The 288,358-nt window shown below is 47.1% G+C and overlaps 1 protein-coding gene across 2 annotated transcripts; it reads right to left on the bottom strand.

The window, feature by feature from the left end:
• Window positions 1–136,272: 136,272 nt before the first annotated feature.
• LOC142803526 (uncharacterized) lies at window positions 136,273–271,426 on the bottom strand. Of its 2 annotated transcripts, none has more exons than XM_075888654.1 (6): window positions 271,265–271,426; window positions 254,275–254,378; window positions 228,393–228,455; window positions 208,402–208,476; window positions 168,763–168,816; window positions 136,273–136,517 (listed from the first exon to the last, which is right to left on the bottom strand). In XM_075888654.1, exons 1-6 carry the CDS (start codon window positions 271,368–271,370, stop codon window positions 136,434–136,436), a joined length of 486 nt encoding a protein of 161 aa, XP_075744769.1. In that variant the 5' UTR covers window positions 271,371–271,426; the 3' UTR covers window positions 136,273–136,433. The 2 variants fall into 2 exon arrangements, with proteins under 2 accessions (XP_075744769.1, XP_075744770.1); XM_075888655.1 differs by lacking the exon at window positions 136,273–136,517 and adding an exon at window positions 165,779–166,304.
• Between the last annotated feature and the right edge of the window lie 16,932 nt (window positions 271,427–288,358).

Raw genomic sequence — 288,358 nt, 5'->3', positions numbered from 1 at the left:
AGTGTTGAATTTGGAAGAAACCAAGGTGCTCTGGACGTGAAAATTTTTCTCTAACTTGTTTGTTTGTGGGGCACAAGTTCACCCGTTTTAGCTAGTTTTATTAAAGTCTAGTTATCAACTGTGCGTGACAAATCTGGTGGAGGTGCTGGGTACAAAGCCAACCTCTTCTGAAATTGGAGAAGGCAATTCGAAGCAAAGAAAACTCGGACCCACCGAGCTGACCCCTGTTCACCAGCCCAGCAGCCGTCTCCTACGTGGTGAGAACCCTGAGTTTTCCCCTCTGCATTGCACAAGAACAATCGCAGTTCCCAGCGGAGACGTTACCAAGATGACTTCCCAGGCCGCGCCAACACGAATTGTAGCAGATCCTACGATGACGCTCGAACAATTTCACGGTGACACACGAAGACGCACAGGATTGGCTTGAGCTATTTGAGCGCGTCGCGTGGGTCAATGGCTAGAATGCTGCTCGGAAGCTACGACGTATCTATTTTTTGTTTGAGGATTCTGCCCGAACGTGGTTCGAAACCCACGAGGCTGCCGTCTCCACCTGAGATGACTTTCGACGGGAGCTAATTGCCAACAACCAGAGTACGGATCGCAAGGAAAGAGCCGAGACCACGCTCCAAGCTCGGAAGTAGCGGAACAATAAAAGCGTGGCCATGTATATTGACGACATGACCAGTCTCTTCCACCGAGCAGGCCCTAATATGAGCGAGGACAAAAGGCTTCTCCATCTAATGCGAGGCGTAATGAAAACAACGCTTCAGCAACGGGCGAGGATGTACAACCGGGATCTGGGTATCGCCTTCGTCGACGCAGCACCCACTGCCTTTGGAAATAGCATGAAAGTTTTACGTGTACTGGTGAAGTCTGTGGTGCGAAAGAGCTCCAAAGGCAGCAACTTGACCACAGGGCTTCAGCTGTGTCGTCACTGGCTGACATCGTGCGAGAAGAAGCTAGACTGGCGGTTCGGGACCCCCATTCTATTCAGGAACGTCAGAAGTATGCTCTGCCAGAAGGGTCGCCATAGTTATCGCAGAGAGTCTCATATGCCGATGCACTACTGCAGGGACCCCCCGTTCGTAGGGACGCTCCTGCCACCATATAGGAGACCAAGTAAGACCGGTTCAGGGCGCCTACCTGACAGGGTACCTCTCTGCTACCACTGTGGCAAGGCTGGCCACCTGTATCGAATGTGACAGTACCGCCAGGCGGGGCTTCGAGAATTCGCAGTGAATGCGCCTACGCCTCGGAATGGGGAGGGTCCTTTCGAGATCAAGCTGTGCCTGTTGTCTCGTCCGTACTGTCATGAACTTCAATCACATCAGCCTCATTCAACAGCACCGTTGAGATATCGGTCATTGAGTCCCCGTCGATCATCATCCTCTCCCACTGCAAGGCGTCGTTCACCAAGCCCGGGTCGGGAGAACTACTGCCAGGGACCTGTGGAGGTAAGGCCGCTGCAGATGTCGAAGCAGAACGTCAATCGCTGACTCCGCGTGATAACGACGAAGAAGCCGATAGCGAATGATTACGTCACTTCCAACTTGCGTGTATTTGTTGACATATTTGAAGTGAACGCACTAGTGAATACAGGTGCGGATTACTCAGTAATCAGTAGTGAGCTTGCCAAAACACTCTACAAGGTACTGAGTTCACGGGATAGACCTCAAGCTCACACCGCAGGGGGACACCTCATTGACCCGATTGGAACGTGTACGGCAAGGATGGGAATAAGGGGTTTCACATACGTCCTGAGTTTCATTGTGCTGCCAGAATGCTCTAGAGATGTAATTATGGGTATATTCTTCCTGAAGGCTAATAATGCTGTAATTACTTTCCCGGAATCATGCGTCTCATTTTCAACCAGGCACGCAATTGCAACGTTAGAAACAGAAAAAAAGTCTATGACATGTGTATTGCGGAAGACTAGGCGGTACCTCCAAGGTCCACCGTTGCTGTCCGGCTAAGGATCAATGCGTTTAGTGACCATAAAAAACTCGCTTACAGCAACACTTCACTCATACTCGAAAAGGGAATCTGCATGACAAGGGGCCTTGTGCACCATCGTGATGGATGTGCTGACGTCTTGCTGACAAACTTTGAGAATGAAGTACAGCACCTTGCGAAGGGAATTGTCATCGCAAGTATAGTATACACGACTTCGTCCAAGTTGCAAACCTGAGAACCTCTGAGACGTCACCACCTGGTTTTGAAGACGTGGATTTTCTACTGGAATGCATTGCCATAGAGCAACGACTGTTGCCAGGCAAGAAGAGACAGATATAAAATCTCGTAAAAGAATTCGACGCGTGCTTTTCAATGTCATTGATAGTCCGACGAACGCCCATTACGAAACATTGCTTATTTTTTGACGAATCAGTCAGACCCATCTGCCAGCACCCATACAGGGTGTCACTAAAGGAAAGTGAGGCGATCAGACATCGGGTCTAAGAAATGCTCAAAGACGATGTAATTCAGCCATCGGTGAGTCCATGAGCGTCCCCGGCGGTACTCGTAAATAAGAAAGACCAGTTTTTACGATTCCGTATAGAATACTGAAGGCTTAGCTCCATCACTAAGCGAGATGCTTATCCTCTTCTTATGATTGATGATACTCTCGATATACTACGAGATGTGAAGTTTTTTTTTCCTAGACCTTAAAAGTGGGTACTGGCAGAAAGAAGTGGATGAATGAGGTCGTGAGAAAACTGCATTTGTGACACAAGACGGGCTATTCGAATTTAAAGTACGTCTATTCGGCCTTTGTTCCGCTTGCGCGATATTTTAGCAGGTGATGGACAGTGTGCTATCCGGACTGAATTGGTAGTCTTGCCTCGTTTCTCTTCGCGATGTTGTGGTTTTTTCAGCTACCTCTGAGCAGAATGTCGAACCACTGCGATCTGTGCTTGAAGCTTTTAGTTTGGCAGACCTGACGATTAAGCCGCAGAAATGCCACTTCGGCTTCCAACAGCTCTTTTTACTTGGGCATGTTGTCAGTGCTGAAGGTATTCGCCCGGACCCTGAGAAGACCGCGGCAGTACAAAAATTTCCGAAACCAACGAACAAAAAGGCAGTTAGACGGTTTCTGGGAGATGGCGCTTATAAACGGCGCTATGTAAAAATTTTTCGAAGATCGCCGAACCTCTAACGCGACTGACAAGGGAAGATGCATCTTTCATTTGGCTGAAAGAACAGCAGGATGCCTTCAATGAGCTGCGACACCACCTTCAAAGCCATGCAGTCTTCACGCATTTTGACGAGGAAGCTGAGACGGATATTTATACTGACGCAAGCAACTTGGGTCTCGGGGCCATCTTCGTTCAGCGGCAGGACGGTGTAGAGCGGGTCATTGCGTATGCTAGTCGTACACTTTCGAAGGCTGAGGCCAATTACTCAACGACAACAAAATGTGTATTGCGGTCGTTTGGGCAATATGCAAGTTTAGGCCATATTTACACGGAAGACTTTTTCAAGCCATCAGCGATCACCATTCACTGTGCTGGCTAGCAGATCTCAAAGACCCATGAGGACGTCTTGCAAAATGGAGCCTGTGACTGCAGGAGTACGACATAACGGTCGCCTATAAGTCTGGTCGCAAGCACAGTGGTGCTGAATAATGGACACCTGCATCGGTTGATTCCACGGAAGCAACCTCTACGGAAAGCGAACAGGACGTTTCTTTTTCGGGAACTGTCACTGCAACATAGGTGGCACAAAAGCATAAATCTGATCCTGAGTTAGCGCTGCTGGTCGAGTACTTGCAGGAATAACCCGTCGACCTTCCTCGTGTATTTTTTCTGCAGACTGTCGTCGTTCATCCTCCAAAATGACGTCTTGTACAAAAAAAATTTGAGCCCGGTCCAGAGAAATTCCTCCTTGTTACTACAGCGCTACGACTCGAGATCTTGGAAGCATGCCACGATGACCCATCAGCAGGACATTTGGAAGCGAGCAGAACGCTGGCACGTATTCGCATGAAATAATACTGGCTAAAGTTGCTGAATTCTGTGCAGCACTATGTAAGAACCTACCAGCATCGCCTCAGGCACAAAACACCACCAGTTATACGAGCTGCTCTCCTCCAACCTATAGCACCCCAGATGCCCCTTTTGCACGAGTGGGAAGGGACTTGCTTGGCCCATTTCCCACGTTATTATCAGGGAAGCAATGAACCATTGTTGCAACGGACCATTTCACTAGGGATGGGGAGACAGCATCACTTGTGGAAGTAGCCGAATACTTCGTGACCAAAATGGTACTGTGGCATAGAGCTCGTACTGTGTTAATCACGAATCGGAGAATAGCGTTTACAGCTGACCTTACCAATTGCATCATGAGATTGACACACACTTGTCACAGGAAAAACCACGGCGTGTCATTCCCTAGCGAATGAATTGACAGAACGGCTCAACAAAACGTTAACTGACATGTTGTCGGTGTACGTTGACGTAGATCACCGAACTTGGTACAAAATACTACCATAAGCAACGTTCGCATACAATACCGCTGTGCAGGAGGCAACACGAATGACACCTTTTCAACTTCCTTTTAGCCGAAGAGTCGCGACGACCCTTGATGCAATGTTACCTGTCAATTATAACTCCGATCATGACCATAGTACCAGTGACTTCAAACAAACAGCTGAAGAAGCTAAGCAACTGACACTACATAACATTAGGCAGCCACAACAGCGATGCCGATAGGTATAATTTACGACGAAGAGACGTCAAGTCACTGACAAGCGTCCGGAAACACATGCTGCTTCTGTTGAGGATGACTGACGGGAAGAAGAATGTGATCTGAGCACTTTATGCTTGATCAATTTGAATGCAAGAAGTCTGGCTAACAAAATTGGAGACCTGGAATACATCCTGGCTAACTATGATACTCACGTCATCACAATTACCGAAACATGGCTGTGGCCCGAAATAAAAGACCAACAGCTTGTGCCACCAAGCTGTAAAATCATTCGTAAGGACCGCGATGTGCTTGGGGGCGGAGTTGCTGTAGTGATCAAGGCTGATATACACTGTTTACAAATAGCTGGTATTCGAACACACAAAATTGTTTGGTGGGAAATTACAGTGGGTAAGACAACCATATTCTTGGTGCAGTATATAGACCACCTAACTCCCCTACTTCGTATCGCGAAAATATGCAGCTTTACTTTGAAGGCCTAAAGATCCGCCACTCTTGAATCATTATTTCTGGCGATTTCAACTTGCCAGGTATCGACTGGTCTCAGGTTGGTATGGAGCCTCGCGAAAAAAACCAAGGTGAACTGCTCCTAGAGATCACATGCAGTCATGATTTACAACAGGTAGCTTAAGATTGCACGCGCGTAATTGGTAAATTGGGATCGATTTTGAATCTAGTGTGCCTAGATGGGCGTTTTGAAGAATATGAGATATTACTAGAGGATGGCATTTCAGATCATAAGTTAGTTTATTTGGAAATAAAGCATACCACCATGGGCTCTAGGACTGACAGCACAAATACGTGTGCCCCAATTTTTGTTAGAGCCGGCGACACAAGCATTATTGATCAAATTTCGCTATGTTTAGATTGCTTCAGTCAGACAAATGACGTCAATGTAATGTTGGTTGAATTTAAAAATATTGTATTTCGCTGCATTGGTAGGTTGGCACCAATGAAAAAGAAGAACAAAAGTAAACAGAATTCCTAAATAACTCGTGAAATCATGCATTTGAATGCATGCATTCATGCATGCGTGATGGAAAACCGTGTCACGTAGTCTGTAGCCACCACTACCTACTTATTCCCACTCAAAGACGTAGGATATGGTCCAATGATATCGAGGCCGACGTGGTAGAACGGGTCTGTTGGAATGCTGGTAGGCTGAAGTGGGCCAGGTGGTGCCAATGAAGGATGTTTGCGGCGCTGGCAGGACTCACAAGATGCATCGTATCGGTGCACAGAGCGGTAAAGGCCGGGCCAGAAGAATCGACGCCGTACACGATGATACGTGCGGGCTGCTCCGAGATGTCCAACAGTTGGGGGTACCATAAAGTTGTTCGAGCACAGTGGAACGGAGCATTGCCGGAACTACCAGAAGTTCTGGGCCTTCGGTGCTTGTGTTGCGCCGATAGCGAATTCCGTCATAAAGCGTGAAGAGGCGAAGGGAAGGATCCGAGGTGTCAGAAGCTACACGACGTATGATAGACCACAAGTTGGCATCACTGAGTTGTTCCCTACGTACGTCCGTGAAATCAGAAATAGTGAAGGCACAGGCATCAGAATCATGCGCTGACAGGTAGGGGGGATCGACGATGGCGAGATGGACAGTCGGCATCCTGGTGCATTCAGCCAGACCTGTAGGTCACGACAAAGCTATATTCCATTAGCTTTAAATCCCAACGACCCAGGCGTCCAGAAGGATCTTTGAGGGAGGGAATCCAGCACGGGGCGTGGTGGTCCGCGATGAGCGAAAAGTGGCGGCCAAACAAGTATGGTTGGAATTTTCTAACTTCCCATACAATAGCGAGGCACTCGCGCTCAGTGATGAAAAACTTGCACTCGAATGGGGAGAGGAAGCGACTTGCGTAAGTGATTACTCGGTTTTGGCCCTGTTGCCGCTGGGCGAGGACAGCGCCAATACCGTGTCCACTGGCGTCAGTGAGAATTTCATCTTTCGTGGAACGTGGTTTTGGGAAATCTTTGACCACGCGAATTTTTTCGGGATCGGGTTGCACGCCTTTAACACTGACAAGATGGCCTAGCACAGTGATTGTTTGGCGGCCCAAAACGGCATTTGGAGGAGTTGAGCTGTAGGCCTGCCTTTCTGAAAACTTCCAGAACAGCTCACAGACAGCTGAGGTTACTTTCTAATGGCGAAAATGCAATGACGTCATCGAGATAACAGAGAACGTTGACCATTTGTAACCCCGTAGCAGGCAGTACATCATTCTCTCAAAGGTAGCAGGAGCATTGCATAAGCCAAAGGGCATTACCTTAAACTGGAAAAGTTCATCCGGTGTAAGAATTCCAGCCTTTTCATGGTCTAATTCATCGACGGAAATCTGCCACTATCCTGAACGCAGGACGATAGAGGAGCAGTGGGCAGACCCGTGCAGGCAGTTGTTATTTGGAAATGAATATCGCGTCTATGTTGAATGTGCAACTTGTAAACACCAAGGCGAACGGCATGTTCATTGGACGATCATTAATTTTACTGGTACCTCTAGGTGCTTGTAAAATGTATGTATAGACACGATCTGGTATAGTAAATTATATCTATAGTAAAAGTATAGTGTAGTATATATCGATATAGTAAAATATATCGATAGACGCGATTTGCCATGGTGTAGTGGGTAGAGACTCGGTTTTTAGTAATCAAAAAATAACGAGTTAGAATCTTCCTGGTGGGTTTTTTAAGGGGTCAATGCGTTACACGTTACTTTTTGCTGATATATTTATTTTTGGCGAATACGCACTGCCATTCAACCCTGTAAAGCTGTTCTGCGCTGCATACCCAGTGCCTCCCAGTAACATGCCGCTCCATGCAGCATCCCAGTATTCAGCGCAATACTGGTCCCGTAACACAGCATGGCACTAGACGCTGGTGCCCAGTGGCGCTGGGTTTTGCAATAGAGTTACAAATACCGCCATCCAGCGAATATTCGTAGGACTAAACGAAAGGTGGCTACATACTGCCAATACAAATATCGAGGACGCACAATCCACGGCTTAAGGAACTTCGCCCTTAAAACGAAGCGCAGATGAATACATGCTCTACTTTCAGAAATAGATGTGATTTTATTCCCATTCCATTCCTTCAAGCGTTGTCGCGATTTCATTCTTATTGCAGTCCGAGGTCGTGAAATGTGGAATGATCCCGGAGTCCTTTCCATTCTGGAACAGGAACACCGCAACACTTGGGGGGGGGAGGGGAGGGTAGTGGCTGAAAACGGAATCCTTGTAGTATTACTGCCTTCTCGCAGTAAGTTAAAGCTTTGACAAAATTGCACCTATTCAGTGTGGAATGCGCTTATTAGGGCGAACGTGTATAGCAACTATAGCAACGACGCTTTGTAGAAGCTAATCTGATAGGTCATGGTCATAAAGCATTGTTTTCTCTCAGAGGCCGACACTAACCAGCCGACCAAGATGGCTGTGAGAAGAAAAAACTTACATAAGAGGCGTGTTTATAAAGCCTGTGAGGAGTGATAACCGTACTGCAGTAGACAGCATGCCAAATATCTGGAATCGTGGGCTAAGAGGTCATGGGTTAGGCTGCCGTTGATAGAAATGTTTTCTTTGCCATCTTAACGTGTGCATTTAACGTGTGCCATCTTAACGTGTGCATAACGTGTGCATGAAGGTGTGCATTTTCGACATCATTTTTGTGAAAAAATGCGCCACTGAAGTGTTTGTAGAATTTCGAGGCGACATTCAAACTCGGGTGCAATCGGTCCGAAGGTCAGCATTGTAACCACTCGGCTATCCAAGTGCAGTAGCAGAGCAAGCATAGGCTCCCCTTTAGGTTCCCCTAAAGGGAGGAGGTGGAGGAGGCAAAGGTTCTTCCGAGTACCCCCTCCCCCTATGCCAATGCATGAGGCCGAATTCACGCAACCTCTAAGCTAAGTATTGGGGAACCCGGTGCCCCCCCCTCCTGTTTTTCAATGTGCCCACGCACATGTGAAGATGCATTTATGGGAACGATATGATTGCTTTGCTATAGGTGAGAGAACAAAAAAAAGATATGAAAGAAACAATAATAGGAATACGCAGAAGCAGAAAAAACACAAATGCTTATTATTCGGAGAAAAGGAGGCAGAAGCAAGAGCTGACTGTGAGTGTGAGCTTGGTTTCAGTCGAAAGCAGGACAAAACACCATCCCACAAGCATGTGGGCGAGACAGCAGGACCCTCGCCATCTGCTCACTTTAGGCAGGTACCCTCACTTGTTTGAAACTATGGGTGAAAGCGTCGCTCACGATAACCTGCGGAAGGCAGTTTTATTCATTTCGTAGTTGCTCCCTTGTATAGTTCACAAAGAGTCTTCAGCTACTTGGAGAAGACCACCTAAAGGAAGATTTGTGCAGTACAGTCTGAGAAACATCTGTTTAATATGGCGTAGGTGTCTGCCAGGCCTTTAACGCACAAGGGACTTCAATAGTTCAAAAATTAACACATGTTACCTGGGCGTTGAATATATCGAAATGCTCGAAAAATGCTGCACGAGCTGCGATTCTCCGCATAGACAATTTTGTTACTCTGAATGAATAGTCAAGGCGGTCGCCAATTTTATGTGGTGTGCGATTAAAAAAAAGAAAGTTTCGTTCTCATTGCTGCTGGGAGGGGACCCTTCAAATCTCAGAGCTGAACGAGCAGCTCTAGGCTGTCGTCCGGCAGGTTTACGATACCGCCACCTGAAGCTAACAAGACCACACCACCTGCTTCATCTCTGAAATAAAAACTCATTTCTACAAGAAAAGTACAGAAAATCGCTGCTCCAATTTTCTAAGCGTGATCAAGAATCATCATCATCATCAGCGTGACTACTTCCACTGCAGGACGAAGTCCTTCCATGTTCTGCTAGTTAACCCGGTCCTGTGCTTGCTGCTGCCAATTTATACCCGCAAACTTCTTAATCTCATCTGCCCACCTAATTATCTGTCTCCCGCTAACTCACTTGCCTTCTCTGGGAATCCAGTTAGTTACCCTTAATGACCAGCGGTTGTCCTTTCTAAATTGAGGATGACGCAGAAAGCAATGTAAAGAAAAATTGTAGGTGTAACCTTACGAGACAAAAAGAGAGCAGAGTGGATTAGGGAACAAACGGGGGTTAAGGATATCATAGTAGAAATCAAGAAGAGAAAATGGACATGGACCGGGCATGTAGCGCGTATACAGGATAACCGCTGGTCATTAAGGGTAACTAACTGATCAAGAATATGTTGGCATAAACTACAAATAATTATTACGAGGAAATATGCTGAGAACGTAAGCAATGTTTACGGTGCATGGGCTTCCTCGGCTGCATTGACAGGCCGATACTATGAGGGTCAACCTTCTTGTATTGTCGCTCAAGGCAGAATGCATTCATCTCGCTCGAACTACTGAAGATGAAAAGCAGCTTTAAACAGTCCTCAGCCACGTCTTAATGACTAAAACTGATGTATATGAAAATAAACTTACATCTCCTGATTCGCGCGGTAACTGAATAATCGCAGTACCAGTTCCCGTTGGTATTCAATGTGAGAAACTCGAAAAATCTGCAACATATGCTATTCAAGTAACATGTTTATGTTCACTGTAGGGTGAATGCCTTCAGCAATAACATGTTCTCTACACTCTCATGTGTGAGCTCAGCACACCTTATGCATCGGAACTTCTTAAATGCATCGCGAAACCGAAACAAATATGTATTCCCCACAAATAATGGGAAATCATCGCAAAAGAACCGACTGCATTCTGGGTGCTTGGTATCAGAAGTTCAAAACTTTGAGACGCTTTTGAACGCACGGGCAGTGTGAATAACGTAAAGGATGAAAATAGGATAGAAACACTGAAATCATCACATGAAAATTTACCGAAAATAAAACTTTCGCCATCCACTCAGAATACAAGCATACCCTATTTTGTAAAGAAGCGATACTTACTCAGAGACGTAGCACAGAAGTCCGTTTCTTCAAACGCAAAAATTACTGTTGGGAACGCAACAATAACTGAAAGACTAAACTTAGCCTGCCTGTTGAATGAACGCATCTCTTTTAGTAGAGCGTAGGAGGGTACTTCGTCCAAAGAGGAGAGCTCTTCGCAACGTTACCAACACCAATGCGGAAATGGCAGCGAGAAGCCTCAACGAATAGTTCTTAAGAGTGCCTTATATTTTTTTTTTGTCGTGGAATGTTCTATGAATCCGACTTGAACGCTTGGGCACACAAAGGCTGTTGAAACAATGCCAGTTTCAAAATTTCTTCGTGATAGGTAACTTACACTAGTCTTGCTGTAGGTTCGTGGAACAATTAAGCAGAATATAGCGAAGCAAATAAGGTTTGAAGCAAGCTAAATTACCCCGCGCCTCACTGAAGGATTGCTCAACACTGTGGATGGCGCGAAAAATGAAGAGTGCGAACCAGGAAGTGGGGATCATTAATAGCAGTTGTAGTCTATGTAAACAGTCGCAATATTTGGCACATAAGGCAAAAGAAAAATCAGCGATTGTTACTACACGCCTCAGAGTATCCATGCGTATAAGAAATAGAGTAAGTGCAAAGCGTGCACCAGAGAAAAAAACATTGCCTTTATGCTGAAGGCTATTGGGCTTGTGTTAACTCCACTTCAAATTTCGAGGAGAGGTCTCTGGAAAGCATTTTTGTTCAGCCAGCACGAATCGTTGGCAGCTGGTGCGTGCAACGTCGTCGGCAAGATTATTAGTACGGCAAAGTTAACTGTCGTCTGAGTCAACCATCTGCAGCCGGCGGTCCACCGCCAGGAAGTGGGTGTGCTGATTTTATCTACTTTTATTGTTAGAATTAGTAGTGATAAGCGGTACATTTCGTGGCAAACTACTCGCGAAGAATTTTAAATCACGAGTCTATGAGGTTTTTGAGATATTATTTCTTCTTTCTTTATTTGTTTCTTTCTGTGCCAGTACAGAAAATGGAGTGAAGGCAAAAGGCTGAAAGCCTGACAAAGGGCCTTTGCTCCAATTGCAGTGAGGCAGACAGGCAGACATTAGAATTTTGCAGGATACAGAAAAAATACAAAAATATACAAAAATACATAAGGTACATGTGCAAAGGCTGTAACCCATACAACAGTAATAAAGTGTTATTTCTGGCAAACAAATATATACATAACCATCTTAATGTTCTAAATACCGATAGATATAAGTTGCGATTTCTCATCGCTATTGCAAGAGATATACAAAAATAACAATATACACAGGGAAGCATAGAAAAAGAACACACACATAAAAAGCATCAGATACTACTTAGACAAATAGGACACATAAAACGATAGTCAAGAAAATTCAATGTTGAATATTCGGCGACACCAATCGAAAAATGCGGATATCTGATTGTAAAAAACTGCCAATTTTATTGGGAATGTAGAATGAAACATTTTTGACAAATATATCGTAACATATAGCAGTACTGAGCTTTCGTACTTTTGAAGTAGATTTTCGAGAGAAACGAGAATTTTAAATTCAAATCTTTCTAGGCACAATAGAAGTGTTCTACAAAGATTTGAAATTTTCCATTCATTCAGCCCTTAGGAGTCCCCCCGAAAATATTATCCAGTCAGATACTCTCAGCCCACCATTACCATCTGCGTTTTAAAATCTATAAAATAACTCGATCACGAACATTATATCACAGGATCAATGGACTTCAGAGTAGTAAAGAGATTGACACAGATAACGTCTCTGGGGGCCGCCATTTTGAACCAAAGCGACATGGAATCGGAGTTCACTCATATTGAGGTTATTGTAACTCTAAAACAAATTGTTGAAAACAAAAGCAATATGTAGAGGGATGAGACATTGAGTATTCGCATTTGCGTCATTTCATGAACATTCAGACAGAAAGTGTATATTTCCTATATAAAAATATCGACTGCATGAAACTGTTGTATTATAAAAAACATACTGCACACAACTAGGATATAACCATTCTTTCAGTGCACAAAAACCCTTGAGAACAGTGATATCTCAGTTGACAGGTAAGATGCAGAGCTCAAAAGATGACCAGTGATAATGTATTTGATGCCCCGCCGCGGTGTTCTAGTGGCTAAGGTACTCGGCTGCTGACCCACAGGTCGCGGGTTCGAATCCCGGCTGCGGCGGCTGCATTTCCGATGGACGCGGAAATGTTGTAGGCCCGTGTGCTCAAATTTGTGTGCACGTTAAAGAACCCCAGGTGGTCGAAATTTCCGGAGCCTTCCACTACGGCGTCTCTCATAATCATATGGTGGTTTGGGACGTTAAACCCCACAAATCAATCAATAATGTATTTGAGAAAACGTAGAGAGACAGTGGAGGAAATATCTCAATTTCGCTAAGGACGGTCATTAGTAGGAGCTGAGAGGTACGGAGAAATGTGTGAGTAGCAAATAATGAGCATATGGACAAGTACAGTTCACACTTGGCAATAAAGCATCCTCATTTAACCAAGGGGCAGTTGCAAGAACACATTACGCGTTAAACTAAATAAGCAGGAGTGTTAAAATATGATTATTAGTACAGCGATGCAGTGAATCATTTTTCCTGCTGAAGATAATACTGACAAGACTTATTCCGAACATGTTATTGAAGTTAAACAACTCCTGGCCAAGCGACAGCAACTTGTTTTGTTCAGTTGTCCTCTTGGTATTTTTGGAGCTATCCAGAAGCTGGCGTAGAAGCCTGATGAGAAAGATGAAAAAAAAAAGATTCCTCCCAAATAAGAAGTCCCAGTACAGAAAATTATTCAATGGAAGGAGAAGGCAAGAAAAAAAAGGACAGTACCTCGCGGAAAAAACACAAGCAGGAAAAAGAAGTAAATAAACAAAGGACAAGGAAAATGACATCAACGTGGCATAGTGACCGACCCAATAGAAACAAAGAAAACTTCTACTTTCAAGCCGAAAATTTACGAAGGCACGGCTTTAGTTTCTGCGCTCAACCGGACTCGCTGATTGATTGATATGTGGGGTTTAACGTCCCAAAACCACCATATGATTATGAGAGATGCCGTAGTGAAGGGCTCCGGAAATTTCTACCAACTCGGGCTCTTCAAGGTGCACCCAAATCTGACGGGCCTACAACATTTCCGCCTCCATCGGAAATGCAGCCGCCGCAACCGAGATTCGATCCCGCAACGTGCGGGTCAGCAGCCGAGTACCTTAGCCATCAGACCACCGCGGCGGGGCAACCAGACTCGCTAAACGACTGTGACATTCCCGTGCTTGAGTGTGCACGCGTTTTCTATTTTCTTTTCATCAACCACCCCGTTCTCTCCTTTTCCTTTCCCACCCCTTTCATTTCTTTCCTTTTCATGCTCATTTCCCCTTCACCAGTGCCGGGTAGCAAAGCAGAAGTTTTACTCTGGTGTATCTCGCACCCTTTCATTCAACCTTATTCTCTATATATCTCTGTCTCTCTCTTTCTGCAGATAAAAAAGAGAACAGAGAACGTATATACCAGAAAGAGGAACTGAGCAGAGCATTGCGCGGGCCCCTTTTCTCGGCCCGGCCTGAAAATATACGTGCTTCGGCCGACCTTAGCCGGGCTGGGTGTTTTTAAATATGGCCTGTAATCGTTACGTGCCCGAAATGGTTGGGCGAAGCCAGGTGTGGCCCAGCTCGTTCCAGAAAAATACGCCTGGAGCACAAACGAAACATGGTCCCATCTTCGGTTATTGTGTAGGTACTTGCCGCACACAAGACATTCTGAAGAGTGTTTCGAAAATTCCTTTCAGTGTCATAACGTTCAACGGTTATATGTAGGTTTTTTGTTAATTAGGCTCGTAACACTTTTGTGAAATAATTCTTGAGCAATCTAAAATATTATTGGAGTCATAGCTCATTCTTTTATGTACCCAGATAACCTGCTTGTCATGAGGCTGTTTAACGAGCAAGCTCTCGTGAACGTTCGTGTAAAGGAAAAACCACTGATGACATAACCATCATGGGGAATTGATCTGACGAGACCATTTGCTTCCACCCGAATCCCAACACTCAATATATTTAGAAACCCCAAAAAGACAAGTAGCAGACAAAGAACACAAAATACATAACTAGAAAGAGGGTGGCAGGAAGAACGAACAGTGAAAAACGTGAACAGTGCATGGAAATAAATGTTCAGTGGAAAATAACCCTTCTCACAACCTAGCGGGACGCGGTGCTTGCAGCGGAGGCTCTGCAACCAAGTCATGAACGCACTCACGCTAATGGTGACAGTGGTGATGCGGGGCTTGCAACTGATGCGATGGAGTAACGGTGAAGACGCGCTCATGCAGCAGGGAAAGACTGGCAATTAGCTTGAGATGCTCACGTGGTTGACTGGCACGGAAGAAAGCGTCGGGCTGGTCGAAGTTAGTGACCTTTCGGCGTTCGGCAGCCGCGGCTCGCACACGAAGCCGGAGACGTTTCTTGGCCAACGGCAGAAGACCATAACCAGCCTGGCCCACTTCAGGTGACGAGAAGGAGCTCTTTGTCCAGGTTGGAGCCCGCTGGGACCTAGATGCAGGAGCTCTGCTGGCCGCCACTCCCGCGCCCTGGCCACCTGCTTCACTCGGTCCCGACTCGGCCACGTCAGCCTGGCCCCGCCGCGGTGGTCTAGTGGCTAAGGTACTCGGCTGCTGACCCGCAGGGCGCGGGTTCGAATCCCGGCTGCGGTGGCTGCATTTCCGATGGAGGCGGAAATGTTGTAGGCCCGCGTGCTCAGATTTTGGTGCACGTTAAAGAACCCCAGGTGGTCTAAATTTCCGGGGCCCTCCACTACGGCGTCTCTCATAATCATATAGTGGTTTTGGGACGTTGAACCCCACATATCAATCAATCAATCAAATCACGTCAGCCTGGTTTTAGGAGTGAGGAACCGTCGGTGACGAGAGAACGCAGGCTGGTGGCGACGCGTCAGGGAACCAGGGTCAACCTGGCCAAGCAGCTGGGCGCACAGCTCGGGCCCGTAGCCCGACGGCTGTTGCTCGTCTGTTGGAACCAAAGTCCGCAGGCCCTGGGTAGCAGTGCAGGACCGGATGGCCATGGTCCTCTCGAGCGGGAACACGATGGCAGGAGGCCCCGGCCGGTTGAAGTCCTGCAGGCTCAGGTCCGACGGCCGACGGCCCATCTTCAGCGCCCGGTCCGGTGACGACCTTCCGCTTGCCCTTCTTCGAACACTCCTTGATCTGCTCTGCTCTGGCTTCTGCTTCCGCTCTGGCCCACTTGTCTAGTCCCGATCGGAGATTCTGTACTTTCGTGGCACCCAGCCATTGTGCCTTGAAATCTCCGTGGTGGGACCTCATTTGACCAAAATGTCTACGCCCACACTTGCCGCAACCGAACGTTATCTTCGTCTTCATCTTCTTCTGGCTGATGGAGTGGCACACTTTTTAAACGCGCACAATCACATCAAACTGCTATCTTAGTTTTGTATTTCAAAGAACGACTGCAAATTATAATACCCTCATAAACTGGAAAAAATAGCAGACATACCTGGAGTCTATATAAAGTGCATATGAGCTGGGGCTGTTGAATAGAAGTAGCAAGTCTCCTGCGAAGTCAATTCGTTTCACAATGCCGTGACAAAAAAGCGGAGTAGCTGGTTCTGGCAGGAAAACACCAAGTTAGGTTGATGATTGATTGATTGACTGACTGATATGTGGGTTTTAACGTCCCAAAATCATCATATTGATCATGAGCATGGCGCAAGAATAATCAGGTTTTGACACTGAGCGTGCCTGAGCGGCAAGATAATGTTCAGTCTCACGGGCGCGCTGCGCTGCGAGCCGCCAGATGGCGCCATTGCCAACGTACCTATGGGTATACACGGTATGCAGTGCGTGTGGAGAGGAAGAGGAAACTGCCCAACACTTGATAATGTACTGTAAAGGGCTTCACGCTATAGTTCAGGATAGTGGCGCAGAGTTTTTCAAAGCACTGGGGTTTAGGGACAGGGAGGGCAAAATAGACTTTGAGCGGGTAGAATTAACTAGAAGGAGGTTATCTGATTGGTGGCTAAAGTCAAGGCACGAGTGAAAATCAAACCCTTCACTGCAAAGTACGAATCCTCAACCTCACTATTTAAAAAAAAACATGAGTCTAGATTTCGGTTCATTAAGTATGACGGCTTCGTGGCGCTCGCCACCGCCCGATCTAAAGGGACAGCCATATCCATCCATACCTCCCTCTACCCATCCATCCATCCATCCATCCATCCATCCATCCATCCATCCATCCATCCATCCATCCATCCATCCATCCATCCATCCATCCATCCATCCATCCATCCATCCATCCATCCATCCATCCATCCATCCGTCTGTCCATCCGTCCGTCCTTTCATTCGTCCATCCATCCATCCATCCATCCACCCATCCATCTATCGATCTATTCATCCATCCATCCAGCGAGTGGTGCTGGTGCATTGAAATTCGTTTGCCTCCCCAACGTTTTCGGTCCAATCGGTATGAGTAATACTTAAAAGCGCTATATAAATTTGTTATTTATTATTAAAAGACGGAACTTTACAAGGTTTTAGGATTCATTAACATGGAAATACCTCGTGCAGGGTGTGAACGTCGTAAACACGAATAGTTCCACTCACGCGCACTAGTGTTTTCGTCTGTTCACAGTTGTGCTCGTTGCAAAGAATTGATTGATTGATATGTTGGGTTTAACGTCCCAAAACCACTATATGATTATGAGAGATGCCGTAGTGGAGGGCTCCGGAAATTTAGACCACCTGGGGTTCTTTAACGTGTGCCCATATCTGAGCACACGGGCCTACAACATTTCCGCCTCCATCGGAAATGCAGCCGCCGCAGCCGGGATTTGAACCCGCGACCTTCGGGTCAGCAGCCGAGTACCTTAGCCACTAGACCACCGCGGCGGGGCCTCGTTGCAAAGAAAATTAATTTTAAAAACGTTAGGCAGTGTACTACTCCTCCATTAAAATGCTTCCCCGTGGGGAAGAAATGCAATGAAATTCCTCGTTCTTAGATGTAGGTGCATGTTAAACTGCCCCGGATGGTCAAAATCAGACAAGAGCCCTCCACTGTGACGGCCCTCGTAATGAAATCGTGGTTCTGACGCGTAAGCCGCCATACATATTTATTACTCCTATATTAAAACAGAATTGTAACTGCACCAGAAGCGTATTCCATGAGTATCACTGCTTTTATACATTCGTTTTGAAGACACTGAGAATAGATTGCATAACTCAGTCGAGACCTAAGCCGAAAAATCACCGAAAATTCGCCATGCCGCCATCCATAATTCAAGGTCACGCAAGGCCTTTCCAATTTGCCAATTCGGCGAAAAGTAGCCACCAGTGGCAACCCTGTGTTTAGCGTGTACGGCTGTGCCTTCGAATCGAAACGCCCTTCGCGCAAGTTTAATTACTCCCTTCAATACGGCAACTCTCTTTTCCTGCGTCTACCTTACAAAAGTGTTCAAGTGAGTACCCGAACAAAATTAGCGCATCAGGATCCTCTTCTGACTCTTTTTAGAGTGTATTTCTTTTGGTATACGTATATTATTACATATTACAAAGAAAACCATCACGTCTTATGTCGTCGCTTCCCATTATAAGATTGAAATTATATGGGTAGTTTGCACAATTCATTCCACAAGGATGTTGCTCAGTAGCTGTTATCGTTCTCCCGATTGTCATCAATCTTTCTTAGAAGAGTTGCGCAGCAGCATTAATTCTGCCATCGAAATCTGTGAGGCTCGCATTGTTTATTTATTCGGTGATTTCAATCTACCATTTATTGACTGGGAGCAGCTGTCATCTTCTTGTAAGTACTCAACTGACTTCATTAACTTAACTTTAGACTTTCATTTGGCTCAGGTTGTCACTCACTCAACTCGCGGTTCAAATACACTTGACCTCGTTCCTACAACTGCACCTGAAACTATAGCCCACATAAACTATTTGAATGGCTTTAGTGACCACAAACTGCTGCAAGTTGATCTTTCTACCTTGCCACCTTTTGCAGGAACCGAATCAAAGAAAATTAGAGATTATAATAAAGCCGATTACGATGCCATTAACAGGAAACTTGAGTCCTTCCTTGACAATGTGCTGCTGCCTTCCTTTTACAATCGCTCAGTTGAGGAAAACTGGGTTCTTTTCAAGAATGCGATTTCAGCCCTAATAGAAAAACACGTGCCGTTGATAACGATTACGAATGATAAAACTAATCCATGGTTCACCAAGTCTTTGCGCAGACTTAGAAACAAAAAGAAGCGGCTTTATCGGTATGCTAAAAATTCGTGTTCACACACGTCTTGGGATAGATACGAGGAATGCCTAAAGAAATATTGCCACGAAACTACAACTGCAAAAAATAAATACTATTCCCAGGATTTGCCTTCACTTCTAAAATCTAATCCGAAAAAATTCTGGAAAGTAATAAGTCCTGATCGGGACGATAACTTCATTTCATTACACGATGCATATAACACTTCTTTTGCCGACACTGATTGTCCTCATGTCTTTAATTCATTCTTTTCATCCGAGTTTACTAGCGAGCATGCTCATCTTCCAGAAATTGTTGAACACAATTACTCATTCATGTCACCTATAGATATCACAATTGAAGGCATAGTTAAAACTATTGAAAATCTGAAGATGTCATCATCTTCTGGTATTGACGATATAAATTCAAAAATATTAAAGAACACCGTTTATGTGTCTGGCAATATCCTGTTTCACATTTTTCGGCAGTCGCTCGCTACAGGAAAGTTGCCTTCTGACTGGAAGATAGCGAAGGTAGTGCCAGTTCATAAAAGTGGTAGTAAAAGTTCACCTGGAAATTATCGCCCAATTTCCTTGACGTGCATATGTTACAAGATGCTTGAGCATATCATAGCTTCTAACATTTATGCGCATCTAGAATCTAACCATTTCTTTTTCTCAAACCAGCACGGGTTCCGAAAGGGTCGTTCTTGCGAAACTCAACTCTTTGAGTTCACCACCGACCTACATTTTAACATGAACAGTAATCTACAGTCAGATTGTTTATTTCTTGATTTTGCAAAGGCATTTGATCGTGTTGCTCATTGTCGCTTGATATTAAAACTGTCATCACTAAAACTTGATTCACTCACGCTAACATGGCTCACAAACTTCCTAACTAACCGCCAACAATTCACTATCGCCAACAATCACTCTTCATCACTCTGTTACTTTTCCTCTGGTGTACCACAGGGCAGTGTTCTTGGTCCCTTACTTTTCCTCATTTACATTAACGACCTGCCTGACAACTTATCCTCATGTATGCGTATATTTGCTGATGACAGCATTATCTATCCTCCCATCCGAAACAATAGCGATCATCTAACTCTTCAAAAATACCTCAAGCATATAATTGAGTGGTGCAAAACATGGCAGATGACACCTAATGTTTCCAAATGCAAACTAATCACCTTTAGTCGCAAACGTGATAACTTTAATAGCCAATACAAAATTGATAATAGCATTGTAGAACGCGCTGATTATTACAAATACCTAGGCACAAACTTTACTTCTACACTTTCGTGGTCCACACATATCACTTCTACCTGTGCCAACACATCAAGATGATTAGGTTTTCTGTGCCGAAATCTATACAGTGCTCCCTCCGATGTGCGAAAACTGGCTTATCTTGCTCTAATCCGTCCCACTCTGGAGTTCGCATCCTCCATTTGGTCACCATATCAACAATACCTCATAGATAAGTTAGAATGTATACAGAACAGAGCTAGTCAATTCATAGCGCGTAATCACAGCTACCCGTCCAGCGTAACACAGATTAAACATAGCCTTGAACTCGAGCCACTGAAAATTCGCCGCGACATCTCACTTTTGTCACTATTTCACAAATTTATTCACACCAGCATGATGCCATCTGTTCACCTTAATCTAGCAATTCGAACTTCGAGCAGACTACATTACACCTTTAGCTTATCACGCATGTACGGCAATACTAACGCTTTCAACCAGACGGCTCTTCCACGAGCTATTTGTTTGTGGAATGCTTTGCCAGATGATCTTGCGTCAGAACAAGACCACACAAAGTTCTATCATACTCTTAAAAAATACTTATGCACAAAAACTGCTCTATCGCATCTTCGTAATGATCAGTGTTTATAGGACTGTTGCCGATTTTTTGCACTAATGCTAGGTTGTAGTTACTGTCATAATAGTTTTTTTGTATTTCACCTTCGCATACTGTAACTCGCCGTCTAGTTTGTATTTTGCTTACATGTTCATGAGTAGAACTGCATTTTCTATTATATTCATTATTTGCCTATGTGTGTGTAGATATTACGTATATGTATTTTTCTAACATATTATCTGTACCGCCCCCCTTACACAATGCCCCTCGAGGGCTCTGTAAGGTACTGAAAATAAATAAATAAATTTGTTATGTGAAGAAGAAGATGTGCCTGCAGCGAGCAGCATCGCCGACGCCTGGCTCTCTCGTCTCATGCTTCAGCTCGCTGCTGTGCCGGTCTCTGCTGGACGGTTTATCACGCTGTCTTGCCGTTGTCGTTAACTACTAATAAACCTCTTCACATTTGGTAGAGAGTGCTGTTTATCCCCGTCGCTACACCCTGGAGCTGCGGAGCCGCACGCTACAGCCCGTCATGACTGACAACGCCAATACATCGACGCCTTCGCCCCAGTTCAACTGCCCTGGCCATCCTAGGCTACGGAACCCGAAGGCCTTCAGCGGTGCGAATGGGACCGTCGTGGAAGACTCGCTCGACCACTACAAGCTGGTGAGCGCCAGTAACAAATGGGATGAAGCCGACAAGCTGGGCCACATCATATTTTATCTCACTGGCGTCGCAGAATTGTGGTTTAACAACCAAAAACACAACATTCCAACATGGAGCATCTTCAAGACGTCATGTGCCAAAGTGTTTCGTCGGCCCGCTGATCGCAAGCAGCGAGCAGAACAGCGCTTGCGCGTCCACTCTCAGCAGACTGGAGAAAATTTTACCAGCTATATTGAGGATGTCGTCGACCTTTGTCGACGCGCGAATGACACCATGCCCGAGTCTAGCAAGGTCAAACACATCCTGGAGGGCATCGACGATGGCGCTTTTCAAATGCTCTTGGCTAGGAAACCAAGCACAGTTTCTGAAGTCGTCAGCTTGTGTCAGAGCTACGACAAGTTGAAGAAGCAACGCACTCTGACTCGGCAGCCTCAGCCTAGTGGTGACTCACTGTCCAGTTTCGACTCCATGCCTGACAATTCACCATTGCTTCAGCAAGTCCGAGCCTTCGTCCGTGAGGAAGTCGCCCGCCAACTTTCCCTAGTGCCCTTTACTCACGAGACCACCACCCGTCTACCTGCCCCGCTTCGCACTGCTATATCGGAAGAGGTTGCACAAGCTGTTCCTCTTGCGCACTACGAGCCATCTCTATCTAGCCGTGGTCACTGCCCGGGTGTCGCAGAGCCAGTAGGCGCTCCTGTCGCCTATCCGCCAGCCGTTCAGTCTGTGGCCGCACACCTAACCTATGCAGCGCAGCCTGTGGCTCCTACTGTCGCCTTTTCGCAAGAGATGCAGCCCGTAGCCACGCCGCTCACATATGCAGACGCTGTACGTATGCTCCCGCAAACACCCTACACCACGCGCTCACAGCCTGCACACCCGGCAGCTTATACTGCACCTTGGGCGGCAGCACCAGTCGCCAATTCCTGGATGACGCCCGATAACCGCGCGATTTTCTACGCCTGATTCACCCCCGGACACGTTGCTCGCTACTGCTGCCATCGACCTCAGACGTTTGGCAACTATGCCCGGTGGTCGCATCCTGGAAGCCAACCCTTCGTCCAATACGGGCCGGTCTCGCCACCTCGCTATGCCCCTACCGACCACCTTGACTTCCAGCCGCAACGCGCGCCCTCTCCTCGTCGGCGATCACCCTCCCCCACGCGTCCCCGGCCCGGACCCTCTGACCAGGAAAACTAAGCACCGCAGTTGAACAGGCAAGAACTGTGCCGTTTTCGAACCGTCTAAGCCCTCGCTCCTCTCCCGCTAACATGGTCGCAGTAACTGTTGAAGGTTATTGTACTTTCACCCTTGTGGACACCGGCGCCGCTGTTTCTGTTATTGCCGCTAATCTCTGCCGTTTATAACGCAAAGTAACAACGCCGCTTTCGGGACTGTCGCTTCACACCGCAAGCGCACAGCAAGTAATGCCTCTCGCAGCCTGCACTGCAAGAGTCTCCATCGAAGGCATTCTTTACATCGTGGAGTTTATTGTTCTCCCTGTCTGTTCGCATGACGTCATCCTCGGGTGGAACTTCCCATCCCGCCATAATGCCGCCATAGACTGCGCACGCGCCGAAGTTGAGTTCTCACCCTTGTGTGATGCCCCATTACTGGACGCTCTTCATCAGCAGCTGAAGTTGCTCGTTCATGAAGATACCAATATTCCGTTTGGAAATTTCGCACTTGTTCTCGTTTCATGCAACGCCTACACTGACGCTAGTCCTTTTTATGCCTTCCGATATCTTCAAATGTCATCGAGCTTTGCCGCTACCCTACGCAACAATTGACCTTGCCGCTAGAAGAAGCAACATGTTCGTAAGCAATCCGCTTTCCACACCTGTCACTTTGCTTGCAGGGGAGTGTCTCGGCCGCGTGCAGGATCTCGACCCTTCGTTTTTGGTTGATGTCCCGCATGACTACTGCGACCACCCAAAAGCACTGTCGGCACTCGGGGAGTCGTCCAATGATACGTTTTTCAGCGCCATCGCCGACACTCTCACTCCCACCGAACATGCCCACCTGCTGGATCTTCTGCATGAGTTCAGGAGTTCTTTCGATGTGTCGCAACCTCAACTGGGCCGCACATCACAAGTCAAACATCTTGTTGACACCAGCCTACACCAGCCACTACGTCAAAGACAATACCGTGTCTCCGCTGAAGAGCGCCGCGTCATCAACGATCAAGTCGAAGATATGCTTAGTAGAGACGTCATTCGACCATCTCACAGTCCCTGGGTGTCTCCCGTGACGTGGCGCGTAAGAAAGACGGATCTATCCGATTTTGCATAAACTATCGTCGTTTGAATAAGATAACCCGCAAGGACGTCTATCGTTTGCCGCGCATTGATGATGCCATTGACACCCTTCACGGAGCGGAATTTTTCTCGGCGCTGGATTTGTGGTCGGGCTACTGGCAGGTCCCAATGGCTGAAGCCGATCGCCAAAAAACGGCATTTATTACACCAGACGGACTATACGAATTTAACGCCATGCCCTTTGGGCTTTGTAACGCGCCTGCCACGTTTGAAGGTCTTATGGATAATACGCTACGTGGCCTCAAATGGAATATATGCCTCTGTTACCTCGACGATGTCGTGGTTTTCTCCCATGACTTTCCTATGCACCTCCTTCGCCTCAGGCACGTTTTGACTTGTTTGACCAACGCTGGTCTGCAGCTTAACCTGATTAAATGCCGCTTCGCTGCACGTGAGCTCGTCAACCTAGGCCACATCGTGTCCAAGCATGGCGTATTACCTGACCCAGCAAAACTTCGAGCAGTCGCAGAATTTCCCAAGCCGACGACCATGAAAGAACTTCGCAGTTTTGTAGGCCTATGCTCCTATTTCCGGCGCTTTGTTCGCAATTTTGCATCTATCATGTCACCGTTAAGCCAGCTTCTTCGCGGTGACGTGAACCTCACCTCCTGGTCCCCTGCATGTGACGTTGCCTTCACCACTCTGCGCCGTCTGCTCATTTCCCCACCTATTCTTCGCCACTTCAATCCGACGGCTCCTACCGAAGTGCACACCGACGCCAGCGGCGTCGGGCTAGGCGTGGTCCTCGCTCAACGAAAGCCCGGCTATTCAGAATACGTTGTAGCCTACGCTAGCCACACTCTGACAAAAGCCGAAACTAATTACAGCATGACAGAAAAAGAGTGTTTGGCTCTGGTGTGGGCGCTTGGAAAGGTCTGGCCGTACTTATACGGCCGCCCATTCGATCTAGTAACTGATCACCACGCGCTTTGCTGCCTCTCCCCGTTGAAAGACCCTTCTGGCCGCCTTGCGCGATGGGCACTCCGCATCCAGGAGTACGACATTCGCGTCGTGTACTGCTGCGGACGCAAACACTCTGACGCTGATGCCCTGTCCCACTCACTTTTACCAACATATCAGACGTGCGGAAAGATTTGCCTCCATACCTTGTCATCGCTAAATCTCGACTCGATAGCCACCGAACAACGTCGTGACCCGTGGATCGCCTATCTTATCGAATATTTATCTGGCACGCCCAAACTTCCAGTATCACGATCACTCCGACGTCAAGCTTTCCATTTCGCCATCCGTGATCAACTTCTTCATCGACGCAACTACGCTTCCGATGGCCGCCGGTGGCTGCTGGTCATTCCACGCACTTTACGATCGCAAGTATGCGCCTCTCTTCACGACGATCCGCAATGCCGCCACGCCGGAGTGTTCAAAACATATGAACGCCTTCGCCATCGCTATTACTGGCGCGGCATGTACAATTTTGTACGCAAATTCGTGCAGTGCTGTCCTGACTGCCAACGACGCAAATCAACTCTGCCACGTGCGACTGGCGCATTGCAGCCACTTCCATGCCCTGTCAAGCCGATTGATTGCGTCGGTGTTGACCTCTACGGTCCCCTTTCATTGACACCAGATGGTAATCGGTGGATTATAGTGGCGGTTGACCACCTGACACGCTACGCCGAAGCAGCCACTTTGCCAAGCGCTACAGCTCAGGATGTCGCCTCTTTCATTTTACAACGCTTTATCCTTCGACATGGTGCACCTCGAGAGCTCCTTTGTGACAGAGGCCGCGCTTTCCTCTCCGAGGTCGTCGAAGCTCTGCTTTCGGAATGCCACGTCATTCATCGGAAAACAACAGCATACCACCCGCAGACTAATGGGCTAGCGGAACGGTTCAACCGCACGCTAGGTGGTATGCTCTCAATGTACGTGGCATCTGATCATAGCAACTGGGACCGTGTTCTGCCATACGTCACGTTCGCATATAACACCGCAATACAAACCACCACGAGATTCTCACCTTTCTTTCTTCTTTACGGACGTGAGCCTTCCCATACAATTGATACCCTACTTCCCTACCGTCCTGATGCTTCCGAGTGTCCACCTATCTCCGATGCTGCTCGACAAGCCGAAGAGTGCCGCCAGCTTGCCCGTGCGTTCACCTCGGAAGAGCAACAACGCCAAAAAGAAAACCGTAGAACCTCTCTTCCGGATCCCAGCTATTCCCCAGGGTCTCTTGTGTGGCTTGCCATCCCATACCAAGCTCCGGGACTCTCCTCGAAACTTTTCCCCCGGTACGAGAGGCCTTACACCGTTTTGGAGAAAACCTCTCCGGTTAATTACCTAATTGAGCCAGTTTCCCGATCGGACGACATGCGCCGGCGTGCACGTGACGTCGTCCATGTTTCCCGGCTGAAACCGTACCATGAGCTTCTGCCTGAAACTTCTTAAGCCGCCAGGATGGCTCTTTTTTCAGCGGGGGCGATTGTGAAGAAGAAGATGTGCCTGCAGCGAGCAGCATCGCCAACGCCCGGCTCTCTCGTCTCGTGCTTCGGCTCGCTGCTGTGCCGGTCTCTGCTGGACGGTTCATCACGCTGTCTTGCCGTTGTCGTTAACTACTAATAAACCTCTTCACAGTTACTACACTTTGTTCATATCGTTGCTTCACAAGCGTTTGGTGCATTCGCTGCCAAACTAAAGGAAGCTGCAGCTCAGTGAAGCTGCGCTAGAACTGAAAGTGTGGCTAGTTGGTGGTTCATACTTGTTATATAGAAACAGCACAAGTATACAGCCACAGACGGAAGAAGAGACGACACGGCGCTGACGACACGTCTTGTCGTCTCTCCCGTCTGTGTCTGTATATTTGAACTGTTTCTACTGTTTGTGGCCTTATAGTCACTTACTTCCCTGATAACCTCTAATAAATCAAGAAGTCACATTCTTTTACAGGAGATCAACCTCAACTCATTTTAAAAAATGTGCACACAATTCGGCATTGTCTAGAAATCTATGGACTGCCTCAAATTTTTGAAATTTTATGGAACATTAGACAACTTCTCACATGAAAAGCACACTACGCAATAAACATCACAAGTTACTGCAGTAGAGAAAGAGTTTATTTTAAGCGACTCATCGAGTGGCATACCAAGTTGCAAGAAGTGTTTCAGCAACTATGCCATCGTAGGCACTACAAGCATAACAAACCTCTGATAGGCTCCACCAATTATACAATTATTTGCTTATCAAAGTTATGTTTCTCATAAGTAAAGAGAGAAACTTGAAGACCGGGATATGTGCAATTTATTGTTTGCCAGTCACTAAACCCTTCGCATATGACGTTGCTCTCAGTAGATAACGGTCGTCTTTTGGAATGTGATGACGACAGCAGTTCTGCAACAACAGAAAGCAAAAAATGCAGTATTAGCACGTTATTGACCCTGAGATATGTAGCGTCAGGTGTGGAAACAAATAAGTTGGCTTGTTGAACTACAGCAATCAAGATCTGTTTATTGTAGGCTGTGAAATCGATGCTTGCAGAAAAAAGTTACAGCCAGCTTTTGTGAACCAAATTATTACGAGCGAAAGATACATTTGATACTGATTTTATTATTTAATGATCTAATTGCACACTGCAATCAGAGTTTGGTGATTTTCGCAGGGAGGTGTTGAAGGTAGTGCTGAACCATATGGCAATAGCTAGGGTATTCAAAGAGAATGAAACACAGTGCAATACAATGGCCCGTAAACAAAATGCCATACGATTGAACTTGTAGGTGTACCTTTTGGTTTCGGGGAAGAGAATGTAAGTGATGGTGCTGATATAATTCCACTAGTGAAGCTGATATAATTCCACTAGTGAAATCATTGAAGTGTACTATGGTGCGCAATAAGAATGAGTATTTAAAGCAGTTGTTGCACGGTGTCCCTATCATTGTTTTGGCTGCCAGATTGTGTCCGCCGATGACCTTCAGCTACAAGTAATTGCCGTGGCGTGAGAGAGAGAGAGATGCGATTCTTAAGTGAAAAGATGAAAGTGAGCCCCGTAACTGTCTGCATCATAGTGCGACAACTCAACAGTAGCTGACGAGGGATGGGGGTAAAGAGGGACTAAAAGGATAGGACTAAAATGTATATAGATAAAGAGATGAGGAAGGAGAGAGCGTGGAGCAGGGACAGCGACACCCAGAAGCAAGGAGAAGATAGGAAAGATGGACACGGTCTCAGGAGCCCGAGGACGGGGCACCCCTCAGGGAGAGCTCTTGTCATCGGCAGGAGATGGCGTAGGGCGAGCCAGTCAGCCAGAGCTGCGCTGTCGTCAGAGATCGCGGGGCACAACCGGTCGGCACGAAATCCTGAGGGCGTGTCCATCGTGGCCTGAGGTAACTCATAGATGATTTTGAAAGGGAAAAAATGAAGAAAAAAGGCGGAACCGCTACCGTTTTTCAATATGAAGGCCCCTCCAGGTTCTGCGCGGGAGACGAGGGAGGGGAGTGAAAGACAGAGGAGAAAAGAACGGGAGAGGATGAGCACATTCAACGCTGTCACGCGCGTGCGGGCGCATGCAGCCGCCGGGAAAGGAAAAACAGTCAGGCAAGCCGGCATGGGGCGGGGCAATGCCACCTAGACTACTGAAGGCCCCCGCCCTCCTCTGTGACGTCACCACACTCAGCCCGTACGCGGCTTCTTGACTGCAGTTGCTTTACCTATGAATGTAGTTTTTGCGTTAAATATGCGTTAAATGCTTTAAATAGGCCAATGCGATGATCAAGAGGCTAATATAAGGATGGGTCATATCTTCGGGCATTCCACCGTAGAGGTGCCTTTTGTCTCTACCGCATATGTTCATTCGCACATATAGCTGTAGTGCGTCCTCGTATTTTTCACTGCCTTTTTTTGTTATCTGTTTGCGGGACATAGCAGCTGGTGCTTGTCACCGATTGCTGCGCAAGACACGCTTTTATTCTAATTAAGAAACCTGAAAGCTTTTTTGTTGTTTTGTAGTTGGGTTTACAGGTTGGAATAGCTTATGAGTTGTAATATCTCGTCGCCTTGTTCATTGGAATTTATCAAACCTAATTCTTACAGCAAGGAGAGTTTTGTCATCGCTGTTCTTTATATCTGTGCACTATTCACATTTCCAAGCAGTTCGGAGAGTGATACCAAACGTACAATAGTTTCAGAACAAAAATAAATTTTATTTCGGAAGTGAATATACATGCACATACACACACAAACACATACACACAGAAATGCGAACACGTGATCATTTCAACGTAACTAACTTTCTTTTTGTTCCATTTGCTTTTTTTGCTCAGCGCTTCATTTCTCAGGCAAGTGTAGTTTTTGAACAGGATGTCCATGGCTGGCAGCAAAACATTTTCCATTACTAAATCTGGAGTGTGGCCAGCTGCACAAGCATCAAATTCTTCGTTGTCATTCAACAAATACATAAGAACACTAAGTAGAGTCAATCGATGATTACTTTAGGCATGAAACAGAAGCTCATGTTCTTTACTAGTGACACGGTCACAAACAACCTTCGCGCAGAGGACTGCATGAATTACAGCTGGCTGTGGGAACTTCAACTCACCTCGACTGATGCTGTCAATCAGCACATATTCCCTTTATTCTAGCTCTCGTTCTGTGACTATCAGTATGTCACGGCAGTCATCACATGGTTGTCATTGAAGAGCTGCGCGTGCACAGTAGCCGGCGATGTAGACCAATGCAGCCATGTTCTGTGGTGGCTTGTTTAATTCAGCATTGGTCAAGCGTATGCTGTAATTTCTGATTCTCTCCTCAGCATTAGGCTTATTTTAATTCTGACTGGGTGATTCAGGCATGTCTGCAAAATCAGTGTGTTTTGTAGGCGGATCTTAGCATCAGCCTCTAACACTTGTGTTATCGACACGTTATAGTGCGAACCACATAGTCGCCGGTACCTCCCAAACCGATACTCAAGCGAGTCAGTTTGGAATTTACCGAGGAGCATGTATCTAAAATTAAGTTCCTCCAAACAGTACCTCGACACCTCGATAAGGGCATACGTGGTTAGCCGTAAAGCTGTGTGGGTCTATTTTGTGAGAGCGCCGGTTTGCACGTTTCTGTCCTTCCAGAAATCAAGCCAGCCAACAAACTTGTCCAGATATTGCAGCTGCTCGCAGCTGATATTGCGCACTGGCTCCTGCAACACATCTTTTAGCCTGCAGGCTATATGAGAAGTCTTCACAATCACGATGTTCCACCACTTTACAATTAAACCAATAAAATTTGCTGTACCATAAGCAAGGACCAAATGCAAACTTTCATCTTGAATTCTCAAAGCCGACGACACGAAGGTGTTAAATATCTTGAGAGCGAGCCTGGAATCTTGTCGCTCTAGGCTACTTGGGTTCAGAGCCTTGTAAGTTAGCCCATAAACAATTTTCACAACACTATTTTCTTCAGCTTCATGCAGTTTTTTTAAAGTTGTGAACGATGCACCTTCCAGCCTTTTTGTTATTCTCATCTAACAATCAAAATGTGGATAATACAGGCACTTGTCAGAATTTCTCAGGTTAATCCAGGTATTTGGAATGCATTTTAGCAAATGCACTGTGTCAACAATGTGAAATAAATGTTTCTGAAGATCCGCTGGATGAGGATACACTATTTCTAAATGGTTGCTTTCTGCGAACAGTGACATTACTTTTCTGTTAGTTGAGTTATTGTCTGCTATTACTGCCACTACGTAAAGGCCACAATCTTCAAAAATGATTAATACTTCTCTTAGCACATTATGTAGTTCTTCAGCTGTAATTTTATACACTGGTAATATGTGTACTACATCTTTAAATGCTGACAGTAAACTCTGAACCATAAAAACGTGCGCTGTTTTCACTGGTTCAGTGCTGTTAACAGAAGCTCCTGTTAACCTGCCTGCCTTGTAGTCAAAGAATTGTTTCAAGTGTATTTCATCAAGCATTAACGCGACATGTCTTTCATGCAACTTCAGTTGGCTGGCCCTTCTTTTCATGTACCGTAAGAGCCCTTCTTAATTTTGTTCCTTCGAAGGACTCACATGATGGGCGGCACATACACGTCTAATTGTCGAAGGGAGAAGCAATATGATGTTACCACTGCTTTACAAAAAGTCGTAACCATTGGGAGAAATAGAGTAAAACAGAGTTGCAAGAACTAACAGTGCAGCTGAATACATTTTGCTTCGGCACATCAGGAGCTGGCACTGTTCCCTGAAAAACATTATTGCTTCTACCCTTTCATCCTCTAGAAGGTCTTCCTTAGAAATACCCTCGAGGAGGGAAACCTCGAGCTTTAACACTCCATTCATTTTTTCATCTTTTCCAAGTTCTCTTCTACGACAGTACTCTTGTACGCCGTCCAGAAGTTGCACCAGCACACGCATGTCGTGAACTGCTTCTGGAATGCCAAGCCGTTCGTCTGACGTAAGGCGAGAACCTCCCACAAAGACGTGCACAGACATATCCGATGATATGGCTATAGACGAAATAAGATTAGAAGCTTCTTCTATTGTTGCCTCGATGTGCGCAAAGATCACATGCTCGTCGGCGTTCACAACTGAACAATACTTTTTTTCTTGTAGCAGGTGCAGGCGAGAATTCATGTCATCTAGGATGTTAACTTGTTTTCTTCCAACTCCTTCATGTGCGCCAGCACGGAATACTCAATAGCTTTCTGAAGTTACTCATCTTCTTTTCGTTTTTTCTTCATTCCTGGTTCTTTTCTCGATTGATGAGTATCCGACAGGAAGTCAGGGCTGTCCGGAATATTTGTAGGTATAGCACCGTGCGTTAGTCGCGTTAATTTCATCTTGACTTCAATGGTGCGACCATCGCAATCTGTATATTTTGTCCTTTTGTGGAGATATTCCTCTTTGAAGTAACATTCGCATATCTGCACCAAAGACATAAATCAAAATCAGTTTGTTTCCACGTGAATTGTGCCTCTGTGCACATGTAACAAAACTAGGACAGTTCAGGCGTCGCTTTTAAAAATCGCGGCGTCCTATTCCACACCTGGAAGGGTGCAGCAACACAATCCGTTGTAATCAAAACTGCGCTGATGCATGCAACCAAACAAAATGATGCCACAACTCCGGTGTGATATAATCTTTCTCACGCTAACACTTGCAATTCTAGTGAGCGAAAAAACAACCCATGTTGCAGGTACTTAGCGCAGCTTTATATTCCCTCGAAGAACACGCATCCACTCAAAAAACGCCCCTCAAATTTGCGTAGATGTGTGTGTGATTGTGAGCGTGTTTTTCGAAGGAATACGAAGTTGCACGAAGTACCTACATGATGAGTTCCCAACTAGCTCAACAACGAGCTCTAAGAAAAACAACCACATGACAGCAAGTCGCGTGCATGTAAAATGCGTAAATACCCTCATAATTCGTAGATACCACGTGGAAAATATGCACACAGAAAGCTTCCTCTCTCCCATTTATAGGTGCTACTATCAGCCGCATTTTTGCAAAAAGTTACATTCCTAGTAATCTTCTGTGCCCAAATATTTTTGGGTGACATACGTAAAAACAAACACTTACCAGTGGATTCTTAAGCTTTGCAATATCTATGTCGTCGCGCCACACAGCTCGCTGCCATTGTGATCTCCGCTCATGCAGAATCGCGAGGGAACTCGAACAGTCGTACTTTGAGGCCAGTGTCGTAATTCTCTTTGCAATTCGGTACACAGCAGCGTCCCATTCTTCCGCATACTTGGCAGACAGGCACGAAAACGAAAATATTTTTACAGCGAAGAAAAATGGGACACGTGGCCAGCGAGGAGTTCTCTAGCAACACAGCACTGACAACACCGAGGCAGTAAAACGAGGAACGCTAGGGAAGTTGCAGCTAGCGCCACCTAACGCAGGTCGCCCGAACGTTGCCTGAGGAGCAGCGGCTCGCTTTCTCAGACAGAGTAGGATGACGTCACACGGCTGGAAAGGAGGAGTGCGGGGCCTTCAGTAGTCTAGGTGGCGTTGGGTGGGGACTGGGAGCACCACATGACGAGAGTCAGAGGGAGCGGCGGGGCCGCGGATGTTAACAATAACAGCACTCACATACACTTGGGTACGGGCCTCGTTAGAGGTGGGACTCGCTCGTTGGATTCCGTGCCGACCGGTTGTGCTCTCGCGATCTCCGACGTCAGCGTAGTTCTGGCCAACTCGGCTGGCCCTACGTCATCTCCTGACGCCGATCTCCGACGACAGCGCAGCTCTGACCTTCTGGACTTGTCCTACGCCATCTCCTGACACCGACAAGAGCTCTCGCAAGTGGTGCCTTATCATCGGACTCCTGTGACCATGTTTCCATCTTTCCTATCTCATATCCCCTCGATATGCCCTCGCTCGCTGTCCCAGTGCATCTCTCTTTATATATATATTTTTAATTCTATTCTTTTAATCCCTCCTCACCCCTATCCCTCGTGATCTTCTGTTAAGGTGTAGCACCCTGATGCAGACAGTTATAGGGTTCAATTGTCTCTTCTTTTCCTTCTCATAGCCACATCACATCTCGCTAGAGACGCGCAAAGAGATCGGCATCGTAGAAAAAGTCCAGCAGGGCCTCGCAGGCCCTAAGGAGCGTTGTACGATGCGCGCAGGGAAACCGTCGGTGGTCGAGACGCACGTGTGCAAGTCCCAATCGGCCGTGTGCATGGAAGAGCCACCGACGTTGGTCTGCGTAGCCAGGGCAAAGCAGCAGAATATACTTGATGGTCTTATCCACCCGGCATTTCGAACACGCGGGGATCCCGCTGTTGGTGCGGTGAAATTGCAGCTCAGCGGTGCGGCTCTCAGTACGCAGACAGAGAAGGAAGGCACGAGCACGCCTGCCGATGCCGGTCCTCAGCAGTGGTCGAGGGGGGTTTCCCGTGACCACACGTGAGCCGGGATGTTAAGGGTGCACATGCCTTTGTCAGATAGGAAGGAAACGCGGCGCCGAAGGCACTTTGTCTCAGAGTCACACATAACTCACCAACCCATCATCATCCATATGAATGTCCCGGCATGTCTGTCTTCCCCCCTCAGGGTCGTGTGAAGGGGAAGTTTTTGTTTCGGGCAGAGGGCCATACCCTGGCAAGGGGGCCGCCGCTCGGCGCCAAACAGACGCGACCTGCCTCCTAGCCTACAAGTTCGGGAGAACCAACATAGGGGCTACCCTTCGGTGCGGTAATTCAATCACGACACACAAAGCGGACGTACCCTGGCAAGGTAGGCTAACGCCGCGCGTGAGGTGCGCTGCAGTCACGGCCCATCTCCTGACCGCGAGGGCCCAGCGAGACACAATCTGTCCCTTTGGGACTACAGGACTGCTGCTTGGTACAGTAGCGGATGCTGCTGCACGCAAACTCGACGTACCTTCGTGAACCAGCACGGCTAAAAGCCGGCTTAACCCTTTACGAGGAAGGTAGCCACTCTCCGCCTCGACGAGTTGAGTCGCCGAGCCTGCAGAAGGGGCCAACATGGACCTCGTGGGTAAAGCCCGACAAGGCGACAAGATCACCATAGCGCATTCAAATACTAGGCGAACGACCGCACAAACTAAACTCTGGGGCGACCGGCGCACTACGCCGAATCGTTGAACTTTAAAGAACGCCACCATTAGAAATTGATGGTTATCTGCCCTGCTGACTCGGTGAAAATCACTGCCGAATGGTGCCACGTTTCATAAAATTTATTTGCACCTAGTCCCTGCCATTCTCGGTGGAGGACGAACCAGACCTCGTTCCGTACTTTTGCAAGTACTTCGTGAAATCCGGGTCGTCTCCCACTAAATACGCTACAGCACCATGCCACCCACACTTGGTAGGACCACTCGACAAGCAGAAGCACGTACTGCTTAACTGCTTGTCCCGACAGGGGTTGCAAAAACCTAACGGTGTCAGAAGGAACACCGGGGTGACCAAACAAGCTAGCTATCCTTCGATGAAGGGCGGTTGGTAATGCACACTGGGAGAAAATGTAGTGCCAAGTCCTCTCTACTGCCGCAAAAGAGGCACGTTCCTTCTGTAGATACATTCGTGAGGGGCCTAAACTTAATGGGCAGGCACCCTCTCGCCAGACGGTACATGAATGTAGCGCGCTTGGCATCCAGGAAACTGGCAGTAATGAACTACCAGTTAGGACTGTGTGTGGACAGGTCATGTTCTCTACAACGTTCAGGTAACTCCGGAGTGAGTCTATCGCCCCGCCGCGGTGGTCTAGTAGCTAAGGTACTCGGCTGCTGACCCGCAGGTCGCGGGTTCGAATCCCAGCAGCGGCAGCTGCATTTCCGATGGAGGCGGAAATGTTGTAGGCCCGTGTGCTCAGATTTGGGCGCACGGTAAAGAACCCCAGGTGGTCGAAATTTCCGGAGCCCTCTACTACGGCGTCTCTCATAATCATATGGTGGTTTTGGGATGTTAAACCCAACAAATCAATCAATCGGAGTGAGTCTATCGACTAGCTCGCGAAGTTTGATCGAAGCTAAGTCTATCTCTGGGTCAATCTCTTGGAGACAGGCCAAAGTAGAAGTGGCCCCTGCATAGAAGGCGCAAGGCGTTACCGCCGGAGGCACCGAACTTAGAAAATGCCTCAGGCGAGAACAGCCTCAGCCGTGTGCTTAGTAAATACGATGCAAAGCTTCGAGTTATGAGCCCATCCGAATCGAGAGCTACCCATGTCCATCTGACGTGTAGCGCCGTAGCCAATATGCAGAGGTCAGGAAAACCGAGTTTCATTCATCTCTGCGCAGCTTGAGCACGGGGCGCGGCAGCCACGCAGATGCGTGACTTCAACAAAAACCGGGAAGTTTGTTTTCCAGGAGAATCCCGCTGTATCACAAAACGAGCGCTCAAAAAGGGCGCGCCGCCAAATATTCGTGACGAAGCGCCAGAGTGACATCGCGAGGTCATCGATAAAAAAATGAAAACAAGCATTCAAAGCCCCCCCCCCCACGGGCACGCACGCCCCTCTCCCCTCGGAAGCGTGGTTTCACCGACGGGCCTCCTCGTGTCGGCGGCCGAACAAGCACTCGAAATTACTAGAAGGAAAGAAGCGTGGTGACGCCGGGTTGAGTCATCCGTCGCGGACGGCCCTCGCACCGTCTCTCACTTTCTTCAAGCCTTCGCTGCGCATCGCGCCGACGAAATGATGAGAACTTTCTGGAATTGCGCGCGGAAGGTATTTAACCGAGCAGTGGAGATGAGAGATCAGGAGAAGACGGAAGTTAGCGGCAGAGCGCGTAGGGATTCTGCCGTGTAGTCGCCGAACGTTTTGTCCGTAGAGACAAGGCAGGAGAAGAAGATGATTTCCACCTGAGGGGTGACGACTCGAGCTACAGGCAAGAGTGTGTGTTTACCGCTATCGAGCGAAAACGCGAGGCAACAGCTGCGTGTGTGAAGCCGACGTGTTTCCGGCGAAGGAGTTGAAGCTTGGAGAGTGGCCAATTGAAGACGCAAGGGGTCCTGGAAGAGAAACTTCGGGGGCAGCGGAACGACAACAACGCTGGACTTTGAGTGAGTGATTCTCGGAAGAGTGTCATCTAGACTTTTGTTCCAAGAACTTTGGACCGAACAGGTGTTCTATCTTTTTAGTCTTTGTCTTGGTTGTTCAATGCATGCGACTGCATTGTAGTGCGTATTGTTGTTTGTGTTCGTTGTTTCGAGTGTGGCTGATTGTACTGTGTAGTACGTTGTTTGGTGGGTGACCTATTGTATTCAACGATTGTGGAGTGTACATGCTTGTGTATTGTTTTGATCTGCCATTATTGAGAATATAATTCTGTTTTGTTTATCAACTCTCGGCTCTGACTTGTTCTTTGGGCCTCAGCCGGCGTCCGCTGGCGCGCCAAAAAGGACCACTTCTAAAGTGTCCACGCTTTCGTGGTGCGGTTTGGGGGGCCGATATTTCGGCCCTTGGAATTAGCCCAGCGATCGCCTCCCTAATTAACGGGACCCGTGACAATTATTCTGGCGTCCGCGACAGGACCTTTTGGTGCACAGTGTGTCCAAAGTAGTGAGAAAGAGCCTTGAGTTGTTGATAGCGCTTTCGGAACGATATGTGTTTGCTCGGTGTTCGCGTTAACGAGTGCAGGAGAGTGTTCCGATAGACTGATTAGGCCGATACTTTTTGCACGCAGCAAAGTTTTATTTGCGAGTTGCGAGACACAATGGATCTCGAAAAGTTAGTCACTCTTGGTGAGAAGATGGGTCTTTCTGGCGCCAAACTACGGAAGTGGGTCACCCAGAAGGAAAAAGAAAAAAAAGAGAGGGCCAAAGAAGAAAAGGCAGCTGAGCTGGAAAAAGAAAGGTTGGCGGTAGAAAGAGCCAAAGCGGAAAAAGAAGCTGAGTTGGAGAGAGAAAGGCTGGCCGCTAAAACGGCGAAAGAAGAAAGAGAGGCAAAGGAGCGACAGCTGAAAGAAGAAAGAGAGCAGCAATTGAAGTTGGAGCTGAAGAAAGAAAAGCTGGCCGCTGAGAGGGCGAGAGAAGAAAGAGAGGCAAAGGAGCGACAGCTGAGAGAAGAAAGAGAGCAGCAATTGAAGTTGGAGCTGGAGAGAGAAGGACTGGCAGCTGAGAGGGCGAAAGAAGAAAGAGAGGAAAGGGAACGGCAGCGACAGCACGAGATTGAACTCGAGCGGCTCCGTTTGCAACAGCGAAGTGAAACTCCCGTCCAAGCTAGAGTTGAAAGCAGCGAACGGGAAGATCATGGTTTCCGCTTGAACCCAAGCAAGCTGCTCGTCGCGTTTGATGAAAGGAAGGACGACCTTGACGCGTACCTTCACAAATTTGAGACGATTGCACGGAGCCAGAATTGGCCGGATCATCAATGGGCAACTGCTTTGAGTACTTGCTTGAGTGGTGAAGCACTCAGTGTGTACGGTAGGCTGACGCCGACCGATGCAGCCAACTATGCCAAGGTGAAAGCTGCTTTGCTGAAGCGATTTAGATTTAGTGTGGAAGGATTCCGGGACAGATTTCGGACAGGAAAGCCAGTTGATGGTGAGACGGCTACGCAGTATGCCGCCCGACTTTGCCACTATTTTGACAGATGGATTGAACTTTCAGGGACAGCGCAGGAGTACGACGAGCTTAGAGAGCTCCTAATTAGAGACCAATTTCTTACTAGTTGCCACCCAAGCCTATCGCTGTGCTTGAAAGAGAGGAGAGCTAAGTCACTTGAAGACATGCTTGAGTTAGCTGATCAATTCTTGGAAGCGCAAGGTGGCACTAATTTGGCCAAGGTCAAGGAGGAGTGTCCCGAAGATTCGAAGAAATCGGCTCCCGAAGAAAAGAAGCGTGCACCGGAGAGTGTTCCGCGATGTTTTCTGTGTAACCGAGTAGGTCATCGCGCGAACAACTGTCGTACTAACTTTACGAGCCCTACGGTAGTAAAATGTTTTAAGTGTGGTCAGACTGGGCACAAAGCAGACGCATGTCGAAACGGAGCGAGTCAAACTCACCAGGTATCCTGTGTGCTAGCGGCACCGAAATCCGGTAATAATGCCGTCACCGATGGATTCGTAGAGTTGAAAAATGGGTAGAAAATATCTATTTTGGGTGCTGTAATGTCAAAACAGTCAACCGGTGTTACGAAGGGAATGCCAACGCTGCCTGGAAAAGTTGCGGGCAAGAAGATTACGGTGTTAAGAGACACCGGTAGCTCCACGGTTATCGTGCGGAGAAATTTGGTACGGGAAAGTGAGTTGACAGGCAGAACTAAACTGGTTTGCCTAATTGACCGTACGGTTCGGATGTTTCCTGAAGCAGAGATTGAGGTTGAAACCCCTTACTTCAGCGGGAAGGTTACGGCTCTATGCATGACGACACCCCTGTACGACCTCGTCATCGGCAACATCGACGGGGCGCGAGTGCCGAATGATGCAGAATGTTTGGGGGAAGACCCAAAGATGGAGCCCCCACCGACACAGGGACCGCGAGATACAGCGGAGAACAATCCCGCGAAGGATTTCACTCGAGCCCAAGGTAAAGCCTGGGCGCAAGAGACAGTGAATGAGAACATCGTCGTATCGAATGAGTTCACGTGCTGGGCAGCTGGGTTTACTTCGGCTCGACCTCAACTGACCGACAATGTAAAGATGACGGAGTCGGCCAGCCAGGCCAAATGTCGGGACATGAACAAGCGGGTGAATAACCGGACAGGATCGGTTGAGCACCATGACCCGCTAGCAGTGTCGGAAGTGACAACGATGGCTGAGACGCCGCCTCAGATACCGTTGTTGGGAGGGGCTCACCGGAACAAAACGAGCAAAAACAATAAAAAGAGATCGAGAGAGCACCGCAAAAAAGGGCACAAGCGCCGCTCGAAATGCACCGGATAGGTGTCGAAGTGGATTTGGAATGTGTTCGACAGTGCTATATGTTAAGGTAATGTGATTGTTTTCCTGTGCCACAAGTGTATGTCGAGTGAGTCAAAATGTTTGTTATGGTGATGTGATGTGTAAAAATGATGTGAGTATAGTAATTGTTGTAATGAGAGAGCTTTGTACATTTGTATTGTCTGGAATATGTGATGGCGTGTTGTACTCATGCACCTGTGGTTATATTTCATGTGTTGTGAGATTGAATTGCAATGTACATTTGTATTGAGTGATCTACTGTGAATGTGACGTGCCATGAGCAACGGACTATGTTACAGTCTTTAAGTGTGTGGTGACTGTTCGCGCTCGTTTGTGTGGTTTTGAATATTATGAGATAATATTCTTAAAGTGGAGGGCAGTGTCACAAAACGAGCGCTCAAAAAGGGCGCGCCGCCAAATACTCGCGACGAAGCGCCAGAGTGACGCCGCGAGGTCAACGATAAAGAAAAGAAAACAAGCATTCAAAGCCTCCCCGGGCACGCACGCCCCTCTCCCCTGGGAAGCGTGGATTCACCGACGGGCCTCCTTGTGTCGGCGGCCGAGCAAGCACTCGAAATTTCTAGAAGTAAAGAGGCGTGGTGACGCCGGGTTGAGTCAACCGTCGCGGACGGCCCTCGCACCGTCTCTCACTTTCCCCCAGCCTTCGCTGCGCATCGCGCCGACGAAACGATGAGAACTTTCTGGAATCGCGCGCGGAAGGTATTTAACCGAGCAGCGGAGATGAGAGATCAGGAGAAGACGGAAGTTAGCGCCAGAGCGCGGAGGGATTCCGCCGTGTAGTCGGCGAAGGTTTTGTCCGTAGAGACAAGGAGGGAGAAGAAGATGATTTCCACCTGAGGGGTGACGACTCGAGCTACAGGCAAGAGTGTGTGCTTACCGCTATCGAGCGAAGACGCGTGGCAATAGCTGCGTGTGTGAAGCCGACGTGTTTCCGGCGAAGAAGCTGAAGCTTGGAGAGTGGCCAATTGAAGACGCGAGGTTTCCTGGAAGAGAAACTTTGGGGGCAGCGGAACGACAATAACGCTGGACTTTGAGTGAGTGATTCTCGGGAGAGTGTCATCTAGACTTTTGTTCCAAGAACTTTGGACTGAACAGGTTTTCTATCTGTTTAGTTGTTCAATGTATGCGACTGCATTGTAGTGCGTATTGTTGTCTGTGTCCGTTGTTTCGAGTGTGGCTGATTGTACTGTGTATTATGTTGTTTGGTGGGTGAACTATTGTATTCAACTATTGTGGAGTGTGCATACTTGTGTATTGTTTTGATCTGCCATTATTAAGAATATAATTCTGTTTTGTTTATCTACTCTCGGCTCTGACTTGTTCTTTGGGCCTCAGCCGGCGTCCGCTGGTGCGCCAAAAAGGACCACTTCTACATTGTCCACGCTTTCGTGGTGCGGTTTGGGGGGCCGATACTTCGGCCCTTGGAATTAGCCCGGCGATCGCCTCCCTAATTAACGAGACCCGTGACAGTCGGTCACCTTTTCCCTAGCTAATCACCAGTTTTCGGTAGTCAGGCCATCTGGTTCGAAATGGAATCCCAATATGCGTAGAAGCTTCTTTATTGAAAGGCCACGCTCAGGGCGTGGACTGGAGGGAGCGCAGTTCAAATACATGAATGCACTGTTCGACTTATTTATCCTGGTGCCGCTAGCCGAGCAGTACCCCTCCATAACATCCAAGACGGTGCAAACAATTGCCTCGTCCCGAACGACAATAGAGAGGTCATCTGCAGGGGCGAACATTGCCACCAGGGGGGGGGGACCAATCGGAGACATTGTTCAAACCAAGCTGAACCTGCCGCTCGCACATGGCTAGATAGCAAGATCTCAAGCCAATCTGGTGGACAACATTCACATATGTACAATAAAACATATGATGCAAGTCTTTAATACAATGCGCAAAGGTTTCCTGATACATTAACTGAGAGTTCTCTCATGAAGTTTTTCGTTCATTTTGCTGGGCAGCAAAACACGACAGTGATATCTACGCGCGTGCGCCAGCGCGCACGCACGCGCGCGCACACACACAGGCACACATGCACGCACATACACAAACTCTTATGTACAACGCTGTTTTAGGGGCGAAGCTCCTTAGGGCGTGGGCTGTGCGTCCCCTGTAGCCTGTATGTAGCCACCTCTAGTTTAGTTCTTGCAGTGTTCACTAGATGGCGGTACCGTCTCCTGTATGTAGCCACCTCTCGTTTAGTTCTCGTAGTGTTTACTAGATGGTGGTACTTGTAGCTGATGATGAAAAGATGCAAGATGTTATAAACTAGAAAGCGGTACTTGTAGTTGATGAAAGACGCGAGATCTTATAAAATAGGAATGATGTCACATATGGCGCGTGTCATTGGTCGAAGGCAATCGTTCGATTTAGTGCGGCGACGTACGCTAGGGGTGGCGTTGTAATAAAATCCGTTCGCTGTTGGCGCGCGCTCGGAGTCGCCGGATGGATAAGACATTAATTGGCTTATCCAACATATGGCTTCTAGATATGCACTCAGACGTATATCGTTTGACCATATGAAACCTACCACGATCCGAGGAACATGCATAGACCTAGTATTTGCAAATTGCCCACTGCAACCCATACAGGAACCGCTCTCCCTTCATTTCACAGACCATAAAGCCGTCATAATGAAGAGACATCGCAAGCCATCTATCGTCTAAGAACAAATAAAAGTTGATTTGTGTATATACACACACAGCGTTTCTCACGTCTTTACATGATGATCGACTCAGCGAATTGCACGGAAGATTCACAGTTTACCGATGAATCCCTCCGGAGCTTCGCCCATTCATCATCATTCACCCCGTGAATATGCCGTAATTTGTTTTTGTCCTGAACCAAATACGCCGGCGCCGAGACCAGAATTTCAGTGAAACAAGCTCTTCAGTGTTGTCGCGTCTAAATGCAACTGCTTTCCGCAGGCCAACGTTTGCTGCTGTCGGCGCACTTATATCAGAAAAGTACTGTTAGCTAATAAGCTGCAAATGAAATTAGGAAATCACTTTTGTCTCACCAGAGTAACAATGTAATAATTTATTTATCGATTGATTGATATGTGGGGTTTAACGTCCCAAAACCACCATATACTTAGGAGAGATGTCGTAGTAGAGGGCTCCGGAAATTTTGACCACCTGGGGTTCTTTAACGAGCACCCAAATCTGAGCACACGGGTCTACGACACTTTCGCCTCCATCGAAAATGCAGCCGCCGCAGCCGGGATTCAAACCCGCGACCTGCGGGTCAGCAGCCGAGTACCTTAGCCACTATACCACCGCGGCGGGGATGTAATAATTTATTGACATCCATGTAACATCTATATATCGAGCGTAATAAACCAGTGAGGCTTCGCTGCAAAAACCTTCTACACGCGAATCGAGTCGCTCACCAGTGAGCACCTTGGATGGATGGATGGATAGATGGATGGATGGATGTGGCTGTACCCTTTAGATCGGGTGGCGGCTAACGCCACCTAGCCGTAATACTTAGTGAACTAACCATTACATTTATCTTTTTTTTCCTTTAAATAATGAAGTTGAGGATTCGTACTTCGCAGTGAAGGGTTTAATTTTCACTCGTGCCTTGACTTTCGCCACCAATCAGATAACCTCCTTCTAGTTAAGTCTACCCGCTTAAAGTCTATTTCGCCCTCGCTGTCCCTAATTCCCAGTGCTTTGAAAAACTCTGCGCCATCATCCTGAACTATAGGGTGAAGCCCTTTACAGAACATTATCAAGTGTTCGGCAGTTTCTTCTTCCTCTCCACACGCACTGCATACTGTGTCGACCCCTTCGTATTTGGCTCGATATGTCTTGGTTCGCAGTACTCCCGTCCTGGCCTCAAACAGTAGAGAACTACCCCGAGTATTATCATAGATCCTTTCCTTGGCAATTTCCTGCTTAAAATTTCGATAGATCTCTAGTGCGGACTTCTTAATCATGCCCATTCTCCACATGTCAGTCTCCGTTTCCTTCACTTTTTTCTTAACCGATAGTTCCTTTTGGTTTGGCCACCTGCTGTTTTCTAAGTATTTACCAGTCAACTTCCTGGTTCGCTTCCTCCATTTTGTATCGACATTCTTCATGTACAAGTAGCTAAAAACCTTCCTAGCCCAACGCTCTTCCCCCATTTCTCTCAATCGCTTCTCAAATTTTATCTTGCTGTTAGCTTCCCTGCCCTCAAATGATGTCCATCCCATATCACCTTGTACTCCCTGATTTGGTGTATTCCCATGAGCTCCTAAAGCAAGCCTACCTATTCCACGTTGCTTAATTTCTAATCTTGCTTGAACTTCTGATCTCATGCACAAGACCGCATTGCTGAACGTCAGCCCAGGAACCATGACCCCTTCCATATTCCTCTCACAACATCATACCTATTGTAATTCCACAGTGCCCTATTTTTCATGACTGCTGCATTCCTGATACCTTTAGTCGTCACGTATATTTCGTGTTCCCTCAGATATTCGGTCCCATTGCTTATCCATACGCTCAGATATTTGTATTTATCTGTTATCTCTAGCGTGACCTCCTGTATTCTAAGCTTCGTTGTCATTGAAAATCATGACTGCTGATTTTTCCCTACTGAATTGGCCCACCCTGCGCGAGCGCCATCTGTCGCATCAATCAAAAACAGCCTTGGCGGCGAACACAATCTGGACGCGGCGCTAGGCGCACTGTCATTTGTGTATGTTTGTGATTGATTTGTGGGGTTTATTATCGTCCCAAAGCCACAATATGATTATTAGAGACGCCGTAGTTGAGGGCTCCGGAAATTTCGACCACCTGGGGTTCTTAACCGTGCCCCCAAATTTGAGCACACGGGCCTACAACAATTCCGCCCCCATCGAAAATGCAGCCGCCACGCACTGTCATCACCTAACTTATTCTTACACTGTGCTCTATACGGACATTTAATTTTTTGATACAAAAATTGAAGACTTCAGTTAGAGCATCCTAATAATGGGAGCGAAAATTGCACTCTGCTTGAGGAGTCCGTCGTCGGACAGTATAAAAAGTCTTTGTAAAAGGAAACGCACCGCTCTTTTTTGCTGTTTCTTTGTCATTTGGTAATGTTAGCCACCGTAAACAAAGAAACAAGTGTAAATTTAAGGGCTAGTTTCCTTTGTTAGCCATAACATCAATGAGAACTAGCATACCATAGAGTTGATGAAAGTATAGGACAAAGAACGGGATTGTTCGTAATCTTCTCTTTTGTACCGGCCCTTTCTGTGATATCGCTTTTTGCGCACCACCATGAGTTATAATTGAGACGTCCCCTGCTACGCCACCGATTACCAAGGAGAAGAAAAACCACTCAACCCCTTTGTCTATTTTGTTCCCTCCTAGCTATGTGTCTCAATCACTTCCCACATACAGGGATTCGTGCTGGGGCCGGGAAGTAAGAGACGCTACGGTCTGTTCCTGTTTACTGATGCATTTCATTTATTACCAATTGTAAATGACGTACGAACATGGAGCCACCTGGTCCTGGTGTTAGCGCGGGGAGCCCACGAGAACCATCGACATAATCCTTCCAGGAACTCGACTCCGGAATGTGCATTCGTCACCCCGAAAGTTTTCTTTTCCTTTTTTTCCCAATGCGTGGGTTTAAGAAATGAACGTAAACACCTTGAAAAGGCCGGGGTTCAGTTCGTGTTGGCGGGTACGTCACAATCCCTTCATCTTGCAGAAGAATTTTCCCGGCGGTGAAATTCAAACATGAGAAATGCGGGCGCATAGCGCCTTCGGGTTGCGCAGCGAAATTGAGACATTGCGGCAGTCATAGGAATAAGTCATGCTAACACAGCACACTTGTGATTCAGCCCTGGCGGCAGCACGTCGCTGAGAGGAACCAATCTGTGATTGTCGCTGAATCATCACCCACCACAAAGCAGTTTGATTCTGTGTTTCTACTGTGCACAACACACTTGAAACCTTCAGTATCACCGCAGAAACTCGTGGATGACGCGTGGACGAAACGCACACTGGTCACAGTTGCTCGTCGGATGGTTTGGCACGCAACGTTCAGTCATGTGTGCAGAAAGTTCACTACCATGCGAGCACATCACACACTTCGCCGGCAGTGCCCACTCTCGGCACAATCGAACAGAGGATACGCACATTTCAATACGCTTTCATTCCACACATGCACAAAAATTTAAGATCTTATCGAACATCTCAAAGCAAACGAAAAGCGGGATGGCGGGAGAACATAGGTCATACAGGCAGCAACACTGAATTACCCTCGCGTACCATCTCCTGCCCAGCCTCTGCTGCACCCGTCGGTGAGGGAAAGCGACCTTCAACGTGAATTGCGTTTTCGGATGGATATGCTGTCCTATGCAGCTGTGACATTGGGCATTGAACCTTAACACCGATCACGACGCTCCCTGCCTCCTAATGGGGTGCGACACTTTCGTGTGGGGAGATGCCGTGACCCCTTTTCAATTCAAACTTTCACCTCATCTCGTCAATACCGTGACTGCTTCATCACTTCCAACAAGCCGGCGCACCCCGCCTCCTATCGAGGCACGACACTATTGTGTACAGAAAACACCGTAGCTTGTCTGTTATCTTTACTTGTCTCAACTCATCACCTGTTGTGCAGCGTCAATTGAGGTATCTCGACCAACCACCTTGCATAATCTGCCTAGCTTGGGCCACAGATGCCAGTCACATATCTTGTCTATCTAAACCGCACCATTTCCCAGACCAGTCCCCCTCACACCCTCTCTCCAACAAGCGGCGAGATCTTGGTAACCCCCCATTCACTATGTTCTTCCCCCATCATTAGGTGTTAATAGATCCCAGGTGGTACCACTCACTCAGTGATCAACATCAGATACCGCAAGCAACACAAAACCACAATAACCGAGTGAACTACCTGCCTCATTTCAAAACACAATCAACATAATAAAACAAGTGTACAAGCCAAAGCAAAACAAAACAAAAGACTTAACCTTTGACACAAGGTCTTCACTGAAGGAACAAGCACAATGACCGAGCAGAAATCATAGAACATAAAATGTCATACAACAATGCGGACTTTTATGACCCTAGCCGATCCCCGAGCGCTCAGCGTCTACCCATATGCAGACCTCTTCACCGACTCCGAGTCCCAAACCCTCGTTAGATGGCCCGAGCTTTCACCTACTCAACTCCGTCGCGGTGTGGGGCATGTGCGAAGCTATTTGATAAGACCACTGCTGCGCATGCCCGGGTTTGGTGCGGTGTACATTGAGTGTGCTGCAGTTCCCATTTGGCCCGACAAAAACCAACCCATTGCGATCTAGGCATTCCTCAATCTCACTTACTCTCTCTAACGTTCGGTCTATCGCCGTGTCGTCCAAGACTCCAACAACTGCATCCTCAGAAAACCCATTCTCATCCAACTCCATATCTGCCACTTTTACTGGCAATGCCTCATCGTCTCGTGGGACCTTGGAGGTAGAAACCACAGCTAAACCATCTGTATCCGCTCTATCAACCCCGACATCGACAGCATTTGTTTTACCCATAGGCTCTGGCGTGCAAGCGTTCCCCCCAAACACACACTCGCTCAATGGCGGAACATCCCCTTCGATCACGGAAATTACATTAACCACATCCACACATGGTGAACCGGGACTCGTTTTTACGGAGCTTGTTTCTTCGCGAATATTTAGGACCGCGATTGACCTCTGCGCGTCAACGTCATGAGGAAGAGTTGCATCTAGGTTTCCAGATTAGAATTTTCCCACCATCTCCTTGTCTTTGTGAATGCGACTGCCGCCCGTCCAATTCCACTATCGTCGTCGCTACCGGTGGCATTTTCGCCAAATGTGACCAAACCTGCCACAGTTATAGCACCCGCCGAGATAAGGGAGCTGCTGTGGGAATTCCTGCCAATTCTGTTTCACTTTATTGCGTACTGCCAAGCTCTCCACAAATTTTTCGAGGCGGCCAAGGTGGCTATGCACCTTATGAATATCCGTATTTTCTTCTGCGTATCGAACGGGTAACGTATGGCTTCACGACACTTTCTCATTCTGTTCCTCCTTGACCGCTATGGCAATGGCCTCGTCAAACGTTTTCGGGTCCCGAGAGAGAAGAAATCTGCGGACCGGATCACTCAGGCCTAATAAAAATTTCGAGAGCAATTGTTCAGCTGGAATTTTGCGGCGCAGTGAAGCTTTCACCGGATCCTGACTATCGGAGCTCGCCAGAGTGGCGGTCCCGAGCATGCGCAAGCGACTCGCAAATGACCACACCTTCTCATCTGCCCTCTGCCTCGCTTTTAGAAACCGTTCCGTTTTAAAGATAAGTGGCTCCGTATCGAACGTCTTGAGGGCCAAATATTTGAACTCAGAAAAAGTTGCAGCCGCAGCGACGCCATCATCCCACCGCACAAAATCGTGCGGCACACCTACCGTCTTGCATCGTGCTATGCAAATCAGCTCACTATCCTGCCACCCACCCAAGTGACCAACCTGCTCCAAAATTTTCAAGAAGACCCCAACATTCGGACCCGTATCACCTCCCGTAAACGATGGAACCATGCCCGCTAACATTAACGCGCTCATTTCTAGTGGGTCGTCTCTGTCGATCATCTTGGTAGCCTGCTCGTTCATTTTGCCACCTCTCCTTCTCTAGTACAAGGGTGAAATTTCGCACCATTGCCCAGCAGTAATCCCACCGCTGCCACCACTTGAGACGTCCCCCGCTACGCCACCGATCACCAAACAGGGGGATGACCACTCAACCCCTTTGTCTATTTGATTCCCTCTTGGCTATGTGTCTCAATCCTTTCCCACATACAGGGATTCGTGCTGGGGTCCGGAAGTAAGAGACGCTACGATCTATTCCTGTTTACTGATGCATTTCATTTATTACCAATTGCGAACGGCGTATGAACATGCTGCCCGCTTACAACAACCGCTACACAAGATTATGACACATGGTTTAGACACTCGCGACGTGCGACGCAGGATACATAAGGGAAATAACTTTGGCAATACGATGGTGCGACGATACAAAGTAAACGCATGACGACACAAACACGATGAAGTTATCAGTTACCAAACCCACCATTTCTCAACACGCCAACTCCCTTCCCGCAAAGCTAATCTAAATAAGGTGCATAAAGTCCGTCTCACAAATGGTCCATGTTGTCGGGGGCCTTGGAGCTGGCTGTTCGAGTCGGCGCTCAGGGCTTCTTCCCGGGGTCACTGTCCAATTCGTCAGGGTCTTCATCGTCTTCGTCATCGTCGTCTTCGTCATGCCTCTCGGTGACTTCCATCTTAGCCCTCTTCCGTAACGTTCCATTCACTCGCCTCCTTGTCTCGTATCCCTAACTTTCATTCCTCATCGTAACCCCGCCGCCGTGGTCTAGTGGCTAAGGTACTCGGCTGCTGACCCGCAGGGCGCGGGTTCGTATCCCGGCTGCGTCCGCTGCATTTCCGATGGAGGCGGAGATGTTGTAGGCCCGTGTGCTCAGATTTGGGTGCACGTTAAAGAACCCCTGGTGGTCTAAATTTCCGGAGCGCTCCACTACGGCGTCTCTCATAATCATATAGTGGTTTTGGGACGTTAAACCCCACATATCAATCAATCATTCCTCATCGTACCGTCCCTGCCCCAGTCATCATCTCATCGACCCTCATCGCTATCTCTTCGCATCGTTATCTGCCTTTTCCATTCCGTCTCTCTACCATCTCGATCTCATCGCATCGTCTCTCTGATCACCATTCCGCAGTCCCTTTTTGTAAGACCCGACTCCGCCCCTCCGTGGCACCTAACCAATTGCCACAGTTGACATGGCACATTTTTCTGTCAGTTGGTTTGTGTCAGCCTTGACGACTGCCCCCGCAGCCCACGCCGGTAGAAACCCCTCTCTCAAGCAAAGTAAAGCAATAAATATGCATAAGCTCCAAGTTTAGAGAGGGAAACGGGTGTCCTGTTGGACGACACGTGAATTATGGGCGACAAGGAGTCCCAATGCTCCGACAAAGCGCGTTGTTTGTAATGGCCAAAGTCCGGAGTTTGCAGTGTTGTGCTGAAATGTTTTTGGCCGAACAAATTGCCCCGGTGTCTGGTACCCGATGACCCGATGTCCAGATCGAGTCTCAATGCCTCTATGCAACTCGGTGTCTCCCATGAAATTCTCCGCAGCCGCCGCTTCTTCATCCTTCAACGCCGCGGGTGGCGATCCGCGCAGAACGCAGTAATGAGCCTTGGAGCCACGGAGGCTGACGGAAAGTCAGGCCGGGACCGGCACAGGTGCTGCAGCAGCGTCGTGTTCACCGTCCCAACAAAAGTTGCTCAGCTGCTCCCCCATGCCACAATGATGATGATATATGGTGTTTTTTGGCGCAAGGGCCGTTTGATGGCCAAAGAGCGCCAGTTCATGCGACAAGGAATGTGGACAATGATTGTGATTAGCGGCTGTATAAGGGCCATAAAATTCCTCGCGGTAAGGCGGGTAAAACATACAAGTAATAAAATCATGACCATGCCGTGAAGGTGTGTGTGATGTGAATAGATAACAAAAGTTGGTGATAATAAAAAACGATGGTGTATTGTATGGCATTAGCACAAGTGCCTCACTGGTTCATACCCTTGCGTGCAAGGGCCGTGAGGCAAGTGCTTTCCTGTGTAGCCACCGCAGCAAAAACCTCCCTGGAGAGGTCGAGCTACGGGATGCCCGGGTATATGATATGAAAATTACGAATTTCTTTTAAAAACGCTAACAATGATTTATGACTAAAAAGCGGTTCCCTACCAACGAACCTTGCAGGATGTAAAGGTATATGTTGTCGGTAGGGTAATGGAAAATGCCGTTTTCTTATAGTTTCTAAGTGTTTACACTGGATTAACACGTGAAGGACGGTCAATGGTTCACCGCATCTGTCACACAAAGATGGGTCACCACCAGACAAAAGATATGTGTGTGTCGTGTATATGTGTCCTATCCTGAGTCTCGTTAGTATAACCTCTGTATGACGCGATTTTGATACTGGCAGCCAATGACCAAGGTGTGGCTTGATAACGTGTAGTTTGTTTTGTGTGTGTGTATCCCACTTGCTCTGCCAGTAGTCCCTGAGTTTTCGTTTGAGAGACGGCTTAAGATCAAGGGCCGGGATTGATGTGGGTGTAATGGCGGTGCTTTCGTGGGCGGATGCAGCAAGCTGATCCGCCATCACGTTGCCTTGAATCTCACGGTGCCCTGGCACCCAGCACACTACAACACGTTGGTTGAGTGTGTAGAGTGTGCATAAAATAGAGTAAAGTGAGACGAGGACAGGGTTTTTTTTTGTTTTTAAGACTGCGCAGAGCCGTTACAACACTGAGGGAGTCTGTATAAATTACTGCTTTTTGTATTTGTAATTGCTTGATGTGTTTAGCCGCCACAAGTATCGCGTAGGCTTCCGCTGTGAAGATACTTGTGCCTGGATGTAGAGGGCCAGCATCCGAAAAGGATGGGCCGACAGCAGCGTAGGACACAGAGGAGTTAGACTTAGAGGCATCTGTAAAAAACTCAGGACGTGTGTATTTGTGTTGAAGTTCCAGGAAGTATGTTCGGATATGGGCAATAGGCGCATGTTTTGCAACTTCTAGGAACGACACATCACAGTCTATAATCTGCCACTGCCACGGTGGCGGGTATGCTACAGGAGCCATTAAACTGTGTTCAAGTGACACTCCAGTTTCTTCAGCTAGACCCTTCAGGCGTACTGAGAAGGGCTGCCTCATTGAAGGCCTGTTTTGGAACAGAATGGAGCTCGACAGATCATTAATAGTAGAGTATGAGGGGTGCTTCTTGTCTGCTTTCACCTTCAGGAAGTATACAAAGGACATGTAAGTTCTCTGCAGATGAAGCGACCACTCATTTGACTCAACATAAAGGCTTTCTACGGGGCTGGTGCGAAAACCACCCGTAGAAAGGCGGATGCCCAAATGGTGCACGGGGTCCAGCATCTTCAAAGCACTTTGAGTCGCAGACTGATAAACAACGGCCCCATAATCTAAGCGGGTGCGAATGAGGCTTCTATACAGGTTGATGAGACATTGCCTGTCACTACCCCACGTAGTACGTGACAACACTTTTATAACATTCATGGCTTTTAAGCATTTTGTTTTTAGATACTTGATGTGCGGTACGAAGGTCAACTTGTTGTCCAAGATTAAGCCTAGGAATTTATGCTCCGCATTGACAGACAGACGTTGACCGTTCAGTTCAATGTCAGGTTCCGAATGCATGCCTCTCTTTCGAGAGAACAAGACACAGGTGCTTTTTTGTGGGTTAAGTCGAAATCCGTTTTCATCAGCCCATTTGGAGACCTTGTTCAAACCCAGCTGAACCTGCCGCTCACACATTGCCAAGTTGCATGACTTGAAACCAAGCTGAACGTCATCGACATATGTACAATAAAACATATTGCGGGGAATGGACAAGTGCAAGGAATTCATTTTGATAATAAAAAGTGTGCAACTAAGTACACCACCTTGTGGCACGCCTGTTTCCTGGACAAATGTTCGCGAGAGAACACTGCCCACACGGACACGGAATGTTCGGTTTGACAGGTAACTTTCAATTATGTGAAACATTCTTCCGCGCACACCAAGGTGGGACAGGTCTCTTAGAATTTCAAAACGCCATGTTGTATCATAAGCCTTTTTGATATCGAGGAACACAGAGAGAAAATATTGTTTATGGACGAAGGCGTCCCTGATCTGTGCCTCAATACGAACAAGGTGGTCTGTGGTGGATCTACTTTCTCGAAACCCGCAATGAAATGGGCCGAGCAAATTGTTTGTTTCTAAGTAGTGGAGTAAGCGGCAATTAATCATTTTTTTCAAATAGCTTACAGAGGCAGCTTGTTAACGGTATAGGTCTGTAACTTGATACAGTAGAGGAATCCTTTCCTTGCTTCAAAATTGGAATTATAACAGCCTCCTTCCAGGAGGAGGGGATCACACCTGAAAACCATATGCGATTATAAAGAGAGAGGAGGGTTTCTTCAGTTTCGGAGGGTAGTTCCTTTAGCATCGCGTACATTACATTGTCAGAACCTGGGGTAGATGTATTACAGCAGTTGAGTGCTGTTCGCAGTTCTGCTAAGCAGAATGGTGCATTATATGCCTCATTTCTTGGGGATTTTCTTTCTAACTTTTGTTTTTCTATTCGTGCCTTGTAATTCTGGAAGGATTCGGAGTAGTGTGAGGAGCTCGATATGTGTTCGAAATGTGTGCCAAGAAAGTTGGCTTGATCCTCCAAGCTTTCCCCGAGGCTATTTACTAGTGGAAGAGAATACGTTTGTTGGCCCTTAATTTTCTTTACCTTATTCCACACTTTTCCCTCATCTGTGTACGAGTTGATACTCGATATAAACTTTGTCCAGCTCTCTCGTCTAGCTTGTCGACGCGTTCTCCGTGCCTGCGATTTGACCCGCTTGAAATTTTCCAGGTTTTCTGCTGTAGGGGAATCGCGAAGCAACGCCCATGCTTTGTTCTGAGTGGTCCGTGCTTTCCTGCATACGTCGTTCCACCATGGGACTCGCCGTTTAGAAGACATGCCACTCGTTTTGGCAATACATTTAGATGCGGCATCAAGTATAAAAGCTGTAAAATACGTGACAGCGTCATCTATGGTCAGGGCAGACAGCTCAGTCCATGTCATGTGTGTAAGAGGTCTATACCCTTCCCAATCAGCTGACTCAATCTTCCATCGAGGAACCTGCGGGGGTAGTTGATCTTTGTTCGGCGCACTCAGGATGATTGGGAAGTGATCACTCCCATAAGGGTTTTTAAGAACGTTCCATTTAAAAACAAGTAAAAGGGACGGTGATGAAATGCTAAGATCTATGGAGGAGTATGTGTTGCTTGCAAGGCTAAAATACGTAGGCTCCTTCATATTTAAAAGACATAAACTAGAAGAAAAAAGGAGCTGCTCAATGAGACGTCCTCGCGCATCACAGTGAGCATCACCCCACAGGACATTGTATGCATTAAAATCACCTAGAACCAGAAATGGCTCTGGGAGTTCATCTATTAGTGATTCCAGATCACGTCTGTGTAGCTGTTGATGTGGTGGTATGTACACAGAACATATGGTAATAAGTTTGTTAAAAAGTACAGCTCGAATGGCCACTGCCTCCAGGGCCGTTTGGAGCTTCAAATGCTGGCATGCTATACTACGATCGACTATAGTGGCTACACCGCCAGATGGTACAACAGGATCCTCCCGGTCTTTTCGGAAAATAATATATTGTCGTAGGAAGTCCTTGTGCTTAGGAGTTAAGTGCGTTTCTTGCACACATAGCACTTTCGCGTTAAACTTACACAGAAGTTCTTGGACGTCATCTAAATTTCTAAGTATTCCCCTTACGTTCCACTGTATGATTTTGTCCATAGTGGAAAAAAAGGGGAAAAGTGCTGTGTGCAAAGAAGACGGGGATTAATTCATTTTACAGGGCCTTTGTCAGGCCCTGTAATTGGCGTTCTGTCCTTTTTGGGGCGGTCGAGCGAAGCTCGTCGCTCCTTCGGCGCTTCCTGCGCCGTTTGGCTTGAACTGGTGTCCATAGCCTCTTGCGAGGCACTGGACACCCGCTCTAAAGAGCGATCTGTGCGTCACTTAGACTTCGCCTCGATCGACGAAGTCTTTGTCCCCACCGAGCTGGGGGTTGATGGAGCCCCCTTGGCCTCGTGATTGCCCTGGCTGCTGCCAGAGCTTGTAGAGGTCACTGGTGTGGACAGGCTGAACGTGGGCAGGGCAGCGCTGGCTGCTCCCGCCGCAGGGGCGTGTGGCATTGGCCTCGGCACGCTAGGCGTGGTCCGGGCAACTCCCAAGGGCTTTTGTGGTGCCGCCCCTCGTTGCACCACTTCGGCAAAAGGTGTTTTTAGTGCTAATGATAACGAGACTCGTTGTCTTGCTTCCCTGAATGTGATATTTTCCTTAACTTTTATAGTTATTATTTCTTTTTCTCTTTTCCAGGCTGGGCACGCTCTGGAGTATGCGGGGTTGCTACCTTCGCAGTTTGCACAGAGGATCTCGTCATGACTACATTCATCAGCACTGTGGCCGGTTGTGCCACACTTAGCACACATCAGCTTTCCTCGGCAGCTCTGGGATGAATGACCAAATCGCTGGCATTTAAAACAACGCCTCGGGGTTGGAATGAAGGGTCGGACATGGAGTTTTACATAGCCAGTTTCGAGAGTCTCGGGTAAAGTGGTTGAGTTGAAGGTGAGTATCAAGTGCTTTGTTGCTATTTCATTGTTGTTACGTCTGATTTTGATGCGCTGGACTTGTATTACACATTGATCCTTCCATCCATCAAAGGGCTCTTCTTCACTCAGTGTCATCAAATCTTCGTCCGATACCACGCCCTTCACTGTATTCATGGTACGGTGTGCGCTCACAGAGACAGGGATGTTACCAAAGGCCACGAGGTGCGAGAGTTTATTGTACTGTTCCTTGTCTTTTAATTCGAGAAGCAGATCTCCACTTGCCATCTTCGTGGCCTTATAACCGGTTCCAATGGTCTCTCTCAAGCACTTGGCTACAAGGAAGGGCGAGATTGCTCTAGCTTTTGTAGATGATTGTTCGCAGTGGAGGACATGGTATTATGGAAAACTTTCTTTGTTTTTGGGCCAAAGTAGGAATGTTGCATCGGTGCGTACCCTTTTTGAAGCACGATCAGTTAAAGAGGGGGTCGGGGATCCCATGAGAAAATGTGTATTTTTCGGTAACGGCGCCTACCACCCACCACGGAGTCCAACGAGGGGACGTGGCAGAGCATGTGGGCATGTCTGCGCAACGCCAGCAGTACGCAGTTACTATAACCCAATATGTTTTACCCTAGTTTGGATAGCCACACAAGGTTAACCCTTGCCGCCAGGAAAAATTGGAAGTAAAATGAAGTGAGGAGAAGACAGGAAAGATGTAAAGTGAGAACAAAAGACGAAGATATGGGGAGAGAGAAATAGGAAAAGGCGACTGCCGATTTCCCCTGGGTGGGTCAGCCCAGAGGTGCCGTCTACGTGAAGCCGGGGCCAAAGGGGTGTGTTGCCTCTGCCGGGGAGCCTTAAAGGTCCAATCACCCAGCGTCGGCTCAACCCCCAGGATCCCCTTTTCCCCGGACACGGCAAAGCCACGCACGGCTGGCGTGGGAGGGAGTAGAACTCCCCCGTTAGCTCGGGTCCGTGGTGTCGCTACACACCAAACGCCTACTTGCGCAGGCGCCCCTGTGGGCTCCCCCATGCCACAAATCTGAAGGGTGCGCGCGGAGCATTGCCATCGTACACTGTCACACTGTCCGTAGACAACAAGGCGCCACCCAGTCCTGGTGTTTGCGCGGGGAGCCCGCGAGAACAATCGACAGAATCCTTCCAGGAACTCCACTCCGGAATGGGCATTCGTTACCCCAAAAGTTTTCTTTTCCTCTTCATTCCCAATGCGTGGGTTTAATAAATGAACGTGAACATCTTGAAAGGGCCGGGGTTCAGTCCGTGTTTGCGGGGACGTCACATAATGACGAGATGAGTTACCAACTCGCTCAGTGTTTTGTGATTCGAAATTATAGGGGATGTTCTTATACATTCTTTTAGCATCCCTATACTTTATCGGCTATTATCTGTTAGTTCTCATTATTGTTGTGTCCAACAAAAAAGACTTTCAAATTTGTACTTCCTTCTATCATTCATAGCAAGGGTCTCGCTCGCACATGCTTAATGTCTTCATCGGTTAGTGCGGGACAGGTTACTTACTGCTCAGCTGGCTGGTCATAGGAACAACACATGCTACATGATGTCAACAGGCTAAAAGTGCGTACACGTATTTGCGGGTTTCGCTCCAAATGTCGCCTTCTGCCGGCCAAGCGGTCATTAGCGTTTTATCTTGCCTTATACGATGTATCTATGTTCCTGAACTACAAATACCTGAACTACAAAGATAAAAACAACATTCTAAGGAACGCTTCTAAGCTTAAGAAGTTAAAAGAACCTCGCGTATGAATTGAGGAAGACTTCTCACGACAATTACAAGTTGTCAGAAAAAAACTGCGAGACTTCGCTCGGGAGAACCGCACCCAAGATCAGAAGTACAGGGTTGTCTTTGATAAACTGCTTCTCGGAAACAAGTGTTATTCATTTGGAGGCGGAAATGTTGTAGGCCCGTGTGCTGAGATTTGGGTGCACGTTAAAGAACCCCAGGTGGTAGAAATTTTCGGAGCCCTCCACTACGGCGTCTCTCATAATCGTATGGTGGTTTTGGAACGTTAAATCCCACAAATCAATCAAGTGTTATTCATTCGACTCAGCAAAAAATGAGATAGTCTGTCTTCCAAGGAACGAAGAATCTACGTCAAGCATGCCACCTTCACACAGAGTGGCTAATCCAGAAGGGGAAGATGATACTATTGGTGACTGACATGAAACCGTTAAGGCAGCAAAAAATTTATCAATTTTAGTGTGCAATTTTCGTAGTGTGCTCCCAAAGCAAGATCAGCTATGTGCATTTGTAGAATCATGTTCGGCAGACATTGTTCTGGGCACACAGACATGGCTGACTCCCGAGATTAACAATACCGAACTGTCACTCTCTAAAGCATTTACGATATTCAGGAGAGACCGAGTGGCCGCACGCGGTAGTGGAGTGATAGTGGCCGTAAAATATACGTTTCGTGCACGCGTTGTTCCGACGATTTCCGATATAGAAATTCTGTGGCTTCTGATTTAAATGTGCCCTTCTGTAACTTGTGCCGTCGGGGTTTGTTACCGCCCACCCGATTACCCTCAAGAATTCGTGGAAATTTTAAATGATTGTTTAAGCGCTATCCAGGACAAATACCCAGCATCACCAATTATTCTAGGTGGTGATTTTAATTACCCTGCGGTCGATTGGCAATCCTACACATCCCTTGGCGGTACAAGAAATAACGAATGCAAGGAATGTTTAGTTGTGCTTTCTTTATTTGATTTGCAACAAATAGTTTGTGAATGCACTCGTGGTAATGCCATTTTGGATCTGGTATTAACTACCGAGCCGGGAAAAATGACTCTCCGTGTTTTGACATCTATTATTGATTATAATGTTCTCCACTGTGAATATGCATTAAAAATAACAAACCTGGGCAACCAAAGAAAACTATCTACAGTTACGCACGCGCAAATGTTGATCTTATCCTCCAAGAGTTGTTATCTTTTTGCGTTGAATTTTTGTGCACAATGCGTAACCGCAATGTTAATGATAACTGGATCAGTGTCAAAAACAAAGTAGTTGAACTGAAGCATAAGCCCATCCCCAAGGTCGAAATCGTTTCATCAGGTCAAAGCGCATGGTTCACTTCACACGTAAAAAGAGCAATAAATAAGAAGAAACGCTCGTACTCAAAAGCCAAGTCCTCTAACTCGGATGGTGATTGGGAACGCAATCTCGAAGCATCAAAAAACTGCAAATCTTTAATTCAAGATTCCAAAGAAAAAGTCTATAATAATGATATTGTCAGCATGTTAAAAAATAATACAAAAAATTCGGGAATATAATCAATCCCAAACGGAACTCACAAGTGAGTATAGATATATTCAAAGAAGGCGAATTACTTTCACCATCCGAGGTTGCGACCGAACTTAACTCTTTTTTAGCTCTGTTTTTACCGATGAAAGCCAACTATTACTTGAACTTCAACCAGCTTCTATTTTGACTTTTATGAGTGGCATTACCATCACACCGGAAGGAATTGAATGTGCCATTGATCTACTTTTGAATAATGCCGCCCCAGGACCCGATGGCATTTGTCCAAAACTGCTCAAAATGACTAAACCAATTATAGCTTGTATCTTAGCCGCCATTTTTCAACAGTCACTCGACACCGGTATCATACCGGATGACTGGAAAATCGCACGCGTCGTTCCTGTATTCAAATCCGGCAACCGATCAGAACTTTCAAATTATAGACCGATCTTCTTAACAAGCATACCATGCGAAATTCTAGAACATATATCATCAGCCGTTATGACATATCTTACAAAGCAAAACTTTTTTTATATTCATCAGCATGGATTTCTTCGAGGGCGTTCGTGTGAAACCAAATTATTTGAGCTTGTAACCGACCTTCATCAGGCCGTTCATGACTCATCCCAAATTGATGCCATATTTATCGACTTTGCAAAAGCATTTGATAAAGTACCCCATAAACGCCTAATGATGAAACTTGCCCGGCTCAACATAAACAGCAGCGTACTCACTTGGATTGCAGCATTTTTAACCAAGCGCTATCAATACGTTTCCGTAAATGACCGCAATTCCCCCTTAGCCGAAGTCAAATTAGGAGTGCCTCAGGGCTCGGTACTGGGACCAATTTTATTCTTGGTTTAAATTAATGACGTAGGCAATAACTTAATTTCTAACGTTCGGTTTTTCACCGACGATTGCGTAATTTATAGAAAAATTAACAGCTCTGAAGATTCTATTACTTTACAGACCAACCTGGATAATATTGTTAACTGGTGCGAAGATTGGCAAATGCAAATAAATGCTTTCAAAACAAAAGCTCTGACATTTACTAGGTCTACTAACATGCACCTAAATTCGTATTCTATTAATAACACAGCTATCGAAAACGTTTCTACGCTAAAATATCTGGGTGTCTATTTGTCATCCAACCTTACGTGGAATGAACCCATTGATGCTATAATTTCCAAGGCAAGTAAAACACTCTGTTTCATCAGACGAAATTTGTATCTTTAGCTAGTCAGTCAACTAAACTTTTAGCTTATACTTCATTAGCTCGATCCAAACTCGAGTACGCGTCTATTATTTGGAACCCAAACCAGGCATACTTAACAAACAGACTGGAGGCCTTGCAAAATAAAGCAGCACGTCTTATTACTAAGAACTATTCCCGCACATCTAGCATAACTGCCATTGAAGAATCTGTACAGCTGCCCTCCCTGGAAAAACGAAGAATACTAGCATCACTATGTCACTTCCACCGGCTCTGTCATAGTGCGTCGTCATTTGCTGCATCGCATATCAAACCTGCCCATCGCATTTTTCCGCGTCTAGATCACCCTTTCAAAGTCCTCCCCTTGTTTGCCCGTCCTAATCTTCTTCGTCAATCCCCGTTGTTCTTGGCCATCTTTCATTGGAATTGATTACCAGAAGATATTGCCACAATTCATAATCACGATTTGTTTGTAAGCCACTTGAAGCGATTTTTATTATCAGAGCCATGAACCATTTACTATGTGCGCTTGCTTTGTATTTCTTTTTCATTTATTTTTGTTTGTTTGTTTGCTTTTCTACCGTTTTCTGTTACATGCCCGCTCTTGACTGTGTTTGCTCCTAAATTGAAATGTACTCAACACATTGTTCTCCCCCCCCCCCCCCCTATGTAATGCCCTTCGGGGCCTTTAGGGTATCTGAATAAAAAAAAAATCGGCGGCATTGCGCTGGCATTGATAAAATAAAGGACGTGGTTGTGAAATATGGAGGCCATCTGGCAGTGTCGTGGAAAACATGAGTTTGTGCAAAGGTCGGAGTCACTGCCAGGTGGCAGCCCCATATTGTCGTGAAAGCGCTTTTTTTTTGCATAGCTAGCATCTTCAGCGCAGCGTAAAAATGCCCACTGTTTTGCGCATAGTGTCGCGTTTTTAGTGCAGCGTAAGAAACACTACAGTCTCTAGAATTCTTTATCTTATTTCTAATGAAGGAACACACCAAACAATATTACATATACATGTTACCTTATTTGTTACCTCATGTAAGTATTGGCGGAAATGTTGTAGGCCCATGTGCTCAGATTTGGTTGCACGTTGAAGAACCCCAAGGGTCTAAATTTCCGGAGCCCTCCACTACGGCGTCTTTCATAATCATATGGTGGTTTTGGGGACGCTAAACCCCACATGTCAATTACCTTATGTATGATTTCAGAGTTGCTATTTTACTATTTGCTGTCATGGGCCCAGGCGTGTTCTTTTTGTATATTCGCTTTTCGCTGGCTGTAATATTTTGTAATTTCGTAACTTAATTCTTTTTTACTGGGTCAAAGGGCTGCTTAAGCTGTAACATGCAGCTTTTAAAATACGAAGCATTTCTTAGCGAACTTCGGCGCCTTGGAGCAAATATATCTAGCCACCTACGTTTGGGTGCTCTCGCGGTAACCCCTTTATATTGGCGTGAACCGAAATTAGCATGGCAGGGTAAGATGGTTCGACGAATATGACACACTAATTAAGACACGAATGATGTCATGATCACGTCGCATACGACGTCAAACACTTCCCGATAGACAGTTGCACATACCCACGAGCGGGTATGTGCGCTGGTATGTGGGTATGTGCCACAAGCGATTGACGCTTAGTATCTACCTTCGAACGACAACACACGTAGGAATTTCTACGCGGTAGCGTTAAGAGATATCCGGCATCGATTGCGTCTACCCGACGAATGTGAAGAATAAACGTCAGGGTTCCAGCTGAAATTGCACCTAAGCCTTCGGCGTGGTATTGAAGCATTTTATTACAGAGCTAATCCAGGTCTTTGATCTACTTTTTAATAGACACTAATCTTCTTCAAACGTCAATAGTGGTTGCTGTACTGAGTACTTAATTTTATAAACATTGCTTATTTTAGAAATATAAGTACTCCTTTATTATAGCCGCCACGTCGGGTTAACGTCGATTGTGGTTAGTTGGAATGCGCAGTTCATTTATGTAAGAGTGTTCAGGACCAGCATCCTGGCGAGCATCAGTGCTTCATATCAGCTTCTGGTTTTGCTAATACGCATGTTCCAGTTGGCATCGCTGCGCAAGTGCAAACAACTGGTTATATAAACATCGAAAACTCTTCAACATTAGCCTAGGCGTGTTATATTAGTACATATATTTAGCGTCATTTCATGACATGTTATTAAATTTAAAAATTTGAACACGGTCACCATTCCTGCACATGCTTTGCATAAAGTCGATGGTAGGTACGTGAGATATGCCGAACTTTTTGTTGCTTTGCACCTATTCACGTGCAAAATGTCCTTTGTCACGTGGTTAAATAAACTCGAACCCAGACCTCAGATATGCAAAATATTTGTTTTTTCCAGCAATATGCACAAGTACGAATGCAGCCACGCTGACAGGGCGTTCAGCAAGTGCCTAAGCTTTGGTGGGATGACTCAATCATATGATAGACAGACATACCTTATTGCTGCATTAAAGTATCTTAATAAAAACTACGATCTTTAAAAGACTGTCTCAGGCTCACCGGAATGGAAATAGGCCAGAATGGAAACACACACACACACACACACACACACACACACACACAACTTCGTCTTTAACTCTCACTGTTTTATATTTCCTGTGTACTTCTCCCTTCTGCTCACTTCCGATTCTTCCTGGCGGCAAAAGTAAACCTTGTGTATGTGCTCTGTCTTGGGCACTATATATTTTGTTATAGGCTGCGTACAGCTGACGTTGACATGCCTCGAATAATTTTAGGACCTGTCCCATCCGCGCGTTGGGCTCCATGGTGGACGGCTAGCATGGCTGCCGAAATTACACCTATTTTATGGCTTTTACTTCTCTCCCTTTACAGCAGGATCGTCCTCTCTCCAAGAGAGGGCGCACCGAAGATATTTGCAATTATTTCAGAACACTCAAAGAAACTTTTCCCCGCTACCATGTGATTCACTATGAAACTACTGAAACGACGCCAGAACAATCTCGCCCTTTGTTGTCTCCAAATGCCTCACCATTGCACTTGGCCCAGTTAACCAGACTACAGGAATGGCCAGTGGGAATCTCTTGTTTGAGGTAAAAATTCAGACCCAGTATGAAAACCTCTTGAAACTAGAATCGTTTGGAAACATTCCTATGCTGTGTTTGGAAGCATTTCCCTAGGCGCTCTGTTTAATGATGACAAGGCTTGGCCTGACTGAAGGTGAGCTCCTCGAGGGCTGGAAAGACCAGCAGGTGACGCAAGTACAAAGAATCAAAGTTAGGCGTGATAAGATGAAAGTCCCAACCAAACATATTATTGTGACATGTTGCACCATCACCCTGCCTGAACATCTCGAAATAGGATACTTGAAGTTAAATATGCGACCTTACATCCCAAACCTACGACTTTGCTTCAAGTGCCAGCGTTTTGGTCACGGCGCTGAGCGTTGCCACGGCCAACACACCTGTGCAAAGTGCGCCACCACAGGACACGCCATCGACGATTGCAAAGTAGAGGATGAGGACCACTGCAGGAACTGCGATGATGCCCACCCCGCATACTCCCGAACGTGTCCAACAGAGAAAAAGGAAAAAGAAATAGTTACACTCAAAGCCACACAAAACATAACTTTTCGAGAAGCTGGACAACAGGTATGTAGTCTTTTCACAAACCATCGTTCGCCGACGTAGTGCAACAGGCGACAGCACTACAACGGCCTGCGGCAGCTGCCCATGCCAGGCACAATGTGCCCAGGTGGTTGCCAATACCCCCCCCCCCCCATTGTGTGAACAGCCAAGGCGGCCCTGCCACTTGTTCCCACGGCCACACTAGTGGCCGCTGCAAGATCTTGCAGCAGCCAGGGTAACCCAGCAGCAAAGAAGGTCCCCTTGACCTCTGCCCCGATGGGATGAAAGGTTACGCTTCCCGAGGTGAAGGCGACCTCAGGGTCGGCAGATATAAAGGCCTCGGCTCACCAGGCAAGGCCCCAAGCTCGAAACACTAGCACGCAAATGCGGGCACGCGGTGCTTCTGAGGAAGCAATGGACACCACGGTACCACTGGTGCCAGAAAATAGGTGTAGCTCCATGGAGCGCGCCAAGAGAAATAAAAGCTGTAGAATAGATAGGGTGCAATTAGCAGTGCCTGCAAAAGACGAGGAAGAGGAGCGTGATTCGTGCTCGTGATAGCTCCAATTCGGATCGCTGAGCGCTTCACCTGTGTTCGTTTTTTTAATAAAAGCGTCGCGGACTCAACGCTCAACACGTACTACCAAGTGGTGGAGAGTGCTGGTTTTCTTTTTCACCCTGGAACTCCGCAGCTGGACTCTACCTCCGACTCCATCATGCCTGATGACGTTGCAGCACAGCCGAATGCTGCCACATCCCCCGCTCTCCGCTGCCCCGGTTTTCCGAGGGAGCACGACCCAGTTGTATTCAACGGCACTGTTGAACAGGACGTTGAGGACTGGCTCGCTTCGTTTGAAAAAGTAAGTTTCAACAACCGGTGGGACGATAGCGACAAACTCGGTCACGTCTACTTCTACCTGAGGGGTGTCGCGGAGGTTTGGTTGAACGACCATGAGGCTGAGATTACCATCTGCGGCTCTTTCAAAACAACCTTCGCAGACGTATTCGGCCAACCGGCAGTGCGCAAGGTCTACGCGGAGCAGCGTTTGCGTGATCGTGCCCAGTTGGCAGGGGAATATTTCACGTCTTACATTGAGGACGTCGTAAGCCTTTGCCGGTGCTTCAATCCGGCCATGTCCGAAGCCGACAAAGTCAAGCATATCATGAAGGGCATCCAGGACGATGCGTTCCACATGCTTGTGGCAAAAACTCCTCGAACCATCACAGACATCATTCAGAACTGCCAGAGCTACGACGAGTCCCGAAAGCAGCGCATTTCCACCCGACGTCACAGTTTCGACACGACCAGTACGTCAGTACTGACCGTTGGCGCGATCTCTCCAGATCCGGTAATATTGACGCACCAAATACAACAGTTCATCCGCGAGGAGGTTGCCCGCCAATTGTCTATTCCTCTCTTTCTCCCTAGTAATAGTCATGGACTCCCCTCGTCACTGTGCCAAACCATTGAGGAGCAAGTATCCGAAGCTCTTCCGCCTAAACACCAGCCACCGCCTGTATCAGCGCCGTTGACCTATGCCGACGTCGCAAGAAGGCCTTTACATGCAGTGTCATACAGCACAGGCCCTCCTCAACGCCCTCATGTCTTCTACGCACCACAGGCGCCGACAATCCCGCAAGTTCCGCTTTATCGACGTCCTGCCACCCTTCCCAATAATCCTTGGCGCACACTGCACAACCGACCAATATGCTATTACTGTGGTCTACCCGTGCATGTCGAGTGTTTCTGCCGCCGCCGCGTTCCTCGTCCAACTGCCGTTAAAGCTAATTAAAGCTACGACCATACAGAGCCGCAACAGCCAATGCCCTCCCACGCTCTTTCAAACACTTCATCGTCGAATCGCCGCACCTCCAACTCGTCTCGATCACCCTCCCCGCGCCGGCGCTCGCTATCGCCAATGCTTTGAGGCACCACGCCCACTCACACGGAAAACTGACCACCGCAGTTCCCGAGGCAAGAACTGCGCCACTGTCGAAATCTACAAGGCCTCGTTCCCAACCTGCAAACGAAATCCCAATCTTCATTGAAGGTGTTGCCGTGTCTGCCTTAGTCGATACTAGAGGTGCTGTGTCCGTGTTGAGCGAAGCAATATGCCGCAAGTTGATAAAGGTTACGACTCCACTTTCTGGTGTTTCTCTCCGTACGGCGACCGCACATCACATACAACCTTCCGTCACGTGCACAGCTCGTCTACTCATTCAGGACGTTTTATATGTGGTTGAATTCGTCGTCTTTCCGCACTGCTGACATGACGTTATATTGGGCTGGGACTTTCTTTCCATGCATCATGCCATTGTCGATTGTGCCCCTTCCGAGCTTGAAGTATCAGCAATCTCGGACACCGCTTCTGCCAAGTCAACTTTTTCTCATGTCGTCATCGCCGAGGACACGGAAATCCCACCTATGTTGTCTGCCATTGTGCCGATCTCCTGCGACTATGCTTGCTCTACCGCCTTGTTTACACCGTCAGCGAAATTCACTTCCCGTAAGCACTTTCTTCTCCCATTTTCTCTCATCAATCGAAAACTCCTCCGCAACCATTTATGTCACGAACCTGCTTTCGGTTCCAACCACTATGTTCCGCGAAGAATGTATAGCGCCATTTGATGGCATTGATTATGTCTGCCTAAACTCACTATCTGGTTGCACAGCAAGCCTCCATGTCGTTAGCGTTAACCTCGATACCACGGCCAACACATCTACCACAGATGCCTTCCTTCCATTCATTGCTTCGGACATTCCCAGCGTTCAGCGGACGCAACTCTTGAAGCTTTTTGACCACTTCCGGATGCCTTTCGGTTACAAGCAACCCAGTTTGGGCAGAACAACTTCGATCGCTCATCATACAGACACCAGCAGTCATGCACCCCTGCGCCATCGTCCATACCGCGTCTCTCAAGCGGAACGTCGGGTTATTGAAGACACGGTAACTGACATGCTTAGTCGGGGAGTCATAAAGCCGTCCCACAGTCCCTGGGCATCCCCGGTAGTGCTTGTGAAAAAGAAGAACGGTAGCATCTGCTTCTGTGTTGACTATAGGCGCCTTAACAAGATCACGCGCAAAGATGTCTATCCGCTCCCCAGAATTGATGACGCGCTCAACTGTTTGCAAGGAGCGGAGTTTTTCTCTTCGCTGGATCTCTGGTCGGGGGGCTGGATGAAGCCGACCGCCCCAAAACTGCGTTTGTAACTACTGACAGCTTGTACGAGTTCAACGTGATGCCGTTCAGCCTTTGCAAACCCTCGACCACATTCGAGCGTCTTATGGACAACATACTTCAAGGTCTCAAGTGGCATTCGTGCCTTTGCTATCTGGATGACGTCGTGGTTTTTTCAAAAGATTTCGATACCCATCTCCAGCGCCTCGCAAGTGTCCTGGAATGCCTCACACAGGCTAGGCTACAACTAAATTTGAAGAAATGTCACTTTGGTGCACGGAAGCTCGCAATCTTAGGGCACGTTGTCTGCAAGGACGGCATTCTACCAGACCCAGACAAGCTCCACGCTGTCACCAAGTTTCTTAAGTCGTCGACACTCAAAGAACTCCGGAGCTTTATAGGGCTTTGCTCGTATTTTCGACGATTTATTCGTGATTTCGCATCTATAATGATCCCTTTGGCACGTCTACTTGCTGACAGCCAAGGTATCTCGGCATGGTCGTCCACCTGTGACGACGCATTTGCGAAATTACGTCATCTTCTGACATCGCCGCCAATTCTCCGTCACTTTGACCCAGACGTCCCTACCGAAATCCACACAGACGCTAGTGGAGTCGGCCTGGGCGCCATCCTTGCGCAGCGAAAGTCTGGCTTCGATGAGTACGTCGTTTCTTACGCGAGTCGCGCTCTGACCAGAGCTGAAGAAAATTATTCGGTCACAGAGAAAAATGTCTAGTCATCATTTGGGCAATCGCTAAATTTAGACCATACATATATGGTCGGACATTTGATGTCGTGACTGACCATCATGCCCTCTGCTGGTTGTCATCTCTAAAAGACCCATCTGGTCGCCTAGCCCGTTGGGCATTACTACTCCAAGACTACGACATCCGCGTCGTCTACAGGTCAGGGTGCAGACATTCAGACGCCGACGCTCTCTCTAGATCTCCGCTTCCCATGACCGTGCAAAGGCGCCTGTTTCTACCTACAATTCTGCCTCCCTAAAACATGCTGACATGCCATCCGAGCAGTGTGAAGACCCTTGGATAGTGTCTTTAAAGGAGTTTCTATCGACGCCATCACCGAGTACCGCCAGTCGTTCGCTGCGGCGCACAGCTCGCCATTTCACCATGCGCGATGGGCTACTTTAACGCCGCAATTACTTCAGTGAAGGTCGCAAGTGGTTGGTGATTCCTCGCCATCTACGTGCTGATATTCGCGTCTCGTTCCATGCGGACTCCTGCGGCCACGCTGGTGCAATAAAGACGTATGCACGCCTATGGCTGCGGTACTACTGGCGTGGAATGTACCGATTTGTTCGCGAATACGTGCGTTCATGCTCAAAATGTCAACGCCGTAAAAGTTCACCACATGCCGTCACTAGACCACTCCAGCTGTTGCCCTGCCCATTCCGACCTTTCGATCGCATCAGAATTGACCTATACGGCTCACTTCCATACACACCTGACGGAAATGACTAGGTGGTTGTCGCTATTGATTATTTGACATGGTATACTGAGACTGCCGCGCTGCCAGAGGCTACATCACGTGAAGTCGGCTTATTCTTCACAAACTTGTTCTTCGCCACGGCACTCCTCGCGAGTTACTCAGCGACCGCGGACGCACGTTCCTCTCAGAAGCCGTACAAGACCTCCTGCGTGAATGCAATATTGTTCATCGAACGACCAGTGCTGGCTATCTACAAACCAATGGCATGACTGAACGCTTCAATTCCACATTAGGCGACATGCTGTCCATGTATGTATCTGCTGACCACACCAACTTGGACCGCATACTACCATTTGTCACCTATGCGTACAATAGCGCCACTCAGTCCACGACTGGATTTTTTTACTTCTTTCTTCTATATGGCCGTGAACCCTCCTCATTTATGGATGCCATTTTGTTGTATCACCCGGATACTTCAGAGTCTGCAACTCTCTCAGAAGTCGCCACCTATGCGGAAGAATGCAGGCAGCTAGCACGTTCGTTAACTACACAAGACCAAGCACACCAAAAGGACCGCCATGACGCCAACCTGCATCCCCAGTCATATTCGCCTGGAACATTGGTGTGGCTTCGCGTTGCCTCCTCAGCTCCAGGCCTTTCTTCAAAGCTACTGCCTAAGTATGAAGGGCCCTACCGCATCCTGCGTCAAGCATCCCCGTTAAACTATATTGTCGAGCCCGTACAGTCATCCACAGACCACCGCCGTCGTGGCCGTCAGACTGTTCACGTCCACCGACTGAAGCCCCACTATGACCCACCAGTCGTACCTGTGCCTTAGGTCACCAGGGTGGCTCCTTTTCCGCGGGGGAGTGATTTGTAGAATGGATAGGGTGCTATTAGCAGTGCCTGCAAAAGACGAGGAAGAGGACCGTGATTCGTGCTCGTGATAGCTCCGATTCGGATCGCTGAGTGCTTGACCTGTGTTCGTTTTTTCAATAAACGCGTCACGAACTTAACGCTCAACGCGTACTACCAAAGCTGATAACGAGGCCCGATGACGGCCCTGTTACCGGAGTCTTAACGTCTAGCTTAAAGAGCAGACACGCCCATTTTGTACACACAGCACTACATTACCCCTAGTAAGGCAATGAAAATAATACAATGGAACGTCAGAAGACGGCCTAGAAACCTCGACGGTGTCCAAGAGCTCTTATACAAACATTCACCAAAACTGCTGTGTGTACAGGAAACACACTTAGAATCCAAAAACAGCAAATTTTTGGGTCAGTATGTTCTATTGCAAAAGGACAGATGCTGCGGCGTGATCTGGCGGTGTAGCCATTATTGTTAATCAAAGAGTGGCATGCAGACATTTACCACTGCACGTAACCCTAGAAGCAGTGGCTGTTCGAGCAGTTCTTTTCAACAAACTCGTCACCATCTGCTCCCTGTGCATACCTCCACACCACCGTCTGGAAAAACGAGAATTCAATTCCTTAATAGATGAACTAACCAAACCCTATCTGGTCCTTGGGCACCTGAAGGGTCATAGTGGTCTGTCGGGTGATTCTCGCTGCGACGCACGAGGTCGTCTTATTGAGCGGTTTCTTTTTCTTCCGGTATCTGTCTGTTGAATTGGAAAGAGGACATATGTTAACCTTGCCAACAAAACCTAATCCTTTAGAGACCTCAGTATCGCATCTCCTACTTTTGTACCATTACTGCAATAGAAAGTTCTAAATAATTGCTACAGAAGTGACCATTTTCCTGTCGTTTTGAGTACACCAATAACAAAAGAATGTCCTTCACATGTTCCTAAATGACTGACATACAAACCCGACTGGGAACAGTTTCTTAAATATTCTCAATTAGGTAGGACTGACATGTGTGGGTTAAGCATAGATGAAGCTGTGCAGTTTTCCACAGCTTTCCTTATTGATGCAGCGGCTAAGTGCGTCCCGCAAACATATGGACTGCCCGGCAAGCGACACGTCCCATGGTGGAACACTGAGTGTCGTAATGTGCGAAAGGAGCTAAACAAGGCATGGAGGTTGCTTCGTAACTCATCGGCAGCCGAAAATCTTGACAGCTTTAAGAGAATAAAGTCTCAAGGCAGGCCAGAAGAGAAAGCTGGCACAAGTTTTTATCTGGGATCAATTCGTATACACAAGGAGATAAAGTCGGGAACATGGTTGGTAGGGTAGCAAATAGACAAGTACACTCACTCCCGCTCGTGAACACACAGGGTGACAGCCTGGAAGATCAGGCGAACTTCCTCGGTGCACACTACGAGCAAGTGTCTAGCTCGGCACACTATACTGAAGTTTTCCAAAGATATAAAGCAAGGATAGAAAAACAGAAACTAGAATATAAGTGCACAAAACACGAGGCATACAACCAACCTTTCAACTTAGCCGAGCTACAAACATCACTAAACTCTAGCAGTAATTCTGCACCAGGTTAAGACCGTGTCACGTATGAAATGTTGAAAAAGCTGCCGCCTAAAACGCGAAAAACTTTACTCTCTCTATACAATGCTATCTGGCTTTCTGGTACCACCCCTATTTCCTGGAAAGAGGCTATTGTTATCCCTATTTTTAATTAGGGTGAGAATCCTTCTCACTTTTGAGTTATAGGTCATTGCACTTACTAGCTGCCTTTGTAAACTTTTTGAAAAGATGATAAACCGCCAACTTTTACATTTTTTTCAAACGTAATCTGCTCGACCGATTCCACTGTGAGTTTTGAAAGGGTAGCTCCATCACCGACCATCTGGTGCGTATCGAGACAGAGATCCTAGACTCTTTCGTCGATAAACCATACTTCATCTCTGTGTTCCTCGATATCGAGAAGGCTTACGACACAACATGTCGTTTTGGTATATTAAGAGACTTGTCTCACCTGGGTTTGCGTGGCAGAATGCTTACCATAATCAAGAGTTACTTGTCAAATCGGACATTACGTGTTCGTGGGGGCAATGTTCTCTCCCAAATATTTCTTCAAGAAACAGAAGTAGGGCAAGATGGAGTACTTAGTTGTACACTTTTTATAATCAAAATGAATTTTCTGCCCCTGTCCATCCCCCGCAATATTTTCTATTGTACATTAGCCGTTGACGTCCAGCTTGGCTTTAAGTCATGCAACCTGGCAATGTGTGAGCGGTAGGTTCAGCTAAGTTTAAACACGGTCTCCAAATGGGCAGAAGTAAATGGATTCCGACTGAACCCACAAAAAAGCACATCTGTCTTTTCTCACGAAAAAGAGGCATGCACTCAGAACTTGACATTCAAGTGGATGGTCAAAGTCTGGCTGGTAATGCCGATCACAAATTCTTAGGCCTAATCTCGGACCACAAGCTAAACTTCATACCGCACATAGAGTATTTAAAAACAAAATGTGTGAAAGCCATGAATGTTTCAAAAGTGATGGCAAGTACTACGTGTGGTAGCGATAGGCAATGTCTCATGCATTTGTATAGAAGCCTCATTCGCACATGTTTAGATTATGGGGCCGTTATTTATCAGTCTGCGACTAAATGTGCTTTGAAAATGCTGCACCCTGTGCGCCACTTGGTGATCCGCCTTTCTACGGGTGCTTTTCGCACCAGCCCCATAGAAAGCCTTTACGTTGAGCCATATGAGTGGTCACTTCATCTGCAGAGAACTTACATATCCTTTGTACATTTCCTCAAGGTGAAAGGAGACAAGAAGCACCCCTCATGCTCCACTATTAATGATTTGTCAAGCTCAATTCTGTTTCAAAACAGGCCTTCGGTGAGGCAGCCCTACTGAGATCGCCTGAAAAACTGGTGTGTCACTTGAACACAGTTTAATGGCTGACAGACTATCAACTGCGATGTGTCATAATAGCGAAAGTTGGGCTAGTTGGTTGTTCATACCTCTTTAACGGCTGCTGGGGGGTTGCACCTGCCTGCTCATTGTAGGGAGCGTGGATGTCAAGCATTGGCAGATAAAGCCACTTGTTTGTTTCGACATTCGGACAAGTGCACTAGGGAAGTAATGGAGGCTTTTTTCATTGAAAAGGAGGAGGAAAGGTGTGTTTACTAACCGAAACTCTGATGGCATTTTCTCTGGCGTTATCAACAGTGACGTCAGTGATCACCTACCTACATTTTGCATGCTTAACCATAACAGTTTATTGGAACAAAGGGATTGGCCTCAGCTCGTATACAGGGATATATTGTCTCAAGCGCTAGAGGTGTTTCGGGATAAGGTTTTAAAACAAATTGGAGGAAAGTATTTCTTCTTGAATACAGCAATACTTTTTATGACTTATTTATAAAAATTTTCAAAAAACATTATTTAGAGTCGTTCCCATCACGGACATACGGTAAACAAAAAAGGGTGCGCAAACCGTGGATCACACATGAATACATCAAGCTTATTAAACATAAGAATAAACTTTTTGCCAACTTTCTTAAGCCTCATAAAACGGAAGAATTAAAAGAGTTTAAGAAATTTCGAAATAAGTTGAATAAAGACATTAAAAATCAAAAAACGAATATTATAAGCGTGTATTTGATAACGATTGCTTGCGTAGTGGTAACAAAGTGTGGAAAAAGTAAACGAGGTACTAAACCAGAATACCAAGGATTATACGATGGACAACCTCGTCATAAATGACAAAACGATTGGCGGGACCGAACTCGCCAACCTTTTCAACAATTTCTTTGTTTAAATTGGAAGTAGCACCTACTTTCACGAAGCTGCAAATCGTATCCCGAGACTATCCCGCACAATGTACTTGCAGCCAACTTCTGTCCCTGAAGTGACAATGCTGTACCAGAAGCTTAGGAACAGTCGTAGCCGCGATGTGGATGATTTAGAAATAAAACCAATCAAATACGTTATAGACCTAATTGCGCCACTGTTTACACACATATATAACATCGCTATCTCTACTGGGCTTTTTTCCAGACAGCATGCAGGTGGCTAGAGTTTCAGTGATTTACAAGAATGGAGACAAAAATAGCTTAAGCAACTATCGTCCTGTGTCAATAGTGCCTATCTTTTCAAAGGGACTTGAGAAAGTAATAAATTGTCGTATTGAGAAATTTATTACAAAAAACAACCTATTAACAGATCACCAATTTGGCTTCAGAAAGGGACGTTGCACTGAGACAGCACTTCTTGTTCAAAAAGAGGAAATATTACACAACTTTGAAAATAAGGTCATGACACTGGGTATATTCCTAGATTTTAGTAAAGCTCTCGATCGGGTAAACCACTCAATTTTATTTGAAAAGTTAGAACATTATGGGTTACGTGGAACAGTGTTACAACTTAATAAATCTTATTTGAAAACGTGCTACCAATACGTTGAACTAAATAAATGTAAATCACACCTCAGGCCTATTGAATATGGGGTTTCTCAGGGTAGCATACTAGGACCGATTCTCTTCCTTTTCTATATTAATGATACTGTAAGAATGTATGAGGATTGTAAATATATTATATATGCTGACGTTTGCTCGGTACTTCTTGAGGGAAGAGACTTCGAGACCATAACACGAAAGGGTGATACATACTGTCATAACTTACAGATCTGGTGCAAGTTCAATAGGCTTACTTTAAACGAATCGAAAACTAAATGTGTGTTGTTCCGTGCCCCGGGCATTTTAAGAAGCATCGACGATTATATAACTCTTGGGCCATTTCAAATCAAAATCGAGAAACATACTAAGATTCTTGGTGTAATTTTTTCAGAAGATATATTCTGGAATGAACATGTGAGAACCTTATTGCCAAACTTAAGCAGAGCAGCTAGTGTATTAAGCCGAAACCGTCACACTTTTCCTGTAAGCATTAAAAGAATGTTATATTTCACGCTCTTCAACTCTCACTTATATTATTGCAGGCTAATATGGGGAAGCACAACATTATCAAACTTACAGCAAATATTCTTGGTCCAGAAAAAAGCACTTCATTCAATAGAAAACGTCTCGTTTCTAGAACACACAGAACCTTTATTCGACAAACGTAAAATTATGAAGATTCACAACACATACAAGCATAAACTACTGAGAACATACAAAAATGCCACATTAGGAAGAACACAGCTATTCGAAGAAATTGCAAATCTTCGAGCAAATACAATTTTCTATCCTTTCAGGTATCACCCACCATACCACGTTCCTTTCTCGCGTACCCATTATGGGAAAGAAAAACTTGATTATGTACTCGCAACCGCACTAAATGAACTAGAACAAAGAAATTGGGACGTTTTTGACTTTACTAACAAAACCTTACTAGATCTGTTTATGTAAATGTATTAGAACTACTCATGTTTGTATATTTACAGTAGCTGGTTTTACTAAAATGATTGTAACTTAAAACATACATTGATGTTTTTTTTTCATTAGAACACCGTAGTCTGCATAACTACTTTTGGTAATCGCATTGTATATACTGTGGCTATATAGACTTGTTAGATGTTTTGCCCTGTCCCTACTGCTGTACGGGTAACCAGAGCTTAGTCAAGCTGTGCAAGCGCCGCGTTTTTCTTTGGTCCCCTATTTTCGCAGTGACAATGCGCTGTATTGTCTGAAGCAAAAATAAAGTTTGATTTGATTTATTTATTGATTCATTGATTGATTGATTGATTGATTAGGTAAGCCGTCTGTGGCCCTTGGTGAAAAAGAAGTTCGGTATCTGGGTTCAGCGCTGCCATGCTAATGTGAATATTAGTTTGTTATGGACTGTTGCGTATGTTTTTGGCAAATACGAAGGTGTTTTTTCTTCGTTCTTACACACGTGTTGATGTTCAGTATGATTAGGCTTCTTTCCTACGTTGTTTGCTTTGATGCGCAGACGTCTTTGTTTTTCAACGTGACCAGGTCCAATGCTTGATATATGGCGTGTATCTTCCAATAAAGTTTAGTTGCGTGTTCAGCGCGGCGTCGTCTCTCTCTCTTTCCTTGTGTATATTTTCGCGCTGTATTTACTTCCCAACTGCGATGTGTCTTTCCTAGAAGTTACAAAATACACACCGATCGCCCATAGCCGATCATACTTCCTGGAACTTCAACACAAATACGCATATCCTGAGTTCTTTAGAGATGCCTCTAAGTCTAATTCCTCTGTGTCCTACGCTGCTGTCGGCCCGTCCTTTTCAGATGATGGCCCACGAAAACAAGACCGCCTTTGGAATTTGCCACTTCACAACAACAACAACAGCGTTCTACCCCGCCGCGGTGGTCTAGTGGCGAAGGTACTCTGCTGCTGAAGCTCAGGTCGCGGGTTCGAAGCACGGCTACGACGGCTGCATTTCTGAGGGAGGCGGAAATGTAGTACGCCCATGTGATCAGATTCGAGTGCACGTTAAAGAACCCCAGGTGGTCGAAAACTCCGGAGCCCTTCACTACGGCGTCTCCCATATTCATTTGGTGGTTTTGGGATGTTAAACCCTACATATCAATCAATCAAATCAACAACAACAGCGTTCTGTACTGCATTGACCCAAAACTGAACGCGGAACTCTCCCATTCATTCCCTCGCCACCTTGAGACGTCATATCAACGTCTTTGACTGAACGTGGCATACACGAACAGTTACGTGAACAGGATAGGGCGTACCACAAGTACATGTTGCAATAACTGTGGTGGCGTAGAGACACTTCAGCACATAGTACTACAATGCCCGCGTACCGCAATGAGATGCAGCTGTTTGAACAAGAAATGGACATGATCTGCCATGAACGAATAACGTTTCGCAACATTTAGGCCCCGTGCGTGGACCTTCTAAACGTCGTCGGGTCATGCTGTCATTGATTCATTGCCTATCCGGTAAGGGCCTTCCCGGAAGGCTCTAATTATCCGTTTTCTTGCACAGAGAAGCCACGATTTACCTCATACCCTCATGTAAACAGTTTTATCAGGTTCACTACACCACGACCTTTTTTTTCATATAATTTTTCTCTCTCTGCTGAAATCTTTTTGTCCCCTTCCCCACCCCATACAGAGTAGCACGCCAGCAATATATAGACGCCAGCGAAAATCTATGTTTTCATGATCAAGAGTCGCTCTCTCTCAATGTGTAGTCGGAGCTGCTGGCAACAAAATTACTGTATTGAGGGACAATGTGGGTTCGCGGCTGAACAACAGGAAAGATGGGGAGTAACTAACTCTGTCATGGAGCGAAAAATGGTCTGCAAATGTCACGTATAGTACAGCGAGGTCTCAGTCAAAGTAGTCTGAGGAAACGTACTTTGAAAACATGCCATTTAGGATTCGGTTCAGACGCTCCGTGAGGCCATTTGTTTGCGGATGGTACGACGTAGTGACCTTGTGGCGCGTTTCACTTGAGCATAGATGTCCGCTATGACTCCCGATAGAAAGGTGCAGCCTCGATCCGCGAGAAGCTGGCGTCGAACACAATGTAGCGAGATCACGTAGCATAGAAGAAAATCGGCAACGTCTGTGGGGCAACTTTTTGGAAGAGCGCGTATAAGAGCGTAGCATGTGGCGTAGTCAGTGGCCAACGCTATCGGCCTGTTGCCAGCAGAAGACAAGGTAAAAGGGCCAAGTAAGTCCTAACTGACGCAAAAAAAGGGTTCAAAAGAAATGTCGAGTGGTTGACGACACCTAGCCGGAAGCGTGGACGGTGTTTTCCGGCGCTGACATTCCCCACACGCCCCAATGTATCTTATGAAGGAGCGTGCAAGACCTGGCCTATAGAAGCGACGGCGAATCCGGTTCTATGTGTAAGCACGCTGAAGGACCGGTAGTAAGAACGTCGTGAAGTTCGTGAAGTACAGCCAAATGGAGGTGTTTGGATATAGCAAGCCGCAGAGATGGGTTGTCTGGACGGATGTTATGCCGGTACAGTGTACCGTTCTGGAGTACTAACAAGCGATGGATTGATCCGAGGGAGAGGAGTCAAGGCGCTCGATGATAGCCTGTAAGGCTGCATAAAGGCGTTGCTCGTCGGCTATGTGAGTCAGTTGGGAAACGGAGCACGCGCAGGGCGTCGTTGTCAGGCACGGTGGCAGATTCGCCAACTGAATAGCCAGAAAGGCAATCTGCGTATTGATGTAGGCATCCACACTTGTATGTTTCAGCAAAGGTGTATTCTTGCCGTTGCAAAACCCAGCGACCAAGTCGACCTGTGGGATCTTTTAAGGATGAAAATCAGCAGAGCGCATGGTGGTCGGTGGTTACGTAAAAAATGAGTGCCATATAAATATAGACAGAACTTTGAGACCATCCAGACAAGAGCAAGACATTCTCGCTCTGTGATCAAATAGTTGTGTTCTGCAGGTGTAGGGAGGCAGCTAGCATAGGCAAAAGCGCGGTCGTGTCGCTGTTGGCATTGGGCGAGAACGGCTCCGATACCGAGACCACTGGCATCCATTCGGACCTCAATTTGGGTGCATGAGTCAAAGTGGGCCAGGATAGGGGGCGTCGTAAAAAGTGTGATGAGGTGAGAGAAGGCGGCTGCTTCAGAAGACCCCCACGAAAATAGGACGCCTTTCTTCAGAAAATCGGTGAGTGGTTGGACGATTGCCTCAAAGTCTACTACGAACCACCTGAAGTAGAAACATAGTCCCACAGTGTCGCGGTACAACGCGAATAAAACACAGATACACCTTGGGACGATGAAAGCAGCGTGTCCTCAACAGCTGAGCCACAAGATCGTCTTCTTCGGCCTCGAGAGAAGCTAGAGGCCCACTACCTCGTGCCCACTAAATTCCCCATCATCGTTATTGCCCACATGTACACACGCGTCATTTGCCTCTCTCTCAAAGAGCATCGCTCCGATGCGCCGTCTGTAATGCAGATTTTTTTTCTAAAGTAAAGCATCACGCAATCACTTGCTGACGTAAGTTTTCATGCGGACTACGTGAACGAGTTCAGGATGGTGCTGGCGACGCCTTGTACTATACGAACAGTCGGGAGCAACTTCGTAAGTGACATCGCTCAGTCGTCGCACAACTAGGTACGGTCCAAAGTATCTTCTTGAGAGTTTTTCGGAAAGTCCTCGTTTTCGTACGGGCGTCCAAACCCATACTTTGTCGCCAGTTTGGTAGATGACTGTTCTGCAGTGAGCATTGTAGCGGCCTGCATTGGGGTACTGCAACGATTGAGGTACTAAAAAACTCGTGAAGGTACGACTTTTTCAGGGTTCTGCCGCCCACCAAAGCAACGAAAAGGTGGCCCAACTCTGTAATTTGTCGGTGGCCGAAGTAACACTTCGAGGAGTTCAAATGGAGACCAGCACTGCAGAAGACGACGAGAATGGCTGACAGACGCTCAAGGTGGGAGTCAAATGTAAAGGAAAATACGGAGACGTCGCCTAGGTAACACATGCATGTTCACCATTTGAAGCTGTGTAGCAGAAAGTCTATTATACGTCCGAAACGTGGCTGGGGAGTTGCATAGACCGAAGGGCATTACGTCGAATTTGTACAGGCCATCGGAAGTGACGAAGGTGGTCTTTTTGGTATTTCTCGTCCACGGCAATCAGCCATTAACCAGAGTGAAAGTCAATGGATGAAAAGTAGCGTGAGCTATTGAAACAATCGAGAGTGTCACATATATGGGGCAAAAGATACACGTCCTTCTTCGTAGTTACTTTATATGTCAGTAATCGATGTAGAAACGCCATGCGCTCTATTTCTTTTCAACCACGACGACGGGTGACGCCCTTGGGCTTGATGAGGGTTCATCATTGCCTTTAGTTAACATCTTGTTCACTTCGGTTCGAATAATCTGGTGTTCCGTTGTGGACGCGCAAAAGGGTCGACAGCAAATGGGAGGATCATCACTTGTGTTCATGCGGTGCCGGACAAGAGAAGTTTGGCCGAGTGGTCGATCGTCAAGGTCGAATATGTCATGGGAGGAAGCTAAGAGACGGATGAGGGCAGCTAATTGCGCTGAGGTGGGAGGTCAGGAGCGATCATGGGACGTATTGACCAGCCGAGGCGTGTGGCATCGGGTGGGTGACAAAGAAGATTGGTGCATGTGTCAGCTGCGAAAGTGGTGACATGGTCATGGGCTAAGCACCGAAACGTGTCGATTAAGCTGCCTTCAGGGAGGACTTGCTTCTTGAAGCCGAAGTTCATGACGAGTAGAGGTATCCGGTTGGCGGCTAGAGTTATGACGCCGTTATGAATGGTGACACCACGTCCCAGTAGGACATCAATATCGACTTGAGGATGTAATTCTTGTCGAACACGGGTGAAGTCGTGGCGAATTTGGCGAGTGTGAGAGCTTCAGGTAGTAAGCGGAGAAAATCTGTGGCACAAAGGCCACATTGAAGTTCACGTTGAATATCCGGCTGAAAAGGAATGTCAAAGAAACCAGAGGAACAGTCTAACAGAGCAGAATGGGTTGACAGAAAATTTATCCCTATGGTGAGGTCTTGAGGACAGTTATGAAGCACCGTGAATAAGATAGAAACGTCGCGGTTGGCGATGCTCGTACGCGCCGCGTACACATTCTGATGACAGGAACAGTTCCGCCAACGGCGACACGTACAGCTTTTCTAGCAGGATGCGTGAGTACTTTTCTTAAGCGGGGTCAAAGATTAACACCCATTATGGACATGTGAGCGCCAGTATGGACTAGTGCCTTAAAAAATTACCGTCCATGGACACGTCCATAAGACTCTTGTTCATAGTAAGTGTGAATAAAGGGTTCGGTTCAGACGGAGAGGTTGCAGCCCTACCTCAAGGAGCTGCATGGTTTAGTTTTCCGTCGGGTACAATGGAAAGTTTGGTGGTGAGGGATGACGACGTGGCTGGGGCGACGGGGTATGGCGGCGTTCACGGGATGAGAATGAGCACGAAGGCGGCTTCTAGGTGTGCCAAAAGCAGAGTCCGTACGGCTTCGAAAACACCAGCGAAGATCTTCATATGGGAAAGAAGGTGCGAAAGACAGGTTCCTATGTGGCGGCATGCAGGAGGCACAGCAGTAGCGGAAGTCATGTCCAACGCGGTGGCACCGGAAGCAGATTGCTTTGTCGTCACGAGTTCCCCATTCCTTGGCGTTGCGATATTGTGGAGGAACGAATGAGTCACTTCGAGATATAGGCATTGGTCTGGAGGAGGAGAGGGAAACAAGGCAGGTGACACAAAACCCCAGGTTGGCAAATTCTTGTCGTATGACAACCTGAATAACAGAGACCGCAGGTGTTGTTGGTATCGTAGCATGTTCGAAAGGAGAGGGCTGAAGCGGCGCAAGACTTGCTGCTTCAAGTTCACATCGAATGATACGCGTGACACTCTGCTCAAAGGGCTATCTAGCGGCGAAGTCTGAGCAGCTGGGCGTAGCTACCGTGTTGGGTAAACGAGAAAAAAGAGGGCGCAATCAACGGCTTTTTGCTCTGTCGACATGGCGAAATTCTTGAATGACTATCGATAGTCGCGACGATAGTGTATACCAGCAAACTGAAAGCGTCGTCCGCGGTTCCTTTCAAAACGAGACCAACTTTGTAAACTTCATCTGTCACCTCGTCCACTTTTCAGCAACTTCTTGTGTGTAGGACACATACGATTCCTTTGGCGACTGGAGCCAGCTCTTGTGGTCCAGCTGCGTGGCGACTGGTCGGTCGGGTCCCCAAAAACATCACGTAGCTTCTACTTGCAGTCATCCCAGTTGGTGAGTTCGGACTTACTTGTTTTGTACCAGACACGCGGAGTTCCGTCGAAGTAGAACAGAAAATTAGCGAGCATCATGGTGGGGTCAGCGGTCAGTTTCACTTGTTCATACAGGTGATGCTAGTAGTTAACTTCGAGGCCAGGTTGCGCAGAGAATGTACCGGAATCACGGGGTGTGGGGACTGCGACAAAGGTTGTCTGAGAAGCCGCAGATGGAGAAGGGGCGGGTTGTTACTGGAAGCCATGGTAGGAAGTTTGAAGATGCGGCCACTGCGGAGCTGCGTGGTGAGGACGGGAGACGTTCTATCTCCACCAAATATGCCACTTCAATGAAGAATCAATATATTGCAAATACATTCAGAAAATATATTTACAAGGGCGGTTGCAGCGCTGGCCAGTCTCGCTCCGAGCTCCAGCAGCAAGCGACCTTCATCGTCTTCATCGGGTGCGCACGCGCGTTGATAATACGCAGTGCGGCAGTGTACATGTAGCCATATTGATCCTCTTGTAGCCCTCTTTGTTGGTTTAGGTTCCAAAGCACTCCGGACGTTTGTCAGCCACTTTATTACCTGCTATACCCACGTGTGATTGAATCAATTGAGAATTTCTGTTTAGACCAACGCCATACATGTCTTCAAGCATTTGCAGTGATCTTTGAGTATACTGATAGAAAACAAATCCACGCTTTAGCTGCTTCAGAGTGCGCCTACTGTCCGAAAGCAGCACGACTTGTTGCTCCCTACAAAAATTCAGTTTCTTTAGGGCTGCCCTAATCGCCATTCTTTCAGATGCTGTCAATAAAACAACGCACTCGAGTCATGCTGCCCAGCACACCTTCGCTAGAGTACCTGCCCCGCGTGCTATGTCCACTGAATCATCGCTGAAAACTCTCAAAGGTCGGTGTACTTTTCTTCAACGTATTCAATACCGAAGGACGTACATCTGCTGTGGGTGTGGAGCGCTTGCTTTGCATTCATGGAATTGTCACCTGACAGTGACGATTCCCATGTTAACAAGGTGAGTCTTGTCGCAGTCGTCTGGGTTTGGGGAATTCAAGGCCAAGATGGCGAAGGGGAACTAGGGCAAAGAAAACTCACGATTCCATACGTCGCCAAAAGCGATTGAATAATGCTCGTCCTGGGCTCGATTCGCTAAACCGGCAAAGTTGTGTCAGCAGTCTTTGAGGGGCAAAAAGAGGCAACGGCGGAAGACAAGCTTCATGAAGCACCTTTACGCTTCCTGCAAACTTCGGCATGAGAAAGCAACTCCTGTGGCTTTACGAGAAAGTGTTTCCAGCTGTTCGTTCGTATGAGACTCAACTGCGAAAATCAGAAGCAAATGGAAGAACACACAATTAAAAATTACTACTGAGTGTAACTTTACCACTGATGTTGGGTGGTTTGTTACAAATAAAAAAGAAAGAAGGGGTGGCAGGCACTAGCACGAGCCAGGAGCACTGGCTCGCTCAGTTGTTCCTTTCACCTTCGATGTAGCCAGACGATCGGGTCCGGGTCCCCTTCTTCGTTTCTCGCACATGCGCTCTGGTGCCGAAACCCACGCGGTCATCTTACCCTCGACTTTCGTCAACGGACCAACTCCGAGTACAGCGTGGCTTCTACCGCGCAGCGATCACCAAGGCAATATCGACTCTCGACTCCCTACTGGCAGACACGATGACCCCTGCTCACAGGCTCCTGGAGCTCATCGACATCATTGTGGCGAAACATGCCCGCTTCATCACCTTCGACAAGGAGATCCAAGCTGCGCTACACGGTGAGGACGTCGAGGCAGACTTGACCCCGCGAGCGAATCTGCGCTCAAGCTAGGGTTTGCCGCGAATCGGCGCCATGGCCGCGAACTCCACCCGCATCTGTCGCCGTCACAACCACTCCACGCAGTCACTCCTCACAACCACTTTGCATTCGCCCAGCCCTCCAATTCCAACGACGCCTTCTCACATTGCACTGCCCGAGCTGTACATCCCCAGTTTCTCCAGAGAACGACGCGACTAACAAGAATTTCGGTGCTAGTTCAAAACAAGCTTCGACACGTCCTCTTGAAGACGTTGCCTTCAGACGTCAGCATCCTCTATTGCCAATGGCATAAGGAAGCTATGCTAACTGACCGCACCACAACATTCCAGGAAGCCCGGTCGCAATTTAAAAACCCCTGAGCTTCATGAAAGTGCAAGTTGAAATACGGGAAGAAAGCGGTCTAGAGAAAAAGATATCTTCGACAGGCCGGAGGTCTCCGCAGCAAAGCTAGCGGACACCACAGTCGCCGTTGCCCTCCACTACACCTTTACCAGCAGAAGTTTGATCTCCCTACTCGCACCCCTGTGTCCTGTGCACCTCTCCCGAACACACTGTCCAGGACTGCTCCGAATGTCTACCGCAGGAAGATATGCGGAAGAGGCTTCACGCAGAGCAGCAATGCTTTCACTGCGCCAAAAGCAACAATTTCGCCACAGAATGTCGAACCACCAAAATCCTGCATTGAAGCCGATACATGGGAAGACATTTAACTTTGCTATGTGACGTCAACAACCTAACTGCTCAGGGGGATCAACGGGATGGCGAGATAGACAGTCGGCATCGTGGTGCATTTGGCCAGACCTGTAACTCACGTCAAAGCTATATTCCTGTAGCTTTAAAGCCCAACGACCCAGGCGTCCAGAAGGATCTTTGAAGGAGGACAACCAGCACAGGACGTGGTGATCCGTGATGACCAAAAAGTTGCGGCCAAACAAGTATGGTCGGAATTTTCCAACTGCCCATGCAAGGGCGAAGCACTCGCGCTCAGTGATGGAAAACTCTCACTCGGATGGGGAGAGGAGGCGACTTGCGTAGGTGAATACACGATTTCAACCTTGTTGCCGCTGGGCGAGAACAGCGCCAATACCGTGTCCGCTGGCGTCGATGCAAACTTCAGTGGGCGCTGAAGGATCGAAATCACCTAAGATGGGTGGATAAGTGAGCAACGCAATAAGTCGGCGAAACGAGTTGGCTTGCTGCGTACCCCAAAAAAACGGCGTGTCCTTCTTCAGTAGCTGTGTCAAAGGATGGGCAATGTCGGCGAAGTTGTGGACGAAACGCCGGAAATAGGAACAGAGGCCACCAAAGCTCTATACGTCTTTCGTGGAACGTGGTGTGGGGAAATCTTGGACGACGCGAATTTTGTCGGGATCGGGTCGCACGTCTTTAGCACTGACAAGATGGTCTATAACAGTGATTGTTTGGCTGCCGAAACGGCATTTGGAGGAGTTGAGCTGTACGCCTACCCTTCTGAAAACTTCCAGAACAGCTGACAAACGGCTAAGGTGACTTTCAAATTACGGCGAGAATACAATGATGTCATTGAGATAACAGAGGCACGTTGACCATTTGTAACCCCGTAGCAGGGAATCCATTATTCTCTAGAAGGTAGCGGGAGCATTGCATAAGCCAAAGGGCATTACCTTAAACTGGAAAAGTCCATCCAGTGTAACAAATTCAGTCTTTTTACGGTCTAATTCATCGACGGAAATCTGCCAGTATCCTCAACGCCGGTCGATAGAGTAGAAGTAGGCAGACTCGTGCAGGCAGTCGAGGGCATCGTCAATCCGTGGCAGTGGGTAGACGTCCTTGCGCGTGACCTTGTTTAACTGACAATCGTCGACGCAGAAGCGCCAGCTGCCGTCCATCTTTTTTACTAGAACGACCAGTGAGGCCCATTGACTGCAAGATGGTTAAATCACGTTTTTGTGAGCATTTTATCAACTTCACGTTGGATGACTTGTCGCTCTGCATGTGAGACGCGATACAGACATCTTCGTATTGGGCTGGCATCTCCAATGCTGATCCTGTGAGTAACAACTGACGTCTGACCTAAAGGGCTGTCGCCAAAGTCAAAGATGTCCCTGAAGGATGTCAAGATATGCCGGAGATTGGCTGCTTGTGCTGGAACGAGGTCTGGCGCGATCATCTTGTCAAAGTCGGCATCAGTGGACATCTGTGAAAAGGATGCAGTAGCGGGCAAAGGAGCGTCTCTAATGAATGCAGAAACAGAATGTTCACTGAGGGAAGAGACGTTGGCTAGAGTCTTGCCATCTGGAACAACTTGAGCACACCAGCTGAATTTCAGTATCGGTAGCGACACCACATTGTTCGTAATCGTCAACAGAGCATGAGGAAGGGCAATATTTCTGTATAATAACACGTCCAAAATCGGTGCCAGCACATATTCGCTGTCGGGTACCGGAGGAAAAGACCTCATGGTTACATAGGTAACAGCTTGGGGCGCTAGGCGAACGTATTCAATAGAAAACAAACCTGGTTGAGGTGTAGTTGGAGTCTCATAGCGATAAGGTAGGTCAAGCTGAAGTAAGCCTATTCCACAGTCAATTAAAGCAAAGTTCGCGGCAAGAAAGTCCATGCCCAGGATGAGTTCATGAGAGCCCTTCTCGAGCATGGCAAAAAGCACAGTAGAGGAGCGGTCAGCAACACTAACACGTGCAGAGCACATCCCAAGCACAGGAAAAGTTCCACCGTCGGCGACTTGGATGAGCGGCATTGTGGGCGATGTTAAAACCTTTTTAAGGCGGCGGCGACGCTCCAAGTTCATCACTGAAATGTGAGACTCTGTGTCTACAAGGGCAACAACAAGTGCATTGTCTACTTTAACGTCTATGAGGTTGCGTAGTGTCGGCATAGTCAGAGGATTTGGCTGGTGAATCGTCGATGCAGCAATATTATCAGAAAAGTCTCCATTTATGTTATTCTCAAGTATGCGAAGATGATAAACAGCGATCGAAATTTCACTTCTTAATGCACTCATTAGGAGAGCTAAGTACACAGGATTCATTGGGGTAACACTAGACAATCGATAGAATGAATTGGCTGTGTCACCCTGTATCGTGTGTGATAGCCGTGGCAAGTGCGTCAGCCCACCCGCGCGTGTGGAATGTTCTTGTCGTCGCGGCGGTGCATGCTCGCTGTGTGCATTCACATTTCCTGTGCACTCCGCCATTTCCCGATGTATGGCACAAAACTGTCAGCCGAACAAACGAAGGGGTTCTTCTCGTGAAGGCTTGGCTTCACTATTAGCGGCAGTCGCGCAAACACGAAACATGAAGTCAGAAGTGGGATAAGAAGCTACGTCGTGCTGAACAGCAGGAAGCAGTGACCAGCAGAATGGAATTTTTGAAGCCCCCTGAACCGACACGCTTCGACGGCGACATTAGTAAGCATTGGCAGCTATTTAAACAAAGTTTGAATTCTTCCTCACTACCTCAGAAACCGGCCCCGAGCACCGAGGAAGCGCAACGAAAACGGTCCTACTGCTTAGCCTGGCCGGTGACGACGCCTTGGAGGTTTTCAACAACTTCAGGTTCCTCGAAGGTGCTCGCAAAAAGGATTACGACATGTTGGTGAAGAAGTTTGATGAATACTGCGCAGCCCAGCAGAACGAAGTGCACGAGCGTTACCTGTTCCGACAACGAGTTCAAGCTGACGGTGAGCCTTCGGAACAGTTCATTCGGGACCTGAGGAAGCTGTCGCGGTCCTGTGACTTTGATGTAATGGTAGACTCAATGATTAGGGACCAAGTCGTTTATGGAACGAACAGCGAGAAAGTCCGGGAGAAACTGCTACGTGATAACGAATTAACGCTAGCCAAAGCCGAGCAAGTATGCAAGGTGGCAGAATTGTTGTTGGCGCAGCACGACGTGTGGCTACGGGAGCAACGACAGGTCGACCAGGTGAAGAAAACTGATGAGGAACAGCATACGACATTCCGGTGCCGTAGGTGTGGGCGGCAACATGGTCCACGAAACTGCCCGGCGTTCGGTCGCACTTGCCGAAGGTGTGGAGGAAAAAATCATTTTGCGGCAAGATGCAAGAACACAAAAGAAGTAGCAGAGGTTCAGAGCAGTGAGAAGGACTTCGAGATTCGAGATTTACAGCGTGATAAATCAGCGGGATTGGATCGTGCAAGCACAAGTGGCTAATGGTGACCTGAATTGTAAAATCGACACAGGTGCGCAAGCAAACCTTTTGCCATACAGCACGTGTCGCAAGCTCAGCCCGAAAACGCAGCTAGCACCGAGCAACGCGATGCTACGTTCTTACGGGGGAGCAGCCATAAACCACCTTGGGACTACGACGCTGAAGGTCAGCCTCGGCAGAAGGACTGTCAACGTCCCGTTTTTTGTTATGAAAAAAGGGCGGCAAGTGACTCTTGGCCTGCATGCGTGTGAACGTCTTGGACTATTCACAAGGTGCATCAGCGAAATTACGACAAACACCAGCTAACAGGTTGCGCAGGAATACCAAAATGTATTCATGGGTATTGGCTGCATTCAACGACGCTTTAAAATGGTACTGCAACCGAGCAGCGCTCCCACAGTGCAGGTCGCCAGACGAGTCCCCTTCGCTCTCCAGGGACCAGTGCGAGCTGAACTAGACCGGATGCAGAGGGCGGACATCATAACCAAGGTGGAAGAGCCAACAGACTGGGTAAGCCCTGTGATGATCACCGCAAACGAGGACGGTAAACTGCCCGTATGCTTGGATCCCAGAAAAATTAGCGAGTGTTTGAAGCGCAAGCATTACGAGATGCTGCGCCGCGAGGACATCGAGGCAGAGCTTGCAGGAGCAAAATGTTTCTCTCGCCTAGACGCCAGCTCTGGGTTCCATCAGATTCCACTTGACGAGGAAACATACAGAATATGCACGTTTGCCACCCCCACTTGGACGCTATAGATTCCTCAGGCTTCCTTTCAAAATAGCGTCCGCCTCGGAGGCGTTTCAGAAGTGCATGACTGAAATCTTTGATGCCATCCCGGGAACCCGAGTGTACCTTGATGATATCTTCGTATGGAGTAGCACAAGAAAAGAACACGACGACAGGCTACGGGCAGTCATGCAGTCCGCACGCACAGCAGGATTAACGTTCAACCCAGAAAAGTGCGCAGTAGGGGTAACGGAAATTTCTCTTTTGGGTGACGTAATATCGGCGCAAGGAATACGCCCGAGCCCTGCATCTCTTTCTTCTGTGCTACAAATACGGCCCCCAACCGATAAGCATGCCGTACTAAGAATGGTAGGAGTTGTTAAATACTTTGCGAAGTTTATACCAGCGTTGGCCGAAAAAAAACTTCTCCGGGAGGTAATAAAGGACACCGTCTTTGAGTGGACTGCCAAACACGCGAAAGAATAGGATCTCGTGTGTGGCGCGCTGAGTGAGCAGCCCGTTCTAGCTATCTTGGACCCCAATCGAGACACGAAGATAAGATCAGATGCGTCGCAAGACGACATCGGCTCGGCCATACCTCAACGGCACGGAGACGGGTGGAAACCGGTTGCTTATGCGTCACAGGTACTGACGAGTGTTCAGAAGCGCTATTCTCAGATTAAAAAGGAAGCCATGGCAGTGGTATACGAATGCGAGAAATTCCACCATTTTGCGTACGGCCGCAAAGTGTTGCTTGAAACTGACCACTGCAAACTGATAGGAATATATCAGAAAGCGATTGGGGACTTGCCGCCAAGGTTGAAACGTTTCTTTCTTCGTCTACTCACATTCAATTTCACCCGGCAGTTTGTGTCCTTGCTATTGGCTGATATTGTGTCACGAGCGCCCGTTGGCCAGCCACGAAAGGACGACGGTGGAGCAGGACGTCGAAGTTCATGCTCTAAGTAGCATTTCAGCACTTGTAAGCGAGGCAACAAGGGCAACCTGATACAACGAACAAGCGAGGACGGCTACTTGAAAAATGTCATCGAATGTCCTCAGACCAACAAACCCGTTACAGACCAGCTAAAACCGTTTGCAGCAGAGCTATCGAAAGTTAACGGCGTGCTTTTGAAGGGATGCAAGGTTGTTATCCCAGCCAGTATGCGCGTTGACATTTTGCGCTGAATTCACGATGGCCATTTGAGAATAAATAAATGCAAGGCACGGGCCCGCCGTTTAGGTTTTTGGCCAGGCCTTGCGACAAACATTGATAGCCTCGCCAGAAAATGCGTAGTGTGTCAGACGCATGTGTATAGACAACTAAGTGAGCCACTTTCGATTCGTGCCGTGCGTCAACATGCCTGGTACAGAGTAGAGGTGGATATCTTTAACTACGGTGGCAAAGCTTACCTATGCCCATATGACGTGTTTTTCTATTTCCCAGAGGTGGAATTGCTCCGTCACACATGCGCAGCAACAGTCATAAAGAAGCTCAGCGCTATGTTTGCCAGATACGGGATACCAGTGGAGCTATGCACTGACAACGGACCGCACTTCACCAGTCGGGAATTTACGCTCTTCTCAAAGAGATATGATTTCACACATACCACCTGTATCCCCCGGTTTCCTCGGTCCAATGCCCTTGCAGAAAATGGCATTCATGTAGTTAAGTGGATCCTAAAGAAAACTACTGAAGGCAGCGATGACTACTGGCTAGGATGGCTCAGTTACAGATCCAGTCATTTGAAAGATGGCGATTCGCCCGGTGAGCTACTCCAAGGCCGACGGCTCCGGACCCCTCTGCCCGACTTCAGTGAATAGCCTCGAATTACTGCCCCGCCGCGGTGGTCTAGTGGCTAAGGTACTCGACTGCTGACCCGCAGGTCGCGGGTTTGCATCCTGACTGTGGCGGCTGCATTTCAAATGAAGGCGGAAATGTTTTAGGCCCGTGTGCTCCGATTTCGGTGCACGTTAAAGAACCCCAGGTGGTCGACATTTCCGGAGCCCTCCACTACGGCCACCATAACCACCTTAATCATATGGTGGTTTTGGGACGTTAAACCCCACATATCAATTATCAGCCTAGCATTACTCTAAGAAAACATCAACAACAAGAACAGCCCAGACATTCCCTGGTGCCCTTAGGACAGGGAAAAGCAGTTAGAATTCGTGATGGCACGTGGGCAAGGAAAGCAAAAGTGATCCGTGCTGTGACGCCTCGGTATCGGGTGTGATAGCCAGGGCAAGCGCGTCAGCCCATCCGCGCGTGTGCAATGTTCTTGTCATCGCGGCAGCGCATGCTCGCTGTGTGCATTCACCTTTCCTGTGCACTCCGCCCTTTCCCAATGTATGGCATAAAACTGTCCGCCGAATGAACCGAGGGGCTCTTCTCGTCAAGGCTTGGCTTCACTATCAGCGGCGGTCGCGCAAACACGAAACACACCCTGTGCAAACATTCTTTGATCGATGGCAGGAACAAGCTGAATGAGTCGTGTGAGAAACTAAAGACACCCGGACCCGATCGTCTGGCTACATCGAAGGTCAATGGAACAACTGAGTGAGTCAGCGCCCCGGGCTCGTGCTCGTGCCCGCCACACTTTCTTTCTCCTTTTATTTGTACCACATTTCTGCGACCGTCGAACCCGTGGCCATGTTCGTGTGCACAGCGGCAGAACTTCAGGCGGACATTTGCGAAAAAGATGTGAATGAGTGAAGGGGGGAGTTGTTACACGGAGACGATAGAGAGCTTGCCGATGACGATGAAGCTTGGGTAGGCGGCAGCTTGTCTTACGGAGGAGGTCGTCCATGCTCGCTGTAGTATGCGGATGAATTCATAGTCACGTTGTTTGCCATCCTGGCTTGATTTCGTAGATTAGCGAGATTTCCCTATAATTTCTGTGGTCGCTAGGATGTGGTCATTCTATGTCATCATCCTAGCGGACTTCTTCCCCTCGACAACTTGGGGTGTCAGGTGGTCTTGAGTGTGTAATGTTCGAAAGTGCATCCCAGCTGGATGAAGGCTCCAGGATTCGCAGTAAATCTGCTTCATCGCTTGAAGATAATGACGATGATGTCGAAACATCCCGGTTCCGTCAGACAGTGAGCTCGCCAAGGACGTAAATCTTGACCGCGTTCGAAAGCAGTGGAACTTCGTCCACTTCCTAGGTGGCCGGTAGCGAAATGTCGGTGTCTGTCCCAGAATAGCGAACGATGGCACACATCTAACTCGCGTTTTCGGGTGTATCAGTTGAACTCGAACCGGCGTGTTTGGAGACCTCACTGTGGGAGTTTCCTGATGACTTGTTGAGTACTGTGTGTCCCGCTGCACGAGAGTTCTTGTTTGCGCCAAATCCCTGCATGATGCGCATGACGTAGTGCTGGAACTGTGTGGTGTGGCGATCGTAAACCCAGCGCAGGTCTCCCACGTCCAGCACAATCTTCTCGTGATGTTCCGTGGCGTCGTGGACAGTCATGGGATCCATGAACCTGATTGAGTGTGGCTCGTAGTAGCGCTGCTGCTGACCATACCAATCGTTGACTTGCTTGGGATTTCAGGAAGGTACGCTCGAGACCCTACCGCCAGGATTGAGCTTGAGACACATGTAGGGCGAGAAGTAGAGATTCGCGTGTTGTTCTCTAGGAGGCATGTCCTGGGGGTACATAGTACCGCACGATGAATAGTTCATGCGTTTGTTCTTTGGGTGTGGGAGGTAGGACTGCTTTCGCAAGATGTGGTTCAGACCGTGATTAACGGGATCCTTGTCGATATGCTTGGTGCGCCCACGGTTTTCCTATTCCATCGAGCTTTCCGCTGCAAACCTTGCTGATGAGTCATTCCACTGAAGCGCCATGGACCGTGTGAAAAACGACGGGCTTTTCAGCGTGTACTCAAAATTCGTTCGAGTTGTGGTTGGCGCGTAAGTCGGGAGACCAATGAAAAGTGAAGCCGTTGCTTGCTTCGACGTGAATGCAGGAAAAGTTCTGAGGCCGGTCGCAAGCGAAGTTGAAGCCTGCTGTGATGTCGTTACAAAAAGGGCCGAGAAGCTGCGCGAAAGCGAAGTTCCAGCCTGTTGTGATGTTGGTATGAGGTCAGTCGTGAGCATGGTCGAAATAGGAGTCACGTGCCTAGAAGGAATGGTGGTGGACCCATCTGCGTGATCTTGTCGTACCGAAGCGTTGTTGGTATGCTGTGAGCACTTAGGCTGTTGACGTTACACAGCAAAGTGAAATGTCGTCCCACGGATCGGCTTCAATGCAGAATTTTGGTGGGGCGGCATTCTGTAACGAAATTGTTGCTTTTGGCGCAGCGAAAGCATTGCTGCTCTGCGTGAAGCCTATTCCGCATATCTTCCTGCGGTAGACATTCGGAGCAATCCTGTACAGTGTGTTCGGGAGAGGTGCACAGGACGCAGGGGTGCAAGTAGGGAGATTGAACTCCTGCTGCTAAAAGCGTAGTGGAGGGCAAGGGCGGTTGTGGTGTCCGCTAGCCTTGCTGCGGAGACCTGCGGCCTGTTGAAGATACGTGTTTCTCTAGACCGCTTTTTTCCCGTATTTCAACTTGCACTTTCATGAAGCTCAGGGGGTTTTTAAATTGTGACCTGGCTTCCTGGGATGTTGTGGCGCTGTTAGTTAGCATGGCTTTCTTATGTCATTGGTCATAGAGAATGCCGACGTCTGAAGGTAACGTCTTCAAGAGGACGTGTCCCAGCTTGCTTAGAACTAGTCCCGAAATTCTGGCTAGTCACCTCATTCTCTGGAGAAACTAGGGATGTGCAGCTCGGGCAGTGCATTGTGAGAGGGCGTCGTTGGAATCGGAAGGCCGAGCGAATGCAAGGTCGTGGCCGGCTGCGACGTGCATGCGAAAGGGCCACTGCATGGAGTGGTTGTGAGGGCGACAGATGCGGGTGGAGTTCGCGGCCGCAGCGCGGTTTCGCGGCGAAACCTTGCTTGAGCGCAGATTCGCTCGCGGGGGTCAAGTCTGCCTCGACGTCCTCACCGTGTAGCGCAGCTTGGATCTCCTTGTCGAAGGTGATGAAGTGTGCATGTTTCGCCACAATGATGTCGATGAGCTCCAGGAGCCTGTGAGCAGGGGTCATCGAGTCTGCCAGTAGGGTGTCGAGAGTCGATATTGCCTTTGTGATCGCTGCGTGGTAGAAGCCACGCTGTACTCGGAGTTGGTCCATTGTCGAAAGTCGAGGGCCAGACGACCGGGTGAATTTCGGCACCAGAGTGAATGTGCGAGAAACGAAGGAGACCCGGACCCGATCGTCTGGCTACATCGAAGATCAAAGGAACTACTGAGCGAGACATCGCCCCTGGCTCGTGCTAGTGCTCGCCACCCCTTCTTTCTTTTTTATATGTAACAAGCCACCCAACATCAATGGTAAGATTACACTCAGCAGTAATTCTGAATCATGTGTTCTTCCAATTGCTTCTGAATTTCCCAATATAGTCTCATACGAACGAACGGCTGGAAACACTTTCTCGTAAAGCCCCAAGAGTTGCTTTCTCATGCCAAAGTTTGCAGGAAGCGTGAAGGTGCTTCATGAAGCTTGTCGTCCGCCGTTGCCTCTTTTCGCCCCACAAAGACTGCTGACAAAAGTTTGCCAGCTTAGCGAATCGAGCCTAGTACGTGCATTACTCAATCGCCTTTGGCGACGTACGGAATCGTGAGTTTTCTCGGCCCTAGTCCCCCTTCGCCATCTTGGCCTCGAATTCCCCAAACACAGACGACTACGAAGAGACTCACCTTGTTCACATGAGAATTTTTACTGTCATGTGACAATTCCATAAATGCACAGCAAGTACTCTACACCCACAGCAGAACTGCGTTCTTCGGTACTTTAACACGTTGAAGAAAAGTACGCCGACCTTTGAAAGTTTTGAGCGATGAATCAGTCAACATAGCACGCGGAGGAAGTACTGTCGCGTTTGTGATCCCGTCCCTGAAGGTGTGCTGGGCAGCACGACTCGAGTGCGTTGTTTTATTCACAGCATCTGAAAGAATGGCGATTCGGGCAGCCCTAAAGAAACTGAAGTTTTGTAGGGAGCAACAAGTCGTGCTGCTTTCGGAAATTAAGTCCACTCTGAAGCGGCTAAAGCATAGATTGGTTTTCCATCAGTATACTCAAAGATCACTGCAAATTCTTAAAGACCTGTATGGCGTTGGTCTAAATGAAAACTCTCAGTTGATTCAATCACACGTAGGTATAGTTCGTAATAAAGTGGCTGACAAACGTCCGGAGTGCTTTGGAACCTAAACCAACAGAGGGCTCCAAGAGAATCAATATGGCAACATGTACACTGCCGCAATGCATATTATTAATGCACTTGTGCACCCAACGAAGAGGATGAAGGTCGCTTGCTGCTGGAGCTCGGAGCCAGAATGGCGAGCGCTGCAACCACCCTTGCAAATATACTTTCTAAATATAGTCTTACAAGGAAACGTACATTTGCAGATATTTACGACGTTTACAAGCGACGACAATGCCTGGCACATGGGCTGGCTGAGACCAGTCTCCATCCACCTTGTAGTCTTTTCTTCCAGGCAGAGACCCTCTACTGCTTTATGCCCCAATCCCACTACTGCCTTGTGGCACTACCCCGCGGCGTTAAAAAGCGCCGACCCGGAGCTTGTCACGAAAGGTGAGTGTTGGGTGACACATAAGGCTTCAGTCTTACGACGTGCACAATACTAGCTGGTGGTGGCATTGAGTGCGCTTCATCGACGACTCGCTGTATCTCGTAGGTGAGGTTGGTGATCTTGCGTAGGACGTTTTATGGACCATCATAGCGAAATAAAAGCTTTTCTGAGAGGCCAATATGACGACATGGGGTCCACAAGAGTACTAGAGAACCTGGTGCATACGAAACTTCACGGTGGGGACGATCGTATTGATCTCTCTGAGAGGCTTGGGAAAGTATGCGTCGTTCTCGGGCAATCTTTCGTGCTGCGTCGGCTTGCTCTATGGCATCGCGGACGTATGTGTCAGGGGAGCTTGAACCAGCGGGAAGGAGTGTATCAAGAGGCAGAGAGGGTTCACGTCCAGAAAGAAGGTAAAACGGGGAATAGCCTGCGGTGTCATGTCTGGAGGAGTTGTAAGCGAAGGTGACGAAGGGTAACGTCGCGCCCAGTCATGGTGGTCTGGAAAAACATACAATGACAACAAGTCGGTGATTGTGCGATTCAGGTGCTCTGTAAGTCCATTAGTTTGTGAATGGTATGCCGTTGTGAACTTGAGTTTCGTGGAACAGGAACGTACAATATACTAGACGACACTAGATAAAAAGTATCGGCCTTGGTCGGTAACGAGCTGTCGAGGAGCGCCGTGATGCAAAATGATGCTATGCAGTAGAAAGTCGGCGACATCGGTAGCGCAGCTCGTTGGAAGAGCGCGGGTGATCGCGTAACGTGTCACGTAGTCGGTCTCCACGGCAACCCATTTGTTCCCGGAGGCAGAAGTGGGAAATGGCTGAGAAGGTCGAGCCCTACGTGGTAGACTCGTTCAGCAGGGATCTCAATAGGGTGAAGAAGTCCAGCTGGAAGCGATGTTGGTCGTTTTAGACGTTGACAAGGAGGAGGATACAACTTAATTAAAAGAGATTTCAATGGTTTCCAGATGGCTGCTTGTCTGCGGTGACCTGTTGGGCCCATGCGATGACGGCTTTCTGCAGTTTTTCGCTGGGGGACCGTATTAAGGTCTCCCATGTCGTTTCGGAGGGAACTGACAGAAGCTCTCTGAGTGGGGGAAGGCCCTGGCATTCCCAGAAGATGTGACTTTGGTTTGCTATGGCATTTTTATCGCAATTTTTGCATGTTGAGGCAACCTCTCTACCTGTGAATATCGCTAAGTGGTGAGGAGTGGATAGGCTGTTCGTTTGAAATCGGCGGAGGATAGTGGCCTGCGCTCTCGTGCGGTTGCTGTGTGGTATGGGATATAATATCCTGTCATCTTTATACGTATTTGTAAGTTCGGTATAGGAGGTCACTGCCTCTCCTATCGGGAAGCCCGGTTCCAATGAAAGCGCGACCCGGTTTGCTAACCCTCGGGCCACTTTATGCGCTTCCTCGTTACCGGGGTTTCCCGAGTGAGTGGGGCCCAGACCAGATTGATTTTGATTCTATCATTCTGAATAAAGTTTCTCAGGACCTTGGCTGTATTTAGTCCCACACTTCCTCTTACAAAGCAGAGAATAACGCTCTTAGAATCGCTAAGGACAGTGTGGGTGGTTGGATGCATAATGGCCAGCGCTATGGCCATTTCTTCAGCCTCTTTGATTGATGCGGCTCTAGTAGAAGCCACATGCACGACTTTAAGTTCTCCGTCCATGGCACCCAGCGTGTATGTGTTGTGTCCCTGGTGGGCAGCATCGACGAAGACCGCGGTTTGGTCTTGCTTGTGCTTTTCACTTAGCCTATCTGCTGTGGCTTTTCTCCTAGCGTCGTGTCTACCTGCCAGAGTGTTTTTGGGTATTGGTTTGATCTGTAGGTAATGTCTGATCGCGGGAGGTAGTGGTGCTCTGCCTTCCATGGTGTGTATGGGTTGAATTTTCAGTTTATGCAGGATATGTAGTCCCGTCACCGTGTCTGAAAGCCGTGTTATTTGTGCTGTTTTGTGTGCTTCGATCAGCTCCTCAAGGGTGTTATACATTCCAATTTGGAGGAGCTTCTCAGTGCTGGTATAAACAGGCAAACCTAGGGCCCTTTTATACGCCTGTCGAGTTATAGCTTCAATTTTATCTTTGTCTGATTTTCTTATATGATAATAGGGGAAAGAGTAGACTATGCGGCTGATTAGGAAGGCCTGAATGAGCTTACCCAAGTCTATCTCCGTCATGCCACTATGTCTGTTGGCCACTCTCCTGAGCAGTCCACCGATTTGTTTGACGGTGTTCTGCAATTTTGTGAGGGCCATGGTATTTTGCGTGTTATGTTGAATGAGCATACCCAGCACTCTAATGGTCAGAACCGGAAGAACCGGGCCGCTTTCTAACATAATTTTTATCGGTGCTTGTGGTTGGGCGTCCGTGCCTGGCGTCTTTTTGGCTTTACTTCTGATGATTAGGAGTTCGGATTTCGAGGGGAGCATGTTAACCCGTTGTGTCTAACTTACTCTTGCACAATGTTGGCTGCCTCCGGTAACGCGTCATTTATCGCACCGTCCGAGGCACTGTTCGTCTAGATCGTAACATCGTCCGCGTATATGGCATGTTTGATATGTGGTATCCTGTTTAGCTGTTGTGGTAAGTTCATCATGGTGATATTGAAGAGTAGGGGCGAGACGACGGCACCTTGCGAGATTCCTCTTGTGCCTAGCATAAACTTTTGACCGTGCACTTAACCCAGTTGGACGGTGGCCTTTCTTTCTTTCAGAAAGTCGGAAATGTAGGCAAAAGTTCTTTCGCCCACGTTCAACTGGAAAGAGCCATTCAGGATGGCCTTATGCGCGACGTTGTCAAAAGCTTTACTGACGTCCAGGCCCAGTATGGTCCGAGTGACTCGTACTGGGCCTGGGTCAAAAATGTCTTGTTGCTGTTGAAGCATATCTTGTGTTGATAGACACTCTCTGAAGCCGATTAGGGTGTCAGGTAGCAGATGCTCTTTTTCAATGTAATTGTTGCGTCGGAATAACGTGATATGCTCCATGACCTTGCCTAAGCAGGAGGTGAGAGAAATCGGTCGAAGGTTTCCCAGTTCCAACTTCTTGCCCGGTTTCCGAATAAAAATGACGGTAGCATGTTTCCGGCTAGGCGGAACTTTTTCATCAGCCCAGTAAGTGTTGAATAGTTTAGTGATCTGGCTGATTTATTTATTTATTTATTTATTTATTTATATTATTTATTTTTACATACTGCAACCCGTAAGGGCTATGGCAGGAGTGGGTAACAGGCCGGTACAAAACAAACATGGTGTAATACTTTGCGAAGGAAAGCAAAATACAAAGTGGCAATAGATGGCATCACATGGTGGCATAATGAAGACATGGTGGCAAGGAAGAGAACACAGTAAACAGAGTAAACAGTGAAAAGGAAAAAGACAAACTGTCAAAGGGTATTTATGGATAACAAGAATTCATTTAAGGGCAAAGAACGTATGTCACCAGATAAGTTATTTCAAATTTCAACAGTTCGTGGAAAGAAGCTAAATTTAAACGTGTTAGTACGGGCGTAGAATGGTGTCATATTCAAAGGATGGTATTGGCGTGTTGAAGAAGGTCTGGAACATGTTAAGTAGAGATCTTTTGAAAGTTTGCACGTCGAATAAATTATAGAATGTAATAACTTGAGAGACTCAATGTTCCTTCGCGATGAAAGTAGAGATAGGTTCAAAGATGGTAATGCTCGAATTGTTATCTAAATTTCGGAGCATTTTGCTTGTTATTCTGTCTTCCCCCGCTGCGGCAGTGGTTTTAATCTGGTTGAGGACTGCTCTAACTTCAGCTTCGTTTATATTGCTATCTAAAGCTGGATTGATTTCTCTTTCATATTTAGCCGGAGTGGGCATGTCCATGTTGGTGTCGAAGTATTTGCTTTGCAGTTTCCGTATTAGGTCATTTTCTCCCCAGGATAGGAATGGATTGCCCCGCCGCGGTGGTCTAGTGGCTAAATTACTCGGCTGCTGACCCGCATGTCGCGGGTTCAAATCCCGCCTGTGGCAGCTGCATTTCCGATGGAGGCGGAAATGTTGTAGGCCCGTGTACTCAGATTTGGGTGCACGTTAAAGAACCCCAGGTGGTAAAAATTTCCGGAGCCCTCCACTACGGCGTCTCTCATAATCATATGGTGGTTTTGGGATGTTAAAACCCACAAATCCTAATCCATCCAGGATAGGATCGGATTAGTTTCTGCAGGTTCTTACTAGCGTTAGATTTCGTTTGTTTAGGATTTATCAGATGCCTGAGTAGAAACCAGGAGTTTTTGTTAGCTAACTGGCCATTGAGCCAGTCACACATTTGGTGCCAGTGTTCTCGACTCAACGCTTGTGTATAATTGTGCACTTCTTTGTCGATTTGAGCTATCTTCTTTCGTAGGGTTCTGTTGTGTTTTTCTGACATCCATCTCTTCTGAATACTTTCTCTAGCCTCCCACAGGTGTATAAGCCGTGAACCAGGGGCCGGGTTATCCTCCTCGATCTCGGCTTCAGTGGTGGCCCTGTTCACGTCTTGGATTAGAGTGGATGTCCATTCTTCCAAGTTTGTGTGTTCTGTGGGTTCTCTCTCATTTCTAATATTTCTGAAAGTGTCCCAATTAGTATGTTTCACTCTGAATTTTCTTTGTTTATTTTACTCAGTGGTAATGGGGTGACTATGATGTAATGATCGCTGCCTGCATTAGTTTCCGTGTTTTCCTATTTGGCGAATTCTATGTTTTTGATGAATGTTAGATCAGGTGATGTGTTTCGACAGATGCTGTTACCTACTCGGGTGGGGCGCTCGGCGTCTGTGAGGAGGGTTAAGCCCAGCTCTAGTGAGGTTGTCCATAGGCTAGTCCCCTTCTTGTCACAATACTTATAGCCCCATGCCAGATGGTGAGAATTGAAGCCACCTATGATTAGTGGTGAGCTTCTGGCATGTTTCTATGCCTTTACAATAAGCTTAGAGGCGATGATGCCTCTGTTCTTTGGTGGATGATATGCGTTTAGGATGTACAGGGTGGGGTCAGCTTCCTTCTTGGGGAGGATTTTTACAAAGTTGTAGGCTATATTCTCAATTGCGAGATTTATCGCGTTAGCGGTGAGGTTTTTATGTATCATGAGTTCCGTGGAGGGATTAAAGCCTTCCACCACTGTCGTGTTGAAGGTTGTGTGGCCAACAAGCTTGGCGTTAACGCCAGTTTCCTGTAGCACAATAACGTCAGGTTTGAATGTAGAATGATGGATCTTATATTCAAGATCACGTCTTTTAGCTCGGAACCCTCTGCAGTTCCGTTGCCAGATCAAAATTTGGTCACTGGCCATCATGAATGCTTAGGGGTTTCTGCACGTGGTCCGTGTATTCTGATTGGGCCTCCCACTGGTGGTCGTTGATCTAAGCTAGTATTGTTGTTAGGTCCCTCGCCTCTAACTACGAGTGGTAATTGTGCAGCAGGTCTTTGGTGTTGTTGCTGCTGCTGTGTCAGTGCGCCTGTGTTGGCTACTTTGAGCTAATTAAGACCTGTCAGCATGTTTTCGATCGCAGCTTCGGTTCTGGTGAGGCGAGCCTCAGTAGATGCCTGAAACTCAGCCTGTTTGACTTCTAGCTCCTTGAAGCGCGCGTTTATTGCAGTTTCTAGCTTGGCTATTCTGAGTGTCGAGTTTTTTAGTTTTTCTCGTTTTTCTTCTGTGGTAATTTCTCGCACTGGGCTAGAAGCCCTGCGCTTTTCTCCTCAAATTCTGTCAGTTTCCATGTTAGTTACCTCATTATGAGCGCATGCCATTTGTTCCTCAGCCGCGGGTGGGGTAAATGTCGAATTGGAAATGTTTTTCAGTTGCCTGATCTGTTCGTTGGCTGAAGCCAACTGTTGCTGTAAAGATTTTACTAGCTCTGTCAGTTCCCTCATCTGATTGTCTTGAGGTCTGGCTGGTGGCTGCGTCCTTGATCTCGAACTGGATCTGGAATGGCCACCTCGAGTCCAGGATGTTGACTGGTTCCTGATCTTGCCCCATTGTTTGGTGTTGGATGCTGGCTGAGTAGTTGCCGCTTTGCTGGTTTGCCCTGGATCGTTGGTACTCCAACTTACGCTCTTTCGTGGGCCGTTGCTCCAGGCGTTCTTGTTGTTGTGTATTGCTGGCATAGAAGCGGATGTCTCCTGACTGGGACTACAACTCTTCTGCGCAGCGATGGAAGAATTTCTGTTCCTGCTCTTGCTTCTTTTTCGCGACCTCGATCTTGATCGACGGCCTGCTGATTTTGGTCTCCCCTCATTGGTGCTGGAGGAGATCGATGTGTTCTTGCTGTTATTAGGTTTGACCGGTGTGAAGCGTAGCTTGCAGCTCCTGCTGCCAGTGGGTTGTTCGCCGAGGCAGACTACACACTGTGGTGTACATGTTGACTGTTCTCCCAGTGGCGGTGGGGGATGTTCTCCACCGCATCTTCGGCATTTTAGTATTCCAGGTCCGGGCAGCGGGCACACATCTGTGTGGTGCCCAAGCTTCCTGCAGTTAAAGCAGGCCTCAGGTCTCTCCCTGAAGGGATGCACTTCTAAGGTGAAACACCTGAAGTGGATTGTGGCAGGAAGCTTGAGTCCGGCGAAGGTGATGACCAGGTGTTTTGATGAGCCCGGTCTCCTGGCAATTACTATAAGGGTGTCAGGATTTTTCTTCATGAGTTGTGCTTGAAGATCGTGGTCTGTTTCGTCCGTGTAGGCCTTGTAAACTACTCTACGGATGAAGTCGTCTAGCGCTGGTATGTAGGCGGTCACTGGCAAGTTCATATTGTACCTCTGACTTCTGAGCACTTCCAGTGAGCGGCAGGCTTCTGCCCTGATTCTGTCGGGTGTACTGACTGTAAAGGGTGTTTTTTATAGGGTGAAATCTTATTTAGTCTTCTTCTTCTGCTCGGGCCGGGTCGACTTTGGCAGTGTTTTGGATGGTTTCCATCAGCGTAGCGAGGACAATGTTCGACAGGTTGATTGGGTGTCTGGGTCGAATTACAATTTTGTAATGTTCGCTTGGAAGCCTCAGCATGGGCCTCCGGCATGGAAGCTGCGGCGGGCGCCCTGCTTGCACGACGAGTGCCGGGGTACTGGCGTGTTCAGGCATTGCCTTTAGGGGCTTGGCCGCAGCCGTTCTGTACTTGTCTAGGGGGTCTAAGCCACCCTGCGTCATTTTTGGTGTGACCCAAGTGCCGTCTTTGAGCTCTGCTGGATCTAGTTCTTCACCTTCTACAGCGTACTGCGTAATCTTACAAACGTGGCGTCTGCCACTTTGCGCTGCCTGACGGCTGGTCGCGGGCGAGCCTAAACTATTCAAAAAGGCTCACCACTGGCACCTGTGGTTTTCGAAGTCAGTTTTGGTCCATAATTCATCGTCACAGGGCTCAGGGCGTCCCTCAGCGTCGCTGCGAGCTACCGCTCATCCACCTCGTCACCGCAACGCCGCTGGCGTTGATGCTAGGGTAAGTGTCGTGCCAACTTGAAGCCGGTTCACTTTCGGTGAATTATCGGAAGTGGAGACGTCCACGCCCGAAATATTGATGTCGTCGAGTTCCTTCACCGCAGGAAGACGATAAGCACATTTCTGGTCATTTCACCCGAAGAATTCACACAAAGACACCTAAAACGCAGAAGCTCAATGTGAGCGCGTCCTCACTCGTGAGCGCCTCCCGAGCGTCTCTCGGCGTTGACAAAGGTCGCAGCTGGTGATATACTTTTGCACAGAGCGATATAGGCGTGGCCAGAAAAAACGGCGCCGGACGCGATCATAAGTGCGGGTGACTCCCAGGTGACCAGCGGCAGGTTCGTCGTGAAGCTGTTGGAGAGCATCTACACGCAAATGGGAAGGCACGACGAGAAGGCGGTCAGGACCATTAGGGCGCATGTTGTAGCGGCAGAGAACACCTTCATAAAGGAAATACAAGTTCAGAGAAGTGGGTGGTGTAGCGGAACTCGGGCATTCTATGATGGGAAGTAAATCCGGGTTGCGGCGTTGCTCAGAAGCGATATCAAGAATGCCTGATATTGATAAGACGCAAGCCTCAGTAGCTCTCTCTGTGGCGTCTGGTGGATCCACTGGATACCGTGACAGGCAGTCGTCGTCTTGATGGAAGTGACCAGATTTATACACGACCGAGAAGGTGTATTCTTGGAGGCGGAGATACCAACGACCGAGACGTCCCGTGGGATCCTTGAGCGAGGAAAGCCAGCAGAGTGCATGGTGGTCAGTTACAACAGTAAAACTGCGGCCGAACAGGTACGGGCAAAATTTAGTGACAGCCCAAACAAGAGCAAGACACACTCTTTTGGTGGTGGAATAGTTCTTCTCGGCAGGGGATGAGCGTAGGGGGGAGCTGGCGTAGGCGATGACGCAGTCACGTCCATGCTGACGCTGAGCTAAAACGGCACCAATTCCGTGGCCACTCGCGTCAGTCCGAACTTCTGTCGGGGCAGTCTGATCGAAGTGGGCTAATATTGGCGTAGTCGTGAGGGCTGCAATGAGCGTCGAAAACGCAGCACTTTGAGGCGAGTTCCAAGTAAATGGGAAGTCCTTTTCAAGAAGCACGGTGAGAGGCCGTGCAATATCGGTGAAATTCCGGATGAAGTGGCGGAAATATGAACACAAACCAAGGAAGCTCCGGACATTCTTCGCAGAAGAGGGTACGGGAAATTGAGTCGCTGCGCGAATTTCGTCCAGGTCGGGCTGTACCCCAGATGCGTTAACGAGGTGACCAAGGACAGTTATTTCACGCCGGCCGAAACGGCATTTGGAGGAGTTCAGCTGGAGACCAGCGTGGCGGAATACTTGGAGAATACTGGACAGTCACTAAAGATTGCTTGCGAACGTCGGTGAAAAAACAATTATATCATCTAAATAGCATAAGCAAGTGGACCATTTGAAGCCGCGCAGAAGGGAATCCATCATGTGCTCAATGGTTGATTGATAGATATGTGTAGTTTAACGTCCCAAAACCACTATATGATTATGAGAGACGCCGTAGTGGAGGGCTCCGGAAATTTAAACCACCTGGGGTTCTTTAACGTGCACCCAAATCTGAGCACACGGGCCTACAACATTTCCGCCTCCACCGGAAATGCAGCCGCCGCAGCCAGGATTCGAACCCGCACCCTGCGGGTCAGCAGCCGAGTACCTTAGCCACTAGATCACCGCGGAGGGGCTTGTGCTCAATGGTGGCCGGCGCAATACAAAGCCCAAATGGCATTACTTTAAATTGGTATAACCTATCGGGGGTTACAAATGCTGTTTTTTCTCGGTCCTGTGGGTCAACAGCCATCTGCCAATAACCAGATCGAAGGTCAATGGACGAGAAATTTACTCCATGAAGGCAGTCAAGGGCGTCATCTATTCTTGGTAAGGGGTAAACATCCTTCTTAGTGACCTTGTTGAGATGTCTACAGTCGGCACAAAACCGCCACGTGTTGTACTTCTTCATGACAAGCACGACCAGGGATGCCCACGGACTAGATGAGTATTTGACGACGCCTTTGGCGAGTGTTTTCTCGACCTCTTTTTTTTCTTTTTTTGGATGGCCCCGCCACGGTGGTCTAGTGGCTAAGGTACTCGGCTGCTGACCCGCAGGTCGCGGGTTCGATTCCCGGCTGCGGCGGCTGCATTTCCGATGGAGGAGGAAATTTTGTAGGCCCGTATGCTCAGACTTGGGCGCACGTTAAAGAACCCCAGGTGGTCAAAATTTCCGGAGCCCTCCACTACGGCGTCTCACATAATCATATGGTGGTTTTGGGACGTTAAACCCCACAAATCAATCAATCAATCATCTCTTTTTGGATGACAGAGCGTTCGGCAGCGGAGACATGGTAAGGGCGTCGGTGTATTGGGTTGGCATCGCCGGTGTTGATGTGATGGGTCACAACTGATGTCTGGCCTAAAGGGCGGTTGTCAAGATAGAATATGTCCGCATAGGATATCAACAGACGCTGGAGGTCTCGTGCTTCGGAGGGCGTAAGATCTGGCGCTATCATTTTGGCAATGTCAATGCTTGGAAGGTTGGGCGCAGTGAGCAAGTTGACGTGCGGAGTAGGTTGCTTAGCCGACAATTCAGAAATATCACATTCTTGCAACGACGACATGACGCCTAGTTTAATACCAGCAGGCAGCACGTGCGCGGAAAAACCAAAGTTAGAAAAAGACAAATAGGTCTAGTTGTGGCGTACTCTCACCACGGTGTGCGGGACAGCAATGGAATGCTTTAGCGCAACGTCGATAATAGGTGAAACGACATATTCACCATCGTGCACAGGCGGATCACACATGAGCTGCACGTAAGTCGCAGCTTGCGGCGGAAGAGGCAGGAACTCGGTGGCACAAAGGCGACTTTGAGCATCACAGGCAACAGCGGCGTCAAAAGGCAGCTCCAACTGAAGAAGACCCTTTGAGCAGTCGATAGAGACGGAGTGTGCAGAGAGAAAGTCGAGACCAAGAATCACATCATGTGGGCACTGCTCAAGCATGGTGAACAATACGACGGTCTGGCACTCAGCAATGCACACGCGAGAGGTGCACATGCCGAGAATGGTAGATGTGCTCCCATCGGCAAGCATTACCGCACACTTAAGAGGAGGCGCGATCACTTTTCGCAGTTTAATACAAAGAGCAGCGCTCTTGACTGAAATTTGCGCGCCAGTGTCTATGAGGGCTGTAACGGTTACTTCATCCACCACAAGGTTCAAAATATCGCGGCGTGTAGGAATCGTCAACAGAGCACTTGCAGAACGGGTCATTATTGCAGCGTCCCCTCCGGGAGCTGCATGGTCTAGTTTTCCGAGGTTGAGGGTCCAGGTCGCGCAGCGGGCTTAGATCGAGAAATCATCGGCGAGAGAGATTGGCGGCCTTGGGGTGATGGTGACCGGCAGTACCTTCGGCCCTGAACGTTAGTAGAAGCAGGCTGTGGATCGTACGGAGTAGAGAACCGGCGAGAATCGCCTTCAAATCAACGCCATGTCCCAGTGTTCCAAGATGAATTGAATGTCCAGCGATTGCGACAGTAGCGTGCAATGTGGCCGGCGCCAGAGCAGTGAAAGCAGATCGGTCTAACATCCGACGTTTTTCATTCAGCAGGGTTCCGGTAGCGGGAATGGTAGCGTGAAGGGTACACCGGAATCTGGTTAACAGAAGCCGAGCTCTCGGTAGTGTGAACAGCGCAAACAGGTGCGATGCCGAGATTTGCTATTTCTTGGCGAACGACGGCTTGGATGAGAAATACGGTGAATGCGTTGTCTTGAGGACCGTCGGAGGCGATGGCTGCAGGAGCCATTGCTTCGAGTTCGCGGCGAACAATTCGGGTGACATTTTCGGATGTAGTAGCTTGCGTGAACTTGGGGCTGTCTTCGCAGGTCAAAGTGCCTGCCGTATTATTAGGCAGACGCAAAAACTGGCGGATTATGCGACGGTTCTTGGCGTGCTCGAAGCGCTGACATTCTTTCACAACCGCGTCGACTGTGGCGCAATCTTTAACGATCAACAGATTGAAGGCGTCATCGGCAATTCCCTTTAGTATGTGAGCGATTTCGTCAGTTTCGCTCAAGTTCTCGTCCACCTTCCGATAGAGGCCCAATACGTCCTGTATGTAAAATACATACGATTCCGTCGATGTCTGCACGCGACATTCCAGGTCTTTCCTCGCGGCCTGCTGTCACCCAAATAGCCTGCTGAACAACTCGGCAAGCTTCAGTTTGCAAGCGTCCCAGCTGGTCAACTTCGACTCATGCGTCTTATACCAGGTGAGCGCCGTATCCCGCAAGTAAAATACAACGTCGGCCAGCATCAACGTAGTGTCCCACCTATAGTATTCGCTCACGTGCTCGTACATGCGACCCAATCTTCAACATTCACCTTGTCCTTGCCTGTGCCCGAGAAGGTTCCGGGGTCTCGTGGAGGCTGGAGAATCAGAGGAGGCAGCTGCTGCTGCTCTAGTGGGTGGGCCTGTTGAGCCATTGCAGGAAAATGAAGGTGGCGACCACTCCGAAGTTCCGTGTTGGTTTGCCGGGAAAGCCAGGTAGACGTACCCAGCACCTCCACCAATTTTCTTACGAGGAAACGTATATTTGCAGATATTTACGACGTTCACAAGCGACGACAATGCCTGGCACACTGGCTAGCTGAGACCAGTATCTATCCACCCCGTAGCCTTTTCATCCAGGCAGAGACCCTCAACCACTTTATGCCCCAATCCAATTACTGCCTTGTGGCAATATTGTAGGCATCTATTATGAGCTTCATCCTCATCCGAACAGCAGTCAGTCATCATCATCTGTTCTGGCTGACAATCGTCATCGTCTTTGAACGTGCGCTTCATTTTCGGGTCCGTTTCGCTTGTTCGTTCCCGATTTCACGGCGAATAAACATCGTTACAACCGAGTTGTCATACGTGGTGGAGGTGGATTGACGATCCCAGTACCTCTCCTCACAACGCCTACTCGCGGGAGCTCCGTTCAGGCCGCCGCTTGGACCCTCAGTCCACCAACATGTCTCAGCGTGAGTGGGCGGATGCCGTTTTTCTTCTCCCGTCTCTGCGCCGCAAGCCCCTCCTCTTTACATCGTAAAGAGGAGGTGCTTGCGGCAACCAGCGCGACCCTCTGATCTTCGCTAGTCTCCGCGGCGAAGATGTGGAGGACTGGCTCGATAACTACGAGCGAGTAAGCGCAACTAATCACTGAGACGACTCTAACAAGCTCCGTCGAGTATCACTTTATCTCACGGGCGTCGCCAAAACATGGTTTTTGAACCATGAGGTTGACCTCACCGACTGCCTGCCTTCAAGCAGCAGCTTCACCCAGTATTCGGCACACCTGCCGTTCGATCCACTCTAGCGAAGAGAACCCTATATACTCGCCAACAACATCCCGGCGAGTCACACACATCTTACATCGAGGATGTCCTTGCGCTTTGCCGGCGCGTCAATTCTTCGATGTCCGAGTCAGACAAACTGCGTCACATACTGAAGGGCATCGGAAGCATCGCCCACAATGCCCTTATTGCCCAGAATCCTTCTACTGTCACTGACGTCGTTTCTACGTGTCAACGTCTCGGCAATCTTGTTTCTGTTCGCCTTCTGTCGGGCAATAGTGAACACCGTCTAGCAGACCGGGACCTTCGTGACATAATACGGGAGATCATACGCGAAGAACTCCAATCAATGGACATCTCACCACCTTCTCCATCTGTCACACAGCCTTCAAGCATGGCCTTGCGTGACATCGTAAGGGAGGAACTAACATCTCTCACCGGTCCAGCCTACGTACAGCCACCTCCGTCCAGCCCTCCAACGTACGCGCAAGTTGCGGCCGTGCCTCCTCGCAACATAAACTCTACATTGCCGCTGCCATCGTTCACGTCGGTTGCTGCTGCACCACCGGTCCACTTCCGGCCAATCCCACCCGACCCACCATCTGTCCACTTGAGTGCGCTATCTCCCGGAGCGCCGAATGCCCTCTACTACCCCCCTTGGCGCCCGTCTCGCCCATCATGTTTTTAGTGTGGATATCATGGTCATATATCGCGCTTCTGCCGCAAGCGCCAGCAGGACGAGCGTCGCTGGTACGACATGCGTGAACGGGACATTTCCAGTGGAGATTACGCCCGGCGTTATTCATCTAGACAGCAGCGGTCTCCATCTCCGCCCGCGTCGACTGAGACGCGGAACACTTACCGTTCAAGCCGAAGCCGATCACCATCGCCCTTTCTTCGCTCCTCCTCCCCTCTTCAGCCAGCCTCGTTTACCACTGACAACCGGTTGGAAAACTAAGTGATGCAGTTTTCGGAAGAGAAACTGCATGTAACAGTAGGACTGATATTCCTCCGGCATGCCCGTTCAACATGGTTTCTGTTATAGTGGAAGGAGTGGCGCTTTGGTGGACACTGGTGCTACAGTTTCTGTAATTAGGTATGATTTGTGCGAATGCCTGAAAAAGTAATGACACCTTATAATGGACCCAATCTAGTCGAAGCCTAGGGGAACACTATCCGCCTTTTCGCTCTTTGTACTGCTCGTGTTTTTATCGACGACACCCTGCATTACATCCAGTTCACTGTGCTTACCCGGTGCTCTCACCAGCTAATTCTAGGCTGGGATTTCCTATCTTCTTCTTCAGCTGCTATATGTTGTAGTGAACGGATTCTGCACCTAACTAATACGGACTCCATGTTCGACGAAGGCGTCTACAAGCCACTACGCGTGTTCGCTCGCGAAGATCTGAAACTACCCCCACATCAAGATAAATTGTGACCCTGACCTCTAAGGACATCGACCACGGTGACGTCTTGGTGTCCCATTCATCGACTTGCGTCGCTAAAGGCGTAGCCCTTGCGTCAGGTGTCGTACGCTTCCACCATGGCTCCGCGCTCGTCATTGCTACGAATGTAACACCAGAGAGAGTTCTCCTGCCAGAGGGCACTGCAGTAGCCTGTGTTGTGGATTCTGGACCTGTCAGCGTCACGCCACTTAAACCTGCCTCTGCCAACGACCATTCTATGAGTAAGCTTGGATCCTCCTCTCCCTTAACAGCCCTTATCCGTCATGACTTAACAGCTGTGCAGGCGCAGCAGTTGCTTGCGTTATTAACGAAACACTCCGATTCTTTCGACACCTGCTCCTCGATGTTGGGCCGAACTACTACTGCAGTGCATCGTATTCAGACGGAGGGAACATCCATTGTGCATCGCCGCCCGTACCGCGTGTCTCTCGCTGAGCGAAAAATCATCAAGGAAAACGTCGCTGACATGCTCCAACGAGAAATAATTCGTCCATCAACTAGCCCTTGGTCATCCCCTGTTGTTTTGGTACGAAAAAAAGATGGCTCCGTGCGCTTTTGCGTCGATCACCGGGCACTTAACAGCACGACATGCAAGGACGTATACCGCATGCCACGCATTGACGACGCCCTTGATTCACTGCAAGGTGCCGAATACTTTTCAAGCCTTGATTTGCGTTCGGGATATTGGCGAATTCTCATGCACGAGGACGACAAAGAAAAAAACGGCATTTGCAACCCCCGATGGCCTATACGAATTTACCGTGATGCCTTTCGGGCTCTGCAATGCACCCGCGACGTTTGAACGCATGATCGACACTGTCCTGCGTGGTCTGAAATGGAAGACGTGTCTCTGCTACCTTTATGACATTATCATCTTTTCATCAACGTCTTCTCAGCACCTTAGGCGCTTGGATGACGTCATAGTATGCGTCGCCGACGCGGGTCTGCAGCTCAACACTAAGAAATGCCGTTTCGCCACCAAATCCATCAAGGTTCTCGGTCATGTCTTCAGCAAGAACGGTATTTGCCCTGACCCCGAAAAGCACGCTGCCGTCTTCGATTTCCACGCCCCACATGACTTAAGGATTTGCAAAGTTTTCTTAGCCTCGCATCCTATTTTCGTCGCTTCATACAAAAATTCGCTTCAATAACTGCGCCGCTTCACAAACTACTTGCTTCTAATGCACCCTTTGTGTGGTCCGAGGAATGTCAGTCGCCGTTAGACCTATCGAAGGAAGCTCTGACGCCACAGCCTGTACTCTGCCATTTTGATGACACCGAGCCGACACTCCTGCATACTGACGCCAGCGGTTGCGGTATAGGTGCTGTTCTCCTCCAACGCGATAACTCATGACGAGAAAGGGTCGTTGCATACGCTAGCCGAGCGCTTACTTCTACCGAAAAGAACTATACTATCAATGAGCAGGAGTGCCTTGCTGTGGTTTGGTCCATACAAAAGTTCCGTCCTTATCTGTACGGCCGTCAATTCGCCATTGTAACGGACCACCGCGCCTTGTGCTGGCTTTCTACAATGAAGAGCTTCTCCGGACACTTGGGTCGTTAGATTTTATGCTTACAGGAGTATCAGTTTGAGATTATTTATAAATCTGGCAAAAAACTTGAAGACGCCGACGCTCTTTCTCGTTGCCCACTACCTACAGCTTCGTTGGACACTCCAGCTGCCGTTTCCAACGACACCAGTGTGGACATGACTCCCAGTTCAGTTGCCTTGCTCGCCTCGCCGTACCAGCCGCCAATCGACGATGACCAACCCTTCAGTTCTCGCCAGCAGGCTGACCCGTATTGTCGCCGCAATATAGACCACCTCTCAGGAGCTACGCGTCCACCCAATGCACGGCTTTGTCGACAACTCGAGCACTTCAAGCTTCATGACAGTGTGCTGTATTGTCACATATATCATCCTGATGGTAAACGCTGGGTACCTGTTCTACCACGCTCTCTTCGACATCATTTACTTAACGCCTTTCATGACAATTTCACTGCTGGCCACCTCGACTTTCACAAAACCTATGACCGCATTCGAAGCTGCTTTTATTGGCCTGGCCTTTCTACCAGCGTAACAAAGTACGTGGGTTCCTGCTCTCCGTGCCAACTTCGCAAACTTCCGACATCTCCTCCTGCTGGTTAATTACAGCCAATGACGTGCCCTACAACTCCTTTCGAAGTCCTCGGTGTTAATCTTTATGGGCCCCTTCTTGTTACTGGCGCTGGAAATAGATGGATAGTCACCGCCGTAGACCACCTGACACGCTACGCCGAGACAACTTCAGTAGCTACTGGTTCAGCATCGGAAGTTGCTGACTTCGTTCGCCAGGCCATAATTCTACGTCACGGTGCTCCTCGTGTGTTTCTAAGTGACCGTAGAAAGGTGTTTTTATCACAACTTTTACGTGAACTTAACGTTTCTGGTACTACGCACAAGACGGCGTCTAGCTACCATCCTCAAACAAACGGTCTGACCGAGAGATTTCATCGAACCCTTGCCGACATGATCGCCGTATACATTCAGCCGGATCACAGAAACTGGGAGAAACTTCTACCGTTCCTCACTTTCGCCGACAACACCGCTGTTCAGCGCACAACCGGCTGCTCACCGTTTTATCTTGTTTACGGACGTTCACCTACTTTCTTTATCGATGTTTCCTTCTTCACCAGCAATGGCCTTTCATCACCATACTCTTGCGAAGAATATATTTCTCGCCTTGCCCAGTGTCGCCAGCGCGCTCGTATGACTACGGAAGCTACGCAACAAGCAAAGAAGGCCGTCTACAACACCTCTCAACGTGTGGTATCATTCCGACCGGGTGACGAGGTTCTGCTATTGACACCAATTCGCACACCTGGTCTGTGCAACAAGTTCCAGCTTTGATTCATCGGCTCATATGTAATTTTAGAGCAGACTTCACCTGTCAACTACCGTGTGACGCCTCTTGTCGTGCCAACTGACCACCGTTACCGCAGCACCTAAATTGTACACGTTTCCCGCATGAAGCTTTTTACACGACGTTCCTCGTCACCTTGACTACCCAACCGCAGTGGCCAGGCTGGCCACTTCCACGTGAGGGGAATTAGTGTAGGCATCTATTATGCGCTTCATCCCCATTCGAACAACGGTCAGTCATCATCACCGTTTCTGGCTGACAATCATCATCGTCTTTGAGCGTGAGCTGCATTTTCGGGTCTGTTGCGCTTGTTCGATCCCGTGTTCACGGCGAATAAACCTCGTTACAACCGAGTCGTCATAATATTTGCAACATAATGACTCTTCATTCACGTGGCATATTTGGTGGAGATAGAACGTCCCTCGTCCTCACCACGCAGCTCCGCAGTGGCCGCTTCTTCAAACTTTCCACCATGGCTTCCAGTGACAACCCTCCCCCTTCTCCATCTGCGGCTTCTCAGACAACCTTTGTCGCAGTCCCCACACCCCGTGATCCCGGTACACTCTCTGCGCAACCTGGCCTCGATGTTAACTACTAGCATCGCCTGTATGAACGAGTCAGTCAAACTCACCGCTGACCTCACCATGATGGTCGCTAATGTTCTCTTCTACTTCGACGGAACCCCGCGTGTCTGGTACGAAACGAATAAGTGCGAACTCACCAACTGGGACGCGTACAAGTAGAAGCTACGTGACATCTATGGGGACCCGACCGGTCACAACGTAGCTGCACTAGAAGAACTGGCTCCAGTCGCCAACTGAATCGTATGTGTCCTACATACAAGGAGTTCTCGCTCTTTGCTGGAAAGTGGACGAGGCGACAGATGAAGTTTACAAAGTTGGTCTCGTTTTGAAGGGAATCGTGGACGACGCTTTCAATTTGCTGGTCTACAATATCGTCTCGAATATCGACAGTCATTCAAGAATTTCGCCATTACCAAAGAGCAAAAAAGCCGTTGATTGCGCCCTCTTTTTTATCGTTTACCCAACACGGTGGCTACGCCCAGCTGCTCCGATTCCGCAGCTAGATTGCCCTTTGAGCAGAGTGTCACGCGCATCATTCGATGTGAACTTGACGCAGCAAATCTATCGCCGCTTCAGTCCCCTCCTTTCGAACATGCTACGATACCAACAACCCCTGCGGTCTCCGTTATTCAGGTTGTCGTACAACAAGAATTCGCCAACCTCGGATTCTGAGTCACCTGCCCCGTTTTGCTCTCCTCCTCCAGACCGATGCCTATATCTCGACGTGACCCATTGGTTCCTCCACAGTCTCGCAACGACAAGGAATGGGGAACTCGCGACGACAAACTAATCTGCTTCCGGTGCCACCGCGTTGGACATGACTTCCGCTACTGCTGTGCCTCCTGCACGCCGCCACATAGGAACCTGTCTTTCGCACCTTATTTCCCACATGAAGATCTTCGCTGGTATTTTCCCAGCCTTACGGACCCTGCTTTTGACACACCCAACAGCCGCCTTCCTGCTCATTCACCATCCCGTCAACGCCGCCCTACCCCGTCGCCCCAGCCACGCCAACATCCCTCACCGCCAAACTTTCCATTGTACTCGACGGAAAACTAGACCGTGCAGCTCCTTGAGGTAGGGCTGCAACCAAACCCTTTATTCACACTTACTACGAACAAGAATCTTATGGACGTGCACGTGGACGGTATTTCTTTAGAGGCACTAGTTCATACTGGCGCTCACACGTCCATAATGGGTGTTAAGCTTTGACCCGACTTAAAAAAAGTACTCACGCATCTTGCTAGAAAAGCTGTACGTGTCGCCGTTGGGGGAACTGTTCCTGTCATCAGAATGTGTACGGCGCGTACGAGCATCGCCAACCGCTGCGTTTCTATCCTATTCATGGTGCTTCATAACTGTCCTCATGACCTCACCTTAGTGATAAACTTCCTGTCAACCCATTCTCCTCTGTTAGACTGTTCCTCTGGTACTCTTTTCTTTGACCTTCCTTTTCAGCTGGATATTCAACCTGAACTTCAATGTGGCCTTTGTGCCCCAGATTTTCTGCGCTTACTACCTGAAGCTATCACACTCGCCGCATTCGCCACGACTTCACCCGTGTTCGATGAGAATTACATCCTCAATTCGATTCCTGATGTCGTACCGGGACGTGGCGTCACCATTCATAACGGCGTCATAACTTTAGCCGCCAACCGGATACCTCTACCCATCATAAACTTCGGCTTGAAGAAGCAAGTCCTCCCTGAAGGCAGCTTAATCGCCACGTTTCACCACGTCACCACTTTCGCAGCTGACGCATGGAAAATGTTTTTGTCACCCACCCGATGCCACACGCCTCGACATGTCAATACGTCCCATGATCGCTCCTGATCTCCCCCTCAGCGCAATCAGCTGCCCTCATCCGTCTCTTAGCTTCCTACCATTACATATTCGACCTTGACGATAGACCACTTGGCCAAAGTTCTCTTGTCCAGCACCGCATGAACACAGGTGATGCTCCTACCATTCCATGTCGACCGTATTCCTTGTCCATAACGGAGCACCAGATTATTCGAACCGAAGTGAACAGGGTGTTACCTAAAGGCATTGATGAGCCCTCATCAAGCCCAAGGGCATCACCCGTCGTCGTGGTTAAAAAGAAGTAGAACACATGGCGTTTCTACATTGATTACCCACATCTAAAGTAACTTACGGAAAGGGACGTGTATCCTTTGCCCCATATATAAGACACTCTCGATTGTTTCCAAGGTGCACGCTACTTTTAATCCGTCGACCTTCACTCTGGTTATTGACCGATAGCCGTGGACAAAAAAGACCAAGAAAAGACCGCCTTCGTCACTCCCGATGGCCTGCACAAATTCGAGGTAATGCCCTACGGTCTATTCAACGCCCCAGCCACGTTTCGGACATATAATACACTTTCTGCTACATAGGTTCATATGGTCAACATGTCTGTGTTACCTAGGCGACGCCTCCGTATGTTCTCCTACCTTTGAGACCTACCTTGAGCGTCTGTCAGCAATTCTCGTCGGCTTCCGCAGTCCTAGTCTCCACTTGAACTCCTCGAAGTGTCACTTCGGCCGCCGAAAAATTACAGTGTTGGGCCACCTTGTCGATGCTTTGGTGTGCGGCAAAATCCTGAGAAAATTTGTAGCTTCACGTGTTTTCCAGTACCCCAACCCACCAAAGATGTACGGAGCTTTATGAGACTCTGTTTCTACTTCAGGTGGTTCGTGGAAGACTTTGAGCCAATCGTCCAACCACTCGCCGATTTTCTGAAGAAAGGCGTCTCATTTTCGTGGAGGTCCACTCAAGCAGCCGCCTTCTCTCACCTCATCACACTTTTCACGACGCCCCCTATCCTGGCCCACTTGGACTCATGCACCCAAACTGAGGTCCGAATGGATGCCAGTGGTCTCGGTATCGGAGCCGTTCTCGCCCAATGCCAACAGCGACATGACCGCGCTTTTGCTTATGCTAGCTGCCTCCTTACACCTGCAGAACGCAACTATTTGATCACAGAGCGAGAATGTCATGCTCTTGTCTGGATGGTCTCAAAGTTTAGTCTATACTTATATGGCACTCATTTTTACGTCACCACCGACCACCATTCGTTCTGCTGACTTTCATCCTTAAAAGATACCACAGGTCGACTGGGTCGCTGGGCTTTGCAACGGCAAGAATACACCTTTGCTGAGACATACAGGTGTGGATGCCTACATGAGACGCCGATTACCTTTCTGGCTATTCAGTTGGCGAATCGGCCACTGTGCCTGACAACGACACCTGCGCGTGCTTCGTTTCCCAACTGACTCACATAGCTGACGAGCAACGCCGATATGAGCCTTACAGGCTATCATCGAGCGCCTCGACTCCTCTCCCTCGGATCAATTCATCGCTCGTTCGTACTCCAGAATCGTACACTATACCGGCATAACATCCGTCTAGACAACCCATCTCTGCTGCTTGCTATATCCAAACACCTCCATTTGGCTGTACTTCACGAACTTCACGACGTTCCTACTACCGGTCCCCTTGGCGTGCCCCACACATACGACCAGATTCGCCGTCGCTTCTATTCGCCAGGTCTCGCACGCTGCTTCACTAGACACGTTGGGGCGTGTGGGGAATATCAGCGCCGGAAAACACCGTCCACGCCTCCGGCTGGGTACCGTCAACCACTCGACATTTCTTTTGAACCCATTTTTTGCGTCGGTTAGGACTTACTCGGCCCTTTTACCTTGTCTTCTGCTGGCAACAGGTGGATAACTGTGGCCACTGACTACGCCACATGCTACGCTCTCACACGTGCGCTTTCAAAACGTTGCCTCACAGACGTCGCCGATTTTCTTCTATGCTACGTGATCTCGCTACATTGTGTTCCACGCCAGCTTCTCGCGGATCAAGGCTGCACATTTCTATCGAGAGTCATAGCGGACATCTACGCTCAAGTGAAACGCGCCACAAGGTCACTACGTCATACCATCCGCAAACAAATGGCCTCACGGAGCGTCTGAACCAAATCCTAAATGACATGTTTTCAAAGTTCGTTTCCTGAGACTACTCTGACTGAGACCTCACTCTACTATACGTGACATTTGCGTACCATTTTTCGTGCTATGACAAAGTTAGTTATTCCCCATCTTTCCTGTTGTTCAGCCGCGAAGCCACATTGTCCCTCAATACAGTCTTTCTGTTGCCAGCAGCTCTGACCACACATTGAGAAAGAGCGACTCTTGATCATGAAAACATTGTTTTTGCCGGCGTCTATATATTGCTTGCATGCTACTCTGTATGGGGTGGGGAAGGGGACAAAAAGATTTCAGCAGAGATAGAATAAAATATATGAAAAAACGTTGTGGTGTAGTGAACCTGATAAAACTGTTTACATTATGGTATCAGGTAAATCTAGACTTCTCTGTGTGAGACACCGGATAATAAGAGCCTTCTGGCAAGGCCCTTATCAGATAGGTAATGAATCAATGATAGCATGACGCAACGACGTTTAGAAGGTCCACGCACAGGGCCTAGTATGTTGCGAAACTTTATTCGTTCATGGCAGATCATGTCCATTTCTTGTTCAAACAGCTGCCTCTCATCATGCTACGCGGGGCATTGTAGTAGTATGTGCTGCACTGTCTCTACGCCGCCACAGTTATCGCAACATGGACTTGTGGTATGCCCTATCCTGCTCACGTAACTCTTCGTGTATGCTACGTTCAGTCGAAGACGTTGATATAATGTCTCTAGGTGGTGAGAGAATGGGTGGGAGAGTCCAGCGTTCAGTTTTGGGTCAATGCAGTAGAGAACGCTGTTTTTGATTTCATTGATTGATATCTGAAGTTTATCATCCCAAAACCAACATATGATTATGAGAGACGCCGTAGTGGAGGGCTCCGGAAATTTCGGCCACCTGGGGTTCTTTAATGTGCAACCAAATCTGAGCACACAGGCCTACTACTATTCCGCCTCCATCAAAAATGCAGCCGCCGTAGCCGGGCTTCGGACTCGCGACCTGCGATTCAGCATAAAAGTACCTTAGCCACTAGACCACCGTGGCGGGGCAGAACGCTGTTGTTGTTGTGGAGTGGCAAATTCCAAATTTGTTCTCTTTTTTCGTAGGCATATCTTTTCACGATGTTCCAAGCATCAGATTGTGAAAAATATTCTTTTGAAATTTTTTAATTGTAGTCCATTTCGGGTAGCTTCATCAGCTTTTTTCGTTTTTCAAAATACCAACATGCCCAGGTATTCATTGAAACGTTATGCGATGCCCAGCAGTCTTAGCCTTGGGATGGAGGTAGGCGATATCAGATGGTAGAGGTTGTGGATCCTCTCTCTTATGCCTGTTTCATATACTTTGAAGAACTGCTTTAACATCTTTAAATACAGCCCATCTTTTAGGCAGCTGGTTTTGTTGACCAACCAATAGAGCGTCCCTGATTTCCTACCACAGAATATCCAGTGTATGCGCCGCGCAGAGCAACAGAGGATACGAAAACCCCAATCAGCATCAATTGGCAGCCCTCCGAAACGCGTACCAGTCCCATATGTTCAGAAAATCAGTGAGGTGTTAGAACGGATCTTCGAGAAGGAAGGGCTTCGCATCGTGCACGTGCCTTCGCGTACGCTGGGCCGCCTTCTCCCCAGCCCGAAAGACTGGCCAACAAAGGACAGAACCGCTGGTGTCGTTTAGAGAATCACGTGTGCCGAGTGCCCCTCTTTGTATATCAGCGAGACGCAAAACCTCCCGGAACGACTCAAGCAACACGCCAACGATGTTCAGAAGCTCTGCAAAGAGCGCAGCGCAGTCACCGAGCAAGCTGAGACGTTAGACCACCGGATAGAGTTTGAAGCAATGACCATCTTTGAAAGCAAGTTGAACTGGAGGAGAACGTTTTTACTCGAGTCGTGGCGTATACAGCGGACAGCCCAAAACGTCAACTGCTCTCTCAGAGCCCTTGGGAAGACGCTCTAGATGCCGACCAGTTTGGATGCGCGAAGATTGGCTTCTGCTTTCAAGAATGCTTTCCTGTGGAGTCCACGAATTGTTCGCTGAGTTTTCAGTCACATCGTGTGCCTAATTTCTCGAGAAATCAGTAGATTCTACCATCGTGCCAGTGACTCGACTTTAAACTACTTTTGGGACATTTTTACATGACAACGCCTCCGGAGGATTTAAGCCTGACCAAGGAGGTGATTGCCGCAGACCCCGGCCTGGCGCCAACGTGACTCAACGCTCTGCAGGTTCCAGGAGCTGCAAATGACAATGAAATACCAATTAAATGGAGAGGACATCTCTCCAAAGGATTGCACGGAAGACATGGTTTGAAGGAAGCCGAAGTGAGACGCTCAAGGAGTAAGCTAGCTGTGGTTAGCGTTCCCGCTTCCAAGGGCTCGACCAAGGCTGGCGTTGGGGGAGATGCTCGAGACAGTCGTAGTACACATGACACCAAGCACACTATTCTGCTAGCTGGACGTATGCTGTAACTAACCAAGGACTTTAGCAAAATTGTTATTCGACCACATGGAGGATTAGATATCTCAAGAATTGGCACTGGAGCCGTGGCAGATGCGATAGTACAGGCGGCCGGCGTCAAAGAAGATGGGGCCATGCAGGACATCATCTGTTCCAACTTGCAGCAGAAAATTATGGTGGCAAGCACTCTGGACCAGGACAGAGCTTCAAGATGCCTCAAAGTCAAGCGAATTGACATTGGAGGCAAAGTTTTCGAGGTTAGTGCGTACGCCACGGCACCCCATGATACTTGTAAAGTAGTGATTCGCGGGATCTCCGCAAGCGATACTCAGGACATTGTGACGCGAAAGGTTGTGAACATAAAAAACAGGCTCGCGCTGCAGGCCAAGAGAATATAGAACACTGGGACAATCATCATAGCTTTCCAAGGACACAAAGTGCCGAGATTCATGAGATATGGTCCTACAAAATTGCAGTGCTCCCTTTACTGCAAAAACATCAACATTTGTTAGGTAAATAGAATACTGAAACATTGGTCTTACACCTGTCCGAACCCAGCTGAAACCATCTGCAGAAACTGCGAGATCAAGAACCCAAATAGGCTGCACCAGTCCACTCCAAGATGCAAGCTGTGTGATGGTCACCATCCCACGGCAGACAAGGAGTGCAAGAACAGGTTCTTAGTGTGATATGTCGTCAGACGCATACGTTGGGAAAGATCGCAAGCAGACGCAGAAGCCCGTGACGCATCAATGACATTGAGTCCAGACATCAACGACAAGCTTATTTCAGCCTACAGGACCCAAAGCATCCAGACTACACAAAAACAGGAAAGGCGGCCCCACTCCCCGGGAAGGTGGCGTTCCAGAAGAGGTTTTAGACCAAAGGCCCGCTCCCAATCACGAGGGCGCACGAGTTCTCAAGGTCAATATCTGGGTCAGGAGCAGCCTGGACGGCACCCAAGTCGCCAGCTGCCTGGCGTTAAGCTTGAAATCGCGGCTTCCAACGCGGGAAAGACGCCTGCAGTTATCCCGGACGAGCCCTATTTCTTTTGCCCCGCCATGGTGGTCTAGTCGCTAAGGTACTCGGCTGCTGACCCGCAGGTCGCGGGTTCGAATCCCGGCTGCGGCGGCTGCATTTCCGACGGAGGCGGAAATGGTGTAGGCCCGTGTGCTCAGATTTGGGTGCACGTTAAAGAACCCCAGGTGGTCGAAATTTCCGGAGCCCTCCACAACGGTGTCTCTCATAATTATATGGTGGTTTTGGGACGTTAAACCCACATATCAATCAAATCAATTGCCTGCAGTTGCACCGAAATGCAGCTGGACTGAGTGAGTGCGCAACGATGCGGCAGAGGAGGTGATGACAGGAAAGCTACCAAAGCATGATAGAATTGCACAGCTAGAAAGAAAACGTGATGCTTAAAAATCGAATGAGAGGCTATGAGCCGACTTAGAGGAAATAAAAAATCTTCTCACGAATCTAACCAGCACGCGGTCTTCACAGCCAACGCTTCAGCCAGTTGATGTCCCTGTGGCTGAAAACGTGGGGGACTTGAGAACCACAAAAAGAGAGCAGTCATGGTAGAACACGTGAAAGCCACCCAAACGACCATGTCAGATATGAAAGAGGTCTTTGACAAGCTCGGCAAGGTAGTAGACAATCTTAGCGAGCAGATGGGCAGGCTACAATCAAGCGTGGTGGTACTGGAAGAGCATATGACTGCGCATTACAAAGGTCGAAGCACATCTGCACAACACAGCAGCGCCTCTCCATGCACCAAACTCACCTCTTCGCCCACCAATACTAGTGATACCAAACCTGTCGACAGCTGCAGCATCATGCTCCGGCGGCCTGTGTAATAACAATGATGGCAGTGCTACGTGAAGCGTTCTGTATCTGGAAATGGAACTGTAGAGGTTACCTTAAAAAGAAAGCAACTCTACAGCAGTATATCAGGAGCAGCCAAGAAAAGCCTCATAGTATACTATTGCAAGAAACCCTTTCACGACAAGCAACGCTGCCTGGATTCCGGCCTGTAATAGGGGATACCGAAGGGAGGGAAGTCTGCACCTTCGTATGCAACAAGCTAACGCACGTAACCCACGACCTCAAGACAGAAGGAGGCCAGTTGGAACAGGTCGTGGTAGAGATCGTGCCGGATACCTGCAACCTTCAGAACATCTTCAATATTAGCCTATATAACAGTCCAAAGGAACAAAAGCAAGGGTTCAAGATGGTTCTAAAGAAAGCTGTTACTATTTCTGGGGAATGTTCACTCGTCATAGCAGGTGATTTAACGCCCCACATCATACATGAGGTTACAAGTACAACACTGAAAAAGGAAATCGACTTTTGCAAAGTTCCAGGGAAGTTTATCTCACCCTTATTATGGACCTCAGCCTACCAACAAGGCTTGGTACATTCTGCTGCACGGATTCCGTCCCAGACCTCACATTTCTAGGGAACGTCAAGAAGGCTCAGTGAATCTACCTTGATGTAGACCTCGAGAGTGATCATTGTATTTTTGCCACTACCTTCTCCATGGAGCGTAAGAAGCAGAGAGAATTCCCCTTCACAGACTGGGATAAGTTCAGGAAGTTAAGAATGGAAAGGGAACGAGATGGCCACAGACCAGGCTTGGAGCAGTGAGTCAAACAGATTAAAGAGGACATAAAAATCCGTCTCCTCAGCAATTAATACAGATTTTCTGGCTCAAAGATTGAATAGCTGGCTCGCTTATATTCTTGAGGCAAACGAAGCACTATTGAACCGTTGGAAGGATGAGCGCCTGAACCGAAGACTGAAGACGAAGATGGCTGAGGTAAACAAATCAGTCGAGGAACATTGTCGCACTCTATCTAGGCAGCAATGGGACGAAATCTGCAACTTCATTGATGGTCAGATGCGCAGTAGAAAGACATATAATATCTTAAAACATTTCCTCCACAAAAATGCCTCAAAACAAATCAAAAGCATGTTACCTCTCGAATTTCGCATAAAGAGTTAGGGCTCTCTACAGAACAGCAACTCGTGTAGCGGCTCGTTCATTACTACCTCCTAATCAAAAGAGGATTGGCACCACCAAGTAGACAGTACCAGGGCACTCCCAATCCAGGTCTTCAAGGCGACTTTAAAATCGAGGAGATCCGAAGAGCCTTGCATGATCTCAGCGGCAGGTCGGCCCTTGGCCCGGACGGTATAGCAAACAAGGCCCTTCGTAACCTTAATGACGATTCAATTGACACCCTGAAGGATAAGGTCAATGCAGCATGGAGAGAACGCAGGGGGCCAGAGCAGTGGAAGCTGGCCAACACGATACTTATTCCTAAGGCAGGAAAGCCCCCTAACTTGCACAACATGAAGCCAATATCCTTGCCATCATGTATCTCAAGGTTGCAGAACATGGCATACTGCAGAGGATAAACAATCACTTGAAAGATAACGGTATCTATACACAAAATATGGTTGGATTCAAGGCAGGGCTATCCACAACACGCAAAAGCTTATGAAAAACCAGGCCATCGACAACGCAACCAGAGACGTGAGAGCCAATCTGTGCCTAGATCTAAAAAAAAGCGTTTGACAACATCTACCACTCATTCATACTCGAAGCAGTTTCCAAGCTTGGTGTGGGGAAAGGCTTCTATGACTATATATGGTCCTCTCTTACAGATTGGAAAGCCGTGATGAAGATTGCAGATATCAAGACCGTAGCAATCGAACTAGAAGCAAGGAGCACGCCGCAGGGGTCGGTCATTTCACCAATGCTGTTCAGCACTGCCATGATTGGACTGTCAAGTAAATTATCAAGCACTGAAGGATTGAAACACAGCATCTACGCAGACGACACTACCATCTGGTGCAACGGTGGAAGTGAGGGGCAGACTGAGAGCACCCTGAAAGAAGCGATTGACACTGTAGAAAAGTACTTTCATCCTTCTGGGCTCAAGTGCTCCTCGAGCAATTCAGAACATTTACTGTATTGGACTGCACACCGGGGACCAAAGCCCAGGGGATGGAAGCCAATAAACCAGGTAGACATCTACCTCCATACAAATCAAGGGGATGCCATCCAGATGGTTGACTCCATCAACGTCCTGAGCATGTTGATATAGTCTACCGGCACTAACACCTAATCTATAGCCAAGTTAACTTGGAAAAGAGACAGTGCGGTGCACCTCATCTGCAGAGTGGCCATGGCCAACAAAAGAAATGGGATGAAGGAAGACAACCTCATCCGGTTGATGCCTGCGTGTGTTTAAGCCACTTCCAGTACGAGGCAGCAATGCACAACTGGTCTAGAGCAGAGTCTGAGAAACAGAAGGTGCTCCTCAGGAAAGTTATCAAGAAGGTTCTGGGCCTACCCATACACGCCATCACCAAGCGCCTACTTGAGCTTGGCATTCACAACACGCTCGAATAATTAGCAGAAGCCCAAGGAAAAGCACAGTTTTCAAGGTTATCTATAGCAAGGTCAGGGTGAATGATCCTGCAGGAGCTGGGCCAACACCCAATCACGATTATACTCAAGTACAATGACATCACCGACAACACAAGGGGGAATATCACGGTATTACCTATACCACGAAACATGCACCCAGATTACAACATCTGAAGAAGAGTAGCGAAGGCCAGGACCATACTTCAAGGCACTAACGAAGAACGGGGGGCCGTATTACTTGACGTGGCTTCCTACGCCAACGGGAAAACTTTTGTGGCAGTGGTGATCGATGGGGCTGGCCGTTTTGTCAACTCAGCGGTGGTCAAGACGAAAGACCCAATCACTGCGGAACAGGTGGCCATCGCCTTAGCACTCAAGATGGATAACATTGAGGTTGTCTACAGTGATTCAATGGCAGCACTAAGGACCTTCACAAAGGGGACGGTTTCAGAACAAATGCTGATAATACTACATAAGAAGGACATAATGCATCACCTTCCAAGTTCGTTCCCAGCTCACCGTGGAAAAATGAACAACCCCCTCTCTATCTCGATGTAGAAGCACAGGAGGTGGCGCGAGAACTCCCAAACCATGCCTCCCCGGGCATTCCGGTATACGGTTGAAGGAATAACCAGAAAATTCTTACAACATATAACGAGCTCACTAAACATTTCTACCTGTCTAGAATGATTTTCCCTCCACCTCATAAAAATCTAACTCGGCCCCAAGCACTTACATTAAAGCTTTTGCAAACGTGGATGTACCCTACTTTGAAATTGTTACACATCATGTACTCTGACCTATACCCAAATAATCTTTGCCCACATTGTGGCGAAATAGCTTCATTAGAACATATGCTCTGGCAGTGTACGAAGTTCGCTCATTTATCGAACACCACCTCTGCCAGATGGGAGGCGGCAATTCGCAGCTTGTCCTTGGCAGATCAGCTCTGGGCTGTCAATCATGCCAACGAGGCGGCTGAAGAGCTCGGCATCTTAGTTCCCACGTGAGAGCGGCACGCAATACAGTGATCTGTGTTTTGGAGGACAAAATAAAAATTTATCTAGTCCAATCTCGGAGTTCTTCCCCCAGTGTATACACATGGACTGCACTCCGCAGCAAAACGAGAGAGAGAGAGAGAGGGGGGAGGAGGTCCTTATATGCCCCGCGAGTGCTTTTTTTTCTTATGTGATTCTTTCAAGAAAAAAGAAGATAAAAGTGAGCCCCGTAACTGTATGCATCACAGTGCGACACCTCAAAAGTAGCTCACAAGGGATGGGGGTAAGCACGGATTAAAAGGATAGGATTTAAAGGTATAGAGATAGAAAGGGGGAAGGAGAGAGTGTGGCGCAGGGACAGTGGCACCCAGAAGTAAGGAGAAGATAGGAAAGATGGACATAGTCGTAGGAGTCCGAGGACGGGGCACCACTCAGCGAGAGCGCTTGTCGGTGTCGGCAGATGGCGTAGAGCGAGCCAGTCGGCCAGAGCTGCGCTGTCGTCGGAGATCCCGGGGGCACGACCAGTCGGCTCGAAATCTAGAGGGTGCCCCGCCGCGGTGGTCTAGTGGCTAAAGTACTCGGCTGCTGACCCGCAGGTCGCGGGTTCGGATCCCGGCTGCGGCGGCTGCATTTCCGATGGAGGCGGAAATGTTGTAGGCCCGTGTACTCAGATTTGGGTGCACGTTAAAGAACCCTAGGTGGTAAAAATTTCCGTACCCCTTCACTACGGCGTCTCTCATAATCATATGGTGGTTTTGGGACGTTCAACTGCACATATCAATCAATCAAATCTAGAGGGTGAGTCCCCCGAGTGCTTTGAAGACGCCGCAGCTACATAGTCCTGCAGTCTCCCCTGAGGGAGGAACCAAGTCTGTTCTGAAACATCGGGTTTCTTCAAAAACGTTTGGTTGTAATTGAAATCACCTCTCAGGTACCATTATTGAAATTTTGGTAGTTTTTTTACATGCTGTCATATGATGACCACATTCGCTGGCTTTCTGAATATTTAGAGGCACTGCCGTTTTCTAATTTGTGGGTAGGCATGTGATGCATGGTTCGTTGTGTTGAGTCACTACAGGTTCTCATTTATAGTTTACGCTTTGTCTTAATAGCAGAGTTAGCTAGCATGGCCGACTTACTGCGTAAAAAATATGGTAGTACCATACCTGTCGGCGAAAACGGCAACGAGCGCTTTCATTGGTGACTCCCTCATCAGCCATTAGACAAGTGCCATGCCGGGCTGGCGAAGATACGTCTCTAAGGATGATCTGAGGCACGAATATTCAAAGTTGATGTTTTGATTTAGCAGCCTCTCCATGACGTGTTTATCATCAAAAAAGAGGAAGCTGAGTATACCGGCAAGAGTGTAAATGTTCCAACTTCTCAACAAGGTGGCGCAGTCTAGTGTCTTGTACGAAGGGTAATTCAATACTTCAATATGTTGAATAATATTACGCTTTTGTTCAAATAATGCACTGTTAAAATTGTGCCTAATCTGTATTTAGAAGTAGCACCTAAGAAGTAGAAGTGCCTGTGTCAAGAAGAATGATGAATCATTTCAATTATCATCTTCAAGTGAGGGAGACTTGTCTCAAAAACAGCAACTTAATTTCAGATATCGGGGGGGCGGGAATTGGGTATTCAAAGGGTTGCAGTCCCTCTCTACTTATTGAACTTGCGCTACCAGTAAAATAATTCATAAGTGCAAGTATCTAGACATGTAATCGAGTAGGATTTCTGTGTGCAATGGTCTCTTCAGCCCTTGTTGACAGAACGCAAGGCACTAGCGTGGCCGGAAATGTTTTTCGGAAATGGAGGTGGTTAAAGCACCCTTTATTTATGTTGGTGCGTGCGTTTTCATGTGCGCCTGTAGGTAAAATCACATTAAATTGAAAATTTTCTGGGGAAGGTGAAGCCTGCTATTTCCACGAACTTTGTCAATACGCCAGTGGCAAGACAATGTTGAAGTGAGTCGAGGAAGAAACTGTCATGGAGACAGTCCCCTCGCCAGCCGGCTTGTGACTGCTAGTCCGGGACGTCTATCAAAGCGTTTAATCTTCACCAATATCTTCAGATAGGTGAAGATGATGATAAGGATGTGGTGGGGATGATGGTGAGAATGACGGTGATCATTCTATCTCTTGAAGGAACAGTTAAATTTACCTCGTCAACAGCTGTTCGCTCTGGAACACGTCGTTTTTCGACCCAAACGCGTCTATAGACCTTACGTGCGGCAATCTATCTTAATAGGTTGAAAGAGTTCCGAGAAAAAGTGTCGGTTTCTGGTCAGAAGAAAGTTCTGGCATGAGGCCCTTGAGCCAGGTGAACTTCCAATCTTCCACATTGGGAAAGTCCCGACTACAGCTAATATTTCTTTCCTGTCTGTTCAAACCAGGACTGAACCCTTGCTTTGAGCTATACAACTAACCTTAATTTCAGAAAAGTAAAAGCCCACTTCCAATCACATGGGCTATTTAGCAAAAGAGTGTCAGACAGTCGCTGACCAGACGAACGGATTTAAAAGCTGACGCACTAGTTTGACGCTCACCTTTCTGAAACCTATTTATTTTTTATTCTTCAGTGCGGGGGGGGGGGGGGGGGGGGCAAAAGCTGCGGCTCTACTGCTGCTACAAATTGTCACGTTACGGTGATTCCATAGGAAGCGGTTAAGATCGGCTGGCTAATATTGTCGAGCCTCCTCCCCCCACCCCGCTTTTTTCCATGTGGTCTACACTGGCTTGAAAACACGCATGTGATCTCAAAAGATGGCTCCGTGAAGAATCTGACATTGAAGCATCCTGAGTCACTGAGGGCAACGTTGTAAATCGCTTGATAAAAATGGAAGAATACCATACTTTTTTTAAAAACAAACTCATTGTTTGTCGTGTATTTGTTGTTCCACAATCAAAAATAGCATACTCAAGACATCGAAATAATTACAATGACAAGTACACATATACAAGGGTCCTCGTTTAAATAGTTGTACATTAACTTCAGCTTGCCCTTTGGTTGCGTTGAAACTTGGTCTCGCACATTTAAGGTTACATATTTGTAAACCCTATGGTAATCCTGGCGCTGGGCATTGATTCATGGAAGTTTGAAGAAAATCAAAGTTCACCTTTTTGAAACAGTGCATTTCAGAGGTACACTACTATTTAGGTATTTTAAGTTTGCGTTTCATATTATACTGTTATGTCTGGTGTTGTCGTCGGCCGATAGACGTACGCGTAGGTCGCGGTAGTCCAAAAAGCTCAGACAGCCTCGAACGGTTAAAAACAAGTTTATTCCTATTCGGATGGAGGTGGCGGCCGAATTGCCGGGGGAAACGAACGGTGGCTCGTTTGCGCCGAGCGGGGGAAGGGGAGGAGTCAACATCTGGAAGCAGTTTCAGCATCCGGTCCTTCGCGGGTTCGGAGGCTCGCTCGTGACACAGGGGTGCTTGGAACACAACATCTCCTTCCTCCTTAGATTGTCGCTTGGAAGCAATCTGGGGGCCGCCGTGGAAGCGTGGACGCTCTGGACGCACTAGGAAGAGAAGCCTCCGCTCGCTGGGTGTCGTTTCTATTGTGTTCAGGGCCGGCGATCTGTTATGAAAGTCACTTTCCTGCCGGTAAAGTACTGCCGAAAGTGATCTGCTGCGTAGACGATGGCAAGTCCCTCTTTATCTAGCTGGGAATAATTCCTCTCTGCCTGCGATAGGGTGCGCGAAGCACCCTATCGTCCCTGGTCGTCAACTTGGGAGAGGACTGCTCCCACTCCGTATGGTGATGCGTCACAGGCTAGCAGTAGGGGTCTCCTTTCGTCGTTGTGTCGCAGAACAGTAGACTTGCGAAGTAGTTGCTTAAGGGCAACAAATGACACTTGGTGGCGTGGCGACCAAGTCCATGGGACTTCTTTCTGCAGTAGCTGATATAAATCGTTGGCCACTGTAGCTCGATGTTCTAAGAACCGGTCGTAGAACGTCAATAGCCCCAAAAATGGCTGCAGGTCTTGGTTGTTAGTAGGCGCTCGTGCTTCGGTGATTGCACGCACTTTGTCTTCAGTGGAATGGAAACCCTGCGTGTCAATTTGATGTCCAAGAAACTTCACTTCAGGCACCGCAAAAACAAATTTTTCTTTACTGATTCGCAAATTAGCATTTGCTAGCCTTTCCAAAATGAGCTCCAAGCATTCTGTGTGCTCTTCATTGGAGGCGCCACCGACAATAACATCGTCCAAGTGGACGCAAACACCTGGGATCCCGCTAAGTGTAGACTCCATAAATTTCTGGAAGATTGCTGGCACTGCAGATATTCTGAATGGTAGCCTTTTAACTTTGTAAAGACCATTAATAGTGTTTATCGTGAGCAGTTCAGACGTTCATTCGCTCACCTTCAGCTGCTGGTAGGCTTGTGTCAAGTCCAAGGTGCTGAAGACCTTTCCACCACGAAGCGTGCTAAAAACCTCTTCCGGTGTCGGCAGTGGGTAGGAAGGTGCTTTTGTCGCCAGGTTGACAGTGCTCCGGTAGTCTCCGCAGAGGCGTAGGGTACCGCTCTTCTTTCGGACGACAACGAGTGGTGTAGCCCATTCCAAATGTTGCGTTGGTTCGATGATCCCTTGTTCCTGCAGTCGGTGAAGCTCATTCTCAACTGACGTTCGTAGGGCGAAAGGCACCGACCTAGCTTTCAAACATTTCGGCGTCACATCCTCCCGCAGCTCCAGTATGACTGGAGGTCCGTTGTTCCCTGGTATTTCTTCGGAAAAAACCGCTTTGTACTTATCTTGAAGCTGCTCCACTGACGGATAACTGGGTGTGTGGTGAACTCCGCCAATGACCACTCCAAAGGGGGTGAACCAATTTCATCCTAAAAGGCTTGATCCAGAACCGTGGACGACTAGCAAGGGGAGCTGATGGGTCTGCCCATTGTAGTACACGTCTACGTTGGCACAGCCCAGCAGTGGAAGGGAATGTCCGGACCACGTTCTCAGCTGCGTGTCGTCTTGCTGGAGAGCTGGCGCGTTCTCACACCAAGTAGCGCGAAAAGTGTCCTCGCTGATGAGCGTACATGCTGCTCCGGAATCCACCTCAAACCTTATAGGGCGCTGGTGTACCATAATTTCAGTTGTAATCTTCGGTCTTGTTCCGAGGTTCACAACGGCGTTTAAGTCATATAGTGCCGATGACGTTAGTGCTGTTCGGCTTGTATCTTGCGTCTGGCCCTCCTGTGCGTCGACATTGTTGTTCCGTTGCACTGAAGTCTTCAGTCCGAGCTGTTTGCGCTTCGAGATGCATGCCTTTTCAATGTGTCCCAGTTTTTGGCAAAAATTGCAGGCCGCTGTCTTGTATCAACATACCTGGGGATCGTGCATGTCGTCGCATCGCCAACAGCGCTGTGTCTTTCTGCTTGATTTCGCCTGAGACGTGGAATGACCTGACTGCTGACTGGTGTGGTGCACCGGCTCGACGTTCCATCGAATATCCCTCTGCTGGTGACCGGCGCTCTCCGCTCGTGTGGCGATGTCGTAGGCTTTGGAGAAGGTGAGACCCGTCTCCGCGAACAGGCGTTGTTGTAGGCCTGCGTCACGCAGTCCGCACACAAAACGGTCACGCAACATAACGTCCAAGGGGAGCATAGTGGTGTTAGCAGGTGTGGCAGTCGATCCTCCCTCCTGCGCAGTAGCTGCAGTTGTCGTGGTCAACGTCCCGAAATTGCAGTCAGCAGCGAGCTTTTTGAGAGCCGCTGCGTATTCGGCCACTTTTTCGCTTTCCAGTTGGTCTCGCCGTTGGAAGCGGGCTCGACAGTAGACCTCCGATGGCCTTGGGTCATAGTGCTCTTGTAGCGCTGCTATGATGTCGTCGTAGTCAACGACTGCTGGAGTGCGTGGCTGAATCAGGGCACAGACTCTGTCGTATGTCTGCTCCCCACACAGCGTTAGCAGGTTGGGCCTCTTCATTGCTGCATGAGTGATGTTGTTAGCCTCGAAGTAAAATTGCAGGCGTCCAAACCACGATGACCGTGATGAGCCGTTGAATTCGGGTAGCCGATTTGGGAGCCCGTGCGTAGCCATAGCTTGTAGCTTGTCAATATCGTTGCGTAGCGTTGGTCCAAATCCACTTCCTCGTCGCCACTGTTATGTCCGGTGTTGTCGTCGGCCCATAGACGTACGCGTAGGTCGCGGTAGTCCAAAAAGCTCAGACAGCCTCGAACGGTTAAAAACAAGTTTATTCCTAATCGGATGGAGGCGGCGGCCTAACTGCCGAGGGAAAGGAACGGTCGCTCGTTTGCGCCGAGCGGGGGAAGGGGAGGAGTCAACATCTGGAAGCAGTTTCAGCATCTGGTCCTTCGCAGGTTCGGAGGCTCGCTCGTGACACAGGGGTGCTTGGAACACAACAAATACCTTCCAATTTTACTGAGCAGAGTTGTTAACCAGATGTGTGACAACACTTTGGAAAATTCTGAAAGCTGTGAGCACATAAGGTTCAAAGAAAAAAAAGGTCTGATTTTCAAGAATTAGTGAATAGCATGTCATATTTGCTATTTTTTTCCCTTTTTTAAACAATGACTGAAAAAGTGAGCAACAAGAATGTTTTTAAGTTCGTGCTATTTATGCCTCGCCACAAAAGTGTTTCTGGCGAACAGCTAATATTTTTTGTTAGATCGCAAAAAATTATCTTTTTTATCAGAATTCATAAAAGTGTTGCAGCCACAGTGAAGTCTTTAGAACTGTTATGGTAGAGCCGATATTTTTTGTGAAATTAAGATTGTGTGCGAAATGATAGACATTCGTAGGCTGCGCGATATCGGTGCTCGGTAAACAACACAATGTGTTCAAAATTTTTGGGGCCCTCGACAACGGCATTCCTTAGAATGTCATCGGAGTTTTTCTCAAAGAAACGAAATAATCAAAAAAAGAAATTATTGTTAAGATAGGTGTCGCTGCCTTGTAAACTCTTGGAAGCAAAATACTATTGGCTGAGTGAAGTTACCGAGCTTGTCGGATATGAACCAACAATCTATGTTGAGCACAATCTATAGAAAAGCCGCTGCTATTGCTGCAGCCTCTTGTGGAAGCCCGCGCAAGAATTTCTTCTATATGCGAGCTGTGTTTTAAATGTTAAAAACAAGAACCCATGATCGTAGAGCTGGACACGTCTTTCCTCCCAACGAAAAGCGAGAATCATGGTCGCTGGTGTCATGTCGGAGGTAAGTTCGAGGTGAATAGCTCGTGTTACGGCACATCAAAATATCAGTATTGTTAACTTGCGGCGTCTTAGAAGCACCCGAGACGTTTTAGAAAAGGAAGGATTTACTTAGCTCTCAATAAAGACATGCTACACAGGCTACCAAAACGCCACACCGGCCATAACTTCACGAACATCTCTCTCAACGTGGTCCTCTTTCTTCACTGTCTATAACATGGCACGTGCCTTTCTAACATTCATCCATCCTGGAAGCAACCAAAGTCCTCGTTAAGACTGTCCCGAAAACGTTATTCGCTGATTTTACATGAAAATGTACGGCCATCCAATTCAACTGCTCAGTAAATGGCACATTTTAGAAACTAGTAGAAGAAACAAAAACAAAATAAGACAAGACTACACTGACGCACAGAGCTTTTATAGGCACACAGAAGCTCGCCCGTTCGTAGCAAGAAACTTTCAAGGAAATGTAGTTTCCTGCCATCCTGACTGACTTGACTTTAAGGTAAGCCACAACACGCATGGTGCCAGTGTTTTTTTGCCTACAGTTCAGCTTCGACGCTTGGTGTGGCTCGGGCTTCAACTTTTGGCCTGTCTGCGGTGATTCTTTCTTCGGATTTGCTGCGGCGTTTGCTAGGTGTTCTGTGACTTCTTCGATGTCGCCTAGTTTTCTTGACTTCGGCTCGTAATTTTCCTTCGGCTTGGCCCAGCGATGTTTTTCCTCATTTCATTGTGTCAGCTCTCTGGCACTTTTTCCCGATTCTTCAAGTAGCTTGACTTCTGTTTTTTGTCCTGACTCGACTGGTCTTTTGGTGTTTGATGTTCGGCAACTTCGCTGTTCTCCTGCTTATCTTTATGTGTAGACTTTTGTCCCTTGGCTGCTTCTTCATCATCTTCATTTTTCTTTCCTTCTTTGCCGATTTTTCTGCTGTTTCTTTTGCCGTTACAGGATTCTCAATCAATCTCTCTGCCTCACTGCTTTTCTCGCAGCATCGGGTTGGAAGTGCATCTGCTTTTCCTTGCCTTCAACTTCATCTGTGTCCTTGTCTTCTAGGTTTCCTGTGTCTACGGCAGGCATCTTCGGCTTCGGCTCTTTGGCTGCCTTCGTTGGCGGTGGTTTGCTGTCTCCAGAGTTCTCGGCATGTTGCGAGACCTGTTGAAAAAGGGGGTTCAAGTGTCCCTAGAGGTTGCAGAAGGCGCCACGTCTGGTCCCTGTAGACTCGGGGTGTCACCTGCTTCCGCCGTGACATTTCTGGTTGAGAGCAAGCGATCGCCTATTGCATAAAATCTGGAGCCATGGTTGACAAAAGTACGACGGAGAGAGAGAGAGATAAAAGTTTATTTGCGCATAACGTGGAGCATTCCAAATGGTCGGGCCCCTATTCCAGGGATACGCTGGCCCTAGCCATCAACTCTACCTGTTGGACCAGCCAGCGCTGATCAGCAATGGTCGAGCTGGACACCAGTGCCTCCCATTGTTCCTCTGTGTTGTTCATGTTGTGGTGTTCTTCATTGTGATACGTACACTCCCACGTGATGTGAAACAGAGTTGGTGTGGCCCCACACCACGGATATATATATCTGTATGCTGTGGGGTAGAATACGTGTAGCCTGTGTAAGTTCGTGTATGTGTTTGTTTGGACTCTGCGTAACGCCACCGATTTCATTGCTGCGAGGTTCTTATGTGGTGCTGAATACAGTTTTCTATTGTCCTTGTAATACTGAAGAATTGTACGAAAGTTAGGGTCTATGGGCGTTGTATCCTTTATTGCAGTGTGCAAAGAAGCGCGTTGATTTTTGAAGCCTCGAGCCGTCTCATCCGCAAACTGATTCTCGGTGACGCCCTCGTGCCCTGGCGCCCAGATAATGGTTTGGGTGTAGTCAATTGGAAAGTCCTTATGAGCTTTGGTTAGAATTTGGAAGGCCTTCATACATATTCTACCTTTTTCGTAATTCCTACATGCAACCTTCGAATCCGTGATTGTTGTCAGTGGGGCTTTCCGCTCCCTGCCCTCCTTCATTGCCAGCGCGACCACTATCTGCTCCGCTTCTGTGATAGAAACTTGGGCTATGAAAGCACTACTTATAACGTTTCCTTTTCAGTCTGGCACCACGGCCATCGTGTTCTTTGCATTTGGCTGATACAGTGCAGCGTCTGGAAATCTCGCCGTATTCAAATATTTTGTCTTTTATCGCTTCTCGGCCTTTTGGCTTAGATCAAAGTGTAGGTACGACGGAAACGTACATCGAAATCTCCCCATGGTCTGATTCGGGAGCTCCTGAAATGATATTAGTCATTGGAAGCTTGAACCAGTCGGGCCTTAGAAGTTTCCAACGATTAGGCAGCTGACCACCCATGAAGTTTTGACGTTTAACGAACGTTTTCAATCCACTGGTACGTGGAATGAGCATCTTCGGAGCCGTAAAAGTGGCCGATGTTGCGAATAAAGTCGGGCATTACCTGGAATGTTGGCACTGGTTGAGGTTGCGCCGACACTGTCAATCGTTTTAGCAAGGTCAATAGTGAATGTTCCCTTTCTTGGATAGCTTGTAGTAGTTCACGAGCTGTGATCTTGTCTTCGTGGTCGAAGTCCGCGTCTCTAACACCAGTCAGGTTGACTCGTTCGTTGGTACGTTCTATTAGGCTTACGTTAACAGGCTTCGTAGACTGACCAAACTTATTTTCTCACCGTGGCGATTGGATGGCGATCCCACTTCTGAAGTGCTAACTTGCGATGTCTTGGAAGCATCGAAGACGCTGTAGAAAGGGAAGGATTTATTTGGCTCTCAGTAAACACAAGCCACACAGGCTACAAAAACACCACACAGGCCATAGCTTCACGAGCGTCCCTCTCAATGTCGTCGTCTTTCTTCACTGCACACAACAAGCCACGTCCATTTCTAACAGTAGGACTTTTTCAAGTTTTCAGACGTGCGAACGTAAAGTGGCTAACAGTAGTCGATGCCAACAACTGAAAATGCTTGAGCCACGGTTATTCTCGCTAGAGAAAATGGTGCTACTGGAGCAGACGCTACCACCAGTCGTCATTTCTGGCACGGTAAACACTGAGAAAACGCATTTTTACGGTCTTCTTTCTTTTCAACATCCAGAATCTTGCCCGAAGTTTGGTCAAGGTGCGCTCAATGCTACCATGAAGAGCGCGGGCATGGGCAGCTTGCACAATCAGCGTAGTCAACTTGGGTTCTGCGGGCAACAGAATGGGATGCCGGATGTCAGGACTGGCGTTAAGCAGGTGGAGCCTGCCAGCGAAATGAAGGAGTCTATTTGAATCCAGGAATGGTGCCTAGTGAAGAACGAATGACGTTGATGACAGCCTTTTCCTTTTCTCAAGAAATCGTATTTCGGCTCCAAAATTCTCGTCTTGCACGAGTCGAAGCTACTAACGCTTGGCCCCTTCAAGTTCCAAAGTCGTAAGCGTTCCACTGTGGGGAGGGCTCCTTCTCAAAGCGTCATGGACGAATCGCTGCACGAAAGCAATAACACTCAAAAGCCTATTGAGCGAGCTGAAATCTTCTGCACGCATAATTGAAGTCTTCGATGAAACAATCGATGGACATATCGTTGTGGCTGTCTCAAAAAGAGGCTCAATGTCTCTGTCGTTCGGAAGGTCATCCAGCTTCAAACTAGGAATCAGTCCTGGCTTCAGCAGCCAAGGAAGACCGTGTCACCATTTATTCGAGTCCAAAAACACCTCTGCAGACACACCGCGGCTGAGCAGATCAGCACGATTCTTGCCGCTGCTGCAATGCGCCCAGGTGTCGACTTGGTGAGCTTGCATATCTCAGCTACACGATTGCTGATGAAAATATCTCAATTCCACGTTTTTGCTCGGATACAGTGAAGGGCGACGAAGGAGTTGGTCCAAAAATAAGCGAATGCCTGCTGGAGAAGTGGCACAGACCGTACCTGCTCAGCTAGCCACGCTCTATTGACGCAGGCCATCAGCTCCAGTCGAGGCAGGGACATTGTCTTGAGCGGAGCGACGCGACTGACGCGTCGATTGACGCGTCAGTCGATTGACGCGTGCCCCGTCGGCTGAAAGTGGCCGAACGTAGATGCACGCCCCGTAAGCCTTAGGACTTGCATCAGTAAATATATGCAGCTCAAATGCCAGCCCTACGCTGCTGTCATGCAGAAAAACATAGCGAGATATCTGCTTGGACATCTGGCAACTCGGCGCACCATGCGTTTCATGCAGCGTGTACTTCTCGCAGCGTGTTATCCCAGGAGCGCTTCCACTTCCACAAGTCTCGAAAGCGGCAGCACTTTTCAGACGAGAGAAAGAGAACAAGGAAGTTGGATTCGGAGCTAACCCTTGATGATGTTGAAACTAAAGAAGTGGAGCATTGACTTTGGGGGAGGCGCGGCAGACTTAGAGAAACAGAAGAAGGAAGTGGGAATGCGGAGCTAGCCCCCCTAATGGAGTAAACGTCGTCGGTCAGAGTCACGAGCGCGGGTCCTCGTTCTTTACGTTTGGTGCCGTGAAACCAGAGAGTGGTCGTTCCGAGACGACAGTGTCATAAGCCGAGCGTCTTCGGAAAGCGCGTGGGACTGTGAGGGACAGCGTCTCACGAAATATTACGCTCCTGACAGGACTACTGCAGGAATCCGACACCGAAGCACGCGAGGTGAACAGGCAAGTCACAGTTTTGATCACTAAAGAAGCTGAGCTCCACCAGTTAGACAAGTAGATCCTTGACGTAACTGAAAACGAGGCACTTATTCAGGAACTCAAGGATGCTACGCGCTACTGAGAGAAGGTCGTGTGTGCAATCACTGAGGGGCAGTATTTCCTGAGTGAGCGCGGACAATCCCTTCCACTACGTTGCACGTGCTATCCACCTGTTGATTACGCCAGAGAAACTAGCTTAACCTACGAGCGATCTCGTTTCTATAGAAACGCCGAGGCCTCTACCAGCATCTTTGAAGACAACGGAAAAGGCACGAGATATTCTGCAGGCTCAGATTTAAACCACGAAAGCAGTCTCTCCGCAGTTCAAGAAACATATGATAACGGTTTGATTGAAGTTGAAGGAAATAACATTGCAATGAAATTGACGTCGTGTGAGAGTGTAGAACCATCCCTGCAGAATTCGATGCTTCTGGCTCCTTTTGATAATGATCAAGTGACGATGACGACCATGGAAGATACTACCGAGGAAACGCTTCACACTGTAGTTTGGTCCGGAAAAAAGCTGCCACTGCTCTATTCTCTCAGCATATCGAAGTTAGAGAAAGGACGAAAAACAGAAAATCAAGGTACTGTTGGTGTTCAACAAGCCGAAGGAAGGCAAGAAAACGGTGGAAAAGGTGGCATGTTTGACATTATTGAAGGTTCTGAACAGGTTTCTGTCAAATAACCAATTGATGCAGCAGTGCCAAACAAGCGCCTGCTGACAGCTTTTCCACCAGCAAGGATGGCTCCTTCAGTCTTCTCAGCGATGAAGCTAGAAATTCTGTGCTGCCTGTAGCGTCTTCGCTGTCGGAAGCAAAACCTTAATCTCCGGAATCGGTTCCACTCATCTTCACAAAATGCAAGATGCTATGAATAAGCGAGGCGGTGGTCACTCAAAAACGAAGTTCGAAACGCTATTTCTGACTCTGAACGTGAAGGGGACAGTGCTGGAAATGGAGCCGCTGCAGAATCATCACGGGAACTAACCGCAAAAGCATATTTCTACAGAGCAGCGGGAGAGCAAGATACAGGACCACAGCGAGAAACGACGCTGCAGAAACCCTTTGAACCTCATAGAGAAAACTCCAAAACGCTTCAGTAAACTGTCTACAGAAGAACCTGAGTGCGAAGTACACTTGCAACGCCGCACCAAGATGAAGACGATGGAGATGGCAGCGCTCGCAGCGTTTACGTGTCACATCAGCAGGCTTCATCTCACAGTGGTGTCATCGACGTAGTGGCTCTACAAAAACACCTCTCCGAGTGACGTGGCTGCATCAGGGATGAGACGAAGTGGTCAGGATGAGACGAAGTGGCTTCGTGCCTTTCGCAACTCACCACGTACTGGACCGCCACTACAAACGTTTTACATATCGTTAGTGACAGCATGGATTATGTCATACGTTCCTTCCCATTCGGAGGATGTTGAAAATAAAGTGGGGCATTGACATGGGGGGGGGGGCGGAATGCCTAGAGAAAGAGAAGGAGGAAGTGGGAATGCACAGCTGGCCCTGATAGAGTAAACGTCATCGTTCAGAGCCACAACCGCGGGTACTCGTTTTTTACAGTAACAGCTTACACGAAACTTCCACAGAATTAGGATTAATGAGGTATTTTTAGTTGCGAAACGTTGGCGTAAGACAGCGAAAATGTTCTGCGTAACCTTGAGCAAATTTCTTTTTTGTTTTGCTTTTGGTAAAATGCGATCACGTTAAACTTTGCTCTGCTCATGCCTTGAATTTCAATAATGTGCAGAGTGCCCTGGTGGGCCAAAATCTTAAAAAAACATAAGGTAATCGAGGTCCGGCTTTTATTATGAAAAATATGTGGCGTATTTTATTACCAGTTGCCCAAATTATGTGCGTCATCCGGAAAACAGACTCCTCGCGTAATCCATTGCTCTCAATAGAAGGCGGGCATCCTTGGGAAAGTGACGTCGAGCACATCCCTGTGGTAGAAATACACACATCTGTGCTTAGGCAAAATGCAGTGAAATACGCAAAGATTCATTTGCGAGGGAGCGTCTGAGAAAAAAAAGCAGAGACTGCTGCGCCGCGCGGCGCACGAGCCACCCCCACACAGAAACGGCTGCTGCACCGCACGGAAGTGACGTCATGAATTTTCTGTTTAGACGCTTTGTTTGAATAGTCGGGAGTGCCTAGCGGTATGTCTAGACATAACGATAAAAGCCGTTAAAATTACGCCGTTAAAAAAAGTGAACAAAAAATGTTAGTTAGGTTTAACGTGACAATAATACAAAACCGGCTTGTTTGCCACCTCAAACTGATCGCCAGCTGTGGCGTAGTCGGTTAAAGCAACACATCGGGGGTTCAAATCCCATCGCAGCTATCGATACTTTCTCTTTTTTTTCGTTCACGCATGTATTGTTTTAACAATTGCGCCTCCTTATCAGCCCGACTTGCTGCTGGTGGTGGTCCCGTCCACAGGCACTTTAATATTGGATCTTCGATGACTCTTGCTGGATTGACTATATTTATTATGATAAAGTGTTTTGCGAATTAGTGCTCTTAATCGGCGAGACGCAAAAAGACACAAAAAACTCGAATGCAGCTGGCTACATTGGTTTCTTCGGCACAAGTGTCAGGAATGTTGATTTCCATGGTTTATCAAAGTTTTGATGACAGAAAGGTGCACTGCAACGTAGTCTCAGGCAACTTTTTTTTATCTAGCTCAGTGTACCATCACCTGACGAGTTAACCGGCAGGCTGCTTCTTTTAAAAATACTGACGTGTCACCGCAATGTTCTAGGCGATCAGCACTTGATAAACGATGCCCAAGGGCAAGTGCCAACGGCGTTTGCCCATCTAACTACAAAACAGCTTGTCTGCCTTGCTGAATAACACGCACGGCCTGTGACAGCACGGGAGCATTCACATAGCAACGAATGGGAACGGCCGTACGTGTTCGCACTTGACCAAACAGCCGGCAATGCAGTAGCTCTGGCCTTCGGAGATCACAGGCTTCGAAAGAACATTACAATAAAGTTGTTTCCATCCATCGTATGAACACTTCGCCGACGCACAGGGCTTTCATGCATGTGTGTCCGGTAAGTCACACGTGAACTGTGCGAAAGCATTTATTTCATCGTCAACCTTGTCCTTCGCGACCAGCAAAACTCGGCAGCAAGAACACTTTCACCTTTGACAACACCACGCTTGGCATTTCAATCTAGAAAATGCAGTACGCCCAACAACTGTAATCCGCACATCATACTGAGAAACTTTATGGCACACACACTCAGATGAAGCTGCGGCGTGGTGGACGGCCGCGCTAGCTCCAATCACCAGGTTCAACTAAGCAACCAGCAATCACATGAAGCAGCGAGGACACTCCAGTCCTCCTTGGGTGTGGCCGAGGCCGTGGCCATGATTTCATCGGAGTTTTCACCACCTACACACATCGCAGGTGGCTACCATCTCGCAGTGTTTACCTTTCGCAGCTGCAGCGCCCATGGCGCCCCCTGTATTTACATTACTTGTAATATGTATTTATATAACAAACCTATGCTAATTGACTCGTTAAACACCTGCTTAGTAAAATCTTTGTAGGTTTAACGCATTACACACGAATAATTTACACATTTAACTAGCTTTAGGTAATAATTTTTAAAGTGACGTCACTTCCGTGCGGCGCAGGAGCCACTTCTGTGTGGGGCTGGCTGCTGCGCCGCGCGGCACAGGAGACGCTGCCGAAAAAAAATACATCAAAGAAGCGCAGTCTCAGCACCTTGTACGCACAACTGTAGCGTGTGCTTATGGATGTTGTGGCTGGTCATTCAGCGTTCATTTTCGCCTGGTGAGGTAGGCTTCTGAAGAAGGCTGACCCACCAGCTGAAACGTTATTAAAACTTCCTTTCGTACATGCGTTTTTCTATGAACGAAAGATCGCATCTGATTAATCGATCATCATACTCTCTATCTGTCCACACACACACACACACACACACACACACACACACACACACACACACACACACACACACACACACATACATACATATACACACACATACATACATATATATACACACACACATATATATATATATAGAGAGAGAGAGAGTTTTCGTGTCAGTTCCTGCCCACCGCAAGTTATCTTTTCACCCGCTTTTCTTTCTTCACATTTACATTACAATAATACCTTCCCCCATACTTTCTCTGGCATTGCTGTCCGTTAGCTTTCATAAATATATATGTATAAATGTATTGTATACAGTAGAATAACTTGCGTTGCCGCAAGGTTATAGGTACAAAAGTAGATGCGCTTTCACACAACAACTTCTTTACTCAGCCGACGTTTCGACGGGAGCCCTGTCTTTTTCAAGGAATAATACTATATACACATTTCGGTGTATTCCTATAGCTTCTAGAGACAGGAGGGAAGGAAGAAATTATTCACAACTACAAAAAATAAGAAAAAAAGAAAAAAGGAAGAAAAAAATCTTAGAAAGAAGCAAGAGGGGCATGGCGGAATTAGTAAGGAACAGGAACGCAACAAAGTAAGGCGAATGTAAATGAGCTATGCCATCTTTGTTAACGATACCTTCCAAGCAGCCACCCTTCCCCCAAGTGGACATTTTGACCACAGTTTCTGTATTTCACCCTCTGGTGCAATCCGCTGGCAGTTTGCTCTCCTTTGGAGAGCTTGAGCGCTTCAAGTACCAGTTGGTGGCATTGGAAGATATGAAAGAGCCGGTAATTGTGGCGCCGCTATCAATAGTCATTATATGCATTTTCTCCTGTCACTTAAGGAAAAGATGAAGAAAAAGAAAAAAGCAAAAAAAGAAAAGGACAAGAAAAACAAATATAAAATGGCGGAGCTGTACCACATCCGGGACCACTTATCTGCGCGTTCCAGCTGTGCTTGAAGTGGGAAACCATTTCTTTATTGTTGGATGTATTCGCTAAAAGCTTTGTTAGGGGGTAATATTATTGTTGTAATGGGAGGCTAGGGGCAGAGTATTGATTGAAGAGGGGCGTTTGCGTCTTTTAGTGATCGTAAGGCTGACAGAGTTCCTGAATGTTCATTTATCCCGTTTTTTTATCATGTTGAATTTTTTAGATAAAATAAGATTCTCGTTGTTGCCGCTCTCCCAGGTGGTCAAAATTTTCCGGAGCCCTCCACTACGGCGTCTCTCATAATCAAATGGTGGTTTTGGGACGTTGAACCCCACAAATCAAGCAATCGTTGTTGCCGCTCTCTGATTGTTCGAAAATTGCTTTCCAATAGTGCAACCCAGATGTCATCAAAGCTGTGATCTTTTAATGTACTGTGTTTTGAAAGCGGAGGGCCTGGCAGGGAACGCACATGTGCTCGATGGTTGTTGAATCTACTTCTAAACAGTGTGTCTGTCTGGCCCACGTATTGCATGTTACATACCCCACATTGTAGAAGGTATATGACGTTATCCGAGTCACAGTCCAGTGCACCTCTTATCCTGTGCTTAAAATCCGAGTGGGTGCTTTCTGCCACTGTCGTTGTCTGCATGTGTTTCAATACCTTGCATGTGCTTTTTGCGCAAGGGGACGCCCCGTTTGAGGTTTCGTGCCTATTTTTGAGTTTATCAATTGATCCTTTATACCTTTCGGCCGCCTGTATACCACACAAGGAGGAGAAATGAAAATTTTGGATAGTCGCAAGCTCTGTTACAATATGTTAAAGTGTTTTTAGGGCCTTGTTCAAGTTCGGTGTGTGGCTCGTGAAAGTTAATAGCAAATTTTTGGTATGGTGCTGATCGGCATCTTTTTGGGGGTGTAGAACAGTCTGGCGGTCCAGAGTTCCGCTTTTTTGATGGCGTCATCAATGATATCTGGTGGGTATTCTTGATGATGGAGTACTTCGCGCATATGTGTGCTGTTTTTGTGCAAGTCCTTGGTGCGGGAGCAGATCCGTCGGGACCTGTATGCTTTGGAATAGGGAATGCTTGTCTTGCAGTGTCACGGGTGGCAGCTTTTGAAGTGCAGGTACTGTTGCCTGTCCATAGGTTTACTGTTTACGCTAGTTAGCAAAGCACCTTCGTCCATTCGAATAAGTAGATTGAGGAAACTTAATTCAGTGTTGGAGTAGGAGTGTGTAAAATAAATGCTGCGGTGTACTTTGTTAAATGCTTGTATGATTTTGAGCACCTCGTTTTTCTAATGTGTCCAAATCATTATTATATTGTGTTGGTACCATTTATAAATTACAGGTTTAATATTACAAGATGGAAGAAAAATGGACTTTATTTGGTGCATGATTGTGTTAGCGTAGTTTGGAGCCATTCTTGTACCGATTGCCGTGCCGTTTATTTGAAGGTAGTACCCATTGTTAAATTCAAAGCTGTTCAATTCGAGTACGAGTCTCGGTATATTTTAATTACTTTTTTGCTTGAATATGCGATAGGGTTTTGGGTGCCATACGATTCAACAAGTACCCTTACACTATCGTCACATGGGATATTTGTGAAGAGTGAATTAACATTCAATGTTACGCGGAATGCACCCTCTAGAATTTTCACGTCTGATATTTCCCGAAATAAATGGTTTGTGTCACGCAAGAAGGACTCTTGTGTGGTGGAATGTCTTTGATTAAAGAGTCAATATAACTGGAAATGGGTTCCGTGAACATTCTTGTGCCTGATATTATGGGTCTGCCAGGGTTTCCCTTCTTATGAATCTTCGACAGCATGTAAACATGACCAGGCGCCGAATATACCGTAGTAAGTGCCTTTTGAAGCTTTGAATCAATGGAGCCTTCATGTGTGAGATCATCCAGGGTTGTTACAACAATCTTTTTGTGCTCGGTGGTAGGGACCGAGTCGACGTGTTTGTAGAATTGTTTGTCATTTAGTTGTCACCTGCCTTCCTCGATGTAGTCCGATCTATTCAGAACAACAATCGCACCTCCTTTGTCTGCTGGTTTACGACAAGATCTTCGCGGTTGCTCAACGTGAGTAGTGCCTCTCTTTCTTTCCTTGATATGTTACTCATACCTGGTTTGTGCACCTTGTGCGCATGTATGACATTTTTCTGAACCGCGTCTATATATAGATCCAGATGTAAATCTCTGTTGGCGTCTGGGGTCCATCGCCGTACGTTACCGCACTAAATAGCGGGTTGTCTTTTTGGGGTTTATTGATGAAGTATTCCTCCAACCGTAAATTTTGTGCGAAGTCGTCTAGGCCTTTTAGAAGCGTGAATTCATCGTAATTTCCATTGCCAGGGGAGAATGTAAGTCCGCATGACAGTCCACCCAGTTCTACGTTGCTAAGCTCTTTATCTGAAAGGTTAATAAAGTTTGGTTCTTTGTAATGTGGTGGCAAATCATTTCGAACGGTGGTGGCTTGTTCTTTTTCATGTAAGTAGCAGTGAATGTAGCTTGCGGTAAGACATTGTCCTGCACAAATTTCTTTCTCTTAAGTTGTTCTATTTTTTCCGTTTATGGGCTCGTACACGTCGAGCTCCTTAGCCTCCCACTCCGAAAAAGGAAAATTATTTCTTATATACCACTTCTCCTCTGTCAGTGCGTTCAGAGTCTTTGTACAGTGTTCAATGGTGACCTTAGCTCCTGTGTGGCGTGATCGAGAATTTTGTTTTACTGCTTCATTTCCCCTTTGGTAAAATTATGCATCAATGGTGTTAGCTACAAGCGCAGCCCCTTAAGGTAATTAAGTTTCCTTGATGTACTTATTCGAATGGACGATGGTGCGTTGGTAACTAGCGTATACAGAAAAACCAACGGACAGGCAACAATACCTGTACTTCAAAAGCTGCCACCCGTGACACTGCAAGACCAGCACTCCCTATTCTAAAGCACACAGGTTTCGGCGAATCTGCTCCCACACCATGGACTCCGACAAAAACGGCACACATATGCGCGAAGTACTCCATCATCAAGAATACCCGCCAGCAATCATTGATGACGCCATTTACAATACGACACCCACGCCAGTTTTCTGTCGTGGGTGTTGTATTCTTTGTTGTGGCTGAGACAGAAGCATTGCTTTAAGCTTGCGTTCGCGAGAACCGAAGTTGACGATATGATGTCTGTGTACCTGAAATTTGCAAATGGTAACGTTCAGTCTCTTTCGTGGTTTCCTGTGGTGGTATCTCCATCGGTAGGATTGTACATGAAGCCTTGATATCTCGTACAGAAGACTTTCTTGACGTTTTCTTCTACAAATATGGCTCAGATGTTGACTTGGTCTTTCCTTTAGTTGGTGTCGTTTCTGACGACCATCTTTAAGCCACAAATCTGGTTGTGATCTCATTTTAGTTCGTCGTTGTGCTTGATGTAACTGTCGTAGTTTCTGGAGTTCTTTGAGTTCTTGATGGCACGGCTGATGTTGCGGAACCTTACGAGGTGGTACTCCTTTAGCAACACGAGCCTGCTTTTTCTTCATAGTTGATGTGACTAGTAGATAGTTGGTAGTCGTTGGGTTGTCGTGATTCTCGAAAGAAAATGAAGGTGGTGCACTAGAATCGACAGGGAGGTCTTTGGAGGCTTTTGCAACGCCATTCTTAATAGACGCTTCTGGTACAGGGCAGTGCTTGAGAGTTGATTCTTCCGAGCCTACTGTGTTAGTTGGACACTTAGGTGGCTGGGAACTCGACGGCGACACTGACAAACGCTTGATTTGGTGGAATTTTGCTTGGGGTTGTTTCTCCGTTTGCGCAACTTTGGAGGTTGACTGTTCTGATGCATGAATATGGACGGTAGACACTGGGCTTGGCTGAGTATGCTCGGAGCTTCTCCGCTCTATTCCAACCATAGTGAACGCGTGAGACGCGAGGTGGGCGTTGTGAGCGACCTAAGATCCACGCGACGGAAAAGCAGGAGGTTGTTCCATGCGTGAAGGCTACTTTTCACTGCGACGACCGAGTGCGGTTATCTGTGGATGGTGTGTTACGAGCATTTCTTCGTCGTAGTCGTCATCGTATTCTTTAAACCAAACGATCATTTTTTGTTTGATCTTTTCCCATGACTCGTCGTTTTGAAATATGTGGGTGAGGTAGAACTTGAAGGCCTCACCGGAAACGTAGTCGGTAAAGTTGGCGACCATCTCCCGTTCCGACCATGATGCAGCGGTTGCGTGGTGCTCGAACAGGTCAAACCAGTCCTGTACAGTTCCATCGTCCGCTGCTCCAATTCTCCCGCAAAGAAACAAACATACGAAATCGGAACCACGTCAAGCGATGTTTGCGGCGATGTCATCCTCGGGAACTGGACCAACCCAAAGTCGAAACAGTACGGAGTCACCATTGAATGCAAGTCTCGTTGATAAAAACGAAGATGTATCTACTGCTTTCCTTGACACAAATGATGCTTGCAATGCACTCGTAAATAACGCTGGGACTACCAACCGCGTCTCCTCCTTCAACGGTGATGACTACCCGCAATTTTCTCAGCGCCATCACCGCACCAAGAAAAGACGACGACGAACAAAAACTGCAAACCATCCACAGACAACCGCACTCGGTCGTCACAGTCAAAAGCAGCCTTCACGCATTGACCAACCTCCTGCTTTTCCGTCGCGTGGATCTTCGGTCGCGTACAACGCCCACCTCGCGTCTCACACGTTCACTATGGTCGAAATAGAGCGGAGAAGCCCCGAGCGCACTCAGTCAAGCCCGTCACCTACAGTTCAGTTTCATGCGCCAGAGGAGCTCGCATCGTTCGTTCCACAGAAAGACAGTCATTCACAATTAAAATATGACCAAACCGATCCTTTTGCAGTGTAGCCGTCGAATTCCCAGCCACCTGAGAGCCCAACCCACACAGGAGGCTCGGAAGGATCAACTCTCAAGCACTGCCCTGTGCCAGAAACCTCCATCAAGAAATGTGTTGCAAGAGCCTCAGCAGATTTGTCTGCCAATCCTGGCGCACTATCTTCATTGCCTGACACAAATCGCGACGCCCTAACAAGTATCAACTATTTACTGGTCACGACAACCTACAAAGAAAAGCGGGCTCATGATTCCAAAGGAAGTCCACCTCGTCATACAGTGCAACATCAGCAATGCCAACAAAAGCAACAAGAGGAACCACAACAGCTAAAACTACCACACCAACATTGGCAACGAACAACTAAAGCTACATCGCAAAGATACTTGCGGCCTGAAAAGTGTCGTGATCAACATACACTAAAGAGAATACCAATTCCCTATCAGAGCTATCTTCGCAGAAAGAAAAGCCAAGGAACTTTTGCGCACCAGCGTTCAAGATTGAGCCTTCGGTCTGAACATCTGCGTCATCACCATAAAAAACTCCCCAAAAACCACAAAACAACCGCTTGTGCTCTGCAGGAACACAAGCAGCGCCTAATCAGCCACGATCAACGGGCGCGCAAATTGCATGCACTGCGTTTGTATGACCCACGACAAAAAATGCGACGCCTACGAAACATTCAATCCTGCAAAGCGTTCCAACCTCTTTCGTTCTTTGCAAGAATACCGGCTGTATTTCCATCTGTTTCCGCGTCCAAAGCATTTTTGTGTTATCCAGGACGCAACCACCAGCCTCGCCCACCAGAACTCCTGCGTTGACTGGACTGCTGCACTCTCCCCTGAAGTCTTTGAAAGTTTACGGAACTCCTCTGGAGCATAGAACCAATTGTGAAGTTTTGACATTTGTGACTTTTGACCTCTACTTGTTTACTTTTTCTTGTTCGTAATCCATGCCTTTTTTCGGGGGGAGGGGGAATCGTGTGACGTATGAAATGATGATTGGTAGAAGTAGACGAGGAAGAAGTGTGCTTTGGAATAAACATGGCGTATGAGCCAGGCCACGTCTCCCATTCATCGTAGCGTCATATATATATATATATATATATATATATATATATATATATATATATATATGCCGGGTGTATCGGTCTACTGCACCGGTCTCTCCGACACAATTGCACTCATTTCGCCATCCGACCATGCTTCCAGAAGGAGAGGGTTGCTAGTACCTTTCGCGAACTTGCAAATCATCCAGGGCAACGCCAATATTTTCGTGACCAACCCATCCCCATACACTGTAACCTTGGTTCGAGGAGAATGTCTCGACAGAGTGGAACTAGTCGACGATGCACAAGTCCTGGACGTACCCGATGACTCGCGTTGTCCCGATTCGCGTACCATCAGTGCTGTTTCCACTTTTGATTCATCATCTCCTGATGTACTTGGCCCCTACATTGATGACAAACTTACGTCGGTACAGCGTTCCCAGCTTCTGGACGTGTTGCAAGAATACCGTTCTTTCGATGTCGGGCGAAGTTCTCTCGGTCGCGCGTCCACTGTTACGCATCGTATCGACACTGGTGCCCGTCCACCATTACGGCAAAGTACATACCGCATGTCGCCTGCTGAACGTCGGGAAATTAACGAGCTGGTTGACGATATGCTCCGACGCGACGTTATTCGGCCGTCGGACAAACCACGGGCGTCTCCTGTTGTTCTTGTTGCGAAGAAAGATGGTTCTGTGTGGTTCTGTGTGGACTACAAACAGCTCAGTAAGATCACTCGCAAGGATGTTTACCCCCTGCCGTACACCGATGACGCAATTGACAGCCTTCACGGAGCCGAATTCTTTTCTTCTCTCGATCTGCGCTCGCGGTACTGGCAAGTACCCATAGCTGATGACGCTCGACCGAAGACTGCATTCATCACACCCGACGGGTTGTACGAATTCAACGTAATGCCGTTTGGTCTGTGTAATGCACCTGTGACCTTTGAGCGCATGATGAACACCGTTCTGCGCAACTTGAAATGGCACACGTGCTTGTGTTATCTTGATGACGTTGTTGTCTTCGCTCCAGATTTCTCCACGCATCTCCAACGTCTGAAAGAAGTTTTCGCACGTGTGAGCAATGCCGGCTTGCAACTAAGTCTAAAGAAGTGCCGCTTTGCAGCACAGCAACTCACCAACCTAGGGTACGTCGTGTCGAAGGATGGCATTCTTCCTGACCCGCCCAAGCTTCGGGCCATGGTCGAATTCCCCAAACCTGCGACCGTCAAAAAACTGCGTTGTTTCGTGAGCCTGTGCTCATACTTCCGACGCTTCATACGAAACTTCGCCACGATCATATCACCACTGACGAAGCTCCTTGGAAGTAACGGGCCCCTAAATTCGTGGTCGTCCGATTGCGACGACGTCTTCGCGAAGCTCCGCCATTTGTTGACGTCTCTTCCCATTCTACGCCATTACGACCCTACGGTGCCAACGGCGGTGCACACGGCCGCCAGTGGTGTAGGCCTCGGCACAGTCCTGACGCAGCGCAAATCCGGATTCTCTCAATATATCATGGCATATGCAAGCCGTACGCTCACGAGAGCCGAGACAAACTACACCGTCACGGAGAAAGAGTGCCTTGCAATCGTCTAGGCCCTTACAAAGTTTCGACCATATTTGTATGGTGGTCCATTCAAGGTCGTCACCGACCATCATGCACTGTGCTGGCTGTCATCATTGAAGGATTCCTCAGGCCGTCTCGCCCGTTGGGCTCTTCGCTTACAAGACTACGACATCCGCGTTCTGTACCGCAACGGACGCCAGTATGCTGATGCCGACGCCCTCTCGCACTCCCCTCTGCCTGAAGCTGACGTGCTCTGCTCAGTATCCTCGGTTGCTGTTTCTACCATTGATGTTGACATCATCGCTACCGAACAGCGAAAGGATAATTGGATCGCCCCGCTTATCGACTTGCTCTCTGATCCGTCCGTAACACCATCCACGCGTGTCTTGCGTCATCGAGCTCATCGTTTCGCCACTCGTGACGGCCTCACGAATGACGAATGGCGAAACCCGACTCCTCACAGTCGTGGACTCTGAGGAGTTAGGTTTGTACGAAAGAATGGTGTCCATAGCTCATCGTTTCGCCATTCGTGAGGGCCTCCTACACCGACGTAATTATGACGCCGATGGCCGGCAGTGGTTACTCGTGATACCCCTCTGTCTGCAGTCGGAGATATGTGAATCTTTCCAGTCTGATCTGCAATGCGCGCACTCTGGGGTATTTAAAACCTACCATCGCATTCAACAACTCTACTTCTGGCACCGGATGCACCGATACGTGCAGCAGTTCGTTCGCTTCTGTCTCGCTTGCCAACGCCGCAAACCGTCAGCTCACACGTCACCAGCCAGTCTGCAACCGTTACCTTTCCCTGACCGTCCGTTTGGGCGCATAGGTATCGATTTGTATGGACCACTTTCTCTGACGTCGGATGGTAACCGCTTGACCATCGTCGCCGTAGATTATTTAACGCGATACGCTGAAACCGCTTAAGTCTCGAGACGTGGACAATTTGCTGCCCACGACGACGTTGGTCAGAAGATGGTTCCAGTGGCTCAATGAGGTAATTCACTGGTGACGTTTTTTGTAGCACACGATATGGGCCGTGATACTAAGGGACCAACTTGGTAGAAAGGCCAGGTGTAGCAGAAGGGACATGCAGCCAGACGGACGAGAATAGATTGATTGGTGGTGATAAATCATGGTGTCCAGGTGAGCAGAGGGACAAACACCTCGATATGTATATATCAGCAGTACAAAAAGATATCATCAGAGCGTATGAAAAAAATCGGCAATTTTGAAACAACATATCAAAGTCAGAACGAAGGGCACTCGATGAACTACAAAAAAACACTGAAATTACTATCAAACCGGCTAATAAAGGGGGCTGCATAGTAATTCTAAACACGTCGGACTACTTAAAGGAAGGGGAACGACAGCTATCAGACACAAAATTCTACCAAGAACTTCCAACTGACTCGACTCCCGAATTTGAAAGGGAGATAAAAGTAACCCTAAACGATCTCCGCCGGGACGAGAAAATTACCGGCAAAATGTTAAAAGCAATGTTACCGGCCCAATCTCTTTCCGGTCGATTCTATTTGCTCCCCAAAATACACAAGGCAGGTAATCCGGGACGTCCGATAGTATCCAGTAACAGCACATCAACAGAAAATATATCAGAATTCATCAATTCCTTAATAAAAAACATCCCCCCAAATTTTTCCTATTACCTAAAGGACACAAACCACTTCATCTGCGAAACTTCAAGTCTCGACATCCCAGGCGGCAGTTTTCTGGTGACCATGGACGTCTGCTCACTGTACACCAACATACCCCACCATGACGGAATAGCGGCTATGGTTTCTGAATATGTAAAATCTGATTCATCAACTAGTGTAAGTGGCGAGGTACTGTTTACACTTCTTGAACTTGTACTAAATTTTAACCATTTTAAGTTCAATGGCAAGCATTTTCTTCAGGTCAGTAGCACTGCAATGGGCACGAAAATGGCCCCAAACTTCGCGAGCACCTTTATGGCTTCACTTGAAATCCCATTCATTGAGGGACGCACCTTGAAACCTTTCTACTACAGAAGATACTTATACGATATTTTTATGATATGGAACCATGATGAGGGTAGTCTTTTCCGCTTCATAGAGGATTTTAACAAGTGCCACCCGTCAATAAAATTCATGCACAAAATTTCCAAAACTAGCATTAACTTTTTGGACGTCACTGTCACGGTCGAAAATGACCGCTTGTCAACAAACCTTTACAAAAAGCCTACAGACCATCAAATGTACCTACATTTAAACAGCAGCCACCCAAAGCATTGGAAAACGGGTATTCCATATTCTCAGGCCTACCGGTACCGAATAATATGCACCGATATGCGGGAATTGGACAGACACGCGGAACACCTAAAGCATTCTTTATTGAAACAAAATTATCCGGAAGACATTATTGACGATGCCATACTACGTGCTCGCAACGTGAACAGGAATGATATTATTAAGGGACCAAACAGAGTATCTAAAACGACTTCCCAAACGAACCTTGTACTAACTTACTCCTCATCAGCGCCCCGAATCAACAACATACTGTCCCGCCATTTCAACATAATCAGGCAAAGCAAACGACAAACTTCTATCTTCGCGAAGCCACCTCACGTGGTGTACCGCCGGGATAAAATTCTGAAGGACATTCTTGTCAGAGCAAAAACAACCACCCCCAAATTTCAATCAGGGTGCCATCCCTGCGGAGCCCACAGATGGTCACAACACGTGAATCCAAAGCGAACTTCTCGGATTTCAAAGTCTGCATAACTGAAAGCCTTAATTGTGACTCCAGTAACGTAATATACATGCTATATTGCAACATCTGCGGACAAGAATATATCGGCCAAACAGACACGCCATTTCGGCTGTGGTTCAATATTCACCGGTACCACGACACTTCACTGCCGAAGCTACATTTATCTAGAACTCTGCGCCTGTCAAACCACAGTTTTGAAAATATCAGCGTAACTCTTTTGCAGTCCGGTTTCTCAAACAGACGCGAGCGCGAACAGCGTGAGGCATATTTTATTTTCAAATTTCGAACATTAGTAGCCGGCATCAACGAGGACCCGGGTAAACTCAACTGCCTCCGAGAAGTAAGCCAGGAGGGAATCGGCGACAAAGATTGATAGCTGGAGACCATGCTTTTTTCTGACTGACTCGTACGTGTACACTGTCCATTCATGTTTTCGTTTTTTCTTCATTGATTTTTTCTTTTCTTCCTTTTTCCACATGCACATACAAAGTGTTTTCGTTCGCCTACCACTTGATGACCATTGAAGGGAAACGGACGAAGATTAAAGGTAAAAAGAGCCGACCGACCCATTAACGGGAGACCCTTCCTTTACGCACGCCGCATGCCGACCGACCCATTACGGGGAAACCCCTTCTTTACGCACGCCGTCACGGACCCTCCCGGCACCGCGGCGACAATCTTGGGTGGCGCGACACACGTCGAAAACTGAACAGCACGTGATAAGAAACGTATGTGGACGTACACGGACAGTTGGTTTCGTTCTCAGTGTTGACAGTGGTTCTTCCTCTTTTTTACTTTCTTTCCTTTCTTTCTTTTTCTTTTTTTCTCTCCCCCCCTTTTTTCAGTTCCCTCTCACTCTCGCAAACATGTTTTAAGGCGAGAGGGACGCGGCAGCAACGAAGTTTGGAAATTCATGTCAGTATAACTCATCCCCTGATGAAGGGAGGACCCCTCCCGAAACTGTTGGGAAATATATTTATCCTTGTTGACAACGCTCCCGTTGTGCCATATCCCATACCTTCACAAAGACTAACTGGACCATTGAATTATTACTCCCACTATATATATATATATATATAATTTTGAATACCATCAAGGCAATTGCATTTAAGAGAGGAGTGAGTGAATACATTACAACAAGTCAGGAAACTGCGGTACAAACAGCAGTACAGAAGTAGCTATAACTTCCACAAAACAAGTTATACGGTTCAGAAAGGTCGCAATGTTCCTGTTGCGACGAAAAAAATGCGGCTGAGGTTAGCATAGGTGACAATTTTTTGGCATTCAAAAAATATACATACATTGAACAAGTGAATTTCACAGATATCAATGCAACGTTGTACAAAATCAAATGGCTTTAAATTTAATATTATGCACAGCGGTACGAAACACATCTGGGTTGCAAATTGTAGCATTCTTAGAAGGAAGGTGGTTCCAGTTGTTAGAGGTATGGGGAATGAAGAAATAGAAAAAGACCTAAAACCCCCGAATGCAGAGATGTTACTTGGCTCGCGACTTCAACTTAACTTGAGCAAGTCGGCGTGAAGCAAGCAGCGGACTTCAAAACGCCCAAGTCAGCCTTCGCATTTCATAGATGCTCAGGCTGTCTTGCTTGGTCAAGTCAAGAACGAGCTTCAAAGCAGAAACACGCTGCTCGCTTGCTAACGAGGGTAATAATGAAGTTGTTCGCGTAAGGCATGCATTACATAAAAAACGTACGTTTAAAATAACTATAAAAACGAAGGGCCACAAGGATATTCCTGCCATTTTATGGCTAACGAGCGTCACGTGGTGCCTGTCGTCACAGCGATGCGCAGTGTTGCTTCTGTAAAGCGTTCGTTGCCCGCTGGTTTCAGTGGCCGCCCAAATGCGACGTGTTTCTCGACGGTTTCTTGTTTGGAGGCGACGCAAGCATCGTGTTGGGTTCTTTCGTCGTTTTTTTTTCAATCGAACGCCACGGCATGTATTTGTGCTGACCTGGCTCACGAGGTGACGCGATTTTCATGGTGTTTGCCTTTATGTTCGCCTGTGTGCATGCCTGTAGTGGGCTAGGTCGCAGTTATATATGAAGAAAAAACAAGTTCTGGGAACAAATGTGATTCGTATCTTTTTGTTGAGCTTGGTAAACAAGAGAAAAAGCGGGGGTCGGGACATTGCCCTCAGCAGAATTCTGTCTCGCGGGGTGCAGCAGTGTCTCGCTGCATGATGGTGAAGCGGATAAAAAAAACCCGTGATAGGGGCACCTCTTTTTTATGTGTGTGGAATTCAACGTAGCGTTGTGCTACAAGCGATGCTATCTGAGCGAGAAACGGTGCCCTAGACAGGACTAAAGGATAGACGAGGCACACAGACACAGCACCAAGTCAATTTTGTACCGAAAGAGGCGGAAATGGTCGTCATGTTTAAGAAAAACAGAAATGGCTTTTGCGCTTACGGAACACTTCGGCGTCGTCCCCACGGAAGCGATTAATATGCACGTGTGTATAGTCGACACAGCCTGTAACACCAGGGAACTCAGCCACTTCATAAAAGTCCCGCATAACTATAGAAAATGTTGCTGGCTGCGGAAAGCGCACCAGCATTGCGTACAGGTGCTTTGCGATTAGTAGCGTAACTTTTCCTACTGCATGGCAAACTGTCGACTACGGAATGCGGACGAGATTCCCGGTGACTGTTTGGAATGTGCCAGTGCCGTAAAACCCGAGAGTCATCAGTAGCTGTAACACTGGGGGCACAGGCTGTCCTCGGTTGTCCCCACTTTCAAGGAGCGGCAACATACCCAGCAGCTGCCGCACGGCGTTCTTCGTGAATCTGTGTCGAGCGTGGAATCGTTCCTTGTCGTACAACTCCATCGGATTTTCTCCGTCACGTATAGCGGGTCCAAGATTCTTCGGCAGGCAGTGCGCCTCGGAAAATGCTACGCTTATGGCGAGGCAAGCAAACTCAAAAGCGGCCACCCTCTGCGCGAGGTCAATTCGAGAGGTGGCCATGTTTGAATAACGCACGAAGTCGCTTTCAAGCTAGCCCCACAGCTGACTTGAAACTTGTCCTGATTTCAACCAAGCCAAGTCGCCTTCAAGTCATCCGCAAGTTCGAGAACGATTTATGGGGACCGGCAAGACTGTCTTGAGTCAAGAACGAGTCAAGTACGAGTCAAGTAACATCTCTTCATTCGGGGGTTAGTAAGAGGGAACGCTAACTTTATGAACATGATCTCAACGCGAGGATATGTATGAAGGTGGAGTAAGTCTAGCGTGGCGAAGCATATTGTGTGAGAATACTTTATGGAATAAGCACAACCGTGCAATTTTACGACGTGACGTCAGAGATGTTAGACCCAAGTTACTTTTCATTCCGGATATGCTGGCTGCTCGCTGATAGAAAAAATGAAACGTGCGGCGTTGTTTTGAATCATTTTGAGTTGATGACTAAGAATTTCCGTACATGGATCCCATATCGGTGATGCATAGTCGAGTTGTGAACGTACAAGAGATTTGAAAAGGAGCAGTTTTATCGAAGAAGCGGCGAAATGAAAATTTCGTCTTATGTGGCCAAGCATGCGGTTGGCTTTGTTGGTGATGCTCTCAATGTAAAGATTTCAAGATATAGGTCAGTAGTGATATGTATGCCCAAGTATTTATAAGAAGTAACCGCTTCAAGAATGTTACCATCAAGGTAATACGAGTGTGCGTTAGTAGTGATGCGAGAAACTCGCATTGATTTGCACTTTGTAGTGTTGAGAACCATCTGCCATGTATTGCACCAATGGGATATCGCATTAATGTCAGATAGGGGTGCGTGTATGTCACTATCTTTAATGATTTCCCGAAAATGACAAAATCGTCAGCAAACAAATGTATTGAAGATGAGATACATTTGGGCAGATCATTGATATAAATAATTGGCAGGCATGGTGGTAAAAACAGCCATAGCATTGCAAATATTCAAGTAGATCCTCCGTGAGAACTGCAGTCACAACGAAAACGTTTACTTCGACAGCTTTGGACAGAGCTTGGTCTCTTCGTCAAAAATGAGTGAAGGCAAGAAAAATGGCCTCATTTCCGACCCCTGCCAGGCTCTGGTAGGAACTGTCGAAATAAACGCGTACAGCGTTACTGTTCTCCCAGAAGATGTTTTAATATATATATATATATATATATATATATATATATATATATATATATATATATATATTAAAATACAGGTGTTGTACGTCGAGAAAGGTTCAGACGCAGCTTGGCAAATTGTGCTTTATCAGGCAGGTCTGGCTGATGGCAAGCGGCGTGCGCGAGCTACTACTACAGCCACCGATCATCCTCGTCTTCTTCATTACCAGCAGAGCATCCGTTATTCAGATACATTACAATTACTCCCCGCGAAATAAGGAGCCATCCTGGCGACCTATGGACAAGTAAACACGGGAGGGTCGTAGCAGGGCTTAAGTCTCGAGACGTGGACCATTTGCTGGCCACGACGGCGTTGGTCAGAAGGTGGTTCCAGTGGCTCAATGAGGTAATTCACTGGTGACGTTTTTTGTAGCACACGATATGGGCCGTGATACTTAGGGACCAACTTGGTAGAAAGGCCAGGTGTAGCAGAAGGGACATGCAGCCAGACGAGCGAACCTGGATCGCAGAAAGTAGTGTTATTTGATGCGTCATGGTGGTGCTTTTGCTGTCCTTGGTCTTGGGTTGTGAACGATCTTGCCAGTTGGCGGCATTCTTCAGCGTATGTAGACACAGTCGTGGACTCTGAGGAGTCAGGTTTGTACGAAAGAATGGTGTCCATAGTGCAAGAAGGTTCGCGTCCGTAAAGGAGGAAAAAAGGAGAGAACCCAGTAGTGCTTTCAATGGCGGTATTATAGGCGAACGTGATAAACGGGAGCACTCGGTCCCAATTGGAGTGGTCTGATGAGATATACATAGACAGCATGTCACCAAGGGTGCGGTTGAAGCGCTCTGTCATTCCATTGGTCTGGGGATGATAGGCGCTTGTAGTGCGGTGAACGATGTGGCACTCGCGCAGCAATGCTGTGATGACGTCTGACAAGAATACGCGACCACGATCGCTCAGTAACTCCCGAGGTGCTCTATGACGTAATACGATGTTGTGAAGAACGAAAGTCGCAACGTCTTTTGCTGTAGACGAGGGAAGGGATGAAGTTTCGGCATACCGCGTGAGATTGTCGACGGCAACTATGATCCAGCGGTTACCGTCAGCAGTGTTAGGAAGGGGACCATAGACATCGATGCCGACGCGGTCGAATGGTCAGGATGGGCATGGTAAGGGTAGCAAGGTACCGCTGGCGTGATAAGGGGGAGTTTTTCGTCTCTGGCACGCCGAGCAGGCCCGAAAGTATTGTCGTACAAAACGGTACATGCCACGCCAGTAATATCGGAGACGTATGCGAGAATAAGTCTTCAGAAAACCTGCGTGGCTACATTGGGGGTTGTCATGAAACGTGCAACAAATTTCGGATCGCAGATGACGTGGAATCACGAGTAGCCACTGACGTCCACCGGGTGCGCAGTTGCGTCGGTGCAGCACGTCGTCGCGAGTGGCGAAGTGCTCTACTTGCCGACGCAACGTGCGAGAGGGGGGGAAGCCGTCAGCCCAGCCAGGATGTCTAGAATCGAAGCAACCCAAGGGTCCTTGCGTTGCTCAGATGGCATGTCGGCGATTGCATGGCAGTGGCATCGCAGGTTAGACTTTCACAGCAGTCCGGGTCAGGGGGTAGAGGCGAATGGGATAGGGCGTTTGCGTCCGAATGTTTCCGGCCGGAGTGATAGACCACGCGAATATTATATTCTTGGAGGTGTAATGCCCATCGGGCGAGGCGACCGCTTGGATCCTTCAGTGACGACAACCAGCAGAGGGCGTGATGGTCAGTCACGACGTCAAATGGGCGCCCGTACACGTAAGGTCAAAATTTCTCTATTGTCCAAATAATGATGAGCCATTTCTTTTCAGTGACAGAATAGTTGATTTCGGCTTTGCTAAGAGTTCGGCTAGCGTAGGCAACCACGTACTCTTGGAAGCCATCTTTCTTCTGTGCAAGAATAGCACCTAGCCCGACACCACTAGCGTCAGTGTGGATCTCTGTGGGTGCCGATGGGTCATAGTGTCGCAGAATAGGCGGGGACGTGAGGAGGCGGCACAGTATATTGAAAGAATCGCCACAGGTGGCAGACCAAGCTGAAAGGTCTCTAGAGCCGGCGAGGAGCTTGGTCAAAGGAGCGATGATCGTCCCGAAATTGCGGACGAAGCGCTGGACGTAAGAGCAAAGGCCTATGAAGCTTCGGAGCTCTTTCATGGTGGTCGGTTTGGGAAACGCTGAAACGGCTGTAAGTTTGGCAGGATCAGGAATAATGCCGTCTTTTGAAACCACGTGGCCAAGGATCGTAAGCTTTCGAGCGGCGAAATGGCACTTCTTCAGATTCAGTTGCAGCCCCGCAGTAGAAATACACGCGAGGACTTTCTCACGGCGGGTTAAATGGGTTGCGAAATCAGTTGAAAAGACGACAATGTCATCTAAGTAACAAAGGCAAACGTTCCATTTGAGGCCTCGAAGGATAGAGTCCATCATCCACTCGAAAGTAGCTGGCGCGTTGCAGAGGCCGAAGGGCATGACTGTGAATTCGTAAAGCCCATCGGGCGTGATGAAAGCAGTTTTTTCGCGATCGGCCTCTGCCATGGGTACCTGCCAGTATCCAGAGCGCAGATCTAAAGAAGAGGGAAATTCGGCTCCCTGTAGGCAGTCAAAGGCATCGTCAATGCGTGGCAGTGGATAGACATCCTTGCGCAGGATTCGGTTGAGACGTCGGTAGTGCACGCAAAACCTGATGGATCCGTCCTTCTTCACCAACACAACTGGAGAGGCCCAGGGAATGCTTGACGGTTCGATTATGCATCGTGTCAACATTTCGTCAACCTGTTCATTGATGGCACAGAGTTCGGTAGTTGACACACGATATGGACGCTGCCGTAATGGCGTCTCTTGACCGGTACCTATACGGTGAACAACAGATGACGCTCGACCTAAGGAAGGCTGATTGTGGTCAAACGAGGCTCGAAAACACTGTAGGAGCTTGATCAGCTGTTCTTGCTGCCCAGGCGTGAGGTTGCAATCAATGGACTTGCGGAATACATTCATAGGTTCATTCGCGTCAGTTGCCGGTGTAATGGCACAAATCGGTAAAAATGGCTTGTCTGGATATATCGGGTCTTCAAAAATACAATTTAAAGTCTCGAGGCTTCCCAGACACTCGCCGCGTAGCAGGATGTACTTACAGAAACGTTGCACGCATAAAGTACCGCCGAACCATTGGAAAAGTTTATGACGGCAAACGAGAGGACGATGGTTCGGTGTTGCACACTAGCTATAGTTGTTTGGAACAAGAGCGCCGAGTTAGTGACAACAGGGAAAACACAGGCACTAGGATGGCGGACAACGGCGCGATGCAGACGTCAGCTGCGGTGAACACTTTCGAGGGACTGTGGTGGTCGATATCAAGCACGGATTCGTCAACGTGAGTTCAGCACGAGTGCAGTCCACGAGAGCCTAATGGGTAGAAAGGAAATCCCACCCTAGTATGACGTCGTAAGATGAACGTGGGAGAACAACAAAGTTGACAGCGTACCAAACATCTTGAATGAGAACGCGTGCTGTGCGTTGAGCTGTCGGTGCGATGAAATGGGAGGTGGCTGTACTGAGAGCAAGATTAGTAAGCGGCGTTGTAACTTTTCTCAAATCGCGACACAGTTTTTCACTAATTACAGAAACGAAGGTGCCTGTGTCGACAAGTGCACGTACAGCAACACCTTCTAATAGCACATCAATTTCGTTGGTCGGACAAAGTAGAGGTCTTAGAAAGTTCGACGACGACGCAGTTCTTGCCTCCGGAACTGCGGCTGTTAGTTTTTCTCTCGAGCGGGGCTCGTGCGCCGAAGCACCGGGGAGACAGATCGGCGACAGGATGGTAATGACCGGCGAGAATCGACAGGGCGTCGTGGGGACAATGAGTCGGTGATAGAAGATGGTCGCTGGAGATTCTGGGCAGCCTGGTAATTTGCAGAATTCCCATGGTCTGGAGGCTGGAAGTTGTGACGGCGACCGTAGCGTCCTATATGTCCCACGAAACCGCATGCGAAACAGATGGGTCGATTATCCAAGGTGCCTCATGAGTTAACGACAGAAGGTGCAGGGGGCGAAACGGGATGGCATGCCGTGTATGTAGGCAGCGTCGTAGGGTAGGAGGACCCGGTGCCCCGGTATGCGCCAGAGACAGGTGGGGCTGGGGGTCCAGCGACGACGGCAGCGTAAGTCAGCGGCGTAGGGACAGATGGCGATGGAGGCAGTGCTTGCGTGACCTGTGTCTCAATGACCTGGCGTAGACGTGGGTCTAACGAGGTCACTGGCACGGATGCTTCGGACACAAGAGAAAGCTGACGCGCAACTTCTTCACGAATGAATTGTTTAATGTGGGGCAGTAAGACAGTGTGATCAGCAGCGACGTCGTGCACGAGGGCGGAAACTTCAGCCGTATCTTCAGCGGCGCTGCGCGTCGAGACACGCTGCTCACGCAACTCGTCGTACTCCTGACAGAGCTGGACAACATCGGTGACGGTCTGTGGATTCCTAGCAACGAGCATCTGGAAAGTATCATCGTCAACTCCTTTCATCATGTGGTGTATTTTGTCGTGTTCGGTTAGAGATTCATCGACGCGCTTGCAAAGAGACAAGACATCTTCAATGTAACTTGTAAAGGTCTCGTCCCTGCGCTCAACTCAACTCGACTACGGAGACGCTGTTCCGCGCGAAGCCGGCGCACGGCGGGACGACCGAAGACCGCGGCGATGGTGGTCTTGAAGGCGGACCCAGTTGGTTATTTCGCCTTCGTGGTTCTTGAACCAGAGGCTGGCCACATCAGCGAGGTAAAAGCGCACGTTTGTGACCTGGTCGCAGGCGTTCCACTTGTTGGAAGCGCTTACGATTTCGTACTCGACGAGCCAGTCCTCGACATCTTGTTCGTCGTTGCCGCGAAAAATTGGTGGGTCGCGTTGCCGAGGCACGCCAGTACAGTAGACTGTCGTTGGTAAGGCAGCTTGAGAAGGGCCAGGAGCAGTCATGGTGAACGGTGAGGGTAGCGTCCGATTGCGAAGTTCCAGGTTGATGGGAACCCCGGCTCCTCCACCACTTAAAATAGAGGTGTTGTGAGAAAGGTTAAGACGCAGCTTGGCAAAATGTGCTTTATCAGGCAGGTCTGGCTAATGGCGAGCAGCGTGCGCGAGCTACTACTACAGCCACCGATCATCGTCGTCTTCTTCGTTACGAGCAGAGCATGCGTTATTCACATTCATTACAATATATATATGTATATATATATATATATATATATATATATATATATATATATATATATATATATATATATATATATATATATATATATATATTGTGATGTGACGGTGAAGGCAACCTTCATTAGGCCCAGAAGACACGGTGAAGCGACCACACTCAAGGCACAAAACTCAGGCAAGCCAAATCCCCACAGCAGAAGAAGATGACGACCACTCATGATGATGAATATGTGTAAAGATAGTAGATGTGCTTCATGAATGCTTACACTAACTTCCCCCTACGTGAAAGCGGTCATCCTCACCGCAGTTCTTGGCCGCAGTTTAAAGCGAGGAGGAACGCCGTATGAATGGCTTCATGCGGGATACGTGGACTATTTTTGCTGCCCTGTAGCGGTGGTCCGTCGGAAGAAGAACGGGCGCCATGCGATAATTCACAGGAGACATTTGCTACAAGACAGTGTAGGGGCCAATAAAACGTAATTGAAACTTCTCGCACAGGCCGGGATTGCGAATGAATGTAAGAAGGAGGACTTCGTCACCAGGGCTGAAGGATACGGCACAATGAGAGGCATCATATTCAAGCTTGCGATCCTGTTGCTTGGCTTCAGTGTTGACGCGAGCCAGCTGGCGGCAATGAAGTAGACGAGACACGTATTCTTCACTTGAAGATGAACATGGTTTGACAGGCGCAGAGAAGAACTAAACATCGAGGAAAGAAGAGAGGAAGCGACCGTGGACGAGGTAGAACGGCGATTAACCGGTTGTGCGCTGTACAGATGTATTATACGCAAAAGTGACAAATGGCAAAATGGTGTCCCAGTTTCTGTGGTCGGGTTCCATATACATCGCTATCATATCTGACAGTGTACGATGAAAGCGCTCAGTCAGGCCGTTCGTCAGAGGATGGTAACTGGAGCTTGTTTTGTGTGAAGTGCCGGATGCCTTGAGCACTTCTTCGACAAGTTCTGAAAGAAATACTCGTCCACGGTCACTCAGTATTGCACGAGGAGCTCCGTGTCGAAAGATTATTGCTCGAAGGATGAAGTCAGCCACTTCCGAAGCTGATGCAGAAGGCACGGGAGCTGCTTTGGCGTAGCGGGTCAGGTGGTCTACAGCTGTAACTATCCATCGATTGCCCGTGACAGTATAGGAAGCGGACCATACAGGTCAACGCCAAATACCTCGAATGGTTGCAGGAGACCCGGAAGCGGTTGTAATTGTCCACTTCGAGTTGATGTAGGTAGCTTGCGACGCTGACAAAGGGCACATGAGGCAACGTACTTCGCGACACAGGCGGACAAGCCCGGCCAGTAGTAGTGACATCTTATGCGGTCATACGTTTTCTGGAGCCCATGTGTCCAGCATACATGTCGTCGTAATATGTCTTGAGGACTTGAGCCCGAAGAGAGCGAGGTAGAACGGGCACCCAGCGTTGACCATCAGGGTGGTAGATATAACGGTACAGGACGTGGTTGTTGAGCTTGAATTGCGCTAGCTGTCGGCGAAGACGGGCGTTAGGGGGTCGGCAAGTTCCGTCAAGACGGTCCATGATGTGGCGACAGTAAGGGTCAGCACGTTGGTGAGATAAGAACAAACCGCACTCGCTTGAAGTAGTTGGGTCCACAGTAGCTAATGACGAAACATGTAGGAAAGAGACGGCCAAAAGCTTCTCGAGTGCGCCAGTGGCGGGTTTGTTAAGTGGCTCCGAAGAGAGCGGGCAACGCGAAAGTGCGTTGGCGTCTTGATGTTTGTTTCCAGACTTGTATGTAATCGTGAAGTCGTATTCTAATAAGCGAAGAATCCAGTGACCAAGGCGGCCGGACAAGTTATTGATTGTCGAGAGCCAGCACAAGGCATGATGGTCCGTAACCACAGTAAAGTGGCGGCCGTGGACATAAGGTCGAAACTTTTGTATCGACCATACGACCGCTAAGCACTCCAGTTCGGTGATGGTATCATTCTTTTTGGCAGGGGTCAGTGCACGGCTCGCGTATGCGACGACTTGCTCACGTGAAGATTTGTCTTCCTGTAGGAGAATTCCACCAATGCCTCGACCACTAGCGTCTGTATGCAGCAGCGTAGGCGCGCTTTCGTCGAAATGGCAGAGGACTGGTTCGCATGTGAGTGCACACTTCAGTTGGGCAAGCGCCGCTTCACATTCAGGCAACCACACAAAGGCGACGCCTGATCCGAGCAACTTGTGCAATGGTGAAGCTATTCAGGCGAAGTCTCGAATGAATCGGCAAAAATAAGAAGCGAGGCTGAGAAAACTGCGCAAATCTTCGGCTTTTGAAGACGCGGGAAGTGTTGGACAGCGAAAACCTTGTCTGGATCAGGACAAATACCATCCTTGCTTACTATGTGGCCTTACACTTTAATCGTCTTGCTCGCAAAACGGCACTTCTTAATGTTCATCTGAAAGCCTGCGTTTGCAAGGCATGTAAGAACTTCGTCCAGTCATTGCAAGTGCTGAGGGAAGGTTGACGAAAAAATAACGATATCGTCTAATTAGCACAAGAAAATCTTCCACTTCAAGCCTCGTAAAACTGTGCTGATCATCCGCTTGAATGTTGCTGGAGTATTGCAAAGGCCGAACGGCATGACGTTAAATTCGTACAGCTCATCTGGTGTTGAAAACGCTGTCTTTTCTTTGTCATCCTCCTGCATGGGTATTTGTCAGTAACCTTAACGCAGGTCTAGGCTTGAGAAGTACTCGGCACCTTGCAGTGAATCCAAAGCATCGTCAATGCGCGGCATGGGGTAAACATCCTTATGGGTAATCTTATAAAGTGCTCTCTAGTCCACGCAAAATCGCACAGAGCCATCTTTTTTCCTTACTAAAACAACACGGGATGACCAAGGACTCGCGGAGGGACGTATAATGTTCCGTTGCAGCATATCGGCTACATTTTCTTCAATGATCTCACGCTCGGACGAAGCGACGCGATATGGTCGACGGCGTACGATGGAAGTGCCATCTGTCTGGATACGATGCCTAATAATGGACGTCTGTCCCAGAGATGAGGAATGGGCATTAAACAATCTCCTATGCTTTTGTAGCAAGGCGAGCAACTCATCTGTCTGTGAATAGGTCAGTTCTAAACTAATAGTCACAGCAAGAACAGAAACGCTTGATGAACGTCCAATAGAAGGAAGGTCAGAACACGCTGGCATAAGCGGGACAACATAGACAGGTTGGGATTCAGCCATTCCTGTGCCTTTAGGAATGTAGAATTTTCTCAGACGTCTGGTTTGTAGCGTAGAGAAGTCCGGAGCCATTGTGGAACCACGCTAAACCTGAAGCAAGGGCTATACTTCTTGCGAGACAGCGTGCAGATGGTTAGACAAACACGTCACCAGAGTCGATCACATTAGAAGTGATGGTAACTATTCGCTGATGACCAGGTGGTAGCTCGGTATCTTCAGCAGCGAGCAAGCGAACGGGCTTGTCATCCGCATACAGGGCATAGTCAGTTTCCATCATATGAACAACATTTTCTCGACAGCAGATGCAAGCGTTCGCCGTAGACAGAAAATCCCAGCCTAATATAAGCTGGTGGGCACACGAACTTATCACAGCAAATTGCACAAAATGAAGAAAACCAGCTATGAAAACACGAGCGGTGCACATAGCGGCAGGTCTAATGGTGTCCCCTTGAGCAGCGAGCAGTGTAGGTTCATCATTAGGGGTGGTGACTTTTGGCAGACGTGAGCAGAAGGAACGATCAATCGCAGACAAACAAGCACCAATGTCTGTTAAAGCGTCCATGTACACACTTTCTATTAAAACAGATACTGTAGAATATGGACGCACTGGAGCAATTTCTGTCTTTTCGTTCGATGCAGCGTTTCCTCCAAAAGCTGCAGAGGTTAGTTTTCCGGGCGTTGGTTGGTGAATTGCGAGACAGGTCGCAATCGAGACGTGTAGCGGTGGAGAGGTGAGGGTGAGCGGCGTCTAGTAGAGTGGTAAGAAGTGGTTGGCTCAGATGTCGCAGTTGGAGACGATGAGTGACGTAGCGGCGGATCATAAGGACGACGTTGGAAAGCGTACCAGCTTGTCCCATCATCCCGTCCATAGGTGTCGTATCCACGACGCTCGTCCTGCTGACGCTTCCGACAGACGCGTGCAATGTGGCCCCGATAGCCGCAGTAATAACAGATCGGACGAGGCGGCCGCCATGATGGGTGAAAGGGCTGGCTAGGCGCACTCGGAGTTAACGAAGCCTGTGGGACAGGCGTCGAGTGTGCGGGCATCGGTTGTACGACGGGTGGTGAGCCAACGAGGACTTGTGCGTACGTCGGCCCGGTCATGGACGCCAACTCCTCTTTGATAACGTCGCGCAAAAGAGTGTTGGAGGGGGGAGGTGGACTCGGTGTCATTGAGAGGTCGAAAGATTGCAGCTCTTCTCGTATAATCCCCCGGATCATGGCACGCAATGAGGCATCAGTCGTGGTGGTGTTTTTAGCGCTGTCCGGTGGTAACCGTTGGGACTCAAGTTCCTCTAGGCGTTGGCACGTGGCAACAACGTCAGTGACTGTGGTCGGGTTTTCTATGACCAAGGCATTGAACGCGATCAAATCCCGGCTGCGGTGGCTGCATTTCTGATGGAGGCGGAAATGTTGTAGGCCCGTGTGCTCAGATTGGGTGCACGTTAAAGAACCCCAGGTGGTCGAAATTTCCGGAGCCCTCCACTACAGCGTCTCTCATAATCAAATGGTGGTTTTGGGACGTTAAACCCCACATATCAATCAATCAGGCATTGAACGCGACCGCGCCGATCTCTTTCAATAGATGACGAACTCTCTCTGATTCAGATATGGACGTGCTGAAACAGTGACAGAGAGCAAGCACATCCTCTATGTACGATGTGTAAGACTCACCGCATTGTTGCTTGCGAGCATCTAGTGTCTTCTTCGCGAGAGCTGAACGAACCACCGGGGTGCCGAAATTTTGGCGAAGCTGTTGCTTGAAACGTGTCCAGTCCGTAATGTCCGTTTCATGATTTAAAAACCATGTTTTCGCTACGCCTGTCAGATAGAAAGAAACACGGCGAAGCTTGGTAGGATCAACCCAGTTGTTAGTGGACCTCGCTCGATAGAACTGGTCCAACCAATCCTCCACATCTTCACCTCGAAGTCCAGCGAACGTGGGCGGCTCACGCTGGTGCGCGGTGATAATCCACGATGGGTAGGCCGTGGTAGCTGGGGCCGTGGAGGTAGACGCAGAAGCGCCAGTTGGCTCATCCTGAGGCATGTTACCGGACACCTGGCTCAAACGACGACCTGAGCAGAGCTGCAGGAGGCAGATCAGGCTGGGAGAGGACGGAAGATCGTAGAGCACTCTCCACCACTTGTGATGTGACAGTGAAGGCAACCTTTATTAGGACCAGAAGACACGGTGAAGCGACCACACCCAAGGCACAAACTGAGGCAAGCCAAATCCCCACAGCAGATGAAGATGACGACCACTCATGATGATAAATATGTGCAAACATAGTAGATGTGCTTAATGAATGCCTACAATATATATATATATATATATATATATATATATATATATATATATATATATATATATATATATATATATATATATATATATATATATATATATATATATATATATATATATATATATATATATATATATATATATATATATATGGGATATGGCACAACGGGAGCATTGTCACCAAGGATAAATATATTTCTTTCCCGACAGTTTCGGGAGGGGTCCTCTCTTTATCAGAGGATCGGGATATATATATATATATATATATATATATATATATATATATATATATATATATAGTTAGGGAATTGTCACTGGTGGTTGCAGTGATAAATAAAAGTGGGCTTGAGAAGACTAACTTGCGAAAACTTTCAATATTTGTACTTTTCAGCTGGTGTCAGTGATAAGTACATTGTGAACGAAAAATGCACTATTGGGTAGCGCGTAAAATGTATGTGAGACACAGAAGAAGGGAAGGGACTCACAGGAGAACACGCTCCCCTTTGTCCCGTCCCTTTCCTTGTCCTGTGTCTCGTATATTTTACGCGCCTAGCAAGCTATATCTTACCAACATGCCCAACTTCATACTCGTGTAAAATATACTGCTTATAAACGTTAGGGGCCCTCAAACACCTTTCTATCCAGTATCTAAAATTGCAAATATATCAACTTGGCACGTAAATCAATGCTGGCATCAGCGAGATCTGATAATGACAACTATGTCACGAAATGCATATGCACGGCAAAGTATGAGTAGAAATGAAGGAAATTCTATATGCAAAGCATTTCTTTGACTACTACAAGCATTTGTGGTGGCTATCTGCGTTTTTAACAATTTCTCTAGTCACATACGTCTGGTGCTCTCGTGGTGTCCCCCTTAATATGGCATCAACCACCGTTAGCATGGACTCTCGTGTCAACCCATTATCTTGGCGTGAATTAAAGTTAGTATGGGAGAGGAAGATGGTTTTACAAATTTGACGCGCTCGTGGTGACATGAGTGTTGTCACAGTCCTGTCGCGTACATCATGAAACATTTCTCGCCAGACAGTGTCACTTATTCGCGACTGGGTATGTACCAATGATGTGCAAGTATGTGCCATTGGTGACTGACACTTGTATGTACCCAGGAACGACGAGAACACACAGGGGAAGTTTTAACGCGTGAGCATTAGGAAAAACCTGATATCAGCAGCGTTGAGCCGATGAACGCAGGCAGTAAATGTCAGAATCCAAGCAGGGATCAAATTCAAACATTCTGCGTGTTTATCAAGCATTCTACAACAAGGCCACAACAGGTCTCGGAACTACTTCTTCAATAGATCGTAATGTTCTTAAAACGACAATTGTTGATGCAGTGTTGGCTATCCATTTTATAAGCATTGCATACGTACTGCTATGATATAGATTTCTCGTCGAATGAGCATAAATTGTGGTTAGGTGTCATGCTCTGAAGTTTATTTATGTAGCAATTTGCAGGGCTACTAACTTCGCGAGCCCCAGCGCTTCATGTTACCTTATTTCTTCTGGTGAAGCTAATACTGATGGTCATGTTGGCATCGTCGCCCAAGTGCCAAGAGCTGGTTATATAAAGATTTGCAACTTTATCATTATATGCCTGTGCGTTCAAGATTTATGTATAAAATAAGTGTCATTGCATGACGTTTCGTTTAAGTAAAAAAATACAGCACGGTTACGTTCCCTCCACATGGTTCGCATAACGTCGATTCTCAAGGTACTTGTGATCTGGCGAACTGTTTTTGCAGTCACTGAAAGAAAAAATGTAACACCATGGGTGATTATGCGTAGTGATGATACTAAACAACCATGCGCTAAAGTAATTCGAAGAACTAACTAGAAACAGGTGTAAATCAACAAGAACAGCAATTGAAATGAAACACAAACGAGTGGTTTGGCATTGATGATAATGAATCATAGAATAAAAGCAACACTAAGTAAAACTTGTGTATACATGGCACTCATGAAACTTGTGTATAAAAACTTGTGTATTCATGGCACTCAGTTTTATGGTAAAAACTGGTAAAAGTGGCAAGCATGTAATACGCAATTTTGCCTTGTCCGTGACATGGTGATCTCGTCGCTTTACTTTTATGTGCGCAGGATCGTCAGCCTTCTTGCGCTTTCCTTATTGCCGGATGATAATTCCTGAAATTTGTAGATAAACTGATTCGCGTGCTTAATGTTCATTGGAAGATTTAAAACAGGGTTCTAATATGATTGCTCTTAGGTCATTGAGTAAGTGCCCTGTCGTGGTGGATGCTTAGATAGGGACAGGTTAGGAGAAAAATGCGGCATGCACCTTCCGATTATTCATCGGCAGTTTGAATCGTGTCGCTCTCTGGTCTCTGTACTGGAGTTTAAAAGCTGATCACACAGTTATTTGCATCGCATTCATAATCCCCTATAACTTAAAGGTAAAAATTGATGCCAAACTCTGCGCTGAAATGTAGGTGATCGTATGCAGGCACACATTGCTACGTCGTTCGCAACAAATAAGGGTGGCAACCTTAACGAAGAAAAGGAGCTAACGCAGATTAACTCAGCATATTGTGCAAGTTTTTTGACTTACGATTCACCACCTGTGATATGAAAATATGATAATGAGATCGTCGTTCTGCATGAAATTGTTGTGGTGCCGTCGTAAGATGTGGTTAACGTTTGGTACTTGTACAGAATGTGTTAATATTAGGTTTGCAGATGGTCGCTGTGAAGCAGGCTTGTTGGAGTGAAAGAGTTCACTCCAGTGTATTGCACTGGCACGTTTAATGGCATCGTCAATTATTTGATGTGGGTACGTTAGTCTTATAAAGGCGTGTTTACACTAGAGAGACATGACACCGATTTTGGTCCACGGGCCGCCTTTGGGAGTGTCTTTTGCCTTGCCGTCTGCCTATTTACACTGCAAAGACACAAACAGTTCACTGGTGGTCTCTCGAAGGCTCCACCCACGCCTTGTTGTGCTCACAGTCTTTCGTTGGCCATTTCTATAGTCACATTGAAGGTACACACAGCGACACCGACTAAACTTGCACACCTGCCCCTTGCTTTCAACCATGCCCCTTGCTCTGCTACTGTCCCTTTCCGACTACGCGGCGCAGTTCCCGCCATAATCGATGGCGGTGAGGGACGGGGATAGTAAACAGTAGCGAAGCGAAGAAAAGATTTCCGTTGGGTGCTCGAAATGCCTACTCAGACGCCACGGAAGCCTCGGAGTGGGCATTGTTAACTCCCCCAAGATTCTCCCTTCGTGGTCGGTTGAAGCTAAAACATGGAGCGAATAAGACACACCGACGACTGCTCTACGAATGCGTTTTGCTGGTGTTTTCAATCTCTAATCATGCTACGCTACGAAGAAATGCTGTCTTTTGAGACGACGTCGTCGCCATTGGCCTGGTGTGACCGGGGGGTCAGGCGACTTCGTCGGCGGGCGACTCGCTGGCCGATGGTCTTTGTCTGCCTCGTGTCTTCGATTGGCTCGTGTCAGTATCGTGTCTATCTAGTCTAAATGCACCTTAAGCGCATCCCTGAGTGACGACTCAGAAGAAAACACAGGTTGGTGGGGTGCAAGAACTGCGACACAGTGCAGTCAGCAGTTGCTTGTGAATTCCCCTTGAAGCAGCTCTGTGTTCGCTAATGTTATGCCACTCTTGCCTTGACACTGATCGTTAGTTGTCGCTCCTGCGTGGTGCAATGTATGTTCACTTGAAAACTTAGCAGATTATGCAGTGACTAGACAGCGTTGTCATTTGCTTAACCTTTTCTTTTGCTCCGCTGGGAACTGCTTCTAGCTGTAAATATTCACCATGCCGAGCTAAGCGAAACCCAGAAAATAGCAGCGGGTGACTCGAACATACCCAACGTAGTGCTGGCGTACGCTAAATCAGTATGCTTCTCGGCCTCCTTCAGAACGAGCGTCGGATAAGATAGCAAAATGGAGCTTCGAATGTGACGACATGTTTGAGTTGTTTGATGTCACACACAATAAGTGAGAAGTGGCGTGCGTGAGAAATATTCATCAGCAGGCACATGCCAGCAGTCAACATGAAAAGCCTGTTGCCGTCCTGCGTCAGCAGGTTCGTTAAGGATCCTCAGGGAATTTAACTCAAAAGTCATTTTTACGAGACAATTGAGAATTACGGAAATATTATTCATTGATGTGTCACAAATATGTAGCAGTAAATCACTAATCAGAAAAATGTTACTCACGTGGACGAGTTTCATGAGTTCGCTCCACCTAAATTTGTTCCTGATCTCCAGGTCCTGGAAGGTAACAAGTGACAGATGTGTGGCGCGAAATTAGCAATACATTTTGGGCTACCCACTAAGAAAAAAAACAATCAAAGCATATTTACGAGGTGAAGGATGATGAGTGGTCTAAGCTATTACCACATTCATTGCCCACTAAAACATGGAACGACGTGAGGACAAGTGCGTACACAATATACTTATACTTATACACAATATACAATATACTTGCGTACACAATATACACAATATACTTATACACAATATACAATATACTTGTTTTTTACTTATCACACTAGTTGTTTACTTATCACAACGCGCTTATGGCGTTGAAATGTTCACATCGATAGTCATATGTATATGCATATTGTCAGGAGGTCGTGACACACACGAAGGGAGCAGACTGGAAGTTCTGGTTAAACTGTTTATTTGGCTGAACTTGTGACCACGTATAAGAAAAGTCAAATTGAAGCAAGTCACTGGTACAGACAGTGATGAACAGAGCGTCAGCCGGCGAGAAACTTGCAAGAGGCGAAGCGTGGTCGAATTTATACAAGTGCCTCCGAATATTTCAGCCTTATCACTGGTCTTCGCGCAAGCTCTCGAATAATCTCAAGTGTTCGCGTCCTGCGAGCAATCTTAGCGGAATAACCCACAATGATCGCGAAGCTTCCCGAACAATGAGGCGCAGTTTGCGCTGAGCATTCCTGACCCAGGCTTTGTGGGAGAAAAGCGAATCAAACAAAAGTGAATATAGCAAACGCACGTGGCGCCATCGTCTATGTGAATTTCTTAAGGACCGCTGGGAATGACAATAGATGTGTCTGCGAGGCTTGTGTTGGCTGGTGTTGAGCGAGGCTTCAGCTCAAGAGTGAATACGACTGCGTAAATGAAGCTTCTTTAAAACAAAACGTTCTTAAGATTATCTCAACCACGCGTACTACCGCATAAAACAAAAGTCCACTTGCCTTGACGGCACAACGAAGCGGCGAAATAAACAGCCAACATAAAGTGGTAGAGAAAACACTTGCTTTGCCGCCTGAGTGTCATGTCAGACGCATCCTAAAAGAGTACGCTTCCTGGAAGTGTACATCCATGCAGAAGTTTTGAGTGTTGACGGACCCTGAAACACTTTTTCAAGTAACAATAGAATGAATTCACTGAAGAGCTTATTGTTTCACGAATTCATCACCGCAAAAGTTTAAGAATTCATCCAGTGCGAGTGAAGATTTGTCGCATGCTGCAATTGCATTCTCTCTTCTGTCATCGCGACGAAAGCACTCGAAGCTAAGCAGAAAAGGATGGCTGGGGTAAAGAAAAACATCGCGCGCGCCTCGTGACCTTGAGCACTTTTTTTTTCTTTTCATTGAATGCGTGACCTTTTCATTGTCATTGCGTGCACGCATGGACAAGTAGCGGCCTCCAGTGGCAATCTCTGTAACGACCAACTGCGCCGTATTCAAATCAGCTGATGGCAGATAGCCTTTTTACGAGTGATATTTGAGCGTCTTCCATGATTTGTCGAAAGAAAAGAAAGCAATCTTTAGCTGTATTTGTAAAAGAATTGTGAATTCCAGGTCACGTGCTGCGTTATATTATTTTTCTCGCGTGTTGTCGAGAGCATCTACTACCGATCGGCAGCGTTTTCTGACCATGCTCAAAAACTGTTGCAGGGCCCCTTAAAATGAAACTTGTTTCTGTGCAATGGCTAATCATAAATAGAGTATTATGTGCTATTTTAGTAAGAAATGAATCATTTTGTCGAGAAGCTAGTTGCGTCTTCGAGGTATACAAATTCAAGTGAAGTTCGAAGCTCACATATCTCGGCAATCCTTTGCATCCAGCAGCCTCTAGTTAGGATATATATATATATATATATATATATATATATATATATATATATATATATATATATATATATATATATATATATATATATATATATATATATATATATATATATATATATATATATATATATAAAGAGAGAGAGAGAGAGAGAGATTGGCCATATGGTTGTTTATAAATATCCGTAGCGTGTCAGCCGGTGAACCGGGGTAATATTGGGCGCGGTGACATACCGTGGCCGCACCGTGAGAGGGGATAGCTGTGGCGCTTGTAGTTAGATTTTTCCGCCGTCTTCTCGCACACTGCCCGCATCTGTTTGGGAGTTTATTTTCCGTTTTTTCTTGTAGTTCACATACCGAAATCAGTAAAATACTGCTGCAGCTTCTTCCCTGACTGTAGGAAGTGCTAAATAACTTCTCCAGAAAAGGGTCAAGTTCCTCATAACGCCTGACTGTCCGTGTCGTCCTTTATGACCCCATAAATGAAAACCCTGTGGCCGGGCGCGCCGACTCTGTAAAAAGTGATGATTCATTCCGTGTCCAATTTAAGCATCAAGTGGGCATAAAGAGTAAATTCACTCATCTTTGCTGCTAGAAATGTGCTCAACCAAGCTACTTCAGTCATTGCAGGTTTTTATTTAAAGACGGGCCACTATTGACATGACAAACATGCGCACATTAAATTTTTGTTAAGTTCACATAGCCCTACGAAGCGCAGCGCAAACGGATTCCGCGCTTTGTGGGAAGCAACACAGCATTGTTACAGCCATATGCAGCCGCAACCTTTCTGTTATCATTCTGGTCAAACGTTAGAAACACGCACATGCGTTCTTCAATCAGAGTCGTAACTTTTCGTTGTGGCATGATCCTGAAATTACGGAGCTTTAGAATACCGTTTGTAATCGCTGCGGGCGTAGCGGGCGCCATATGAGTTTTAGAATAGCGTTTGCTCTACTGCGATCTGCCACGCACAATCGCAGTGACAACGTAGCTTCGAAACCAGCACTTGCGGGCCACATGCGGGCCGCCATCACCGCACGCAATTTCGGATTTTTTACGTGTGGTCCACAAACGCGAACGCCGACTCGCGTTACAACGCATGCGTAATGGCAGTGACCGCACCACAGGGGCTAACAGTGCGCTATTCTAAAACTCCCTATTTATTGCTGAAATGGTCTACGGTGGTCATACGTTGCACATTCGCTCGCCATCGAGCCACGCAGGAGGAAAAATTACGACAAATGGGTTCAGCTCCAGAGGTTCTACGAAGGGGAAAATTGTGATATAAAAATGTGATCATCTGCAGTATCAATTCACGCCCTTGCATGAGCATGTTTCGAGGTTTTGCGTACTGTGATCTAAACGGTGAAACCATGTATCAGTAAACTTGCCAGTGTCCCGTTTTTTTTTTTCAGCTTCATTTACAAGCTGTGTGATATTTCAAGACTGCTGATCAAAACAAGATTGAGAGGAAGTGACAGTGGCTATAGGTCCATACTACAAATGTAATACCTAAGCAAGCAACCCTGTGAGCTGCAGTCACGCACGGCAGGAGCGTTGGCCGCAATTTCTTGCGCAGGGGGCACCATTTTGTTAATAGCTGAGCCCGGGCAAGCATATGTAGACTAGTATAGACCGATATTGTGTGCGCCAAAAGCCTGTCCCCCCCCCTCAAATTTTTCCTCATGAAAAAATTGGGGGAGGGGGGGGGGGGGCTTCTGGTGGTTGGGAACTCGCGGGGTCCAGTACAGACATGGGGACAGACACCCGGAGAGGAGGATGGTGGTGGTGCAGACTGCAGTAAAAGATACCTTGGCGAGAGAAGTAAGCTAAATCAAAGAAATAGAAGGTTGAGGAAAGAAAAGGTGCCATTTCTGCAGCCCTAATAGGAAGCACGGCTCCGCGCCTTAAGCGAAGACTGGAGCTGCACATGTATGATTAAAGAAAGGAGGTTTCGTTGAAGGCACTGGCCGAACGCGCAGAAGCAACCGGCCACATAATAGACCAGCGTAATCTCAAAATAACAAAAATTATGAGAAATGAACTGGGCTTCTGGGCTATACTCGCTGACACTCTCTGGCAATTAAGATAACTGTGCACATTTTTGAATGTGATGACGGCAACTTCGCCCACATTGACGTCCCTACAAACTATAATAAATATACATAATCTAACTGTTTGCACATTCCTTTTTTTGTTGTGAATGGGGCTCTCGTGCGAAAACTGAAACGTCAGGCGTTTATAAGAACATTTATGGTCTGTGCTTACATTCATGATTGATAAGAAACACAACAACAAAAAGGATGCTGACAGTGCCACTGCCAGTGGCATGACAGCAGAATCGCGTACGTAGCGCACTGTGGCATGCCGCCGCTATATTTTACTAAAGCTTTCCGCATTGCGTAATCTGCAGAAGTCCTCACACACGAAGTGGGAGGAAAACAATGTTGCTGTCAAAATAAAGTACCTCGAAGTCGCGGTAAAACAATGCATGCAACCGCCAGCTCTCCTCCACGGGAGCGAGGCGAGATCACGTAATCCAACCATGTACTTCCCACCGATTTCAGTGCTCGCGCCTTCAGTGTTAGGCCTCGTGCCCTATAAACAGAGGACATGGCTCTACCTTAAAGAATTCTTCCTTAAAGGAGACGGCAAGAGGTTAACTAGTTCTGGACAGTGGGCTTGCTACCGTGTACATTGCAACAAGATAGAGGTATTGAGGCCTTGCACTGAAAGTACTGAGAAACGTAAGCCATACTGTCCTTTGGACTCAAATAGCAGCCGGCAGAGAACGAATCAAACGAAACGAAATTCCCCATGAAAGGAGACGGAAACCACCGCAGTAGCCAATGCGGCGAACTTGGACCTTAGCTAGGACCCGGATTATTGGTGGTTCATGAGGTTCTCTACGCTGGCTTCGAGTCTCAAAGCACTGCCTCTGGCTGTTCAAGAGGGTCCTGAGCCAGGGCGTCGCGTGATATGGAGACCCACTAGCACTGGTACGGTGGAGCTCGCAGCGTATAACTAACGACATTGTGGGATAACTGCCATAGTTCGGATGGTGCAGGCTGCAGCGGCAGATGCGATAGCCGGTGTGACCCATACATGAGCACCAGTGCCTTTCCTGCCAGCTGCTTGCAGAACTTGAAGGCAGCAGCCTGTCGCTGGGCAGCAGCCGGTGTCCGCCGTTTGGTATGCCTACAGAACAAGAGATGGATGTCCGCAGGCCATGCATGTGTGGCTATTGGCACAATTCGATCACCTGGTCGTATAACAGGCAATGGTCACCTATTCATGAGTACAGCTGGCTGCGAAGTCTGGACATTAAGCCTCTGCCACGTGGAGCACAATGAATGCGGTAGGTGTGCCTTTAGGTTTCTTCGCGCTATGTCACTAAGTGCAACTATTCAGCAGCCTCTTCCCGCGTTGCTGCAATCGGCGAGTACTTTGGAAGCCCCAGAATGCTTTCGATAGCAGCTAGAGGCACTGCACCAAGGTTGTTCTCTCCCAGCTTGTGAGAGAGTGATGAATGGAAGGACACAGAGCAGCACCACTGTTTTGGCAGCTTAGTTGAGTTGAAGCGCCCACTTAACGGAACACCTGAAAATACACGTGAGCCGCTGGTCAATGACAAATCCTGATACTTGACCACGTTCTGCCAAGGTTATAGGTGATCGGCAATCCTCAGCTGCTTGGTGTAGCGCCGAATAGTGGGCAGTGGATGAACCAGCATGGCCTGAGTCTGGGCTGCAGACACACTAAAGCGATGCTGCTAAGCAAAACTATGCCGTTGCAGCAAACACCGAATGCAAGACATGGACGTGCTCAGCCGTCGCGTCCATGGCGCCCCGACGTCGGCCTATATGTAACAATGAACAAGGAAGTGACCGTCCAGTGGCAGTGAGGCGTGAAGGCCCACGAGAGCCATATTGAACAGGAAAGGGCTGATCACCATGCTCTGTGGGACGCCACTCATATTTCTAGGCTAGCTTAGCTGTCGTAAACCACGCTCTGGAAAGCTGTTTCTGTCCAGAAGGCGGAAATTTATTCGCCCAGTCATCTGTTCAGGTTGAACCAATACAGATATGCCTCGATCATCATGTGAGGAAGTCCACCAAAGGCACTGCCGACGTCAAGAAGCCGCAGTACTGCCCCGTGTTTGAGATACTTCTTTCTTTTTATTTCAAACTGTGCATGTCGGGCGACCGCTCTGCCTCTCGTGTCTTGCGGTGGCGTGTAGCGCAACGGTTTCTCTTTTTTTTCCTCATCGCGTGCACCACCACTTCGTGCACGTCTCAAGGCCATTTTGCAGCTGGAAAGAAAATGTTGGAGCAGTCTGTGATATAGAACATGGTCAACTTCCTTTGAGATCCGCGAACCGCCAGTAGTACATGGCGTTATAAATAGCGCACTGACTATGCAGATGCAATGGTGGCACGTGTTAGTGTTCTCTAAGGCAGCTCTTAGAAGCAAGAGGTCGCTGGTTTAAATGTCTGGCCGGTTACTTTGGAATTGTTTCTTCTGATTTGTTTTTCTAGCTATATATATATATATATATATATATATATATATATATATATATATATATATATATATACATATATATATATATATATTGCTACGTGCCAGTGCATGGAGCTGAAGAAGAGGAAGCGGATAGACTGGCACGAGCTAATCTGTGTGGCTGGCGCTGCTCGCCTAACCGTCTGTAAATACATCGGTGACTACCCCTCTGAGTCAGTCTCCTTCACGTAACATATTTGGTGGAGTTGTGCGATCCCCGTCCTCGCCACGGAACTCCGAAGCGGACGCTCACTCGCGGCTTACAACATGACCACCCAAGACTCGGCTACATCCTCTCCGGTCGCTCCCCCTTCTGCCCGACCTGTCAACCCAGCGCCCGCAACAACATTCGTGACGCTTCCCGCGCTCAAAGACCCCGGCGTGTTCTCGGGCAGCGAGGGTTCCGACGTTGACCAGTGGCTACGCCTCTACGAACGCGTCAGCGCCACTTACAGGTGGGATCCCACTCTTATGCTGGCAAACGTCATCTTTTATCTCGACGGAACACCTCGTGTTTGGTTTGATAACCACGAGCATGACATAACAAGCTGGGACAGCTTCAAGGCAAAGATCCGTGAGCTTTTTGGCAACATCTCTGGTCGTCGTGAAGCTGCGAAAAATGAGTTGTCGACTCGCGCACAATCTTCCACGGAGCCCTACATCGGTTATATTCAGGCTGTCCTTTCACTATGTCGCCAAGCTGACGAAAATATGTCTGAACCTGAAAAAGTTGCCCATATCCTAAAGGGTATCGCCGACGATGCGTTCAACTTGTTGGTATTCAACAATGTGTCGTCTGTTGATGCCATCATTCGAAAATGCCGCCGGTTCCAACAAGCTAAAAGCAGACGCATCTCCCATCAGTTCCAGCGCCTCCCGAACACCACTGCGACGTCCTCATGTCTCGACACATATCATCCACCAGACAACTGTGACAACTTGACGCGAATCGTCAGGCGGGAGCTTGAAGCGGCTGCTCCAGCTAAGGTGGGAACAACGTCCCCTGACCCCTCTCCGCCAGTTACGTTGCCTCTCATTCAAGCAGTCGTCCGGCAGGAAATCGCCAGCTTGGGAATTCACTCTATCTCACCGCCTACCCGCACCGCCTACCCGCACCGACTACCAGCCCCGATACACGCCTGCACGTCCCTTCCCGACCGGCTCTCCCTCAACGTTCCGTAATCCGTCCGCATGGCGAACACACGATGACAAGCCGATATGCTTCTCGTGTCACAGAATCGGGCACATTTCTCGCCATTGCAGAAGTCGCTGGGGTCCTCCTGCACAACCGTCCTCTCGTCCCTTATATGCACGTCCTGCCTATCGCCATGAGACCAACCGCGACCATTTTGCCCAGGAACCTGCTTCTGAACGCCGCTACTCCCGCTCTCCATCCCCCCAACGTCGCCAGTCTCGTTCTCCACAGCCCCGCCGACCATCTTCCCCCGCCTTCCCACGAGGTTCTCCGACGGAAAACTAAGCGTTGCAGCCCCCGGAGGTGGCGCTGCATCGCTCGGACTGACCGAAAATCCTCTTTTGACGATACCGACAAAACGGAACCTCATAGACGTACAAGTAGACGGCCTACATGTCACTGCTCTTGTCGACACCGGCGCCCAACTTTCCGTGATGACGAGTGATTTTCGCCGCAAGCTCAAGAAGGTTCTCACACCTGCGACCACCCAGTTCGTCCGTGTTGCGGATGGTGGCATAGCATCGATCGTTGGAATGTGCTCCGCTCGTGTGAGCATTGCGGATCGACACACATTTGTTCTCTTCACCGTCCTTGATAAATGCCCCCACGACGTAATCTTAGGCCTCGACTTCCTATCCGCGCATTCTGCCCTCATAGACTGTTCGACCAGTACGCTCCGTCTACACTTGCCCGCAACAGAACCTCTTACACAACGGCCGAGTCGCCTCTGCACAACGGGACACGCGCGCCTCCCTCCACAGACACTGACCTACATAGAGCTCGTCTCAGTACCACCAGTTCCCGACGGCGACTATGTTCTGACCCCTATCACCGATGTTCTCATAAGCCGTGGCATTACATTACCGCACACCATTCTGTCCGTCGCAGGAAATTCTACGTGCCTCCCAGTTGTCAACTTTAGCTTGACACCTCAAGTTTTGCCGCAAGGGATGTCTTTAGCGTTGCTCTGCACCTTAGAAGACAATGCGGTAGATGTTTTCGCGATGGCCGCCCCTTCTGAACCCCACGCTCAACATCAGTCTGCCACTTGCTCCGACAGCGCTATTACTTCGATGATCGCTTCCAACTTAACACCGCAGCAGACTGATGAGCTCCACCGGGTTCTGCTGTCCTACATTGACGTATTTGACATCAGCGGCCGTCCGTTGGGGAAAGCTACCGGTATGAGCCACCGCATAAACACTGGTAATGATCATCCTATTCATAGGCGCCCATATCGGGTGTCGGCGGCCGAGCGTCACATCATCCAAAGTGAGGTCGACAAAATGCTCGCCAAGGACATCATTGAGCCATCTTGCAGTCCTTGGGCTTCTCCTGTAGTGCTAGTCCGCAAGAAAGACGGTGCATGGCGTTTCTGTGTGGATTATCGACACCTAAACAAAATTACCAAAAAAGACGTCTACCCTCTGCCACGAATAGATGATGCGCTTGATTGCCTCTATGGGTCCCACTATTTTTCCTCCATAGACCTTCGTTCCGGCTACTGGCAGATAGAGGTAGATGAAATGGACCGTGAAAAGACGGCATTCATCACCCCCGATGGCCTGTATCAGTTCAAGGTCATGCCCTTCGGCCTTTGTAACGCTCCAGCCACCTTCGAACGAATGATGGACTCCCTGCTCAGAGGATTCAAATGGTCCACATGTTTGTGCTACTTGGACGACGTCATCGTCTTTTCACCAACGTTTGAAACTCACATAGAGCGCCTCTCAGCCATCCTGGGAATCTTCCGTCGCGCTGGCCTGCAGCTCAACTCGTCCAAATGTCACTTTGGACGCCATCAAATCACAGTGCTTGGCCATTTAGTAGACGCCAACGGTGTACAACCAGACCCGGCAAAAATCAGCGCCGTCAAAAACTTTCCTGTACCACGATCTGCGAAGGATGTACGCAGCTTTATTGGACTATGCTCCTACTTCCGACGCTTCGTGAAAAATTTTGCGCACATAGCGAGGCCGCTTACGCAGCTCCACAGATTAGCTCGTGCCAGTCTATCCGCTTCCTCTTCTTCAGCTCCATGCACTGGCACGTAGCAATATATATATATATATATATATATATATATATATATTTATTTATTTATTTATTTATAACGGAAAAAAGTGTATACCTAAGGACTCGTTTTCCCGTGTTTTGACACAATAATAATGAGATCTAACAGACATTAATGCAGAGGAATGTATAGGGGAAGTTATTAGAACCAATGGAATGTAAATAAGAAGATAGAAAAGTGGGTGAAAAAATAACCAGCCGTGAGCAGGAATCGAACCTACGACCTTCCAATAACGCGTTCGATGCTCTAACCACTGAGCTATCACAGGCCGCTGTGATAGCTCAGTGGTTAGAGCATCTAACGCGTTATTGGAAGGTCGTAGGTTCGATGCCTACTCACGGCTGGTTATTTTTTCACCCACTTTTCTTCTTATTTACCATCCATTGGTTCACATAACTTCCTGTATACATTCTCCTTGGCTTTACTGTATATATATATATATATATATATATATATATATATATATATATATATATATATATATATATATATTGTACCCTGGCAGAGTGGCGCCAGCTCTGTGCCAGCGTGAAAGAAGACGTTGACATCCGTGTGGCTCGTACCTGCCGGGTTCCTGCCTGTACCAGTTTGTTGCGGCTAACGCTTCTTGATTAATAACAAGTGTTTTTACGTGCACTCGCTCGTTGCATTTGGTGGAAACATGCTGGGTAACATCCTGGAGCTCCACAGCTGTAAGTTACCATCTGATTCCACAATGACTGAGCGTGTCGATCCCCCACAAGCCTCTTCCACGTCGCCGCCTGTCATGTTCCCTGGCGTACTTCGTCTGCGTGGCCCACCGGTCTACAAGGGCACTGAAGATCATGATGTCGAGAACTAGCTGGCAGAGTACGAGCGTGCCAGCGCGATTAAAAAGTGGGATGACCCTGCGAAGCTGACTCGCGTCATCTTCTACCTGACAGATTTGGCCAACCTATGGTTCACCAATCACCAAGCCGACATCCCCACCTGGCCGGTTTTCAAAGGGACCGTGACCTTGTTTTTCAGTCGTCCAGCTATGCGCAAGCTTCACGCTGAACTTGGCCTGCGGGGACGATTTCAGCGAAACGGTGAGAGCTTCATGAGCTACATTGAGGATGTGATCAGCCTCTGTAGGCGAGTGGATGCGAGGATGACGGAGGCTGATATAATAAAGCATATAATGAAAGGAATTTATGACGACGCTTTTCATATGCTTGTGGCCAAAGACCCACAGACTGTCACGGCCATGATTACGCTCTGTCGAAGTTTTGATGAGCTGCGCGAGCAGCGAATATCTACACGTCGCGGTAATACGCAAACAGCAGATATTTCGCTTTGGAGTGCCAAAGAAGTGGCCCCGAATACACCGTGATGCCTCAAATTAAACAGTACATCCGCGAAGAAGTTTCTCGACAGCTCTTGTGGCCACGATCAACGACACCCCCACAGAACTGAACCACTCACTTCGCCGTGCTATTCAGACGCAAGTTGCCGAGGCTCTCCCTTCGCCCACGTCCCCAATATCAGGTACTGCACCACTGACTTATGCAGAAGCCGTCCGTCGACCTCCTGCCCAACCGCCGCTCCCTTCATACAGTCCGGCCACCATCTACTACAGGTCGCCCGTTTCAGTTTATCCGGTAAATCAACCCTTCTCACCCCTTCGAGCACCTGTTAGTTCTTGGCGTATTCCGCATAACCGGCCTGTCTGCTACAACTGTGGTATTCCAGGGCATGTCAGCGCTACTGTCGTCGCCGTAGATTCTATTTTAATGAGGCTCAACATTCCGGTAACGTTCCTCAGCAACCAGAATCACATGTTACACCTGATGCACCTGACCCCGCTCACGACGACCAGACTTCAGCCCATGTCGATCTCCTTCACCCCGTCTTCGGTCTCCTTCTCCCATGCTTCGCCGTTCCAACCATGCCCAGGAGGAAAACTAACTGTCGCAGTTCCCGAGGCAAGAGCTGCGCCATCGACGGAATTTTCAAGGCCTCATCTTTCGGCCCCTAACAAGATTGCCGTGTTTGTGGACGATTTTGCCACAACTGCTCTTGTCGACACAGGTGCCACCATTTGTGTAATCATTGAAGGGTTATGCCGCAAACTGCAAAAAGTGACGACTCCACTGGTTGATATTTCCTTACGCGCAGCAAGTTCGCAGCACGTCCAGCCTTCTGCCACATGCACTGCTCGTATTGTGATTCAGGGGGTCTGTACATCGTTTAATTGGTCGTCCTTTCGCATGCGTCTCATGAAATCATCCTGAAATGGAACTTTCTTTCCGCTTATCATGCAGTTGTCGACTGCGCCCGAGCACAACTCGTTTTGTTTTTGTTCAGCACGACATTCATAGATCTCCCTTGCTCACCTAAAAAGGTTACCGTCGCTACTGCCGTCGTCATCTCTGCTTTTTCGGTCGCCGTGGTGTCTATTTTATGCAACTCCGTCCCTGACTCAACTGCCCTCTTGATACCGTCGCCAGAATGCGCTCGTCGCCGAAACCTTGACGTCCCGTTTGTGGTCATAACGCTTGCCGATGGTTCTAGTGCCGTGTACGTGTGCGATCTGTTCCCTTGTCCCGCTACCCTAATACATGGCGAATGTATTGGGCATCTTGACGCTTATGATGCCATCTTTCCTTTCGATGCCCCTTCCGATACGACGCCGATGTCCGTGGATGCTGTCACGGATGCCACCGCACCCTCACTACCTGACAAAGACGTTCTGTCGCGCAGCGTCGACACCGGACATACGCAAGACCAGCGCAATCAGCTCAGTAAACTACTTGACCGTTTCCGCACCTCCTTCGACCACGGACAACCTCCCTTGGGACGCACGTCAGTTGTCGCTCACCATATAGACACCGGTCATCATAATCCACTTCGCCAGCGCCCCTACTGCGTCTCTCAGGCTGAGCGTGACGTCATCACTCAACACGTCGATGAGAAGCTCCAACGTGTTGTCCTTCAACACTCACAGTCTTTGTGTTTTTCCAGTGGTCGTCGTGCGAAAAAAATGGCTCCATAAGGTTTTGCGTGGATTATCGTCGACTAAACAAGATCATATGCAAAGATGTTTATCCCCTGCCACGCATTGATGACGCCCTGGATTGCCTTCAAGGTGCGGAGTTTTTCTCTTCACTGGATTTGCGCTCAGGATATTGGCAAGTGCCAATGGCCGAACCAGACCGTCCAAAAACGGCGTTTGTGACCCCTGACGGCTTATATGAATTAACTGTAATGCCCCTCGGTCTTTGCAACGCGCTGGCGACGTTTGAAAGGATGACGGACAGTGTCCTCAGGGGACTTAAACGGAACATCTGTATTTGCTATTTAGATGGCATACTGGTCTTCTCTGCAAATTTCGAAACTCATCTGTCCCATCTGGAACAAGTTCTCCGGTGCCTTACAACAGCCGGGTTGCAACTGGACTTAAAAAATGTCATTTTTGCACCCGCAAGCTCACAATTCTCGGCCACGTCGTCTCGAAAGAAGGAATATCGCCGGGCCCTGCCAAACTGCGTGCCATTGCCGAGTACCCCAAGCCTACCACCCTAAAGGAGCTGCATAGCTTCGTAGGCTTGTGCTCGTATTTTCGGGGTTTCATCCGCAATCTTGCTTCCTTAATCGCCCCCCTAACTCAGCTTCTTTCCAGTAGCGTGGACCTCTCGGGCTGGAATTACCATTGCGATGTCGCATTCACGATGCCGCGCCGGCTACTCAGTCTCCACCAGTTCTCCGCCACTTCGATCCCAATGCACCTACTGAAGTTCACACGGATGCTAGCCGTGTCGGCCTCGGTGCCATTCTCGCTCAACGCAAGGATGGCTGCGAAGAGTACGTTGTCGCCTATGCCAGCCGTACCTTAATGAAGGCAGAGTCCAACTATTCCGCCACAGAAAAGGAGTGCTTTGCTATCATTTGGGCTATAGGAAAATTTCGCACTTACCTTTACGGACGCCAGTTTGATGTCACAGATCACCATGCCTTATGCTGGCTAGCGTCCATGAAAGACCCTACTGACCATCTCGTTCGATGGGCTTTACGTCTTCAGGAATACGACATCCATGATGTTTATCACTCAGGACGCAGACATTCAGACGCCGATGCCCTATCCCGTTCTCCGCTGCCTCCTGATCTTGCCTGCTTGCCAACTGCCATCTGCGACTCGTCGTCGCTGAGCATCACCGACATGCCAGCCGAGCAGCGCAAGGATCCCTGGATCAATTCTCTGCTCGACGTCTTCTCTCACAGTTCGTCAGAATCGACTTCACGCTGCCTTTCTCCTCAAGCAAGACACTTTGCTGTCTGTGAAACCTTGTTGTATCGCCGCAATTATGAGACGGATGGCCGTAGGTGGCTCCTTGTCATCCCCCATCAGTTGCGCTCGGACGTCTGCGCTGCCTTTCACGATAAGCCCCAGTGTGGCCACACTGGAGTATTCAAGACCTACTCTCGCCTTCGTCTAAGATACTACTGGCGCGGCATGTATCGGCACGTTCGCCAGTACGTTCGGTTATGTGCCACGTGTCAACGCCACAACACACCTTCTCACAGCACTACTGGCCCCTTGCAACCCTTAACCTGTCCAGCGAGACCATTCGACCACGTCGGAATTGATATTGCCGCATGAATTCGCGTGGTTTTCGTGTGGAAGAGGACGAAGAGGTTGGGATTGAGCCGCTTTTTAATGCCGCATGAATTCGCGTGGTTTTCGTGTGGAAGAGGACGAAGAGGTTGGGTTGGAGCAGTTTTTTTCTTTTTGTCCTAGCTTGACGAGCAGTTCTGCGGAAGGTTTCCTTGAGTGAGACAAGATTGGTGACAAGATTGGTGGAGCTGCTGGGTACGACAACTGACGACGCACCCCATGCACAAGAGCCCATCCAGGAGCCGGAACACAAGCCCTGTGCCCGTGGACACGCCAGTTCACAGAACAAGCCGCCGCCAACGAGGCCTACCACCAGAGACACCGGCACAGCTTATCCATAGAGCGACTATGACTTCGCCTCAAGGCGTCATGGAAACTCCTACGTCGTCGGCACCAATTTATTGCACTGTCCAGAACCCGCTGATGCCTAGTCCCTTTCACGGAGAGCTGTTTGAGGATGTGGACGACTGGCTGAGCGAGTTCGAACACGTCGCAGCGATCAACTACTGGGACGAAGCCGCCAAACTCCGCAACGTCTACGCGTGTTTGAAAGACGGCGCCCGAACGTGGTTCATGAACAGAAGTGATGTCTTGACATCCTGGCGCGAGTTCCAGCATCGCCTCTTGGAGACCTACCGGAGCCCCGACCGCCGCGATCGTGCTGAACGTGCATTGCATTCACGCATCCAGATGCCTAATGAGACCGTCACCATGTACGTGGAGGACATGACGCAGCTTTTCAGGCGAGCGGATCCGGCAATGCCAGAAGAAAAAAAGCTACGCTATCTGATGCGAGGCGTGAAGGAGCAGCTTTTTGCTGGTCTAGTGCGGAGTCCTCCGAAGAGTGTAGCAGAATTCCTGACCGAAGCCACTACGATGGAGAGGGTACTTCATCAGCGGTCAGCCCTACTCAACCGGCAAGTGAATTCTGCATCACCTACTGAATTTTCCGCCAGCTTCGGGAGCAACAGCATTGAGTGGATTCGCGAAATCGTCCGCTCCGTCGTCCGCGAGGAAATCGCGAAACTACACGGGGCGAGACAGCCGGAGGTAAGCAGCATCACCAATATTATTCGGGACGAGGTCCAGCAGGTGCTTCACAGCCGTCGCCCGCAACCAACGGTTACAAATCTAGAACCACCTCCTGCGTCCACTGATGTTGGGAACCGCACATATGCCGAAGCTCTGCGCACTTCCATGCCGGTCTCAAGCCCTGCAGTCCCAATCCAGACGATGCCGCCAGTTTCAATTCAATCTGCGCATGCTGGTTTGGACATCGACGGTCGCCGTGCCCCTCCGCGGAAGTCCGATATTTGGCGTACGTCGGATAGAAGACCCCTCTGCTTCCATTGCGGTGAAGCCGGTCACATCTACCGGGAATGTCCATACCGACAACTTGGACTGCGCGGTTTCTCTATTCATTCGCCTCGTCCCCTAGTTGGTCAGAGGCCAAGAGAAATTGAGGACTACCTCGCGCAGCAACGTCTGCCTTTCCCACGGCGTCAATCGCGGTCTCCATCTCCACGACGACCCGCAGCTATTGGACCACGTCTCAGTACGATGGCACGGGGACGTTCCCCAAGCCCTCGTCGGGAAAACTGAAGGCAGCGACCTTCGGGGGCGAGGTCGCTGGGACTAAAAGTGCGGAAGACCTCCTATCGACGCTTCCACAAAACGCTGCAGACATTGAATTGACGTCTGAGTGCAGTGCGAGAGAAATGCCGGATTGTGCGTCTGAACCCAGTGGCCGAGTCTCACTCGACATTCCCGTGCTGATAGACGGTCTTCAGGTCAGCGCATTGGTAGACACAGGTGCAGATTATTCTATTATGAGCGGAAAATTGGCAACCAGTCTTAAGAAAGTGATGACACCTTGGAATGGGACGCGTATTCGCACTGCTGGAGGCCACGTTATTACTCCATTGGGTCGCTGTACCGCAAGAGTGGAAATACGCGAGTCAACGTTTGTGGTAACCTGCCTCGTACTACGCGACTGTTCTCGTCAGCTCATCCTTGGAATGGACTTCCTTCGAGAGAATGGCGCGATCATAAATCTCCGCGAGCGAATCGTGACTTTCTCGACGCAACTTGCAACCGATCGAGGCGCTGATAGCTGTCGTAGACCTGCGCTGCGTGTTGCCGACGAAAGCGTGACGTTGCCTCCCCGAGCGACTGCTTTCGTAGAAGTCACCTGTGAAGACCTCCAAGACGGTGACGTGGTCGCCGAGAGCAACGTATCCCTTTTACTGCTTCAAGGTGTGTGTGCAGTGCGAAGCATTCTGCGTGTGCGTGACGGACGGTCGCAGATACTCGTCACAAATTTTAACTTCGAGCACCGACATCTTTTCCGCGGCACCACCGTGGCCTTCGGAGACCGTGTAGCGGATGTCACCGAGTGCTTCGCATCCGAGGAAATGGTTGATGGAGATAAGTTTCTGGACCACATCGACGTCAGTTCGAAGCTTTCGGACGAGAAGAAGGCCGCACTGCATACCCTGCTGAAGGAATTTAAATCGTGCTTCGCCTCTTCATCTAGAGTCGGTCAAACACCCCTCATAAAGCACCGAATTATTACCGACGATGATGTTCGCCCAATCCGCCAGCAACCTTACCGTGTTTCGGCTAAAGAACGCGAGACTATACAGACGCAGGTAAAGGAGATGCTTGACGACGGGGTGATACAACCGTCGAGCAGCCCGTGGTCCTCGCCAGTCGTTCTAGTAAAGAAGAAAGACGGAACGCTGCGATTCTGTGTTGACTACAGGAAACTCAATAGCGTCACCAAAAAAGACGTCTACCCGCTTCCACGGGTTGATGATTCTCTCGACAGGCTACGACACGCGAAGTATTTTTCATCGATAGATTTGAAGAGCGGCTATTGGCAGATAGAGGTCGATGAGCGAGACAGAGAGAAGACAGCGTTTGTAACTCCCGATGGGCTTTATGAATTCAGAGTTCTTCCTTTCGGCCTCTGTTCGGCTCCCGCAACATTCCAGCGAATGATGGATACCGTCCTCGCTGGCTTGAAGTGGCAAAGCTGCCTTGTATACCTTGATGATGTGGTCATCTTTGCCGAGAGTTTCGAAGAACATCTGAAGCGTCTAAGAATGGTTCTGGAAGCTATTCGTTCGGCCGAACTCACGCTAAAACCCCAGAAGTGCCATTTCGGCTACGATGAGCTGAAATTTCTGGGACATGTTGTGAGTGCGGATGGAGTGCGGCCTGACCCAGAAAAAACTGCAGCAGTCGCCACCTTTCCTGTGCCGTCAGACAAAAAAGCGGTACGGCGTTTTCTCGGCTTGTGTGCTTATTATCGCCGATTCATTACCAACTTCTCGACGATAGCCGAACCGCTCACGCGACTCACCCGAGATGATGTACCGTTTGCCTGGACTACAGAGCAAGAAGCAGCTTTCACAGAGTTACGGCAGCGAATGCAAGAGGCACCTGTTCTTGCGCATTTTGATGAGGACGCTGATACCGAAGTTCACACGGATGCAAGCAACGTCGGACTTGGCGCTGTCCTTGTACAACGGCACAACGGCGTAGAACATGTCATAGCTTACGCCAGTCGTACTCTCTCTCGAGCCGAGGCCAACTACTCCACTTCAGAGAAGGAATGCCTCGCAGTCGTGTGGGCAACGGCAAAGTTTCGACCTTACCTCTACGGCCGTCCCTTCAAGGTGGTGACCGATCACCATTCGCTGTGTTGGCTGGCCAATCTCCGTGACCCGTCTGGTCGTCTCGCTCGGTGGAGTTTGCGCTTGCAAGAGTTTGACATCATGATTGTGTATAGGTCTGGGCGCAAGCACGAAGATGCCGACGCACTTTCTCGAGCACCCGTGGGACATCCTGATATGGACTCGGAATATGCTGATGGTTTTCTCGGAGCCCTCAGTGATTCTGACTTTATGTCTAGACAGAGAGCCGATCAGGAATTGCGCCCTATTATTGATTCCTTAGAAGGCCGAAATTCTCACACTCCTCGGCGCATCGCTCGCGAATTGTCATCCTTTTGTCTAAGGAGGGGCATTCTTTACAAGAAAAATGCTCGAGGTAGCAACAAAGCCTTCCTCCTCGTTGTACCAGCCGACATGCGGGATGACATCCTCCTCGCGTGCCATGACGAGCCCACGTCGGGACACTTGGGCTACTCGCGGACTCTCGCCAGAGTGCGCCAGCAGTACTATTGGCCACGACTTTCGACCAGTGTACACCGCTACGTGCAAGGCTGCCGCGAGTGCCAGCGTCGCAAGACGCCACCCGTGAAACCTGCGGGCCTTCTCCACCCTATTACACCACCACGGACACCTTTCGACCTCGTGGGAATGGACCTTCTAGGACCCTTCCCTTTGTCGGCCACTGGTAACAAATGGATTATAGTGGCAACCGATTACTTGACCCGGTATGCTGAGACAAAGGCATTACCCCGCGGCACGGCGTCTGAAGTGGCGAAGTTCTTCGTGCAGCACATCGTCCTCCGGCACGGCGCGCCGTCATGTGTGATTACGGATAGAGGAACATCATTTACGGCACAAATGCTAGAGGACATTTTCAGACTGAGCTGTACGAGTCACCGAAAAACAACGGCTTACCACCCACAAAGTAATGGACTGACGGAAAGGCTCAACAAGACCATAGCGGACATGCTGTCAATGTACGTGGACGTGCAGCACAAAACCTGGGACGATATCCTCCCATACGTCACGTTCGCATACAATACGGCAATGCAGGAAACAACCCGATTTTCACCTTTCCACCTTGTTTATGGACGCAACGTACAAACGATGCTTGACGCTATGCTGCCGTACGATAATAGCGATGCTCTTTCTCCAGAAGCCGAGCAATACACGCAGTACGCCGAAGAGGCTCGTCAACTGGCTCGCGTGAACATCGGTCACCAACAAGACGCAGATGCACGACGTTACAACCTTCGCCGTCGAAACGTCGCATACCACCCGGGTGAACGAGTGTGGGTGTGGACTCCTGTCCGACGACCAGGCTTGTCTGAAAAGCTTCTGAGCCGTTATTTCGGACCATACAAGGTTATCCGACGTGTGAGTGACCTTACATACGAAGTACTTCCGGACGGCACAGTGTCGTCACGTCGACAACATCGGCCCGAAACTGTGCATGTCGTACGACTCAAGCCGTACTACACACAATAGTCTCTGTGCTTGCGAGTTACTTCGCAAACGTGACAGTGATCTTATGTGGTGTTTTTTTTTTCTTGACTCTTCCACTGGTGCTGTTGTGTTCGCGCATGGTCCAAGTGCTTGTGCGCCCTCTTTGTTTTCCCTGGCACTCACTTTGTCATTCTCTGCGTCAACGCGTGTTCTAATTATGGGTTTTTTTTTCTTCTTCTTTTTATTTAGAAGCATCGAGTCGATGCTTTTTAAAAGGGGGGACTAATGCCGCATGAATTCGCGTGGTTTTCGTGTGGAAGAGGACGAAGAGGTTGGGATTGAGCCGCTTTTTAATGCCGCATGAATTCGCGTGGTTTTCGTGTGGAAGAGGACGAAGAGGTTGGGTTGGAGCAGTTTTTTTCTTTTTGTCCTAGCTTGACGAGCAGTTCTGCGGAAGGTTTCCTTGAGTGAGACAAGATTGGTGACAATATTTATGGTCCTCTAACCAACACTCCTCGAGGCAACCGGTGGATTATCGTCGCCGTTGATCATTTGACACGCTACGCTGAAACATCTGCGCTACCTGCTACCACTACAAAAGACGTTGCGTCCTTTCTTCTTCACCATCTGATTTTGTGGTACGGTGCCCCTCGTCAATTACTGAGTGACCGTGGACGCGTGTTTCTCCCGAATGCCATCGACGAGCTGCTCAAGGAATGTCGCGCTATTCATCGAAAAACCTCGGCATACCATCCTCAAACCAATGGCATGACAGAAAGCTTTAATCGCACCCTTGCAGATATACTTGCCATGTATGCGTCTGACGACCACACTAATTGGGACCAAGTGCTCCCTTTTGTAACGTACGCGTACAACTCTGCGCCACAAACAACCACCGGCTTCTCTCCTTTCTTCCTCCTGTACGGACGTGAACCATCATGCTCCATGGACACCATTCTCCCGTACAGACCTGACGTTTCCGAAGCGACGCCCGTTTCCGAAGCAGCTGCTTATGCCGAAGAGTGTCGTCAACTCGCTCGCTCGTTTACCGCGCAAGACCAATGGCGCCAGAAAACTGACCACGATTCTTCTGCATCTAGTGCCCACTATAACCCAGGAATGTTGGTTTGGCTCTGAGTCCCGTCTACCCCTCCCGGCCTCTCCCCAAAGCTTTCGTCGAAATACCATGGCCCCTACTGTGTGGTGTGACAAACATCTCCCGTCAACTATGAAGTTGAGCCCATTTATCCACCTTCGGACCAACGCTGCCGTGGGCGTGAAACGGTTCACGTATCACGCCTCAAACCATGCTATGACCCCCCTTTCGTGTCATTTCCTTAGATCACAGGGTTGGCTCTTTTCTGCGCAGGGAGTAATTGTACCGTAGCATAGTGGCGCCAGCTCTGTGCCAGCGTGAAAGAAGACATTGACATCCGTGTGGCTCGTGCTTGCCGGGTTCCTGCCTGTACCAGCTTCTTGCGGCTAACGCTTCTTGATTAATAACAAGTGTTTCACGTGAACTTGCTCGTTGCAATATATATATATATATATATATATATATAGAGAGAGAGAGAGAGAGAGAAAACCAGCCCCTAAGTCTACTTCTTTCCCATATATATATATATATATATATATATATATATATATATATATATATATGACGCTACGAAGAATGGGAGACGTGGCCTGGCTCATAACGCATCTTTATTGCCAGGCCACGTCTCCCATTCTTCGTAGCGTCACACAAGTCGACAGGATGAAGACCTCGCAACCACTTCATCGCCCGGCCATCGTCATCGAAGACCTCAGCGAGACGCAGTGACCGAACGTGGACCACCAAGACCACCAAGCATCATGACAGCAGCATCAGACGACCTTCCCATCCCCAAGTACACCGGAGCAGCGGACGATGGACCTGTACAGGACTGGTTCAACCTGTTCGAGTTCCACGCTACCGCTGCATCTTGATCGGAACAGGAGATGGTTACGAACTTCAGCGACTACGTCACCGGTGAGGCATTTAAATTTTATCTAATTCACATATTCGAGAACGACGAGTCATGGCAAAAAATCAGAGGAAATGATCGCCCGTTTCAAAGAATACGATGAAGACCTGTACATACCTCATCAGCTGAAGTCTCTTCAACTCAACCATCACAGTTACGCGAAGTCTTCCCGCAGTAAGCGTATTTCCCAAACAAGACTTCGGAGTAAATATTCCACCATTGTACCATCGTATGACTCGTACAAATACACTTCACGCATTACAACACCAACTAAGGACTTGCACGTCGCAGCAGAGAAGGTAATGCCACCGTATGCCTATAGGAATGTAGACCATTTTGCCAAAAGACGAGACTTACGGTTGGATTTTTCACGGGCAAATAAATCGGCATTTCCAATGTATTTACGCCACCATAATACTTCAGGTATTACTGAACAACCCGAATCACTTGATGCTTCGTGTCGCACACATGGCCCACACGGCTTCGGACGCGTGGCATTTACGCATGACGAGTTAGAAAATCCACATGAAACCAAACCAGACAACGAATGTTCACAGAAACATCATTCGTTCAAAGTATTCAGCTCAGCAGTTCCATCTCCTGTCATCAACTTTACTGATAAACCTAATGAAGCACCTCACAAGATCGTAGCATTTACGCATGACGAGTTAGTAAATCTGCACGAAACCAACCCAGACAACGAATGTTCACCGGAATCTCATTTGTTCAAAGTATTCAGTTCAGCAGTTCCACAGAGACAGAAGCATTCACAATCAGCATCTTGTGAAGAAAAGTGTTCTGCAGAAGCATCGAGTGTTCATCAATTACAAGATCGAAGCGACGTGAATACAGTATACAACCTCACTGCATATAATGAAAACAAAACCGCAGGTGCGACTTATGATGACATAAGTACGCTTCAGGCAACGACCAATAATGAACGGTTTATAAATACAGAAGATTCAAGTGCATCAAACCCGCCACATTATCTTGCGCCGGAAACAGTTGCATTGGTTGGCGTCGTAGAAGCCTGCGGAGGACTCGCTAAGAATCCTGGCGCAACACGATCAATGTCACACCACAAGCAAGTTGACGAAACGAAGAAATTACAACGTCAACGCATACTTCAACATTGTCAACGGCGAAACAAAACTTTATCGAGTGCACTCTTAAGGCTTGACGAACATTGCAAAAAGGCCCATCGTGGTGGATACATTCTCCACCAAAGATCAAGAATGTGCCTTCCATCAAACCATCTGCGTCATCGCCATAGAAAAATTTGCAAAAGCCACAAAAGCACCCCTTGTACTCGGCAGAAACACAGGCAGCGCCCAATCAACCTCCATCAACGCGCACGCAAGCTGCCTGCACGACCTGTGCCACGACGAAGAATTAGATGCCTACGATATCTGAACTTTCCATTCTGCAAGGTGTTCGAACCTCGTTTGTTCTTCACAAGAATGCCGGCTGCGATTTCCGCTATCTCCACGTCCAAAGCATTCTTGTGTTATCCAGGACGCAACCATCAGCCTCGCCCACCAGAACTCCTGCGTTAACCGGACTGCTGCACTCTTTTCTGAAGTTTTGCGAGTTTACGGAACACCACGGGGCCAATTGTGCATTTTGATATTTGTGACTTCTCAACCTCTCCTTGTTTACTTTTTGTTGTGCATAATCCATGCCTTCTTTCGGGGGGAGGGGGAATCGTGTGACGTATCAAGTGATGGTTAGTAGAGGTCAAGAAGGAAGAAGTGCAGGTGGAATAAAGATGGGTTATGAGCCAGCCCACGTCTCCCATTCTTCGTAGCGTCACATATATATATATATATATATATATATAGATATATATATATATATATATATATATATATATATATATATATATATATATATATATATATATATATGGGCAAGAAGTGGATACTTAAGGGCTGGTTTTTTTCATGTTTTGACACAATAACAATGAAATATAACAGACAATAATGCCAATAAAGTATAGTGTATGTTATTAAACCAAATTTTAAGGTAAATGTGAAGAAAGAAAACTAGGTATAAAGGTAACTTACCATGGGCAGGAACCGAACCGGCGACCTTTGTATAACGTCTTCCATGCTCTACCACTGAGCTACCACGGCGGCTATCATCCCAGCCACTTTATTTGGTATATATCTGAATTTAAACGTTGGAGTGTCAGTCAGCGCCATTTGTAGCCATAGCGGCGAGCGCGGCACAGTCTTTTATTAGCCTGTGTGGCGTCACACAGCACGTAAACGTATTACGAGATGGCAGTTGACCAATAGTCCGTCGTATGGGTCAGCTGGTTAGGCTGTATACGAGGGACTATTGGTCAGCTGCCAGCTCGTAATAAGTTCATAAGTTCACGTGCTACGTGACGCCCACAAGCTCATAAAGCAGTGTGCCACACTCGCCGCCATGGCCACAGATGGCGCTGACACTCCCACGTTTGAATCCACACAATAAAGTGGCTGGGAGGATAACCGCCATGGTGGCTAAGTGGCAGAGCATCGAACGTGTTATTCGAAGGTCGCAGGTTCGGTTCCTGCCCACGTCAAGTTATCTTTTCACCCACTTTTCTTTCTTCACATTTACCTGAACTCTAAACACTAAATATAAGAGCCACAAGCATAAAAACACCACAAATATTTCATTATGTTCTCATACTTTTTCTATTATCAGTTTAGGTTTCAAACGACACCAAAGCTAGTTAGATTTTTATTAGAACGCTAATAATTGCCACTATTTTTTTTCTGAGCTCAGGATATTTCTTCTTATAACAGATTAAGCCGGCAAAATCACGCTGGTACCTCATTCAAATGAGGCAGCAGCAGAAAAAGCAATGATGCAGTAAGGGTCGGGCCATTAAAGTACAGCTGCTAGATAACCTTTTTCTAAAAAGAAAAAAAAACAAATCGTTGAATGCAGCCGGGTTAATTATCCCGCAATGTGGCACAAGAAAATTAAACAAAAGGTATTACATTTGGGATTCAAACTTGCGACATGGGGAGTCGCGAGCTCAGGAACAGCCCGCCAGCAGCCTTAGCCATTGCGGGAAGTTAGCACGTTGGTGCAATAAGAGCACATGTATGATTGTACCACAAAATACTGATATTTGACTGATATAGCGTGGTGCGTGGGTGCGCGCACGTGTGTTTATACGTGCGTGCGTGTGCAGGTAATATTTGTTTTTGCGTCAATACCATGCACCTGTTGAAATGACGGGCCCGTGGAGGTGCTGGTCAGTTACAATAGTCGGCGCGTTGCGACTCATCAAAATTCCTCTGCGGAATGTGTCGAGCCAGAAAAAGGATCATCTGCTACCCTAGATTCCGCTTAGGTAAGTTTTATTTTGAAGTAACTATTGTCATCTGTCAATGTCGATTTGCACATGAAGACGTTACGTTCGCGCTCATGTGGGACAACCACTTTATTTTTTTCCCTAAATGACAGCTTTTCTCTGCGGGGCGATGCAGTAAGCTATTTCACATCTAGGCATTAGCTGGTCGCCCAACGCGAAGAGCAGGTTGATTGATAGACAAGTGGGGTTTAACGTCCCAAAACGACCATATGATTACGAGACACGGCGTATTGGAGGGTTCCGGAAGTTTTGACCCCCTGGGTTTCTTTAACTTGCACCCAAATCTGAGCACACTGGCCTTCAGCATTTCCGCCTCCATCGGAAATCCAGCCGCCGCAGCCGGGATTTGATCCCACGACCTGCGGGTCAGCAGCCGAGTACCTTAGCCACTAGACTACCGCGGCAAGGCCCACTAGGAGCAGGAGGGGCGGGGGTTTTAGTACTGTAATAATGGGAATAACCCGTCATTCTGCAGCCCATATATATGAAGCTTTGAATGAAGTTTTATTTATTGGAATGAGTGAAGCTCAGTACTGCAAGCAGACATGGGAAGAATGCCTGGCAGACATGGGAAGAATGCCTGGCAAACATGGAATGTTTCTGCTTAGGCTGCTGTGTGCCTTTCATGTAAAAAAGGAAACTAACCTAATAAGAAATACTTTTAAAGAATAATAAATGAGCTGTGTTGTGATGTTATTCTTTTTATTCGGTGCTGCTTGTTATTCTAAATGCTTGGCATCTGGCGAAAAGACAGTCATAAACTGTGTCGACAAGACTTATAATACTCTTTTCTTGCCAGAACCACAAATGGTATGTTCTCATGGCATGTCCGGTATTACAGCTTCCGTGATCGCTTTATGATCGCCTCAACTTGCTGTCCTCATCTTCAGTTTCACAACTTCTGTCATGCTGTGAGTGCAGAGCAAGACAAAATATCGTGAGAGGTATTTTTATTGCAAAAGTGTCATGCAACTAAATGGACTATTACCTGACCTGATCCCTAGTTCGTTCCCCTTGCGCTGTGGCTTAGTTCCAGAAGTCAAGAATATATTGCTTGTTGTCCAGCACTGTTATAAGGGACCAGTCACTAGTACGAAGTTTGAATAGCACGTGCTTTTCATTAACATGCATTCTGATTGTCATATAGAAAAAAAACAAATATGGTTAACTTGTTAGAGCATGTGTCATGCCAGCTTCAGTGTGTACCGCTGCCTTCATACCGACAACATTCAACAGCTGCCGTTGTCGTGGGTTTTAGCTTCTATAGGTGACAGCTAACTCTGTCAAGTCGTTCTCATGTCGTTTGTTGCTCTGTCTACAAATTCACTTATGTGCTTATACTTCATGATCTAGCATTTGAATGGATAAATCCTTAATATTGTCTTAGTGCTGTTTTGTTTCTCTTTTTTTCTATGCAGGTAAGTTCAACGAGCTAGCTGAGGACATTGTAAGGCTCGAATATGAACCAAGTCTATGGGATAACTTTTCTTTTTCACAGTCAGTGAAGTTCACAGTGATTCAGAAAGTAGTCAGAAAGCTACTGAAGATGTTCAAGTTATCTATAATGATGCTTATCTTAGATTTAATGTTAAGAAATTCAGCCGCAATGCCTTCTGGTCTCTCTGTAAGCAGATTGGAAGCTATGCGCTAGCTCATGATTTTGTTTTTAACAACTAGTCTGCAATGAACACTGGTGTATGGCTTGCTGAAACTGCATACAGCAATATCTTGAAAAACATTTGTGCCTCTATTGAAAGGGGTACAAACACCAATTTTAAAAGCTCACTTAACTCTGCCATACAAATATTCTTTATACAGAGATGACTGTGAGCTAGTGTGAAACATGAGAAAGGTGGTGATTATTAGGTTAGATTCGTGCACCTTGTGATGCTGACCCTATAGAGTGGTTCTGGCGATTGCGTGCACCAGTATGGGCAGTGTTGATGATGTCAGGGACAAAACAAACAAAATGTCTGCTTGTACGTCACCAACAGAGCCAACCGTGAAAATGTGTCAATAACTTGAGCTTGAATGAGGATGTGTTGAAAAGCTTGTATCATGCCGTTGTCTCAGCGTACAGTAGGAACTCATACTAACGTGTACTTATTTTTCAAGGTGCACTGGTACCTTCTAGTGCACTATCTAGGACTGTTAAAGGCTTGACCTTGCATTTAATGCTAAAGTAAGCAATTGGTGATTCTTGCATCATTACCTTTGAATACAAATTTCACAAACTGTCAGCTATCTCATTTGTGTTACTTTTAAAGTTCCGGCAAGCCTTTGAAGCCCCGTATAAGTGGATGAAGTTTACAAAATTATTCTTTTTGTAATCTGAATCACCTGTAAACATTGCAGTTAGTAAAACCTTGTACTCATGCAAGTCAAATATTCACATACAGAAAAAACTAGTACATTTTTACAATAATTCTGTGCTCTTCAGATTGTAGATTGCGCTGCACTGGTGAACACCATATAAAATGCTGTCATTGCACCTACGATGCCATGTCGAATTGTCCCTCAAGTATATATACAGATATCTGTTTGCCGTGCACCAGACATACACATGAGCTTGGTACTAATGACTACTTTAAATCTAGTTTTGTATTTATTGTTATGTGAAGGCTGCGAAACAACACAATCCAGAATTTAAGTGCTCCCATATTCAAGTACCTTATTTTCACAGTGTTCTGTTGAAGTTTTGAATTATTTATTACAATTAGTATCTGTTGGGCAAGTATAATGCGACACATTAAGTAGTATCTTGTAAATATCAACTGCCCTAGAAAAGCATCGAGTTAGTGTAATTAACTATGTATTCTGCAATAAAGTAAACGCACAACTGCATGGTTTCGGTTTCCGTGCCTTTTGTCGGTCATCAGTTCCAAAATGTGTACAGGTTTCGTGTTCACAGTAAAGTAGGAATTTCTTGTATTCTTTGACGACCTGGAAATCACCTGGCCAGGCTAGCTGTGTTATGCCACATGATGTTGTTTGCGCAAAGGAATATAACATACCAGAAAGGGATATGTCAGCAAACTTACTCATGAGTGAACTAACAAATATAAATATAAAGCAGCGAGTCTAAGTCGGAGTGAGTTTTGGAAACATTTCTGAAAGTCTTAGTGCAATAGTCCGGTTCAGGAAAGTTTGGGGGATGAGTTCGAGTCAGCCATAAGCACCGAACTTATTTCTTGAGTGAGCGTGCATGAGCTCTACTTTTCTGTCGACTTATAGTCCTATCTACTCAACTTCATTACTATCAGTCTTATGTCAGCTAATGTTCATTCTTGTGCCCACCCACATGCTTCATTGCATGGCAGTTTATACTCCATCTAAATACTTGTTTATAAGAGGCATAAGTTACGGGAGTGGGTCACTTTGGCCTTAGCCCACAATCTCTTTTACAGGACGTTATTTTGATAAAATATATTGTGCCAAGCCATACACTCAAGCTTCACACTAAAGGAGTGAGAGATGCTTCTACACAGCCCAGCTCTCACTGATCACCGGTTTCTAAAGGGGACTGAGCTGGGTGTGTCACACAGTCGCGTTTCGCCGGACCAGAATAAATTTATTTTCCTTCCTTTCTTCTTTGTGTGAGTTGTCTTTCAATAAAAATGTGCTTACTGAATCGCCACTCATAACTCATATTGAAAGGCATGAGGTCTAAGAAGGACACCAATTATGGTAAATATTAGCATTGAAGGAGTACTACGAATTCAACAGTTTTTATATTGTTGCTTCTAAAAAGTTGAAGTGCCAAAAATGTATAGTTGTTTGGAGTGCAATATGTCAATATATCTTTGATACCACTTCCTAAAAATTTTTGTGGTTTTTATATTGAGGTGGTGGTATTATAGTGATAGGTAGTCAGTGTGGCGTATGTCTAAGTCACAAGCGGGTAGTAACAATGACTGAGTAGATCGCTTGGATTTGTACAAGTTGCATGTAAACAGTGAAGGGTGAATGAACATGCACATGCTCCAAGAGCAATTTCGGTTGCACACAGACACAGAGTTTGCAAAGAGAGTGAGCTGTTCTATCTCGATGTGATAAGCTTTATAACGGGGGTTGTCTTGCGGATGCGGGCAATTTACGAAAGCTTGGGAAACAACGCAGGTATGCCAAAATACATTGAAATAGTAGTGCAAGAAGCAAGACATTATGCTTTCCACAATGCGGCAGTGCTTCAATAAGCTGCATGGGCCAAGATGACATTGATATTTGTTTGTCAAGAGCCTAGCGTACTCACCATGGCAACAAAAACTTCGAAATGAAACCAAACTTTGTTATACGTGTTTCCCGTGCTCACTGGTAATTGTGCGTTTTAACCCTAAATGCCAAGGAAACTGAAAAGCATTGACACCATGGTTAGAAAATCTTATTATAAGTTAACGTATTCATGAGTCAACTCACTGAAAATATTTGAGCCATAAGTCTGAGAGCGACCAGTTCATTAATATTGCTACGTAGCTGATATATCAGTGGTCAGAAGACGACAACGAGGAAGTGGTCTGTCGGTTGTGCGTGCTGTCCGCCATCTTAGTCTACGCTATACGCATCAGTTTCAATATAGATTCTAAATAGACACGCCTCATGTCATTTTTACGTAACATCTTTGTGGTGGACGTGCTGAATACTTCCCTGTCTTCATCACGAAGCTCCGCAACGGCCGCATCATCGTAGGTCCAACCACGTCAAAGGTTGAACAACCATCGTCTTCACCACCTGCCCCTTCCTTGACGTCTACATAATAGTTCTACCTCCTACTCGTGATCCCGGTGTATTTTCCGGTCAGGATGGCGTTGACGTCGACAAATGGATCGACCGGTACGAACGGGTCAGCGCAAGCTATAAGTGGGACCCGGCTCTTATGCTTGTCAATGTGCTTTTTTACCTCGATGGCGCACCTCGGGTGTGGTTTGATACGCACAAAGCAGATATTACAAGCTGGGACTCTTTTATAGAGAAGATCCGCGACCTTTTTGGCGACACCGTTGGGCGGCAGATCGCAGCGCGGAATCAACTGGCGGCTCGTGCACAGACGTCGGCTGAGTCGTACGTCGCGTACATTCACCACGTCATCGCCCTATGCCGCCAGATTGACGAGCATATGAGTGAATATGAGAAAGTGGCCTATGTGCTGAAAGGCATAGCAGACGACGCCTTTAATCTTCTAGTATACAACAACGTTGCCACCGTTGACGCCATCATTAAAGAGTGCCGGCGGTTCGAAGAAGCCAAGAGCCGCCGTATTACTCAGCGATTCACCCGGCTGCCCAACAAGAGCGCAACCTAATCGTGTGAAGTTGCCCACCATTCCACCACGTATGACAACGTCACGCGCATTGTTCGTCAGGAAATCGAAGCAGTCTGTCCGGCTCCTCTTCAGCCACCCGTTTTCGCAACGCTCGCCCCTGACCAACAACAGCCGTCAGTGGCGTTAATGCAAGCTGTGGTGAGGCAGGAGTTTGCGAACCTCAGTCTTCCATCACCATGTCCCTTGACTCGCCCTGAAGTCCCGTCTTACTCCCCAGGACACGCTCGTCGTTCACCTCCAACAATGTCCTTCCGTAACCCTTCGGAATGGCGAACACCCGACGACCGGCCTATTTGCTTTTCCTGCCACCAGCATTGACACGTTTCTTGCAATTGCGCCGCCGTTGGTCAAACCAACCACGTCAGATCTTCTCTACCTCGGCGCACATGCATCCGACGATCCCTCGACGTTCAGTTGCCGCACCCTTCAATTTATATCCGTCGTCATCTTACAAGCCTTCCACTGACGCCCCTTCGTCGGGTCGCCGCAGCTCTCGCTCCCCATCGCCGCTACGTCGCCAATCCCACTCTCCGCCACCTCGGCGCTTTTCATCGCCAAGTTTCTCTGAACGACCGCAGCAGAAAAACTAGATGTTTCAGCTTATAGAGGTGAAGCTCCAATACCAATGACGGCCGAAAATCCTCTACTGACGCTTTCCACGCACCACAGCCTGCTTGAAGTACAAGTCGACCATGTTCCTGTGACCGCCCTCATTGACACAAGTGCGCACCTGTCTATTATGAGTGCTTCTTTACGCCGCCGCTTACAAAAGATTATGACGCCGTCTACGATGCAGGCAATACGTGTTGCCGATAGCGGTACAGTACCAGTAATCGGAATGTGCACTGCTCGTGTCAGCATTGCCGGTCGTCACGCCGTGGTCCTTTTTGCCATGCTAGCCTGCTGCCCTCAAGACTTCATACTTGACCCTGATTCTTTTCGGCACACTCGGCCTTAATTGATTGTTCGTCTGGTACCCTCAGCCTCGATCTTCCAACCTTTGCCTACTACTCTGCAAAGCCCAGCAGCCGCTTGAGCCCAACCACTTTCGTTCGCCTGCCAGCTCGAGCCGTCACGTACGTGTCTTTGTCATCGGCCCCTCCCGTTCCTGACCTTGATTATATTGTTACACCGATTGCTGACGTTCGGCTGCCGCGCAGTGTTACTGTGCCCCATACTATCGTGACCGTAGCGGATAACTGCGTGTTCCTCCCGCTCCTTAACTTTGGTTTCGCCCCTCAAGTGTTGCCCTGCCAGATGTCTCAAGCCCAGCTAACTGCCGTAGCAGAGGATGATGTCAGTGTTGTCGCTGTATCTGCTCCTGATCGAAGCGCAGTCTCACGGTCACCCAGCTCAGACGATGCTATATTTCGAAACATTATAAGATCAGAGCTGTCGCCTCACCAGACCAACACTCTATGCCAGGTTTTTACCTCATACAGTGACATTTTCGACACTGATGATCGTCCCTTGGGCCGACTAAAATTGTCACTCACCGAATCAACACCGGTGACTCTGCGCCTATTCACCGTCGGCCGTACCATGTGTCAGCGTGCGAGCGAGAAGTTATTAAGAAAAAAGTGGCCAAAATGCTTACGAAAAACGTAATCGAACCATCATCGAGCTCTTGGGCATCTCCCGTGATATTAGTAAAAAAGAAAGACGGCTCATGGCGTCTGTGTTCTGTGTAATAGTGGCTGCGCTTCCAAGCAAAATGGCACCGTCGTAGCCTCCAGTTAGATGACCCTGAGCTCCTTAGATGACCCTGAGAACCAACTGCTGGTCATCTGGGTGTATCTCGGACGTACGGCCGCGTGCGTCGCCGCTTTTTTTTTGGCGCGGTCTCGCCCGGTCCGTTCGCCGTTACGTGTCCTCATGCGATAAATGACAACGTAGAAAACGACATACTGCGCCCCCGGCTGGACTTCTTCAACTCATCTCCATCCCAACCGAACCTTTTTTCCGTGTTGGTACAGATCTTCTTGGTCCATTTCCCGAGTCAAAATTGGACAACAAGTGGGTCGCTGTTCCTATAGACTACGCGACTAGGTATGTCATCACTCGAGCGCTCCCCACCAGCACCGCTACTGACGTTGCAGACTTTTTGCTCCACGATGTCACCCTACACCATGGCGCTCCTTGCCAATTACTCACGGATCGCGGCCGTGCATTTTTGTCCCATGTAATCGACGATCTTCTGCGCTCTTCCTTGACGCAGCACAAGTTGACCACTTCCTACCATCCCCAAACAAATGGCCTTACCGAACGGCTAAATCGCACCCTCACGGACATGGTCGCGATGTATGTGTCCTCCGACCACCATGACTGGGACCTGGCGCTACCTCAATTGACCTTCGCGTACAATTCTTCGCGCCACGACACCACTGGTTATTCACTCTTTAATTTGCTTTATGGCCGTGATCCAACCACTACAACACTGTCAACCGAATATGCACGCGACGCTATTGCTCATGCCGACAACGCACGTCAGATCGCCCGCTCTAGACTTTCGGCTTCGCAAGCCACCCAGAAAGCCATCTACAACAGTCGGAATGTTGACGGCATGTTGACGTTCGCTTCTCACCCGGTTCTCTCGTTCTCCTGTGGTGCCCAGTTTGTCGAGTTGGCTTATCAGAGAAGTTGTTGTCTCGCTACATGGATCCTTACTGTATCTTCCGCCGGGTAACCGACGTCACCTATGAGATCACTCCTACATCTGAGACCACAAGCCTGCCTGCAGCCACACCTATTGATGTTGTGCACGTCAGCAGGCTAAAACCTTACCACCTGCCTATTGAAGACCATAGTTAATGTGCACAGAGACGGCGCTTTTATCACACGGGGGGGGGGGGGGTATGCTACGTAGCCAACATATCAGGGGTCAGAAGACGACAACGAGGAAGTGGTCTGTCGGTTGTGCGTGCTGTCCTCCATCTTAGTCAACGCCATACGCATCAGTTTTAATATAAACTTTAAATAGACACGCCTGGTGTCATTTTTACATAACAATGTTTTGGTGAGTTTTGGTACAAGTGAGTCTGGTTGAGCAAAATATTAAGGAGTGTGAGTTCGAGCATATTCGGTTGAAAAAAATTCTTAGTCGAAGCCCCAAGCACAAAATATATTTCTTGAGTGCACCAGAACACATCCAACCAGAACAGACCCCACCAGTGTGGTCTATCCACCAGAACACACCAGTCTGGGTCGGTGTTCCCACATGACGCACCACACTTGATCAACTTTCACACCAGGACACATCCCACCATAACACTTCCCACTAGAACACATCACAGTGGGCCAGTGTTCATACCAGAACACAGCACGCCAGGCTGGTTATACACAACACAATAGCGTGTTCTAGTGTACCCACCAGATCACACTAGAACACACCAGACACACTAATGGGATTTTCAACTGGGATGATAAATCCTCTTTAGTACCTACAACCAAATTTTGAGTGTTCTCGCCCGTTCCAGTTCAGCCTCCCATACTTTTAATGTAGTTTTACATTTGCGTGGTTTATTATTTTGTGGAAATATTATATACATAGTTTTGTCCACGTTCAACTGCGACTTATTTGTGTGCAACCAATTTGATAGTTGATCTAGATAATTATTACCTGTACTTTTCACTACAGTTAGTATGAGGTAACAATTAGCAGTGTTTCGTGTGTAGCGCAGTTAGTTCGGCTGATGCAAAGCGCGGAGTCAGTCCCCGACCCGTCAACTAACGAAGCTGATCGGTTCCGCGAAGGCAAGCGCCGAAGACCCGAGCTCTAGAAAGAAAGGAGACTCATTCGTTCACATGGTTCTCGAGCGGAGCGGTCAAGGTCGCCCACGTCTGAGACTAGAAGTGGAAGATTTACTCAGAAGAGCGTCTTGCAAGAAGCAGGCCAAGCGCCACGGTCTAAGCCATTGTTGGCATACATGCGTGCCATTGAGAATGACGCAGGGACGCGACCACTGGGCTATCCGAGACACGATGGTGGCACGCAGACAAGCTTATTCTCCCCCGCTATACGTCATTACCGACTGTTGTTAGGATGACGGGGCGCCTCGCTGTCTCGTGCACACCTGGTCAACACACAGGGCCTCACGATGTACACTCCGCGTTTAAGAAGGCTTCTACATAGCGGCGTTTAATTATAGAGGTGATGGAGCTCGAGCGTTGGAACGGCTACCGACGGAGGTAGGCCGATACACGGACTTGCATAGTGGAGAGTGTGACACACGAAGAACCTATCCCTTCGTGTGTTTTATTTGGTAACGTGGTTTTTACCAGTGCAGTGCCTGGTATGAAAGTGTTTCTGTAATTGGTTGTGATGATGCGAGCACCAATGTGTGATTGGCTTGTGTGGAGACTTTCTGCAATCGAGGGTTGAAAAGAGTGTGTTTGAATGTGAAATGGAGAGCGGAGGTTCGGGCTTGGACTCGGGCAGACGCCTAAGACTGCAATAAAGCGTCCCTTCCCCGAACTACGGCTCTTACTTCGCGCTGTCAGCGTGCACTTAAGTCATCAAGGAAACCTATTCCTAACCTCAAACATCTTCCCTTCTTAGCTGGTGTAGAAGCTAGTCGAGGAGGAGGCAATTAACTATCACGGACATTGAATTGTCGGCAAGAAACACAATATCTTTGGCATGGACCATTGGCCATTGGCAAAACGAAATTAGAGCAAGATCAATAAATATATAAATTAAACAGTAGTGGACCCAATATAGACCCTTGCGGAACACCGTGTCGAAATTTTGCTATGATTTTACATAATCGATTGGAACATACTGGTATATATTTGTTAAGTAAATCTGCAACAGTTTGGTGCAACTGCACGAATACCATATACGTGCAGCTAATTTAAATGTACGTCATGATTCACCGAATAATAAGCTTTTCTCGTATTTATGGCTAGGCCTATAGCTACTACCTTCGCTGAAAATTGTCTATGATTTCACGTTTAGCTTTCAATAGCGCTTTCTCACACGATCTACTGTCTAGAAATTCGTACTGTGTCTCGCACAAATATTGTACTTGATCTTGAATCGTTCAATGCAGACATTCATTTGTGTTTCAAAAACTTTAAATATTACAGGTAACAGAGATTGGCCGATAATTGTTGGTACTGTGATGAGTTCCTCCTTCATAAATTTGATATACTCGAGCTATTTTGAACAAATAAAGAAGTATGCCTGCTTTGAACATTGACTTAAAAACGTGTGCAATAGGAACAGAAATTATGTCTGCAATGTGTTTGTCTGCAAGTGAGAGTACATCGTCGTTACGTGAATAGCAATCATTTTTAGCTTTCCATTTTTATTTCCAACTTCTTGCGCTGTTGAAAGCGAAAACCCTTAGAGTTTAGGACGCTCTTTTTTTTTCAGCTTCACAGCTTTCCGCCGACTAACTGGTAAAAAATAATCACCTCTACATATAAACTGAAAATTTAGGGATTCAGCAGCTTTTTCATCATTTGAAATGCCCTGAGCCGATGTTGCCTGTAACGTGTTACTTGAATTTTTTCTATCAGTTATATCATTTACAGCCTGCCAGACTTCTCCGATATTCTTTGAAATCTTAGAAAACAGATTTTCATATAATTTGCTGAGCACGTTTCAAATCCTTGTTAAGTTTATCACAAGAAATTTTGATCTCGAATAGTTACACTTGATCTCGGCTTTTCACAAAAAGTCGTATAACTTGTGTAATCAGTTTTGTAGCGTAACAGTAACGAAAGGTTATCTTTTTTTCATGCTTCCTGATGTATTTAAGAGGAAAAGCCAGATCATAACATTACAGAAAATTGTAGGCTTTGTTCGCGTCCATGGTAGTCATCACTAATTCCCAGTTTACTGTTTCAACAAGTGAGCGAGAATCGTATCATCATCATCATCATCATCAGCCTAACTACGTACACTGCAGGACAAAGGCCTCTCCCATGTTTCGCCAGCTAACTCGGTCCTGTGCTTGCTGCTGCCAATTTATACCCGCAAACTTCTTAATCTCATCTGCCCACCTAATCTTCTGTCTCCCCCTAACCCGCTTCCCTCCTCTTGGATTCCAGTTAGTTACCCTTATTACCAGCGGGTATCCTGTCGACGCGCTACATGCCCAGCCCATGTCCATTTCCTCTTCTTTATTTAAACTATGATATCCTTAACCCCCATTTGTTCCCTAATCCACTCTGCTCTCTTCTTGTCTCCTAAGGTTACACCTACCATTTTTCTTTACTTCGCTAGCTGCATCGTCCTCAATTTAAGCTGAACCCTCTTTGTAAGTCTCCAGGTTTTTGCTCCATAGCTAAGTACCGGCAAGGTGCAGCTAATATATACCTTCCTCTTGAGGAATAGTGGCAATCTACCTGTCATAATTTGAGAGTGCTTGCCAAATGTGATCCACCCCATTTTTATTCTTCTAGTTACTTTAATCTCGTGGTTCGGCTCCACGGTTATTACCTGCCCCAAGTAGAGATAATCTTTTACAACTTGGAGTGCACTATTACCTATCTCGAAGTGCAGCTCTCTTCCGAGGTCATAGCAAATGATAATTAATACGCCGATGAGAGGAAGTCAATGTTTTAATAGCTTGGTCCTTTATTGACGGCAGCAAACAAAACCTTGCAGATGATATCTGATATCCAGCATTAAAAGACCAACAGAAGTGCTAAGACAAGGCACATTTGCGGTGGAAACTTCAAGTAACGTGGCACTTTCAGCCACGAGCCGAATAGGTAGGTTGATTATATTTCTCCGTGAATATAAATTTATTATGTTACTAGGTTATCTTGTACCTACTTCATTGCTAGCATGTTAATAATCGCAACGCCCTTGAGAACATAGTACAACTGTTACTTAAATTGTTCAACAAGACCTGCACAAAATTGAGAAAATGCGCATTGCGACCACGTCTCTAATGCAAGAAGTTGACCGAAGTACGTAACAGGGATTGGAAAAGAGAAGGACAACGCATGTACACTCTCGCAACTGTAATTTTCTTGAATAGGCAAGTGTGACTCCTCTCTAGTCAACTCCAATATCAATATCAGCCTTACTTAGATTCACGTTTGTAGTCACTTCTACTCACAGGTACTACAAAGCAGTGTTGCTCACACACCGTTTCAATATTTTGTGCGGAAGCAAGAGTGGTGTTCAGAGAGTGGCGCAAGCTCAGCAGGAGCGAAGCAGAAGATAAGAGGAAGACGAAGCTAGATAAAGAACAGCCGGCCTGCAGCGAAAGCGTTGTTTCTTTGTCTCGTTCCTTTACAATTTACGCCCTACTGCAGTGGTCTAGTGGCTATAGTACTCGGCTGCTGACCGCAAGTCGCGTGATAGAATCCCGGCTGAGGCGGTTGCATTTCCGTGGAGGCGGAATCGTAGGCCTGTGGGCTCAGACTTAGGTGCACATTAAAGAACCCCAGGTTGTCGAAATTTCTGGAGCCCTCCACTACAGCGTCTCTCATAATCTTATGGTGGCTTCGGGACGTTAAACGCCGCACATCGGTCTATCAACCTTTACAATCTATTCATCAGAGGAGTGAAATGAGTGAGGGGTGTGCCCTTATGCTCCCTCTTCCCTACTCTTGTAAGGGAGTTTTTGATGAATATACTTAATGCTCTCATCTCTTTTATGAAAAATGCCCTCACTGATTTCCATGCACGCAGAAATAGTTTTCAAATATCTCATGCCAAACGGAGCCAAGAAGAGTACCGATTACGTTTAATATTCGCGTTTAAGAGCATGGAGACCACAGTTAAAGAAGCTCATTTTATGATGACGCACTCATGAGTCGACTCGCTCGAACTCACTCAGGCTCAGATCGAGCGGTGAGTCTGAGTCGATCTGAGTCTGAGCGATTCCGTATAAGCACTGTTTTCGTGAGTTTCAGTCCGAGTGAGTCTGGTTAAAGAACATTTTCGGGAGTGTGAGTCCGATTGAGTCCGGCTTAGGAAATTTCCGAATAGTCTGTGTCAAAGGGAGTCCAAAGCTCTCAATGTATTTCATGAGTGAGTCTCAGTGAGCTCCACAAGCTTTGTTGGCTTGTGTAGGCAACACATAAACAGCTCTAACAATTGTCGCATGGTACAACTTCTCTGGCCTAAAAAAATAAAAAAAAACTATCGCTGTTTCTCTTCCCACCACCAAAAAAGCATCAAGGTGTATGCGCCTTGACGAAAGAAATGAATAAAGAAAAAATAAATAGAAATGGATTAAGAAAAATGAAGAATCGCGGGAGTGGACAGGAGCAGGGGGATGAAGAGAACCAAGATTTTAGTGCAGTGTTTCAACCGAAAATAAGTACTTCTCGGACATGGCAGTAGAATAGGGACTGACACATACTCCTCCGCATCTCCTTATGTCGGCAGCTTCAATCCAATCACGGGTGCTTTTATGTCGACGCCTAGATACGACGGTCACGTCAACATAAAAGGGTGAACAGCCACACATGGTGTAGTGCTGCGTCAAGTGGGCACCTTCCTTTGAGGCCACCGCTCTGTTATGCTCGTGTAAACAAACATTTAAACAACGGCCGGGGCACCCCATGTATACACGTTCGCATGGCAGTGATACTAGGTACGCAATGCCTGTTTTACATTCAATAAAATGCGAGCTACGGACCTTTCACCCACATGATTTCTTTATCTTCCTTATCCAATTTTTTATTTATTCCTTTTTTTTCTTTAGGCACACGGGTCTTGACGAATTTCTTTTTAAGGAAAGATAGTCTTTTTTCTGTTTTTTATGCGAAAAAATTTGATCGAGTCGTGGCTGCGGTGGCGGCATTTTCGATTGTGGCAAAACTTTTGTAGGTCAGTGTGCTCAGATTTGGATTCACGTTAAAGATCACCAGGAGGTCGAAGTTTCCGGATCCTTCCACCATGGCGTGTCTCATAATCTTATGGTGGTTTTGAGACGTTAGGCCCCACATATCAATGCTCAATCAGGTCATAAAAGTTGCACCATGTGACATTTTTCGTAAGCTATGTATGTGTTGTCTCTTCAATGAACTTTCAGTTGCGTGTCTGCGCCTGTGTTGTGCTTCTATTCTCCAGTCCGTGTTACACAGTGCTCTTAACTTCTTTCATTCTCCAGAAACCGTTACAAACTAGCCTAAACGGCTGTTATGCTACAAACAATAGTGTTTACTACAAAATTTATACATTTTGGTAAATTTCTCAGAGAGACAACAATGCAAGAAAGGAAACCTTATGAAACATAGATCCACAAAATTCACCTCATGCTGTACTGCATTGCAACAGGCTTCTACTTCTGGCATGATAGCTGTAATAATCTATGTGCATAAATCGGAAATGAATTAAAATACAAAAATATTGGGAGTTTCCGTATCATTATAATTTTCAAAACATTTCAAATATTGTAGACACACTGGAGGATTGGCTTGTTACAAGACCCCAAAAGTATTTGTTGCCTAAAGGCCAACACTGGAGAGAAACTCAAATACTTACAGGGTTTGCTTTCGTCACAGCGGTCCCGAGATTATTCAGGCATGCGTACAGTTTATCTTGAAAAACAGGTGCTCCCTGCATAAGGAACACATCAGTACTGGTCATTAGTATCGTACCCAGAGGAACGTAAGGGCGTTATGGTCACATAGCCTACCACCAAAGTACATCACTATTAGTGCTGACCACGCCCACACCAGGGACAAGGCTTTTTCAATTGTCCGTCTATCTACCAGGTCCTGTGCTCGTTGCTGCCATATTATACACGCAAACTTGTTAATTTCATCTGCCCTTCATAAAGATCTGAAACGTCATATTGTAGCATGTTACGAATTTATTTCGGGAGTATTTGCATCGGATGGACCTGATAGAGTCCAAAGGCTGGCGTAGAGAAAAAAACGAATACACGTTATAATCCAAATTTAAAAGGCAAAGAAATCAAAAGCCAAAACAAAACAAACACTCGCGGACACAATATCACCCTAATGCATGTGCAAAGCAGTTTGCAATTCAGTCTAAATCCGTTCTTGGCCCTAGCCACTACTCATAACCCAAATGGCGTCTGAATAATCGAAACGCTCTTACAGTTCACGTCGTCTCCTCTCTGTTGATGTTTCGAGGTTTATCAAACACGTCATTCACCTTCTCCTTAACCTCTTACTGTTGCCGTCAGTCGTTCCGCCGAACGAAGCGCTCGACGTCGTCGCCGGCGTCCCAAACTCCGTCATCCTTTTCGGCCTCACTCGGCTAGGCTAAGCCTCGTCATGGGCTTCCCTGACGTCGAGTCCGCTCTGCTGACTGGTGTGGGCTGTCACCGTCCTGGCTAGATGCGGCAGAGCTGCAAGTCGACCAGGAACTGTTGTGCAAGTGTGTGGCAAGTCTGGCTAGCCTCACTCGGCACCACCGAGAGCCACGGCCACTCCCCGGGCCTTATGCGCCGACACCTCTCAGAACCTTGTGGCTGTACTCCTCTCGGCGCCGTATGGAAGCTCGTTTTTCACGTCTCCGCCACTCGGCGTTCCAGCGTACATTCCCAGCTCATCCTCTCGGATTTTTTCTCCCGGCCCGGGTCGCGTGCCATGAGCCTTTCCCCGACCAATCTCTTGCGCCGTGCACCGTCGCCGAGCTTCAACGTTTGGCACGTGCCTCGTGCTTCTTCTTAACACATGGCATTGGACCTTCTTAGGTTTTAAGGGCGAAGCCCCTTAAAGCGGCACCCGTTCGTCCCTCGTAGTAGTAGTCGTAGTGTGTAACCAGTCTTACGTTTTGACCTGCAAAGTGGTGCCGGTGGGAGATTTCTCCTGTGCGTTGTTGAACAATAAAAAAAATTCGCAGCGTGCGCGTTAACTAAAAGCCGAATTCTCCTGTCTCACATTCCCCATTAGCAGCCATTGGCATGTACATTCAGCACTATCTGACAAAGGGTTGCTACGTCATACTCGCTGGGTGTGACCTCCTTGGTTTCATAAAGGTTTAGCGAGCGTTGAGCCGCCGTGCCATGAATACAGTCAACTAGTATATACCATGAACTCGAGGTTGTTAAAGGTGGGAAGTATATGCGAAGCGCAAGCCGTAAGAAAGTAAAAGCCAAATTCTCCTGTCTCTCATTCCCCATTAGCAGCCATTGGCATGTACATAGAGCGATGTCTGACAAGAAAGGGTTGCTACGTTATACTCGCTGGGCATGACCTCCTTGGTTTTGGAAAGGTTTAGCGAGCATTGGGCCGCAGTGCTATAAATACAGTAAACTAGTACATACCATGAACTCGAGGTGGTTAAATGTGGGAAGTAGACACGAAGCGCAAGCCGAAAGAAAGCGTGCGTCTGCCACCTCTAGTTTAGTCCTTGGAATGTACGCGTGATGGCAGTGCTTCTATATGGAGAATATATGATAAAAAGATGCGAGATAGTACTTGGAGTGTTGAGTAGATGAACGAACGGACACACAGGCAGATGCATGGACGGACGCTCGGATGGCTGCATGGACGGATAGACGCATGGACGGACGCAGGGGCGGATGCATGGACGAACGCAGGGATGGACGCACGAACAGACGCACGCACGGACGGGCGGATAAACGCGTGGATGGTCACACAGATGGACGCATGGACGGACGGAAGCAAGAACGAATGGACGGACGGATGCTTCGCCCCACTCTCCATCATTCACTCCGTAGATATGCTGCCATTTTTTTTTCTCAAAGAACTGGTCATTCCCAATCTCCATATGATGTATGCAAGGCTGCACCTTGTTCTTCTTTCTTGATTTCTGTCTTTCCACACTCCGTTGAATTATTCACACACTTATTTACCTTTTCCTGCATTTTTTTTTGTTCACGCGTCATCACTGCTATCGTTCACACAATTTTCACACATGGTCGCACCTAATGTACACATGATTTGCACCGCCCAACGCACTGTCACATAATTCACATGGATTTGCTCATAAATTCGGCTCTCACTTTTTGTCGACCCTCGATATACTTCACGTGTAAACAATATTCTTGCAACACCAGGCTCCAACTCGTCGCCCTTACGTTTATTAGTCCTGGTGTGCTAAATAAATCAAACAGTTGGTGATCTGTTTGTACTCTGAGTCAGAATAATGCCGTGGACCATTCAGACGCTGTTTTTTCTTCTTTTGACAATTTCTGAATTGGTATTTACCAATCTCCTGTGAAAGGTCTAGCTTCGAAAATATTTTTTACTTGCAGCTTTCGCTACCACCTTTGTCTTCTTCCTATTATATGTAGGCACCTCTTTCTGGTTTTCCCCTGCAATCACTTTAAATACAGTAGCTAGTTCTTTTTCTTCTCAGTTTTTGTCCTCTAGTCACTATTCATACCTTTTATATTGTTGACGTGGAACACCTTTTTCTGATCACGTACCAAAATTTTATAGTCTATATCAGTCTTCTTTTGCGGTACGGTACGGCAAATAGCCCCCTCTACTTCAAGACGCTTCATGCGCGTTCATGAACCTAAAGACTGTATTATTTATCGTGATTTCTCTGTTATCGCGGTTTATTGTTTCTACTCAGTTATTATTGTACTTTCTTTATTTTTTAAAATTTTATTGTTCATGTATTTTCCCCCGTGTTCTGCTAAAGCATCGAGATGATGCTTTTTCAGAAGAGAGCAATGCCACGCGCGTTTCTTATTTTCACTCTTGCTTCATTCGCTTTTCACCCACAAAGCCTTTCAGCAGTGCTCAGCGCAAACTGCGCATCATTGTTCTAGAAAGTTTGCTATCATTGTAGATGGTTCTGTTTACAAATGGTTCTGTTAAGCCACGAACTCTCGAGATTATTCCAGAGCTGGTGCGACGACCAGTGATAAGGCTGCAATATTTTATGGCACACGTATAAATGCCGACGTGCTTCACTGCATGTCAGTTGATCAACGGCTGGCGCTCTGTTCACCGCTATCAGTGCCAGTGTCTTGCTCTAATGTGACTTTTCTTTAACGTTGGCACAAGATTTGTCCTAACCTGTAGCCAGCACACCCAATCTTCTCCCTTCACCCACGTCACGGCCCCATTAAAGTATTGACACAGAAAATGGGCCTTCTTCAATTCTAAGTGTGTTTCTTTTACACACATCCCTTTTGATGAATCTTTGTGCAAAAGTTCCTGTACAATGTCGGTGTTTCTAAGCAGTCCACTACCGTTCCGTTGTATAATTGGTGTTTCTGTATTGCCAATAAAGTACTGCTGAGTGTATGAAAAGGAAGTTACTGATCTTTCGGGTAAACTTGGAACTCATGTAACGTTAGACCTTGTGTGACAAGGTCTAACGGGTTAAAAGCCAGGCCCACTGTACTAGAAATGTATTTCAAAGAACTTGGTGTTGGGCTAGGAACACCAAGTTCTTTTAGAATACATTTCTAGTACAGTGGGTCTGGCCTGTCTTTTAACCCGTTAGACCTTGTGTCAATCATTGATGGACTTGTGCGCAACATCATCGAGGCCACATGCCAAGCAAGGAAGTGCGGCCTCTGCATACGCAAGGGTTTCCTTTTTGAGAAAGTTTTTACCTTATTCGGAGGTATTCAACCATCCTGGAGACATGTCAAAAGGGTCTGCAAGATTCTCAAGGTGGAACTTTGGCGTCAGGTGCGTTTGTTTCATGACTGGCTCTGCGTGGTCCACTACAGTCTTCTTCTGCAATGGCAGGCTGCTCAACACCTTCGATGGCTGAGGTAGCAACTAGGCGTACTCACGGAAGTGAGGTGGAAGCAGGTGCTGAATACACTGCTCAAGGTGTTTGATAAGCAAAGAAGGGAAGAACAACAGAAGCGCATTGTCGTACTACAAGACGCATACATTCCGGCAGAAATCGAGAGATAGCTTCGCAAGGGACAAAAGTATGCTGTTCCGCCTCGCATTTCTGCCCATGAACTTGTCGGACTAAGCAGGGACTTGCCTGTGAAGGCCAATCAAGACCGGGACAGATGCCTACAAGATGGTATGAACTGTTTATCGAAATGTGCACCACAGAATCAAGATAGACCTAAAGTTAAAGGCTTGAACAACATCGTGTCGTTCTTTAAAAACCACAAATTAACGTTAATGCTAGCCGACAAAGAAGGTTGCTTTGTGGTCATGCCTGAGGGAGCATGCAAAGAAAAGGCTTTAGCGGCTATCAAGAAGAACTTCCGCCCAGTTAAGTGGGCGCTGTGTGTGTTTGATGCATGGGTGTGTGCATGTGTGATTGATCGTGTCAAGCTTTCGCGCTAAAATTAACTTTTCGAAATGCTCTACCAACAAGCCCAACAACAAGTTCTTTTAGAATTCACTTTTTCAGTTATCTTCGCACGCATCAAAGAGCTACGCCACACTTTTGGCATCACGGGTACGAAGTGTTCACTTCTTCCTGAAAGGCGCTGGATGCCCACACGTTCGAGCTTGTGGCTCGTGTTTCCATCTGCACCTGGTGCGACGAGGTCTTGACACCTTATGACCCTAGAGTCGCCGGTACCTGTTCGAGAATCAGTGGAGCTGATTGGGCAGATGCCGCCAAGGAGGTAGGCGTCAAAGCCGCCGGCCCGCTGCTAGCGGTTCGTTGGTGTGGTGCTACCCTTTTGCGCACCGCATCAGCATATATATAATACTGTAAAATGATGAACACTTTTTGCGAGCTTCTTTGGATGATATGTTGTCACGGACTTTCAGACATTGAATTTTTTTCTAGTTATGACTGGACGAAGAGTATGCAGTCAGAAGCAGCATCACAAGTGTAAGAGGTATGGTTTTAAGCCCTACATTTGCAGTTTTGCACAAGATGGACTACCAGGGCAGCTGCGAGAGTCATGACCCAATATTTGACGCCGAAAACGTTACCAAAAGTTTAGGATCGAAGATCTAACATGTGTCCCTGTGAATTGAAGGTTCTCATAGTGTCTTGATGCATTTCGGCAGTAATGGCGACCACTCACCGCTGACAGAACTAGAGATGTTGCAGTTCTTACAATGAATTGGCTGCAAGCACTACATTCCTTTATATTACCCCTATAATCAAATTTATTATTAACAAGGTAGGGAACAACACAAGGTTGGCCCTTGCCGAAATAAAAAATAAGGTGAGTTCAAGAGAGGACTAGACATAAAAGAATAAAAGGGAAATATGGGGAGTGAAAAAGAGACAAGAAAAGACGACTGCCAATTTCCCTTAGGTGGGTCAGCCAAGGGGTGCCGTCTACGTGAAGCCGATGCCAAAGCAGTGTGTTGCCTCCCCCGGGAGGCCATAATTGTTCAATCACCCAGCATTGGCTCAACCCGCAGGGTTCTCGTTTCTCCGTTTATGGCAAAGCCATGCACCGCTAAGTGTGGGAAGAAATCGAACGCCCTCCTTCTCCGCCCACTTTAGCTTGGGCCCGTGGTTTCACTACACACCAAATGCCTACTTGCACACACGCCCTCCAGTTACTACACATCACCTGTCAAGTGAACCACAAAACCACAGTGCTAAGCAACACGGCCTTTCTGTTCGAGCTGTCATTCACCGTCTCCACACATAGCCCCATGACGCTTTCGACAAGTTTTGGTGACCTGGCACGACAGTTCATTTTCTCCAGTAGTTTTCTCCAATAAACTTTTGGGTAGTGTGCACTGTATCCACGTGTCGTCCTTTTGTACTTCAAATTTTTTAGCGCAACTAAGTGGAGATGACATATTATTGCTTGTGGTTCGAGCTATGCTACCCATGTATTACACAGAATGCAGCCATGTACAAAACCTTCATTGAGACAAGAAACTTGAAACTTTCTCAATTGCACAGCACTATTACACAATTCAAATTGTTCAAGTAACATCATACAATAAAAAGTACACACTGAGTGGTTGAATTACGCACAAGGAACAGGATACTGAAATCGTGTGGAATTCTGAAAAACGAAGGCTAATATTCCCCAATTTTTTCACACAGTGTCAAGCCCTAATGCATCAAACGAGTTTATTTGTCGGCTTGCGTAAAATTATGTACAGTGCTCACGGATTTACACGTAACATCACAATATTTTGTGTAACTATGTATACGGGTATGTGCAATTCCTCAAGATAACTACGCGATGTTGCGACACCTGTAACAATAATGTTAGGTCTGATGTACGCATTTGAGTTGAAATCGCACTTGTATCCCACGAACTGTAGATGGTGGAAACAGAATTATGGGCTATTCCTAAGTCTTTCTGTTTTGATCCGTGAGTACTGCACCATGCCTTGAAGAACCATGCTAGCAAGAAAATGTTTACTGCGTGTGCTTATCAAAACACGCGTAGATATAAAATCAAGCGGGAAGTAGGCGAAGAAAGTCAAATCAAAACGCGGGCTCATAAATTCGTGACACCCTTGAAGATGGAAGTATTACACAATTTTTCAGTCGTAATTGCGCAAGTTGTAATTTATCCTTGATAATTCTCCAAGCGTTAAAACGAGAAACATACAAAATAAATATATTTACATCAATACTTTTACAAAAATTACAATAGCACGAAGCCAATATTTCGCTCCTGTAGAGTCTCCGTATAAATAGAGCCCTGTCTGGAAGAAATACAAAAAGAAAGTGTTGTCGTATCGCGTAAACACAGTCTAATCACGTAACCACGATAACTCTGAAGTTATTTACTCGGGAAGCATGCTATGCGCTATGTTTTCTGACTCTTCATAATATTTGCGAACAACATGCGAAGGTAATGAAAATGGTGAATTTACCTCAACATTTAATCGAGACTTGTCTTTCACGGGGCCTGTTATTACAACAAACCTATTCACACCTTAAGGCCACTACGTTAATTCGTACTGCTTTCGGGAGAATTTATGAAGGAAAACTTGCCCGCAAGCATGGGTGTTCATTTGTTTTTTCGCACGAAAGGTTGACGATCGCCAATAGAGCATCCTACACACGCACACGCACACAAAAAACATCCACGGCTGTCTACAATTGCACCGCGTAAGCGAAGTAGATTCCTGAGAGCGGTGTAATTATCTTGGGCAATTTACAGCAGTAGGTGAACACGAAATAAAAGCAAGGGGAATGAAAAGCGACAAACGCAATCCGCGCTGCACCCATGACTTCGGCAAGCGAAGACGCAACAATCGCGCGGATGGATACACTGAAGGCTTGACAATGTAACCAACACTACCCTTTAGATCAATTATTTACGAGCTTTTCGCTGAAATTAAATTATCCTAAGCTTATTGGTGAACGAAGTTTTATATTTTTTCACAAATAGTGACGCAATAATATACCACACGACTGAGTTTTTGCGCAAACTATTTTCTTCATCCTTACTTTCAATGGGCCGCGGCGCTTTCTTGTGTGCTGTGTCGACCGACTGCTGTATGCAGAAAACGTTCCCTGAATTTTTCCCCCCTCTGACTGGCGCCCTTTTACATTCTTAACCTTGCGAACCCCTTGCAATAGTGTAAAACGGCTGAAGTGCAGTCGGGCAAGGTTTTTTGGGAGAATGGAGCTCAACTTTTCCCCGTGGGCCCATAAAGCTGCAGGTGTATGACCTTTAAGACAGTTATTCGGTGAAGCTGCAATCACTGCTTCGTGTAGGCCGACTACCAAGATGCGTTCCAGCCAGATTTTCGACTTATGTCTCAAGCATTTATAATATTTTTATTATTATTATTATTATTATTATTATTATTATTATTATCATTCAATCTTTTATTTAGCGTTTCAATGAACAACCATAGGTATTTCGTGCTGACGCACGCAAAAATAAAACAATATTAAGAAACAATTCATTACAGGCCGTCTACAAAAAAGCAAAACAAAAAGAGCAAAAATGGGCAGACAAAAAGACATCAATGCACAATGGGAACAATTAAATAGAAGAGAAGATATTCATTGAATGGAACTGAATGTAGAATACTGTGGAATAATGAATGTGGAATAATGTGGAACAATGTGGAATATACACAACGGTGCGGAAAGCTTCCTGAAAGACGGAAAAGAGAAGAATCTTAACATGTGCAAATCTACGTTAGGATAGAAAAAGCTTACTGATAAAAAAAAAACTGTGGACTATGAAAAACATAACGAATCAAGAAAGTTGATGGTATTGAGACTCGGTATTCTGTAAGAGATGTTAGAAGAAGCTGGAAGATACATACTGTCACCAATCTTGTCTTACTCAAGGAAACCTCCCGCAGAACTGCTCGTCAAGCTAGGAAAAACAAAAGCGGCCCAGTCCCAACTTCTTCGTCCTCTTCCACACGAAAACCACGCGAATTCATGCGGCATTAGTCCCCCCTTTTAAAAAGCATCGACTCGATGCTTCTAAATAAAAGAAGAAGAAAAAAAAACCCATAATTAGAACACGCGTTGACGCAGAGAATCACAAAGTGAGTGCCAGGGAAAACAAAGAGGGCGCACAAGCACTTGGACCATGCGCGAACACAACAGCACCAGTGGGAGAGTCAAGAAGAAAAAAAAAACACCACATGAGATCACTGTCACGTTTGCGAAGTAACTCGCAAGCACAGAGACTATTGTGTGTAGTACGGCTTGAGTCGTACGACATGCACAGTTTCGGGCCGATGTTGTCGACGTGACGACACTGTGCCGTCCGGAAGTACTTCGTATGTAAGGTCACTCACACGTCGGATAACCTTGTATGGTCCGAAATAACGGCTCAGAAGCTTTTCAGACAAGCCTGGTCGTCGGACAGGAGTCCACACCCACACTCGTTCACCCGGGTGGTATGCGACGTTTCGACGGCGAAGGTTGTAACGTCGTGCATCTGCGTCTTGTTGGTGACCGATGTTCACGCGAGCCAGTTGACGAGCCTCTTCGGCGTACTGCGTGTATTGCTCGGCTTCTGGAGAAAGAGCATCGCTATTATCGTACGGCAGCATAGCGTCAAGCATCGTTTGTACGTTGCGTCCATAAACAAGGTGGAAAGGTGAAAATCGGGTTGTTTCCTGCATTGCCGTATTGTATGCGAACGTGACGTATGGGAGGATATCGTCCCAGGTTTTGTGCTGCACGTCCACGTACATTGACAGCATGTCCGCTATGGTCTTGTTGAGCCTTTCCGTCAGTCCATTACTTTGTGGGTGGTAAGCCGTTGTTTTTCGGTGACTCGTGCAGCTCAGTCTGAAAATGTCCTCTAGCATTTGTGCCGTAAATGATGTTCCTCTATCCGTAATCACACATGACGGCGCGCCGTGCCGGAGGACGATGTGCTGCACGAAGAACTTCGCCACTTCAGACGCCGTGCCGCGGGGTAATGCCTTTGTCTCAGCATACCGGGTCAAGTAATCGGTTGCCACTATAATCCATTTGTTACCAGTGGCCGACAAAGGGAAGGGTCCTAGAAGGTCCATTCCCACGAGGTCGAAAGGTGTCCGTGGTGGTGTAATAGGGTGGAGAAGGCCCGCAGGTTTCACGGGTGGCGTCTTGCGACGCTGGCACTCGCGGCAGCCTTGCACGTAGCGGTGTACACTGGTCGAAAGTCGTGGCCAATAGTACTGCTGGCGCACTCTGGCGAGAGTCCGCGAGTAGCCCAAGTGTCCCGACGTGGGCTCGTCGTGGCACGCGAGTAGGATGTCATCCCGCATGTCGGCTGGTACAACGAGGAGGAAGGCTTTGTTGCTACCTCGAGCATTTTTCTTGTAAAGAATGCCCCTCCTTAGACAAAAGGATGACAATTCGCGAGCGATGCGCCGAGGAGTGTGAGAATTTCGGCCTTCTAAGGAATCAATAATAGGGCGCAATTCCTGATCGGCTCTCTGTCTAGACATAAAGTCAGAATCACTGAGGGCTCCGAGAAAACCATCAGCATATTCCGAGTCCATATCAGGATGTCCCACGGGTGCTCGAGAAAGTGCGTCGGCATCTTCGTGCTTGCGCCCAGACCTATACACAATCATGATGTCGAACTCTTGTAAGCGTAAACTCCACCGAGCGAGACGACCAGACGGATCACGGAGATTGGCCAGCCAACACAGCGAATGGTGATCGGTCACCACCTTGAAGGAACGGCCGTAGAGGTAAGGTCGAAACTTTGCCGTTGCCCACACGACTGCGAGGCATTCCTTCTCTGAAGTGGAGTAGTTGGCCTCGGCTCGAGAGAGAGTACGACTGGCGTAAGCTATGACATGTTCTACGCCGTTGTGCCGTTGTACAAGGACAGCGCCAAGTCCGACGTTGCTTGCATCCGTGTGAACTTCGGTATCAGCGTCCTCATCAAAATGCGCAAGAACAGGTGCCTCTTGCATTCGCTGCCGTAACTCTGTGAAAGCTGCTTCTTGCTCTGTAGTCCAGGCAAACGGTACATCATCTCGGGTGAGTCGTGTGAGCGGTTCGGCTATCGTCGAGAAGTTGGTAATGAATCGGCGATAATAAGCACACAAGCCGAGAAAACGCCGCACCGCTTTTTTGTCTGACGGCACAGGAAAGGTGGCGACTGCTGCAGTTTTTTCTGGGTCAGGCCGCACTCCATCCGCACTCACAACATGTCCCAAAAATTTCAGCTCATCGTAGCCGAAATGGCACTTCTGGGGTTTTAGCGTGAGTTCGGCCGAACGAATAGCTTCCAGAACCATTCTTAGACGCTTCAGATGTTCTTCGAAACTCTCGGCAAAGATGACCACATCATCAAGGTATACAAGGCAGCTTTGCCACTTCAAGCCAGCGAGAACGGTATCCATCATTCGCTGGAATGTTGCGGGAGCCGAACAGAGGCCGAAAGGAAGAACTCTGAATTCATAAAGCCCATCGGGAGTTACAAACGCTGTCTTCTCTCTGTCTCGCTCATCGACCTCTATCTGCCAATAGCCGCTCTTCAAATCTATCGATGAAAAATACTTCGCGTGTCGTAGCCTGTCGAGAGAATCATCAACCCGTGGGAGCGGGTAGACGTCTTTTTTTGTGACGCTATTGAGTTTCCTGTAGTCAACACAGAATCGCAGCGTTCCGTCTTTCTTCTTTACTAGAACGACTGGCGAGGACCACGGGCTGCTCGACGGTTGTATCACCCCGTCGTCAAGCATCTCCTTTACCTGCGTCTGTATAGTCTCGCGTTCTTTAGCCGAAACACGGTAAGGTTGCTGGCGGATTGGGCGAACATCATCGTCGGTAATAATTCGGTGCTTTATGAGGGGTGTTTGACCGACTCTAGATGAAGAGGCGAAGCAAGATTTAGATTCCTTCAGCAGGGTATGCAGTGCGGCCTTCTTCTCGTCCGAAAGCTTCGAACTGACGTCGATGTGGTCCAGAAACTTATCTCCATCAACCATTTCCTCGGATGCGAAGCACTCGGTGACATCCGCTACACGGTCTCCGAAGGCCACGGTGGTGCCGCGGAAAAGATGTCGGTGCTCGAAGTTAAAATTTGTGACGAGTATCTGCGACCGTCCGTCACGCACACGCAGAATGCTTCGCACTGCACACACACCTTGAAGCAGTAAAAGGGATACGTTGCTCTCGGCGACCACGTCACCGTCTTGGAGGTCTTCACAGGTGACTTCTACGAAAGCAGTCGCTCGGGGAGGCAACGTCACGCTTTCGTCGGCAACACGCAGCGCAGGTCTACGACAGCTATCAGCGCCTCGATCGGTTGCAAGTTGCGTCGAGAAAGTCACCATTCGCTCGCGGAGATTTATGATCGCGCCATTCTCTCGAAGGAAGTCCATTCCAAGGATGAGCTGACGAGAACAGTCGCGTAGTACGAGGCAGGTTACCACAAACGTTGACTCGCGTATTTCCACTCTTGCGGTACAGCGACCCAATGGAGTAATAACGTGGCCTCCAGCAGTGCGAATACGCGTCCCATTCCAAGGTGTCATCACTTTCTTAAGACTGGTTGCCAATTTTCCGCTCATAATAGAATAATCTGCACCTGTGTCCACCAATGCGCTAACCTGAAGACCGTCTATCAGCACGGGAATGTCGAGTGAGACTCGGCCACTGGGTTCAGACGCACAATCCGGCATTTCTCTCGCACTGCACTCAGACGTCAATTCAATGTCTGCAGCGTTTTGTGGAAGCGTCGATAGGAGGTCTTCCGCACTTTTAGTCCCAGCGACCTCGCCCCCGAAGGTCGCTGCCTTCAGTTTTCCCGACGAGGGCTTGGGGAACGTCCCCGTGCCATCGTACTGAGACGTGGTCCAATAGCTGCGGGTCGTCGTGGAGATGGAGACCGCGATTGACGCCGTGAGAAAGGCAGGCGTTGCTGCGCGAGGTAGTCCTCAATTTCTCTTGGCCTCTGACCAACTAGGGGACGAGGCGAATGAATAGAGAAACCGCGCAGTCCAAGTTGTCGGTATGGACATTCCCGGTAGATGTGACCGGCTTCACCGCAATGGAAGCAGAGGGGTCTTCTATCCGACGTACGCCAAATATCGGACTTCCGCGGAGGGGCACGGCGACCGTCGATGTCCAAACCAGCATGCGCAGATTGAATTGAAACTGGCGGCATCGTCTGGATTGGGACTGCAGGGCTTGAGACCGGCATGGAAGTGCGCAGAGCTTCGGCATATGTGCGGTTCCCAACATCAGTGGACGCAGGAGGTGGTTCTAGATTTGTAACCGTTGGTTGAGGGCGACGGCTGTGAAGCACCTGCTGGACCTCGTCCCGAATAATATTGGTGATGCTGCTTACCTCCGGCTGTCTCGCCCCGTGTAGTTTCGCGATTTCCTCGCGGACGACGGAGCGGACGATTTCGCGAATCCACTCAATGCTGTTGCTCCCGAAGCTGGCGGAAAATTCAGTAGGTGATGCAGAATTCACTTGCCGGTTGAGTAGGGCTGACCGCTGATGAAGTACCCTCTCCATCGTAGTGGCTTCGGTCAGAAATTCTGCTACACTCTTCGGAGGACTCCGCACTAGACCAGCAAAAAGCTGCTCCTTCACGCCTCGCATCAGATAGCGTAGCTTTTTTTCTTCTGGCATTGCCGGATCCGCTCGCCTGAAAAGCTGCGTCATGTCCTCCACGTACATGGTGACGGTCTCATTAGGCATCTGGATGCGTGAATGCAATGCACGTTCAGCACGATCGCGGCGGTCGGGGCTCCGGTAGGTCTCCAAGAGGCGATGCTGGAACTCGCGCCAGGATGTCAAGACATCACTTCTGTTCATGAACCACGTTCGGGCGCCGTCTTTCAAACACGCGTAGACGTTGCGGAGTTTGGCGGCTTCGTCCCAGTAGTTGATCGCTGCGACGTGTTCGAACTCGCTCAGCCAGTCGTCCACATCCTCAAACAGCTCTCCGTGAAAGGGACTAGGCATCAGCGGGTTCTGGACAGTGCAATAAATTGGTGCCGACGACGTAGGAGTTTCCATGACGCCTTGAGGCGAAGTCATAGTCGCTCTATGGATAAGCTGTGCCGGTGTCTCTGGTGGTAGGCCTCGTTGGCGGCGGCTTGTTCTGTGAACTGGCGTGTCCACGGGCACAGGGCTTGTGTTCCGGCTCCTGGGCGGGCTCTTGTGCATGGGGTGCGTCGTCAGTTGTCGTACCCAGCACCTCCACCAATCTTGTCACCAATCTTGTCTTACTCAAGGAAACCTCCCGCAGAACTGCTCGTCAAGCTAGGAAAAACAAAAGCGGCCCAGTCCCAACTTCTTCGTCCTCTTCCACACGAAAACCACGCGAATTCATGCGGCAATACTATGGTCGACTCTATCTGGATAACTTACGCGGAATAGAAACATTATTACAACCGAGAAGGGCAGAATATCTTACCCTGAGCTAGCTTGTACAGAAATAACAGCTCAGCGTGATTTTGTCAGCCGTTATGGCAAAGACAATATTCTAGCAGTGTTGAAAAGAGTCTAGCAAAATGATGGGTGTATATATTTATGATTATTTTCAGGACTTGCTCAGTGGCGTTACTGCTGGACTTAGCGAGACCATTCCAGATCATTTAAGCATATATACTCAAGTTGAGCAAGAGATATCACGGTGTACAATATGTAGAAGGCTCTAGGAGAACTGGATTCTCGATAGATATTCTGCCAACAGAGAGAGAACAAAGGCCTCGGATGCCAGTACATTTAATGCAAGTAGGAAAAAATTAAGATGCTTTCGAAAAGAACACCAAGATTACTGAGCTCATAAACCTTACATACCGACACAGTATTGACAGGGTATGGAATTGACACGTCGGACGTTTTGCGAGAAACAACAACAATATTAGTAATATGATTGATAATAATAATAATAATAATAACAGTACTACACTCATGTCATTCTCACATGGCTGAAAATATTTGGCCGCATTGAAGCGAATGCTAATGTCTGGGTATCTTTCACCCTCTATACGTGAGTGTGTAATTGCGCATTTTGGTGGGTAGGTACTGGCCTACATAATTTATCACAAGTAACATCACCACACTGTTTGTGTTGAAAGAATATGTTTGGAAGCAGTTTTAGTTATTACGCGGCTGCACCGCGGAGGGCTGTTTACATATTGTAGAGTATGGCTTAGGCATCATGTCAGCTCTAGTTCACAAAACTGTCATAATAATTGTATTCACAAGATAATGTTTAAGCTAATGCTGATGAGGCTTCTGGGCATTAGCGACCTCAACACACCCAAACAATCATGACTGAAAGTTTTTGTAGAAGCGCACTGAAGACAGACGGACAGAAGAGACTGACAAGGACAGCGCTTGCTCTCACAACTGAAGGTTTATTAAACAGAAAAAAAGTATTTAAAGCGGATACATGGTCTATCGCGCATGTGCATCAAAACAGGGTGCAACAGAAACCATTCTTGTCAGGATTACAAAAACTGTACATATTATGTATCATATATTTTACAGGCACTAGGTGTCGAGATACGCGTACTCTTTATCATGCAGTGCAATCGTAGCTTGGCTAACACAGTCATGTCCCTTCTTTCTGATGTGGTAAGACTCAACTAGCTTACGTGTTAGCTAATCCTTGAGTCGAAATAATATTTCTGTTGCTTTAAACACAGGATAACATCCGCAGTTTCTACAGTGATTTGCAAGATGACTGTTGCGCGATGCCTTAACAGATGCGTGATATTCTCTAAGGCGGTCGTTCACGCATCTTCCTGACTGGCCTATGTAGACTTTTCCACAAGAAAAGGGCGTCATGTTTACTACTCTCTTCGCGCACTTCACGAACATGTTTCTGTGTTTTATGAGGCAAGCTTTCAAACCTATGGGCTTATTAACGCGTGAACACAAGCTTGCTAGCTTGGTTTTTGCCGAAAACTTCACGTCTACGCTGTATCTACTTCCAACGTGCTTAAATTGTGTGCCAACTTGTGCACGTATGGAATGACAGCCATTTTCCTTTGCTGGTCTGTCTCCAAAATATATCTTTGTTTTTCGCCCTTTATTTTTCTGGTTAGGACCATGCACACTGATAAAATTACTTGTTTTGGGTAACCCGCCTTCTGGAATTTTTCCACCTGACTCCTGAAACCATCATTGATTAGATGCCCATACGATTTCTGCAAAGCTGACATAAAACAAGACTTCACTATCCCCCTCTTTACCAACTTAGAGTGCCCAGACGTGTAATCTAGCACTGGCTTGGCACTTCTTGGTTGATAACACCAGCAAAAGCGTTCCCCACCAAGTTCCAATTTTAAATCCAAGAACTGCAACGCGTTATTTTTAGGCTGCTCGGTCATGAACTCAAGGCCCATGCTACTTCCCTTAAACACCTTTGAAACGTTCACTACCTCTCGGGAAGGATCAATGCCTTCTGTGTATATCAGGAAATCATCCGCATAACTGAATACATGTTTAACAATTCCAGAAAAGTGCTGCTCGATTTCCCTGTCAAATTTACTCAAAAATATTTCACTAAGAATAGGCGCTACTGATGAGCCTATACATATTCCAGATCGCTGAATGAAAGGCCTACCTTCCCATGAAACAATAGTAGACTTTAAATAAAACGACAGCAGCTCCAGGAATGACTCTACGTTGACACGGGTTTTTTGCAAAATTTCATTTTGTCATTTTGAATAGTGATGCAGTCTTATACGGACACCATAATTTTCTCGTGAGGTATGGAGTAGAACAAATTTTGAATGTCAATGCTGAAGGCATAGCTATGACATTCTGAAATAAAAAGACTGCCATTTGCATTGAAATATTTAGACGATAAGAATCATCCACAGTAAGGCCTTCCAAGTTTATCTGCAAATAACTAGACACAACTTTTTGTGTGTCTTGATTGAAAAGAACACCTCCAACTCAACTTTTTTTGCCCTTTTCACCTGAGATGCCAGATTAAGTAAATTCATATCTTTTAGGAGAGACAGCGCTGTTTTTACGACATTCTTGCTGTCTTCCCAGGCTGGTACAAAATTCCTTTTCACCGCTGCAGCACTCTTTTCACAAAACGTCCTTCTATCCAGAATTCCAAAAAAGCGTTCTTTGTCTGCCACAGCCAAGCGCAACTCATTCTGAACCAGAAATTGACATACGGGTTTGAGTTTATCTCGAGTCTTAAGAACGTCTCTAGTTGAAGCAATAACGTCAACGCAGTCAGCAACACACCTTGCTTTCTCGTCGTCGGGCGCTTGCCTGGATACGGTCTTGGTGGTGGCAAGCTTCTCTGCGCGGTTCATCCCTGGTTCGATGCAATGCTTTGGCCCAAAGGCCAGAAGCTGCGTGTAGGCTTGAGGAACCTCAGTGTTGCTCAAGCCTAAAAGCACGTTGGAAGTAGATACAGCGTAGACGTGAAGTTTTCGGCAAAAACCAAGCTAGCAGGTTGTATCCACGCGTTAATAAGCCCATAGGTTCGAAAGCTTGCTCCATAAAACACGGAAACATGTTCGTGAAGTGCGCAAAGGGAGTATGACGCCCTTTTCTTGTGGAAAAGTCTACATAGGCCAGTCAGGAAGATGCGTGAACGACCACCTTAGAGAACATCGCGCATCTGTTAAGGCATCACGCCACAGTCATCTTGCAAATCATTGTAGAAACTGCGGATGTTATCCTGTGTTTAAAGAAAGAGAAATAATGTTTCGACACAAGGATCAGCTAACACGTGAGCTAGTTGAGCCTTACCACATCTGAAAAAGGGGATATGACTGTGTTAGCCAAGCTACGATTGCACTGCATGATAAAGAGTACGCGTATCTCGACACCTAGTACCTGTAAAATATAACATATGATGCATAATATGTACAGTTTTCGTAATCCTGACAAGAATTATTTCTGTTGCACCCTGTTTTCATGCACATGCGCGATATACCATGTATCCGCTTTAAATAGTTTTTTTCTGTTTAATAAACCTTCAGTTGGGAGAGCAAGCGCTGTCTTTGTCAGCCTCTTCTGTCCGTCTGTCTTCAGTGCGCTTCAACAAAAATTTTCAATCATGAACGTTATTCAACTAGACCAACTTGCCACCTTGCTACACCCAAACAAAATAGAAGTTTTGTGAATTCAGGAGCCTACGTTAAAGGTTGCTTAAATCTTCAGCATTTCAATACATGTTTTATTAAATGTGCAGCATGTGTGAGTAAGTTGCACCCTTCTTAACGTGTACCCGTTAAGTCTGCATGACGTGAGATTTATTTGACGCTTGCGAACATTACATAAAATAAGTTGTTTACTATGCACTCATAAAATTCTAAATAAATTCCCTATATGCACAGCAAAGAACATTATACGTAGCCAAAGTAAACGCAAGATGCATTTTTGAAATAAATTAGAACAACTTCCATCTCGGATTTCAGTATAATAATGAGTGCGAGCTGCATTACCATGGGTTCTTTTTTTTTTTTGCTTTCGAAGATACTCTTTCAAACATCGCATTGCGCATGCTATTGTGGTAAATGGCTACTGAAAGCAATCGTATATGGAGGTAAACAAGAATAACTGAAATTTTGGTAAAGGAAGGGAGCATATAGTCTTCAAAACCTTCGAATAATCAGCAAGTTTATCAACCGATGTGCAAGCTGAAAATTCATTTAAAGAACCATTTCTTGATACCACTCCAAACTATGCATTAATGTGAACAATATAAGTTGCATGCATGTCGTTTTTACATAATGCTATATAAGATTGCTTGATCATATTTGCGAGGTTCGCGACCTTCAATACGTTTGGTGATGACACGATTCTTTTCTTGTAAAACATGTCTGCTCTCGTATACATTATTTACGTCGTAATAATTGCAACTTCTTGTTGCAAACCTATATTCTATGGAAAACTTGTACAAGTTGAATTACACGAATGCATGCATAGTTTCAACTATCAAATACAAAAAGTTGACCTAAAATTTTGTTTGTTTTATTGCCCTGCAAAAACAATGAATGTACTTAATATTCCTGTTGTCGTAGAAAATAAGCAGGTCACCTTTGTGTACGGATTGTTATATATGACAATCCGCATGAAGGCTTGCTATCGTAGTGCTTTATATATACGCGATTCATCTCGAATAAGAGAGCACGTCTATATATAAGGATCTACTTGATATGTTATATATGGTGTGGCCATGCCTTAGAAGGCTGGATTTGTCTCCTTATGTGGGACAACTGCGCCATATAGTGCTGTATATATCCCCGTATATGAACTCACCCCGCCAGATATACATCCATCTATAGTAAACGGAAGTCCTATATGGTTACATATAGGCTTACATGTGGTCATTAATGTATATATAAGTGCCACATATAGCATTTCCGTAAGGAAAGGAAAATCGGTAGTTGCACTTTCATTATTATTTATGCAAAAGTGACACTCGCTGTCAGTTTTCTTCACATTGTCAGCTGATGTAAGCGCCGCTGCAGCCTCTCATACGTTTCCCACACTGAATGAGGCTTCCGCCATTGCTTTTAAAGTCATCTCACCATTAATCGCCTAGCACAACGTAACTTATCAACGTTTCCTGGCTTAAACACTTTGTGTCCAGATACTGCTCATTAGCACCATAAGAATGTTCATGCTGCAGAATTTTTACCTTTTCACTGCTTTGGCATTTTCCCGAATTATGTATAAGTCAAGGATACTTAGTATTCGCCAGCTCTATCTTAATCTCCTATGCCTCTTCTGTGATTGCAGATTTAAACAGTGTTAATACGCTTGATATTCTCGCAACTATGCGTTAGTAGGCCCGCACGCTGCGGGAAATGAAGTCAGCTAATGCTTCTGCGAGGGGATGACACTCCACCGGCGCTCCGGCTTCCCATAATGCTTTCCAGCCTCCGTAGGTGGCACGTGCGAATTTCTGGAAAGGTTCATTTTGTAGCATCTTTAAGAATGACACGCACATTACCATAAAATTTGATATTTTTGAAACGGAAACTCGTGGTGGTAAAATTGAGGTGCATAAAACGAGTACCGTAATTGATCTCTTGACTTTGTTCCTACAAGTGATATTGTTCCCTGCAAATGTTCCAACGTCGCATTCAATAGAATCATACTCCACTATATGACCACGAAACATAACTCGCAGGGCAGGTCAAAAGCTTCTTGATCGTTTGTTTCAGTTTTTTTGTATGTGTATTTCGCTTGTTCAGCCATGCTCTCACCTATTGATACTCACAATTTTCTCGCCTTCTAGTGAAGCGTAGCAGATCCTAGCTCCAGCGCACAGTCTACTCGTCTCCTGAAAAAACGCAAGTTTTTCACGAACTGGAAAGTCCGTAGGCACAAACAGTAAAATCCCACATGTTGCTCACATTACACAACCCTTGTGACTTGTGAAACCACAGTGGTAAGTACTGCAACACCGGAACCAGTTAACACGAACACGTCGAAAGCCGAAATATAGGCCTCCGTGTAAGCGTGCTCTATGTAAGAAATTGTAGTTAGGCATTAATAACTTCATAATATATGTGCTTTTACGTCCCGAAACCACCATATTGTTATGTAAGACGCCGTAGTGGAACGTCATCTTGTGTTCTTGAAAGAGACACTAAATTCAACTATAAAGTCGACGTTTATTGTTGAAATGGCGATCCGGAAACCTCGTAGTGTTACTTTTGGGCCAAGAAAGGGCCTATTTTGAAATCAAATTAAGTTTCAGTGCTTCGCGTTGGGTAAGCGCACTTCAAATTACCCGCCTCTAGAAGCGCACCAACTGAACCATCTCATGTCACTGTTGCCGTGCACAACGTTGCCCGGCTTTACTGCGCTAGTAGCAGCCGACCGAGAGCAGCGGGAGCCCTAGCATTAGCAATGACTATTGATCTTTTGGCCATTTCGCTGCTGTTCTTAACGATTCTTTATCAAAATCTTCTCCATGGATAGCCGTACTGATTAACCTAGTGCGAATTTACACAATTATTCAGCTATGTCATCCGTGAATATTGAAACTCTTGGAGTTGTACTCTCCATTGAATCACTTAAGAATGATTCATCTCCTGGTTATGATTTATGATGGTATTAACACAAAATTTTTAAAAAGTACTAGCGCTTACAGTTCCAATATACTTACTAAAATTTTACAACAGTAAATATATACTTCTACTATTCCTAGTCAATTCAAAATCGGGAAAATCCTTCTACTTCATAAGTTTGGTAACGAACACTCTTCGAAATATTATCGTTCCATTTCTTTAACGAATGTTTGTTGTAAGATGCTCGAGCATATATTATGTACAAACATAATCAATTTTTTAGAATCATATTCATTTTTCCCGTCAGCACAACATGGCTTCTGCAAAAAATATTCATGTGAAACACAGCTAACATCATTTACTCATCACTTACATCAGATCATTCATACATCATCACATGTTGACTTATTTTTCTTGATTCTTCAAAAGCTTTTGACAAGGTTTGCCATAGACTGCTACTTTACAAACTAAGCCAACTAAATCTTGACAGTAACCTACTAATGTTGATTGAATGCTTTCTCACTAACAGTTCACAATTCATTACTGCAAACGGTCATAATTCTTCTTTTCGCGAAGTTCATTCTCGCGTACTGCAAGGGTCCGTCTTAAAGTACCTGTTCTTCCTCACTCATAATTATGGCCTGTCATCACTTGTATCATCTAACATTCATCTATTTGCTGACGACTGTGTTATTTTTCGAGAAAAAAACTAGAGATAATGACATTCATATATTGTAGTCTTACCTTAACGCTACATCTTATCGGTGTGAAAGAATAGGTAATGAACCTAAACATTAAAAAGTGTAAAATCATCCGTGTATCAAGAACTTGCACGTCACCTTTTTACCATCTTAATAACATTCCTTTGGATTTTGTTAACTGTTGTATCTTGGAGTTCACATAACAACTAACCCCGACTGGCCACCTCATATCGAATACGTTATTACCTATGCTAACCGCATACTTGGCTAATTACGACGTTACTTTTTTAATGCTCCACATAGTTTGAAACTGTAGCTTTATAAAAAACTAATGCGCTCTAAATTAGAATATGCTACCACTGTGTGGGACCCCGCCTATATTAATCTAGTAACTTCCCTTGAGCTTGTTGAGAATAACTCCGGTCGTTTTATATTGTCCAATTATAACACAACGGCAAACAATTCAACCCATGAAAACTTCTCTTGCACTCCCTTCTTTAGCACCTCGCAGAAAAGACTCTCGTTTAACTCTATTTCACAAAATATACCATCATCCCATCTTCCATCACTGACTACTACTTCCCCCACAGCACATATCCCGCCGCATTGACCATCATCCCAAAATAGGCATCCCTTCATGTAACACTAAAACTTTCTTCAATTCATTTTTTCCTTGCACATCAAAAGAGTGAAACAGACTTCCCGGTGACATTGTTGCTATTAGCGATGACAACATGTTCCGTGTTTCATAAGCTAACATTGTGCAATAGGTTCTTTTTGTTGCAATATCTAACATTGTATAATTAGGTTCAGTGTTTTATAACCTAACATATATTATTATATAGTATATTAGCAGACATTGTTATATTAAGAGATATATTTGTATGATATAACCATATTCACTGCTTTTTGTTCATTTAAATCTTTTATTGTAAATAACCCACCCCCTTCTGCATCATCATTTGGCCCTGAGGCTAAAATAAATAAACAAATAAAGTTCCCGCTGTTGGCTTCAAGATTGCAGACGCTTTTGTCTCAACTGCCACCGCTAGATGGCACTACCTGTCTCGTGAAACCACGCGAAAATTGAATTTTTGAACCACACACGCCATTCCCCATAGTAACCTCTGGTGGTTCTTTTTTCCATGAATCAAACACAAACAAACAGCATTTCATTGCATCTCTTAATGCACGCAACCTTTTTTTTATTTAGTGTACTTAGATCGATTACAAGTGAGGAATTGTAGGCGGTCCATCTGATGTCATCGAGATCATTTTAAAATGTCCTACTGCGGCGCTTGTGTTCTTGTGCATTTACTTTACTTTCTCAGTAAATAGGACATTGTTGTTGATAATATTGTCGTTTTATATGTTGTCATATATTGAGTTTTCACTCTGATGTAAATTGTTATTTGACTTAGGTGTTCCTTTAACGTACATTCCCATTGCATAGTACACGGGCCCCTACCTTTTCGCCTCCGTCAAAATGCAACAGCCACGAAGGGAATGAAACCCGTGACCTTCGGGAGGCTGAGAAAGCATTATTAAGCGGTTCTTGCTTTTGACAACCGAATTCATCAAACCTCCTCCCACCTCTTGCTTCATGTTTTTTCTTCTCATTATCTTCTCTTTTTTTGTCTTTTCATGCTTCTTTTCTTAATTTTTTACTTGTGCGCTTTCGCTTTTCACACGGACACGCCACCTAGCTTTTTCTTCCTCTTTTATTTTCCTTCTTTCCGCACTTTCCCGTTTCTGAAGTTGTTGTCCACGGCTCCTCGGTTTTCGTCGGAAGAAAGGATGCAAAACAGGTACACGGCGTCCTAAGGTAGGCCTACGTATCTTTTACCAAGCTATGCCTGTAAAGTGAACTCCTCTGGTAGGCTCATTCTAATCCCCGTACTTCCGGTTCAATCACGCCCATTTCTGTTTCTGTTTCTAATTTGCATCTGCTTGTCGCTCACGGTGCTGTGGGTCGACACCTGAGTGGAGCGTTCTGTGTCATCTTCTCCAGCAGAGTACAGGCTTGTCGCACCCCCTCGCAGGAGATAAGTGAGCAGATGTTCATTTGCTTGGGTCGACGGGCGCAGAAGCATGTTATAAAATGTAATTTGCTTCAATGTTACAGAGTGAAGTCATTGAGAAATATAATATATAAGCCTTTTCGCGGTCGAGCAAGAAAGGGTCTTACCAACTGCTAGATGGCGCACCCATGCTCGATTCTACTCTTTTGTCAAGAAATATAATAGCCGCCCTCAGGTTAATAATGAAAACCAAAGCTTGGCATTAACTTTCTGCAAAAAATATTGATTTATGCAATTTTTCATATCCGCTCTACACTATGTCTCACTGAAGACGTTTAAAGCTCTATAACAAACATTAGTAAATTCTGGCTAAAAAGTGTAGCTTTTCTGCATTTGTTTTGCACAAAGGGTGCGCATTCATGGGGTTTAGATGTACTGTACACGTATTTCCTTTATGGAAGCGTGGGTGTGTAGCCTAGTAGTAAAGACACTCGCTTTCGAAGCATGAGCGTACAAGTCCAAATCCCACTGTCAGAAACAAAGTTTTGTTATCTTATTTATGCTGAAAATACTTTCGAGTTGGACCAGCCACCCATGGCTCTAAAAGCGTTGCAGTAGCTCGGGCGCAGAGCCCTACAGAAGTGTCCACTCTTTATGTATGTTTCTCTAAGGTGAAGTTGTGAAAGCTAGCCGCAAAAGGCTCGCTAAGAATAAAAAAAAAACTTTCCAGTTGTGCCGTTGCAAGAGCAAGTGCCACAGCTGCGCGACACGTGTGCTGACCGTATCCAAGCCATCGCCACACTGACGCCGTAGCAACCGCCACAGTTTTAAAGCCGATAGTTTCTCTTGAAATACTATGAAGCAGAAATTTTGGTTTTTCTGCCTTTTTGTTGGTTTTTGTGTCGCACTACTGAAGCACCCAGCGAAAGTTTAAGCAATTTGTCTATGGCCAGCCATCTTGACCTGCTTGGTGCGTTCTTACTTGGGAAAGCCGTCAACGAAAGAGAAACTATCACGCACATTTCAGGTGAACATCAATACGTAAGTATTAGGTAGTGTATTTCTTTATTTCTAAAATGCATAGATACGTAATTCAAAAGACTACAATGCTTATTACGCTGCGCTGACAGTGAAATACTATTAACAAAAAAAGAGGAGTTTCCTACGCTCCCCTAAAACGACACGCTGCGGCCACCTACCAGGGGCTCCGCATTCTAGAAAAATTTTTCGTTTCTTGACATTGCTGCCAGATGGCGTCCATATCACACGCAGCGCCTGCTAACGAATCCTCACGCGCAGATCATCAAATAAACGTTTTATTCTCTATCTCCACACACAAGGCTATCATATATCGACGACCTTTGCCAGCGAAGCAGGCAGACACTCAGGTAATACGCTACTTCCACCATGCCGTAGGGCCTTTGCCCTTCCCTAGTGGCAAAGCCGTGAAACGACTCCTGATCTTGGAGGCGGTCACGAGTGGTTTGTCAGCACTACGCTGTTTTAAGGAAATTCATTTCCCAAACACTAGAAATCAGTGCTGAACGCCCCTGTGCACGCCCCTACTGTGATGTGCCAGAACGAGGAGCTAGGTTCCAGCTATGTTATCCTTGAACTTTTTCGGCACAATTTCATGAAGGCAGAGCGGCATAAGGACACTTTTAATACCGCGGAAAAGAATTCTTCTGCCAAGATGTACGCAAAGAACTCATTATGACAGAAGCTTGTTATATTGTAGAGAATCGTTGGCATTTACGAAAATTTTTCTGGCACAAAAATTAATGGTGAAAGGAAACAAGCAATCACCGATTGAGAAAGGTAAGAAAGCCGACCTTTCTGAACCCAAAACAAGTCCGTAAAACTCGATTCTGCTGTGTGTTTTTTCTCATTGCCGAGAGTACGTTTGCTTCAACATAAAATTTTAGCATGCCGTATGAACCGCGAAACTATTTACATATTTAGCTAGGTACGGGCACTAAACGTTCCATTGTCAAACGCCCCATGTAAGTGTTGTACACGTATAACAAGTTTGGTTAGTGGAAACAAAATGTCGCAGTGGTCGCGGCAGCGGTGTCATGTGATTTTACCCGTTGTATCACACGAAGTACTTGCGATATAGTGGCTTGAGCATCGCTTCGTTAGCATACTCGATAGGCAAAATAAAATGTGAAATGTGCAACTTGGAAACAAGTGTCACTATGAAACTCGGTAACAGCGCGTATATTTCGGCAACCTTCTTGGAGGAGGCGCATCGTTAACGAACAGCGCAGTGCCGCGGGTAGCACGTGGACCGAGGCGACCGCGGTGATCCCATTGTGTGGCGCCTGAACTGATGGGCATAGGTTCATAAAAGAGGCGCTGGGTAGACAGTTGCAGCTTCGAGAAAGGCAAGGGCACTTTTGAAAAGTTGACTTTTTTATTGCTTTAGGAGCACAATCAGGACGCCTTAGGGAAGAAGTGCGAGCGAATTACACATATCTCACGAAATCATGAGGAAATGGGAATGCAAGGAGCGGGCAACGAGAGTATGATCTAGGCTGTAGTCGTTAAAGGTAACAGATTGGATTTCGAAGGCAAGTGAATTGACGCAGTGGCTGGTGGAATGCTAGGTGGGATATGCCATGAAATATATGTGCACTATATGCGTGAATAACGAGGGCACCGCAAGCATAAACAGTAATACATTAATTTTGAGATGTACTGGAGAGGCGCTTGTCGCGTATCGTTTCTGCTAATGCTTCAAATAATTCTGCTTAAGAGTAAATAGCTATGCATTTAGCGGCTACTATGAAAGGCTGGGCCAACACGCCCGCCATTGCAGTGTCGCAAGTGTCGCTTTCGCAGTAGCTGTCACTAGCAAGAGCGGAACCATCTAGAAATTTAGGGCTCCCGTGTTTGAACAGGAGGCCATATTCATTCGCCAGTACTGCGCTTGAAATTAGGCATGATTTTTTGCCTTGAAAAAATAGAGCTGTACAAACAGCGTACGCTCTAACGAGAAATGAGGCGACTGGCTTTTTTGCAAAGGAGGGGGAACCGTACGGTAGTGGAGCAGATTGGAAAGCAAGTTGCAGGGTAGAATGATCAATTCTTCGAAGCTTTCAAAGCTCTTCTTATGAGGTGCGGGTTGGAAAAAACCTTGGTGGTCCAACATGCTCTTACCTCGGTTTTGTTTTGTTTGCTTTTTTTGCCAATTTGTTGGGACGTTTTAAAGCTGTACTTGTGTTCATGCTTAAGGTGCATGAGCTTTATTGATTGACGAAAAATGGCTAGGTTTGGTCAATTGTTCATTCACATTCTTCCGGGAAGAGATGAGAGAGCTGGGAAGCTGGGGCCCGGAAATGGCGGGAAGCGCGGCAGGGCAGCACGATGAAACCCTGGTGACAGGTGTTAACAAATAATAAGCGACTGGGAAATGTATAAGTGGACATTTGAAAAGAAGTCATTGTGGTACAGGGAAACTATTATTCAATAATAATTGATTCATCATAATAGTTTTCAGTTGAGTCTTTTCTTTCTATTGCAAGCCGACGGCTTCTCGCAATGAGCTCTCATTTACCGTATCATTTGTGGACTTATTCTATCTGTAGCTGCGACATTTATAACTTTGTCATTCCATATAGACTTCTGTCATCCTTGGCCAAGTTTGCTATCTCTTGTTATTCCGGAGAGCCAACTTACGGAGGGTAATATTGTTACGGGGAATAAAGTTTGTACTGGTGAGCAAATGCGTACTAGCGAATATACTGGCGAGATAATGCGTACGAGGCTGCTGCAGTCTGAGCACGTTCCCGTTCAGCACTTCGTCGTCGTCATCCTCAGGCATCTACTTAACCCGTGACATTACCTGCCGGCGGCAGAAGCACCGTCCCGGTGCGATCAATTCTCGAGGCGTGAGAAGTATGCTTTAAGCCGTGAGACGTGCACTATATCGGTCGAGACTGAAGCTGGTACTGACGTGGTATGGAGTGGAGCTATCTCATAGGTCACGCTGGTGACCTTGCGTACGACGCGGTAGGGGCCAACGTAACGGGACATCAGTTTTTCGCTGATACCAACACGACGTGTTGGTAACCACAGCAAGACGAGTGACCCCGGAGAGTACTGTACGTCGCGGTGCCGGCGATCGTAAGCACTCTTTTGGTTAAGCTGCGAGGCACATAAACGATCCCGGGCGACTTGGCGGGCGATGTCAGCTCGTGCCAGGGCATCACGAGCATAAGCAGTCGATAAGGGGGCGTCAGATTGGAGCATGGTGTCCATGGGCAAAGGCGGGTCATAACCGAACAGTAGGTAAAAGGGGGGAAATCCAGCTGTATCATGACGTGAACTGTTGTATGCGAAGGTGACGAAAGGTAAGTGGTTGTCCCAATCTTTGTGATCCTTGGAGACGTACATCGCTAACATATTCGTCAAGGTACGGTTGAGGCGTTCCGTGAGGCCGTTGGTTTGCGGATGGTACGCTGTAGTGAACTTGTGGTGGGTAGAGCAGGATCGCAGGAGCTCGTCGACTACTTTAGATAGAAAACAGCTGCCGCGGTCGGTGATCAACTGACGAGGGGCACCATGACGCAGAATGATGTCATGAAGAAGTAAATCGGCTACATCAGTAGCGCAGCTGGTGGGGAGGGCGCGTGTAACGGCATACCGCGTTGCGTAGTCGGTAGCAATAGCAATCCACTTATTACCGGTGGCCGACACGGGAAAGGGTCCTAGAAGATCTAGGCCGACTCGGAAAAGTGGCTCATCTGGTACTTCAATGGGCTGGAGGGTACCAGCAGGTCTCAGAGCAGGTGTCTTGCGGCGCTGGCAGAGGTCGCATGCCGCAACGTACTGTCGCACAAAACGGTAGAGGCCAGGCCGAAAGAATCGGCGGCGAATGCGGTCATACGTGCGTGACACCCCTCGGTGTCCAGCGGAGGGGGCATCATGCAGTTGGGCCAAAACGTCTGAGCGAAGATGCACAGGAACAACGAGTAAGAGCTCAGCACCATCAGGGCGGGTGTTGTAGTGGTGCAAGATGTCGTTGTGAAGAAGGAACAGTTGTAAGGAGTGCTCAGGGTGGGGAGAGTGCAGACCATTGATAATAGCACGCAAAGAGGGGTCGCGGCATTGTTCAGCAGCTATGTCGGTGAAGTCGGTAATTGAAAGAATGAGGGCCTCTTGCTCATCTTCCCTCGTGTCAGGGGGATCGACTGGGTAACGGGACCAGCAGTCGGCATCCTTGTGAAGTTGTCCGGATTTATAGGATATGGAAAAAGTGTACTCTTGTAAGCGCAGCGCCCAGCGACCAAGGCGTCCCGTAGGGTCCTTGAGTGAGGAGAGCCAGCAAAGCGCATGGTGGTCGGTAATAACTGAGAATGGTCGGCCATACAAGTACGGTCGGAATTTCGCAATGGCCCAGACGAGAGCTAAGCACTCGCGTTCTGTGATGGAATAATTTTGTTCTGAGCGCGACAACAGTCGGCTTGCATACGCGACGACGCGGTGCATGCCTTGTTGCCGCTGCGCGAGCACTGCGCCTATGCCGTGGCCACTGGCGTCAGTACGAAGCTCCGTGGGGGCAGATGGGTCGAAGTGTGCTAGGACTGGTGGATTGGTGAGAATGTCAACGAGCGACGAGAACGCGTTTGCTTGCTGTTGGCCCCAGGTGAATGCGACATCCGTTTTGAGGAGGCAGGTTAGAGGACGGGCTACTTCAGCAAACTTCTCGACAAAACGACGGAAATAGGAGCACAGTCCCAGAAAACTTCGGACGTCCTTGGCTGAGCGGGGTGTGGGGAAGTCGCGAACTGCTCGGACTTTCGCAGGGTCTGGTTGAACACCCGCAGCGTTAACAAGATGGCCGAGTACGCAGATTTGGCGTTGCCCAAAGCGGCATTTGGACGAGTTAAGTTGCAAGTTGGCACGTCGAAAAACATCAAGCACTGCGGACAGACAGGTAAAATGGTCGTCGAAAGTAGTCGAAAAAACAATAACGTCGTCAAGATAGCAGAGGCAGATGGTCCACTTCATGCCTCGAAGAAGAGAGTCCATCATGCGCTCAAATGTCGCGGGGGCATTGCATAATCCAAAAAGACATCATCTTGAACTGATAAAGTCCATCAGGAGTCACGAAGGCTGTCTTCTCTCTGTCTTTGTCATCCACAGCAATCTGCCAGTAGACTGAGCGAAGGTCTATTGAAGAGAAATATTTGGCACCGTGCAAGCAATCGAGTGCATCATCTATGCGCGGTAGGGGATAGACATCTTTCTTGGTAATATGGTTGAGATGGCGATAATCAACACAGAATCTCCAGCTATTGTCCTTCTTTTTAACAAGTACAACGGCTGAGGACCAGGGACTAGATGAGGGTTCGATTATGCCCTTATCAAGCATTTTATCGACTTCTCGCTGTATAATAGCACGCTCCGGGGCTGACACACGGTAGGGTCGTCGTCGAATGGGTCGAGCGTCACCGGTGTCGATGCGATGGGTTACCACAGATGTCTGGCCCAAATTACGGTCGCCGAAGTCAAAGATGTCCTGATAAGAAGCAAGCACACGGCAGAAAGCAGAGACTTGTTCAGAGGTGAGCTTGTCAGATAACATTGGCTTGAAAAGGTCGGAACAGGAACGTGACGAGAACAACGTTGATGAAAAATCGGGTGGTGAATCGGTAGTTAGAGCGGAAACTGTGTGGTCGACCAGTGGTGTAAGATGCGCAAGTGACATGCCGCGAGGAATAACTTGCGCTGAGAGGCCGAAATTGAGGACGGGAAACGAAGTTCGGTTGTCCTTAACGGTAACCACCGTGTTGGGTAGTGCAACATTGCGTGTCATGGCGACGTCAGAAATTGGGGCAGCAACATAATCACCATCGGGTACTGCAGGATATGGCGAGAGTTGGACTTGGACGGCGGCTTGCAGCGGAAGTCTAAGGAAATTGACAGAGCGTAGACGAGGTGGGCTGGTAGAGACGGTCTCCGAAAAGGATGGTAGTTCGAGCCGAAGAAGACCTTTGGAACAGTCAATGAGCGCAGCGTGTGAAGTCAGAAAGTCGAGTCCAAGGATGAGGTCATGAGGGCAATTTTCTAGTACAGTGAACAGAACTGAAGTTTGATGCTCAGAAATTGTTAATCGCGCAGTGCACATTCCAAGCACAGCAGGAGTACTCCCATCCGCTGTACGGACGGTAGGTGCAATCGCAGGCGTCAGAACTTTTTGGAGGCGGCGGCGGAGGTCTGAGCTCATCACAGATATTTGTGCACCGGTATCAATAAGAGCAGTTATAGTTAAACCATCAACGAGAATTGTAAGGAGGTTGCACCGCTGGTCGGGAGTAATTAGAGGATTTGCAGTCCGGGTAATGTATGCAGCGTCACCTCCGGGGGCTGCACCAGCTAGTTTTCCGAGCGACGGTCGTAGGGAGACCGAGCACGGTGGGGTTGAGGCGAGCGGGACTGACGACGCACGGGCGATGGCGAGCGGCTGGTCCGACGTTCTGGATTATGCTCTGCACCTGTCTCAGCACGGTAGGACGGGGCATAAGGTGCACGTTCAGAGCGAGGCCGCCAATCATAGAAGCTCGGTCGAGGTGATGAGGTCCAACGGCTGCGGCAATGGCGAGCGATGTGTCCTATCCGATGGCACGTGAAACATATGGGCCGATCATCATGAGTGCGCCATTCAGCTGGGTTTCGTCGTGGCGCGAACGTGCGGTTCGGAGTGGCAGCCGCAACGACTGGAGCCGAGCTGGAAGTAGCAGGGGCATTTTGATGAGGTGGCGAAATTCCCATATTCGCGATCTCTTGGCGAACCACGGCCTGTATCATTGAAACAGCATCGAGGTTGTGTCCTGGCGCGCTGACGCTAGACATAGCGGGAGCCATAGCCTCGAGTTCCCGACGGACTATTCTGGTGACGTTTTCTGGCGCTGGTGGTTGGTGTAGTGTGGGCAAATCTTCGCAAGAGGACGTAGCCGCCGTGTTGGGAAGGCGGTCAAATCGGTGAACTATGCGCCTACTTTTTGCCTGTTCGAAGCAACGACATGCTTTGATGACCGACTCCACCGTCGAGCAGTCCTTGCACAGGAGAAAATTGAAGGCGTCATTCGCAATTCCTTTCAGGATGTGTCCGACTTTGTCATCGTCGAGCATGTCCTTGTCGACTTTGCGGCACAAAGCCAACACGTCTTGGATGTACGCGATGTACGGCTCTGTGGATGTCTGGGCACGAGTCGCAAGCTCTTTCTTTGCGGCCACTTGACGTCCGATGGGTTTCCCAAATAGATAGCGCAATTTCTGCTTACAGACGTCCCAGCTAGTCAACTCTTCTTGATGTGTCTCGTACCAGAGTTTTGCCATGCCATGCAAGTAGATGATGATGTTCGCCAACATAAGCGTCGGACTCCAATAGTTGCTGCTACTGACGCGCTCATATTGAACCAGCCAGTCATCGACGTCTATGCCACTTGTGCCGTTGAATGGACCTGGGTCACGAGGTTGCACCACAACGATCGGCTGCGGGGCTGAAGGATCTTGTTGACATTCAGTAGCCTGGTCAGTCATCGTGGTAGCTGCAATGCGCCGTCCGCTGCGAAGATCCAGCTCGTTGGGCTGTATAGCGAGTGGTACCCCGCACCTTCCACCAATGATGTTACGGGGAATAAAGTATACACTGGTGAGCAAATGCGTACTGGCGAATATACTGGCGAGCTAATGCGTACGACGCTGCTGCAGTCCGAGCACGTTCCCGTTCAGCACTTCGTCGTCGTCATCCTCAGGCATCTACTTAGCCCGTGACAATATTACCCTCGAATTACTCCCTGGTCTTTTTTTAGTAGTAGAGCTGTTTAACCTCGACCCGTGGCTGTGCGGAATGTCACAGAAAACTATCAGCATCATGAACAGCTTGTACCTACAAAGTGCTGAACGTTAGTTGGGAAGAGGAAGGGTAAGTGCAGGAATAAATAAAATAAAACCAAATAAAACTTCTTGATGAGGTGGGGCGTGAACCCCGGTGCCCACGGTATAAAGACAAGAGTTATAACCACTAGGTTTGGCCCTCAGGCTTACGAAACTTGCAAGTAGAAGTAATACATGGTTTCCGGGGAACTACTTATGGGTGAGAGCAAAAGGAAATGAGAGTAGAGAAAGAGCAAGAGACACGAAGACAAACAGACATAGAGAATGAAACAAAAAAGAGAACAAAAACAAATAAAGGCAAAGTAAGAGAAATAGAAAAAGTACAAAAATCCAGAAACAACTAGAAAAAAGAAAAGAAGAATGATTAAAACAAAAAAATCCCCACCAAAGCACTCGGTACAAATAGTTAACCAGCGAAAGTGGAAACGTGCAGTCTCGATGTTTAGCAGTGGGTTCAATTCGGCGCAGTGCTGAGGCCTTTCACAGTTATTGGCGACACGTTCCTGCTTGTTATTGAAGTTAGACACATGCTCGGTTTCCGTTAACCACAGTGTTTATTCCACATGCCGCACATTGTGCCTCGCATGAGCACGGTTATGGAAGAGTGTAGTGAGCGCCTAAATGCACTTGGAAATGCGTTAATTGCACTGGTTGCTCTCGACCCACAGGCGGTCACAGAAATTGCAGCCGAAGCCAAATTGCTGCGGGAAAACTCCCGCCGAAAACCCCGGCGACCGTGCTCCTGCAAGCGTCATAATAACGCAGTTCTGCCCACAATGGCGCTTCTTGTGTTTCACATCTCGAGTTCACTCGGTAGCGTAGTTTGCACGATCCTCCCACCAACACCACTCTGCCTCCAGGGCCTCTTTTTGTGCCCGAACTGCACCATCGGCCGGCGAGCTCTCTCACGTTTACACTGTGGGCACTGTTCTAGAGTTGCCGATGTCCTACACATGTGGGAAGGTTCAGCAGAAACTGATGCGCACGCGCTCGGCGCTCTGGCTGTGACGAGATGAATGACCTCACTAACGACGCATTCAATGGCGCGCATGGTTGGGCACACGGTTGAGAACTTGGTAATTGATATCACAGCCAATAGATACCACGCGTGACACAGCTACTGGACAGTTTTTCAGCGAAAGATCTGTATGGCAAGGAGAAACTAGAAACTCTCCGGCACTAGTATCACAGCTGGTCTCCATTGGCATTCTTCTTAGTTACGTCATGCTCGGCGTCGTACTCATGGACGTGCGCCACTGGCTGCGTTACGAGTGACTTCATCTATCTTGTCGCAGCCGTGGCCCCGAGCACGCGCTCTTCAGTTTCTCATAAAGCCTTCTACATGAGTATGCCACAGATAACTCTATTTATTTATTTATTTTATTTTCCTCAAAGGTCCCTAACAGAAGGGACATTACATGAGGGGTGGGCATACAAAAAGAGGGGGAGGCGGTAACAGGTACATTTGTTTGAGGACTCTGGATGAAAACATTTTTCAGTGACAAAAAGTACCACTTAAAAGGTTTCGAAACATTGCCAAGTACACAAAATATATATACATGCCATACTAGGGAGATGACACTAGAAACCATTATACATGAAATAGCATGGCAGGTCACAGTTCAGTTAGCTATTACAGTTCAGTGATGGTTGTCAGGGAGTTTTTAAAGGCTTCTGCATCCTGAATGCTAACAATGGTTTCCGGTAGGGCGTTCCATTCCTTAGCTGTCCGAATGAAGAAAGATTCTGCAAATGTGGTAGTTTTGGGACGAGGGTAATGTACTTGCATAGTGTTGCAACAACGATCAGAGAAATGGGGGCGTTGGGTGACGTAAATGCTGGATGGAGATGCGTGATAGAATTTGTGGAATAATGTGAGCCGCGCAAATTATCGACGTTGACTAAGGGGAATGAATGCGGCACGTTTCTTTAAGTCTGTTACACTGGTGAACGATGAGTAATCGGAAAAGGCGAATCTGGCAGCGCGGTTTTGGATGGCTTCTAGGTTTTGGATGAGATAATGCTGATGTGGGTCCCAAATTGCTGCGGCGTACTCCAGTCTGGGGCGTATTATTGTGGTGAAAGCTAATTTTTTTAAGTGGCTGGGAGCAAACTTCAGGGTTCTTTGGATATAACCTAAAGATCTACGAGCTGTTGAAATGACGTGATTGATGTGGAGGGTCCATGATAGATCACTTGAGATATGTATTCCAAGGTATTTATACGAGCTAGTCTGTTGTAGAAAACTGTTATGTAGGGTGTAGTTGTACACTAACGGATTAGTACGTCTGTGAAAAGACACTGATCTACATTTGGAAATGTTTAAACTCATCTGCCACTTGTGGCACCAATTTTGAACGGCTGTTAAGCCTGTTTGTAAAGCTATTTGGTCTTCATGACTAGAGATTGTTGCGTAAATAACGCAATCGTCGGCGAATAATCTTATATTGTTAGTAATACAGTGTGGAAGGTCGTTGATATAAATCAGGAAAAGCAGGGGGCCAAGTACTGTTCCCTGGGGAACACCGGAAAGGACGGGAGAGATTTGAGACCTGGCTGTATTTATGACGACGAACTGTTTTCTGTCAGTGAGAAAGTTATTAATCCAGGACAAGACGAATGGGTCGAGGTTAAGCAAAGAAAGTTTGGTCATAAGGCGGTGGTGAGGAACTTTATCGAAGGCCTTTTCAAAGTCAAGAAATATGGCGTCAGTTTGGATGTTCCGGTCAAGATTTGTGTGCAAGTCATGAATGAAGGCATCAAGTTGTGTTTCGCACGACAGGCCTTTACGAAAACCATGTTGGGAAGGGTGAATGAAGTTGTGCTGTTCGAGGTGATTAATGATGTTGGTAAATAAAATGTGCTCCATAACTTTGGATGGGACACTCGTAAGCGATATGGGCCGGTAGTTATATGGGGATGCTTTGCTGCCATTTTTGAACAATGGAATGATTTTACCGAGTTTCCAATCACTCGGTACCCGTCCCTGTGAAAGTGATTGAGAGAAGAGCAGCTGAAATGCAGCGCTAATTATCAATTGTGTATTCTTTAATATTTTGCTGTTGATATTATCAGTTCCACTTGCAGATGAGAGTTTCATTTTTCTAATTACGTTACTTACTCCATTTGCAGATATTTCAATAGGTGACATTGGCTCGCTTATAATAGACTCAAGGGTCTCTCCGCAGTTCGTAAAAAAGCTATGTTCACGAGTGAAAACAGAACAAAAGGCATGGTTTAAGGCATTCGCCGAATCTACGTCACTGAGCGGTTTGTCATTTGTACCGGATAAGGTTATCGGCAAGATGTTTCTTGGGTTATTCTTGGGTTTATTCTAACTCTAGAATAGTGATGTCAGTGGAAATCTGAGAAAGCTCGTATTTGCCGGGTGTATGATGCGTTGATGGCACAAAAACTGTCTCGGGAGGGCGAGTGCCAACAGCAATAGTGTAGCGATGATCGGCTGCTTTCCAAGCCGCGCTAAATCACGAACAGGAAATCAGCGGCGTGGTTAGCAGGGTCTGCCTGCTGGTGGCAGGCAGACTCTGCTAACCACGTCACTGGATTAGCTCGCGATGTCTAATGCTTGCACTAACGCCATGCCGAACGATGCATGCGTAGTTGTTTTATGAAAGGAAAAAGGCACCTAACTTATTTCTCCCTACAGGCGACATGGCGCCGTGCCTACGCTGAACAAGTGGCGTTGCGGCGTCAACGTGATGACTGCCGGAGCGCGTTCGACTAGGCGAAGGCCCACTATTGGCGGTAGTTTCTCCAGCAGAACTTTGGCTTCGACTGCGAGGTCTGTGACCGCCTGTGGTTCGAGAACTACCACTGGGACTAATGCGCTGTGAAATGCATCTAAGCGCTCAATACATTCTTCCATGACCGTCATCACGCGGGGCTCCATATGCGGCATGTAAAATAAACACTATGGCAAACCAAAGCCGGACATGTGTCTAACCTCATTAAGAAGCACCAATTTGTGACCTATAATTATGAACAGCATCAGTGTAGCGTCAAATGCAACCCACTTCTAAACACCGGGTTGCATGTTTCTGCGTTCACTGGGTAATTATTTGTACGGAGTGCTTGTGCAGCAATTTTTTCGTTTCGTTTAGTCATGTTGAAAACCAGAAAGCGGAGCCGTATAGAGCACGTATTTTACATGCGGAGCATGTTATACTAGGGGCTAGTCATGCGCCGTCACCGTCCGCAGCCTCTCCTCCTCCTCCGCCAGCCATCTGTGCATCCCTTCCTCCTCTCAACACAGCGCGCGCTGCGCTCGCTTCGACCGCTGCAGCCCTACCCACTCACCCTTCACTTTACGGACCATAAAGCCATCTTTCCCAAAATACCCAAAGCGTCTCATCAATAAACATCGTCTTTCGCAGCATACGCGCGTGCGTTTTCACTCGTGTTCACTCATAACACACACACATGTCGCAAATTACAAACCACATTTATCGCAGTTCAACATATATGCTCCACATGCTAACCCGTGTTCCCACTCGGGAAACTGCGTTCATTTTTTTTTCTTAGAAGCTGGGTTAAAAAAACTAAAAACGTAATGGAATGCGGGTGCGCACTCCGGGCACACTCTGGTTCTCTTCTTCTAATTCGCCGCTCTTGCGAAATAATATTCAACAGCTCCCGGCCGAAGAACTTGCATGGGCTTTTTTTTAGGACAATTCTTTAAGAGGTATTGCAGCTTGTCTGGCGTATTTGAAAGAATACAACAGTTGGGTCAGTCTCGTCAACGGGATTCTACCAGAAGTGTGCACCTTGTATGACTGAACTTTGCCGTCGTCGCCCTGAAATAATTGTGTAACTTGTCCCATCTTCCACAATTGTCTCGGCACGTTTCATTTTTTTTAAAAGTAGGATGTCTCCATTTTTAACTGATTCTGTGCTTGTATTTTCACTCAGATGAGCTGAACGAAGCTTGTAGATGTACTCTCGTCTCAAAAAGAGGTACTCTCATTCCAAAATTTGTTTAACACTTTTTTCCTGTGCCTCCATCTTCGTTGAAAAACCTGTCGTGACGATGAAGCTTCTTCCAATGGTGTGCTCACACAATCTGCAGGAAGCACAGTCAGTCGTTGTCCTATGAGAAAATGGCTTGGTGTAAGTTGCGTGGGTTCAGATGATTCTGCATACACAAAAGTGATTGGTCGCGAGTTTATCATTGGTTCAACTTGAACCAAGATGGTCGAAAGTTCTCCATTATTTAATAAATAGTTCCCCAATGATTTCTTGAATGCAAACTTCACAGATTCTATTAGTCATTCCCAAAATCCTCCCCACCAGAGAGCCTGTTCGGTGATAAATTTCCAAATGATCCTGTGAATGGCAAAATATATTGTACTGCTAGAGATTTCATCAACTCATAAAGTCGCTGAATCTCCCTTGAGGCCTTTCTAATGGTCTTGGCGTTGTCGGAGTACATTATCTTGCAAATGCTTATTCGAGACACAAATTGTTTGTAGGTTAGCAGGAATTTGTCGTAACTAAGTTGGTTGCGAGCTACAAATAAACAACTCTGATGACTGCACATGTGAATACCAGTATGTAAGGATTTTTCGTGTTATTTGCCTTTTAATTTTGAAGAAGGTGTCCGGCAAAATCCACATTACGCGCTTCGAAAGGTGAAGAGGGTTGGACACGGTCTTTTGTTAGAGGTGCGAAGGGCTCCGAGTATGGCCTACAGAAAGATAGCCGGTAGACTGTTCATTCGTGAATTCCTTTCTTCACGGCCTGCCTGGCTTTCAGTATCAAGAACATTTATCTCAGCTCTTTCATGAGTAAACAGAGTCCAGCGTGTAAACGCCATTGATGTTCTTTCTTCACCCAGCATTTGTGTGAATGTGTCTGACGCAGGAAGCAGAATAGGGTGCTTCGAACTTTTGCGGAGGTTACGGAACTTAGGTCGACCTCATAAGCGAATAAGCCAGAATTTGTCATGATAGGGACTGAACCGCTGAGGGGCAATGTTCATTCGCCGGACAATCAGTCCAAGTACTTTGTTTTGCGTTAGACGTATTCAATATATGTCTGCATCTTGAAATTAACTAGTGGCTAGAAGTCCTTTCTTTCTGGTGTCTGGGTGTCGGCAACTCCCAGCGAACCGCTGTGTCCATGCAGTCGTGCGCATCAGTCGGTTATAAGAGCTGTAGTCATCGATCTTTACAGTCGTAGGTTCTGGTCCTACAGCTGTTTTCAAACACATAGTTTTTTTTTCTATGTTGACTGTATCCTTTCTGTAGCAGGGCTCGTCGAATGTAGTCTCAGTGTGCAGAAAGTTTGGTGCTTTCCATCAAAGCGAGCTTTGTAGTAGTTGCTCGGCGGTGGCTCTTCTAGACAACAAATTGAAAGGACTTTGATAACCTGGGCAATGTCTCCACATATTCACTTCTGTTAAGAAGTGAATTTTCGACACTCTGTTTGCTAGGAACTGGTTCGAGCACTTTGTTGAAGTTCGTAGCCAATGAATCACGATCATAAAGTCTGCCACATAACAGCTTCAAAGTCTGATAAGTTTAGGGCACGCCTCACTGTTGAAATAAGTCGAGCGGCAACAAGTGCTCTCATGAGCTCTTGTGTGGTACAGTCATCTTTTGTAGCGGTACTACTCTCTATTTGGCTATCAGAAATAGAACTTTTATGGCTGCATTGAGGTATCGTATCTCAAGGTAGAGCCCGGCGCCGTACGCAGCGGGGCTTGCATCGCTAAAGGCATTTAAGGCAACACAAAAGATGTCCAAAATAAATTGTCCGAAATGTCTTTAAACTTCCAACTGACTGACTATTGGAAGGCCTTTAGTTCACACTGTTCAATCCTTTAGAATAGACTCGGGTAAGGGCGTATCCCAGGTGTAGTTCTGTAGCCACAGACTTTGTATTAATAACTTCACTACCAGAATGAATGGCGCCAAGAATCCAAAAGGAACGCACGTAAGTCACGCAAAACCTAAAGTCTGTCGCCTTCAGCTTATTTAATGATTCAAGCATGTTGTTTAGCGATGGCTTTAAAATGTCTTTGTTGGTATCCTAAACAAGTCCAAGAATGTTCTTTTCGTTTCCTACATTGAACTGTATATTCAAGTTTTGGTGGTTAGAATAGTTCCGTAACTGTCCATCATTTCTCGTCGACTTCGTTATATTCATCCCCGCCTCTTTCAGAATACTGAAGCATTAGCTAACAATTGTTTGTGCTTCCTCTACGCTCTGTGCTCCGATGACCAAATTATCAACGTAAAAATGGTATTTTAGTTGTTTGGCAGTCGTAGAGTATTTGTCTTCCACTAGTCGGAAAAGGTGTCGCAGAGTTGCCACGAGAAGGCTGAAGGCACGGGCATAAATTCTTGTCATGCGTAGTTCTCCTATGTTAGAAGACCATTCCTTAAACAAACAGTAACGAAATGCGTCTCGGCCTTGTTGAGCCGGTACCACCTGAAGCAATGCTTTTTCGATGTCAACGAAAATTCCAATTTTGAATTTGTGAAACTTCAGCAACAGATTAAGATTGTCAGGGTTCGAATCCGGCCCTGTCTACAAGACCTCGTTGAGAGAAGGAGAGCCCGGAGCGTTGAACGAGGCGTCGAAAAGCACCCGTACCTTTGGTGTATTTCTGTCACGTCCTACTACCACTCTATGTGGCATGTAGTCGGTGGCATGCCCGCTCGTACTGTTCATTGGAGCCTTCTCAGCGAAGACATTGTTGTAGTAGCTCCTTAACGTAGTGTCATATTTCTTGTGAAACTCTGGCTGCCGACGTAGCTTTCTTTGTAGAAAGTCAAACCTCCTAAATGTGACATGTCGGTTTTCTTTAGGCTTGGAACAAAGGTTGCGCCAAGGAGGTTCAATCTCGTAGCGTCTATTGGTTTTAACGTTTGATTCCACGAAGTTCTTCAAAAAGTATTTGTCATCTTTCAAATGTGTCTCTTTGTGGGCCATTCCCAGATCCTTCACTTCCTAGAATGCTCTCAGTTGCTCGGAGACGTTGGCTTCTATTAGACATACGTAGGGGGTCGTTACAGTGTCTGGCTCTTCGAGCTTTGGCAAACATCTGGTATCACCACGTAGTGTCCATCCCACAATAGACTCAACGGCAGTTACGGGGTCGTCCAGTCAATGAATTTTGCCGCTGGTGAGTTGCCAGTAATAGTCAGCTCCTATAAGCACGCATATTCTAGGCTCGGTGGAGACCTGAAATACAGTGACATCAGCCAAACGTAAGCTCCGGTGCTTCATACTTTCAAGCATATTTGTCTCTGCTAATGCTGACAGGTCACTTCATACTCGTAAAACTTCTATCACATCAATTTCAATCGAGTTTGATTTGTGCTGGCTATGTAGCGTCACTCATATTCTCCAATAAGATTTCCTAGGTGCGGGAATATTTCCAAATCCGGAGATAGACAGCTGTTCTTCGGCTAACACGATGGCTTTCAGCTTTCTGGAAAACTCTTCTGTGATGAAGCTGCGTTGACTACCACCATCAAGAAACATCTTTACAAGGCGTTTTCTTTCGGTTCCTTGAGCCCAGACTAGCGTGGCCTGTAGAATTACTGTGCTCTTTAAAGTGCCCACAGGCGAGCAGGAAACAGTGGTCTGTGTTTCATTATCTTTGTGTTTTCATTTTGGGTCGCACATCGGAGTGATGTGTCTTCTCTTACATTTTGTGCAACTCAGCCTCCTCCAGCTTCTGCATTCTTTCCTTTGTAAAATGCTCGATTACAACGAAAGTTACATCCCGACTTGCGCAGTTCCTCTTTTCGTTTTTCTCGTTTAGCGTTAGCTCAAGCTGGGAGGTCATCCACCGTTTGACCTTAATCATCGCAAAATATACTACTCTGTGGACAGAGCTTGACGGTTAACAAAAACGTTGAACCTAAGTCATCTTCCTTAGATTTTGGTTTGCCGGTTAGGGCTCATTCTTGGTGATCAAGCGTCATCAGCAACGTCTGTTCCCGGCTTCTCACTTCTAGGCTCAAGAACTCTAAAAAATAGACTATTCATGTTGCGGGCTTGTAGTACCACTTGTACTTTTCGAAGACAAGGAACGTTGAGTATAACGAATTACCATTTTGTGCGAGAGGTTCTGTATTATTGCCGTTTTGAGCAACACTCTATACTAGCTCTCTTCGACACCAAGGTTACAAAGGGATCTCCCGCAAGTTTGCACCTCTTCATAGAGCTTTTAAAGCCCTTCAAAATAATCACATGAGCGTATTTTATGTAGGTTGAAAAGCCGGTGCATGTGGTTCAATCAGTGATTTAGGGACAAATCTTTTTTTGTAGTAGATCTACACGTGAGCTATAACTTTCGTTGGTTGTAGACAAGCCGCTAACGGCACCTTCCGCTTTACCAAACAGGTAGCTCCGGAGATATTTCAGTTTGTCTACGTCAGCTAAGTGCCCGTTTCGGTGAATAGTTGATTCAAATTGATCCCTCACTTCAGGCCATTTAATGGGGTCACCAAGGAACTTCGGTATACCTAGCTTATGAAGCTTGATCTGGGCTCGAGCTGGAGGAGAGTCATGATGAGATGCGTGCCTAGCTACGACTTGAGTTCGTAGCTAGGCACGCATCTCATCATGACCCTCCTCCAGCTGATAAAATGCGCTCGGCGCGGGACTTCGCCAGTACGACAAAATTTTGGTGTATTCGAACCCTTTGAGTCTCATCCTCAGCAACATACTATTTTATCTGGGTGTCAACGTTCATTAACAGAGTCTCCTTTATCTTCAACAGGCTAAGATGATCGCTTAGCTCCCCGGTCGGCGTTAGTTATGTCTGCATAAGAATCGTCATGTCATTGATGATCCTGTTGGCCGCCGCTTGAACCGTCGTGCGTTTCTGTCGTAGCCTTTCTATTCTGTCAAGTCGGGAATCAAAGTCTCGTAGGACGTAGAATGTTCACTGGTCGACGAGCGTCACCACGCTGATGGCTTCAATCAGCAGTCCTCTTCAGAGAGCTTGCCTCATCGTTAGGGGTCTTCAACTGCTCGTTGTGATCCTCGTCATGGCACCATGATGTTGAAAACCAGGAAGCAGAGCCGTAGTAGAGAACGTCTTGTTAAACGCTAGGTTCAAAAAATTGAAAAGAAAAAGGAATGTGGGTGCGCACTCCGGGCATACTCTGGTCCTCCTCTTTGTCTTCGCCGCTCTTCCAAAATACCATTCAAGAAGCCATATACAGTTATCACTATAAAAAAAGTAATCTTACTTGCTGAGGTGGTACTTTATTTCTGGTACCAATGTTTCCAAGGAAAGCACTACAGATGGTACAAACTAGCACTTACGTGCCGATAGATCGGTGTGGCTTCGTTAGGAATCGCCTCTCATTGACTCAAGTGCGCAAATTCTTTTTCGAGCCCTGGCAAGTCTGCTGTTCACTAATATTTGCAATAGTAGATTCGCGCCTGTTTTATTTCTCCCTAAAGGTAACTAGGATTTCTACACCTGTTTACCTTTAATGTGCTCTACTATCTCGATGGGCGTCGGAGTTATGCCCACAACTTACCGTTCGACCGGTCGCTGCGTGGTTCTTAGCAGCTGCCCGAGTTTAGAATTACTTCTTTTTGAGATAGTTGCTTTTTACTTTTTGACCGAAAAACTAAGCCTTCCTCACTACATGACTATCGCTTCCGTCTGTTTCTCATTCTTTCTGTCGTACTTTTTTTAATTTTTTAAATTCCTTGAAATCTGCGATACATTAGTGGTGCTGGTAGGTACTCTAGCTTCTCACATCGTGTCACTCCACGCAATACGACGTATTCAGCGGTGAGTGGATGTTTCGTGTGTGATGTGTATGGTTCAAGGCAGAAATCTTTGGCCACTTTCACAATGGCGCTGAAATTGATGATAGTAGTGCCCTGCCTATTCTTTAGACCGTGCATCTCGGGGCTCTCATACGAGAACTTTCTTCTGGGCTGTTTCGACGCTTTGTCACTTTTTATTCACGTGACTTGTACAGCAAAAGCGTGATCACTCGTATTTTATAGAATCTAGTATGTCCCCCGATTAACGAAAGGTCAAAGGTTCGAAAGCGTAAATAATAATCAATGTTTCGAGCGACTTCACGGTTACATTGACGCCTTCAACTATTCCGCACTTCCACGAGCCATACGCCTATGGAACAGCTTACCTGATGATATAGTCGCGAAAACTAACTCAAAAAATTTCAGGCAATCTCTTAACGCGCATATCTCCGGCAGATCACGTTCTGCCTAATTTATCATCGTAACAATCAGCGCTTCTGCTTGGCTACTTGTGCAGTTTCATGTGTGGTGGCTGACATCCTGTAGTTTCCCTCTCCATCTTGCCCTTTTTTTTCTTCGTGCAAAGTATCCATTGTAACACTTGTATTCATGTTGATGTTTTCCATGCCTTATATGTACAACACAACTTGTATTTCACTTGAATGTTAATTTTTCCGGTGGTTCTTGTATCATTCACCTTTTATTTTATTTTGATTGAGCTAATTCTATGTTTTATATAGTCTGTTCTCGCATATATTATTTGGCTTGTTCATGTGAATTGGGTTTATACCTTTGGTCTATAAAGATTCTGTAAAGCCTCCCTTACTCAACACCCATGAGTTCGTGTAAGGTATTTCAAATAAATAAATAAAGAAAACGATGATAGACTAACGTGTATAACATCTTCACCCTTTTATTTTCCTAATGAATAGATAAACTTTCTTTTTGTTTTATGGTGTAATAGCCGCGATTTTCGTCCTTCTTCGGCTTTCACAGTTCTGTAGTGGCACAAGAACGCTGTGCCTTAATTACACCGAGCCATGCGCTAAGCGCCTCCTTTATTATGCACCACCCCCGTCGACACCTTCACGCGCATACGACGATACTTTTTTTTCGCTGGGCAAAAGATTGGCAACTGATGATTCCTCCATCGCGATGCAGCAAACGAGCTTCATGCCATCGTGCCACCCCCGTCTGCAAGCTCTCCATTTTGAATAGCTAACGCTATGCTTCAGTTTTGTGACCTTGTGGGCGCAATGCAGCAAATCAAAACGCACAGTGGTCACTTGCAGGCATGTGCGCAGGACTTTCAGAGGATGCGAGGGAGGAGGAGCGAAGTTTTGTCGCATTGTCCTGCCGTCCTTTAAGTAGGGGGCAGACTTCCACCCACCCCTACCTCGCTTACAGATGATTATACATACACAGGATCGAAGCAGTTTTGAAAGGGCACACGCACACAATTCAGGGAGAAACAACAACATACCATAGGCCAGTGAGGAAGAAATCTGCTGGGCTAGCTGATACACAAACACTAACGGCGACGACGCAGTTAGGAAAGCACTGTGCGAAAAGTCAACCTTCTCTTCTTGCAGGCGCTGCATACGATGCTGCAGTTGTCATAGGCGAACGTAAATAAAAATAGGCACGAAGCTTTCTGCCTTTCCTATCATTACCGTACCATAATAATGATGGCAAAGGCAACGTGGACTGTGCTCCGCCCGTTCCGCCCCTGTTGTGTCGTAAATTTTAGCGACGAGAATGGTCCTAATCAACCATTTTATGGCGAAATATGACCTCATCAACCTGTTTCATGTCATAAAACAGTGCATCTTGCCAGCACCGTAGCGTATACATGCGAATTATCTCATTCTCCCAGCTGACGATGCTTGTAAGCGAGAATTCATTCTAGTTTCTTTTATGAATGGCTTTTTTGTTTATGAGCATTGCTAGCTCTGTGAATTCTAATCAGTACTTCGGTAAGTCGCCGTCATGTGTTGTCTTTTCTTTACTGAGTCTGGTGCTGACTGGGAAAGTTGCTTACATTCAGCATCAGAGCCTTAACTCTGACTTCAAATGATACTTCAGAGAGCAGAAATACTGTTTCCTTGATGCGCTGCATGTTAGTGTTTAATGTTCCTATATAGCATCACATTGTTCACAATCAGAACGCTGAATTAATTTGGTTTTATTTTGAGTATATCTGCATTGGCCTGTTTTTTTGTTGTCAGTCGTTGTATTGTTCTCCTCAGACTACGAGTACATACTAGCCTCTCATCACTTCATTTCACTTTGTCGATCCCTTTCTGCGTGGTTCTTTGAATAACATGGCAGCCTAAAACTTTTTTCCCTTACCACATTTATCACGAGTAATCCGTAAGAAGGACACTGTGAAAGCTTTGGGTATGATAGAGTGAACCAAGTCTTGTAATACCTGTTTTTCGAAACACTGTAAAAGGCAATATGTGCCCGTCAAGACAGGAAGATATTTCACAGCTTGATTATCGTCGGGTCTGCATTAACACTGAAACTTGTGGCTCGCATTCCTAACTTAAGAAACGGTACAGAAAACTGCAGAATACATTTTTTTCCCAAAACTCCTCCGAACATGGCGCCCTTCCGAGAAATCCCATTAGTGAAGAGTGGCAGTGTAACGAGTAACGCTAGGCCAAACCATGCTGTCGAACCCATACCGTTATGCCGGAAGAAGCTGGCAGGTTGATGCGTAGAAATTCCTCTTTGCACGAAAGAACAAGTGTTGTGGCGAGCTTCATCGCTTTTGCTTCGTTCCATGGATCTAGATGGGTAAAGCAAAAATCTTCTTGTACTTATAGAGTAGTGTAAATGTTAATTTGATGGGTGTCTGTCTCACACATATACCTTTAAACCAGAGAGAAATATAACACATAGAGTGGTCACTCAGGTGTTTTTCCAGCCGAGAAAGGAAGAATCTGACGAACTGCTAGTTAATGTACCCATGTTCGCATTTACTTCTTAGCCAACAGATTTAATACACACCTCAAGAGGACCTTGAATACCCATGTTTAGCATAAAATTTAAAAAAAATAATTCATTTGCGCGATTCTCTATATTGGTTACACATCGTATCCCGCTGAGGACGTTCATAGACTACCACAAAAATCAGTAAAGTCTAACTAGGAAGTGTTGTCTATCTGCATTTGTTTTGAACAAATGGTAAACATTCATGTGGTTTAGATGTACTGTGCATGTATTCCTTTTGTGGCAGCTTGGGTATGTTGGTTATAATGGTAAAGACACTCACTTTCGGAGCATGTGGGTGCGGGGCCAAATCTCAGAATTGGAAAGAAAAAATGTTTTATTGTTTTATTTATGCTGAAGGCATTACCTGGCCTGACTAGCCACTCTAGACGCTGAAAGTGGCACAGTAGCTCGACCACAGGGCCTTACTGGAGTGTCCGCTCTTAACGTAAGTAGGTTTCTCTATGCGTAAACTTTATTTCTCTTATTAATGCCCAAGATCTAATGGCCATAGCAATCGAGCCAGTTACAGCACAATGAGTTCTTCCTAAACTCTGCAAGAACTAGTAAAGTAGTATAAAAACTCAGGAAAAAACTAGTAGATGAGTGGTGTCAAAACGGCGGAAGCAAATTGCAGCAAGAAACCATTTAGGCATAATCACTCAAGTGGACGTGAACTGCCCTGCATTCATGTGATCTGACATCACTCTTTCACTAGTGCTAATTCTTTCGAATTCACAGGAGTTAGGAGTATGCACACAATACATTGGCACTCATATATAGTTACCGTCAATTGTGGGGCAAGCAAAACTGTACTTTATGAAAAAAAAAACCAGAACAAACCACAGTGGATGTAAAGCTAAAGGCTTACGAAAAATTCAGACGACATGTCTTACAGAACGTTTGCATTGTGTAGTCGCTTCATAAGAAGGGTCTGAGGACAAATATTAAAAGAAAAAAAGACAGTCGTCTATTCATATGCAGGAAACACCAATGCACATATGGCGTCACAGCTTTGCTGATGTCGTCTGAGTTTGAGCATTTGCAGTATCGCACGCACAAACATCACCTCAAATTTTTGTCTAGGTTTATAAGCAGGCAAAAAACAAGGATACACATTTTTAGCCTGTTCGAAGGCGTTGTGGTGGTCTTAGTATTAGCAGAGTTATTCAATCGTATTTCAAACGCACGAACACTTTTCTCCACTCCTTTTCCCAAACACAATGAAATCATGGTAGGATTCACGTAATGCGGCTGATAAACGTACAATGCCAGTCGATTTCGAACATGCGTTGAAGCATTTTATCTGTAGCAATACGTGCTAAATTGCGATGCAAGTACTTAATTGTTTTTAGAGTTTTATCTGCATAGTCACGGCTTCTAATTTCTTCAGAAATGTTGAAAATTGGGCGAGTTAGTTTCGTGCGTAACGACGAAAAAAACGGCCCAGCAGACCGACACAAGAGGACAGAGCTCTCTATCCTCTTGTGTCGATCGACTCGGCTGTTGTGTACCCCTCTCACATGGCCACCACCAAACTCTGTTAAACGCCGTCAACGCAAATCGGGAGCTCGACGGAGATGATCTGTGGTGGTGGCACACGGCAATGACAAGGTTGCAATGGTTGCCGCGAGTGGCTCAGCCAACGCATTTGATTTTCGCAGAAATATTCTACCAGTTGCTTTTTTTTTTGCGACTCTTCTCTATGCAGTTTTTATAAAAACACGCTGTTAATTGGGTCTGTAGCAAAGAAAGGCTTAAAAATTATTTCAAATAAAAACGCATCCGCTAATGGTGCATTCAGACGACGGACCGAATCTGGATTTGTCGTGGACGCGGACGGCTCTTCTTCGGATGATCCGCCTGCAGGCGCATCCACACGACGGACAGTGTCCTAGGAGAAAACAGCCGGATTATCCTTGACAGCAGATTCGGCGCTCACCTGCGCCCGCTGGCAGCAGACTGGTTTGAGAGTATTCAACATGGATGCCCGCAAGAAGCGACGCTTGGCTGCGATGTCTGTCGCGTTGTGACAAATGAACGAGGAGTGTTATTCTTTCAAGAGAAAAGAGAGTTGCTGGCAGAATGTTCTTTCAACTACATTGTTCCCCACATGTAGAACTTCTAAATGCACCTCCCGTCATTTTTTAGAAGTGGCACGTCACTGGATTTCACCACCATGACGGCTAAGAGTCCCGCATGCCAAACGATGGCGGCGACATTTCCCGAACCACCAAAAGTGATTTCTGCGTATTCATTCACCTGAGAACGAAGCCCCCGGAAATAAGTAAACCACGCTCAAGCGTAGATGATGCCGACCAGTCATGCAGCTGTCCGCGAGCCATGGAGGAAATGCCGTGAGCAGAGGAAAAGTGTACTGGTTGCCAGAAACCCCAAGCTAATCCGCTGAAGTATCGGCTTTCTCCCGAAAGAATCCCGATGTGAGAAACAGGTTGGGGTCATCCGTCCGCGAGCTGCACGGACGAGTCGCGGGCGAGGGGAATCGCCGATGTGAGGTCACGTGACGCGCCGTCTGTCCCGCCACATCCAGATTCGGTCCCTCGTCTGAATGCACTATAAATGTAGCGATGCATGCCGCGACGCCGGCCACTTTCTGCCTAACGTTATGTTCGTTTACAATTGCGCCATGCTCGACAAATGGTTTGTTTGTAGCCCGTGCACGATTGTACTTGTTTTCTTGCCTCGTGAGCACGCACTTTGTCTTTTGTATACTGTGCTTTGTCTTCAGCCGGTGACAATGATGCAACGCTGTCAGTCATTCCTCTCACGGGCAAACACAGACACGGCGACGACAACAACCGTACTGACGGCCGTACATATTCCGGCACGACTAGCGACGCCCAGTGTGGAGAGTAGCTGCACTTCTGCGGCCGTGAAGAAACACACCTTAAGCATGAGTACATCTGCATTGTTTCGACGCCTCTTGCTCATCAAAGAAAAAAACGTTTAATAATATTTCCAAAATGTATTATTGTTTTCACCGCGGCAGTTTAGTGCTCGATTTTTTTTTCTGACCAACAGACTACTGCAGACGAAAGTATTTCGTTCCAGTGCAAAGGGAGATCGCTGAACTTCCCTCACAAAATTCTCCGCTTACCTTCGTTTGCGTAAGGGTCACTGTAAGGCACGGACAGCATCTTCCTTGCCTTAAGGACAAGGGAGTTTTACGGTGTTCACGGATGCCCGTGTGACAGGGGTATTGGGGGCAAAATTCTTTGTGTGCGAGGCTTGTCCATGGGCGTTGGCGGTGTGCGCTGTAGACGCTACTTGACGATGACGATCAAGAACAAGCACGTTCTAGACCACACATATTTTTTTTTGGCATCACGGCCCAGCATATGCAAGGTGCCTAGCATACGCCATGACGATGACAATGACGATGATGACGATGATGACGGACAACGCACTTGTGCAGTAGATGATGTCTTGATAGGCTCTGCGATGCAATTCGTAGGACAACAACAACCAACAGGGAAACGTGCCCAGACCTCGTTTACGCCAACTTCAGGCTACATTCGATACTACTACAATAAGGAAGGCACAACGAAATTCACAAAACGACATACCATTTCTAACCGATAAACAATAGATATAACTGTACAACGCTTTGTCACTCATTTACATGCGTGAGTGGTCAATTTTATGGGTGATATACGGTAACACCAAACTATCCCACCGCTTTGTCTGCTCACCATCAATCACTTCGTTAATATGCTGTGTGTTTTTTTTTTCATTCCCATAATGTGCTATACCAGTGGAAGTTGTTTCTTGTTTTTTTTTATGTGTTTCTATGTGCAATCAAATTTTACTTCCTTGTTCGATCGTTATAAAGAGACCATGCATGAGGTTGAATATATCAAACGGCCAAGCGTTAAAGCAACTTACCATCAGCATCGATAGAAAGTGAAGCAAAATCATTATAAGGTGATGACGTCATCGTGACACCACATGCACCCAATTAGAGACCTCATCAGGTCGTCGCTAAATTTGACATTGTATGATGGCGCCATAGCGCCGTAAAGCTGATAAAGTTGATGTTATTACATGCATAGGCAAAGGCGAAAATATGCAGGAAATGTTACCAAGGTGATTTCTTGGTAGCTTGGTGATCTATATACACGGTTCCTTCCAAAAGTCCCGGAATTTTTAACGACGAAAGTTTTTTGTGATACTCTTCTTCCGTCCATCCATCCATCCGTTGATCTGTCTGTCTGTCTGTCTGTCTGTCTGTCTGTCTGTCTGTCTGCCTGTCTGTCTGTCTGTCTGCCTGTCTGTCTGTCTGTCTGTCTGTCTGTCTGTCTGTCTGTCTGTCTGTCTGTCTGTCTGTCTGTCTGTCTGTCTGTCTGTCTGTCTGTCTGTCTGTCTGTCTGTCTGTCTGTCTGTCTGTCTGTTGGTCTTAGTGTTCAACATATCAGCCAGCCGGCGAAAGCTTAACCTCTCGCTCAACGCCAGGGTTGCCACTGACTTTTGAGGGAAATTCAGCAAACGACAGACAAAAAGTCGCCAAATGTCGCCATTTTTCTTTAAAGTTCACCAGAGAAGTCGCCACTCTACATCTGTGCGGCAGGCATCCCAAGTAATAAACATTGCTTATTACCATTCACAACCCCCCAATTATCTTCATATTTTTCGTCACATCACCCGCTTCGCCGTGGAGACACTGACAAAGAATCAATTGCCTCTTTGAATGCTTGCGTCTCAAAGTGCTATTTGTGATTCATTCAGATGTAGCGAATACAGAGCACACATAGCAAATACAGCGAATACGGAGTGAAGCAGTCGCTACAAGACAGAAACGGCGTGCGTATCCTTTCTACAGATTTTGAGAGTTTTATTGAAGTGGAACAACATGTCCGATTATCAAAAAACCTATATACAAAACGGCGAAAATGAATTCAAAACTACTGCGTAACCCTCGCAATGCACACACCACGCTGCGCGATAATATTTACGATACGCATTCGCCTCAGTGCGATTTCTCAAGGCTGCCCAAAGAATCCAACTTCTTGACCAGCCCTAAGTGTATCTGAATAAGAAATTTAAACTCTACATGGCGAATAAGGGTGTACAAGAGCAGTAAAAAATCGATAGGCCATTCAGGGCAGTTGGAGCTGTGGTAGAAACGTATGACCCAACCATCACCTGGTCACTTCAGGAGTGAAAATTGAAAAAAAAAAAGTTTAGAGCCCTTAAAGCACCTAGCGTTACACGAAAACCTCATGGTATGTGAAGCAGCCCGCTGACTAAATGTTGCAGGGAGGTTGCTGGCGGACGCATCTGTGCCTCTAGCACCTGAGTGGGAATTAAAGAGATGCACACGCGAAACAGTACAGACGTGCTGAATCATGCGTAAAGAGCGCCTTCTACTGCTGGGTCTAAAACTATGAAAAATACAGAAGATCTTGTCCCCCATTCACTATGAAGACACTGAATATAAAAAAAATAATTCAGTGGAGACCTAAGGCAAAAACTGCCAAAAATATTTCTTGTCATCATGCACAATTTCGGGTACCCACTGGCCTCTTGAATTCACCAATTTCGCGAAAAGTAGCCACCAGCCACAATTCTGCAAACGCCCACCCACCTTTTTATGGTGGTTGCGTTCATACTTGCGAACCTTTTCAATCAAAAAGCGAATGTTACGCATATTCTAGGTGACGCACCAATTCATGGGTACCAGGTAGTGCGTTTGTTTGTTCAGAAATTACATAGATACGTAATTCTAAAGACCGCAGTGTCTATCAAGCTGCTTATAGAATGCAGAGCTACGAATGAAAACGCAGATTTTTTCTAAGCTTCGCTAAAACGACCCGGTACTGCTATCTGCCAGCGATTTCTTGTTCTAAAACAACTTTCGTTTCTTCACGTTACTGCTAGATGTCACCGTATCTCACGCAGCGCTTCCAGTCGAAAAAAAGATTATCGTATTTCACCGTGTTTGCTTTTCAGTTAGCAGTGCCAACCAGCGGAGCTGTCCTTCAGATGCAGTAGTGGTGAAATTAAGCTTCAAAACGAGTCGGGATTCGGTTGCCTGTGAGGAGAAGCTGTTGAGTCGGGTCAAGCCATTGCGCAGAGGTATCTACTACACCCTCGTGGACAAAAAAAACTGGATCAGTTTTCGGAGCAGTGTCATGCAATAAACTTTGATGTGAAACCGGAATAAAAACTGGGCAGACACGCTCGCGACGCTTCAAAAAGCCTACAATGACGTCACCATTGAACAAAGCCGTACATTTATGGATAACAAGAGCTTCTGGGAAAGCTTGGAGTCTGCCAACGACGACGGCTTCTCTGGACGCCGATAGAAATCCCATACCAATGACTATAGGTACCGAAAGTGGATCGAGTATTGGCTGCGTACCGGTGATTAAGTGTTCATGGAGGAGTGAGAAATACGCTAAACAACCCTTCATTTCGTTTTCGCGAGCGATCTTCTGATGAGACAATTCTGCGCGAAAATGGTGCATGAAGTCCTTACGAGTAAGAGAAAGATAAGTCACGCTGCTTTTATTATCTCAGAGGTGAAGACCAAAATTAGAGTGGTAGCTCTGCTCCAGCCACTGTATGGCCTCGATCCGGCACTACTAGACATTTTTTTTTCCTCCAATAAATAAAGAGATTTTGGAATGAACACTGCACGAGACGCTGAAGACAGTAAAAGCATCCTTGACGACGTCTTCGAAGGAGAGTCTCGTCAGCGGCTCGCAGGGTGCCTCCAATGACTGGGAGAAGTATTGACAATGGGTGATACTTCGAATTCAGCAAATACTGAGTAATACTACGGGATAGTCAAGATGCATCTCTATCACAGTTTTTTTACCGCATTCCTCACCACGCTCTGTGTCTTATTTCATGAATGCATTCAGAAGTACAAAAACGCCAGGCCTGCGCGGTAGGCGCAGCACAGTCACCGCGAAAGCTAGAAGAGCGACTTTTCAGAGCCTTTTCGAAACACTCATTGGGTAACTACTGCAAGCAAACTTGCTTGGTACCCACTAGGGCATTATTAATGAGCTTTTGGGTAGTACGCTGGCATTCGCTATGCTATATTTTGTCATTTTTCTGAGAGGCGCGGTATCCGCTAAACACTTGCAAGGAATTTTGTGCCAATTGTCTGTGCAGTGACTGACGACGATGAGGAATTTGGGCTGGAGTGGGTATGCGCCACAGTTAATAGGGAAACAAGAATAAGATTTTGTAATAGGTTGGAGCATTGGATGGACCATTCGTTATACGCTATTCGCATTGAGCGACGACTGGTTGTTCTTTCGCTGTTCCAAAACACTTTATAAGTCGTATTAACGCGATTGCTTTCCTGACATCAAGCCTGCCTAAGGCAAGTTTCACAACAACCTACAAGCACCGGAGTAGCTCAGTGGTAGAATACCGGGCTGGCACCCAGCGGACCCGGGTTTGAGCCCGACTGTGCCATTGGTGCTAGGTCATGCCTGTCCAAGGCAAGTTTGACAAGTTACAAGCACCAGCGTAACTCAGTGTTTGAATATTGGGCTGGTATTCAACGGACCCGGGTTCAAGCCCCGCTGTGTCATTGGTGCAAGGTTTATTTTTTTAATTTCGCGCGATGTGGTTACGGACACCGGTAGCCGCGGTGGCGGTGGTGGCAGACAACATGTAGCTGCGCGTGCCCCGAAATGTGATCTCATAACAGCAAAACAGATCAGTAACGTATGCTGTCGGGCTAGTTGGTGTGTAACTGTGCAGAACATCGGAAAAGCGCACTTTCGCGCTTTTCCGAGTCTCTTCTTTCGACGTCTTTTAAGTTTGCGCCAACGATGTTCTGCACAGCAAAGCAGATATTGCAGGAACGTCTGGGACAGACCCTGTATCTCGTGCAGTTTCATGCAGAAGCGCCCGTATGTCCACAAAAGAGGAATATTATTGCAAAAAAACGTAAGGGGTGGGATGTATGAGGTGAGACAGCGCGCAATCTTGTATACGAAAGCTTGCAAAGAAGACAAGTACAGCTTCAGCGCCAATCAGCATCACAACCCAATGAAGCGCGTTTTCGAATATGCGACTGAGTCGCCGACCACCACAGAGAGCAAAACAAAGAAATGAAAGATGGGGAACTGAAGTGGTTGGGCTGCTGCCCAAGGGGAAAAAACCATTGCCGTCGAAGATTTGTATGAGACATACGAGTGCCATAGAACCACTGTAACACGAACACTAGAGAACTTCGGCGCACCACAGTCTATACTTGGTATTGTAGTAGGCGTGCTATTTATAAATTTACCACACTTGTAATCACAAGCCATCTTAAAAATAATGCTTCATTCTGAAATTCGATGTCCTTGCTTTCTACTGTTTGTATGAAAAAAATCACAGCATATCGACGGAGTGAACGATAATGAGTGGGGTGAAGCATCGGAGGGCTTTATCGGTAAATCATGGATCGTCCGGCCACTGGCCACGTCCGCCCATCCGTCCGTCTGTCCGTTCGTTCGTCTGTTCATCGGTCTGTCTGGCCGTCCATCCTTCCATCCATTCATCTGTCTCTGTATGTATGTATGTATGTATGTGTGTATGTATGTATGTATGTATGTATGTATGTATGTATGTATGTATGTATGTATGTATGTATGTATGTATGTATGTATGTATGTATGTATGTATGTATGTATGTTAATCCGTCCATCTGTCTGTCCCTCTGTTCGTCCATAAGTCCATCTGTCTGTATGTCTGTCAGTTCATCTATCCATCCGTCCGTCCATCCATGTAGTGAAACCTACAGTACCACCATTTCTCATCTTCATATATTCATCAGATACCTATTGAAAAAAAGCGTCCCCTGCGTGATGCGAGTGCGTTTTTTTTTTTTTTGGGGGGGGGGGGGGGCACTGGTACACGATGGAAACACTGGTACATGCTGATATTTCCGGAATAGCTGGGTCACACTGCAAAATAGCTGGTCGCACTGGTAGGGGCACTGACTTTACAGCTGTAACGCTGGTGCAGACTGGGAAGGGCTGGAAGCGCTGAAATTTTCACTGGAGTGCGCTGGTGCATACTGGACCACGCACCGCGTGCACGTTAATGTAGCGTTTGCAGTGGTATAGTTGACGGCACGAATACATGCTTCCCTAACAGATCTCGAGCATGCCTCACAATCACAAATCTTCCGCATCTTGATCATGAAAGTGATTTGCGAAACCACAGTCATTTGTAATGTTTTATTAGAATGAGGAGGGAAAATGCGTTAATCACTCAAAGCAGCCAGAGCTGAAGATTTCGCTTACCAGCACGCTTTATTTTTATGAATCACGCAGTGTCAATAACAGCCTTATTCTTGTGGTGCACGTTTGTTGCAGCCATTAACGCAGGTTTTTTTGCATTTCCCCCGTGTATTGCGTATACCAATTTACCATCAGTGGTGTTAGGTTGTAACGGTTCCGTGATGCAGTGTTTATAATCCAGGAGCTAGTCCCTATTCCTAATAGAGCCGGCAAATCTACGCCACAAAGTTGACGAGACAGATGAGCTTTTTCTATGCTTCACAAGCTTTGCCAGCGGAGGCGAGAAAAACAGCTGTCGTTGAATATGGCCACACCGAAAACGCATTTCTGATATTGCTTCTACTTCTACTTACTTCAGGTAGCAGTTAAAAATGTCCTGAAGCTCAAATGCAGAAACTTCAAGTATCGCAACTCAGCTGCTTCGAGAGCGGTCTTACACGATGCCCTGTCAGCGAGCATCAGGCCTATCGGGCTGGCCACATCGGCGAACATGTTAACAGCGCTTCTTGCTTTGAGTGAACACAATGCTAAAGTGTAAGAACAATTCTAACGTACAGTTTAGACATTCATTAACCTAAATCTAACATTTTTCATCGTGTGTGCTGCCCGCACAAGGAGCGATGATTATTGATGCGTCGTGCTTTCAGCTCCATACCCAGGCTATCATTGAAAGCTGCCGGACGCAGCAGCTGGTACTTCTCTGAGTCGTATGTGAGAACACGCAATTTTCCGTTGGTAATTTGGTACGCCTTAGCGAATTAATCACGCTGACACACGTTTTAGCGGATTGCGTTAGTATTTTCCTGGGCGGTTTTTTTATTTGTAGTTATCGATATATCTGCAAATCTCTACAGAGCACGCCCGCTGTATACTCCCATAAGGTCGCTTGCGTGAGGAAACTATACCCAATATTCAATCGTGTACGAACATATGCATCGAACAAGTCTTAATAAAGCTTTTGAACAGGCTGATCAGTAGCAAGAGCGAGAAACGGCTATCAGACAAAAAAAAATCGGCAGTAACCGCCGGCAGTCTGTGGCTGCTCCTACAGTTCATTCGATATTTTTCGAAGTCAAGAATTCCTGAAAAAACTTGGTGCTCTTGTCATTATGCGCATGTCATTCGATGATCAGCAGCCATTTGTTCGTGTCGCATAAAGACGCAATTGTTATTTGGAAAGGAATATCGTGTCTATGTTGAATGTGCAACTATACTAAACATGTAGCCGAACGACATGTTCATTGGATGACAGGTCATTTTACTGGCACCGAGACATGATCTGGCATGGTGTAAGGGGTAGAATACTCGGTTTTTGGCAATCAAAAATTAGCGAGTTAGAATCCTCCAGGTGAACGTTTTTAGGGGCGAAGCTTCTTAAAGCGGCATCCGTTCGTCCCTCATAGTCGTAGTCGTAGTGTGTAACAATTGTGTTACATTTTGACCTGCAAGGTGGTGCCGGTGGGAGATTTCTCCTGAGCTTTGTTCAACATTAAAAAGTTCATGGCGTGCGCGTTAACTAAAAGACGAATGCTCTTGTCTCTCATTCCACATTAGCAGTCATTGGCATGTACATTGAGCACCATCTGACAAGAAAGGGTTGCTACGTTATAATCGCTGGGTGTAACCTCCTTGGTTTTAGAAAGTTTTAGCGAGCGTTGGGCCGCAGTGCCATAAATGCAGTGAACTAGTATATACCATGAACTCGAGGTGGTTAAAGGTGGGAAGTAGACGCCAAGCGTAAGCCGTAAGAAAGTGTGCGTGTGCCACCTCTCGTTTAGTCCTTGGAATGTCCGCTGGATGGCGGTTTTTCTATATGGGAAACTTATAATGAAAAGATGCGAGATCTTGGTACTTGGAGTGTTGAATAGATGGACGAACGGACACACAGGTAAATGCATGGATTTATTCTTTATTCTTTATTCATCGGATACCCCGCAGTGCCCGAAGGCGTTATAGATGTACATCAATAAATGACGTACATCTCCGTTCACACACACAATACAACTTTGTTCACACATAAATAACTGAAATACATTTTCGTTCATATACATTCTCAAATACATTTTCAATACATTTAAGTATTGAAAATACTCAAATGTATTGTATTTTTAATAAGTATTTTCAATACATTTACAATACATTCAAATACATTTTCGTTCACATACATAGTAGAATTTTGTTCACACATCAATACATCTTCGTTCAGGTTACAACACGGGTTTACAGTAGTGAATAAAATACACCTTCGTTCCCACTATGTATTTGCATTTCAGTTAGCCTGTTCTACTGTTTAATCGTTCTAGGAAAAAATGAATTGGCGCACATGTTCGTTTTAGCTGGGTATTCCCGAATTTCGCAACTATGATCAAAACGTTTTGAAGTGTAATGAGGGTTGTGTAGGTATATTTCTCTATTAATTCCAGTTTTATTGTAGTAAATGCAGTAAAAAAATTTTAATCTCTGCTTCTGGCGGCGGTCAGAAAGACACTCCCATCCTAGCTCAGCCTTCATTGCAGTGCAGCTCTCCCTCCTTCCGTACCGTCCCAAGACGAACATGGCAGCACGATTTTGTAATTGTTCCAGAGCAGCAATGAAGGTTACCTCGGCGGGGTCCCACACGACACAACCGTATTCTAAGATAGGTCTGATACAAGTAGTGTATGCCATACGTTTTAAATTCACATGCGAATATCGCAGGTTTCTTTGAATGAAATTTAAGGCCTTACCAGCTTTGGCTATAAGAGTGTCAACCTGAGGCCTCCATTAACATTCAGATGATAGTATTATACCTAGGTACTTATATGTACTCTCTTGTTTCAACTGTACATTGTTCAGATGGTACTGTGACTGAAATGGTTCCATCTTTTTGGTAAATGAAATATGTACACACTTTGTTATATTCAAATTCATTTTCCATTTGGTACACCAGCTATGAATGAGCGATAAGTCTTTCTGAAGTTCTAATACATCATTGTGATCAAAACATTTTCTGTACACAACACAGTTATCTGCAAACAACCGTATAGAAGATGAAATTCCTGCAGAGATATCATTAACATAAATTAAAACAACAGCGGACCCAGGACGGAGCCTTGTGGGACCCCTGAGGTAACATCGGTGTATTCGGAGCATTTTCCATTCAGTACTACGGTTTGTGTTCTTTGGGAAAGGTAACATTCGATCCATTTAAAAAAAGTCTTATCAATATTCAGGGTGTTTAGCTTAAACAGTAAGAGTAAATGTGACACCGTGTCAAACGCTTTCCGAAAATCCAAGAACACACCGTCAACCTGTCCTACAGTATCTATGCCCGATATTACATCATGATAAAATTCGACTAATTGTGTTGTGCAAGGCAGCCCTCTGCGAAATCCATGCTGCTCGTTGATTAGTACCTTATGCTTGTTTAAATGAGTTATTATTTCTTTGTATAAAATATGTTCGAAGATTTTACACGGGATAGACGTAAGCGATATTGGTCTATAATTACCAACGTCTTTTTTGGACCCACCTTTATGTATCGGTACCACGTGCGCCATTTCCCAGTCATGTGGTAAGGTACCTGTCGCTAAAGATCTTTCAAAAGTTGCATAAGGATACATAGAAATTGGCCCCGCACAACGCTTGAGTACACGCGGAGAAATTCCATCTGGACCACTATATTTACTCTCATCAACGTCCTTCAATAGTTTTTCAATTCCATTAACACTAAGCTCGACAGGAAGCTTGGGCGAAATGCTCATAATAGTTGGATGATAATTACAGCTGTGTTTGGGTAAGAATACCGAGTGGAAAAAGTTGTTTAGGCATGCAGCCTTATCCCCGTCATTCGTAATTAGCTTGCCGTTATAATTTAACTCCTGTATTCCAAAGGAATCTGAGCCACACTGTTTTAAGTACTTCCAAAACATTTTAGGATTTGATTTCATTTTGTTGCTCAGCTCAGTGAAGTAATCATATTTAGCTTTTTCTATCTTTAGCTTATATTCGTGAGTAATCGACTTCAGTTTTTCAAAGTAAGCAACTGATTTGCTTTTCTTGAATGCGCCTAATGCCCTCTTCCTTTTGTTGATACGTTTTAATATATGTGCTGTTACCCATAGTTGTTTGTGCTTTTTTAGCCGTGATGAATGAACACTGGGGATATGTCTATTTGTTAACTCAGAAAATATATTCTTAAGTTTGTCCACATATCATGCACATTGCTCTCTTCAAAAAGACATTCGAAAACAGGGAACGAATTACGAAGTTTTTTAGAAATTGCACCGTAGTCACCCTTGTCATAAAAGTAGATCCTTCTACTCGTAAGTAACTTCGCACACACTTTTTTCTTTCGGATACAAGCAACAACAGCAAGATGGTCACTAATTCCTGGAATTACAGTCATGTCATTTACGAAATTTGGCAAGTTACAAAACAACAAGTCTAACACAGCGTCATTGCGAGTAGGGGTGGTAACGTACTGCGTCAAACCAAACGTGTCGACGATATTTTCGATCGAAAGGGTCATGCGCCCGCTTATACTTATACAGGAACCATTACCCCAGGATAAGCCAGGCAGATTAAAATCCCCCCTAAGAGTATTGTCTGGGCTGACGCTTCAGAAAGAATTTCATCTAATGTTTGCATTTTGCTAATATCTGAGCTCGGCGAGTGATAAACCACTCCGAACAAAAACGCGAAGTTATCAGGCAGTATTAGCTTGCACCATAAAGACTCCAGTGCGTCGCACTTATAATCAACTTCAAATGACTGTAAGCAAGAACGAACAAGTAAAAAAACGCCACCACCTGCTGTGAGCCTATCGTTGCGATAGGCGACATAATTTTGCGGAAACACCTCACTATCAGCAATCGAGGGCTTTAGCCAAGATTCTGTGCCAAGAACTATATCTGCGTTAACACTCTCAATTAAGCCCAAGAGTTCAGCAACATTATTAACTACGCTTCGGCAGTTCACGATGACAGCAACAAGTTCTTGACATAGGTATTTCTCCTTTTTTCTAGTTTGTCATTGCCTGCGTACTGGGACGACCTGTTCTTTTTCGTCATCCCACCTGAAAGCCCTGCCGTTAGTAATCAGTTTGTCGAAATTCAGCTTCACTTTGTTGTTCTTATCCTCTCTTTTTGTCTTAGCATATTCCCACAGCTTATTCCTGATACTTCTTGTCTCGTGTGAGTAGTCTTCGCTAACGCTGTACTGGGAATTCTTGAATTTTTTGGCATTGAGAAGCACTGCCTGACGCTCTTTGTACAATAAGAAGTTAACAATAATTGGCCTCTTCTTATTCTCATTATAGCGTCCTAAGCGATGTGCCCTTTCCACAGACTCGAGTTACATTCCAAGGCTCGTTTTGCAAATATTCTTTATTATAGCTTCGGATTCATCCCAGAATTCTGAGGTTTTATCATCAACGCCATACAAAACAAGATTTTTCCGGCGACTTCTGTTTTCGACGTCATTTTTTTTCTTTTGCAGATCTTTCACCTGCTGCATGAGTTGCCGTATTATAGCTGCCTGTTCCGTTACAATCTTAGTGATGTCTCTTATCTGGTTCTGAGTTTGGCTAAGATTATATTTTACTTCGATCAGTATGTTCTCATTTTTTTTCGAACCTGGATTCAATGCCGTTTAACTTTGAAATTAAAGTTTCCTGCCCACTCTGCAAACATTTCAGCACTTCCATCTCCGGTGTCTTAGCAGGGCCTGGGTTCAGTTCAACATCCCCCGCGAGTATTAACAACAAAATCAAATACAGCACTCTGTTAGAAAATAATCGGAATCTCTTCAGACGCGACGTATGCATCGTGCATCCGTGGTTTTTGTTACGAACAGTTAGCAACGTGGGAGGAGCCGGCAATGCATATACAAGTCTCCGCGATTGAGATGGGTAGTAATGACTAACCTGCACCAGCAACAGTTGCATCAGCGACATGTCGGCAAGTGTGCCGGCTCCAAATCCCGCATGAATCCGCAATCCCGCATGGACGCATGAACGGACGCAGGGGCGGATGCATGGACGAACGCACGAACAGACGCACGCATGGATGGACGGATGGAAGCATGGGCAGTCACACAGACGGACGCATGGACGGACGGAAGCAAGAACGAATGGACGGACGAATGCTTCACCCCACTCTCCATCATTAACTCTTTAGGATATGCTGCCATTTTTTTAATGCGTCAATCAGCTATACATCATTTTTACTGATATATTTACTATTGGCGAATACGCACCTCCGTTTTAACGCTGTAAAGCCGTTTCGCGCTGTGTACCCAGCGCCTCCCAGTAGCATGCCGTTCCATGCAGCGTCCCAGTATCCAGCGTGATACTGGTCCCATGAGGGCCGTTCCACGCGCTTCCTGAACAGCCGCAACGCACTTGTCGGGACCCCTGCTGCTAAGGTGAAAGAGCGTCGCCAATTGGCTTATTTATCTCCCACTTGCGTGCGGCAGGTGTGCCAGCACGTGCGTTGCGGGTGTGTGGAAAGCGCGAGCAACGGCCTTAATACACTCTAAAAAGAGCGAGTAAAAAGGGTGTCTTTTTGTTTCACAACAATAATCGTCATCTATATTACGTTCCATCCTTGCGCTATCGCCCCGCGCCCTGTACATTCCGGTCACGATCGACATGCCCATTATCAGGGTTACATTGCATTCTCCATAGGAAAGTGGCCAGCGCCGAGTTTTCAAGAAAGGAAGCGCACGCAAGCCTGATGACGATTATTGTTGTGGGACAAAAAGGCACCCTTTTTACTCGATGTTTTTTTTAGAGTGTACGGCATGGCAGTGGACACTGGTGCCCAGTGGCTGCTTCTATCGTCACTCAACGCAGAATGTATTCATCTCGCTCGAGCCACTCAAGCCAAAAGCAGCATAAAACAGTCCTCAACCAGGTCTTAATGACTAAGAATGAGGTATATGAAAATAAACTTACATCTCCTGATTCGCGCTGTAACTGAATAATCGCATTACCAGTTCCCGCTGGTCTCCAATGCGAGAAATTTGAAAAATCTGCTTTATATGCTATTCAAGTGACATTGTTAAGTCCACTGTGAATGTGAGGGTGAATGCCTTCAACAGTGATATGTAATCTACACTCTCATGTGTGAGCTGAGTACATCTCATGCGTCAGAAGTTCTTAATTGCATTGCGAAATCAAAACAAATATGTGTTGCCCGCGGAAAACGGGAAATTATCGCAAGAGAACCGACAAGATTCTGGGCTCTTTGTATCAGAAGTTGGGAACTTCGAGCCGCTTTTGAACTCCCGGGCAGTGCGAATAACATGAAGGATGAAAACAGGACAGAAACATTGAAATCGCCACATGAAAATTTACCGATATTAAAATTTTCACCATCCACACAGAATACCAGCATACAATATTTTGTAAAGAAGCGATACTTACTCAGAGACGTAGCACAGAAATCAATTTTTTCAAACGCAAAGATTACTGTTGGCAACACAACAATAACTGAAAGACTAAACGTAGCCTGCCTGTTGAATGGACGCATCTCTTTTAGTAGAGTGTAGGAGCGTACTGCGTCCCAATAGGAGAGCTGTTTACTAAGTTACCAGCACCAGTCCGGAAATGGCAGCGAGAAGCCTCAACGAAGAGTTTTTAAGAGTGCCTTATATTCTTTTCTGTCGTGGAATGTTCCATAAATCCGACTTGAACGCTTGGGCACACAAAGGCTGTTAAAACAATGTCGTTTTCGAAATGTCTTCTTGGTGGCTAGCTTACATTAGTCTTGATCTAGGTTCGTGGAGCCATTAGGTAGGATATAGCGGAGCAAATAGGGTTTGGAGCAAGGTAAAATATGCCGCTCCTCACTGAAGCATTGTTCAACAGTGTGGATGGCGCTAAAAATGAAGAGTGCAAACCAGAAAGTGTGGATCTTTAAAAGCAGTTGTAGTCTTTGTAAATAATGACAATATTTCGTACATAAGGCAAAAGAATAATCAGCGATCGTGATGGCACGCGTCGCAGTATCCATGCGTATAGGCTATACAGTAAGTGCAAAGCGTGCACCAGAGTAAACAAAAATCATTGCCCTTATGCTGAAAGCTATTGGGTTTGTGTTAGCTCCATTTCAAATTTTGAAGAAAGGTTTTTAGGAAAAGTTTTTGTTCAGCCAGCACGAATCGTTGGCAGCTGATGCGTGCAACGTCGTCGGCAAGATCATTAGTACGACAAAGTCAACTGTCGTCTGAGTCAACTATCTGCAGCCGTCGGGCCACTGCCTGGAAGTGGGTGACCTGATTGTATCTACTTTCATTGTGAGATATGGTCGTGATAAGTGGTACATTTGGTGGCAAACGACTCGCGAAAAATTCGCAATCACGAGTCCATGAGGTTTTCTACGTATTCTGTGACTCCATTCTGAAAATGCGGATTTCCAATTGTAAGCAAATGAGAATTTTATTGCGAATGTAGATTAAAAAAATATTTAAAATATATCGTGATTGATTGCAGTACTGAGCTTTCGTACTTTTGGAGTAGATTTTCGAAAGAAACGAGAATTTCGAATTCCAATTAAGATCTCTGTAACAGAGATCTTAATTTTTTCATACATTCAGCCCGTAGGAGTTACCCCAAAAATAATATTCAGTCGGATAACTAAATCTAATCTTTATCGCCCAACTCTGAGCCTACCATTACCTTCTGCGTCTTCGAATGAATGAAACGACTCGATTTCGAACAGTATATCACCGGATAAATCGACCTCCGAGGAATGAAGAGATTGTCACAGATGACCTCACTGGGAGCCGCCATTTTGAACCAAAGGGACATTGATTGATTGATTGATATGTGGGGTTTAACGTCCCAAAACCACCATATGATTATGAGAGACGCCGTAGTGGAGGGCTCCGGAAATTTTGACCAACTGGGGTTCTTTAACGTGCACCCAAATCTGAGTACACGGGCCTACACCATTTTCGCCTCCATCGAAAATGCAGCCGCCACAGCCGGGATTCGAACCCGCGACCTGCGGGTCAGCAGCCGAGTACCTTAGCCACTAGACCACCGCGGCGGGGCAACCAAAGGGACATCGAATCGGAGTTCACCCATATTGAGATTATCGTAACACTCCAAAAAAAAATGTTGAAAACAAAAGCAATATGTAGTAATAAGAGCTTGAGTATTTGCATTTTCGTCATTTCATGAACATTTAGACAGAAATTTTAAATTTCCTACGTAAAAGTACAGACTGCGTGCAACTGGTGTATGATGAAAAACAAACTGCACAAAACAAGGATGTAATTATTCTTTCAGCGCACGAAAAATCTTGAGAGCAGTATTCTTTCGATCGAGAGGTAAGATGTAGAGCTGAAAAGACGACAAGTGATAATGTATTTCAGAAAACGTAGAGAGACGGTACAGGAAAGTATTCCCATTTTGTCAAGAACGGTTGTTAGTAGAAGATGAGAGGCACGAAAAAATGTGTGAGTAACAAATAATGACGAGCATTTGGAGAAGTACAGTGCATACTTGACCATAAAGCATCCTCATTTTGCCAAGGGACAGTTGCGAGAACACATTACGCCTTAAACTAAATAAGCAGTAGTGTTGAAAATATTATTATAAATACAGCGATGCTGTGAATCACTTTCCCCTGCGGAAGATAATACGGACAAGACTTATTCCAAGCATATTATTGAAGGTAAACAACTCCTGACCAAGCGACAGCAACTTGCTTCGTTCAGTGGTCCTCTTGGTAATTTTGGAGCTATCCAGAATCTACGGTGGAAGCCCAATAGGAAAGAAGAGAAATGAAAAAAAAAATGCATTCCAAAGAAAAGTCACAGTGCAGAAAATCACTCTATTGAAAGATAAGGCAAAAAAACGAGAGTACCTCACGGCAAAACATAAGCAGGACAAAGAAGTAAAAAAGCAACAGAAAATGAAAATTACCTTAAGGTGGCATAGTGACTGGCGCAATAGAAACAAAGAAAACTTCTATTTTCAAGCCGGAAAGTGACGAAGGCACTGCTGAAGTTTCTGCGCTCAACCGGACTCGCTAAACGACTGTCACATTCCCGTGTTTGAGTGTCCGCGCGTTTTCTATTTTGTTTTCACCAACCACCCCTTTCGCTCCTTTTTTCCTATCATACATTTTCATGCTCACTTACCTTTCCTCCATGCCGGGTAGCAAACCGTAAATTTTATTCTGGTTAACCCCTCCGGCCTTTCACTCAACTCTATTCTCACCCTCTCTCTGCAGATAAAAAGGAAAACAGAGGACGGGTATACCGGAAACAGGAACTGAGTATAGAGCATTGAGCGGGCCCATTTTCCCGGTCCGGCCCGAAAAAATATGTGCTCCAGCCCACCCGAGCCCGGCTCGCTGTTTTTAAATACGGACTGTACCCGTCCCTTGCCCGAAATGCTCGGCCTAAGCCAGGCCCGGCCCGTCCCATGTGAGCCAAATATGTCTGGAGCACAAACTAAGCATGGCTGATCTTTGGTTATAACGTTCAAGGATTGTATGTAGGTTTTTGGTAATTTGCGCTCATAACGCTTTGGTGAAACAATTCTAGGGCAATCTAAAATATATTTGGAGTCACAGCTGGTTCTTTTGTGTACCCAGCTAACGTGCTATGTTAGTTTTGCACTTCAAAGAATGACGGCAAATTGTAATACGCTCATAAACTGGAAAAAATAGCAGACATACCTGTAGTCTATATAAAGTGCATATGAGCTGGGGCTGCTGAATAGAAGCAGCAGGTCTCCTGCGAAGTCAATTCGTTTCACAATGCTATGAGAAATAAAAAGTGCTATATCTGGTTATGGCAGGAAAACGCAAAGCCCGGTTGATGATTGAGTGATTGATTGACTGATATGTGGGGTTTATCGTCTCAAAACCACCATACTGACCATGAGCATGGCGCAAGAAATTCAGGTGTTGACACTGAGCGTGCCTGAGCGGCAAGATAATGTTCAGTCTCGCGGGCGCGCTGCGCTGCGAGCCGTCAGATGGCACCGTGGCCAACATACCCTGCAAGCGGTTCTTGCGCATTAAAATTATTTTGCCTACCCATTGTTTTCGTTCCTATCGGTCTGATTAAGTCTTAAAGCGCGATAGAAATAGGTATTTAAGATTAAAAATGCAACTTTAAAAGGGTTAAGAATTCATTATTACGGAATTACCTTGTGCAGGGTGTGAACGTCGTCAACACAGATAGTTCCGCTCATGCGCACTAGTATTTTCGTTTTAAAAATAATTTTAAAAAAACGGTAGCTAGCGTGCTATTCCTCCATCAAAATACTTCCCCGTGGGGAAGAAATGCAGTGACCATCCACGTGCTTAGATGTAGGTGCATGTTAAACAGCCCCTGATGGTCAAAATTAGACAAGAGCCCTCCATTAAGACGTCCCTCGTAATTAAATTGTGGTTTTGACACATCAGCCACCATTAATATTTAATACCCCTATATTAAAAGAGAATTCTTACTGCACCAGAAGCGTATTCCATGAGTATCACTGCTTTTATACATTCGTTTTGAAGACACTGAGAATAGATTGCATAACTCAGTCGAGACCTAAGCCGAAAAATCACCGAAAATTCGCCATGCCGCCATCCTTGATTCTAGGTCACGCAAAGCCTTTCCAATTTGACAATTCGGCGAAAAGTATCCACCAGTGGCAACCCTGTGTTTAGCGTGTACGGCTGTGCCTTCGAATCGAAACGCCCTTCGCGCGAGTTCAATTACTCCCTTCAAAATGGCAACTCTCTTTTCCTGTGTCTACCTTACAAAAGCGTTCAAGTGAGTACCCGAACAAAATTAGCGAATCAGAATCCTCTTCTGACTCTTTTTAGAGTAAATTTCTTTTGGTATATGTATATTTTTACATATTAGTTATTACACTTTGTTCATACTGTTGCTTCACAAGCGTTTTGGTGCAGTCGCTGCCAAGCTAAAGGAAGCTGCAGCTCAGTGAAGCTGTGCTAGAACCGAAAGTGGGGCTAGTTGGTGATTCATACTTGTTATATAGAAGCAGCGTAAGTATACAGCCACAGACGGAAGAAGAGACGACACGGCGCTGACGACACGTCTTGTCGTCTCTCCCGTCTGTGTCTGTATATTTGCGCTGTTTCTACTGTTTGCGGCCTTGTGGTCGTTTACTCCCAGGTAAGCGCTAGTAAATCAAGAGGTCACACTCTTTTACAGCAGATGGACCTCAGCACATATTCAAAAAAAAGTGCGCACATTTCGGCATTGTCTATAACTCTGCGGACTGCCTCGAATTTTCGCAAATTTTATGGAACATTAGACAACTTCTAACGTGAAGAGCACATTATGCAGTAAAGAAGACAAGTTACTGCAGTGGAAAAAGAGTTAACCTTAAGCGACTCGTTGAGTTGGATGGCAAGTTGCAAGAAGTGTTTCAGCAATTATACAATTGTAGGCAATACAAGTATAATAAACCTCTGATAGGCTCTACAAATTCTACAATTACTTGCTCATTAAAGGTGTGTTTCTAATACGTAAAGAGAAAAACTTGAAGACCGGAATACATGCAATTTATTCTCAGTCAGTCACTAAACTTTTCGCATATGGCGCTGCTCTCATAAGATAACGGCCGCCTTTCGGAATGTGCCGACGACAGCAGTTCTGCAACGAAAGAAAATGAAAAATGCAGTATTCGCATGTTATTGACCCTGAGAGAGGTAACATCAAGTGTGTGAATAAATAAGTTGGTGTGTTGAACTACAGCAATCTAGATCTGTTTATTGTAGGCTGTGAAATCGATGCTTGCAGAAAAAAGTTACGGCCAGCTTTTGTGAAGTGAATTATTACGAGCGAAAGATACAGTTGTGATACTGTTTTTTATTATTTATTGATTCAATTACGCTTACTGCAATCAGAGTTTAGTGATTTTTGCAGGGTGGTGTTAAAGGTAGTTCTGAAACATATGACAATAGCTTGGGTATACAAAGAGAATGAAACACAGTACAATACAATGGCCTGCAAACAAAATGCATTAAGATTAAACTTGTAAGTGTACCTTCTTGTTTTGGTGAAGATAATGTGAATGATGGTGCGGATATAATTCCACTAGTCAAATCATTGAAGTCTACTATGGTGTGCAATAAGAATGAGTATTAGGAGCAGTTGTTGCGCGTGAAAAAGCTGGTTACAGCTCAGGTATGCGTTTGCCCAGTAATGTAGCCAAAAGTAAAAGAAAAGAAAATACCGGCTATATTTACTCTGTACCACGGTGTAAGGAAAAGTTAGGGGCTGAGACTCGGCGCTCCGCGCAAGGAGAGAGTGCGGCCAGATTGTGTTCACCGATGACCTTGAACTACAAGCAGTTGCCGTGGCGTGAGTTAAGATGGCGTTACTGTATAGCGTGTCAGGTATTCGTGCACCAAAGAACATCTTCCTAGAGGCTTTGAGTGCATTGGACTTTGTTATTCGGAAACGCGTTGCCCTATGCCTGTGAGACCTGCCAGCGCATGGGGTCAGCTGATTCGCGCTTTGTGATTCAGTGCACGTTTTCTTCAACGTTGCATTTATATCCGAGTACGTGGTGGCGGCGCTGTCGCTGGCTGCCCCTTGAAATCGGCAAGTGGTGTTTTATCCCCAATTTGAAGTCGGAGTACCGGATTTGCACGGAACGTGTGTCACTTTTGAAGATTCCGCGTAAACCTGATCACTTGTATAACTGGCGACAGGCAATCCTGAAAGCTTACGGAGTCTTGGAGCCTACTGATCATAAGGGCACGAAGCATTTGTTGGAAAAGGGGATCTCTGCCCCATATCATGCCGAATACAAAGGAAACATCCAGTTACATGCACCAAAGAAGTCTACGCTCACTTCATAAATATCCTTAGATTCCTCATGAAACGTGGAGTATGATTGTCGGCGACCCGTGTCAGCGGTGTAAAGGTTGAGCTAAACAAGATATAATGCTTTAGGTATTGCGCTCACTTCCACTGTCTCATAAGCACTTCATCTAGTTGAAGTACGCATAGCAAAATAAAATAGCGCTAAGCATGAGTATTGACGCTGGTCCAATCGTCCCGACGTGGGTGTGGTATGGGTTAACCTAGAGTCGACTTGCGGGACCCAATCATGCTTTCCCATCACATCATGCCGCTTATATTCTCAGAGGCCGAAATGTGTGTGACGCTAACAGCAAGACTTCCAAGGGTAGCGCGTCGATGCAGGTTCTTAGTACATTGCGTGTAACTTTCCTGCCTGATACATTAGCTGAAAGTTATCTGACGAAGTTTTTTCTTCATTTTGCTGAGCAGAAAAACACGACAGTGGTATGCAAGCAAGCACGCACCCTCACGCCCACACACACACACACACACACACACACACACACACACACACACACACACAAACTCTTACGGACAACGCTGCTTTTTTTTTTGTCCTGAATGAAAGACGCCTACGCCGACACCAGAATTTCAACGAAGGAAGCTCTTTAGTGCTGCCCCATCAAAATGCAACTACTTTCCGCAGGCCAACGTTTGCTGCTGTCAGTGCATTATATCACAAAAATACGGTTATTTAATGAGCTGCAAGTGAAATTAGGAAATCATTGTTGCAGCAGAGTCACAGTGTAAGAATTTATTTACATCCATGTGCATCTGTATATCGAGCCGGCGCCTCCTCTATTTTTTCAGTGTCCAGGCCAAGAAGCAGATTTCAAAGGGGGGGGGGGGGGGGTCATCAGTGCTAGTGTGGCGTTTTGCCGCCAGGCGCCGCCACCAGAGTAGGGATGCTTCTCGCCCCACTTCACTGCTGTGTGGACGTGTTTTCGCGTGCTCCACCTGTTCGGCGAATTCAAGGTCGTGCAAGGTTGTGCAAGGTCGGTTGGTGCAGCAGTGCCCAACGAGAGATAAGTTTCTCTTCATTTCTTTGTGTTTGTGAACACCGTTATTATTTTTTTCGCTCCTAATCAATAATTTGCGTTGTGAGTACTGTTGGTGTGGGACACGGGCAACGTTGTAGTGACATTGACCACGTGAACGGGCTAGGCGGCTGTTTTGAAGAAGGCCGGGGCACCCGGTTAGTTGTTAAAGAGCTAGAGACGAACACAAAGGGGACCTAGTGAGAGGCTACTAGTGAAATTGAACACGTATGTGTGCGGTGTAGGCGGCAGCTTCAAACAGTTGTTGAGGTAGGAGAGTTAATGGAGGCGGCTGGATAGCGGGATTAGGGTTGAAGATAGGCCTGTCGGGCACTCGGTCCGATGGTCGGGCGGGCGATGGCTAAGGAGGCTAGGAAAACTACGAGCGAGAGTGAGTTGGTGCAGTGCCAAGAGTGCAAGCGCTGGTGCTACTTAGATGAGACAGCATTCACGAGTTTGGCCGACGCGCAGAAGGCGAGCTTCGTGTGCAAGCTGTGCGAGGCACTGAAGGCGGCCGTGCAGCGCATGGAGGCTAGCATCAAGGGGCTTCAGGGAGAGCTTAGGGCGGAACGGGAGCAGAGGATATGACTCCAAAAAAAGCTCGGAGCGTCGCGTGAGCGAGAGGAGGCTACCGCCAGCCTATTAGAGCAAATGAAGGACGACCTTCGAAAAGAACGGGAAGGGCGGACCGAGCTAGAGCAGCGGGTAAAGGAGCTAATGGCTTTTTGCCTCGGCTCCGAGCGGTGTGAGACGTAAGGTGTGGTTAGCGGAGAAGGCGACAGGCGGGAAGGAACAGGCGAGAAGGGACGTCAGGGGGCCGCAGTGTCTGGCCACAGCACGGAGGCTCCGAGAACATACAGCTCGGTGGCGCAGCAGTCTTCAAGCAGGGCAGAAACACAGGACAAACGGCAGAGAGAGAAACAGGTGAAGCAAATAGGGGCGCCATCACAAAGAGGAAGCCAGAGATTGGAGCGTAGAAAGGGTCCTAGTGGTGGGTGACTCTAACGTGGCCAGGGTTAGGGATGGCGTCTTCAAGACAGTGAAGGAAGATGGGAGAGTCAGGGTGGAGGCACAGTCAGGGAAGAGCATGGTGGATGCACTGGCGAAAGCTCAGGAGGTTGTAGAAAACAGAATGGAGGGCGAAAATCTAGTCATTATTCATGCTGGGCTCAATGATGTGTTGAAGGGCAAGGATCAGAACCTTCAGAGAAAGTTAGAGGATGGGATGTGTAAGCTCCGAAAAGCCTTTGGGAGTGTGCATGTGACCATATGCACAGTCCCAGAGGTCTGGGGGCAGCCTCGTGGGATTGAAAGGAGGGTAGTAGAGGCCTATTGTGTGATCAAGGGTTTGAGTCGGCAACTCGGATACAGGGTAATGGAAGTTAACCAAGAAATGTACGAGCCCAGCGCTCACCCCTTTGCACAGGATGGCATTCACTACAGTGGAGCAACGGGCAGGAGGGTCGGTAACAGAATGGGTCGCCAAGCCATAGCTTTTTTAGGGGGACCCAGAGCCCTGAGGCCAACAGTGTAGCCAAAGACGGACCTAAAGGGGCACAAATATTCAAGCCACACGAAGTCCGTGAGAGAAGAAATTGACGTGCACAAGGGCCGAGCTAAGTCAGACATAGGCTATATTAACATGCAAGGTGGCAGGAATAGGTTAAAGTGGGAAGAGATAGAAGAGCAGTTGAGACAGGAGGAACTGGTGGTATATGGGGTTGTGGAGACACATCTTCGGGACATGGAGCAACCACCCTGCAATCCGGACTACGTATGGGAATATTGCAATAGAACAGAAGGCAGCAAAAAGGGGGGGGGTAGAATTCGTGCATTTATACATAAGAGCATGGGTTGGCAAAGAGTCAAGCAGGGATGCAAGGAACATTTATGGCTAAAAGGGAAAGTGGCAGAACAAATGACACTCCTTGGTTTCGTGTACTTGTGGACGGGAGCAAAGGCCAGAGACGAAAACCAGGTGTGATGGTTAAAGGACGTTCATCACTATGTTTGCTTATAGCGGACGAGAAAGGATTAACATCAACAATTGATGCAAACAAAAGAAGCTTTATATTGCACACTAGAGAAGGAAGTGACACTTTCTTGTTGATGAGCTGCGCGAACCAATGGCTCTGCGCCTCCTGCGCGGGGAACACGCCCCCAAGCAGCTGCAGCAGCCCGATGAAGGCCAGCGTCGGGTGCGGCAGGTGCGGCGGAAACACCTACTTGTACAGGCAAACCTTGTTCTTCTCGGTATTGTGCACTTCCTGGTTCAGGAATGGGAACGTCGCAGCTTGGGTCCCCGTCGTCCCGACATGATGCGGTCGTCGACGTGCGCGAGGGCAAAGGTGGCATAGCTGGAACGGCTGACCGCACACGGATGCACTACCGTGTGCAGCGCCGTTGAATCGGACGTCGCGACCAACCCAGCAGCCTGGGTCGCAACTCCCGAGGTCCAGGATCAGGCCACGACTCACGAGGATCACACCCGGTAGGCCTCGCCCTCGAACCTGCTCCCGGCCACTGCACCCAGGCAGGAGCCGTTCAGCAGGCCCCGTCCTTGGACCTTGTACAGGCCGACGGACTCGACCTCGAACCGACACACCGGAGCTCGACCTGGCCGACACGTACGGGTCCCACGTCCGGCTCAGGAACGCTGCCAGGAACTCGTCCTCTCGAGCGGCGCACCGCTTCCTCTGCTTTCCTGGCCTCCACCCTCTAGCTCTTTTTCGCACGTTTCTCGGTACGGCTCGGCACCGCTGGCGATCCTCGATTCAGCCAGCAACTCCCCTGGCCCCTCGATCCTCGGCCACCCTGGACCTCGCCCGGCTCCGTGGTCCTCCGTGCACACGCCCGCGTCTCGCCCGGCAGAACGTCTCGCTCGTTTCTTGCCGATGTGCGACACTCTGGTGACACCGGCGCTTGATGGCATGGGTGCGACTACTGAACAGTCAACCCGCATCGGAGACGCGATGCTCCATGCGGGGTATGGCCAGCCCGTCCAGCGAAGAGCGTGCGACGAGACGCGATGCTCGTCGCAACCATGACCATTAGCCAGGCCACGTTCATCGCTGTGTTGAACGGCTGACCGCGGAGATGCCTCGCCGAGATCCGCGATGCCCTCGGCAATGAAGAGAACAGCAAGCCAGGCCGCGCCCCGAGATGCAGTACTCGTGCCGGCAATGCCGCCCCAGCTGGTAGTTGGACGACAGTAGCGTGGAGAGCCGCGTTCCCTGGCCGGAACCTGGATCGCCTGCGTCCGACGCTTCGGCCCACTGTCTCCCGTCTGCCGCTGCTCCGGCTCGTCCCCAGCCACACAGCCTACTGCCATGTAATGGTCGCACGTGGCCCAATCGTGGCACGCCACCTCTATGGGCCACCACTGGTCATCAGCTGATTGGCGCACAGTTGCCTCGTAATCGCACGTGCCTTCTTCTTCTCTTCTTCTTCTTCTTCATTTCTTGTTGTCGCCTTCGTGCCACCTGCCCTCCGCTCGTCTTCTTCAGTTCTGGTTTGACGTTCCTTGGCGTCTTCAAGTCCTTTCCTTACACCAGGCAATGGTAGAATGTATATCAAATCACATTCAGGAGTTAGGAGGTGAGTGCGAAATAATTATACTAGGAGATATGAATGCGCACATAGAAGATGGGTATACTGACTCAACCGGCAAAATGATCATGGATATGTGTGAAAGGCATGATTTGATCATTTGCAACGGTACCGAGAAGTGTGAAGGGCAAATAAAATGGGAGGTAGGAAGGCTGTAGTCAAGGATATATTACGCAATGTTGTCACATAGGATGTATAACAAGCTCAGGGGAATGCACATAGATGAGGGTGGCTCCAGAAGTCTGGGTAGTGATCACAAACGTATTAAGCTAAGTTTTGGAAGAGCAGCGAAAGTGGGAAAGAGACAAGATCAGCAACTACAGGAAAATTTTCGTTCAGGAAGGCAAATAGAAATTGCTACTGAACAAATTGAGAAAGTAATCACTGAATGTATTAAAACTGTATGGACATACACAAATCTAACTAGACTGTTTGGGCTAGAGCTTGCTAAAGCACGTGACAGGTCACCCCGGAAAAGAAGACACAAGCCCAAGAGTTGGTGGGATGAGGAAGTTAAGAGAGCCATAGCAAAACGTCAGGAAGCCTCTAAGACGGGTACACAGGCATGCTAAGCAATGGGGTGAACCGACAGATGATGTTGAAAGAAAATGGGAAATCTTTCTGAGCTCAAGAAGGGAAGCATTCCTTCTGATCAATGAAAAGATTAAAAGAAAAGGTGCTCAGTGGCTGGCAGAAGTACACAAAAAAAACAGAAAGGCAGCTGCGAAATTTTGGAACTATCTAAACTTCCTATGAAATGGAACAAACCTAGAGCAGAGGTTTATAACTACAGCTCAAGGTGCTAGGCTAGAAGGGGATGAAGCTATTGAATATATAAGAACAAGGGTGACACAATAATTTCAACAAAGAAGTGCCTTATGCACCACAATAGACAGGGATAGATCAAGTGGCACAATTGCTCCATCTTCACAAGTGGAGTGAGAAATGGCTGAGCAGAGGGTTCCAAGTAGTACATCAACAGGCCCAGATGGCATTCCAATTATGATAATAAAGACATTGGGTCCGAAGTCTAAACAAACTTTGAGAGAGGCAGTGAGCAGAGCAATAATTGATGAAGTCCCTGATGAATGGAAACTTAGCAGGATGAGCATGATCTATAAAGGAAAGGGGGACAAAGCAGATAAACAACTACCGTCCTATAACAGTGACATCAGTGGTCTACAGGCTGGCGATGCAGATTATAAAGGAAAGACTGCAGGCATGGATAGAGGATGAGGGGGTGCTGGGGGAACTGCAGAATGGGTTTCGGAAACACAGGTGGTTGGAATATAATCTGTTCTCACTGACGAAGTGCATCGAAATAGCAGAAAGGGAACTCAGGCCCCTGTGTCTAGCATTTTTGGATATCAAGGGAGCGTATGATAGCGTGGTTCAAGAGGACTTGTGGGGAATACTAGACACACTAGGTGTGGAAGATGGGGTCACTAATTTTTTTAAAGGAAATCTATAAAAGTAACAAGGTAGTTATAAAGTGGGAAAAACAGGTATCCAAGCCCACAGAGGTGAAACGGGGGCTTAGGCAGGGGTGTCCACTGTCACCCTTGTTATTCATGATGTACCTACAAGGATTAGAGGCCAAATTAGAGGGAAGTGGACTTGGCTTCAACCTCTCTTTAGTCAAACAAGGAAAACTCATTGATCAGGCACCGCCAGCATTAATGTACGCAGATGATATAGTGCTAATGGCCGACCACAAGGAAGATTTGCAGAGATCGATGGACATCTGCGGTAATGAGGGAGATAGGTTAGATTTTAGATTCAGTAAGGAAAATCAGCTGCCGTGATTTTTAATAAGGAAGGTAGTGAGCTTAGAATACAGAAGGTCACGCTAGAGATAACAGACAAATACAAATATCTGGGCGTATGGATAAGCAAGGGGACCGAGTACCTAAGGGAACACGAAATATACGTGACGACTAAAGGTAACAGGAATGCAGCAGTGATGAAAAATAGGGCACTGTGGAATTACATTAGGTATGATGTTGTGAGAGGAATATGGAAAGGGGTCATGGTTCCTGGGCTGACGTTCGGCAATGCGGTCTTGTGCATGAGATCAGAAGTTCAAGCAAGATTAGAAATTAAGCAACGTGGAATAGTTAGGCTTGCTTCGGGAGCTCACGGGAATACACCAAATCAGGGAGTACAAGGTGATATGGGATGGACATCATTTGAGGGCAGGGAAGCTAGCAGCAAGATAAAATTTGAGAAGCGATTGAGAGAAATGGGGGAAGAGCGTTGGGCTAGGAATGTTTTTAGCTACTTGTACATGTCCGATGGAGGCGGAAATGTTGTAGGCCCGTGTGCTCAGATTTGGGTGCACGTTAAAGAACCCCAGGTGGTCTAAATTTCCGGAGCCCTCCACTACGGCGTCTCTCATAATCATATGGTGGTTTTGGGACGTTAAACCCCACATATCAATCAATCAATCAGCTACTTGTACATGAAGAATGTCGATACAAAATGGAGGAAGCGAACCAGGAAGTTGACTGGTAAATACTTAGAAAACAGCAGGTGGCCAAACCAAAAAGAACTATCGGTTAAGGAAAAAGGGAAGGAAACGGAGACTGACATGTGGAAAATGGGCATGATTACGAAGTCCGCACTAGAGATCTATCGAACTTTTAGGCAGGAAATTGCCAAGGAAAGGATCTATGATCTCGGGGTAGTTCTCTAATGTCTGAGGCCAGGACGGGAGTGTTGCGAATTAAGGCATATCGGGCCAAGATGATTGATTGATTTGTGGGGTTTAACGTCCCAAAACCACCTTATGATTATCCGGAAATTTTGACCACCTGGGGTTCTTTAACGTGCACCCAAATCTGAGCACACGGGCCTACAACATTCCCGCCTCCATCGGAAATGCAGCCGCCGCAGCCGGGATTTGAACCCGCGACCTGCGGGTCAGCAGCCGAGTACCTTAGCCACTAGACCACCGCGGTGGGGCGCATATCGGGCCAAATACGAAGGGGTAGACATAGTATTCAGTGCGTGTGGAGAGGAAGAAGAAACCACTGAACACTTGATAATGTTCTGTAAAGGGCTTCACCCTATAGTTCAGGATGATGGCGCAGAGTTTTTCAAAGCACTGCGGTTTAGGGACAGGGAGGGCAAAATAGACTTTAAGCGGGTAGACTTAACTAGAAGGAGGTTATCTGATTGGTGGCTAAAGTCAAGGCACGAGTGAAAATTAAACCCTTCACTGCAAAGTACGAATCCTCAACCTCAATATTTAAAGGAGAAAAAAAAAGATAAATCTAACGGTTAGTTCACTAAGTATTACGGCTAGGTGGCGTTAGCCGCCGCCCTATCTAAAGGGTACAGCCACATTCATGCATCCATCCATCCATTCATCCATCCATCCATTCATCCATGCTGCCACATCGTCTTTCGCGCAAACGAATGCAGTGGCTGCTTTCTAAGCTGCTATACGGCTCGGTGTTCAGCGGTATTCGCATTGTTTAAGGTGTGACGGAAACATCGAAACGAGAATCGTGAAGCGCTTGCTGTTGTGGACACCCAGCCCATTTTAAAGGAATGTATCCCTCGCGACTACTTGATCGAGGCGCTCGAGCGTCGTCTGCTAGGCCCATACCAGATAGCTCAGGCCAGTAATCCGCGGAATATCGTTTTGTCATCGTGGCATTCGCTTGAGCGAGAGTTACTTTTTTGACTAACTGCAAGTCGACTTTTGAAAAAAAGCCTTTGCCAGGAGCTAATATCAAAAGCTTGGGTGCCTACACTGTAAACAAAAATTATCCCTTTTGGGCGTATTTAGCTGCTCGCGTCTTCTTTTAACTTCCAAGCCCGGAGTAAGAACTCCCGTAGTTGGGCGCTAAATGGGCTGAAGCCACTATGTTACCCGTATCGTCGAGATGCTTAAAATGAGGGAGCACTAACGTGACATTACCTATTTTTATTCCATACTGAAATGGGCGTATCAAAAGAATTTGGCACATAAGCCACAAATGGGGTTAGAAATGCGCCCTTGCTCACCTGTCTCAACAAAAAACCCGTATGAGCGTTGTCGTGTGTCGTTTGTATACGGGAGAACCTACTCGGCGAAAAAAAACGAAATGACGGTTCAACATTTGACACTTGTTGCGTGGTGACGGTTTGGTTTCGGATTAATGGACGATGCATTAGTGCACCTGAGATGCGGTCGACGCCTGTGAAGGCGCGGTCGGCAATCGGTGCGAACACCACGGCACGCCTTCGACAAATCAACATATTGGTTCGCCTGCGGCAGTGCCTCCTCTGCCTGTGGAAAATTAAAAATTTTCTTTCTGTATTCTTAGCATCGTTGAGTTATTCAAGCTGACTAAGCCACCCACTAAGACAATTTTGGTGAAGTAGCGAATAGCCCACGCATGTGTATGGACAGATAAGCGCTGGTTATGGTGACATGACGTGAGGACGGATCTTGAGGTGCAGCAGCTAGCCTGCCGAGTGAAGCGAGTTTCATCTACCATGGGCCAGCAGTGGTCGGGTCAAGCCGCATCAATCCTAAGATATTTTGTGTGAGCTAAGGCAACACCCTCTAGAAAGGCAAGGCGTTAGCTTTCTTCTAGTGACGTCAGGCGATGGGGCGGACTGGTAAAAGTACGGAGCACTGTTCAAGAGAGGTTGTCGCATAGAATTACCAAGCGGGCGCTTTTTTTTTCTTGCAAGAACGAGCATGCACGTAGTTTAAAATAAATTTCACTCGAAGCAAATTATAGGAGCGAAACATTTATTTACACAAACTAGTTTCGTTTTGTGTTTGTGCTTTATCAGAAGTTGTTCACCTATTTGTTCTGGAGAGTTGTGGCTTTCCGTTTTTTTTTTTGCCTTGTCAGCAGCGTCAAGAAGTTTGTCGTTGAGCTTTACACAAACGTTCTTCAGTAAAATGTTAGTGCTGCACCGCAGGATGTGTTTCAGCACTGATTCGCTTGTGTGACCGTTCTCACAGGTGTCGAAGTCAGATGGCTCTTCGTTGGCCAGCAAATGCACCCTTTGTTTTTCCACTCATCCAGCCATTTCAAAAGCAAGAGCAAAAAGTCAAGCTTTACGTTTTGCCTTTCAATATTCGACGGGTAAAGGGCTTTTCTCGACAGCCCATAGCCATATTTCAACAGCTGGGCACACTCTTTGCTGTGCAGATCCCTGATTGTCGAAAATGACGCTGTTTGCATGCGCTCTGATTGTGCTGCGTCTGTTTCCATCTCAGGGAAGTAGAAGCATACTTGGTCATTCTTCTGGTTGATCCAGTTGTTTCGTATGCATTTTAGTATGTGTACCGGGTCTATAACGAAGAACAGCGGTGTCGCAGGGTCCGACGGGTGTTGATACACAATTCTGTTGGAAGGGGTCGATTCGAAGTGAGACATCGCTTTCCTGTTCACGGAGTTGTTGTCACTCACGACACACACAACGCGGTACCCAATCTTTTCCAGCCCGCAAATCACATTTTTCAGCATCTTGTGCAGGAACTCCGCGTCTAGTCGGTGCACGGGCACGATGTGCGCAACTTCTTTGAATTCTCGGGAACTTTGAATTCTCGGGAAGCTCGGGAACTTGGACGGTACAGCGTCCGGGCGGAGGCGAACATGGGATAATGGCACTGTAATTGTGCGGCCAGTAGTTACATCGGTATGCGAGGCTTCTCGGATGATGTCCTCCTCTCTGAAATGAAGTTCGCATACCTACCAAGGAAATTTACATACAATGAGCAAACCAATGAGTATTTGACAAAGTTCGGCTTGTGAACCACTTATTCGAGCATATTCAAATATTGAATTTACATTTGCAATGAAACAACAATGCTCTACCAGAAAGAAAGCTTACCCTGGAATTCTCGGTCACGGAGAGGTCTTCCCGTGGCACAGCGCGTATCCACGCGTTCCTCAGAGTTCGATCCCTTGGGAATTTGAAAACGTGCACTTTCGTGTCCACGGTGTAGTTGCCACGGCATCGCGGCACACAGCATTTGCACGGCATCTCACCGTCGCACCTTCAACATT

Source organism: Rhipicephalus microplus, chromosome 3 (genome assembly GCF_043290135.1).
Source record: "Rhipicephalus microplus isolate Deutch F79 chromosome 3, USDA_Rmic, whole genome shotgun sequence".
In the NCBI taxonomy this organism is placed as follows: Eukaryota; Metazoa; Arthropoda; class Arachnida; order Ixodida; family Ixodidae; genus Rhipicephalus; species Rhipicephalus microplus.
Note: the sequence above shows the minus strand (reverse complement) of the source record. Positions and strands in the feature narration are given on the sequence as shown.

Bases quoted from the DNA above. Each gene is read 5' to 3' on its own strand.
- LOC142803526 (XM_075888654.1), bottom strand. From the start codon at position 271,370: ATGCGTCCATTCAACAGGCAGGCTACGTTTAGTCTTTCAGTTATTGTT. The intron at 254,379-271,264 runs GTAAGTATCGCT...TTACCCATCTAG, and splicing joins TTTCTGTGCTACGTCTCTGA to ATCCATGGAACGAAGCAAAA. The intron at 228,456-254,274 runs GTATGGGTTCGA...GCGTTTTTTCAG, and splicing joins CAGCTTCTTCCGGCATAACG to GAGACGAGTAGACTGTGCGC.